The sequence below is a fragment of the Equus przewalskii genome, chromosome 19, assembly GCF_037783145.1.
Source record: "Equus przewalskii isolate Varuska chromosome 19, EquPr2, whole genome shotgun sequence".
NCBI classification, from domain to species: domain Eukaryota; kingdom Metazoa; phylum Chordata; class Mammalia; order Perissodactyla; family Equidae; genus Equus; species Equus przewalskii.
This window is the reverse complement of record NC_091849.1, coordinates 42,734,851-43,015,813: the sequence shown is the minus strand read 5'-3', so window position 1 is coordinate 43,015,813 and position 280,963 is coordinate 42,734,851. Positions and strand designations below refer to the sequence as shown.

The window sequence follows — 280,963 nt, the reverse complement described above, 5'->3', positions numbered from 1 at the left end:
CCCCAGGGGGGCTCGTCCTGAGAAGCCAGATCCCTCAGTTGGGCCTCACAGCCACCGCCCCCACTGCCCCCGGGAATCTTTACCCAACCAGGCAGCAACCCCGTGACTGGGAGTGGTGACCCCTGTCACACTTGTATGTGTGTGAGCCAGTGTGGATGTGCTCGTGCGGAAGAAGACCTGTGACCTGGGTCTTGCTCCGGGTGAGAGGATGCCTTGAGGTTGTCTGCCGGGGGCAGGCCTTCCCTACAGTTCCCAGCTTCTGGGGCCCAGCAGGCCCTAAATCCAGGCCCAGCCGTCCTCTCTTTCTCAGGCTGGATAGAGAAGAGTGAGGGTAGAGCAGCTGGGAGGGAAGCCCTGGAGAGTGAAGCAGAGAGACCTGGGATTGGGGTGGAGATTCCTCTGGAAGCCAAAAGCACACAGATATCCAAATGCCCTCCCTGAATATTTCCCCAGAGGACATCCTCCTGCTGCCTCCCGAGGGGAAGGCAGCTCCTAGCTCTCGACGTCCCAGGGAAAGCCTGCTTCTCCCCTGCCCCGGTCCCAGAGGGCCTTCCTCACACCTGTACCACACCCTTTTCTCCCCAGAGATCCTGGAACACCAGGACTTTAGTCTTGGAGAGGCTTCTGAGACGGACATCCCTGAGGATCTCCGCTGTAGGCCCCTCAGATGTAGGCTGGGAGCAATCTGAGAGCAGCTGGCCCAGGCAGCCCGGCCCCAGGCCTCAAGTTTGGCTGCCCAGAGCCCAGCTGTGTGACTAAGGGTGGATGCAGGCCTCCTCATTCAGACTGGAGACTCCCAGTGTGTCTGGGGGATGGGAGAGAAGATTGGCCTTGTGTTCTGGTCCTGTCCACTTGTTCAGTGATTCCACAAATATCACAAGCCCGCCTTGTGCCTGGCTCTGGGTTCTGAACCACAGGGCATCGTGTGCGCATCCACACCCTCCATCCCCTTCAGTCCAACCCGACTTCCCCACTCCTGGGCTCCAGGGCTAAAGCTCCCCAGCCTTGCCTCACTCCTCAGCGGGAGGGTGAGGATGTCCACTTGCAAAGACGGATGTAAAACCCAGTCATGGTATTTCAGTTTAAAAATTAAAAAGTGAGAAGGAAAAAACCAGCCAAATTATACTAAATAGAAACTCAGAGAAGAAACAGGCATTGACGTGGGGACTAGAAACAACAAGCTAATTATAATGACCATTTTTGAACACGCCCTACATACCAGGCACTCTACTAGGTACTTTCACATCCCCTCAAGTTCACAATGCAGGTATGATTGTCCCCATTTTAGAGATGAGAAAGTTGAGGCCCAAAAAAGTATTCTGGCCAGTGGCAGACCTAGGATTCCAACCTGGAGCCATCAGAAGTCTTGACGTGGCTTAGAGCAGCCTAGATTGGCTCTGCAGAGGCACCAGGCAGGGCGTTTAAGGAGAGGTCCCCAGGGGCTGGGCCTCACAGGCCATCACCCCACCTCCTGGGAGGCTTCCAGTCCCAGGATGGCTGGCTCAGCTGCAAACAGGGTCGGGAGTGGGGACACAATCTTCCTGCAGGGAGCCTGGGGAGGTGACAAATGGGGTTCTCAGACCTCCCCGGCAGCAGGACAGGAGGGGGGGCACATGTTGGCATCTGTCCCACTTGGAGTCAGACCCAGGGACTGTCAGGGGATATGGGGAAACCTCAGAGCCCAGGCTAGTGAACCATGCTCAGCTCTTGGCAAATGGAGAGAGAAGCCCCGTGGGGACTAGAAATGTGTGCTGGAGATGAGGGAAGAGTAGGCCTCACCAGGCACCAAAACCCAGTGATTCTGAACATCTACTCTGCAAGGGATGCCCTCCTGAGAGTGGGTTCCATCTTAATCAACAAAGAAATGTCTGATGGCAGGGGTCCTCTCTCCTCCCTCAAACTAGAAAATCTGTAAGGACAGGGAGCGTCCTGAGGGCAAGGGCCACGTCCCTCCCTCAGACTGCGAGTTCCCTGAGGGTCCTACTTATACTTCCCTCATTAACAGACTAACCCCCCAAAGGCAAATGCAACCCTTTAAAATGTGTTTCAGATCTCGGCAGGTCTCTCGTCTTGAGGAGACCCAGGCCCAGCCTTCCTCCCAAAGGCTCCTATGCCTGATGGGTCCTTTCCCTCTGAATCACTCTCCCGGGGTTCTAGCTCTTCCCCCTTCTGAGTCACTTCTATCTCCTCCTCTGCAGATGCTCAGCCAGGCCCTATCTTTGCCTTGCATTTTCCCTCTCCAGGCAGATTATAAATATTTACTGATTCCTTCCCTGCCCTCCCCCGTTCCCCGCGTCCTAATGGATAATGTCCTGTGGATGCAGCTGGATTGTCTCCCTCCCAACTACTCTGAGGCCAATCTGGCAGGGCCTCCCAAGGGTCATCCCCTGTCTCTAGGCTAGCGTACGCGAAAGCCACCCCTAGTACGTGAGACACCACTCTACACCAGAGCATAGCACGTATGGCTGCTATTCCATAAATGCTGGAGGATGGGAAGGAGAAGGGAAGGAAGGGAAGGAAAAGATTCCACAGCCTTTTCCTCCAAATCCCTCGTGCTTCTCTCTCGGGCAGTTCTTCTCATCCTCTAGCCTCTCTCCCTCATGCTGTAGGTGAGGACCACTTTCTCTCAGTGAGACTTTCATAGAACTGAGTTGCTCTTTTCACTCGAGAAACTTGGACAATACTCTGTCCTGCCTGGGGCAGCCCTTGCCCTGAGGCTTCCCACCAGACTTCCCACCAAGGCAGACCCCTGGTCTCTGATTCTAACTATGTCCTTCCTTCCGTGAACCTCCCTCCATCCCCTGAGACCACCATGCACACCAGTAAAACCTTATGGATGGAAAGGGACAAAGGTCCTAGCCCCGAGGAAGTGACCATTTAGTTGGATGGTTCCCTTATTGTTTCTGGGTAACAAGCACCCCAAAACTTCATTGCTTGAAACAACAACAGCCCATGTATTTGCTTGTGATTCTCTACCTTTGGGCAGAAGATGGCTTCTCTCTCCTTTATGTGTTGTTGGCTAGAGTTGCTCACTTGGTGCTGGAGAACCCAAAATGACCTCACTCCCATGTCTGGTGCCTCAGCTTGGGATGGTTGGAACAGCTAGGGGTTGCCAGAGCCACTCTTTTTCTCTCCATATGGCCTCTCTCTCCAGCAGGGTGGCTGGGCTTCCTTACAGCATGGCGGCTGCCATCTAGGAGGTCAAAAAATGGAAACTGCAAGACCTAGGCCTGAAGGTCCCAGAACATCTCTTCTCCACATCCTCTTAGTCAAAGCAAATCCTAAGGCCAGCCCAGACTCACAGGAGGAAAACTAGACTCTGCTTCTCAATGGGAGGAGCAGCATGCAGGCGCAGGGGTGGGAAGAACTGTTGGCAGCTGTAATTGCACGCAGGCCACCACGCTGATCCTTGCACATGAAACTGATCCAGAATCACTGAGTTCTGTATGGATACATGCAGCCTTCTTGCAGGAGGGAGTAGCCTAGCAGCTTCCTCGGAGAAGCAACTACACCAAAGCCCTCTGGAGCTGTGGCCACGGTAAGTCTCTCCTTAGGAAAAGGGGAAAGCGACTTAGGCTCTGCAAAGCAGAGTTGAGAAGGAGCACTGTGTATCTCCAGGGGAAACAGTGGCCAGGCCAGAGGGGAAGGTGTGAGGCCCACAGAGGGGAGATGAGCTTGGACAGCTTGGTACTGGGTCTTGCTTGGATCTTCCCTGGGCCTTGAGAGGTCCTTTGGGAAGGCTGCAGGGGTGCATGAGCATGTCTTACACAGTTGGGGGAACATAGCATGTTCGTTCTCTCCTTCTTTTCTCCATAGTTTATTTAAAGACAGTTTCTCTCTTCCAAGTTTGCATGTTGCAATCTCTTTCGTGCTTGGGTTTCGGATCTTCCACTGACGAGCCCCAGCCCCTGGAGACATCTCTTGCCTTGCCTTACCACACTTGGGGAAGTTTGGATTTCAGCCCTGGGTTTGGCCACCACCACATCCTCCCCCTGTCCCACTTTTCTCCTGCCTGTTTGTATTCAGTCTAGACGATTCATTTTTATTTGTTGATGTTCTGCCCTAGCCTGGAGCAACTGTGGTGTGGTGGAAAGAGCACTGGAATTGGAGTCAGAAAAGCTGGTTTAAATTCTGGCTTGGCCATTTACTGGTTGTGGTTACATTTGGGCAAGTTCTTTACCCTCTCTGGGCCTCCTGCTTCTCATCTGCGAAGCAGAAATAATAAGACCCATCTCCAGGGTGGCTAAAAGGAGGAGACAGTGCCTGGTGCAGAGGAAAATGCCTCTGTCCCTAATCCTACCACGGGCTCTGAGTTCCATCCTCCTTGCCCAGATCTGCTCAAATCCCACCTGTTAGCAAGCCGCTCCACCAACCACTCCTGCCAGGGCTAGCCCTCATCCACCTCCACAGTCTTGGGATGAAACCCTCAGTCATCAGGCCTCAGCTGGAACAACGTCAACCATTTAACAAATGTTAATTGATCATGCACTATATTCCAGGCAATGTTCTAGGAGCTGGAGATCCAACAGTGAACAAAACAGACCAAAAATCTCTGCCCTCACATTGCTTGCATCCTGGCAGGAGGGAAGACAGACAAAAGGGGGAGTAAATTTTAGAGCCATACTGTCCAAAATGGTAGCTACTGGCCACATGTGCATATGGAGCACTTGAAATGTGGCTATTCCCAACAGAGACATGCAATAAGAACAAAACACATATCAGATTCAAAGATTTAGTAAAATCTCTCCTTCATAAATTTTATATCGAATGTAATGATATTTTAGATATGTTGGGGTTAAGCAAAATATATTATTAAAATTAATTTCACCTGTTTCTTTTTACCTTTTTAAATCTGGCCCCTAGGAACATTTTAAGTTACATATGAGGCTCACGTTATTGTTCTGTTGGACAGCGCTGTTCTAGAGTATGCTAGAAGTGGCATGTGCCACAGGAAAAAAGAAGTGACGGTGAAAAGGAGGGTCCTAAATGCGGAGTGAGGAAGGGGGGTCGATTATAAATGCAGTGGTCAAAGTGGCCTCGCTTGAGTAAGTAGCAAGACTTTGTAAGAGAGCCACACACGGCATGTTGGGGAAGAGTGCTCTAGGAAGAGGGAACAGCCAGTGCAAAGGCCCTGTGGAGGGAGCATGCCCAGTGTTTCAGGAACAGAGAAGCCAGTGCGGCTGGGGCTGAGTGACCAAGGGAGTCAGAAGTCATTGAGTCAGGGAGGTAGAGGCAGCCCAGACAGTGCAGGGCCTTTTAAGGCCATCGTACGGACTTTGGCTTTTTCTCTGAGTAAAACAGAGCCTCTGCAGGGTTTTGAGCCAAAAAGCGACATGATTCAGCTCACATTTTAACAGGCTCATTCTGGCCATGGTGTGAGAATCAACTAAAGGGAGGCCAGAGGAGATCCCGGAGGCCGTTTGGGAGGTTCAGGCAAATATCCACTTGGGCCGACCGGAGCGCCTACCTCACAGGGCCGTGAGCGGGTTCAGTGTTACCTAACGTAAGAGCCGGCCCATGAAATGTGCTTGGAAGACAGCGCTCACTGGACCAAAAGCTCCATGAGGGCAAGGACCTTGCCTCCTGTCTTCCTACAGTATAGCCAGTAGAGGCTGAGGGCACCCTCCCCAATCAGTCATGGAAGTCGCCACCACCACCACCCGCACCCCGGATCTCCCCTGGAGGACGGCAACAGCCTCCTCTTGGCCTCCCTGTCTCCTGCCTGCCACACAGCTGGGATGCTCTGTCTAAAACTCCTCAGCTGCTGCTCATCCCCAACAGGTCGATAGATTGTAGGCTCTTGGGCTGTGCCGTGGCACTGCAGGCTCCCCACTGAGCTAACCTGCCTCTCTCCAGCTCCCCTGGAGAGTGCCCCCTCCATGACTTGGCTCATACTCTCCCTTCCACCCTCCCCTTGCCCTTCTGTCTTCTCCCATCCATTCTTTAAGGGGCAGCCCAGAGGTAATGTCATGAGAAGATCCCAGACTCCGCCACCCCCAGGACATCCCCTACCCCCATGCTGGATCAGATGCTCCCATTATGTTTTACATATTTTTCTCTTTGTGGATTTGCAGTTCTGTGTCTCTTCATCCACCCACCCACACCAGATCCTTGAGCGGTGGAATTGTGTCTTAGTCATAACAGTATCCCTTGCCCTAGCACGATGGCTGGCCCAATAAATATGGTCTGAAGAAATGAGAGGCTGGAGGAAGTGGAATTGGAAGCATTGCTCATAAATGCCAAAGACCCAGACATCTCTACCTTCCCTAGGACCACAGGAGAGAAGGGCCTATGCAGCTAGGTTGGGCAGGGAGTCCCCTCAGGGGCAACCAGAGCTGTGGGTCTATCTTCCAGAGACTCAGGGAACTCCAGGACTCAGTACGTAAAAGTAAATTACACCCTAGGGTCACAGGCCCCCATGAGCACCCTCTTCCCACTCCTGGCCTGTTGCAGCCAACAAGGCCCCATGGCCAGACCCAGTCCTCTCTTGTCCCCTGGGCAGCAAGCTCAGACACATGGCCAATTCCCTCCTTGACCAAGGGACAGAGCCTAGATCACTACTCACTACAGGCTCCTGTCTAAGGAGCTGTCTCCCCCGCCCTCATTTCCAGAACACCCCCCTAGACCAGGGCAGAAGAATAGACGGGTCCCCCCAGGACAAGCCCAGTCAAAACGGAAGAACTGTGACCCCCAGCACAAGATGGGTCACCCCATATCTTACACACCTGAGACCCCTTCCCCAGACCTAAGACAAATGCCATGTTCCCCACGGGAGGAGAGAAAGGGGGCAGGAGAAGTCTAGAACAAGGATTCAATGGAGAAGGAGAAACCAGGAGGAGCTCTGAGATCAGAATTAAATTCTTTAATACAAAATGCTTTTTTTAAGATATATCTGTATTTCTTTGTTGTTGTTTAAAAATAAATATGTACTACGGAATATCTCGAAAAACTGCACTAGAGACAAAGATGTGATGTTAATATCTTTTTCCCCCACAATTATTACGGATAAACAGTAGCACCAATAAATAAATGATAACAAATATTACAATTAAAAAAGGAGAGAGATTTAGTATGTAGAATTCTCTATTTTTTCTTGTTTTGTTTTTACATATAAAAAACAGAATAGCAATGTCTATTTTATCAGAATCACATATATACATAAACATATATATATATATATATATATATACAAACACAAGTTGCCATATATATATAGTATGTAGATGTATATTGAAACCTTATTTCAAAGGAATGTGTGGTGGGAGCCAGGGGAAAGGGTAGGGCAGAGCTGAGTGTTAGCAAAATTAAATATCTGTTCAGGTCAAGCTAGTGACTGTCACCGATCAGGGAGAGAGAGATTGGAAACATGAATCTTATACACAAAGACCAGTACAAATAAGAGAGAGCAAGAGAGAGATACATCTCATAAATAGTTGAAATTAAATATTAACCAAGAATACTGAAAAAAACCCTACTCTTTAATTAAATTAACTGTTTTAATTTCTAATTAAAAAGGGATATTAAATAAGTACCGTATATAAAACACTTTCTCTTTTCTCTGCCTCCATGGTGGGCACGTGGAGCCTGCCCCGTCTCTCTGTGCCGCGGGAAAGGTCGGGATGGGGGATGGAGGAGGGTTAACCACTCACACACACACAGCCAGGTCTCCTGGGGGGACAGAACTAGTGGTTTCAATGGTCTGAGGACATCAGGCCCTCCTGGGCTGCACCCGGGGAGGGGAGCAGGAAAGCGCTGAGGCAGAAGCCCTGCCCTCGGAGGATGAGCTGTCAGCGGGCTGCTCTGCTTCCACCAATGTCTCTCTTCTCTTCGCCAGGACATCTGCCGGTGGCCTCCTAGGCATCTCAGAAGCAGGTGAGAGTAGGTGAAGGCTGCCCAGGCTCCTGAATCTTCCAGGCAGTGCCCCTGGGGGCAAGATGCCCGTGCAGCACGTGGAGGGGATCCCCAAAGCACAGCAGTGTCCTGAAGCTCCCCAAACTCCTGGTCAGAGCAAGTATCCTTGTCCCTGTCGTCTGTCTTTCTGTCCGTTTGACTCGGGGTAGAGGCTCAGGACCAGGGCTGGGTTTGTCAGTGTTCCCAAAAGCAGGCCAAATTTGCCCCCGTGCCCTGGCCTTGCACCTTCCTAGGCAGGGGAGGGGACCCTGGCCTCCCTAAGAGGGACAAGAAGATCACGCCAGGGTCTCTCCTCCCGTCCTCTTTCCTGTTGGGATCTGGGTGGGGACATTCTCCTCCCAACTCAAGTCCACAGCAGTCAAATACATCCAGTGAAGACACCAATAACATTAGCAATGTTAATTTAAAAAAAAGAATATATATATTTTATATATATATAAAATATATATATTTATTTTTATATATATAATATATATATATATATATATAAATGTATGTATGTGGGTGGGTGTGTCTACAGAAATCCCAGAAATAAAACTCTCCAATCTTCCGGGCTTGGTGATTTAGCAGCAAGAAAAATAAAATGGCGATCCAATTCCAAGAGGGACCATGCTTGGTCACCTGCCCGGGAATGCTTCTGCCGGAGTCTCGCCCTCCGGACCCAAAGTGCTCTGCGCAGTCTCCTCTTCCTTCATTTCAGGTTTCTGGATTAAGGATTGTTCTGTCGATGGTGATGTGGTGGCGGCAGCGGCGTGGTTTCTGTTTCGGTCGTTCCCTATCAGTCTTTCCTTGAGAGGTCTGGTTCCCGAAACCCTGAGGGAGGCTCCTTCCTCCAGCCTGGCTCACCGCCTCGGCTTGTCACATCTGCAGGGAACGGGAGACAGAAGCTGGGGTTAGGGCGCAGCGAGGAGACCTGGCGGTGAGGCAGGCAGCCTCGCCTTCCCGGGAGCCCAAGTCCCTGACGAGGAAGAGACAGTGAAAGCACAGCCCTGCCTCAGAGCCTCGGTGCGAGGGAGACCCAGCCCCAGCCTGGGGGGGGCCCTCATCTGAGCGGTAGCTATGCCTAGGCTCCCAGTCGGCCCTCCAGAGCTGACAATCCAGTTGAGACAAGACAAGGACGTGGGGACAACTCATCACAGGCAACAAATGAACACGTACAGTCCCTAACTTGACATTTAGGAGCTGATGGGTGACCAGAGTTGGACCAAGTTAATCCAGAAAGGGGCCCTGCAGGGGAGGTGTTTCAGCTCAGTCTTGGTGGGCCTGGTTTGGGGAAGGGAGTGGGGAGAGCACCCTGAGCAGGGGAAAGGGCCTGTGCAGAGCCAGTGGGGGGGGGGAGGGGGTGGTCCCTGGGGAGGGGAGGGGGAGCCAGCGGGGCCTGGGGCCCCGGGAAGGTGAAAGACATATCTCCCCTCACCATGCCCTCCCTCCTGGCCTCAGGTGCAGGCATCATCTTTCTTGAGCTCACTGGCAGCGGCAGGCTCCAGGTACCAGGCTGCCTTTTCTTTCCAATATGGTATTTAACTGCGGGTGGGGGAGATGATCAGTGGCTATGCTACTCCCGTCGAAGCAGAGGGGACTCCAAGAACTTTCTCATCGTGCCCCTCCCCCAGGGCTGATGGTCTTACCCTGCCCACTGTGAAGAGGGGTCAGAGCAGGCCCTGCCCTTCTGAGAACCTGGAAATGGGGATCCTAAGCCCCCAATCTGGGGTACTGAAATCCCCCCATACAGCCGGGTTAAGTGTTGGGGGAGGTCTCTGGAGGTTGGGGTAACTTCAGTTAGCTCCCAGGTCACTTCAGACATCGCCCATCCCAGACAGTCTCTCTGGAGAATAACCACCACAGAAACCTTAAAATAGCAAGTCCCTTATCTTCCCCAAGACCCCTGAGGGATGTGGAGACTCCTCATCCAGGCCTGGAGTTAGGCAGAGCCCCCACCCCCAGCACTAGTACACACTTCCTATCTTCACATAGCACCAAGACAGACAGAAGCCCACAACAACACCCCAGGGCCTGGTCCGCAGTGTCCCCTGAACACCCACAAGCCACAGGAACACGAGCGGGGAGGGGGAAGCAGCCACACTCCAAGGACTTTGTTAATGGAGCATCTGCACTGGCCAGGAGCACGCCAGCCTCCCCAGAAAAGCCCCATAAGAGCCCCTCCTCCCTGGTGAGGCTGATGCTGGCCCCAGAGGGCCCCATGCCTTTGCACACAGGCCAGACTAGTAAAAACACCAGTCGAGGCACCAAAAGATTGCCAGCCGCCTGGAGGCAGCCCGTGGCAGAGTGGTTAAAGTTCCGGTTCAGAGGTTTGGACCCCGGGTATGGACCTGCTCCACTCATCACCCATGCTGTGGAGGCATCCCACATACAAAGTAGAGGAAGACTGGCACGGATGTTGGCTCAAGGCAAATCTTCCTCAAGCAAAAAAAGAGGAAGATTGGCAATGAATGTTAGCTCAGGGCGAATCCTCCCCACAATAAAAAAAAAAAATCACCAGCCATGTGTCCTGGCCCTATGCACCTGAACTGGGTCAGGTAGTCACTCACAGACTTGACACTTCCTTGGTCCCCACTGTGGACAAGGGACAAAGGTACTAAGATGCCTGGGGGATCACACAGGTGAATAAAAACCAGGCCCAGGCATGAGGAGTTCACCATCTAATCTTAGGAGGGCGGGCATGGCCCCCGCCCTCCACCCATCCCGTGGGCATTGGAAATACATGAGCTATTTGGGGTTGTTGCCATGACTACTGGAGTATTAAAGGTATCCAGTGTCCCAGATGTTAAATCTCCTCCCCACCCTAAACCAACCGCCAGAGCCCGTGCCCTCCGGGACCCCAGACTGAGGAGGGACTCAACCCCTGTCCCCACGGAAGACTCTGAAGGGATGAGAAGCCCAGCCATGCAGACTTCAGAGGGCGGTGCCAGGCCCCCGAGGAAGTGTTTGAGCTTTGTAGATGGCAGTGTGCCCCACACTGGGAAGGGTCCCCCAATATTAGTAACGAAGGTAGAAATAACAACGTCAGGACCAACAGCCACTACGAGCAGGACCACAGGACACAACACTCAGCTTGCGTCCACAACACCACATTAAGCCACACCAGCCTACCACTCAGGCGACCAGGGCGACCTCAGAACGGTCCCTGCCAGGCCAGCCCCCACTGCCCACCACAGGGGCCTCGCGAGCAGAGAAGGCAGCAGTCCCCAGGCAGGCAGCTAGAAGCCAAGCAAGCAGCTGGCCCCTCTCAGGTGCGCGCGCGCTCTCTCTCTCTCTCTCTCTCGCTCTCTCTCTCCCCATCTGTGTGAAGCTCTTCTCTGACTCCTCGCCCTCTGGGAACCAACCTGCAAGTACGTTCGTTTAACTCAAGCTGCCTCGCCTTGCAACGCGAGTCTGTGTTTTTGCAGGAACATTTACACGTCTGCGGATCTTGTACAAACAAATGCTTTCTCCGCTCTGAGCAAGGCCCACAGGGACTGCAAAAAGGCAAAAGGAAAGACATCTAAGCTAGAGCGTCAGCAGAGAAAGAGAAAAACACCCATGCAACCCCCTAACATGTCTGCAGCTGCACCCCCGCCCAACTCCTGGCCCCCACACCCTTCCACACCCTGGAAAGATCCGAGCGCTACAGCAGAAGACAGAGCGGCGGCGGAAAGAGGCAGCACTGGCTAGGAAGCCTGCCCAGAGGAGAGGCAGGCAGATGGGCAGAGAGTGCAAGGAGAGGGCTGCCACAAGGGGGACAAGGGCAAGTCTCAGGCCACAGGGCCCCAACGGCTACTGCCCCCAAAAGAACACGCCTGACTCTTCACCTGCTGGGGACGGCAATTGGGGGCCACCTTCTCCCACTTTGAAGGCTCAGGCCCAGGCCCCTCCACCAAAGGTGGCTGAAGTAGGGTGTGACGGCAGTTGAGCCCAGAGGCAGTGTCCACAGGGCAGCACCCACCACAGCCTCCAACCCAGAGGAAGAGGCCACCCTACTGGGAGACTTGTGTGGATGCCATGGGTTGGGTTGGAATAGGGGGCTCCCTCCAGAGGCCCCAAGTCCATGAAGTGGGGCCGCCATACGGTGCTTGACCCCACCCAACCTCCTCCGACAACAAGCTGCCTCACGTCATTCACGCCCCTTCCTCACACCACGTCTGCCCTCCCACAACCCTCAGCTTCCAGACGAGTGCAGAAGCCCAGAGCAGTGGAAACCAGTTGGGCGAGAAGGCACCAGCGCCCGGCACCCATGCCAACATGGGCCTGCCACCAGTGCCCGGTGGGTGAGAGAAAGGCGGTGCCCAGCCAAGCCAGAGTCCCCTCACTGAACCATCCAGGCCCACTTGGCCCACCCAGCCACCCCCATCTCTGGACCAGCAACGCCACCACCAAGTCTACCCCCTGGTGCCAATTAGTGCAGTGAGAGTGAGAGAGGGACACTAGGGTGGGCGGGGGAGGCTGAGCGCCAGGGAAGGAGGCAGGGTTCCAGGGTCCTGCAGGCGGGAGTTTGATTGGGGGCCAGGGAAGCTCCGGGGACTGAGACAGCAGCGGCACCACGTACACGCTCCAGAGTTTATACCGGGATTTCTTGCGCTTTCTTTTTTGCCCCTTTCCCTTTCCTCGAACTGATTTTCTGGAAAATAAAAACACAGAGACAGAGAGAGAGCGAGGGGGAAGGGGAGAGGGAAAGAAGCAGTGAGGAGGGCAAGGGACAGGACACACTCCCTGGAACGAGACGAGGTGGCAGGAGGCAGGCGGGCTCCAGGAAAGAGCTTGCACACGCGCACACACACGCCAGTTGGGGCAGCAGGCACTCAAGGGCTCCCTCTTCTCACTTTGGCCACCCTAGGGTGGCAAACCCAGGCCCCAGCAAGGCTCTGGATGGAGAGCAGAGGCCGGGTGGAGGGCACGGGACCCAAAGGCCTCCATGCTCACAGCAGCTGTTGATCCCAGGCAGGGGGCAAAGCCCCGAGGGCAGGCACTTTGTTCAGCAACTGCGTAAGTCTCACCTTGAAGGTCAGGGAGTTATAAAAGGTAGGCCAGAGTTTGAGGAGAAGGTCAGAGACCTGACTTGATGGGGAGGAAGGAGGGGACAAGCTGTGCTTCAGGCAACTTCTGCCTTTGTTTCCAAGTGCAATAGCAAGGGGGTCCCTCCAGGGGCCCTGCCTCTGTGAATCCTGGGGTGGGGGAGCAGCTACACTGGGAGCTGGCACAAAACCAAGGGCAGCACATGAGAGGCGCCAGCCCGCCCAGCCATCACCTGGGCCCTCAGAGCCCCAGGCAGGCAGGAGGGTGGGGTGAGAGTTAGGGAGGCGTGGGGAGGAAGGGCCTGGGCGTCCCTTGGCAGGGAGTTCTCTCTCCAGCCTGTCAAAGCCTGCTGCACCGTTTCACCAGACTCTCTTCCGAGCCCAGGAGAGCCCCGACTCTCCCTGTGGGCAATGCAGGCGTTTGGGAACTGGGCAAGGGGGGCAGGCTGGAGCCTGTCCACCTCAAGGGAACCAGCACTCTCCACACCTGCCAGGCCCAAGAGAATGCCCCTCAGAGTGTCTGCCACAGGGGAAGAAACGAGGGGGAAAAGGGCCGCAGAGAGGGTAAGTCTGTTCCCTCTCAGGAGAAAGCACTGGAAGGAAGAAGGTCTTCACGCACACACACACGCACACGTGTGCACGCACGCACCCACACATTCTCTCTCTCTCTCTCTCTCTGGGCCTGCTCTCCCAAATTACTGCTCTAGTAGCCACAGCAATCCTGGAAGTTGGGGACTTAGGGAAGAGGCAAGGGGTTGAGGCCCAGGGGGCTTCAATGTCCCTAGAGTGTTGGGAGCAGACAGAATGGTGGGGGACTGGGGAAGGAAGGGCATAGGTGCTCTCTCTCAGTCTCTTTCCCCCGCAGGCTCATCCACCACACCAGCTGCTCACCCTGTCTAGAAGGCTCACGGGCCCCAGACCTTGCCCCGGCTCCACCCTGACCCAACCCTCCACACTGAGCAACTGGAAGCTTCAGAAAATGACAAACATTCAACCATTTCTCCCTGTCCAAGAGGGCCGAGTGTCTCTGGCCTGCCTCACGCCTACAGAAGGGCACGCACCAAGAAAACACCCCAGCCAGCCCCAAATCCAACTGCACCCCCACAGCAGCCACCAGAAGAAGCCATTTCCTCTGACACACCAGAGCTGGCCCCTCTGCCATCCGCTCTCTCTGCCTGCTGTGGGTGATGAGAGCCTAGAACAAGCCAGGGAGCCAGTGTCCACACTGCCCCCAACACACCAAAACTACAAGTCCTGGCCAGAAATGACCTGGAGACCTGGAACACATCATCTCTTCCAAAGGAAGCTCCAGGCTCCAGACTGGGTTTTGTCACTAATCCGAGAGTCATGATTCTGGGGTTTGCTCCATCCCACTGCTGCCACCACAAGTTCCCATGAGACCAACTCTCTGACCCAGTGAAGCCATCAGACCCCCTGACAGAGGAAGCCAAGAGCCCCAAACCAACACAACTGGCCAAGAAGTGGGAGAAGAGCTAAAGTCACGGCCACTTACTTTTCTTGCCTTGCTTTATCTTTCTTTGGTCTGTAGTGGGTAGAGAAAGAGAAAAGAACAAAACAGAGGAGTTCAGATGGTGATGACAATGATAAAAATAATAAAAACTTAACATAGTATTTATGATATACTAACAGTTTTAATCTCTTTACATATGATAACTCACTTAATCCTTACAATAATGCTATGAGGTACATATTATCATTGTACCCATTTTACACATGTGGAAATCAAGGCACACTGAAGTAAAATTAAAATGCCCAAGGTTACACAGTTGGAAGGTAGAAATGGGCTAACAAGTGGAATGTGCTTAACCCTGGCTGTTCGATGGGCGAATGAATCCGTGACTCCATCCTCACCTGCATTCACATTTGCTATGCTGTAGGAAACTCATCTCTCCTATGTGTTGGCTTTGGTGAGGTTTGATCCGCATAATCTGGAGGGAAAGGAAGCAGATCACAGAGGTTAGTGACCCAGCCAGCCATACCCAGATGGGACACCCTCGTGGCTCCTGCCACTCAGCACCCAGGGGTTCGACAGAGCTGGGATGGGTGGTGGAGGTAGGGGGGACCAGGGGCTCTATACTAGAAAGAGCCTCAGGCCCACCCCAACTCCCCCAACCCTGCTGACCTCAAGGAGCCCCTGCTCCTCTTGAGGGCAGACACGGCTGCGAGGGTTGGCCAGGCTGGGAATTCGGGTCCTGGGTTCTTGCCACTCCCCATCCCTTCCCTCCTTTCATCCCTTATAGGCCTCACCCTGACCCCATAGTAGGTACCCAAGAGCCACCCCCTCCCTGGGGTCTCAGAGCTCCCTCCCACCCCGTCCAGGCTGAGATGTGCCCTGTCACCAGGCAACGTCAAACAACTGGCTTTTTAAACTCTCCAGAGGCCAGGCTCATCCACCTTCCCGGACAGAGCCCCCAAGGAGCGAGGGCCCTCTTCCTCTAAGAGAGGAGGGGAGGGGCTCCTGTCACAGGTGTCAGCCCCCTCATGAGCCCAGAGGCCAAAGGTCAGGGAGGAGGAGGTGGTCAGGGCTTGCTGCGAACCTAGACTGGGAAATGCAAGCATCTTTTTTCTCCAAAGAGAGCAAGACCTCTCACTCTTGCCCCTGACTGACTCAGGGGCAGGAGCTGGGCAAGGGAAGTCTGGCTCCTCCTCTCAAGAGCTGCCCAGAAAGGGCCGGGGACTACACGTCCCCAAAGTCCCCACCCCATGCCCCCAGGCCCTGCTCCCCATAGGCGCCTACCTGCATGGTGATGTTGAACTCCGCAGTGGGCACGCACTCTAGGCCCTCGTCGTTGCAGCAGCCCCCACACCGCATCAGGGGCACACAGGATGGCTTGAAGATGTACTCGATCTCATCGGGGTACTCCTGGAAGATGTCCACCAGGGTCTCGATTGGACGGCAGTAGCTGCGCTGGTAGACGTCCATGAACTTCACCACTGCGTGGGAGTGGGTGACATATGAGCCCAGCAGGTCACACAAGAGATGGCCAACCCCTATCTCCACCCAGCCTTGTAAGGCCACTCCTCCAAGTTTCCGCGAGAGGTACCCACTATCGGGCAAGTCCTTCTAAAAATCTAGCAAGTCCCTCCAGCTGTGGTTGAAGTCCTTCCCCAAACTTTCCACCATCAACACCAATGAAGGGGTTTGTATTCCAAAGATTGGACAATGCTATCAGGTTCCAAGGGAGATGGCCTACCACATCTGATCCCCCTGCCTCACCATGACAGCCGAGCCAATTCCTAGGTCAACCTTGACATCAGAGGACAGTTTGAGTGTGAATATCCATATTAGGGGTGCTCTAAGCTTCCCTCGAAAGGAGGAACAGCCAGCTTGGCAAACCTGCGCCCCATTTCCCCACAACTTTCCCATGGCCACTGACATCCCATCAACCATACCAACAACCACTTAATGAGGACTTTGTATATGTGGGGCACAGTGGACAGTCATCCACAGTTGTCATCTCAAACAACTCTCCCAACATGGTACCATGAGGTTCTAGTAGGACCCCCATTTTACAAATGGGGGGCTGGAGGCTCAGAGAGGTTGAGTAACTTGCCCCAAGGCCACACTGCCAGTAAATGGTAGAGCTAAAATCAGCTCTGACATCAAAGCCTTCCTAAGCTGCGGTCATGTGTAAAGCGAGTAGAAGCATCAGTGGGCACCTTGCCACCTGCCAGACCGTCTCCCCAGACATGGGCTGAGGAGGTGGTGGGCATCAGCACAGGGGTGGGCCTGCCTGGAATCAGCAGGTGGCAGTGGGCGGGCACGCTGTGCAGGCCCTGCCAGCCACCGATAACCCCGCCCAAGAGGGCAAACTGCTTGCATCATGGAAAAACAGCGCTGCCACTTGCAGCCACGAGCATTTCTAGAAGTTGATCTGGAGGGAGACCAGGGTAAAGACAGCTTCCCAGGCTGCCTGCAGAACCTGGGGTGCATGGGAGCATGAAGGGGTAATTTTGGGCCATTCTGAGCATAAATAAAGTCAGAATGACTACTCCAAATTGTGGCCCAGCCTGCTACTCCCCAACACCCACCCCCCACACCACCACCACAGAGCAATCCTGTCCCTGAAACGGGTGTCCCCTACACAGGAGGGAAGAAGCAGTACCCAGCCAGCGAGGAGACCTGGGCTCTGGCCATGACTTGGTGTGACCTTGGGCCAGTCCCTCCCTCTCTGGGCTCAGACTCTGCACATCTGTGTAAGTATGTTGGGCTGATCTCAAAAGACACTGAAACAGAGGCTGAAAAGTGGGGTTTTGTCTTCCATTTCCAGCCCTGAGAATAAGCGCCCTTTTCTCAGGCCAGGTGACACAAGGTTTGGAAGCTCACCAAGGCATCTACAGTGCATACTCCCTAGCGTGCCTCTCCCCAGAGACCGTAGCTGAGCCTCCCCTCACTCCTCCCTCCAGAAGGGGAAAGGAAGATGAGCCCTGGGGATGTATATGCAACAGGTGGGTTGAGGGGAATTTGGGGCCAAAGGTGTGAAAACAGAAAGGAGAACAGTGGGGGCCCCCAAACCAGTCTCTGGCCTTGCCTGAGGTCTCTACTTCCCCTATCCAGCCGGTGGGCATGGAATTCTTCTCCACCCGCAAAAGGGTTAAGGTAAAGCCTTGTCAAAACAAGGATAAACAAGACCATGGATGTGAAGAAGTCCTTTCTTAGCCAAGTCTACATTAAAGAAGGTGACTAATCAAGAATTCTTGACCTGACACTTCTTCATGGTTGGGGATAGTGGTGGCCAAAACTTCATGGCCCCACCCATTAGTGAATAGCAGAAAGGTCTGGCCCGGGCCATGGCACTTGGTAGCTGAGGGTAAAAAGACCTGGGCTGGGAATTCCTTGGAAAAGCTCCCTGGAATCCCCAAGGCCCAAGGGAGGTGAATGGGGCAACTTCACCTGCACCCTTCGCACCCTAGCCACCGCCTCCATGGAAAGCTGTCCTTCCTGCTTTTGCACGGGGCGTGGACACACACACATACTCCAACATCAGGCTTTCGTGGTTTTCCTTATTTCTCGAAGACAACCTTTTCCCCAGCAAACAAAGATCATTTGTCTTGCCTCTCCCAGACCACAGAGGCCACTGGGAGGCTGAAGGGGTGGGTGCACTGGGAGCGGAGGCCTGTCAGTGAAACAGGCTGTGGGGTGGCTGGGAAGCCAGGCCCTGGGCCAAGGAAAGGGCTCCTGGGTGGGGAAGCAGGCAGAATCGGCTAGGCATCACCACGGGCCGGCTGGGGAGAGCAAACATCATGCCTGGCCACTACCCTGGGCCACCCTGGATTTGGGGGTCCTTCTTCAGAGGTAGGGAGTTGGGGGAGTGGCACTGGGCGCTCCTCCCCTAGGCTGGAGCAGAGGCCACATTCAGTGGTGGGGAGAGCCAGGGCGTCCCTAGAGAAATGGGAGGATCCTGTACTCCAAACCACGTCTGCGGAACAAAAGACAGGCAGACGCGGGTTGGGCAAAGGAGGGGGTGCCTGGGAGCTACAGCTAGCCCTCTGCTGGCCCAAGAGGGAAGTTCACAGCACCTAATCCTACTCCACCCAGAGAGCAGGGGGAAGCTATAGGGCTTTCTCTCTCCACGCAAAAAGGAATGCAAACTGGGTAGAGGGGTCCCAAGAGGCTAGATCCTCTGTGCCTTCAGCTCAGGCACAGCCAGCTCTCTGGACAGCGAGTATCACAGCCTCCTCCACGCAGACCCCACAGGTGGGACATGGCTGGGCTGGAAGGGACATGGAATATCCATCCTCCTCTGGGAGCAGGGGGGACAAGGGACACCTCCCTCAACATCTGAAATTCCTGAGCACTGTTTTGTCTTCCTGGTCTGTGCTCACGGCTCCCTCTCCAAATAAAATTTTACTGGAAAGAGCAGAAGAAAAAGGTCACAAGTCCTATTTGCTAATCCCACAGTGCCCACCGCTTCCTTTCTTGATCCTCATACTCCTGTGCCCCTTCCCCCCCCAGACCTGAAAAGAAGGAATCAGGCCTCCTCACCCATTTCCGAGGGGGTCAGGGGACCCCATCCAAGAGCCAGGGGGACTCACCTTCATGGGTTTTATGCTCTCCTTCTGCCATGGGTGCAGCCTGGGACCACTGGAGACAAAACAAAGAACGAAGCACGGCCATGGGCACGGGCAGGGACGAGGAGGCCCAGCCACCCGCCCCTGCTCCCTCCTCGCGTCCCTCCCAGCCCGCAGCCTCTGGCCTCTCCAAGCCTTCTGAGTAGAACAGGGTACCGCCAGGGCCTCCCCACAGCACAGAGCATGCCCACCACCCCTGGACTGCTCCAATTCTGAAGCCAAGGAAGATAAAGACTGACCAGTGATTGGGGGTGGGGAGTTCAAAATACAGGAGGAAAACTCCAGAATGCTGCAGTGTCCAGGTCCCCTGCTTCCCACATTCCCCTTGCCTGCCCTCAGTGGCCCATTGCTGAGCCAAGAAAAGTGAATCCTCTCAGCCCCCCTGACTCCCTGCTGCAAAGCCACGGGTAAGTATTAAGGTCAAATAGGAGGACAAATTTGGACTGGGGCAGGAAGGAAGGACTAGGGGCAAGAAAAACAACATGGTGACCTTCTCCTGCTGACATGACAAATACCAGGGTGAGCTGGTGCTGGGGAGGGGGGGAGGTGCAGAGGACCGAAGGGCACCAACTATCCTCCCCCATCCAAACTCTTCAGTCCTCAGGAATATTCAGCAAACCCACAGGTTGCCTAGAGGGTAAAACCTGGGAGGAAACTCGGGGGGGAGGGAGGAGCTCCATTTTCCCCCCCCACAAATCTCCCTCTCAGAGCCAGAATATATTTTCAAAGCCCTGAGCCTCCCACTCCCACCTCCGGCCCTGGTTTCTACTCCTCCCAGACTGAGGGGCTCCCAAGTCCCTCTCACCTAGGCACCTTCCTCAAATGCAAGCAAGCCTTTTACGCCTTAGCGCTGCCCAGCCCCTAGGGGGCCCCCTGCACTACCCAGGCCTGAGGCAGCCTCCATCCTTCCCCACCCCCACCAGATCATTCCTCCCCTCCCCAGAAGCTGTGAAGGTCAACAAGCCCAACCATGTGGACTTGACAGCACCCCGCAGGCAAAGGCTTCTCCCCAGCCCTTCCAGAGGGTCTCCAGTTCTCACTAACTGCCACCCCACTTGCCCTCTTGTGGGGCAGATCCTGAGCAGGAGAGCTGCACTCTAACCGACGAAACTGCAGACCCCGCTGAGAGGGAGGCTCACAGTCTGTCTGTCTCTCTCCTCCCCATATCCCCCACAGTGCACCCCAGATCCCCCAGCCTTGCCCCCAGGACCAAGGTCAGATAACAGTTTCCAGGCTCCCAGCTGGACAGCCCTCCTAAGACAGCTCCCTCAGGGACCCCCTAGCGTCTCCACCTCAGCCCCTCACCCATCCTCAGGACACCCCCAGCTTCCCTCTGCCAACAGCTTCCCTATGCCCTCCACTGCTCCTGGGCCCCCATGAGGAAAGGAGACAGAAACTTCATACCCCCTCCAAGGCCAGGGGGGCACAGGGAGGGGCAGTTCTGGGCGGGGAGGGGCCAGGTGCCCTTCTCTGGGGGCCTCTGAAGGTCACGCTGTGACCAGGCAGCCACTCCTCCCCCTCCCCCTCCCTTGGAGGCCTGGAGCCAAGGCCTTTGTGCCAGGGTCTGAGGAACTCGAGGTGGCAGCAGGGACCCCAGCCCATTTCCTTCCTTCAGCCACTCTCCCGGGGGACTCTGTGGTGAGAGGAAGTATAAGGAAGGGTGGAAAAAGACCCCTTAGGCGGCAAGTTGGGTGGGCAAGTTTCGAGTTCCAAAAAACCACCTGCTCCAACGCCCCATTTGCCCTGGACAAAGTGTGTTTGCAAGGCTGGCAGGAGCTCCTTCCAAAGGTTAGGGGAGGGCTAGTCCCACCCTGCCCGTGTCACAGCAAATTTCAAACCATTTTTCCAAAGTGTGTAGTGGGGTAATGACACTGTAAAACCTCCCTTGGCCCACCCCCATAAAAGCTAAACCTCCAGCTCATTCGGAAGTGTGGGGGAAGGGAGGGAAACTGACTGTCACCAAGTCGGGACTTTAGGTAGAGTCTTGACAAAGCACCTGGGTGGGCCCCGGCACCCTGACCTCTGACAGTGACCATCCTTTCTCTGGACTCTGGGGCCGGAGAGGGGTTAGATGGGTCTTCTCGGCAGAGAGGAGTAAGAAAGGGGGCACAGTGGCTTCTCTCCACACTAGGGAGGAAATGGGGAAGGGGCGTCAGGAAATTCCTCCTAGGACAGGAGGGGGCTGGGACGGCGGGAAGGGAGAGGGCTGGTCCTCCGGGTCCTCCGGCTGGGGCTACCTCAAGAGGTCACCTTCCCGCAGAAGGCCGGCGGGGGGAGGGGCGCCGCTCGCCGCCTGGGTCTCCCCGCTCGGGCCGCCGCGGCTCCGGGAACACGCGGCCGGCCAGGCCCGGGCTGATGTAATCGGCTCCGCGCCGCGCGCGCCCGGCCGGGCGGGGGAGGGCGGGCACCGAGCGGGACGCGAGCGGGGACGGGCGGGGGTGGCGCGGCGCAGGTGGCCCGGCGGAGAGGGGGGTCCCCGCAGCAATCCACCCCAAAACTTTTCCCAAACTCGCGGCGAGGGCCGAAGAGATCGAGCTGCAGTGACAGCAAGCCCCCTCCCATGCCTGCGCCCTGCCCCCTCCACGCTCTCTGCACTCCCTTGGTCCAAGGTCCGAGCACCCCACTGCCCGCCGGGCTCCGGCTCCCGCCCCCGCTGCCCAGACTTCCAGTTCGTCGGGGACCAGCGGCCGGGAGCAAACTTCAGCCGCCGGCGGCAGCGCAAGCCCAGCCCCCTCGGCCTCCTCCGGCTCCCGCCCTCCGCTGGTCGGCCCAGATCGTACGTGCGGCGACTGTGGTGGGTGGGCAGGGCCCGCGTGGGCGGTGAGAGTCTCTGCTGGTGCCCTCCCACCTAGCGCGCGCCCCCTCCCCCTACACGGAGAGCGGGGGAAGCCGCGCGCCCCGTGCCCAAGGACCCGCGTGGGGCACGGAGCCCCCACGCGCGCGCTCGCTCGCACGCACGTCCCCAGCCGGGAGAGGCGCTCGCAGCGGCCCGCGGCGCCAGGCGGGCACGGCCGCTTACCTTGGCATGGTGGAGGTAGAGCAGCAAGGCAAGGCTCCAATGCACCCAAGAGAGCAGAAAGTTCATGGTTTCGGAGGCCCGGCCGGGGCCGGCGCGGCTCACGCTCCCTCTCCGGCTCGGGCTGCGGGGCGGCCCGCTCTCCTCAGCGCCTAGGCGGGCTCCTCTTCCTTCGGGAGCCGAGGCCCGGGCCAGGGCCTGGGGCGCGCGCGCGGCTGGAGCACTGTCTGCGCACACAGACGCCTCACCCGTCCATGAGCCCGGCTTCCGAGCGCCGAGTCGCCACCGCGGCCCCCTCTCCTCTTCCTTCTCTTCTTCCTCCTCCCCCTGCTCGGACGGCGGCTCCTCCCGGCCCGAGCTAGCACTTCTCCCGGTTCCGCTCTGCTCGGCTGCCCCGGCTCCTCCGGAGCGAGAACAGCCCAGAAGTTGGACGAAAAGTTTCAGTGCAACGCCGCGAGCCCCGACCCCCTCCACCCCGCCTCCAGGCGCGGGCTCCGGCTCCTGCCCGCGGCTCGCCGCCGCGTCCACCGTCGACCGCTGGCCGGAGAGGAGGTGGGCGCTGGGGCGGGGGGCGGTGTCTGTCTGTCTGTCCGTCAGCGCTGCTAGTCCGATGCGGGATCCCGAGGGGGAGGGCTCACGCCGCGCTCTGGCGGTCACCCCCAAAAGCAGGTCACTCACTTTGCTCCTGTCCCTCTCGTTGCTCGCTCGCCCGCGCGCGCTCTCTGACCCCGTCTCTCTCTCTTCCTCGACTTCACTCTGGAGCTCTTGCTACCTCTCTCTGCTGGTTTCCAAAATCCGAAGTGATTTGGGGGAGTAGAAGAGCAATCTCCCCAAACGGTCGGCCCGATTTAAGCAGGGAATGGGAGCAAAAATAAATTAAAATGGGAAAGAATACGGTTTTTAAAAATGTTTAAGAAAAAAGGAGCAGGGTAAACCCTGGAGAAATGAATATCAAATTCCAGTGCGGAGTCCCCTGGCTGGTGACCCCGCCGGTTCGTCCACCTCGCTGCTGCGTCTCCCGACTTAGCGCCGCCACCACCGGCTCCACTCTCCCCGGGTGCCGCGGCCTCGTCGCAGCCCGGCTGCCCCAAGCCTCTGCGCTCCTCACCGCTACCAGCGGACTAGAAAAAGGCCTGGCTTCGCCCCGCCCCGCCAGGACCCCGCCCCTGCACGCCCCGGGGGGCGGGGACAGGCCCAGCCTCCGCCTCTTCCCTCCAGGGTCTCGGCGAGCGGCTGGCTGTTGGTGTTGCGTTTCCCGGGGGACACCCGACGAAGCCTGGCCTCCCCAGTCACCCCAGTGAAGGGAAAGTTCGACCCCCACTAAGGTTCACAGCCTGAAAATTACCCATCCACCCCCCCTTTGCCTGTGCATCCACCCCTCGTGCAGACACACACGCCCGCGCGGTATTTGGGGGAAGGAAACGGGAAAGTGAGGTTATGTGCGGACAGGGCTCCAGAGCTATTCCGTCTTTGCTGGAAATATTGGAAGAGGAGGGGAGAGGAGGGGGACACACAGATCTATTGGAATCCTGGGGTGACCCCTGGCCTTCTCCCTCCAACACTCCCAGCCTACCCACACACACACACTCAGACTCACACTAACACACGCGTCCTCACTCTCACGCAGACGCTGCTCTCCCAAATTCACCCAGCTTCCCTGTGGTGGCCGAGCGCCCCCTAGTGACTACTGTCTGCACACCCCAGCTCTGGCTCGAGGAAGGAATGGGCCTCAGGAAGAGGGTGGAGGGAGATGACCGCTGATACCCCAATTTCTGACCTCCCAAACAGTGGCATGTTTGGGACTCCAGTGGCCCCATGTGCAGAGAGCCCAGTGGTGGGCACAGGAGGCACGATGTATCCGTCTGGACAATGCGCCCATCTGGCGCCCTCATCTGGCCTGCTGACTTCAGAGTGAGCTCCAGCCAGCAGGCTGGGGTGACTGGGGTCCTTTGGGAAGTGTCCAGGGAAGCTTCCTGAGGGAGAAGTACTTGGCACCAAGTTTGTGGGGCTGAGAACGGGAAGCTGTGTGGTTCTGGGGTTAGTCAGTGGCTCACAGGGAAGAGGACCTGTTGGAGCCCACGTATACACTGTGGAGTCTGGCAGAGCCCAAAGGGAGAGGCAGCTGGGCAGACAGAGGCCCTTGTTCCTGCTTCCCCCCCACCCCAGATGTTGCCAGGGAACTGAGGCCAGGGGGCTGGTGGGGGCGGATGAAGGCCAGGGCCTGAGTGATGATTCAAACCTACTCACCAGCACTAAGGAACGTCTGTAGGCCAGCTGCCCAGAGCTCCCACCAGGCTGGGGGCCAAGGCTTCTATCAGCCCCAGCCAGGCTCACAGCTCATCTTCTGAACAAACCAGGGGGCATTCTCCTCCGCACCCTCCAGACCCCCAGGATCCCTTGCCTTCTTCTCCCAGCTGGCAGCCTCTCTCCTCTCTTTCTCCCAGTCCCTTCCCTTCCTTCAAAGCCTCCGTCTCCCCCAACTCCCCGTGTCTTCCCTAAATGCTCCCCAAGTGCCCCTACCTTGTGTATAGGAACCAACCTGGAAAAATGCCTGGTTGGGCTTTGACTCCCCCCAAGCTCCCAGGCTCCCCACCCCCCCCCCCCCCCCCAGGGAACAAAGTGGAGCTCCAATACCTGTGGGAAGAGAGGGATCAACCAGTCTCATTATTCATCCAGACCTGGCCAGCGCCTGGCCTGGGGCTGATGCAGCCTCCCTGAAGGCCTGGGCTGAGAATGGGGAGCAGGGCTGAGAATGGGAACGCAGCAACTTCCCTCAAGTTGACCAAAATGATCCAGGGAGGTTACTCAGCCAGCCCTCTGCCTCGGCACATGGTGCTCCAGTTTGGTGGGGGTGCTGGGTTACCCCTTTAGGACCCGAATTCCACAGGAGTGGTGTCCTGAGACCCCCATGAGCAAAGCAGCTGGCTCCCCCCGACCTCATCCTACCCTTTCCATCATTCATGCCTCCAGTCCTGTCTCCACCACCTGGCAGGCTCCCCAGCAGCAGGCACAAGGTCTTTTTACAGTTAGTAAATGTTTATTTGCTGGCTCAGGGCCCCTTCCCAGGCAGGCCTCCTCACCTAGGCTTCATGCGCCAAGCTGCTGTGTGGGATATGGAAGGGAAGCCACTAAACTTCCTCCTTACCCAACCTGATCTTCCTCTAGCGTCCCGGGAGCACAAAATGTGGGCGCCTTGGCAGAGTCCCCCTCCCTCATCCCTACGCCAGGGCAGGCAGAACCCAGGATAGAGGGGCCTCGTGGCATGATGGGGGCTCACTCTGGCCCCTTTCTCTGCATCCTTCCCATCTCAGCCATCCTCAGCCCCTGGAGAGGCCTGAAGAGAAGGTCTTAGTAAGCAACCCTGAAGTTGGGAGGAGGATGGAGGGGTTCCAAGGAGGGGTGGCCATCGATTGTCACTTCATAGCCCCAGAGCTCTCCCCAACCTGAGCCAACCATCCCTAATTGTGGTGTTCAGCAAGGGGTGTTACCATGACCCATTTGAGCTTCCCTCTGTGGCCCTGCACAGGGAACCAGGGGAATGAGGGGAGCAGCATCACCCCTGGCCTGAGGAGTTTGGAGCACCCTTCAGTACAGTGGGGCGGGGTCTCCCATCTCCACTCTTCATTTCAGGGACACAGCCTGGTGATAACTCGGAGGAGGGGAGTTGACCCTGCATCACATCTGCCAAGGTGGTGTCACCAGCTTTCACAGTGATACACTATCATGGACCCAGCCAACGCCCACATTATCATTCGAATTGAGAGCCTAATGCACCTGGGTCTTCAAAAACGGGAACAAGAAATACACAGAAGGAACACAAATGAACAATCAGAAGACCACAACGTGTCTCTATAGCACCTTCTCTTCCCACAGGCTTAATCCCCTGGGAACAAACTTTATTCCACATATCCTCCCTCCACAGGTTGCTTCAGGAAAGGGGATATCAGGGAAGACTGTCCCCCCTAGAAAATCCCAAGGTCACCCAGCAACATGATGGGGGTGGGGGAGGTGCATGCAGCAGAGAGCAGCCCAGAAAGAGGTCATGCTGGGTCTCCTCAAGGGGCAACTTCAGCCTGATCAGAGGGCCCCACCTCAGAGCTGGGTGGCCTCAGCCTGTGGCCCTGAAGCAGTTCAGAAGGAGCCAAGGAGGAAGGGGACGGTGTTCCAGGTGACGGGGAAGGGGAGAGAGGGGCAGGGGTGGGTGGAGAAGAGCGTGAAAGGTGGCCAGGAGCCAGCAATGGCCCTAGACAAAGGAAGTAGTGATGAGCCCAAGGCACAATAGTTGTACTTTGTCCTGACATCCTGTCACCTCTGATGCTTAGGGAAGCTCTCACCTGTGCCCACGGATGAAGGGACAGAGCCCCTCTGGAGTGAGAAAAGAGGCTGAAGGGAGAGTTGCTGAGTCTTGCTGTTGTCTAAACATTTCTCCAAGTGGTTTCTCTATGATGGAAGGAAGGTTTTCTCCCTCACGCCATCCCCCAACCCCCAGGGGCCTAGCAGGACACAGATCTGATCTGCAGCAAGGGCAGGAACACGAACCTGTTGAATTGAAGGAGAGGAAAGTGGGTTGGTTTCCTTCAATTCTCTGGCTGTGAGTTGATCTCTTCCTCTCTCTCCTTCTCTCTCTCTCTCTCTCCTCTTTTGTCTGTTTATCACAAGGTCTTTGCAAGAAAGTCATGGAAGACAAGGCCAAAGCAAGGAAGAAGGGCCTCTTTTCCTAGTGCCAACATCCCACCCCCATCTGGATCTGGAGGTTTGACGTGGGGTAGTGCTAGGGAATGATGCCAGATGGTAACAAAATTGGAGCAGAGGAAGCCCGGGAGGTTCACGTCACCACAGGAGCCTGTTAGGAAGGGAACGGGGAGAGGGCTAGGGAGCAAGCAGGAGGGGGGGCAGAAAGGGCAGGGCATGGTCACTGTCTGGGGGAGTGCACCTCCCCATGCCACCCCCAGGCCCGATCAGCCAAGTCTCTGCTCTCCTTCATGGGCCTCAGTTTAATCCCCTAATGCTAGTCTGTCTCCCTGCATCGCTTCTCCCCAACCGCCCCAGGCATGTCCACCTCCTGACACCCAAGTCTTTGCTGCTCCTCAAAGTCTGACTCCCATCCTGCCCAAGGCTGCCCTTGTTCACACCCCCGCCCCTGTTGGAGGAGTCCCTCTGCGGGGAAGAAGATGGTGTCACGAGGTGGCAGCTAATGTCCTAAAGCTGCATCCTCCCTCCTGACCTGGGCTCTGCCTGGGAGCTGAGCTTCGTTGCAATTTGTGCATCTTTCCCAAGGCCTGCTGGGCTCCAGGCACTGTGCTGACATTATAGAAGATACACAGACACCTCAGTAGTGCAGCAGAAAGCGCAGGGGCTTTGGATCCAAATGGACCCAAACTGCACCCCTGGCTCAGCCACTCTTTAACTGTGTGATCTTAGGCAAGTTCCTCAACCTCTCTGACCCACAATTCCCCTCATCTGTAAAAGAGGAGTAAAAATACCTGCCTTGGAGAGTTGCTGCCCACAGACAGTCATGCACCCAACTACCCCAGAAGGTAAGATGGGAAAGAAGCCCTGAGAGAGGCACAAAGTGTCATGAAGTCACTGAAGCAGAGCTGTCAGAGTGGCTAGGATGAGCATCAGGAAGGGCTCTGCAGGAGGTGGCATGGGACATTTATTCCACAAGCAAGTGTTAAACTCAGCTCGTGAGTCCTGTTTTGGGCTGGGCCCTGGGGCTACAACAATTTGGAAGGGGCTCCCTGTGTGGAGATGAACCAAAGAGTAAACTGAAAACAGAAACTCTGCCTGAGGGGCACATAATTGCTGGGAGTAGGGAAGGCTTCCTGGAGGAGGTGACACTTGAGTCTTGATGGAAGAGCAGGAGTTTAGCCAGCTGAGTGGTACAGGGATGGATAGCAGGGAGGGGCAGTGAGGTCTGGAGGATTCTGATGGCTCACACAGCCTCCCCATCCTCCTTTGAGTGATAGAGACTTTGAAGCTAGAGAGGGCAGGAGATTAAGGCTTCTTCAGAAACATTCCCAGCCAAAGCCCACAGGGACAATGGCTCCCTCAGGGGGTGAGCCCTACACTGGTTTCCCCGCCCTCTGGGACAGCATGTCTCTGCCAGAGAATTTAAGCAAACAAGCAGACGCTAGAGGTAGGTCCAGCTAGCACATGAGCATGGCTGTTGTTTGCCCAGGGGTGAGAGAGGAGGACAGAGGACACCAGCCTGTGACAAGCACAGGGCCACTCAGCTGGGGCAGGGCACAAGGCAGAAAGACCTTTTCTCTAGCTTCGCCCCCTCCATATCCCTACCAGGTGGGTGCCCAGAGCCCCCCTGTCTGCCTGCCACAGACATGTGGAGACCTGGGTACAGCACTGGGCAAAAAAGTCGAGTCTGCTGCATGCTGTGTGCCCTTGGCCAAGTCAGTCCCTGCTTCTGGACCTCAGGCTCCTCCTAGGTGACAGCATGAGGTTACACTGCCTGAGCTTTAAGGCTCTGTAACAGGTCCATCCAACACTCCCACTGTGATCTCTGAAACAAAATGTCACATATTCCAGGGGTCTGTGTATTTTTGAAGGCTCCTAGAGGGCAATGCTTAACTCAAAGAAATGCAGCATGAATGATGAAATCTGGGGCACAGCACCAAGTGGTGGAGGGGAGATATGGTTCCCAGGAAGCCCTCAAATCCCAGCAGGTAGGGAACTGCTTCCTTTCTTACCTGGGAGGGCAGAACCTCTGTCCTTTTAGAAAAGACACCAGCTTGGGGAACCCTCTTCAAGGGTGAAAGCCCCTGCCAGCCCCGCTGCCCCACCCTCCACCCCCACAGCACGGAATAGAAAAAGCCAGACAGGCTGGGCTCAATCACTGTTCCCCACGTCCAAGCCGTGAGACTTTGAACAAGTCACTTCATCTGTCTGAGCCTCGGTTTCCTCATCTATAAAATGGGAGTCATGGTGCTCACCTCCCAGGGTCGTAGGGAGATACATAGAGACAGCGAATATAGCAGAGCTCCTGGCCTAGAGTAGGTGTCACATAGTGTTACTTCCTGTCCCTTCCTCCTGTCCCTACCCCCATGAGTGAGCAAACTCTCGGAGAATGCAAACCCACTATCATTTGGCTAAAGTCAAACAGAAAGGAATAAGGAAGTAGGTTTATCCCATCCTGTAAAAAAAAAACAAGAAAGAAATCACACAGTGCATGCCGGAGATGACTAGGGGTGGGGGATATGTTGGCTTGGCTCCTGCTTTAGCCTTTTTTTGGAGCAACTATGTCACCAGGTTGTCACTGAGTTGGCTGCAACGTAAGTTCCTTCAGGAAAATCCTAGGAGAAAAAGAGGCAGGGACCCCAAGTGCCCCCCAGCTCCTAGCAAGAAGGGTCCCTTTCCCCTCCCCTAGGGACCCCCTGGGCCTGGGCCGGAAGCCTGGCCCATGACCCAGGCCCCCCAGGACGGCTCACAGAGATAAAGCCAGTTAATGATTGGCCCCCTGAGAGGAGTACCCCCCCCCCCCGCCCCCCACCTGCCTTCCCAGAGCCGGAAGTGCAGGGCAGGCCTTAGGGAGTGGAGGAGACCTCCCCTCAGCTTCCAGGAGCAGCCTGGCCTAATATCTTCGAGATAATCAGTGAAGCAATTAGTCAAGGTGTGTCCATGTCAGGAGAACATCAGATGGTGTTCCTGGATGCCTTGGGGGTCCCCAGAGGTGGGGCAGACGGGGCAGGGTGTGGGAGTGGGCAGGCGCAGCACACCAGGTCTTACCTGGCTCATTGGCTGCAGTTTCACTTGGGATTTTATCTGGAGAAAAGGCTCCACTGCCAAAGAAGTAGTTGAAAAGCCTGTCACTGGCCAGATGAGCAGAATGAGGCCCAGCGTTGTCTGAAGCCAAATAGCTACATAGAGGCAAGACCTAAGGTCAGATCTCCTGACTCACAGCTTGGTGCCATTACTGCCTCCCCAAAGGCCACTTAGTCACTGCATCAGGGCCCAGCACAGAACCAGGCACCTTGGAATACATAGGGCCTCAGCCCCCAAGAGCTGACTAGCTAGCTGGGGAGCCAGGCAGCGGCAGGAGAGGGTGCTGGCACCAGGTGCCCTATGCATCTGGAGCAGGTCAGCTGCTGGGCCCAAGACCCACTGTTTGCCCTCCTTCCCACGTAGAGGGGCTTAGCACTCCCTCATTCCAGGCAGTGCCCTGCAGAGGCACAGTTTATGTGAACCATGCCCCCGCTGGGGTACCCTGCCGAGATGGTCCTGCCTTTATCTCCCTGCAGGCCAGCCCACTCAGACCCATCAGAACACAGGTGGAAGCATCAGGAAAGATGAGGTAGGGCACGCTCTGGGCTGCTGTGCCGGCTGCCAGCTTCCCCAAGTCCCAGGACCTGGCCTTAGTCAGCTCCAGCTATGGGGCCCCAGCCCCGCAAGCTGAGGGTGATGGCCAAAATATTTAACACCCATTATGGCTCAGGCACAGTTCACATAGAACTGATACGTGAGCCCGGCATAAACCTCTCAGTTTCTGGATTGTGGGGAGGTTCAGGGGACCCAGGATGGGACTGGGGTGGCCAGAGAGGCATATGGGGACTCAGGGGCTGGAATAGAAGCTATTTACCAAGCAGGTGGCGGTGCTGGGCTGTACCAGCTGACTGTCTGCCCTGCCCCAGTCTGCTCTCAACCCTAGGCTGGAATGTGCAGTTCCCAGCTGAGAATGAGGCCTGTCTGGGGCCCTGGTCTACATGCTTCCATATCTCCTCCGCTTCTAGGAAGACCAGGCCAGGACTCCCCAGCTCTCCATACCTAAGTGTAGCCCACGCCCAACGTGGCAGGGAGCTCACCTCTCACGGGTTCCAGCCACTGTTGAAAAGATGGCGGATACAGCCAGCCCCAGTCCTGGGCTGGAATTCCAACCACAGGTGCCCCGATCTCCGACAGCCATGATTAATCAGAGCATTTTCCTTTCCCTCCTCTCTCTGTCCTTGGATATCTCCATCCATCCTCACCTCCTCTCTCCCTCCTCTCTGCCTGCCCCCCATTGTCCCAAGGAACCTCCTGGCCTGTCCTGTGGGCTGAGTGCTCCTCCATTAGAGGAGCCAGTCAGAAGCCTCAGCTTCTCATAGTCCCCTGGGAGGTAACTGCTCCCCACTCCCCATTCACTGTTGGGGGGCAGGCTGGGTAGAGGGGAACAAGCTGGGGAAAAGATGGTCTTCATATCTCCCCAATTCCCACTGGCCCTCCAGGGCCTAAGGGAGAAGCTGCAGAAAAGAGATTTCTGAGGAAGTGGGGGTCACTTCTGTCCATCTGGGTCACAGGGGAGTTGGGGCAGCAATGAGTACACTGAGGGGCATCAAACCCCCTGCCCTCAAGCCCCTGGCATGACCTGAGGCTTTAAAGAGGAGAGAGGGAGGCACCATGAGTCTGCCCTTCACCAGCCACTGGCCATCACCCTGGGAGAGTTGCTCTCCGCACACCTCATGACTCTCCCCAACCACTCACCGCTGCTCTCCTCCTCCCCATTGCTCCACAGATCTCCAGACTGAAGACCACAGGGACTAATAAACCACACACACACAAATAAATCCCACCACCGCCACCGCCACCCGTGACCGGGCCCCACAGAGAAGAGTATTCCCAGAAAGCCAGCTGTTCCAGGCAAGCCGACCTGGGTCACGGCGCCCTCCCCACGGGGGCTGCGGAGAGGCTGGGCGTCCCCTGAGCACCCCTCCCAATACCGCCACAGGAGTTACCTTGAAAGCCCCGCGTACAAAGAGCGTCTCTAAAACCCCACCATTAAGCACTGTTGTATCCTGAGCAGCTCCTCAGATATCTGCGTGTGGGGCCAGGGCTGGAGGGCAGGACGCCTGGGTTCCAAACCAGGAACTGTCGCTGCATTGCTGTGTGACCTGGAGGGAGCAAGGCACTGCCCACGTCTGGCCTCAGTGTTCTCTCTATAAAGTGAAGGCGTGGACTGATTTCTAAAGCCCTGGGAGGGCTCCCAGTCCATAGCTAGAGGGGATGGGGAGGAAGCAGCAAGGATGAAAGCTGTGGACACTCTGGTCTGTGGCCTGGCAGGCAGAGAAAGATGGAGGGAGGACCAGGGAGCAACCCTCTGGGACCACTCTTAGAGATGCTATGAAAATTAGTGATGTGTAGGTGGGCGGGGAGGCATGCTTCTCGAGCATACTCTTCAGTCCCTGTCTGACCACAGCCTGAGTTTGCCTATTGCCATCAACTAGAACAGCTGGGATTGCAGCAAGAAGGGTTTAAGTTAGATAAGTAGAGGCCAATCACTCTCATCTTCTCTGGAAGATTTATGGGACGATAGCAGCGGGATGTTTATCTAGAGACTTCTAGGCCCTTTCCTGGCCTGGATGAAATGTCAGGGAGTGGGAGAGAAGGGGAGAGGAAGGAGAGAGAAAGGAGGAGAGGGCAAGACAGGGTGTCAGCTCTGTCTCTTTGAGAGAGGAGTTGGGTGGGGTGCCCGTGCCTCCGATCTGGGAGCTGAAGTGGGGGAAGGAATTTGTCAGGGGTGTGGTGGAGCGGAGAGCAGGGCAGCAGGGGAATGGAATGAGAAGGCTGTCAAGTGGCAAAGCAAGTGTTTATGGGAAATGGAGAGAAAGACCCTCTCCTGGTGGGAGGAGATGAGAGGGAGCCTCAGGCCAGGGCTCCCTGCCCTGGGCATCCCCAGCCCCACTCCAGGCACAACAGAAGCTCACTGGGGGAGGGCCTGCACCTCCCCTGGGACAGCAGCTCGAGCAGGGGCGCGCAGAACCTCTGTTTGAGAAGCAGAGATGACACTCATCCAGCCTGGACCCAGGCACTGGGGAGGATAAGCCTGGAGGCATCCACTGGGCAGACTGCGGGGACCAGGGGCCTTCCTCCCCCTAAGACTGCCAGGACGCTCAGGCCAGTCCTGCTTTTTCTCCCGGTGTCACCCCCTCCCCACCTGGGGGCAGCCAGTAAGGCCTGAGAGGGCCTGCCTTTGCTCTCCTTCTGGCCAGCCACTTGGGCAGGTGGGACAATTCTGTGACTCATTCCATAGTCTCTTCTCCTCTGTCCCAAACCTGAGAATCTCTGGTCTCCTAAGAGAACTGAGGTTAAAAAAACCACCTAGGAAGGAAGTCTCTCTTTCCCTCTACCCACCTTCCTTTTTGCTGCAATGAGGACCAGGTAAGGAGAAGGAAGAGCAAGAGAACGGGGCCCAGCCCCCCAAATACCTCAGCCAAATAATGGACAATTGAGGCGAGGCCAGGGTACCGGATGTGCTGCACAGATATTTCTGCATGTGTATTATGATGAAGCTGGGGCAGCCCGCCCAGTCCCCTCTGGAAGCCCAGGTCCCCGCCACCCAATCTTCCAGCCGGGTAAGATTTATTAAGTGATTCCACACCTCAGCCCACTCTGCCCCCATCCTCCCAGGCTCTGTCCATGTCACCATCCTCCCCCTTCTCTGTCCGTCCTACCCAACCAGGAATTGGGGATTTCTCCACCATCTGCCCAGGTTCTACCCTCCCAAAGTCACCTTGAGTCTTACTCCTCACCCTTCCTCCCGTTCTGGCCTAAAGCTCCTCTGGGGATTCCTGGCTGTCAGAGGACAGTGTCATAGTTGTCCCCACACTCCCCAGGGCTGGCAGGGGCAGCACCCCGCCTCCTGGAAGCTGCCCAAGGGGAAGGTGAGGAGTGGACAGGGGCTGTCCTGCTAGGCTGGCTGGGCACAGGCTAGGGAGCTCCTTCTCTGGCCCAAAGGAGGAAGGAGCCTCTACACCCAGACAGAGGTGGGGGGCCTTGAAGCCCCTTCTGCCTGAGCCGACAGCACAACCTTGCCGGGCGCTTTCCAGCAGTGGGCTTCAGATGAAGCTGATGTCTGGCTGTGGACCCCTCTGAATATTCTTGGAGGCCCAGGGCCCCCTCCTCAATCAGGACCCCTCCTGGGTGCCTCACCCAGTGCCACCCCAAGCCTCTAGAGGGCGCGGGAGAGCAGCGCTGGACTTCCCAGCCCCTGGGGCATACGCAGGTGGCTCTCTGCATAGGCCCCTGGGACCAACCAGCTGCCCCCAGCCCTTTGCCCTGGGAGACTGGCACCATGCTGGAGGCTGTGCAGCCCAACTCACCCCTCTGGGGGCAGGAGAGATGGACCAGGCCTGGGAGCGGAGCTGCTTGGACGATGCAGGGACAAGTTGGACTGTGGGGGACACTGAAGAAGGGTGGGTTTGAAAAGTGGAAAGATGATCAGAGACCAATCAGAGGTTATCCTGTTGTTCATTTGGGGACAGAAAGGAGAGCAGTGGCCAGGGCACTGGGAATTTATGCCTGACCTTGGAATAAGGAGGGGCTTCTTGGCCCACATAGCAAAGCTGCAAAGCCCTCCCACCCCCATGCAGGGACAGAACTAGGGTGAGGCCAATGGGGCAGATAGGGCACAAAATTTAAGGAGGTTCCCAGTCTCGAGTGCAGGGTTGGTCCTAAGAGTCAGCACCTCCTTCAGTACAGCACCCCATCCCCTCACTCCCCTCATCTTAGCCCCAGCCCTGCTCTCTGGGTTGCCTGTCCTGGGGCTGGAGGCCATGGGACTATTTGAGGCCGAGGTAGGGTGGGTGAGCGGAGGAGTCGCTCTTTCACATTGGACTCCTCAAAGGAAAGAACCAGCCCCTGACTCAACTAGAGGGGAGGGGAGCAAAGGATGAGGAGAGAGACAACTATCTGTCACCTGAGCCTGGGCCCCAGTGTGTGTCTGTCTGTGTGTGTATTTGTGCATCCAAATCATACATCTGCCAATTTCTAGCTCTGTGTCCTTGTGCAAGTTACCCAATCTCTCTGAGCCTCAGTTTCCTTGAAAACTTGTGATAATAATTCTCCCACCATAGGGTTTTAGCGAGGATTGAAAGAGAATATCTGGAAAAGGTGTAGCATAAGCACCTGGCCTGCACACAGTGGAGCCAAATAAATGGTGACTGCTATTCCCATTGTTAATAATATCATTGTTGTGTGTGGCTCCAGCTTACTTTGCAGCCTTATTTCCCACTGCTTCCCTACACATACAGCCCACTCCAGCCAGACAGGCCTTCTGACAGCCCCAAACACACACATCGCTTATTTTTTCATGCTGTTCTAAGCCCCACCAGCCATGAAGATGCACTTGTTAAAAGAAGAAGACTTCCGGGACCATTTCTGCTCAGTGGTCTCCCCAAAACTCCTACAGCATGAGCTGTCTCTACCTCTTGTGTCAGCCTCAAGTTTCTATTCAATGCATTTAACGTTGTGAGGGTGCGTGTGTGTGTGTGTGACAGAGAGAGGGAGAGAGAGAGAGAAAGAGAGAGAGAGAGAGCTCTCTCCAAGTGCACTTCCATAGGAGGGACTGTATTTTTCAGTGACCTGCATCCCCCCCACCCCAGCCTAAGGACCAACACATGCTGCAGGTGTAGAAATACCCATGTAGACTCTGTGAATGGCAGCGGTAATAATGGTAAATGCTGCCTCTGATTGCATTCCTGCTCTGTACCTTACGTTATCTCATTAATCCCCACAATAACCCTGTGACGTCGATCATAATTGTAAAACTACAGGCTGGAGAGTTTAAGTAACTTGCCCAAGGTCATACAGCAAATAAACAACAGAGCTGGGATAATAACTGTCTGTCTGGCTCCAAAGCCTGCACACTTAACCACTATGGTTGAATAGGAGAATGATCCAAAAACCAGAATTTCCTTTTTGTATTCGAAGAAGGAAATAACAATAAAGCTCTGTGATATCTGAACTTCAGTCAAGTGCTCTCAGGGTTTCAAGTCAGCGTCGTTTGGAGGTTGAGTCCTGTCACACACTGTTCAGAGTGGGGCTGGCGAGCCTCAGTCATCGCAGAAAGAGGCACCAGGGTGGTCTTGCCTTACTCACTAGGGTTTTAGAAAAATTTTCAGCAAATGAGACTGAAAAATTCTCATCCCAGAGTGAGTCAGAAAAAATACCTAGATTATTCAATCACCAGAATGTTCTGGTTGGCCCTAGCTCTATTTTAACTGCAGATAGGAGAAAGTTATTTTCCCTCCTTTCGTTGATGGACAATTTAGCAACTTTTTGATAATTAAATGGACAACATTGGTCAGTCAGCAAATATTACGTGGAGTAACCACCAGAAAACTGCTGACTGACTGATTTTCACATACACCTCCATCAATCCCCAGTTATAATAAAATTTGGGCCCTTCAGGCCTCCGTCCTCCTTTGCCATTTTCCTTTTGTTGTTCTGTGGCTAAACTGACTTTGAATGTCTACACCACATTCCTTTGCCTGTGGCTCAGTTTCTCTATCTGGGAAATGGGGATAATAACACTATCGACTCCACAGGGCTATGACAAGGACCTAATCAGGCCATGTGTGTAAAGCACAGTGGCCGGCATGGAGTGAGAGCATCGTAAAAGTTTGGCGCTGTTGGTGGTGTCATTGCAAGCCCGGGAGAGGTGCCCAGAGGCCTGACCCCTGTCTGGCTGCATGGAATCTTCCCTGCATGACCTTCCCTCCTGCCCACTAGGATGCATGTCCCCCAGAAGCACCTTCTGCGCTCTCTTGCCCCTCCAGCCACACCTCGCCCCCCAAAGACTTAGAATCATTCAACTCCATGGCCAAAAAGTAGTGAGAGCTCCTCTTTAAAGTTCAACTTTATTTTTCCTGACAAGGAAGGCAAAACCTTCTGAAACCTAAACAGCTTGCCCCAAATCATACACCATTTCCTTCCAAATTACCTGTGAAATCCTATGCATCCAAAAAATGGGTTCTACGCACCTAGGCCAAAGAAATCGAGTTTGCTCAAAACACTTTTGGACTTTACTTCTTTTTGTGAATTGACCTCAAATTTCATTGTACTCTGAACAAGGAACTCAAGTCTCATAATTTGATGCCACACCTTGTCTGGGACCAAAAAAAAAGGTGTTTTTATTACCTGCTCAGTTCGCTCACTCTTCTAGGTCACACATCTTGGCATTAAACAACTTTTGGCTATTTCCACATACTATTCAGTTTCCAAGGATGAAGTCTTGACATCATTGAGGAAAATTTTTAATGCAATAAAGGCTCTGAAGGCAGCTCAATTGTTGATTCATAAGTTTAGCAAATATTTATCGATACTTTTTAAAAATTATTTTATTGAGGTCAAATTGGTTTATAACATTGTGTAATTTCAGTTGCACATTTTTATATATCAGTGCTTTCTTACATACCAGGCCCTATGCTGGGGGATGAAATACCACAGTAAACCAGACTGACACAACTCCTGAATTCTTGGAATGTGCAGGTTAGCTCCTGAGAAGAGATGCCTGGTCTGTTCTTTTAGTATGATTACATGGAATCTGTAATAATAAAAGCCTCTAATAATGGATTAAGGGACTTCCAGGAAAAGATGGCAGTCTGAACACCCACAGCCACGTTTGCTCTTTCCTGAAACTCCACTAAAGCAAAGTTAAAGGCTTTCTAAAGTTTTCTTTCATTTTTATTTCATTTCTTAAGGTATATACCCCCCAAGGACAGGAAGAATGGGAGAAGAGATAGCAACAAAATTTTGGAAACTAGAAAGCAGGTAGAAGAGCAGTAAAGAACATGGAGAAGGCGGTAGGGAAAGCCATACTGCCTAATCTATGCCTCAGCATCCCTAAAAAGCTCAGGAATTGGTGACACTAGTTACTTCTGGAAGTGAGGGTGAAGGAGATTAAGTAAATAAAGAGGGCTGGTGGAAGTGTTTTTTAAATCAGTCAAACCCTCAAATTCTTCCCCAACCCCACACAGCCAGGCAAAAGGCTAGAGGCGTATTCCCTGGTGAGGGGAAAACCAAGGGTCTCTGACAGGGGACACCCAGGACACTGAAGGCAGGACTAACTTAGCGAAAATGTTCACACAGTGGATGCTGAGACCTGGGTCCTCTTACCCCCTGGAGTCCCAGAACATTGGCCTTTGTCCTCCAGGCTGGAAATGGGAAGGTGCATCTCTGTGGAGTCTGAAAGGAAGAAAAGACTCAAAGATACTAACATCGGAGGCTTCAAAATGAGCTATCGCGCCAGATCACTCTATTGTGAGGCTCACACACTCACTCACACACACACACACACATTCAGAGCTTCCAACTAGCTTTTCAGATCTCCACACTTAAAAATAAGCAAACAACTAAGGATTAAGAGACATCTGTGGAAAGCTTGTAACACCAAAGACAGAGACCAAAACAAAACAAAAGAAAAAGTGACTTGGAGGAAGCCAAGACTACATAGCAAGAAGAAAGCTTAAAAATAGCAACACCTGGGGCTGGCCCCGTGGCCGAGTGGTTAAGTTCGCGCGCTCCGCTGCAGGTGGCCCAGTGTTTCGTCGGTTCGAATCCTGGGCGCGGACATGGCACTGCTCGTCAGACCACGCTGAGGCAGCGTCCCACATGCCACAACTAGAGGAACCCACAACGAAGAATACACAACTATGTACCGGGGGGCTTTGGGGAGAAAAAGGAAAAAATAAAATCTTTAAAAAAAAAAAAAAAAAAAAAAAAAAAAAATAGCAACACCTTATCATTATATCCTGAGAACGACAAGGAAAAATACTGCAAAAATGAGACAAAACAAAATAGTATTTTCTAAAATGAGAACAAGAGGTCTTAAAAAATCAAATGTCATAGCAGAAATAAAAAATTCAGTAGAAGTTTGGAAGATAAAGCTGAGGAAATGTCCATAAAGCAGAAGTAAAATGACAAAAAGGTAGAAAAATAGGAAAGACTATACAATAAAATTAGAGGACAAGTTCAGGCAATAATATCCAAATAATAGGAGAACATTCAAATAGTAGGAGAAACAGAGAAACTAAAGGAAAGACATCATCAATGACATAATCTAAGAAAAATTCCCAGAACTGAAAAATTACTGAGACCCCAGTATGACGGATAGTCATTTTTAAAAGTATTATTTTTAAATTTCAATTTCCAATTGTTCATTACTAATATATAGGAATACAATTGATTTTTTGCATATCTATCTTGTCTTGCAAACTTTCTAAATCCATTTATTAGTTCTAGTAGCTTCTTTGCATATGCCATCAGATTTTCTACATGGACAATCATGTCATCAGCAAATAATGACAATTTTACTTCTTCCTTTCCCATTTGAATGCTTTGTATTTATTTTTCTTGCCTTATTGCACTGGTTAGAACCTCTGGTACAATGTTGAATAGAAACACTAAGAGTAAACATTCTTGTTTTCTTCCTGATCTTAGAGGGAAAACATTCAATCTTTATTGTCATAGGTTTTTTGTAGAAGCTCATTATTAGATTATGGAAGTTCCTTTCTATTCCTGGATTGCTGATATTCTTTTATCAGGAATGAATTTTGGATTTTGTTAAATGTTGTTTCTACATCTATTAAGATGATTATTTTTTTTCTTTTTTTTTAATCTGGTAATATGATGAATTACATTGATTGATTTTTTTTAATGTTACCAACCTTGCACCCTAAGATAAATCCTATTTATTCATGAGGTATTCTCATACAGACAGAGGTAGAGGTAGATTTGACTTACAGAAATTTTGTTGAGAATTTTTGCATCAACACTCATGAGGGATATTGGTCTATAGTTTTCTTTTCTTGTAATGTCTTTGGTTTCGGTATCAGAGTAATGTTGGCCTCACAGAATGTATTGAGGTGTATTCCCTCCTCTATAATTTTCTAGAAAAGTTTGTGTAGAATTTGTATTATTTCTTCCTTAAATTTTTGGTAAAGTTCATCAGTAAAGCCATTTGGGCCTGGAGTTTTCTTTGTGGGAAGGCTTTTAACTACAAATCCAATTTTTTATTTTTTGTGGAAGATTAGCCCTGAGCTAACTACTGCCAATCCTCCTCTTTTTGCTGAGGAAGACTGGCCCTGAGCTAACATCCATGCCCATCTTCCTCTACTTTATACGTGGGATGCCTACCACAACATGGCTTTTGTCAAGTGGTGCCATGTCCACACCCGGAATCCGAACTTGCAAACCCTGGGCTGCTGAGAAGCGGAATGTGCAAACTTAACTGCTGGGCCATGGAGCTGGCCCCTACAAATCCAATTTTTAAAAAATAAATATATGTCTATTCAGGTTATCTATTTCTTCTTGAGTAAACTTCTGTAGTTCATGCCTTTCAAGGAATTCGTTTATTTCATCTAAGTTATGGAAATTATTAGAGTAAAATTCTTCATAATATTCTCTTATCATCTTTTTAATATCTGTGTAATCTATAGTGAAGTCACCGCTTTCATTCTTGATATTGGTAATTTGTGTCTTCTCTCTCTTTTTCCTGATTAATCTAGCTAGAAGTTTATCAATTTTATTGATCTTCTTGAAAAAACAGCTTTTGGTTTCATTGATCTCTACTATTTTTCTGTTGTCTACTTCACTAATTTTCCTCTGATCTTTATTACTTGCTTTCTTCTGCTTATTTTGTGTTTAATTTGCTCTAGTTAAAGGTTTTTAAATTCATTAAAATTTTTAAACTGTAAAACAAAAATAATACAGGGATAATTTTTCATCTATTTTGTGATCTATAATAACCTTTCCATTTTAAAAGCTCTCAGTAGGTGTAAAAACACATCCAATCATTGTTTAATCAAATATTTATGGAGCACTAGCTATGTATTAGGCACTATTTAAGGCGCTGGAGATAGAATAATGGGTAAAACAAAGTTAATGCCCTCACTGAGCTTACTTCTAGTTGGAGGACACAGGCAGTAAATAAGTAGACAGACGTGTATATAATATGTCAGGTGGGAAGAAATGCTATGCAGAAAAATAAAGCAAAGTGAGGGGATAGCACTGCACAGGCTAGATGGGACTATTTCTATTTTAGATGGGGTCAGCAAAGGGCTGTCTCTGAACAGAGACCTGGAAGAAATAAGGGAGAAGCCATGGAAATGTCTGGAAAAGAGCACTGCAGGCTGAGAAAGCAGCACATACAGAGTCCTTGAAGTTGGAAAATACTTGTCTTTTTGAAGAAAAGTAAGAACGTCTAAATGGCTAGGGGGAGAGGTAGCTAGGGGTCAGAAGATGTAAAGTCTTATAGGCTACTGTAGAAACTTTATATTTAATTCTGTGTGTGGTAGGAAGACTTTTAAGGTGGCCTCCCAGGATTTTCCACCCTCTGGTGTAGACGCTCTGTATAATCCCAGGACTGTGAGTATGATAGCTTTCACTCTTGTGATTAGATGTTAGGTCATATGGCACATTGACTCTAAAAATGGGAGATTATCCCAATGGGCCTGACCTAATTACATGAGCCCTTTAAAAGTAGAGTTTTCTCAACAACAAAAAACAAATAAACAATCCATTTCAAAAATAGGCAAAAGACTTGAAGAGACATTTCTCCAAAGAAGATATATGAATGGCCACTAAGCATATGAAAAGATGCTCAACATCACAAATCATTAGGGAAATGAAAATCAAAACTACAAGATACCACTTCACATCCATTAGGGTAGCTATTATGAAAAAAACCCAGAAAATAACAAATATTGGTGTGGATGTAGGAAATTGGAAGCCTTATGCACTGTTGGTGGGAATATAAAATGGTACAGTCACTGTGGAAAACAGTATGGAGGTTCCTCAGAAAATTAAAAATAGAATTATCATATGATGCAGCAATTCCACTTCTGGGTATACATCTAAAAGAATTGAAAGCAGGGTCTCAGAGATATTTGTACACCCATGTTCATAGCAGCATTATTCACAGTCGCTAAACCAGAGAAGCAACCCAAGTGTCCATCAAAGGATGAATGGATAAGCAAAACGTGGTATACACACACAACAGAATATTATTCAGCCTTAAAAGGGAAAGAAATTCTGCAACATGCTGCAATATGGATGAACCTTGAGGATATTACGCTAGGTGAAACAAGCCAAACATAAAAAGACCAATACTGTATAATTCCACTTATATCATACAGTCAAAATCATAGAGACAGAAAGCAGAATGGTGGTTGACAGGGGTAGGAGAGAATGCAGAGTTATTGTTTAATGGGTACAGAGTTTCAGTTTTACAAGATGAAAAGAGTTCTAGAGATGGATGGTGGTGATGGTTGCACAACACCATGAATGTATCTAATACGGCTGAACTGTGCACTTAAAAATAATATGGACTGACAAATAACAATGTGCAACTGAAATTTGACATTATAAACTTTTATGGCCCCAATAAAAAAATAACACAAATTGTAGTTAAGATGGTAAATTTTATGCTATGTGTATTTTACCACAATAAAAAGAATTGAAAAAGAAAAAAAAAAAGCAAAGAGTTTTCTTTGGCCCATCAAAGAAGAGGAAGTCAGAGGTTTAAAGTATGAGAAGGAGTTGATGTGCCATTGCTGGCTTCATCATGGAGGGAGCCATGTGGCAAGGAATACAGGCAACTGAAAGCAGCCCTGGCTGACAGCTAACAAGGAAGTGGAATTTCAGTCCTACAGTCACCAAGAACTGAATTCTGCCAACAATAAGAATGAGCTTGCAAGTAGATTTTTCCCCCAGAGCCTCCAGATAAAAACTCAGTCCAGCCAACACCTTGATTTCAGCCTCGTGGTACATTGAGCAGAGAACCCAGCCACGCCATGCCAGACTTCTGACCTACAGAACTGGGGGCTAATAAGTGGGCATTGTTCAGAGGTGCTAAGTTGGGGGTCATTTATTATATGGCAATAGACAATATACTCAGTTTTCTAGGAAGCCATAGGTACATAGAACCTATTTTATGAGTTTTACTTTAATGTCATGCCAATTAGATAGTAAGTTCCCCAAAGGTGTAAACCCAACAGTCTACCTGTCCTTACACAAGACTGGGCCAGCTGCCTAGTGGACACCTAGGAACTGTTCAACAAATGGGTAAAATGTTTTGGCCAAGGCAAGCTATTTGGGAAAATTGTTCAGCTTCTTGTACCTACCACTTTGAAAGACCACTGATATTTCTATAAATTCCTGAAGAAAAAGTTGCACTCTGTATGTGCATGGCTTGCCTTCATTCTTGCTCTCTTCTGGGGGAAAGACTTACCTTAAGTGCAACACGCTGAAATAGAACTCACCTTCCATCCAAACACAGCTCAATCAGACTTTCCCTTCCACTGCCAGTAACACCACCATCGCCCAGGTACCCCAACTCTGAAGCTTAGACTCACAACTCAATTCCTCCCCCTCCCAGCCTCCCCATAGCCAGTGTTCTGGAGATTCATTTTCCAAAATGCCTCTCCACAAGTGCCAGCCTTTGTGTTCCCATCACTATCAGCCTCTCACTATCCCACTTCTTCAGCTCTCACCTACAGATGGCAAGGGCACCCAAAGAGCTTCACTGTCCCCTCTTCCCTGCCTCAAATCCTGCTTGGTCACCATCACCTGCCTAATGCCCCTAGGATAACACTTGGCACATGTAAGCCCTTCCTCTAAAACCTCCCTGGGTGCCTCACTGGTTGCTCAGGTGAGCTGGATACCCCTCAATAGGCTGTGAGCATCTTGAGAACTAGGGCCATGTGTTGAGCATCTTTGTAGTATCATTGGTGTTCCAGGTCTGTATGAGGCTGTTGATAATCTCATGACCATGAGAATTTGGAGGCTTCCTTTTGTTTTAGGTCAAAGAAGACCAGCCTGGGTTGTCATTCTCCCACATTTTAAAGACTTCATTGGAAGCAGGGGAAAGCTGTGAAGCGCATTCACTCTTCTCTATAAACCTACTGCCTCCCACCCCTCACCACCCCTGGGAATCCTGACCAGCGTGCCCCCACCCCAGTTATTCCTTTATCAATATCAGCTGTCAGAGCTTTTCTTCAGGATAAAGGGGTTCCCTTCCTAGGGGTATTGGCAGTTTAGCAAAGAGACAGCATCAAAGGAAGCAAATGTTAATGGTGGGGTTTCAAGTATCGGCTAGTGGGTGGAGTGAGATGTTTGGATGGGATGTAGAGCTTTGCTCCTGCATCCAAAAGCACATGCCCACCAATGCAATAGGACTGATGTTAATAAGAGGATGGTATTGAAAACGTATACCCTCCCCTCCACAGCCGAGGATGGAGCAAGAATCCAGGAGATGGGCAGGATCTAGAGTAGGCTGCCAGAAGGAATCTCCAGAGATAGTGGAGAGGAAATTTTTGAGATGTCGAATGCCCTGGAGATCTTAGAATAAAAGTTCCTCCCTGTTCTCTCCACCTGAGACCCTTCTCCCAAACCCCAAGGATCAGGTTGGGTGAGGGGGTCACTCAGTCTAGAAGCACAGGGAAGGCTGCTATGGCCTTGGTCATGCCTCCAACCTCAATACCAACTCTGAAAAGAGTGGACCCCCTTTCCACAAGTCCAGCCCACATCCAGGAGTGGATGATGCAGAAGGCATCTTCTAGATCCAGCAGCCTCTCCCTACTCTGTCTGTCCGTTCCTCCTACTGAAGCCCAGAGGAGGGGACCCCTTTAAAACACGTGCCCCCCCCCCCCCACAACCTGTGATTGTAGCCCACAGCTTCCTGGGTCCAGAGAGAGGAAGCCTCTGTGTGTGCGCACGCGTGTCTGTGCGTGGGGGGGTAGGGAGGTCATGGAAAAGGAGGAAGGGAGGAAGATGTGCACAGCTGGGGGGGTTGGCCCTCTGGCATCCTGAGGGAGTCTTCCTCCTTAATTGCTTGAGTTCTACAGCTGTCATCGCTAACGAGAAATTAAAAAGCACCCTGACCCCTGCCCCCGCCCCTGCCCCCATGCCTCACAAGTGCTCTCTCAGCACGTTGCTCTCCGAAAAGCACCCAATGGAGGATGCTGGGGAGACGCAGGGATGCCTCGGGCTGACTGCCCCCAGCCCCCTGAAAGGGGAAGGCAGGAGGCTGCAGCACAGAGGGGAGGTGGGGGTGGGCCCCAGCTTCTCTGCTCTGGCTCTGGCTTTCTGGACAGCCCTGATTATTTTATATATCCTGCTTCATAATCCCCACAGCTGTTCTGGGACTTGTCAGACCTCAGGCCCAGATTTGGGAATCCCTGGAACGGCAACTTGGAGATCTATGTTCAGCTGCCCTGGGCACAGTAAGCAATTATATAAAATGGAGAGAAATGAAGAAGAGATGGGTTGGAAACCACAGCAAGAAGGATCTCCTTTAGTACAGGGAAAAACTTCCCAGCTGTCTCTTGCACCATACCCAGAGAAGCAGTCCCTTCTCTAAGGATAAAAAGCTTCTGTCTAGCATTGTCCGTGGGAGTCTGCATGATCTGGCCCCTACCTGCCTCCTCTCTGCACCCATACCCAGAACTCAAGGCCAGACACTAACTTACTTGCTCTTAGAATGGACTTCCCAGCACCTACAGATCTGAGACCATCAGAGCAGCTCCTCCCTGCCACCCACCCTTCTCCCTCCTCTCCAAGGACCACTGAATTTTCACAAGCATAATACTGTGTTCTACTGGCTTCCCTTCTCATTTTTCACGTGCATCACCCCCCACAGTTCTACGCGGTGCAGTTAAATGGCAGCGTCCCGTACCCAGATTACAGACCATTTCCCCCAATGATCCTAGTTCTTTCAGTTTAAATAATAATACTGTAATGAACATCTTTGCTCACATAGTCGAGTGAATGTCACTCCTGAATACACTTGCTATTGTTCTTTCAAACTTGTGTGGAAACTATGAAGGTTAATGATACGCAATTTCATTTCGAATTATTCCTAACTTCACCATAGTTTTTTTCTTCACAGATTTTCTCAAATGATAGATACCTGTCATACAACACCTGTCCTTTGGAGTTCTGTGACATTTGACATTTTTTAGTGTTAAAATAGGGTTTTACAGCTCAAAATGTTGTGTATCTGTAGATGAAGACAACCAACGGTTGCTGCCCACATGCAGTCCCCAAATCATGTTAGTATGCCGTTCTGGCACATCTTACATAACTCAATTTTTACATAAGTCAGAATCCTTTCAAATCAAGAGATAAACGAAGCAGGTATCTGCTTTGCAGCAATGTAAACACAGGGGGGAGGATGGAAACCTGCCCAGTGAGGGTGCCACCAGCTCTCCTTGCCCGTGAACAAGGGTTACTTCAGAGCGAAGGAGCAAGGAGCGTGACACTCACGTTTACACCCCGTCAGCCAGCGCTCTCTCTTGCCAAGGCTGCTGGAAAAGCTTGACTCAAGCTGAGTTTACACAAGTCAGCCTTACGTAAGTGTATACCTATACAGACATTGGAAGGTACAAGGAGAAAGGTAAATAGCCACGATTATGGGTATAAGTTTAATTTAGGGTGCCTGATATGGCAAGATCACTTTAAAAATAATTTAAGCGTACTCAAAATCAACCTTGGGCAGAATGCCCTCTCTGCATCCAGCCCTGTGGAGGGGTTGTCAGATAATTAAGAGATGTTATGAGATGGTCCCTGCCTTAACGAAGCTTATAATCAAGTTGTGCAAAGGAGCTCGAGATCCCGCTAAAGCAGGCTGCCGTCTACTTCCCACTCATCTGGGCCTGGGGTCAGGCCACTGCTGCTCACCCTTAATATCCCTCCCTCTCCCCCACATTACTCAAAAGTCAAGCTCCCCCCCTCATGCTGCCCCCTGCAAGCTTCCCCCCCAAGAAAGGAGTAATCCTCTTCGTGCTTGGGATATTCCTTTGCACGTCACTGAGAGTCACAGCTATGACAATGTCAAAGGCACCCACCCCCTCCTGAGTCCCTCTCCCTCAGCTTCCTTCCTTGCCTCCCCAGGATCTTTGCGGGGACTCCCGTGTTTCTGACTTGTCTTTCCCCAGTGTCTTCTCCAAACACAGCCCAGGGGGACTCAGAATGAGGATGGGGGAGGGAGGGGCAGACAGCTTCCACCATCTGCATGTTCTCAGCAATCAGTCCTCCCCAACGCCTGTCCCCGAGCTGGGGGGACGACTGCTGAGTCAGGATATTCCTCACATTCCCTCCCTTCTCCCTGCTGGCCCCAATGCCACAAACCCTGCATCTGAGTGACTGGCCTCAGCCGAGTGGCCGCTCCCCCTACCCTGACCCCAGCCCAAGACTGACCCTCCTCCCTCACACCCCAAGGGGAGGCCACAGGAAAGAGGTCATACTGCCCACTCTTCTTTGGGGCCCTGCTGGGAGGAGGGGTGGGGGGGCCACCCTGCTCCTGCTTCCCCATTTCCCTCCCTCACCCCCAGCTCCATCTCCCCCAGCCAGCCTCACTCACAGAATCTGCCGCCACCAATCAGGAAAGGACAGTGAAGGTGGTGGAGAACCAGGAGCAGGACCCCCTAGTGCACACAGCCAACTGGGTACCACACAGGGGCACAGCCAGTCCTTTAGTGCAATGTTGAGAGAGCCTCCACTGTGCAGATGCAAGCCTAGAGGCAGGCCCTGGCAAAGGCTTCCAACCCAGGGATCCCCCAGTCTGAAGGGAGGCCTGCCTTGCCCTCAGGGAGCTCCTTGTCTAGTGAGGGAGACCCCCAAAGACGGGTAGGGAGGGGAGGAAGGAGGCTATTCTCTCTCACTAACATATACTAATGTATAAAGACTCAGAAGTTCAAGGGCAGAGCTATGTGACTGAGCCCAGAAGGGGTAAGAAGCCTGGGAATAATCAGTGGGTAAAACTGGTCTAAATAGGAGAGGAAGGCTTCCTGGAGGAGGTGAGCTTGGAAGACAGGAAACCTTGCTGGAGGCTCAGAAGTAGGCAAGGAGGACAAGGCAAGGAGGAAGGCCCAGGATGGAAAGAAGGCCTTCCTAATTCAGCCCAGCCCACGAGCAAGCACGGGACAAGGAACAGGCATCCTGGGCTCCATGGTGGCAGTGGCCAAGGCCCTGCCCCTCTCAGGCCACAGAGCCTTCCTCAGCACCACGTGGGGCTTGGCCACAGGCCTCCTAGGGTGCCTCCCAGCAGGATGTGTGACAGGCCCCCATGCTAGGCCTAATGCTCTGCTGTCGAAGGAACAAGAGACCTGCATTTTCATTTTGTACTGGGCCCCGGATTATACGGCCAGTCTCATCCCCCAGGTCAGAAGGTCTATTTTCCTCCTGTGTCTTCTCTGGAGAAGCCCTAGTGGGGAGGAGAGCATGAGGGCAGCCCGAGGGGCTTGGTGCTCCCTGCTCCTAGAGGCTGCATGCAAGGAGGAGATCAGCGCGTGCAGGTCCCCATCCTGACCCTTGGCAGCGCACAGTGGCCCACTCAGCCCACAGATGCCCTCATCCCCCGGAGGCCCAGCAGGAAGTTTCACAATGTGTGCACTTGACAGAGCCTGTTCTTGGAAAGCTGGGGACGGGACAGCTCAGTCCTGGGTGTAGGAGAGGCCCAGGCCCCTGGGGTCTGCATTTGAACAATAAACAACCGAGGGCCTGCTTGGGTAGGAGAGGGGCATGGGGACAGGATTTAGCTAGTGTTCTGTGGCTGGGGAGAGACAGGGTCCCCCCAAGGGCTTACCATACAGCCTTCCGCACTCAAGGGGAATATCCCAATCAGACAGGGGGCACAGGATCGGTGCCTACTGGAGGAGGCTGGGACTTGAGGATTTAAGGCATGAGGAATGTGGCGTGGCAGGGGAGGACGTCATAGCCCAGTAGGCTGAGAGGGCTCTGAGGGCAGGGCCACCCTCAGGCCTGTCACAGTTCCTGGTTCCCATGAAATCACCATATGGGTTTGGGAGGTGAGAACTCAGAATTAGAGTCAAGAGTGGCAGTATCCTAGTGTTAGGTGACCTATCCTTGCACAGCTGGCATCTGGCCACCTGAGATGGGACACAAAGGCAGGAGAGAAGCTCAGACCACAGGAGAGTCCAATTTGCAGGGTGTAGACAATGTCCTGAGTGTACTAATAAATAGGGCATGGAAGCTGGGGGGCAGCAGGCATTCTTAGAGAAGGCTTATTGGAGAAGGGGCTTGAAAGCTCTTTCTTCTCTTTCTTTTTAACAATTTTTTTAAAAAAATTTTTATTGAGTTTATGATAGTTTACAACCTTGTGAAGTTTCAGTTGTACATCTTTTGAACGAAGGGGAAAGAGCGAGGCTTTGCACAGAGCAAGGCTAAGGGTGTCCTGACAGAGAGAACAATCCCTACAAAGGCCTAGGAGTGCCTGGGAAGCGAAGATCCCCTCCCCTGAGGTGGGGGAGAGAAGGAAGGACGGTGGGAGAGGGAGGAGCTGCCCCCTCCTGGGCTGATCCATGGAAAAAAGCTCTGATGAGGGCTCAGGGCCAATCCGCCTTTGATGTGCCAACTCAAATAACTGAGGCCTGGATGCTCCTAACAGGCAGGGGCCAGGCAGGGGCCACGTGGTGGGTGCTGGAAGAGGGGACTTAGCACCGTAACTGTCATAGCACAGGTGTCAATAAATGTCTTAATGAATGAACTGATTGATTGATAAGGGTAATGAGTCGGGGTGGTGCTTTTCTGAGAGACTGGCGAATGGGGGCTTTGGGCTCAGCCCCCTTCTCATGTCTTTGGGGGTGGCGGGGGCCAGAGGGAGGCAATTACAGGTACACTGTAGATTTCACCCATGGGACAGTGTGGCCTCCAAGCTGCCTCCTCGACTCTCCTGGCTCCTCTGTCTCCAGCCGCTTGTCTTCTCAGAGACCTTAGCTTCTGGAACAAGACAAAATTAGCAAAAAGGACTTTCGCGTACATAAAAAATCCACGTACCTATAAGAGCAACAGCAACAACGCTAGTGATCCTTCATATGTGCCAGGCACAGTGCTGCCTTACGTATCAGACCTCATAAACCTCAGAACAACCCTTCTGAGTAAACACTGGCAGATGCAGAAAAAAAATGTGTGTTCAAGAGAAATGTTTTTCCCTTTATTTTGGTTCTCTGACACACATTTTTCACACGTGAACATCTCTGAAATCAGGAGGCGCCTTGCAATCAATAACAAGGAGGCACTGTGTCAGAGTTTAATTAGCAATGTTCTTTCTTCTTGGCAGTGTGTAATTTAACTCTGTGTCTTGCTTTTGATGAAATATAGTTGATTATGTCCGTGGTCTGTGTAACTGACCGCCTGCCCCTTTCAATCAACTGTGGATGATACACAGTGCAGGTTTCTCTGTTTCCAAGTCTGTTTTCTGGGAGTGGAGGCTGTGTCTCAGCCCACCAGTTGGGAGCTGCCTGAGGACAGGCTGTCTTCTCTCCTCAGAGCCCCCACAGCCCCTAGCCCAGCACCCCCACCTAGGGAGGCCCAGGAGACGTGAGGATGGGTGGGCACAGAGAACCTCGGGCCTCCCTGTGAATCCCTTTTAGGCAGCATAGAAAGAAGAGGCCTGGGAAGCTGCTCTCAGTAGCCCCCGGGAGGAATGGAGGTAAAAGGGAAGGAACGAGATTGCTCCACCCTCCACCAGGAAGCTCTGGACCAATGGAAGTAACGCAGGCTGGCACCTGGCCATCCGACCAGGAGCCAATTGCAAACGCTGGCCCCAGCCTCCTTCAGCTTTCTTTGCTTACCTGCCAAAATGTGTTCCCCTTGGCCTTTCCCTCTGCCGTCATGCCAGCCCCAGGAAGGGAGGAGGCAAGGGCAAGTGAGGCCTTGATCAGCCCTACTGGAGAGCTGGGGAAACTGAGCCCTGAGGGCCCCTGGCCTGGGCCCTCCCTGCTCTGCTCCAACACAGGTGCTAAGCTGGGTGCCCTGCCAGCCCTCTAGGCACCCCTCAGTGGGGATCTCCGGGGTGGCAAGGAGCGAGGGGAAGAGAGAAGTATCTCTTGCCAGGGACTCTCCCACTTGGTCAGAACATTGCCACCACCTCCTCCTCTTTTCCCTCCTTTCCCAGGACTTCTCCCCTCAGAGGCCAGTTTTTTCCCTCCTCCACTTCCCAGAACCAGAAGCTCCATCCTGGGGTCCTGGTGGCCCCCAGATTGCCCATTGACCACTTAATCAGATGTCCAGGCTGGGCCTGGTTGGTGGGGGCGGGGTGAAATGACAGAAAAACCATCACTTGTCCCCTCTCCGCCAGACCTGGGAGTGGAGGCCTCTGAATCTGCAGCAGGCTGGAGGATTAGGGTCTCTAATGAGGACAGGGACTTACCGCGTTAGGGAAGGGAGCTTTCATCCTGGCCAGGGTGGGGGAGGGGCGCCCAGGGTTGTGTGCTGGGCTTCCCAAGCCCACTCTTTCAGCACCTCCTACCCTCCCCCCTGCCTTTGGAGGCTCGCTGATTGATCCTGCTGAGGTGCAGAGGGGAGGCTGAAATAATGGCCGCCCCTCCCACCCATGGCCCACTAGGACTCAGCCAGAGCCTGCCAGAGCCTCACATGCTCAGAATCCCCACTCATAGCTGTGGGCCCTAAAGACGAACCCCTCCCTCCTGCCGGTCGTATACCATGTACCCCTGCAGGCGGGCTTCAAAGTCTCCTCGCCTCCTGCCTGGGGCCTTGGATACAGTCAATGGCCTCTGGCAAAGGAATGGGAGGGTGAGGTGTGCAGGCGAAGGGACACAACTGCTGTCGAGTGTGACATGGAATCCAGCCTCACGTGCAAGTGGAGGTGGTGAAGGAGGAGCATGTCAGGGCTCCCTCAGAGCACCCCCAGAGTGCTCAGACTGAGCACTCAAGTCCTAAGACGGAAGATGGAACTGGAGAATTGGGGCTGGGCTCCCTGGGACCCGAGGGGAGAAATTGGCCCCTAGTAATGGAGAGGCCAAAGCCCAGGGAGAGCATCTTAAGTTCAAAGGCTCTCAGAGAGGGGAGGAGCCTTGGAGATCAGTACACACCACTCCTTATCCTATAGCCTGGGACGCTCAGACCCAGAGAGGGAAAAGGGCTTGTCCGCGGTCCCATAGGGAGTTAGGAGTGGGCCAAGAATCAACCTGGGGCTCCTAAATCCCAGCCTAGTGCCCCTAACCCATAATAATGCTAACAACTATATAGGTATTAACTCACATAGTTCCTCTTATAAGGAAACTGAGGCCCAGAGAAGCCAAGATACTTGCCAGGAGTCACACCCAGGAGTCTAGCTCTAGGGCTTGTAAACATCTGATTCAAAATTATTTCTCTAGGTTGCATCATGGTGTAAGGACTGAATCCTGAAGTTGGAGCTGAATGTCTTGGAGATGCAGGTATGTAGGAAGGGGGTACTGACCCAGGAGTTGGGGGGTCTCCACCTAGCTTGGGCATAGAGCTGGACCCTACCCTGCTGGGACCATCTCAGTCCCACCTGGAGGACCCAAGGTAGACAGGGAGACCTGCCACCCTCATGTCCAATCTGCTCGCTGCTGCCTGAGTGCCGGCTCCACCCTGCCCTTCCAAGCATGGCAGGGCCTCTTTGTGGATAGAGCTGCCCTTCAGTGGTCAGCTGGCCTCTGCTGGGCCCTGACCCCTACACCCCATTCCAGCTCACTCCATTCCATCCTGCTTCCAGTGACACAAGGAGACATCAGGTAGCAGGAAGAAGGTGACTCTAAGGACACTAACCAAGGCACAGTGCCAAGTGGTATAAGGGACGTATCTTTTCCCCAGCATATCTCCAGCCCCCTGGCACAGTGCCTGGCTTTCAAAGACACTCAGTAACTGCTGCATGAATGACTAAGAAACACAAAGATCAGTGAGGCATGGACCTGCCCTCCAAGAGGTGACAATCTGATGGGAGAGTCAGTTATGTAGACTACTAATTATGACACAAGTCAGACAAGGTACAGTAGGAACTCAGTGGAGGGAGAGATTCATTCCAACTGTGGGACTGGGGAAGGCTTCATGGAGGAGACAGCATCTGAGCTTCGTAATAATAACAATGAGTGATAATGATGATGACAATGGCTTGTACTTATTGGATGTGGTTAGCACACTTCTCAGTGCTTTTTATGCATTAACACATTTATTTTTCATCCTATCACCAGATGTAGATCCTATTAAGATATGCATTTTACAGATGAGGAAACTGAGGCTCAGACAAAGTAGCTTGCCCTAAGTCACACAGCCATAACAAATGAGCAGAGCCAAGATTGGAGCCCAATTCTGACTCAAAGGGATAGGTGGGTTTTTTACGTTCATCTGTTTGACATTCATTCGACAATTATTTATTGAAATGCTGCTCTGTGCCAGGCAGTCAGAAGTTAATTGAACACAGAACCAACCTTTACAGGTGAATCAGCAGGACTATAAATAAACTTAACATAAGACAGGAAGTGATTTGGGTCACACAAGATGTACAGATAGACGATGGAGGGATTGCAAGGCAAGGGTGACGGAGGCTTCACGGGGGAGGTAGCCGGTGAGTGGGACTTTGAAGGGCGGATAGGATTTGGATACCCAGAGATGGTGGAGGGCACTCCAGGCCAAGGGAACAGCTTAAGCAAAGGCACAGAGGCAGGAATGGGAGGGGCCTGCAAGAAATGCAAGAAATGGGGAAAGGTGCAATTTGGCCAAATGGGGAGGTTGCAAACTAGCACCCGTGGACCACATCCGGCCCTCAGACGTGTTCTGTCTGGCCCACCTGCACCGGCCTGCACAGCACCCTTGAAAAAGGCACAGTCCATCTCCAGAGGCAGAAGGTAAACAATGAGGCTGGGGGGTGGAGGAGGGCGGGTTTCGGAGTCTTAAATTCCAGAAATGCACAACCATTGAGAAGCTGAGTAGCGCACCTCCCCCTCGGTCCAGTCCACTTCCCTTGTCCCCGGATACCTGTCTGGCCCCTGTCGGCATTTGAGTTTGAGGACCTGGACAAGAGCCCAGGACACCGAAGGGAGCAGCAGCGGATAACCATGGGAAGGTGCCTTAAGGTCTGAACACAAGGGCCTTGAACATGGGGCTAAAGAATATAGGCTTTATTTCGGCAATAGCCCTGTAATTGCAGCCCCTCCTCCCCCAGCAGTTGGGTGAGAAGTGCGTGCATGCACGCGCACACATACACATACTGGGGCTGGGGATGGTCTAAACGGGTGTCAACGGAACTGGGGCAGGCTGGGGGAGCTCAAGAGATATCTTTATACACATTGTCCCTGCCTCAGCCTCAGATTTCACATCCCTGCTGCCCCGTGCCCAGCCCTGAGGTTGTCCCAACTGTGCCCGCACCAGCCCTCCCTCAGCATGCTTCTCTCCTCTTTATGCGGAAGGGAGTCCCAGAGGTGTCCCCTGGCCCCAGAAGCTTCCCAACCCCCAGTGTGGAGCTGACTGGCCAGAGCGAGAATTCCGTACAGGATTTAGGACTGGAATTTCCCTCTGGGTGGGCGGGGCTGATCAGGTGAGCCCTGTAACAGGGCTGGGGGCTGAGTGGAAAAGTTTGGTCCATCCCAGACCCTACCCTCAGTGACTCAGGGCCCCAGTGGCGGTGAGTCTTGGGAGGGGACGAGACAAGAACCCACAGAAAAATTTTCCCTTGTCTCTCTAGCTCTGCCACTGCCCAGTTCCCCTCCCCCGTTCCACACACACCCTGCCTTGCTGCGCACCACAGCCACTGTCTGTACCCGCGGTGACAGCCATGGAGCCAGAACATCCCAGGGCCTTCTCAGCCCGGGTGGGAGCAGGGCAGCCAGCCAGCCGGAACTTGGGCCTTCCTCCCTTGCAGACAACCTGGGGGTTGTCCCTGATGAAGGCCATGGGAGATGTGGGGGTGAAGCTGCTGGATTTAGCAAATAAAATACAGAACATCCACTATCTCATGCAATATTTGAGATACGCTAAAAAAAAAATTATTTATTTTTTCTCTTTTTCTTATGCTGAAGTGACTCCCAGAGCTGAGGATTCTGAAATTCAAATTTAAGCAGGAATCCTGAATTTATCTGGCGACTTTCTGTGAGAAGCAGGGGTAACGACAGGGAACACCCAGACACCCCTCACCACTCAGGCCTACCCACTGTCCTCGACCTTCCCTGCCCCCACAGCCTCACCAAGTGCACCTGCTAGACCTTACTACTGCCGCTTCAGCCTCGAAGCCTCTTTCAGACCTTCTAAGTCCCCAGGTGCCAGGGTCTTTCTCCAAAAGAGAGAGTCCTGGGACCTCAACTCTCATGCCAGACAGGGAGCCAGCAAGGATGTGGTGGGGAAGTTTTCTGGGAGCGACTATGTCTGAGGACACGCCACCCCCACAACATTCAGCTTCAAAATAGAAGGATCGTGGGGAGGAGGTGGGTCCGCAGCACCAGGGGACCTCTTAGACAGCCTTCCATCCTCTTCTGAGTTTCTACCCCGATTTTCCTCTCGCCCAGGGTCTGGTTGAAACAGTGTCTCTCTTTCCCCCTCTTTTTCTGGACCCCCACATCCGTCCCAAAACACACTTGCCTGTGACCTGGTAAAATTCCCCATCACTGAAGTATTCAACCCCAGGCCAGGGGTCTTGTCCAGGGAATGGGAAAGCCAGTGGGGAATGGATTCCACCAGCCATCCCTGCCTGCTCCCAATGAGCACCTCTCACGCACAGACACTATGCTAGGCCCCAGGGTCCTCATGGCACTCACAGCCTGCTGGGAGACAGAGGACGTTCACCTGGCAGAGGGAGGGGCAGAGAGAGATGAGAGAAGGACAAAGGACATAGCTGCCTCTGGGGCTGGTCAGGAAAGGCCTCTGTGGTTTCACGAGGCAGACGCACCCAGCCAGTGACTGTGTCTAGGCTGCGGCTGTGGGGACTCCTCCTCCCCCACCTTCTCCTCAGGTTTAAATTAGACCTCTGTCTGTCCTGGCCTGCACAGGCTGGATGGCTCTGACAGTAAGCTCCCCGAGGGCAGGGCCACATCCTGCCAGTGTTGTGTCAGATGTTCTCTGGAGATGGAGGTGTTTTGACTCAGGATTGGTTGACAACAGTTTTTCTGGCAAGAGTTGCCGCAGGCCTGGGGGTGAGGGTGAGTAGATGCTGAAGGACCATCTTATCCCAGAGACCCACCCTCCCGTTCCTGGAGATTCCCACACCTACCTTCAGCAGAGAGAGGGCAGGGCAGGGACCCATTGTCCAGGTGGAAAGGCCAAGTCCCAATGACTCACCTAAAGTCATGCAGCCCATGGGGGAAGGGTGGAGCCAGGAAAAGAGCCCAGGGGTCCCAGAGTATACACCAGGGCTCCCGTGGCCTCCCTCTCCACACCAAGCATCGGCTTCGTCAGCTGATGCTAGCCAAAAGGGAAGATATTGGCTATTTGCATGGTGAGGTCTCCTCACTCCTCCAAGCAGAGCAATCAGAAGTCAGAGGGAGAAAAGAAGCTTTTCTCTGACCTTCAGGACCCCTCTGCACTCCGGCATAGGTCCTCACCCAGAGAAGGGGCTAGGGCAGGGCAACGCCACCGTCTCCACCCCCGGATGCCTTGTTCTGAGTTTGGCTCAGCTGGCCGTTCCCCACCCACCCCATTTTGGATCCTGACTTCCAACTCCTTTGGGTCCTGCCCAGGCCGTTGCCTGCACATCTGTACACACCCTCCCCACACCTCGGGCGCCTTGAACAATCATATGCTGGCAGAAGTTGACTTTCAGGCATCTGTCAGTCTCTAAGCCGGATGGTCCAGTGGGCAGAGCACTGAGCTATGAACCCAGTAGAACCAATCTGCCCAACCAACCTACCCAAACCAGGTACTCCCTATGCAATGGTATCTGGTCTCTTAGTCTCAACAGGGAGAGTTATGTTGTTGAAAATAGAGGCTGAACCTGCTGGAAGGCCCCCTTCCCTCACCCCACCCCCAGCCCCCTCAACCAGCAAGGCTGGGCACTCAGCAGAACAAGGAGTGGAAGAGGAGAGAGGCTCTGAACAGGCCCACAAGGCCAGAGCTGGAAGGGAGTCGGGAGACCCCCTGGCAATCCCTCAGTAGACAGATAGGGAAACTGAGGCTGTGGGATAAGAGACAGAAAAGTGGGCATCCAAAGCCCTGGGCTCTGGTCTTGGCTCAGCTGCTGTGTGACCTGGGCAAGTGCCTCCCCACTCTGTGCTCTGGGGTCCCCCCGCCTTGCTGTGCCAGGGCTCTAGTTCAAGCATCTTGCCCACGGAGGTCAGGCCTGACTGCGGTCAGTTTCCTGTGGACTGCGGACTCCTCTCCTGACTTCCCCTCTAGGCCCTACCCCAGCAGGGTCCTGGGGACTTAGGGCAGGTGGGGTGCAGGGAGGGAAGGAGGTGGGTGTCACTCAGGGAGGGGCAGCAGGGAAGGGAAACTGAGTGTGTCCCTGGCTTGCCCCAGCCTGTCCCCTGCATCCGGGGAAGGGTGAGTGACTGTCAGCTGAGGAAGGGGGGCAAGAGGGGCAGGCTGGGGAGGGGCAGGGAACCCCCGTCTGGACATGTTGGGGCGGCCGGGTGCAGCTGTTTCCGGCTGATGAAAAGGCCCTGATTGATATGGCAGCAGTGACTGACGCTAACCCCCAAATCTGAGCCCTTCCCATCCTCCCTAACCTGGGCACGCCCAGGGGCCCGCTTTAAGGACAGGAAAAAGCCGAGGAGAAGGGAAGAGTGGGGCTCCTGCTGCCACTGGGGACGTCACCCCAAAGACAGGCTATGAAGGAGGCTTGTCTAACCTTCCTTACCCTAGCCCAGCAGGGAGGAGAGGCCCGGGCAGAGTGGGGGGAGGTGGATTAAGCCAGGGTGGGAGAGGATAGGGCCAGGGAAGGGGGGCAAGGCTTTGCTCCCTCCTCTCCCCGTCCCAGTGTTCATACACACACGTTTGAACATTCAAATGCATACACGTAGAGAGAGATTCTACCATCCTGTGGGGATGGTGGGGAGGAGAGCAAGGATCGGTGTTAACATTCATTTTACAAACTGTCTAGCCATCTGCCTTTTGCCAAGCCCACATAATAATAGCTACTGTTTATTGAGCATGTCCTGTTGTCCTGTGTGCCAGTTATCCTTCTAAGACCTTTAGGTGCACAACCTCACCGACTCCTCACCACAGCCCCATGAGGTTGGTGCTATCATCCCCTCCCCCACCATTTTATAGATGAGGATGTAGAGGCCCAGAGTAGTTAAGCAACTGGCCAGTGGTCAGAGGCAGAATGGAGATCTGAACTCAGTCTCCACAGTATGACGTCTTAACCACTGTGCTACATAGCCTGCAGGGAACTCATGGTAGGGACGGGGGCAGACAGGGCCAACTTGTAAACAAATAACGACCTTATAAGTGGGAAAGTTTTTAAATAGAGTTGTAGAAAGTACGAGTCCCCAGAGGGCAGGTACTATGGCTGGGAGCAGGCGGGAAGGAAGAGTCAGGAGAAGCTTCCAGGACAGCACACATTTGAATTGGGATTGAACGTTATTTTCTTATCTAGCTTAGGGTTTTTTTTAACTTTTTTTTATTATGGTAATATGCACAAAACATAGCATTTACCGTTTTAACCATTTTAAGTGTACAATTCAGTGGCAGTTTTTAATTTTGATGAAGTACAGTTCGTCTGTTTTTCTTTTGTTGCCTGTGTTTTTGGTGTCATACTAAAAAATCATTGCCAAATCCAAGGTCTTGAAGATTTTCTCCTATGTTTTCTTCTAAGAGTTTTAAAGTCTTAGCTCTTAAATTTGGGTCACTAATCCATTTTGAGGTAATTTTTATATATAGTGTAAGGTAAGGTGAGCTTATGTCATCCATGAACAGAGAAAATTTTACTTCTTCCATTCCAACTGGATATCTTTCATTTGTTTTTCTTGCCTAATTGCTCTGGCTAGAACTTCCATTATGGTGTTGAATAGAAGTGACAAAGAGTAGGCATGCTTGTCTTGTTCCCAATTGTAGGGGGAAAACTTTCTGCCTTTCACCATCAAGTATGATGATGATGAGTTCTTCATATGTGGCCTTTGTCATGTTGAGAAAGTTCCCTTCTATTCCTAGTTTATTGAGTATTTTTATCATTAATTTTTTTTGTATTTTGTCAAATGCTTTTTCTACATCAACTGAGATGATCACGTCTCTTTTTTTCCTTCATTCTAATAATGTGTTACATTGACTGATTTTAATATATTGAACCATCCTTGCATTCCAGGGATAAGTTCCAGTTGGTCGTGGTGTATAATTCTTTCAATATGCTGCTGAATTCCATTTGCTAGTATTTTGTTGAGGATTTTCTCATCTATATGCATAATGGATACTGGCCTGTAGTTTTCTTTTCTTGTAGTATTTTTGTCCTGTCTTTGTATCAGGGTAATACTGGCCTCATAGAATGAGCTGGAAATGTTCCCTCCTCTTCAATGTTTTCAAAAAGTTTGAAAAGGACTGGTGTTAATTCTTCTTTACATGTTTGGTAGAATTCACCAGTAAAGCCATCACGTCCTAGACTTTTCTTTGTTGGGGGGTGGTTGACTATTGATTCAATTATTTAAATTGTTAGAGGTCTACTCAGATTTTCTATTTCTGTTTAAGTCCGTTTTGGAAGTTCACGTGTTTCTAGGACTTCGTCCATTTCATTAGGTTATCCAATTTGTTGGCATATAATTGTGCATAGTATTCCCTTATAATCCTTTTTATTTCTGTAAAGTTAGTAGCAAGGTCCTTGCTTTCATTTCTGATTTTAGTAATTTGAGGCTTCTCTCTTTCTTAGTCAATCTAGCAAAGGTTTGTCAATTTTGTTGATCTTTCCAAAGAATTTTTGGTTTCGTTTATTTTCCGTATTGCTTTTCTATTCTCTGTTTCATTTATCTCTACTCTTATATATGTCAGTTTCTTCTTCTGTTAGTTTTGGGATTACTTTGCTTTTCTTTGTCTAGTTCCTTAAGGTGTACACTTAGGTTACTGCTTTGAGATTTTTTTTTTCAATGCAGGCATTTACAGCTATAAATTTCTCTCTGAGCACTGCTTTCTCTGCATCATATAAATTTTAGTATGCTGTATTTTCATTTTCATTCATCTCAATGTATTTTCTAATTTCTCTTGTGATTCTTCCTTCACCCACTGGTTATTTAAGAGTGTGTTGTTTGACTTCCACATATTTGTGAGTTTTTCAGTTTCTTCCTGTTGTGGTTTCTAGTTTCATCTCATTGTGATCAGAAAAGATACTTTGTATAATTTCAATCTTTTAAAATTTATTAAGACCTGTTTTGTGGCTAATATACGGTCTATCTTACATAATGTTTCACGTGCACCTCAGAAGAATGTGTATTCTGCTATTGTTGGATCAAGTGTTGTGTATATGTCTGTTAGATCTAACTGGTTCATAGTGTTGTTCAAGTCCCCTATTTCCTTATTGATCTTCTCTCTAATTGTTCTATTCATTATTGAGAGTGGAGTATTGAAGCCTCCAACTATTATTGCAGAATTGTCTATTTCTTCCTTCAATCATGTCAATTTTTGCTTCATATATTTTGGGGCTCTGCTTCTAGGTGTGTATAGATTTTTAATTGTTATATCTTCTTGCTGAATTGAACCTTTTTTTAATATGTACTCTTCTTTGTCTCTCATAATCTTTTTTGACTTACAGTCTATTTTGTATGAAAATAATATGACATCTCAACTCTCTTTTGGCTACTATTTGAATGAGGTATCTTTTTCCATCATTTTACCTTCAATCTTTTTGTGCCCTTATATCTAAAATGAGCCTCTTGTAGATGGTATAGTTTGTAAATCCAATCTCTGACTTTTAATAGGATAGTTTAATCCATTTACATGTACTGTGATTACTGATAAAGAATTATTTACTTCTGCTATTTAGCTGTTTTGTGTACATCTAATATTTTTTTGTTCTCCAGTTCCTTCATTACTGCCTGTTTAAAAATATCTGTTTCATTTTTGTAGTGTACCATTTTGATACCCTTCTTTTTTCCTTTTCTGTATATCTTTTGCTATTTTCTTAGTGATTACCTTGGGATGACAATTAACATCTTAAACTTATAACAACCTAGTTTCAATAATACCAATTTAGTTTCAATATACAAACACTCTGCTCCCTTACATTTCCATCTCTTCCTCCTTTATATTATTGTCACAGATAATATCTTTATACGTTGTGTGCCCATTAACATAGATTGTTATTGTTTTATGCATTTTCCTTTTAAATCAAATAATGACCTCAAATGTGGGGAAGGTGTCACAGAAAGAGGTACAAGATACAATGAGTCCTCAGTGGAAGGGCACTGTGGATGGGGACTAGAGGAAAGGAGAGAATCAGGGGAGCTTTCCAGGACAATAAACATTTAAATTGTGACTGAGTTTTGAAAAACAAAAAATTAGTATGTAAAACTGCTTATGCACAGGAAAGATGTCCAAAATATTTAATTTAGAGCAAAAAGTAGGTTATCAAATAGCATGAATGATCTCATTTTTGTAAGTATGTGTGTATTTATACATATTTAAAGATATAGGTATATATATGCATAGAAAAAAATCACGATTATATTCATCACTACTTTAACAATGGTCATCACTAACAGTTGGAAATATGGGAAGAGGAAACATTTCTTTCCTTTTTGTTTCCTAGTGCATTCTATACTGTTTGAATTATTTACAATGAACATGCATCACTTTTATGCCTTTTATGTTCTGAAGGGTAAAATAAATGAGCAGCCATTCACCATGGAGACAAAGTCGGGAAAGACCTACTAGGCAGAGGGAACAGCACAGGCAAAAGCAAAGAGGCACGAAAACCACGTCCTGTTACAGGAACTGCTAGCCACATGGCACGGCTGGAGGGCATTGGGGGTGGCTTGAAAACGGGTGCTTCCAGGGACCCCATTACCAAGGGCCTCTTATTCCATGAAGAGTTTAGAGTCAGTTCTTGGCATGAGGGCTGGAGAGTGGCAGGTTTTGATTTACACATGAGGCAAATTAGTTAGTGGGGTAGAGAAGAGCCCAAAGGCTGGAAAGCCAATGGGGAGGCTATTGCAATAATTGAGGAAAGAGAAGGTGAGGCTAGAGCTGAGTCAAGGCTTAGAGGGTAGAGAATAAAAATGGAAATAGGAGGTAAGTGGAGGCCAAATCAGACAATTATCCCTGAGTGGGAAGTGGGTTTGTCTGTCTCACCAGGGTCTCTAGGGCTGTACCTAGCCTGGCACATAAATGGCAGGAGAACAGGTCTAGAGATGACCATGAGCATGATGAAGATGATGGTGATTCATTAAGAAGAGGAGGAAAATCCCATTAAAAGAGCCCTATAGCACTTCACAGTTTGCAAAATCCTGACTTCTGTCTCCTAGCACATCACAATGTACGTTCCTATTCTACAGATGAAGAAACTGAGGTCTGAAGAGGTGATGCAGCCAGAACAAGACCCAGAGAGCATCACTTACTAGGCACATGGGTGGACAGGTGCTGCTATCTCCAGCAGAGCCTGAGCGATGACTGTGTGTTCACTTTCTAGTTGTGTGACCTTGTACAACTTACATAACTCCTCTGTGCCTCAGTTTCCTCTTCTATAAAACGGGGAAAATGGTGCACCTACCTCATACAGTTGCTGAAAGGGCTTAGAGTCTGGCACAGTAAGTGCTTGGTAAATATGCACTCATAATTTTTTTTTTTTGAGCAAGATTAGCTCTGAGCTAACTGCTGCCAATCCTCCTCTTTTTGCTGAGGAAGACTGGCCCTGAGCTAACATCCATGCCCATCTTCCTCTACTTTATATGTGGGACGCCTACCACAGCATGGCGTGCCAAGCAGTGCCATGTCCGCACCTGGGATCTGAACCTGTGAACCCCAGGCCACCGAAGCGGAACACGTGCACTTAACTGCTGTGCCACTGGGCCAGCCCCATAATTTTTTTATAATTATTATTAGTATCTACACAGTACCTCAGACTGATCACTTAGAAAGAATGAATGTGGGGAAGCCAGGCTCCTGGCATTCACCAGGCCCCTTCCTTACTTCTTGGACCCTACTCCTGAGAAAAAGACCTAGAGGTTGGAATCTGCACCCTTGGTCTGGTTCATTAGGGGTCTAGGGCCTCTTGCAACACCCACCCTTTCTATTCATTTTCATGCTCCTTGGTACTAACTCATTCGTTCATTCATTTATTCATTTCATTCATTCAGCAAACATATACCAAACTCTGATCTGGGCCTGTGCTGGGGTCTGGGGTTACAAAGAAAATTTTGACCTGGGCCTACGTTCAAGGAGCTCCCTGTGGAGCTGACTCAACTCACTCACTCACCCACTCACTCATTTATTCATCACTTGCTAGGAGCCTCCTCTGGGCCCCACACATGAGTCTTTTTCTCATGCTTTTTCCCCTGTGTACCAACTCTGTGCCCACACACAAAATCACACAGAGAAACCAAAGCAGAGATCCAGGAAGAATAAATTCTTCTCCCATATTTCCCAGGGCTGAAGATCTTCCACTAGTTTCCAGAGTCTGGAGGAGAGAGCAGTAACAATTGAGTCCTCTGGACTCTCTTCCATTCATTCATTTATTCCTTTATATTCATTCAGCAAACCACTTACTCATCACAGTGTCTGGGCCAGGCCTGTGCTGGGCAGCACAGGAGTAACAGAAATGAACAGCCACAGAGCACACCCTCAAGGAGTCTCCACTGAGTGGGTCAGTGGCTCGTTCTGTCCATGAATATTTATTGAGCGTCTACCATGTGCCAAGTGCCAGTCAAGCCTTTGGGAATGTGAATAAGAAAGATGAAGTCCCTGTCCTCACGGAGATTGCCATCTAGATAGAGAGACAATGGGCAAGCAAACACATAAGTAGACAGACAGCTATCTATGACCAAGGCTCTGAAGAAAATATAGGAGGGTGATATAATAGTGACTGAGGTTAGACAACATAAGCTGTTTGAATTTGAGCAGGCTGCTTCCCTTCTCTGAGATAACAATTATACCTATGTCTGCTATGAGGAGGAAATGAGTTCATATATGTGAAGCCCAGCACACAGTAAACACTACATTATCTATTATTGTTTTTTTTAAATAGATGCATAAACAGATCATCAAAATACTAGGCAGTTAGTGCAGGATAAAACGATATAGATGCAAGACTGGGAGCACTGGGGAGGAGCCCCAGGGGGCCAGGTGCAGCCTAGCCAGGGAAAAATGTGAGGACGCTGGACACAGATGCCCTTCCTCCCCTCCCCTAGCCCTGAAGCCCACTCGCCACCCCAAAGGCTATTGCCTCTCTGAGGGACTGGAGCAGGAGGGATGGGGCAGAAGAAACAAATATGCCTCACCTCCTCCAGACAAGAGAGGAGGGAGGGTTCACAGGCCACCACTGAGACCCTCGCTAGGCACAGGACAGACAGGATAGTGCCTGCTTTCCCTGGCCATCTCCTTCCAGGGTCCCTGACTCTCCAAAGTTCCTATTGCCCCATCTGGTGATGGAGATGCTGAGGGTGAGGGTACTCAGATGCTCAGTTGACGTGAAATTGAATGAAAGGGCAACTTCCATTCATGAGGTTCCTTCCTAGATCCTAGGGTCCCTTCCGACAGCCCTGTGGTGGAAGTATCATGCCCCCATCTCTCAGATGGGCACATGGAGGCTGAGGGAGGACACAGATCGTTCTCAGTCTCTCAGTTCAGAAATGGCAGTGGTGGTTAGAATCTGGCCTAACTGCAAAACGGCTGCTTTTTTCATCCTCCCCCGTTCTGCTTCTCCTCAATGGGGAGTCTGCAGGAAAGACCACTGGAGGGGCGGACAGGGGGAGGGCAGGGCCGGGGGACTCAGGAGGGTGGAAGGAGTGAGACACAGCTGTTGCCGTGCAGAATGGCCTGAAAGAGGGGTGAGGGCTACAGGATTGAGGGGGTGGGGGGCTTGCCGGTAGGCGGTTTTACAACCAGGAAGAGATGGAAGAGATTGAACCACAGGGAGGAAGCCCCGCCTGCCCCACCCCCATCACAATAAGCATCCAGGCAAACAGGATGAGGATGGGGCAAGGCCCCCTTCTCTGCACCAACCTCCCCTCTAGCATGAGCTGGCCAGGTAGCCCCATTTCAAGTTCTGTGCCCACAGGGACCAGGATGTGGGCACCTAGGGATGGACAAGCCCTGACATAGACAACTCTGCGCCCCCCGTGCCTGGCCTCCACAGCCACAAGCTAAATACTCCTGTGGTTTGGGCCCTAGCCAAACGCCCACACCCCAGCTCACGGGACTGCAACTTCCCTGTTGCATCAGGTTACCGAGCGCGTGCACACACCCCAGAGCTTGTTACACAACTGTGGTGCGTGCACAGGGCACCCACACACCTGGGGTTGCCTGACAGTCCCACAGAGAAACCTGCAGCCTTACACGGAGGGCACAGACCCCTCTACAGCCTGCTGGCATCGAGAGAGCTGGGGGAGGGGTGGGGAGGGCTCCTGGGCAGGAGCCAGGATTCCTTGGGCTCCGCCACTGGCTCATTGTGAAAGTCCAGTAGGTCACATCCCCTCTCCGTGCCTGTTTCCCGACCTATAAAGGAAGATCTCCTTCCAGCCTGATGATCTGTATACCTGCTTACCCTCTGTGCCACTCAACACGCTCTGAACCATTGCCAACATCCTCCTTTCGCCTAGGAATGTCCGCAAGAAAGGGAGGCAGGAATTACACAGGGTGGAGACATGGGGTTGGATGAGGTGACCCCTAAAAGGGCCCTTTTCTGATGGGGATTCCCCCCATTGAAGTGGTGTGCCTTAAGGGGAACCCCATGGTCACTTCCTCCCCCTCTGTGAAGAGGAAGGACTGTGGCCAGATCTTTTTGAGGTGGGTCTAAGGAGCAGGAGGTGAGGGAGGTAATTTTCTTCTTTGCGCTTTTGATTTTTTCCCATTTTTCTACAACATGTGTTACGTATTACTTTGTAATAGCTGGCCGCGCAGGTGGGGGGAGGATGTGCTGGAGGCATTAAACTCCCCCAGGATATTTGCCCTCCGACCAGGATGATGCTTTAAGCCAGTGTTTCCTTAAGCATGTTGTGGTGAAATGGCTCAAATGAGCACAGGAGACCTGAGCTAAACAAAGTCCAACGGGTGTTCTTGACTGCAGGACTGCTCGGAGCCTCCAACAGGCTAATCGGGGCCATGACACTCTGAGGGCCCAAACGAGACAAGGAAACACATTTGGTCTCAGAGCTCTTTGTAGGGAAGCGTCTCAAGAGACATTTTCTAGGTACTGCTGGAACTCAGGCTCCAGTGAGGCAGAAAGCCAGGGTCGCACCCAACCATGAGGGCCTCCATCGGAGAGATGGCTCAGGCCCCAGAGGACACTGAGGGCAGCTACCCTAGGTGGCCACCTCCATCTGCATGAGTCAAACCTCAACCCGTCTTCCCAGAACTGGCCCAAGTCCTGCATCCCAGCGGATGACAGTTACAAGGCAGATAGTAATATGAGAGGGCCCTGGGGTGTCCCAGCTGCCTCCCTGAGGTTACTTAGATCTGCAGTGACCCCTGCTGGCTCTGCCCAAAATCACCCCTCCCCTGAATCCTCACTTTCCTGGTCTACCTCACCCTCCTCACCCGCCTTCTCCTTCTCTGTCCCTGACCCATCCAGCATCTTCTCCATTGGCCTTCACCCAGCCCTATTAGGATCTACCCTGACCACACCCTGCCACTAGGTCCCCCACTCTTTTCCCCATCCCTGGGATTGGAACCTGACTGGGCTTTGATAGAGCCTATTAGTAAATTCTGGGGCCTGAACTGGGGAGACTCTGATGGCATGAGGAAGGGAGGTCCAAAGGCTGCCTCCTCCTGTATCAAGGGCTTGGCACACCCCCAAGACCACTATAATAATAAAGAACATGCATTGAGCAATTACCATTTTCTAGGAACCCCACTAAAACCTTTATGTAAATTATTCCGTTTAATTCTCATAAGAATTCTAAGAGGTGGGCACTATTCCTGTATGAACCCAGTATTCAGATAAGAAACTGAGACTCAGAAGTAGGAAAGTTAGTAAATAGCAAAGCTTGGACACAAATCCAGTCTCTGACTTCAGAGCCCAACTACTTATCCACTACACTATTACTACTCTTGCATTTGCCCACCAAGACCACCTGTGTGTTCAACTGTAGTTTTGTCTGCCCGGTACCCACTGCTTCGGGAAAGTGGGCCTCAGTGGGCCTTGCCCCATGCCTTCCAGGTATGGCCCTGTGTGCCAAACCTGGCCAATTTTTGTACCCTTCCTCCTGGTAAGCTGGGCTGCAGATGTGGTTTTCATGGCCAGGACCCATCCCTTCTTCTGAGAATTGTGTCTAGATTTCTTTTGGGCAATGCTCAGGCCCTCGGTAAAAGTGGCAAGTGGCATGGATGGAGATGACTCCACCCACTTATCTCCCAGGGGAGACATGTGATTCAGACCTGGCCATTCAAGCACCAAGATTTGCTGGCCACAGTGATTGGTTCAGGAAGGACATATGACCCAAACAAGGCCAGGAGAGCCAATCCTGGGCTTTTGCTGGAGCCACTGGGAAGGAGAAAGGTTTTCCGCTCTGGAGTTGCTAACCAGGTATGCGTCTGTCAGGAGCTGCCAAGAGTGCAGCCTGGGGAGATCATGCCCGAGAAGGAAGCCAACACAGGAGAGCAGAGACCAGCCCTGATGACATTATTTGTGCTGTGCCAAAGGCAGGTCCATGTCTGGAGTTTTCAGTAACCATAAACCAGTAAATTACTTTTTTGTTGTTCTTGTCCTAAGCAAGTATGAGTTGGGTTCCTTCCTTTGAAACAGAGATCTACCACAGCGTCCCTCCCATCGTTAATCATTGTTGACAGCTGTGTCTCCTTCGTGCCTTTTTCTCCTATGCTTATTTAGACATGCTGGGCATTTTTTAAATAAAAATTGACACCACTCGCTACTCCTTCCTTCAAGATATACTTTTTCACTTATTTTTGTGAAAACTCACTCTCCTGGTTTTCCTCTGGACCCCCTGAAGTCCTGTCTGTCTCATTTTCCTTTGCTGGCTTCTCTTTGCTTGCAAGTAACAGAAACCAACTCTGGCATTTATAAGCAAAAAAAACCACGACTATTGGAAAAATATTGAGGGACTAGCTCAGTGAATTAACTGGGAGGCTGGAGTACCTCGCTTGGAAATGGGACAGAAATTACTTGGCTGAATTCTTCCATGTTAAAGTCAGGATGCCCAAGACGGCCAGTCCCAAGAGAGAGTCTGGCCAGCTAAGTTTATGTCCCATGCAGGTGAGAGGGAGGGTCCGGTGGAACAGGTCTCTAGGGACCCTTCCACGCTCTGGAGTGGGAGAGCAGATCATCTGATTTATCGTCCCACAAGTCGGCAGAGAGACAATGTCCCCAAAGGGAACCAGAGGCCAGGAGGCCACCAAATGAGGGTGAACAAATTCCCAGGATTTTCAAGTATTTTTCTCTTCTTTCTTTACACTGCTCCTTGGGCCTTGTAATTCTCTCCTGTGATGGCTGCAGTTGCCACTAACATGCCCATAATTCCCAATATAGACCTGTCTCCTGAGTCCGGACACATATATCCATGAACCTTTCTCCATGGATTGCTCACAGGCCCTTCAACTCAATTGGCCCAACTCTGAACTTGTTCTGGTCACCAAACCTGCTCCTTCTTCAGGGTTTCTTAGCTCAGCAAATGCAACCGCCACTCACTCAGTTGATCACACCAAAAACTTGGAGCCTTGGATTCATTCTCAATGCTCTGCTTGTCTAAGGGCCCTCACAAATGCCAGTCCTTCTCTCTGGTGCTCTAGTCGCCATCATCCCCATCTCTCATCCAGCTAATTTCACATGGCATAGACTTCTATCCGTCTCCTCTTCTTCTTCAGTAATAGAACTGCTGGTCTGTAGCTAGGCCCACAGCTCCCCAGAATAAAGACAAATTCCTCAGCCTCCTTTGCAGCTAGGTGTATGACCAGGCTCTGGACAGTTGTTTGTGCGTAGAAATGGTGTGTGCTACCTACAAAGATATGTCCTTAAAGGAAGGGGCATGCCCTTCTCTCTCCTCTTTTATCCTTTCCACTGACAGGACTGTGAGCATAATGGATGGAGTTGGAGCAGCCATTTTGGATTGTGCGATGGAAGCTGTGTATGTATTTGAGAATGAGAGAGCAACAGCCTTAGGCAGAAGGAGCCTGGGTCCTTGATGGCTATGGAAATGTCCTACAAGCCTTGGTCTACTTAGCTCTGAGCTTCATTTATGCAAGAGAGAAGTAAACTTTTGTCTTGTTTACACCACCGTTAATTAGGAGGCTTTTCTGTCACTCACAGCTGAACCTAATCCTAACACACTGCTCTCATCCCGTAAGCCTCAGCTTCAGTGTCATTTCCTAAGGAAAGTCTTCTGCCAGCGCGCAGTAGGCAAGAACTCACTCTGTCTTTTCAACCCTGACTCCTCAGCTCCTGACATAGTACCTGGAGTATGTAGTCACTCAATAAGCCTTGTTGATGAAATGAATGAATGAATGACCTTAATATTTTATTTATTTATTTATTTTAAGATTTTATTTTTTTCCTTTTTTTCCCCAAAGTCCCCCGGTACATAGTTGTATATTCTCCGTTGTGGGTCCTTCTAGTTGTGGCATGTGGGACGCTGCCTCAGCGTGGTTTGATGAGCAGTGCCATGTCCGCGCCCAGGATTCGAACCAATGAAACACCGGGCCACCTGCAGCGGAGCGCGTGAACTTAACCACTCGGCCATGGGGCCAGCCCCAGACCTTAATATTTTAAATGAGTCTATTCCCCATTTCACAAGTCTCTTCAGTTGCTTTCCATACAGATTAACCCAACAGACCCACCTCCTCAGACTCACCAGCTTCTCTAACAGAGTCTAACGCCCCTGCATGGAAGTTTGCCCTCCCCTGCCTCCATCCCAGCCTCTGTGGCCCTGGATTTCTCTCTCTCTGAGAGTCCTGGGATCATCTACTCACCACAGCCAAGTTGGCCCTAACAGGTCTCAGGATATCAGCTCAGCAAACAGGCTATTGTCTTGCCAGAAGTCTCCTCCAGCAATGAGAAAGATGGCACCCACCAGCCTCCTCTCACTCAGGCATTGGTCCAGAAAACAAATGGGTCCCAGGCCAGGCACACCCATCCCATGGCCTGCTGTCCCCAGCTCCCGCTCTTACTGCTTGCTCTGGTGATTCTAGACCTTGTCTGACCTCCAGACTCCAGAAAATCCCTCTCTCCACCTCTGTCCTCCATCTTTGGTGATCCTCCAAAGGCATGAGGATGTGCCTAAGTGATAAAGCACGGAGTGGAAGGAATGAGGGAGAGGTTTGGGGTTAATCCCACTAGGCTGTGAGCTCCTTGGGGAGGGGATTGGTCTTTATCCATCCCTCTCTTCCTACAGCCGGCATCATGCCTGGCACAAAGTGGGCACTTAGTAAATGTCTACTGGATAAACAGAAAGGCTGTCCAGGGGGTTCTTTAGGGAGGAAGAAAGGGCTTGGTGGGATGAGGAGGATAGTTTGAGATGCTGCCCACTGGGTGCTCTGAGGCCTGGAGGTGAGCATGAGAAGGGAGGGTAGTGAGAGCCAAGGGTCTGCCCCATCTCTACGACTGCCTTGGGGGTGGGGAGCACAGTGCGGGGAAGCCAGGGGGAGTCCATGGTTGGTGGGAACCAGAGCCCCGCAGACCCTCTTCCCACCCCCACCCCTACCCCTACCCCTACATGGGGGTCTGTGGGTAAGAGAGCACATTTGGCTATTGTCTCTGATCTGTGATGCTGCTGCTCCTCTTAATAGAACAGAATCAAAGAGGTGGCTGCCACAGGGCCACACAACTGTCCAGACACATAGGGATCTTCCAGGCCATTGTCTACCCCCCACCCCCACCCCCAGCCATTCCCAGGGACCAGGCTGATCCCAGGGAGGCCCCACAAACAGGCGTATCTCCAAGCTGGGCTAGCTTACCTCCAGAAGGCACCTTTGAAGGGCCTGAGAGAGCAGTAGGCTCAGTGCAATGCCTGCACAGGGCAGGTGAGGAAACAGGCCAGAGAGCCAGGATTTGCCCACAGCCACAGGGCACGCTAGAGGGACAAGACCCCGAGGCTCCTGGCTCCTGCTTCTGTCCTGTTTGCCACACTAGGTATGGACACTGGGGAAGAAGTGGCCTGCAGGTTTGGAGTGGGGATTCGACTTCAGAGGAGGAGATCCACCCTCACCCCATTCTGGAGTACAGAGAAGCAAGACATCTGGAGCCAGATACACCAGGCACAAATCCTGGGCCCACTTCTCATCAACAGTACAACCTTCAAGGCCGGCCCAGTGGCGCAGCGGTTAAGTGCACATGTTCTGCTTCGGCGGCCTGGGGTTCGCTGGTTCGGATCCCGGGTGCAGACATGGCACCGCTTGGCAAGCCATGCTGTGGTAGGCATCCCACATGTAAAGCAGAGGAAGATGGGCACGGATGTTAGCTCAGGGCCAGTCTTCCTCAGCAAAAAGAGGAGAATTGGTGGCAGATGTTAGCTCAGGGCTAATCTTCCAAAAAGACAAAAAAACCCAGTACCACCTTCAGCAGATGTCTTAACTTATCTGTGCCTTCATTTCCTCAACTGTAAAATAGATAACAGGAATCTAATCTTATAGCGATATTGGGGGGATGAAATGAGTTTATATGTATGAAACACTTAGAAAGGGCCTGATATGTAGTAAGCGCTCAATAAACACTGGCTGTCACTATTGTGTCATCATCAAAAGGCCTCCTGTCCTGCCAAAGTCTTTTAACCAACCGGAGCAAAAGGCCTTCCCCTGACGAGTGATTTGCAGCAGCAAGTGGGATGTGGCTCAGCCACACCCACTTCCCAGAGTGTGGGGGAAAACCCTCCCCAATGTTTTCACTGATCCCACCTTCCAATCCCCTGTCTCTGGGCCTCAGTGGCCCCTCGGCCTCTCCAGTCGCCAGCCTGTCTGCCCAGCTCTCACGCCTGATGCAGAGATAAACACATCCCACGATAGTATTGTTTCCCACTTAGCGGAGCTCTCAAGTATGATCCTAGAGGTGGGATTAGCCCCGTATTTGGGCAGTTCAGGGGTTTGGAAGGATTGAGAGAGGCTGTTCCCAGAGCCCGCCAGTCCCATCCTTAAAGGCAGTGCAGGTGCCAGGCCTTGCAAGGGGAGCAGCTGTGGCCTGAGCTTCTAGAATATTCTGCCACTCTCCCTCCCCACCCCACCCCACCCACCATCACACACACACTTAGCCTAATGTGGAAGGAGGGGCTGCCCAGCTGAGTGGAGAAATGGGACACCCCTCTCCAATAGTCAGTTCCCTCTCTGCCCCCAGATCAGAGTCTTCTGGTTCCTGTATTCTTTCAGGTGGCTTAACTGACTAGCCAGGTATCTCTGGGAAAGAGAACTCAAATGCCATGGCAGAGAGAGCCCACAGCACCCACCCGGAACCTGTGAGGAGCTGGGCAGGAAGAGGGGAAGGGAGTATGGGAGAATGGGGCATCAAGACGTGCTTGCTTCACCATTTTTGGTAGGGTCAGCCCAGGGAGAGAGGCCATCTTCCTCTCCCAGCCAGGGCGGGCCCCCTCCTTCTCTCCCCACTCCCAGTATTCCCAGTACAGCTACTCTTATGACCTCACTGCCATGGACAGACCAAGCTGGTGGCCAGGAGCCAGGGACCCGCCAAAATGCACAACCCCCAGAGACTAGCACAAGCCAGGCAGGGCGAGGATATGTCGCTCAAACAACCTCCACCCGCCCGAACCCACGCCTGTGAAGACAGCCTGTCCCACTAAGTGTTTACTCCAGCCAGGCTGGCTCACCTCCCCTCTCAACAAGGCTGAACTTAGGGCAATCTTCTACTACCGATCACATCTGTCACCCGGACATATCCTGACTCCAACCCCTCCCCTGCTAAATTCTGCTCAGCTGTCCTGTCCCACGAAATCTCCCAAGTCCCATACCCGCCTCTAAGCTCTTCATTAGTTCACGTAGTGATGGCCATTGTGGTGGTGGTGGTGGAAGAGGTAGAGGGGAAATGATGGAGGTGGTTACATGGACATGGAAGGAATGGCTGTGACAGCAGTTCTAGCAGTTTCAGTGGTGCTGAGGGTGATGGAGGTGGTGGTGATGGTGGTCATGGTGATAGTGATTACGTTTGTGGAGGTGATGGTAATTGGTGGTGACAGAGGGGCTGGCAGTGACAGTAGAGGTGGCAGCCTTGCTGGAGACGGTGATGGCAGTGGAGGTAGTGATGGTGCTTGTAGCAGCAGAATGGAGTGCATAGGGGAGTCTCCTCTCTCTAAGGCTCAGGGATGTGACATGTCCCTAAGGACTATAGGAACACAGTGGTGAGTAGAGATTGCCTGGGGCATCCAGTCACAGAAGGCCCCCAGAGCAATGGGGTAATGACCCCTTCCCCAGTTCCCCAGGGAGGCATAATATGCTCCCCTCCTGGACTTCTGGAGACCTTCCCTCCAACTGAAGCACGTATCATCTAACCTAGAAGCTGCTGAGGCTTCCCTTGAACAAAGGTGGGAAGAGGCCAGGCTTAGGAGACGGAGGATCCAGTCCTGGAATCCCAACTAAGCAGAACAAACTTGGGCCTGAACCTGACTGTAGAATGGGATTCATAATTCTTACTGGCAGCATCATTGTAAGAACTGAGATAAGTATCTTTAAAAATGCCCGGCACAGAAGAGTAGCGTGATAAATAATAGATCTTTTTCATTCGGTTTTCCAAGGCTTTCTTATCAAGGCCTGGCCTACCCACCCACTCCCCTGACCCCTTTAACCATATGCCTCCCTTATTAGTTTTCTAGAGCTGCCATAACAAATTACCACAAACCTGGTGGCTTAAGAGGATAGAAATTTATCCTCTTGCAGTTCTGGAGGCCAGAAGTCTGAAATCAAGGTGTCTGTAGTCGTGCTCCCTCCAAAGGCTCTAGGGAAGCATCCTTCCTCATCTCTTCCAGCTTCCAGTGGCTCAAGGCGTTCCCTGGCCTGGGGCTCCAATTTCTGCCTCTGTCTTCGTGTGGATCTTCACATGGCCTCCTCCCCTGGGTCTCTGTGTGTTCTTTCCTGTTTCTTAGAAGGACACTCTCATCGGATTTAGGGCCCGCCCTAATCCAGCATGATCTCATCTCAATCTTTACCTTAATCACATCTGCAAAGACCTGTTTCCAAATAAGATCGCATTCTGAGGTTCCAGGTAGAAACAAATTTGAGGGGGAAACTATTCATCCCACTACACCTCCCCTCAACCGCTGAGTGAGCCAAGCCTAATTCCCCAACCTCCCTGGCACAGTCATGGCCCCTGTGCTCTATCCCTCCCTAGATGCCATCCACTCCACTCCCGCCCCCCACAGCATCCCAGGTCCTCTGGCTCTGTGCCCCGTGCTCCCTGGTGCCATGTGTGCATGCCTGTGTGCATGTGCACAGATGCCCCTTTTCACTTGGTGATGAGAAAGGGGGATTCTAGGCTTGAGTCGGAGCCCACAGGGGCCTCTCTGCTCGGAAATGCTTCTTCCTCTCCCCCTGGCAGCTGTTTGGCTTGGCAGAGGCCCAGCTGGCAGGCTCAGCAGCCAAGGAGCCCTGGGGGGCAGGGGGAGGGAACGGTGAGGGGCAAGCAGCTCCCTCCTCAGGCCCAGGCCCTGGGAGCTGGGCCAATGGCGAGCCTCCCTGCTGGCTTGCTCCAGCCCCCTCACTCTTGGTTCTCTTCCTCCCTGCACTCCTGTCCTCTCCATCCCACAAAGGGGAATTCTGGAGACCCTCCACCACCTCACCGCAGCCAAGGGGAAGACGTGCAGAAGGGGAGCAGCAACTGGCAAAGCAAGAAACACACAGAGAGAGAAAGAGCAGTCAGTGGACTCTGCGGCTTTGCTCAGGAGGGACTCTGAGTACACTTTGAGGGCACCCTAGGACAACTTGGACTCCTTCCAACCTCTGGATACCCTGTCTCCTGCTCCCACCAAGCTCCTGACATCTCCTGTCCCTAGTGCCCCCTCCAGGACACTTGCCTTCTCCTTCCAGGGCCCCTCTGAACCCCTAAGCTGCTGTCCATTTTTCTGAATCACTCCTCTCTTCAGATAGGCAGGACTGAAAATGATGCCCTCAGCCTTCTACCACTGGTGAGAAAACACTAAAGAAACACTCAGGGAGGGGTCCAGCATAATGAGCCCAGGTTTTAGGGTCTAACAGGTCTGGGTTTAAGTCCCAGCCCTGCCACTTAACACCTGTGTGACCCTGGACAGGTAATTTAGCCTCTCTGAGTTTCGATTTCGTCTCATAAAAATGAGGGTACTCATAGCTAACTTCCAGGCTGCAAGGATAAAATGGCGTAGCTGTTGGGGCTGGCCCGGTGGCGCAGCGGTTAAGTTCACATGTTCCGCTTCTCAGCGGCCCAGGTTTTGCCGGTTCGGGTCCCAGGTGCGGACATGGCACTGCTTGGCACACCATGCTGTGGCAGGCGTCCCACCCACATATAAAGTAGAGGAAGATGGGCATGGATGTTAGCTCAGGGCCAGTCTTCCTCAGCAAAAAGAGGAGGATTGGCAGTAGTTAGCTCAGGGCTAATCTTCCTCAAAAAAAAAAAAAAAAGGCGTAGCCGCTTCTGAAACAAGTGGGTGTTCTCCAAATGGTGTGAACTTACTACACGTTAGTAAATGTTTTGCATAGATTCTCTCATTTAACCCTAATAATAACAATGAAATAGAAACCATTTCATGGCTAAGGCAGCTGAGCAGTTTGCCTCTGGTCCCGGGGCTGGTAAGTGGCTGAGCTGAGATTTGAGTCTGAGCACTATGAATCCAGACCCTGACCCCTAAGGCACTACACCTGTGCCTCCACCACTGGCAGTGCAACCAAGGTGGATAGTATTAGTATTAATATTAATATCATTGGGGGAAAAGTGTGTTTTATGTACATTTTAGAAGGAAAATGTGTCAAGAGCATAGTTTTTAAACTTCTTTGAGCTTCATTTTAAAACTTTTTTTTAAAAAACCCACTGATTTCACTAGATTTGCTCGCTTCTGAGAAAAAATCTGAATTCGCATCCAGCGCAGTGTTAGCATGGCCTGAGCTGGCCATTGTGCACTAGTCTTTTTTTTTTTTTTTTTTGAGGAAGATTAGCCCTGAGCTAACTACTGCCAATCCTCCTCTTTTTGCTGAGGAAGACTGGCTCTAAGCTAACATCCATGCTCATATGTGGAACGCCTACCACAGCACCGTGTGCCAAGCAGTGCCATGTCCGCACCTGGGATCCGAACCAGAGAACCCTGGGCCACCGAGAAGCAGAATGTGCGCACTTAACCGCTGAGCCACCAGGCCGGCCCCTGTGCACTAGTCTTGTCGGAGATGAACTGTGACACCAGAGCCCATTTGTTCTTGTCAGTCTTGACCCAAAGATGTCACCATTCCTAGTTATTTGTTAATTGGTGTTGACTGAAACTTTTCCTGAAATGGGGCAGAACTGCTTAGTTGTCTCTTTCATTTAACTTAAGCATAGTAATATAAATAAAGTAAAAGTTGGTTGTTTAAAAAAAAAAAGGCCACAGAGAGCAGCTGGGCCCCAGGGGTTTTCCCAGGGGCCCCTGCAGGTGCAGCACGGAGGACTCCCTCACCATGTACACGTGGATTTGCATGCAGTTTTCGAGTAGGGATCTGCCCAGCTGCCTTGGCAATTCTGAAGTCCTGGATGTGGGAGCCAGCCCTCCCAGCCATGGCAGGAGACCACTGGACCGGAGGCTCCCTCAGCTCTCGTGCCCTGGCACATCTGGAAGCTGTTAGCCTCCATCGCCTCTCCCGCCTCCCCCTCCCTGCTCCAGCTGTTCTCTGTGGCTGTTTCTGGGAAGTACCCCTCAGCTGTGGCTGCTTTCAGAGAACGGAGTGGGGGTGGGGTGCCCTCACTACAGTTCGTGGGGTGGGAGGGAGACGGGCAGGCTATGGAGGGTTAATGTGAGTAACCATCACAGAGAAGGGCTGGTTTCCTCCTCCCCCAGCCCTGCAGACAGCCAGTGGGGTTACTAGGGGTTGAGTAATGAGGAGGGAAGAGAAAGGGAGGAGGCAGAGGCGAGTGTGGAGGGAGACCAGGGAGCAGAGATTGAGAGAATGTTTCTGCTGGAAGAGATCATCAAAAGGTCATCTGATACTGTCTGTCCCCCTGCTGCCTGGGGGTCACTACGACCTCATGTGGCGTAGTGGAAAGAGGGCAGCCTTTGTGGTGGAGCAGAGTCAAGTCACAATCCTGGCTCCATTACTGTTGGTCTATGTGACCTTGAGCAAGGTCCTCACCCTCTCTAGGTCTGAGCAGCCTCATCTATGCAATGGAGGACGGTACCTCCCCAGCAAGAGGGTTCTGTGGTCTGGTACACACCCAAAAACATTCACTCCTTCATCTCTAAGAGTTGCAGGAAGCTGCACAGGACACCTTCCCCTCTTTTCACTCCCAGCTCCACTTTCTGGGGTCTCATTCTCCAGTGCCTACATCCCGCACACCCACCCAATGGCTGGACCTGCTCTGAAAGCCATGCCCTACCCAGATAGAGCTCGACTCCCCTTCTTCTCTGCCCAGCTCTGACCTCCTCACTTTCTAAACTTGCTGAAGACGCCCTGCTAAGGGAGATGGGGAAGGGGCCAAATCTCCCTCCAACCCATAGCACCTGTGGCCTTGGGGTGACTATTGAACCTCTCTGAGACTCGGTTATCCTGGGGGTTAAATGTCATCACTGCTTCAAAGATGTTTCCTTGTATGCCAGCCACATCATCTTCACAGCAATTCTGGAAAATAAGATTTCTTAGCTACAGTTTTGTGGATGTGGAGGGAAGGACAGATACTAAGATTCTTTAAAGACTTGCTACGCACCAGGCATCTGCTGGGCCTGAAAGAAAAGCTGAGCAAGTCCTGGATTCTCCCCTGGGAAGTGATGGGCTCTAAAAAGCCAAGGGCTGGTTAATATCTCCTAGGGGTGCTGCTGCAAACGGGCAATGTCCACAGGCAACCGGACAGCCTGCCCCTCACCGTCCCGGAACAATGAAATCACATCCCCTAGGCTTGGCCTCATTTTCAGCCTTTCCTCTCCCTCCTCCCTAATCCACACCCCCTTAACCCGTTTGGTGACTGGTCCTCAGGAGCCAATCCAGGTTGGTTCTTTGTTGTCTTTTAACTACCATATAAGTGCTTCTTTCGTCCCAGGCACTGTGCCAAGTGCTTTATGTCTACTCTCTCATTGGACCCCCCATGACAACCTCCAAAATGAGTATTATTATACCAGTCTTGCAAATGAGGAAACCAAGCCACAGAAACAGGGCCACCCCATTCACTGTGCAGTCACAGTCCACGGGAACAGCATCTCTGTGCCTGGCAGCAGGTCTGCACAGGCGTTAAAGAGCAGGCTCAAGTCACCCAGATCAAAGGATTCCAGACCTGAATAGTCAACTGCCTATGTGTCAGCTTCACCTGGGTGCCCACTAGGCATCTCAAACTCAACATGTCCAAACCAAACCTCTGACCTCTCCTTCTAAATGTGCTTCACCCACAGCCTCCCCATCACAGATTATCCTTTTGGCTCAGGCCAGAAATTTTGGAGCCACCACTGACACCTCTCCCCTATATGTTACCTTCAATCATCAGGAAGTCTTGTTGGCTCTACCTTCAAAATATATTCAGAACCCACCACTCTCAACACCCTCCTGCTTGCACCAAGCTGCCATCCCCTCTCTCCTGAATTACTCCAGTGGCCTCTTACAGGGCTCCCTCCTTCTGCCCTTGGATCCTACAGTCTACTCTCCACACAGTAACCAGAGTTAGAGTTGACCATTTTTAAGCCAACCTCATCCCTCCTTTGGTCAACACCCTCTAGTGTTACTTCCCACTCTGAGTAAAGCCAGGCCCTCATAACAACCTCTGGGACACACACCATCTGACCTCTACTCTTTCCCTCTTCTCCCACCACTCTCCCTCTTCTCTCAGCCCCAGCCACCAGCCTGCCTCAAACACTGCATTCCTGCCTCAGGGCTTTTGCTCTTGAATGCTCTCCCAGTGAATGTTTTTGGGCTGAATGCTTTCTTTGCCTTGAATGCTCTTCCCCCAAATATCCTCATGACTCACTCCCTCACCTCCTTCAGGTTTTGATGCTAAATCTCGTCTATCAATTAGGCCTACTGTGACCAAAACAGTTTTTTTGCAACCACCCTTCCCTTGACATTCCCAATATCTTAATTTCCAAAGCCCTTATCAGTTTCACTCAATCACCCAGTAATTGACTTATTTTCACGCTTTCTTCTTTATCATCTCTCTTGCCCACTAGAATGTCAGCTCCACATGGGCAGGCAAATCTGTTTTGTTCACTGCTGCAGCTCAAGTACCTAGAACTATGCTCGGCACATAGTAGGTGCTTAATAAATATTCATTTTTTTGAGGAAGATCAGCTCTGAGCTAACATCTGCTGCAAATCCTCCTCTTTTTGCCAAGGAAGACCGGCCCTGAGCTCACATCCGTGCTCATCTTCCTCTATTTTATATGTAGGACGCCTGCCACAGCATGGCTTGCCAAGCGGTGCCATGTCCACACCCAGGATCTGAACCAGCAAACCCCGGGCCACCAAAACAAAATGTGCACACTTAACCGCTGCACACTTAACCGCTGCACCACCAGGCTGGCCCTTATTATATTTCTTGAATGAATGACACAACTGAGCTGGGAGATATCCTGAAGACACCTTTGGGACAGCACATCTCAGGAGATTCAGGTGGGCTACAGGTAAATTCATTCTTTAGCTAAACATTTTTGGAGGTCTGCATGTGTCAGGCCCTGTGCTGAGTCCGGGAGAGTAATCAGGGACAGATGTGGTCTTGGCTCCAAAGACCCTTCACCCAGAAGAGGACACAAGCACCACCTCCACCATCTCCTGCACGGAGTGGAGGTAGGGGTGGAGGTCATGTATCTTAATGCAAACAGTAATCGTTGAGCACATAGCATATATGAAGCCCCTTGCTAAGACATTAGTTTTACTTTGCCCTAAAAATAGGTTTTACATTTGAAAACACCTTCACATGCGTATCTGCTGGGACCCTCACTATCACTACCACAATATCACCCCAAACTCTTCCCTCCTTCCTTCTTTCTTCCCTCCTTCCCTCCCTCCTTTCCTTCTCTCCTTCTTTCCTTTTTTCCAGAGCACTTACTGAGCCTCTGCTCCATTCATAACATAGCAAAGTTGCTATGGGTTGTAGGGTACCAGTGTGGCTCCAGAATCCCAGGAGATTTAAAACTGTACCCACAACAATTTCAATAACGAGACCAAGCTGTGAAATAAGGAAGAAAACAAGCCACAGCCCTCAAGACTTGGCTCAATCAAAGATAGGTAGGCTCAACCAAAGATTTAGGGACTTCTCATGGAGAAAGCAAATCTGAATCAGATCTAAAAAAATAAAATAAAATAAAAAAGGATTTCAGATATTCCAAGGTAGAAAGGAGGAAGGAAAAGGATGCCACATGGAAGGAACAGCTTGAACAAAGGCCTAGAGAAGAGAATGAGCCTAGCATGAAGGGCATCAGTCTGGTTGGAACAGAATGGTCATTTGAGGGGTAGTGGGACTTGAGAAGCACCCAGCCCGGGTGATGAGTGAGAACGTCAACAGTCCCACCGGGCAGCTAGGTTTGCCGAAGGGATCGCAGGCAGCAGAGCAAAGTGCCAGCTCTGCATTCGTGCAGACCTGGGTTCAAATCCTGGCCAAGCCCCTTGGGCAAGTCCCTTTCTCTTTGCCTTGTTTTTCCCACCCCTAAAATAGAGGTAATCATTCCCAGCTCACACGGTGTTTGTGTGGATTAAGTGAGATGATGTATATGAAAACCTCTGGCATCGTTCCTGGTAGACGATTTTTTAAAACGTTTCTTGAATCTGAAACAATGAAGACAGTGGGTGTGAACCACTCATTCAAGAGGTTTAGTCACGGAAAGAGGGAAACATATTGCACAATGGCCAGAGAGTGCAGAGCAGGGTCAGGGGACGCCTTCCTTTTTTTTTTTAAGTTGAGGAAGACCTGTGGGTGTTTGAAAACTGAGGAGGATGGGTGCTGCCAAAAGATGGGCGGGCTGGTGATGAAAATGCTCTAAAACTGATTGTGGCGATGGTTGCACAACTCTGTGACTAGACTAAACCACCAAATTGTCACTTTAAGTGGTTGAATTTATGGTATGTGAATTATATCTCATTAAAGCTGTTTAAAAAAAAAAGGCAGTCTGGCTAGAACACAAGCTCCTTTGGGAGTCAGAAAGGGGACTCAGCAAGGGCCAGGCTTAGCGAACAGAGAAGGAGATGGCATTCCTCTAAGACAGATGGCAGGCCGGTGGACTCACACACTGGCTCCACAGCTTTGGGGAGTGCCTACTAAGCGCCAGGCGTTGTGTTGGGGGCTGGGAGGCTGAGATGCCCTCAGGCTGCTCACAGTGCTGGGCGAGTCCAACATGAGCAGTGTCACGGGAGGCCACGCAGAGTGTTGTGGGAGCAGGAAGAACAGACAGGAACCAAGACGGGATGGCTGCCCCCTGCCCCATCTCACAGTCTTCACCAACTGGAGTGGGGTTGATCTCTCAGTAGGAGACAGACTCGCAGGTGGGCTCAGAGCTGCAGCAGATTGACTTGGGCTGTGCCTGGAGAGTGGGGACCAGCAAGGTGGGGTGCTCCATAGCCTAAATGGTACAGTTGTTGAAAGTGCCTCATCCTGGAAGAGGTCAGAAAGAGAGTCCTGAAGCCACCACTCCCAGTCCCCAAGTCACTTTCGTTAGACTTTGACAGGGGGCCCTTGAGAGCATTTATGGAGACCTCACTATATACACGGTTCTAACCTGCATGTGGTTTCTTTGTTTTCTTGAGTAAATGCCCCCCACCCCAAAAACACTGTGGGTCCTGCTTACGTGGTAAAGAGATGCTACTGATGATAGGTGGGTAGAGAGAGATCTGGTGGGCTTCGGGACAGGACAAGGAGCCAGTTTGGGCCACAGAAAAGCCATCAAGTGGACAAACCATAGTTGGAAGATCACCAAGAGTCAAAAGTATCTCTTGAATCAACAGTAGGGGGTCTTCAGGACACACCCCAGACCAGCCTGTAATGTCAGGTGTTCAGCACGTCCCCAGGCAACAGGTTCTCCCCACAACCATCACCCACAGAGCCATACCCTTGCTGGTCCCTCCCTGTACACACACACATATCCCACTCTGAGCTCATCAGGCAAAATGATGTGCTAGGGGCTGGCCCAGTGGCACATCGGTTAAGTTCACACTTTCCGCTTCTCGGCAGCCCGGGGTTCGCCACTTTTGGATCCCAGGTGCAGACCTGGCACTGCTTGGCACACCATGCTGTGGTAGGCGTCCCACATGTAAAGTAGAGGAAGATGGGCACAGATGTTAGCTCAGGGCCAGTCTTCCTTAGCAAAAAGAGGAGGATTGGTGGTAGTTAGCTCAGGGCTAATCTTCCTCAAAAAAAAAAAAAAATGACGTGCTAAAAGGGGGGAGGGGACCTAAAAGGGATCCTGGATTCTAGCCCCCCTGGCTCTGCCACCAACTTGCTATGTGATGTCCCCTCTGGGCTCAGTCCCCTCACCTGTGTGACAGGGGAAATGTGCAAACATTCAGAGCACTGGCTCCAGACCAGACTCCCGGGTTTTGATTCCCAGTTCTTCCCTTACTAGCTTTGTGAACTTGGGAATGTTATATATCCTCTTTGTGTCTCAGTTTCTTTATTTAAAATGGGGATAGTGACAGTGTCCACCTCAAAGGTTAGTGTGAGGATGAAAAGGGTTAACAAACATCAAGCACATGAAATGCTGCCCGGCACAGGGTGGGGCTCAATAAATGTTAACTGTTTGTATTAGTATGACTACGAGGGAGGAGCCCTCAGTCGTCTCTGAGGTCCCTTCCACCTTTGGCATTCTATGACCTTGGGATTCTGCCTGTACTATCGTATTTGTCTGCACTTCTAATTATATTGCCATTATTTGACTAACTCGGGCATCTCAAATCTGGATGACTTCTTGACCTTGGGCCTCCTTGACTTATACTTTCCTATAATGTCCAGGAGGAAGGCTTGAGCCCCCACCCACACACTGTGGAAAGCGCAGAGCCCTTCCCAGCATCTCTGAGGGCTGGCATAGGGGATTCTCCCAAGTGTTTCTCCATGAAGACCTCAGCTGGGAGGTGATCTGCTCGTACGCTTCACCAGGCCCACATCTGCGTGGCAGACTTTCCTGAAGTTTCAAGTGTACAACGGGAAATTACAGCACAGCGCAGGAAGCAACTTCAACATCAAGGTGAAACAATAGGAGTCTGGGTAAATAAACCGCGGTACGCACACACAGAGGAAGGCTGTGCAGCTGTAAAAAAATAATGAGAAAGTTCTTGCTGCTCATGGAACGATCACTAAGTAAATACAAAACTAGATGAAGGATACTGTGAATGACAAATGTGCAAAAGAAAGGGAGAGACGGAAGAAGGGAAAATAAGTCTATATACATTTGTCATAGATACATGGACTATCTCTGGGAAGCCACAGAAGAAACTGGCGGTAACCTTAGTGTCTGGGCACAGGGCTGAAGGGAGACTTTTCATTACATACACCGTTGTACACTTAAAAGTTTGAAATATGCAAATGTATCTTCCTCTCCCACTGGCCTTCTTTTAAGGACCCTACCCACACCCCTCTCTGCCCAGCTGGCTGAAAGATGCCAAGTTTCCTCAATATCTTATGTTATGCAAAACTTGCGTTCTTTCTTGACTTCACCTTCACTCATTCAGGCCATGGCTTTCTCACCCAAAGGGCCCATCGCTGTGTTTTCCCCACAAAAGAACCACTTCCCCAAGATGAAATATACCACGTTCCTAGAAAGTAGAAAGAACAGCAGCAGCTTCTGTATAAATGGCCCTTTAGTTTTTCTGCGGGTCTGTTTCCACACCAGCCTCCCATCTGGACCATGAGTTTCTTGAGGGCAGAAACCTGTCTCATTCATCCTTTATCTCCAGCATCATAGGTGCTTACATGCACACCATGTCAAGTCTCCAGGGGACTCAGCATCCGAAGAGCAGGGACCCCAACTTCTTCTCATCTGTCCCTCCCTCAATGCCTGGCACAGCAGGGCTCCCACAGGGGACCCTAGTAAACGTCTGTCAGATTGAATTGGTTTGGTGAGGTAAGTGCATGGACGTGGAAAGACAGACGGAGGGGGTGGGACATGGGCCAGATCCGGAGCAGGAAGGCAGTTGCTGTATAAGAATAGCAGTTCACATTTATTGAGTGTTTTATTATGTGCCAGGTGGTCCTCTAAATGCTTTCCAGCGTTAACTCATTTAATCTTCACAATCCTACCAACAACCCTATTTTTATCCCCATTGTACAGATAAGGAAACTGAGGCACAGAGAAGATTAAGGAACTTGTCTAACATCACAGCTAATAAGTGGCAGAGCTGGGATTTGAATCCAGTCTGAACCCGAACAGATGCTCTCAGCTATTTAAATTGTCTCACATGACCACAATAGGAAGCATATGCTATCCAGAGAGAGGCTGGCCTGGCCACCACACAAATGAGATGGAGGGGCCCAGCCCAGCCAGAGCCTGGGCTGAAAAGGCGGGGAAAGGCCTTATGGAGTCTCCCTCTCCAGGGTTTTTGAAGGAAAGAGCAGACCTCTCTCAGTCTAGGCCTCCCAAACCATCAAGCCCGGCCCAGAGTGGCCCGACCCCCTTCCCCACTGCCCCTGCTCCCAAGTGTGTGCACACACTAGTCCCAGCCCAAGAAGATACAACCCGCGTCCCCTCAGAGTGCAACACCCATCAGCTTTGATGTGTACCAGTGAGTGATGTATACCAGGAAATCCATCCCTGTATCCATTCTTCATTTCACAAATTTTCACGGAGCTTCCTAAGCCACAAGCCCCGTGTCAGGCCCCACATAGAAGTTACTCCTTGACTGAAGAGAAGTGGCACCTGAACAAGGAAGCACTATAAAGGTCCTTATCAGTTAGATGGCTGGAAAGGGAATTTGTGAGCCACATGGCTGCAGGAGTCAACAAAGCCTTCTGAAAGGAGGTAATGTTTGAGCTGAACCTTCAAAGAAAAGTAAATGAGGGCAGGGGGAGCCAGGTGGGGAGCTCTCCAGGCAGCAGCCCTAGCTGTCTCATTTGTGTGGTGGCCAGGTCAGCCTCTCTCTGGATAGCATATGCTTCATATTGTGGGAGACTGCGGGCCAGCTGGGGAGGGTAGGTCATCTGGGGTGACTGGCATGTGGAGCCCAAGAGTCACAGCCACAGACAAGATGAAGAGGGGAGGGGAAGAGAAAGCTGGGAGCCACGCAGGCACCTGCAGGGTCCTGGGCTTATGCAGCAAGAGACAGAGAACCGTGGGGGAGGAGTAAGCAAGGGAGTGACAAGGTCTTCTTTCTGGCTTAGACAGACCACTCTGGCAGGAGAAAGAAGGATCCAAAGGGGAAAACCCTGGGCCCTGTCAGGCAACTTCATGGTCTATGAGCCCCTCCTGCCCTTTACACCAAGCAGGACTCTGTCTACACATGTTTGAATGACGTTTCATTCACCAGCATGTTAAGGGAAGGGAAAGGAAGAGAGCCCCACACATGGCTGGTCTGGACACTGTCCTAGGCCCCAAAGGTGTGTAATGCTAGGTCCGGCTGGTCCCCACTGGTATCAGCTGTAACCCCAACAGGGGCTCAGAGGAGAACAAGAGAGAGCCTTTCATGGGGGGGTTGGGCTAGAAAATAATGCTAGAGATTTAAGATACTCAGCAAACACTGAGTGCTTAGCATACGCTAGGCCCTGTCTCAATGCTTTATACATTAATCCTATGGAGTAGGTTCTATTACTGTCCCCACTTTTCAGAATGAAATAACTAGGGCCCAGAGAGGTCCCAGTGTCTACCATGGGATTCAAATCCAGGGTCTGGCTCCTTTTGTTTGTTCAAGAAATACTCTTTGAGCGCCTAGTATGTGCCAGGCTCTGTCTAGACGCCCAGGACACGACAGTGGATATGTAGTGAATTTACGAATAGTCCATGTTGTCAACGACTGTGCTGTGCTACCTCCCTAGGGTGGGATGAACAGAAGCAAAGGTCGGTCCTCACGCTTGGAAAGGATGCTTGGTGCCCATGGCATTATCAGCCCAGCCACTCTGCTGAGAAGCTGGTAGGCTCTGGGGCTCATGCCCCTTCTCTAATAGCTAGGCTACTGGACAGAGGACCTAGGGCTCAGGCCCTGAGAGCCCTTCCTACAGTCTCTCTGGGCTGTACCCAATCTCTTGGAGGCCATTGGGGAGGGGCAGTTTGCCAGGCAGACTTCACAGAGGAAACAGGGGAGGCTCCATTTCTCCCTCCCCCAGGCTGCTCCTGGCCCTGCAGCTCAGAGGGCCTCTCTCAGGCTTGGGGACCAGAGCAGATAGACAGGGGAAATGGCAGGACACTGGGGCAACTGGGCTGCTCTCCTGCCTGGGTGGTCAGTGGCTACCTCTGCAACAGTGACTCAGCAGCAGGCCACGAAAGCCAGGACAAGGGAGAGAAGGCTCTGGTGTTGCAGTCTTGCACAAGCTGCTCCAGGCTAGCGGGCTGAGGGCCAGGTCGGCCTCAAGGGTGTGGACTAGGGTAGGCGTGTGTGTTGGAGGGATCTTTGGGGGCTTTCTGGAATTCATAGGCCCAGGGCAAGAAAGACATTCTCTGAGTTTGTATTCCCACTGCAGGCTCTCTAGAGCCTGCCCATGCCCTTGTCCCAACCAGTTCCTTTCTTCCCTCCCTTTCCTGAAGAACCTCCCTGAAATGCTGCCTCCTCCAAGAAGCCTTCCTGAAGTGACAGGAGTTAATGCCTCTCCTTCCCTCCAATCCTTGTATGGATGCATACACTGACTGAGGGCTTCTCCAGCGTTTTCCTCAAACTGTCATCCAAGTCAAGGAGTATGACCCTCTACCCAGGCGCAGGCCTCCTGACACGACAGTCAAACCTCTTCGCCTCCTGATCTTTTAGCTTCAAATATACATGAGCTTTGCATTCTACTCCAGGATATAGCTACCTCTGTTATTGCATTTTTAAAATATCTTAAGTTACTTACAAAGTGAATCATAATTTTTTTCGTAAGATCTTCTAGGAAATTGATGCCCCAAGAAGATGCCCCGTGTTTAACCTGTAACTTTGTAACCTACTTGGGACTTCAGCATGAACGTCATGTATACCTCCATTGGAGGACCAATGAGGCAACAAGCTTCAGCCGGAGGGACACAGAATTTCTCGCTGGTACAGAGACACGGAGCCCTGCAGTCCTTAGGGGCAGCCGGGCAGTTGGGCAGCTGGAGCCCCCTGTGTAAACAGGGTACTGTTCAAACACCATCTGGTTCTCTGGGTGCCACGATGTGACTGTGGTGAGCAAGCAGTTATCTAGAACAGTGGTTCTCAAACTTGGCTGCAAATTAGAAACTTCTGAGGATCCTCTAAAAATCCTGATGCTCAGGCCACAGCCTACACCAATTAAATCAGCATCTCTGAGGATGAAATCCAGTCAAGGGTAGATTTTAAAGTTCCCCAAAAGATTCCAATATGCAGCTGAGTTTAAGGACCAGTGATCTAGGCCAACACCTTTATAATGCAGGTGGAGATGCTGAGACCCAGGGAAGAGAAGCGATTGTCTAAGGTCACACAGCAGGGTAGTGGCTGAACCCAAGTCTTCTAGTGAGCAAGGCAAGCCGCCTCCTGCTGTGCACCCACCCCTACCCTCCTCCCCATCCCCTGAGTTGCCGTGGGAACTGAGCTGACCAACTGCTGCTCCCACATGGACCTTGGAGTTCTTGGCTCAAGGCTGGCTCAGAGGAAGAGATCCAGGACAGACGAATAGAGCTCCACACCCCAATGTGCCCTCATTCAAGCAGCCCCTGAGGCTGGATGCCTCAGGGCAGAGCCCCACCCGGAAATTCTCCAGGCCTGGACACCACCCTGGATTTAGCAGGAGCCCGTGGAGACTCGGGGGACAGGTGGGGCTGGCAGCAGGACAACCAAGGGGAGATGTGCTACAGCCATGGGCAAAATAGCTAGGAGTGGGGATGGATGATGACTTCCCTGACCCCACCCTGTGGAGCCCCCGTACTCTGGGCTCCCTCCGCTCCCCACCGTCCTACTGACACACTGACCCTTGCCCTCCACCTCCCCACTCTCACCCCTGATGAGGAGGTGACAGAAATACTGGCAGCCTAAGGGTTGTCAGCAACCGTTTTCATTCTGGGGTCTGGCTGGTCCTGCCAGGTCCATCCTGGGCCCCACAGGGCTTTGTGTCCAGGCCATCCTGTCTGCGGGGTACACAACGCACTAAACAGAACCCCTGGAGGCAGAAGAGGAGGCATCCCAGGGGCTCTGAGCCATTGAACTTGGGGCATCCACAGCCCTTGTTGGGGGGAAATTCATGGGGGAAGACAAAGAGGCTGAACAAGGAGTCAAGTCAGTCCTTTTGTCCTCTGCCTCTCCTATCTTCCAACCCAGCACTTCTCAATCCTGGCAGCACAGAGAAGCACCTGGGGAGGTTTTTCAACTGCTGATACCTGGGGTCCAGCCCCAAGGGAGTTCAATTTAACTGGTGGATTTAACTCAAAGAGAGGCTGGGGCATCTTCTGCATTTAAAGTTCCACAGGTGATTCCAATGTGCAACCAGGAGCGAGACTCCCTCCTGATGGAATCATGTGGACAGGAGGATCGATTCTCTCACTGGGCAGAGGCTCAGGGAAAGAGTCTGCCCTTTCTGGGGCTGCAGGACGGGTGATACACCCTGAGACTCCTGCTTCAAGTCCATCATGAGCACAATGCAGTAAAAGGTCCTGGTTAGGGCATGAGCAGACCATGGTCCTCGCTTTCCCCTGTCCTGGCCTTGGGCAAGTTATTTGGCTTCTCAGAGCCTCAATTTCTTCCTCCATAAAATGGAGAGAATAGTTGCCACCTGGGAGATACTTGTGATAATTAAGTGACTAAGTCTACACAGTCCGGAGCAATTAGTAAGCAATCAATAAAAGGTGGCCTTTGATTATAAAAAATAAAAGCCGATTTCACACCCATGTTCATAGCAGCATTATTCACAATAGCTAAAACATGGAAGCAACCCAAGGGCCTGTCAACAGAGAGATGAATGGATAAGCAAAATGTGATATATACACACAGTGGAATATTATTCAGCCTTAAAAAGGAAGGAAATTCTAACATATGCTACAATATGAATGAACCCTGAAGACATGATGCTAAGTGAAATAAGCCAGTCACAAAAAAAAAAAACGAAACTGTATGATTCCACTTATACGAGACACTTGGAGTAATCAACATCATAGAGACAGAAAGTAGGATGGTGGTTACCAGGGGCTGCGGGGAGAGGGAAATGGGGAGTTAGCATTTAATGGGGACAGAGTTTCAGATTTGCAAGATGAAAAGAGTCCTGGAGATGGATGGTGGTGATGGCTGCACAACGATGTGAATGTATTTAATACAGAGGAACCATACACTTAAAAATGGTTAAGACAGTAAATTTTGTTTTCCATGTTTTACCACAATTTAAAAAACGTGGAAAAAAATAAAATCAAAGCCAGAATTGGGGATGCAGCTGACCACAGGCCTGAGTGAGGCTTTTCCCAGGGAAGGGTGGACACGCAGCCCTGCCTTCAGGCCTGCCCTTCTGAGACAGATACAGCGGGACAGACGCACGATGAATGAACTCAGGATTTACACTGCTAATAAACAGGAAATAATAGATGGGTTTAAATATTTACACCGTACGCAGGCTTCAGGGTGAAGACATTTCCAGGGAGGGCAGAAAGGGTGAGGGGGAGGGGAAGGGGAAGAGACAGAAGGAGAATGTAAACCTTAGTAGAAAATGGGGGTTGAAGCCGCCCAAACATGTTTCAAGTGCACCCAGGAAGAGCTGGGGAGGGGAAACCCCTGTCCAGCCCAGGGCGTGTGCAGAAGCCTGGGCCGTGCTGTTCCTTCCTTCAAGGGGAGATCCTTGTTCATCCAGCAAAGACTAGAAGAGAATGTAATCAAATTAGGACTCGTTATTCTAAATTACTGTCTCCAGCGGGGAAGGCAGGCAGGCAGGGAGCCTGGAAAGGGGAAGCGAGTTGTTTTCCAGGACACTGCTCCTTCTCCAACTCCGTCTGTCCCCAAGCCCTTTCCCTCCCTTTGCGTTCCCCTGTCCTGGCCTCTCTCTCTCTCCATCCTGAGCTCCGCTCTCCCTCCCCCAACCCCACCAGCTCCTGGGTAGATTCACGGTGGGGAGCAGAGCAGGCACTTCTTACTCTCAGCAGGTGACCATGGGTGGGACCAGAAGGAACACCCTGCCCCTCAGAACTGCCTGACCTGACCGGCCAAAAATAATTTTTCCAGCCCCTCCCACCTCCCAACCAGAGAAAGAAAATACAATCCCTCTATTTTTAGATGCCAAGTCACTTGATGGACTAGGAGTCTGTCTCTAACTTGCTGTGTCACTTTGGGCAAGTCACTTGTCCTCTCTGGAGTTGGGAGGTCATTCCAGAAAGAGGAACGCCCTCTGCCTGCCCTTTCCTGCCTCCCAGGACTGCTGGGAGAACAAGGGATAATTCTACTGGTCAGAGACCCTCAAATCTGGGAGGCTGGAGGCCTGAGGCAGATGACATGCACAGGCCTCAGTGAAAGAGGCAGCCGGGACTGTGGAACGGCCCCATGCCCTGCACCCCCACAGAGATCCCAGCACCAACCTGGCCTGGAAGCCCCTAAGGAGCATCCTGTGCGTCCCCCAGCCCCCACTCAAGCCTGATGCAGTCTCTCAGAGAGGAGGGTAGCAGGACTTAGGTCCCTTTGAAAGGTCATATGGGCTCAAAAGAGGAAAGAAAAGAAAGCATCCTCCCTCTCGCTCTGCTCAGGGTACCTCCCAATGACCGAAAGGAGTGGGCAGGGAGGCTGGCTCCACTTCCTCCCCTGGGTTCTCACGGTCCAAGGCCTGGCAGCTTGTGGTGATAAATATAACAGAAAATCTTCTCAGGGGTCAAAAGGAAACTGTGAGCAATGGGGAAAGGTGGCATTTTTCCAAACACCAAGTTATGACAGCCTGCTCTCTCTCTCTCATAAACACACACACGCACATGCACATACGTACACATGAGCTGTGCATGGAGCACATACCACATGGTCATGAATATCCATGTCACAGATAAAATCTAGTTTACATTCTTTTATTATTAATACACTTTAATAAATTCATCCTGAAACTGTCAGGTCCAAAGTTGACCCAGAGTTTGCCATAAGCTGGGAAGGACAGTACAAGGGAGTGTCGTGACTGCCCTTTCCTGGCCACTGCAGTCTTCTCCCCACCCCTACCTACCCTCCAGCCCCCACCCCTACCCACTGCCACCTAAGGACAGTCTTCCTGAGGTGTCTGCAATGTCTTCTGCAGGAACAGCAGGGCGGGAGGGAAGGAAAGGAGGAGGGAGCTTAGCTCCCTGACCCCCAGCCTCTCCCCATCCTCACCCCAGCAACGGAAGCACTGTAGCTCTAGAGCGATTGAATCATAAAGCTGGAGATGACCTCAGAGAATCCCTGCCCAATCTTTCACTCTTCAGATGAGGTCACTGGAGTCCAGAGCAGTCCAGGCCATGCCCCAGGTCACGCGGCCAGTCAGAGGCGGACCAAACAGCAGGTCCAGCTCTCCTGACCTCTCACCAGCAATGATTCCCTAGGCTTTCTTCAGCTGTCTCCTTCCTCCCTCTCCCACGACAATTGTCTCAGTCAGCTGGGGCTGCTATAACAAAATGCCATAGACTAGGTGGCTTAAAAATCAGACATTCATTTCTCACAGTTTCTGAAGGCTGAGTAGTCCAGGATCAAGGTACCAACAGATCTGGTTCTCGGTGAGAGTCCATTTCGTGGCTTGCAGATGGCCCCATTCTCACTGTGTCTTCACAAGGCAGAGAGAAAAGCTCTGGTGCCTCTCCCTCTTTTTATAAGGGCACTGAGCTCATCACTGGGGCTCCATCCTTGTGACTGATCTAAACCTAAGCACCTCCCCAAGGCCCCACCTCCTAATGCCATCACATTGGGGGGCAGAGCTTCAACATATAGATTTAGGGAAGACACAAACATTCAGTCCATGACAACCACTCTGTGGCTTTTGTCCCCTAGTAGGCCTTTCAAGGATTCTGAGGAAAATCATTACAAATAGTAGAGCTCCCCAGGGGCCCTGCCAACTGGTTGCTAATGTAGCCTCCCTCTCACCTAGATGCCCAGCTCTGGCCCTCTGAGAATGCCCACAGCAACCAGATAGCGCTGGGAAGACCTAGGCATCTTCCCTGGATTCAGATCATGCCTTTTGGCAGAGTTCCTACCATATCCAAATGCCAGATCATGGCCCACTGGCAGCCCTCCCACCTAATGACTCCTCAAACATTGTTGTCACAGGAGGAGAAAGTGAGGCTCACCAAGGTGAATGGACTGGCCCAGGCTAGAGCACCCAGGTCTTCCACTCCGTGGTGGGCACCATGTCACACTGTTCAGACCCCATTTTAGGAGTAAAGACCCCATTTTCCAGATGCTGAGAGTGCTGCAGGCAGGAAGCCCTGAGCTGACAATCTCTGTCGAGACTGCCTGGCTGAAGAGAGGTGACCTGCCCACATCCAGTGGGCTGATTGTCATGAAGATATAAAGACCTGGCTCTCTTGTCCCTACTTAAGACAACACTGAAGTATCATCCCAGCTTTGGAACTCCCTGTGGGAGGCTGGGCCCTTTCACTGGCAGCCCAATGCAGCTTGCTTCCTCCCCCTGCCAATCCTCCTTCCTTCCCTTCCCTTTAGCAGACATGGATCCTAAGAGCTCTCCCTGGAAAACTCACTGCACGCTAACCTGAGTCTCAGAGTCCTCTTCTTGGGGAACCCAGTCTGCAACATACTCTGAATCCAGAAGCTTTCCATTGCTCTGAAATAACTTGCACCTTGTTCAGGGAAATAAACTTTCCCAAAGGAAGGTAAAAATTAAACTGGGCTCCTTGGGGAACATGGAAGTTGAAGAGGACATGGCTCCTCATCCTGGTGGAAGTCAGAAGGAAAAGCAAGTCCACCAGCTGACAGTCAAGATATTAAAGGAAGGTTTCACAAGAGCAAGATGGCAATTGGCACAGATGCTTGTAAAGACCTGCCTTGGTATCAGACAGTCTGCCAGAGGAGTGGATTACAGAGTATGAGCACTTTGGCACTGTGACATCCACATGAGGATGAACATGACATTAGTTGACAGCAAGCCCATCAGACCTGAGACGGCACATTCTCTCTCAATCTTGGGCACATTAACAGATGTAGGGTGTTCAGATGAGGGTGTCAATAGCCCAATAATATCCTGTACTGGTCACACCACATCTGGGACACTGGGCCCAGCTTAGGGCATCATATTTTAATGAAGATATTGACCAGCTTCAGCTGCACACCAGAGTGCTGAGGTCTGGAACTTATGTGAGAAAAATAGAAGTTAAGGGTGATTGGACCAAAACAGACTTGGGTGCCAATGCTGTCTTCCAATCATTTAAATGCCATAGTGTAGAAAAGGATTACAGGGCAGAGCAAGGACCAGCAGGTATAAGTCCCAGAGGGGCAGGTTTGGGCTGTCCAAAAATGGAGCAGTTCACCTTGCATAGCAGCGTGTGCCCCATCAGCTGGGAAAACCCTCTCAAAGCATCTCATGGATGCTGTCATGGCACAAGCTGCTAATTGTCTGACATGCATTCTCTCCTTCTTTGTTAGTGTGTAATTGCACCTCTGAATTTTAGCTGTGCACGTGGCTACCCAGAATTAAGACGTTTCCCAGAAGCCCTTGCAGCAAGGTATAGCTACATAACTAAGTTCTGGCAATATAAGGGATATAAGCTAAAGTGTATACAACTTCCACTTGGCTCTTTAAAGGATGGCATGTTAGGCTTCATTTATTTCTCCTTTCTGCTTCCTAGACTATTTGGGCAGAATGGCTGGAGCTCAAGCAGTCAGCTAGAACTATGAGGTAGCAAAGCAATCAGCTAGTAGGAGGTGGGTCTCTGACTGCTCCCAGAGTCCTTTGCCACTTTATTAAGTCCCTGCTGTTTGGAGTCTTCTGTCATGCAGAGCTGACCGGACTCCTAACTGACACAGGGGTGATGATTTGTTAGTTTTTCTGTCTAGCACTTTCTCTTCTTCTCAAAACAGTACTTCCCTTCTTTGGGGAAACTCCTCTTCTTTTGCCTTTCCTGCAGCTTCTCCATATAGTTCCACTGGGGCCTGCCAATCTTAGTATCCCAAGCCCCATCTTGAGGCTAGAACTGCTGGCAGCCTCACCAAGAGAGAACGAGTGAATAAAGCCAAAATGCAGATAGAAACAGAGACAAGAGAAGGAGAGGAGGAGCCTGGGGGAGGCTGAGTCTCTGGTTCCAGTTGCCCCCGAGCCCCACTGAACCCTGCCCATCCTGGGTTGGTTATAAGAAGTAGCAAATGTCCTTCTACAAGCCTTCTACAGTCATGTCACTTACAACCCAGAGAGTCCTGGCTAACGTGGAATAGCATGCAATCCAGGAGCAGCCCAACACTGGAGTCACAGGAAAGAAAGAGAATATTCAGGAAGGTCAGATGGAAGAAGTCCTGACAAAGGAGGTGAGAAGTGGGCCAGGCCTTGAAAGAAGGGAGGGCTTTGACTAGGAGCTGAAGGAGGGCACTGCTGAAGAGGAACATGGTGGGAGTAAAGGAGAGAAGAAACATGAGCACAGGATAGGTTTTGAGAGCCTGTGTGGGAGAAGAGGGGGGGAAAGTGAGAATGGTGGGGAGTGCCACATCACAGAAGGCCCTATCTGTCAAGCTGCCAAGTTGGGACTTTAGTCCCCTGGGCCAGCAGTTCTCAGACTTTAGTCTTCCAAGAGTTCCTTAAGAATGCCTATTCAGAGGCCAGCTATGGGTGATGAGATGCCATCAAGCAAGGAAGTGACCAGGGGTGTTTAGAAAAGTTAGATAGAGACCTTAGAGTAGACTGGAGATGGGGAAAATGAAGGCAATGGGCAAATTGAGGTATTGGAAGATGGTGGAAATTGAAATGGTAAGGAAGAGGGGGAAATCAAAGGTAACTGAAATTTATGAAATTTATGAAAACTTTGGAAATTGGTGGAATGGTAGTCAACGGTGATGCTGTGAATGACAAGGGAGACCGACAGCACTGATGGCATTTATCAGGAAGGTAGTGGTGGCCTTACTTAAACATGGCATGCATTCAAGCTCCTTCGGAAGAACCAAAGAGAAATTCCCGTAGGCAGTCAGAGACAGAGGGTAGAGATCAAGAGAGCTTTGCTGTGGATTTGGACTTAACAGCTTCAAGGTGAGAGCCAAGGAGTGGAAGTGGGTGAACTCTCTGAAGGATAGCAGATGGGGAGGAGGACGCTAAAGACTGAAGTCTGCCAATCTAGGTGGCAAGGATGGCACTGTGTACAGAATCAGAATTCTAGAACCAGAAGGGACTCCTTACTGACGGAGAAACTGAGGCCCAGAGAGCGTATCTGACTTCAGGTTGCCAGTTGGTTAGAGAAGAGCTGGATTTCAGTCTACAGCTCTTTCTTTTGCTTTTGCATAAGTCCCCATGTACGTGCAGGGCACAGCATCTGCATAGAGGGCCATTTTGTACCCATTAGCAAAACTGTGCCAATAGCTCCAAAGTGTTCAAAAAGGTTAAAATCCTCTCCTTATGCAAGAAGTGGATTCGGGCACTGAGAAAGAAACCTGATGAGCTTCTCAGCCTGACAGGGACACGAAGGCCTTTTCAGAAAGGGCATCCAGCCCTCTGCAGAACCGCCCGGCCATAGCCAGCGCTGGCTTAGTTTGGGAGGAAACTGAGTTGAGTGGGTCTCACTGGCCCCAACCACTGGCTGAAGCTGGGGTGAAGCTAATGCCAGCCAAGCGCTGGGGGTCCCTACTAGGGTGCACTCACTTGGAAAGGATTCCGGCCTGTGCCTGGGCAGTGCACACAAAGGACACAGGAGGCTTTCTCTCCTTCTGCAGGCTTGTTTGGGGCCTCCTTTCTCTGGCCTCACTTTCCTGAAAGGTTTTTGGGGTTCCGAAGGCCCCTAAAGCTGCCTCTCACCAATTCCACTTCTCTTGAATTTTCCTCCCTTATTCTTCTTAGGGCAGCATGCCCTAGTGATTCAACACAGAAACGAATCAGTTTTGCTTTATAATTAATCTTTCTGGTACATTTACGTTGTATGTGCTTTTTCTGAATGTGTGTTTTATTTCACTATTTTTTAAAGTTTTTGAAAGCCGGGGAGAGAGAAAGCAAATAAATCCCAGGGCAATCATCTGGTGTACAAAATGTTTCTTTGTCAGACAAGAGCTTTCACCCCCGGAGAGTGGTCCCCTGGCGTATGCAATCATTTGTTGACAAAAGGCACATAGTAGCTGCTCAATTGATACTTGTTGGCGAAATGAATCAATGAACGAACGAGGGGATAAGATGAAGAATTTAGGCAGTGTAAGAGCCCTATCAAGGAAGAGAAGCCACACTAAAAAATCAATGGAAAACATTGAATTAGCGAGGACTCTGGACACTCCCCAGTTGTTTCCGGGCTCATTGCGTCAAACAGGGCACACCTGTAGAGAGGCCACCACCAAGCAAGGACTTCTTTGTTCAAGGTCTCCTCACCCACCCCCACTCATACCTGTTTGAAGGCAGCAGCCCAAACAAGCAAGGAACCGCCCTTTTTTAAAGGTCATGGGAAATGGAGGTAAGCAACCAGGAGAGCTGAAAGCCAGCAGTCCCTGGCTGTCCCCCAACCCAGTGGTCTCCACAGATTGAGGTGCTGTCCCTTCCCTCATCTACACAAAGCCAGTTGGGGAGGAGGGGCAGCGGCTGCAAATAAAACTAAACCCCTTCTTGGGAGGCTCACTGCCTCAGCTCTTGGCCTGGGCAGGGCAGGCCACATGTTGTTATGGTTCAGTCGACCAGCTGGGAATCAACAGGGGGGTTGTAAGGGAACCACATTAATTAGGCGAAAGCAAACATGCCAGTCGCTCGCTCTGCCAGGCCTTTCTCTGGTTTCTCTCGCAGCCCCCTCCCACTGTGGTCTCTACCAGATCAGCTGCCTCCACCTCCCCGCGCCTTTTCATTGCCTCTGCTCATTCACAGCAAACATCTGTGTGGCTTTTGGCTCTGATCCACTCTTCCTGGGCGAGGTGGGAGGACGACTGGAAGAGCACACTCATCCACAGCTGGGACCAGAACTGCCTCAGCCCCGAAGGCATGGACAGGCTGACCCACCCGTGGCTTCCTAACTTTCGCCCTCACTCTGGCCTGAGCTGGCTGTCCCATTGGCTGGCAACAAGTCACTGGACCAGATCATTTTTTATTGGCAAAATGAACATTTTTGGGTTCACCTTGTGTGAATATTTCCCTGAACATCTTCATTAGGACGCTTTACTTGGGACTTGAGTTATCTCCAGATTTAAGATATAAGGTCCAGGGCAAGGGGTGGAGGAAGGAAGAAAAATTTCCTTGGGGAATGGGGTGGAGGCAAGGAGGTGGGCTCCTCAGAAGAGGGGGTGGATAGAAGATTTTGTCACGATAAAGAGTGGTTCATCAGCCTCCCTTCTCTCATATATGTGCATACAGTATCATCACTGCTTTTCAAGTGCCAGGATTGCTATTGAAGCTGGAAATAGTTCTTCTCATGCATGAGAGCAACTCTGCCAACAGCCCCAGAAACTCTGGCTCTTGAAAAGACTCTTCCTTTAGGTGACAGCTACCATTTTGCAGCCCCCAGAGAGGGGCCCTCACTCCCTTTTATTCCACAACACAGTTATACTTAAAAAAAAAAAAATCACAACATACCCAACTGGGGAGAGGGGTGTATAAGACTCACTCATGAAAAAGAAGATGCTATTTTTGGAGTAGGGAGATAGGTCTTAAAAACATGTTCAAATTAAAAGCAATCTAAATGCCTAGCACTTGGGAATTTGTTGAGTAACTTATGACACTTCCAGACAATGAAATAGTACACAGCCATTAAAAATAGTACTAAAGGACAGAAAAAGACACCAAATAGAGATTCCAGAAACAGATCTACATCAGAAAATGCAATGGGAAAAAGTATGATATTTTTAATACAGTCATGCACCATATAATGACATTTCAGTCAATGATGGATAACATATACGACAGCAGTCCCATAAGATTATAATGGAACTAAAATATTCCTATCACCTAGTGACATTGTAGCCATCATAACGTGGTTGCATGACACATTACTCACACATGTGTGATGATGCTGGTGTAAACAAAGCTACTGTGCTGCCAGTCATATAAAAGTATAGCACATACAATTATGTACAGTACATAATACTTGATAATAATAAATGACTACATTACTGGTTTATATATTTACTATACTATACTTTTTATTGTTACTTTAGAGTGTACTCTTCATACTTATTAAAAAAAAACTTTACTGTGAAACAGTATGCAGTGTTGCACTGGCAGCAGCCTCATACATCTCATGTTTACCGCATCTCTTGATTGCATCATTTTCTCTTGTACTTGATTTAATCTTGTGTTGTTTTGTTCACCACAGCCCCTAAGCATACAAAATCCACTGCTAATGTTGCCAATAAGAGACCTGTCAAGTGATTGATGTGAAAATGAAATTAAAAGTGATTAAGGATTACAAAGGTGGAAAATCAGTGATGGTTATTGCTCGCCAGTCAGGCATGTCCCATCCCACCACAGCTACAATCTTGAAGAACAAGAACAAAGCGATGGAAGCTGCTAAAGGATCTGCTTCATTGTCGGCAACAAGACTAAGAAAAATTCCAGAAGAGTGTTTTTTAGACATAGAGAAACTTCTTATGACCTGGACTAAAAACTAGACACAGAAGTGTATCCCTCTCAGCATCTTGATGATCACAGCCAAAACAAAAAGTTTATTTGCGATGTTGAAAGAAAAGGCTGGACTTGACTATGATGTTGAATTTACTGCTGCCTCTGGGTGGTTTAAACAATTCAAGAATCATTATTCATTACATGATGTGAAACTGAGTAGTGAGTCTGCAAGTGGTAATGTGAAGGCAGCTGAAGAATTTTTGGAAACTCTAGATAAGTTGATTGTGGAGGAAAATTACTTGCTAGAGCAAATATTCAATGTGGATGAAACCTTCCTATTCTGGAAACAGATGCTTGAAAGGACTTTTATCCATAAGGAGGCCACATCAATGCCAGGTTTCAAGGCTTTTAAGGATAGGATAACAGTCTTGCTTGGGGGCAATGTTGCAGGCTACAAATTGAAACCCTTTGTGATTTGACACAGTGAGAATCCAGAGCCTTCAAGCGTATCAATAAGCACACTCTGCCAGTGTAGTACAGGAGCAATAAGACATCATGGATGAGAGAGTCCCTCTTCCAAGATGCTCTCCTAAATTGCTCTGCCAGCAAAATGGAAAAGTACTGTTTGGAAAATAGCATACCTTTGAAGATTTTGCTTATTGCTGATAATGCTCCTTGACATCCTCCTTTTATTTGTGATCTTCATCTCAATATCAAAGCAGTGTTTCTCCCTCCAAACACAACCTGTGTGATCCAACTAATGGATCAAGGAGTTTAGCAGTTTTTAAGGCCTACTATGTGAGGAGGACCTTTTCCCAGGCTATCGCTGCAACTGAAGAAGACACTGATAAAATTCTGGAAGGATTACAACATATATGACTTCATCAAGAACATTGCTTGGGCTTGGGGTGATGTCACCAAGGAATGTATGTATGGCCTCTGGAAGAAGACACACAAGAGGTTCATCCATGACTTCAAAGGATTTGCCAAGGATGAGGAGGTTGCAAAAATCAACAAGGCTGTGGTTGCGATGGCAAACAGCTTTAACCTGAGCGTGAATGAGGACGATATTGAGGAGCTCCTAGAGGTGGTTCCTGAGGAATTGACTAACGAGGAGGTGGAACTGCAACAGGAACACATAGCAGAAGAATAGGTAAGAGAAAAGGAAACTGCAGGAGAAAAAAAAAGAAGAGGAACCCCCAAGAAAATTCACAGTGAAGGGTGTAGCAGAAGCTTTTGCAGACCTCAACAAGCTCCTTAAAAAGTTTGAAAACTGGGCCCTAACACTGGAAGGTTTTCAATAATAGAGAGGGATGTTCATGGTGCATTATCTGCTTACAAGCAAATCTATGATGAAAGATAGGAACAAACCAAGCAAACCACCGCGGACATATTTCTGAAGAGTGACACCTCCTCAAGAAGAGCCTCAGGCAGGTCCTTCAGGAGGTGTTCCTGAAGAAGACATCGTTATCATAGGAGATGACAGCCTCATGCATGTTATTGACCCAGAAGACCTTCCAGTGGGACAAGATGTGGAGGTGGAAGACAGTGATATTGACGATCCTGACCCTGTGTAGGGATATGTGTTTGTGTCTTAGTTTTTAACAAGAAAGATTAAAAAGTAAAAAAAATTTTCAATTTCTTAAATAGAAAAAAGCTTATAGAGTAAGGATATAAAGAAAAAATATTTTTGTAAAGCTGTACAATGTGTTTGTGTTTTAAGCTACGCGTTATTACAAAAGAGTCAAAAAGTTTTAAAAATTTAAAAGTTTATAAAGTAAAAAAGTTACAGTAAGCTAAGGCTAATTTATCACTGAAGAAAAAAAGATATTTTTTATAAATTTAGTATAACCTAAGTGTATAGTATTTATAAAGTCTACAGTAGCATACAGTAATGTCCTAGGCCTTCACATCCACTCACCAATCACTCACTGACTCACGCAGAGCAACTTCCATCCTGCAAGCTCCATTCACGGTAAGTGCCCTATACAAGTATATCATTTTTTATCTTTTATACTACATTTTTATTGTACCTTCTCTATGTTTAGACATGTTTAGATACACAAATATTTAAATTGGGTTACAATTGCCTACAGTATTCAGTACAGTAACATGCTGTACAGGTTTGTAGCCTAGGAGCAACAGACCATATCATAAAGGGTAGGTGTGTAGTAGGCTATACTATCCAGGTTTAAGCACACTCTATGATATTCACACAATGACAAAATCACCTAATGACGCCATTCTCAGAATGTATCCCTGTCATCAAGCAATGCATGACTGTAAATGGTGCTGGGTCAGTTAAATATCACTATGGAGAAAAAAAAAGAATCTTAATGCCAATCTCAGACCACATAATGAAACCACTCCAAATAAATTTTAGATCTAATGTGAAAGGTAAAACAATAAAGGTTTTGGAAGAAAGCATAGGAGAAGTTCTTCATGACGTTGAAGAAGAAAAATAATTTAAATGAGAAACCAAAAATGCCAACCATAAAGGAAAAAACCCTGACAAATTACACTATATTAAAAATTAAAGGGGCCAGCCCAGTGGTGCAGCGGTTAAGTTTGCACGTTCCACTTTGGCAGCCCAGTGTTCACCAGTTTGGATCCCGGGTGTGGACCTACACACCTCTTGTCAAGCCATGCTGTAGCAGGTGTCCTACATATAAAGTAGAGGAAGATGGGCATGAATGTTAGCTCAGGGCCAGTCTTCCTAAGCAAAAAAGAGGAGGATTGGCAGCAGATGTTAGCTCAGGGCTAATCTTCCTCAAAAAAACCCCCACAAAAGTTAAAAATACTTTTCATCAAAAAATATACTATAGAAGAATGAAAAGGCAACCCATAGAGAGGGAGATGATATTTGCAATACATACATCCAACAAAGAACAAGTATCCAAAATATATAAGTAACTTCTACAAATCAATGAGAAAAAGACAGGCAACCCAACATAAAATGACGCAAAGACTTGAACAGACATTTTACAAAAGAAAATATCTAAATGGCTTATAAACATGAAAAGTGATTCATCTTCATTAGGCATCAGAGAAAAATGAATTAAATACACAATGCGATCCTATCCCATAATCACCAGAATGGCCAAGATGAAAAATACAAAAAAATATCAAATACTGAAAAGGATGTGGAGCAACCAGAACTCTTATACACAGCTCATACCAGAATAAACTGTACAAGTGCTTTGGAAAACGGTTTGGGAGTATCTGCTAAAGCTGAGTACATACTCTATAACCCAACGTTCTACTTCTAGATATATTCCTGAGAGAAATTTGTTCTTGTGTTCACCAAAATCATATAGAAGAATGTTCATCACAGCAGTATTTGTAAGAGTCCCAACTGGGAAGTATTCAAATCTTATCAACAAAAAAAAGGATAAATAAATTGTGGTATAATGACAGAGAAACATTATTCCACAATGAGAATGAATAAATGACAACCATATATAACAATATGGGTGAATCTCACAAACATGATGTTGATGAACAGATGAAAGCAGACGCAGAAGAGTACAAGCCATATAAGATTCTAATAAAGTTCAAATGCAGGAAAAAGTAATTTATGGTGCAAAAAGTCAGGACAATGATTACCTTTGGCGTGGGGTAGTATCTGGAAGGAGACACCAGAGAGGGTTCTAGAGTGCTAGTACTGTTCTACTTCTTGTTGTTGTATGCTCCCTTTGTGAAAATTCATCAAGCTGTACACTGATCATTTGTGTATTTTCTTATATAGGTTAGTCTTTTAAGAAAAATTTTTTAAGCCTAGTTTCCTGAGCAAAATCTGGTCTCACAGAATTGTTTTTTCATGTAGGAACAAATAATAAATGGATTTAGAAAAATAATATACTACAAAGCAAAGAACATGTACAGTATTATTTCATTTTGCTAATTGCAAATCATGCTTATCTCTGGATTATGGATGATATTTATTTTCTTTTTACTTTATGTATTGTTTCATTTTTCTACAATGATCACATGTAACTTATTGCAGAAAATACAAGTTGCTTTTTAAAATGAAATTTGATTATGATAAGTTAGGATAAGATAATGAGAGGAGGGCTAGCACTGGAATATTCAGCTCATTATGTCCAAAAGAAGCTCTGGGTGGGGCTCTGTTACTGCCCTGGTCCCTACCAGATCCCCAGAAGTTGAGGACTTGTAAAGAAATAAGGGATGTGGTACAAGCAGCAAGGACTCGAGGTCATCTGTACAGATGGAAGGTGGGACCTATAGAGAGAGCCAAGGCTTTCCTGATCCTGGCCAGGATACCTAGACCTATACCCTGCCAAAACCTTCTGTTCCACTCCTAACCCATGTGTCCGTTTCACCCACCTAGATTGACCTTTCTCTCAAGTTTCCCCTTGCCGGGATCTGCCTTTGCTGAACGCAAAGTTTAAAGGTACCCCAACATCGCATTTCCCCTCCTCTCCTTGTCTATGGTGATGCCACTCAACGTTCCCATGCAGCAGCTGCTCTGCATCCTAGTCCACCAGAGTGGCAGTCCCAACTGGAAGATGGGCTCCTTCCCCTCCCCTTCATGGGGGAACATGCTGTGCCATTTAATAAGCCTGACTTTCCCATTTACGAATCAGAGTAGCATAATTAGAAAATCTCCCTCCAGATTTATTGTGGAGGGTGGGAAAGAATATCCTAACCACCAAATGGAAGAATTGAGCTGTGAATGGCTTTCTTTCTTATGTAGGCCCAGGGGAACATCCTATATGTTCTGTGAATCCAAAAGAGGGAAAATTGGGCAGTTGTGTTTTCTTTGTGGTACTATAAGCTTCCTTACTAGGCAAGTACGTCAAACTTCTGAAAAGTTTGGCCCTGGCACAAGTGCCATCTCAGTAATTGCCCTATTAATTAGTTTATGTTTATTGAGCACTTATGTTTTATCTCATTTAATCTTCACAACAACCCTATAAAATAGGTTCTACTCATTCATACAAGTATACATTGCACTCTTATTACGTGTCAAGCACTGTGCTAAGCACTTGGCATATGAGAGTCAACAAAAAACAATGTCCCTGCCTTCATGGAGCTTACAGTCTGGTGGGGAGACACATATATAAACGTAAAGCTGCAATTATGCCAAGCACTAAAATGGAGAGGTATCTGGTGCTGAGAACCAGTAACAGGGAGGTTTTTAAGGAAGACTCCTCTGTTGAAGTGAAGTTTGAGCTGAGCTCTGAGTAATACTAGGAGTTTACCATGTAGCCAAAGAGCAGGCGGAGGCAATAGCTTGCCAAAGACCCTGGAGCCAAAAGGAAGTGCTAAGTATGAGCCTGAAATACGGGGGGGGGGGGGGGGAGGGAAATATTAATTCTATCCCACGTCTGCCTGATACCTGATGCTCCAGAACCAGAATTCCTAACCATTTCAACCTCTCCGTACGTAGGTCCGTACCGAGCTTGTGGCCTAGGTGCAGCCACAAGAAGCTGAAAACCCACATCTGACTTGCAGAGAAGAAAAAGCTTTAAAGAAGTAGAGAAAGCGCACGCGATTTTACGGAGCAGCCAGTCAGGGAAAGAAAGCGACCTTGGAGATTTCGAGGACTGGCAGACAGGAGCTAGAAGGCCTCCCCTAAACCCTTGGAATGTAGCATAAGCTTGACACAGAGACCTCTCCCCCTAGGCCAAAGCCAGAGAGTTGAGAAAACAAAAGCAACACGAGTAACGGAGCAGCAACCTCAAAAGCTGCCCAGTTCCTGCCCACCACTGCGGCTGCGCGCAGGCCGTTCCGGAAGCGGAAGTGCATAAGAGGTCAGCGTTGGTTTTCAAGATGGCGGCGCTCAATGTGTTGGTCACGGGCTGTGGGCGGCTGTTCCGAGGGCTCGTGGGACTCCCGGCCGCTAACGGCTGGGCTCGGCCTGCAGCTCGCGGGTTCAGGGAAGGTGAGTACTGGGTCCCAGATACCTCCCAAGGTTGAGGAGAAGAGCGGCAGAGGTTGCTTCCTCCAGCCCCTGTGCTCCCCTCCTTCCCTTTCCTTCGCGCGGTTCCGAGACGACGGAGATGCCGGCGCTCCGGGGCTGCTTGAAAGCCCCTTCCAGCTCCTGATTGCTGTTATCTTGACTCCCGACCCCTCGTGAATGTCCTGACGGGCAGGGAGACGGGGAGAGGACGGAGAGAAGGACGTGCTTCCTTAGCAAGGACAGAAAAGAAACCTGTCCCAGGGTTCAGGAAAGTTTTCGGTAAGGGTCTGCAGGTTAATTCTCCCTTCTGTGTTCTCCGAACCGCCGCCTCCTTCTTTAAAGAATTCCTGGGCCATGAGGGAAGGACATCTGGATACCCTCCCAAGGCTTCCTTTTCCAGTTTCTCCTCTGAACATGCTGTGATCTGACGGCGGCTTTTTCTACCCGGGCCGCTAGTTTCCCTGAGAGGTGGAAGCCAAGGTGGAAAGGCCTTTGAACAGCTGAAACAGAGGCAAATGCCAGATGGTGGTTCTGCTTTTCGTCAGTCTTAAGTCTGGAAAGGCAGCCTGATTCTAGCATTGAACTGAGAGCTTACTGAAGGCCGAGTGCTATACTTCAAGCTGTGAAGGGATTCTGGATAAAGAGAAAATATGGCCCTTTTCCTGAGAAGTTTGGTTCTAAAGAGATTGTACCTATACGCTGCAATAAATACGAGTTAGGTACAGTAGTCCCCCCTTATCTGAGCGGGTACGTTCCAAGACCCCCAGTGCATGCCTGAAACCGTGGATAGTACTGAACCATATATATATATGAACTATGTTTTTTTCTAAACATACATATCTACGATAAAGTTTAATTTACAAATTAGGCACAGTAAGAGATTAACAACAATAACTTATAAAGTAGAACAATTATAACAATACACTGTAATAAAAGTTACTATAGATCTTAGCAACCTCAGCAGATGATTTTTTTCGTCAAGAATTTTCACTTTTTCACTTAAAGCATTTTAAAGCTTTTCATAGGCATGTCTGAATTGCCAGCATCACTACTCTTGTGCATTATTAAGTAAAATAAGGGTTACTTGAACACAAGCACTGCGATACACAACAGTCCATAGGATAACCATGTCTACTAAGTGACTGATAGGAGGGTAGCCTATACAGCCTGGGTGGGATGGACAAAAGGATGATGCACAAATCAAGTAGGACAGCGAGAGATTTCATCACACTACTCACAATGGTGGGAAATTTAAAACTTATGAATTTTTTGTTTCTGGGATTTTCCATTTAATATTTTCAGACCGTGGTTGACCATGAGTAACTGAAACCATGGAAAGTGAAACCATGGATAAGGGGGGACTACTGTATTTACATGAGGAAGTACAAGGAGATTTGGTTAACAGAAACAGGAACCCAATTGGAAGTTTTTATAAGGGGTTGTAGGGATGTGTCTTGAACAGGCTTATAAAAGGATGGAATATGGCAGAGAATGAAAAGGTCTTTCAGGACATAGCCTTCCTTTGTACACTGCTGGAAGCAGGAAAGCATGAGTGATGTGCAACAGAAGTGATGTGGTTTTGTTTTTTTAAGATTCTGGCATAGTATTGACCAGCGTGTCCTTTAAAGCTGAGACATATCCAGAGGAAAAGAGTGACCATTGTGTCAGAGGGAGCAGAAAAGTCCAAAAAGAAGAGCCTGATGAAGAGACATTGGGTTTGTCTTAGAAGAGATCTCCTTTTTTAGCTTTCAAACAGCAATTTCAATACAATGGCAGACAAGGAGCTTACTTTGGGGAAATCAAAGAGATAGTTCATGAAGAAACGGAAATAGCAGGTATTTGTGAAGAATTTAGCTATGAAGGGAAGATGGAACATTTGCTAGAAAGAACAACAAAATCCAGATACTGTCTGGTTAACATTAGATAAACTAATCCATTAATAAAGAAAGACACCAAAGAGATCATGCTGATGATAGAAGGGTTTTGGATAAGATGTTTCATCTATTCCCGTGCTGCAAATTAAGCATATGCCCATAACAATTTTGAGGGTGTCTGCCAAGTGTCAAACACTAATAGCTGAATTTTACATATCCTCTATGAAATTCAAAGTTGAAAACAGTTCTTTGCTATGTTCCCAGAGGATAGGCAAGACGAATAGTTTTGGTTTTTAACAAAGGAATATTCGAGATTCAAATTTTTTCAGTTGGAGAGTTTGTAAAATGATGGACTATGTAATCTGAAGTCCACCTCTCTGTCAATACTTGGGTTGAGGGCCCTTTTTTGTTACTCACTCTCAGACCTAACAGCTAAATAACTGAATTGATGTAGTCGTACATGAAGGCACTACCATATTCAGTCTTCTTCTTGAGAACCACCTGTCTGCAAAGCCTCTAAATGAAAAAACTTTCTCTTGGTATTCTACCCGTTACGTATAAGGCATAAAGCTAATTTGGGCTGGTCCCAGCTGGTGTATTTGACACCCAAACAATATTGTACACATAGAATTTTAAAGTTATGGGAAGGAAGCTGGGTGTCTTGCTGAAAATATTCAAGCATGGTACTTTGCAACGTATCAGGTAGTACTACTTTATTTTAGTCAGAGTTCATAAGCACATGGCACCAGTACTCCTGCCGGTAGAGACCCTCAGTCTAAAGCAGTGGTTCTCAATTGGGGGCACTTCTGTATCCCAGGGAAGCAGAATATTTGGCAACATCTAGAGGCATTTTTGGTTTTCACAACTGGTACTCCTGGCATCTGGTGGATAGAGGCCAGGGATGCTTCTAAACATCTTAAGAGTGCACAGGACAGCTCCCCACAGCAAAGAACCACCTAACTCAGAATGTCAGTCGTATTGCTGTTGAGAAAGCCAGGTCTAAAGTTTGACAAGAGGGACGCACAAAGCCAAAAAAGATTATTATGGAAGAAGCAAGACTGAAGGATGACAAAAATGGAAACCGTAGTTTACTGAGTGGCTGCTGCAAGCACTGCTAGGTTTTCCCACATTTATTCAGTCTTCTCAACAATCCTGAAATCCTTTCTGACATTTTTACAAATGAAGAGATCTGATCCAGAGGGGTTCAGTAGCTGCTCAGCACCACACAGCTAGTAAGTTGTGGAGTTGGAAGTAGAGCCGGCATTCTTTCCTCTCCACCAGTAACATCACCTTGGTACTCCACGGCAGGGTTTCCCAGGTCCCTCCCTTCCCTGAAAGTTCTCATCAGTTAATTTACTGAAGACCATTTAGTGTTTTTATGGTTGACCCCGCCAGGCTTAGCAAAGGTTGTCATAGAGCTCATTCCTGCCTTATCACTTGTAGAGCGCTTATGAAGGAAATGTATTTAAAACAAGAAAAATGAACACTTATAACTCTGAATTAACAGTAATGGTCTGTCAGACGCTCAGAGCAGAGTATGTTGAAATGAGTAAGGCTGAAGGGGATTCTCCTTATCTTTTCCAGTTAGCTAAGAAGGCTTTCTGGAGGACCTAACATTTCAGACAGGGATGTGCCCAGCAGGGTGGGCAGCCCTGTAGCTAAAAACTTTGAGAGAGGAGTGGGCGAGTTGGGGGCTTTAAAGAATTCAAAGGACTTATAGTCCAGAGTACCTTGCTACTGGAAAGAGATTTTTGTGCAGCAATAAGACCTCATTCTGAAGCTAGAGCAGAGGACATTCTCTCAGGGTCCAAGGGCAAAGAAGGGAGTGGGTGAAAGAGAATCAGAAACCTTTAGTGGTAGAATTAAAGATGAGCAAAAGGGAGCAGTGCTTGAGGGAGGAAAGAGTTTGAGAAAAGTAGTCAATGGCTGGAAGTGTGGGCACACATCTCAGACACATACTCAACTCCCTGACCCTACATAAGACTGTTAGTGCCACCTTTTAGCCATCTTACCTTTTGTTTACTCCACTCCTTCACACTCTGTGTGGGACTTGGTTTCCATGGATCTTTTCCAAGAAGGACCTTGGTCCCTGGGCACTTCCTGCAGCAGCGCCCTCCGCTCTTCCTCATTCATCTTTCCTCACTTCCTCCTTTACTAAACAGTTGGGTCTTTATACTGCTGCAGTTCACTGTGTCTGTGTTTCTGTGGCCATCGAGGTCTTTTTGCGTTCACTGCAATTTTACCGCAATGCTGTTTGCTCTAGACTATTACAACTCAGTTATCTTGGACTCCATCCTAGGTGAGTATTTACTGAAGTACTCAAAGGACCTCTTTACGAGGCATGGACTTTATTATAGTAAAGTTCCCGTCCTTGGTTTAGTTCCCTTTTCTCCTCTAGAGTAAAGACTGTTCCCATTCTGTGTAACTCTCTGCAGTAGGTGGAGCTGGGCTGTACACTCCACGGGTGCTCTGCAGATGTGTTGTCTCATGTGGGACAGATTATTTGATATGTATGAGAAGTGCCTGTCTTAGAAGATTTGGGCCCTTTATTCTAGTTTAGGAAACTGCTTCATATCTGTCCTTAGTATACTTGATATAGCCATATCTCAGAACACAAGGATGATTCTGTTTCTAAACGAGTTTTCTGTTCGTGCCTAAGTCTCTTATTCCAACTTTTCTTAGCCACCCCCTTCTCTTGAATGGAGAGGAGGCCAGGGACGAAATGGATCTCAGGGTTTGTTTGGTTTTGACATGTTTTTGTATGCACACTGAAAATCAATGCTATTTTGATTCCTATCTCCTGTTTTCAGAGGCTTAAAATCTGCTTGGGCCTCTTCAGGCTCCAGCCAGGCCTTTTGCCTCTGCACTGAGACACCGCCCTGATCAATCTCAATCTCCTATGAGTTCTCAGGTCATTCCTTCTGGTTGACAAATTGTCTCTATTAGATAAGCATCTGCCTATTGTTTTACCCATTGGCTTATAGTAAGATGATTCACTGGCGCAGAGTTGCTGTGTGGGGAGCTTGTGAACAGTGGAGCTTGCCACAGGCTTTGATCTCTTTTCCAGGGGCCAGCGGGATGACTTCAGGGTTTGGTTCTTTGCCGGGAGTGATGTGTGTTTTGTTAGACTTGTTTACCTCATGGTTAGGACCCAAGTGCCTCCACGGAGAGAGGAACCACATGTTTATCCGCGTTGTGTTTCAGGGCATTGTTCTTGTGCTGACTCGAGTGGTACCGGAATGTGTCTCTCCTTTTGTTTCCTATCTGGGATTCTTAAAAACTGACTCCCAGCCTGTGCTCAGATTTGGTCCCCCGTCCCTCTCCCATCTTGGTTTGTGTAAATTTGCAAAGTTTCCGGGGTGCCTGGAAACCCGGCTGGGCTGGGGCTCCCTTCTGCTCCCCCATGTTTGTAGGTTGACACGTCACAGTGCCTGTCCCCCTGCAGCTGTGCTGGCCTCCAGACTGAACACCAGGTTGAGCCTCACCCACATCCCGTTTGGGCTGGTCTCTGTTCTGTACAAGTAGATCCGTGTGTGGGGTGACGCATTTTCCTTTACAGGGAGAAACCTCGTTTGTCTTTGAATTGATTAGTGACTGCAGTTCTCTGGAGAAAGCCTCAGGGCCTTTCTGGCCATTGTTACTCCTTCGTGTGTCTGGAGTTGGACATTGAGGGGCTCTTGGGCTGGTTGTTTTGGAGTAATGAGTCTTTATGAATGGCCTTGCCCAGAAAACAAATGAGGGACAATTCTAGGCAGTCTGTGTCCAATTAGGTGTCGGTCACAGAGCTCAGTAATCCCAGATGCTGCCGTGGGCCTCTGGTTGGGTTCGAATTGCCTCACTGTTTTCTTTAGACGTTCTCGTTCTCTCTTTTTATTGTTTATTTTTTATTGCAAAAGCACTACATGTTTATTTTAGCAGCTTTCGAAAATTACAGTTAGACATAATGAACAAACTGAAATCACCTCCTGCCCTACGAGAAGAAAATAGTGTTACCATTTAGGGGAGCCCCCTGAAGGCCATGTCTACCTGTATGTATGCTAATGGACATGTTCTAGGGAGAGGTCCAGAACTCTCACTAGATGCCCACAATTAAGAACCTTAGGCTCTTTCTAATCTGTACTACTTCTTGCCTTGGCTGGAGCTGAGTGAAACTCATTGTGGTGGCCAAGCTGCTATTAAAATATGGTTTTAGTATTTGGAGAGACAGTTTGCAGCCTAGCTGTGTGGGCCAAAGTTTTCAGTTACAATAATTAGCAGTCAGAAGGGGACCATGACAAGTATTTTGCTCCCCAAATGCTAGCTAGCATTTATTGAGCATCTGCTGTGTGCCAGTTCCTATGCTAACAGCTATTGCTTCTCTCTTTCTAAAGAAACTGAGAGAACAAGGGAGAATCTCTAAGAACTTTCTATTTGATTATATTTGCCAAATGTGGGCTGTTAGCTTAGTTCTTCCTTTGAATACTGTTGAAGTTGTTATTCTGCATCCTGGTTAAGTGAGATAGGAAATAGATACAGCCTGATGGATGTGTGCCACTTACTGTCTTGCCCTGAAGTTCCCTTCCCCTCAGACCTAAATTGGCAAAGAGCTGAGGGAGTCTATCTTGGCTTGGAGTTGTAGTACTCTCCTTAAGTTCTGCCTGGACCTAATATCCATAGCCCCCGTATCTCTTCTATCACCCGTCTCCAATGTAGGTAACAAAATGCAACCCTGCAGGGAGAGGAGAGGAGAAAAGAGGGTGTAACTCTCACAGCTGTCCTCTCAGCTTTAACACAGGCCCTCAGGATGAGTTTTAGGAGTGAACGTGTCTCGTTGCTTATCCACTGTGGGGCTCCTGGAGCAGTGTTAGTTCAGTGCTGTATTTTAGACTGCAGACTCTTCAAGGTCAGAAACTATGTTTGTCTGATTCTCTTCATGAAAGACACATGCAGTGGTTGCTTTTGGAGGTCTTTGAGATGCTGCTGCCCTCCACCCCCAACTCTTAGGTCATTGCTGCTGGCCATGGTAGGGCAGGATCTTGCCAATTCCCTTGGATAGAACCACGATGAATCTCGGCTTAAAAAGACAAAAAGAGTGTGGAGACCCTTAATCCCAAACAGATGATATTTAAGCATCTGGGCTTGCCCCCACCCAGCCTCGAGGGCATGGAGCCTGGGCACTTGGAGGTAAACCCTGCATGCTTTCTCTTCCAGGTGGGAACCATGGGAGAGTGCGGACTGAAGGCTCCATTTTTCTGCATGTGTAGAATTTAAACTGTTATTTGAAACTCCCTGTTCCTTATTAAATGGCTGACCTAATTTTTCCCCTTTATCTCTGCAGTGGTGGAGATCCAAGAAGGGAAGACGACTATAGTGAGTATCATCGAGTTGGCCACTTAGAACCTCTTTAAGGCTTGGAGCTGCCTGGCTGCTGCTCTGAGAGAGGGAGGCCCGAACTGGACTCCTGGCTCCAGGATCAGCTCCTCTGTGACCAAATCCCACAGTCTGCTCTTTTCAAGCTGCGTGCTGTAGTGTGGTTAATCAGGAACAGTCGCTGTGCCTGGACTGAGACATCTGTTATTTGATTAAAGTGGCCTTTTGTATGACACAGTCTCAGAGGTCTTTGCTGATATGTTCTCTGGCGGATGATAAATCACTTTCCCAAAGGGGAAACTAAGGCAGTGGCAGGACTGGAGGCCAGACTGAGTTGACCCAGGACCAGGAGCCTGGATCTCAGTTCCTTTCCTTTCTTCTAGAACGACTGAGCTACTTCTTAAATGATGCAGTTTAAAAGGTGACACTCTCTGGGCCCTGGGCTCACTAGCTGGTGCCCTAGCTTGTCTGTTGGTAAGAAAGCTAGAACGATTCTTCATCCACCCACTCCCCCCTTTCTCTCATTGGGCCCATGTCACCTCCCCTCCTCAGAGAGTCATGGGACCCAGATTATCCTATAATCCCTAAAAGACAATGTTGTTTTCACATGGCCTTCCATGCCTCCAAGAAATCTTCAACCTCCCCAGAGTTCCCAGAAGCCTCTGTAACTTCCATGTCAACCAGGGATTTAACCCTTCTGGCAGCCACCCAAGCTCGGTCCTCCCCAAGGCAGTCTTCTCTCCAGGACAAGCCCTTAGGGTTCCCCCTTTGAGTCTTCCCCAAAATACTCCCTCAGCCTTTTCACTGCGTAGCCTCCAGACAGTTCTTTTAGGGGCCCCTATCCTCACAAGGCACCTTTTTGGGCTCCCTTATTCAAAGCCAAAGCAAGCATTCACCCTATCAACTCCATACTGGTGGAGAGAAACACATCTGGCTTTTGAGTGTGAAGGTTTTTCATATGGGGTGTGAATTGCTATTTGTAGAATGTACATGGAGACACTGGGGCACTGTGAGGGCCCTTGGGGGAGGGAAGCCCATCCATGCCTGGAGAGGCGCGGTCATGGCTGACTTTGTGTATGGCTCACTCTAGGGTCTCACTTTCTTCATCTATAAAATAAGATCGTGATGCCTCCCTCACTAGGTTGTGGGGGTTAAATGAGATGATACATGTGAACTGTTATTAGCACAGAGCCAGGCATATAACGGGGAGTCAGTAAAATGTTAGCTTTCTCCCCCAGGCCCAATTTAACCCTCTCCCAAGGCCTACCAAGCACCTACATACTTTCCCTAACCCACTTCTCCATTTCTGGTGCTGCTGTGGTAGTCTTGGCAGAAACGTAGGCAGTGATGCCCTGCACAGCCAAGCATTGCTTCCAGCCCCCTCTCCCTTTTGCTAGTTCTCCCCCAGGGGACAGTGCTGCTTCCCTCCCAAAGCCTCTCAGACCTGGCCCAACCTCACTCTCATAATCCATGGCCTCAATCAGCAAGGCTTTCTACACTCCCCTCTTGCGATTGGAGCTGACTCCCACATCATTAGTCTATTGCACTTAGTAATTCCAAGGCTGTGTCACAGGACACAGCAGCAGTGGTGGAGATCATTTCACATGTGGCCTTGGCAGGGTTTGAAAGGTGGAATCCAAAATGATAAAAGCGAGGAGGATGACAGGGGAATGTATCCTCTCAACTCTGTTTTAAAAGAGAAGCAGGAGGAGTGCACACAGATATCTGCTTGTATAGGGTAACCAGGGTTTCTCAGCCTCGGCACCACTGGCATTCCGGGCTGGCTAATTCTTTGTTGTGGAGGCTGTCCTGTTCATTATAGGATGGTTAGTAGCTTCTCTGCTAGATACCAGTAGCACGCTACCCCCAGTTATGCCGATCAGAAATGTCTCAGACATTGTCCAGTGTCCCCTGGGGAAAAAAATCATGGCTGGTTGAGAACCACTGACATAGACTTACCTCTGTAAGATAAAGCTGGAAACTGCAGTTTCTTCTGAGAAGGGGATGGGATGGGAGGGAGACTTCCCTGTGCAGTTTGAAACTTTTTACCATGTGCATTACTTTCTCCCAAAGCTAGGAGAGGAAAGCATAATGTTCTGGTGTTGTGCTTTTTGTGAGGAAGGTAAGGTAGCATTCAGAAGATACAGCAAACCTTGCCCTTTTGCCACCAACATTAAGCTCGGTTTCCACTACCCTTGCAGGCTACCAAACCACATCTCTGGTCACCCCATGGTCTAATATACAGCTGCTGCAGAACCACCACAATTCAGCCAGAGAGACCTTTTAGCTACTCCCATAAGACCCCAGAGATGAACTTTCACTAGCATTCCCACTGTTTGGGGGGCTACTCAAGGATCAGAGAGAGGGTCCATGTGGCCCGCTCCCTTACTGGCTCTCTTTCCCTGCCTCCTAGATTGAAGGCCGTATCACAGAGACTCCCCAGGAAAGTCCACTGCCCCCTAACCCCTCGGGCCAGTGCCCCATCTGCCGGTGGAACCTGAAGCACAAGTATGGCTATGAGGTGAGTCTGTGTGCAATTCACCAGCTCTGAGTGTCCCAGAGGTCATATTTCCTGGTCAACTTAAGCAGCATCTCCCCCTGAGGCCATTGTTACATCTTATGGAGCCACCAAAGACTGAGCATTTTGTTCAGTGCCTCTTAACCCTGACTGCACATTAGAATCACGAGGAAGCTTTTAAAAAAATGCTCAGGCCCCACCCACAGACACCAATTCAGTTGGCCTTGGGTGGAGCCTGGCTGTCATTAGTTTTTAAAGCTCCCCAGGTGATTCTAATGTGCAGCCAGGGTTGAGAGTCACCGACTTAGTTCATGGTCTGTGTGCGTGGGATTCAGACCACCAGGGCCCTGTGACCCACTCTTGCAGTGTTGTGTTCCCCAGGGGAGGAATCAGGATCTGGGTTTGGCTTTCCTCCTTTTATAACGAGGGTCTGTTTGGAGTCTTCACTGTGATCTGGGGACACATTACTGTGTCTTTCCATCTTGGAACTACAAAGACTCCTGTTTGCTCTAGCTCTTCTGGAGCCATTGTTTCCGCAGAAAGATGATGATAGTAACAATGATAGGTACCCTGCACTGAGTGCGGGCTCTGTGTCAGGCCCTGTTGGAAGCATTTACATGTCTTCATTCACTTAGTGTTCAAAATATCCCTATGAATTAGGTACTTTTTTCATCCTTGTTCTACAAATGAGACATCTTGAGGCATGGAGAAGTTAATGAACTTGCCTCAGATCACCCAGCTAGCAGGTATCAGAGCTGGGATACAAACTCTGGGGACACAAACCAGGCAGAGCCTACGATGCCAACTACTACTCGACATCCTCCCTCGAAATGGGGAGGACCTGGGGGAAAAGACATACTTGTCTTTCAGAGTTCTATTGGTGACATTAAGTGCCCTATTTTTAGGTTTCAGGTGATTCAGGCTCTGGGCGAATTTGACCTGCAAGTTGTCCCTGTGCCCCTCTGTGGAATGGGATGACTAAGGGCAGAGATCCCGGTCAGGTGGTAAGAGCAGGAGAGGCCACATGCCCATGGGATCTGAACAGAATGACCCAACTAATCTCATGGGCCAGGAGCCTTGGCTTCAGGCCACCCTGGGATGGGGGCGGCGGGTTCTTTTGCCCTGCCCCGGGCCCTTCTGCTGATGGCCTCCCAGAGTAACAAGAAGCTTGCAGGCCACAGGGCAGTGTTCACAGCTTCTTGTGACATGGAAGTTAGTGGGGTCGTGGGCATACTTGGAATCCCAGCTGTAAATGGGGAGGTGAACCCACACCTGGCCAACCACTATGGGGCACTCTTCCTACCAGCCATTTCCAGGAAATGGACTTGGCTCTGTTTATCCAGCAGAAGAAATCCAATCCCCTCCGAGGTAAAGGCTAAAGTTGTTTTCTTTTACCCCCTCCACACGGGACACCACTAGCTTGAGCTGCACACGGCCGTGAGCTCGCTTGGCAGCCTACATTGTGGGGGGCTGGGGCTATGAGCTCAGTTTATTAGCCCTGGATAATCCAATCCAAGTTCTTTTCATCAGATTCTGAAGATTACAGCCGTGGGATTGGGGGCCTGGGTCCCTCAGGAACTGTCCAATGATTAAAACAAATCTGCGGTTATACAGCGAGGCGCCTGCCAGGGCAGCAAGTTGGGCTGCGGAACATGACTGCTAAGAATGGCACGTCAGGCCCCTGGGGGTGGGCGGGATGGGGGATGGTGGCTTTTATTTAACCCCCTCAGCCATCCTGTGAGAGATGGGAGGGGAAGTGGTCTCTTGTCTTGATTCTGGCTCTTGCTTATCCTTGTTTCCTTGATTTGTCCAAAGCAGTCTGATGGACCAAAGGAAGCTGGAGAAGCTGGTCACATCTGTCACGGGGGCTTAGAAGATGTGGGATTTAACTTCACAGCCCTGGTCCCTTCCGCCTCAGCTTGTATGCTGCCTAGCACTTCCGAGGAAAGGGCAGAAGGTGGAGGGGAGCTGTCTGTGTGTATTCTAGCCTGTGGCATATAGGCTTTGAGGGCAGAAATGGTATAGGTTTTCCCTCTTGTGTGGAAATATATGACATACCCCCTACCTCACCCGGGGAGAATAACAGACCTTTCGTCACCAGGAATGATACTGCAGGTGCGTGAAAGATAGGTAACACTTCTGAAGAGTTTCTATTCTCTAACCCTGTCTACCAAAAGATTATCTCATGGAGGAGCTAGGAGCTCTTAGGGTTGGTAATGGGGTCAGAAAATCCTACAAAGTTGGGATTTAACTTTTGTTAGGGTGAAGGTAGCAGACCAGTGTGCAAAGCTCTGTGTGGAGGGAGTGGCCTCAGGTCAGTTCCCAAAGGAGACATCAACCTCTTAACTCTGCCAGGCTACGACAGCTTGCCCTGTAGGCCATGCAGCCCTGGCTCCCCAGCATCAACCACCCACTCAGCTGACCCCAGCTCCTGTTTTCCATTTCCACCAGGATGTTCTGCTGCTCAGTCAGTTTATCCGGCCTCACGGAGGCATGCTGCCCCGAAGAATAACAGGCCTATGCCAGGAAGAGCACCGCAAGATTGAGGAGTGTGTGAAGATGGCCCACCGAGCAGGTAGAAGGCTCCCTCAGGGCTGAGAGGGGCAGAGGGCTACAGGCGCCATTCCCCACCCAGCCCGCACCTCCAGTTGCCCCTTGTTCCAGCTCCTCCTGGAAGAGAAATGGACATCCAGAGTCTTCGTTCTATTCATCCCCCAATGCCAGCCTTCCACCCCCTTGGGCTTTCCCTCTGGCCCCCAGTAGCTACAGAGGGAGTGGCAGAAACCATCCCCTTATATGCTCTTCCCTCCACTCAGGTCTGTTACCAAATCACAGGCCTCGGCTTCCTGAAGGATTCATTCCGAAGAGCAAACCCCAACTCAACCGGTAAGCAAATCTGGGTGTCAACACCCTGAGTGTTCTGCAGGCTCTCGGTCCCACTGTATTCCGCTGGGGAAGCTGCTTACTGGAGCTCTTCCCACAGCTCAGGAAAGCTAGAGTGCTCCTTGGCTGTCAGTTCCATCCCTCCAGCTTAAGCACCCACTCTCATCAGTCCCACCGCTGCTGCAGTTGACACTGTGCACACCCCTGTCACCCTCCCCTGCTGGCCGCAACCTCTTTCCCCTGCCCTCCCCAGTAGAGCACTTAGCACAGGGGCAAGGAGGGTAAGACGCTCTGCTGATTGGGCATTAGAATGTGCTAATCCCCTGTTTATGACATCATACAGGGTTACTATGGGAATGTCAGAGTACTTCTACAAACTTTCAGTATCCCAGCACTGGGGTTATTAAAGGGCAAGAGGAGGCCTTAGAATGGGAGGGCTCTCTGGGGTAGGGCCACTGTGTATAGCTATGCAAGTTGTACACTGCAAAACTGCAAGGCAACGTCCATGTAGACTGGATTGTGATTGGTGCTCCCTAGAGTTGTGCAGTTAAAATGCACAGCTGCCCAGGAGGTCCTGAGGTTTTATAGAGGAGGAAAGAAGGCCCCGAAATTCTAGAATCAGTCATTCTGCCTTTCGGCCTAAGCACAGTGGCCCTCTCTGGTATAGGAGCAGACTCCTGTCTAACACTCAGATAGCCATCCTCTTGTGAGTTCCTTTCCCTCCTCCATCTCTGACATTACCACGCTCACATACTCCTGGATCTATATTACCCCCTTTTTGATTGTAGATACAGGTCTGTAAAATTGATTTTGGTGTTTCTTCTTGTTCACGCCTATCAACGGCCCCTCCCTCCTTCAGCCTGTCCAGCTGCTGCTGGAACTGCTCTCTGTAGGGGACCAAAGATGGTTGAAGCAAAGCAAGACGCCCCACCCCCAGCATCCTCCTAGGCTGATCCCCAACAGAACCCAAGCATGGAGGGTGGGAGGCCAGGCATATACCAGCCACGGAGTGCTGGGCTGGGGGTGCAGAGTTAGAGCTGGGTCTTCACTGACGCCTCACCAGCACCCTGGCCCTGTGCCCATCTCCACCTGCACCTCCCACATTGCTGGCTGGGCCATCTGCCAGCAGCCCTAGGGGAACAGGACACATTAACCTCTTCGTGTCTTTCCCAAATGTGCTGTGGACCATTTGGGGGTTGAGCCCACCCCACCCCCAACCCTGACTTGTTAAGAGACAGCAGCAGGCCTAAGGACACAAGCCATCCTGCCCTCAGGCCTTTGAAGCGAGGCCAGACTCCCTCCCGTATATCCGGTGTCCTTTAACGTGATACAGGATTGATGACGTGTTGGGGCTCTTGGGTTGCTAAAGGCCACCCTGGGGGGGAAGGGGAGTCCTGGCTACAAGGGAGGTCGATTCCCTTGCAAGGGACTTTATGATTCCATCCAGAGGTCCTTGAGCTGCCATGTATTGGCCCAGGCTCTGCCGGGGCCCCAGGGGAGCCACGTGTTCCTTCTTCCCCCGCCCCTCAGGAGAGGTAGTAAGGAGCTTGTTCAGGAAAGAACCTTGGTTCTTCCTGGAGCTGGAGTGTTCCCAGAGAGCTGACTGCAGGCCCCCCAGGTGCCGTCTCCTCCACCCCTTGCCCTGCCAGCTAGCTGCTATATGTGGCACAAGCATCACGCCCAGGGCTAGCTGAAGCCCAGCTTCCCTCAGGGCTCTCGAGGGCAGGGGGGAAAGAACAGCTCTAGGGTAGCAGCTCTCAAGTAGCTGGCCAGCCTCAGGATCTCCTGGGGTCCTTGAATCTGTGAGCACTCCTTTCCCATGGCCCACCTGTGAACACGGGGAGATGCTGGCGCAGGGCCTGCCGGGTTCCCCTCCCTTCACCTGTAGGCTTCTGCTGTCCAGCATCACCAACCACAGGAAAAGCAGTCCCTGGGGCCAGCCCACTCCACAGATGACTCCCTGTTGGGGGCACTGACCTCAACAGCACTCCCCTGCCTGTCCACCTACACTTGGAGTGTAGGCCAGTATGTCCTGTGGCTTTTTACTTCCTGTCAGAGCTGTTCCTTGCACAGGGCTGAGAGCAGAAGACCGAGGTCCAGGGGAGGTCAGTTGAAATGTATAAATTAGCAATCATTTTTTACCTAAAAATTTTCAGCCAAAGTTATTAGTTTTTTAAGTAAAAACCCCTCATTTGAGGGTTTCTAGAGGCAGCTGGGTTGAGTGGAGGCAGGGCAGGATCCTGGCCTTTGCCATGGCTGAGCTTTCACGATGAAGGGTGGGCCTCTCTGGACAGGATCCAAGTTTCATTCTGGATGGAGTAAACCCCAATCCCAGCCGGCATGAGCCACTTTTCCAGGAACTGTCAGGGCCCTGGACATCCCCAAAGGAGGCTAAAGGTCTGTGGGCGGCAGCCATCTTTCCCACTCCCCTCCTACTTACAGGAACCCTCCAGGCTAGGTCTGCACCCACGGGCCCTCACCCTTGGCTTCCATCATAGGTTGGGTGATGGGCTGGGGTCCTACAGTAGTTACGGCTGTCCAGGGGAGCTCCCTGAAGGCTGGGATGGCAGAGTGAGCCAAGTGGGGAAGAGGGAAGGATTCCTCCAGGCACTTACATCAACCTCTCCTCTCCCCGTGGCTGAGGCCAAAGAGGAACAATCTGTTGTCTGAGCAGCTTCTTCCTCCGCCTTCTCCCCCATCAAATACACACAGACATTGACAACTCATAAAGATCAAGGGAGTGCATGGCCCTGGGCTGCCTGACCCTGGCCACACACGCTTGCGGCAGCAAGAGCCCAGCCCATGTGTTTACAGCACACTCAGCGGTTGCTCCCAGGAAAAGCCCCTGCTCAAGAAAGGAAATCTGGTGAAAAGATTTGGTTGGCCAACCACAGCTTTGGCCTGAGAAGGCAGAACCCACTCTCCCAGCTCTAGCATGGGCCCTCAGCCCTCACAGCTGCCCCCCATCCTCCCTCCACAGGTACCTGACCCGCTGGTCTCCCCGCTCTGTCAAGCCCATCTACAATAAAGGCCACCGCTGGAACAAGGTGCGCATGGCTGTTGGGTCACCCCTCCTGAAAGACAATGTCTCCTACTCTAGAAGGCCTTTGGTGCTGTACCATTGACTGAGTGGGCTTCCTGGGAACCTCGCCACAGCTCCTCCTGCACTCCCACCCCATGCCACTAGGGCCACCCAGCTCCTCCAACATGAAGGACGTGAGGGGCAGTGGGACCAACTTCAGAGCCCTTGGCCTGCCCAGCAACAGTGCAGTTGGGGGCAGACAGGGCAGTTGGGTCCCTTGGCAGCTGCTATGGTCTCATGACTGGCTTGGGCTGTGCTCAGTGCTGGGGGACAGGATTTTTGCCCAAAGGAATGTCATAAACCAGGCTCATGTAGTCACCCACTGGGTGTGTGTGCTCATTGCTTGGGAAGGGTGTTGGGGGGTGGCAGTGGTTTGAGCCCATTTCAGGCCAGTTACAGAGCTCTTGTGATGGACTACATGAATGTAACTGGAGGGAGTTCGTGGGCCAAACAGGTTCCCATTCTCTTTATTGAAAGCTGTTAGCTCTTCAGCCTGGGGGGCTGCAAGGAGGAGGTGAGTTGGGCTACCTGACCGATGTGCAGCTCTCATCTGAGTGCAGGAGGTTGCCTTCCTCAAAGGGCTTCTGGCTGTCACCTCCCACAGCCATTTCCACCCACCGTCCTCTCTCATTTGCACATTCCAGCCCTCTGCTCCTTGCTTTAGAGCTGGGTCTCCCGGCCCAGTGGTCCTCTCCTCAGAACCTGGACACCAGATGGAGGTGGAGATGAGGGGAAGCAGCAGGAGAAAACAGACCAAATTCACTGAAATTTAAGAAAATAATATTTAGACTTTACAAAAAAATCTGCAGGCGTGGCCCCCTCTACAGCATGAAGGGCAAGTCTATGTTCTTCTCACCGGTGCCCACGTAGATGTAGCCACAGTTCTTGGTGCGGGGAGCGTGGAAGAAGGTAAGGCCTGGCCAGAGCAGGCTGCGCAGGACCACCAGGGCATTGCCCCTCTCCATCTGGATGCTCCAGGACCCTGGGAGGAGGCGGGCAGGAGGCAAGGCCTGGGTGCTCTGGAGCCGGAGCTCTGCTGGGTGTGCAGAGGCCCCCAGCGCCTTGGGCAACCAAGCCCGGGTGCTAAGGTTCCACTGGGAAAAGGGAAGACAATTTAATTATCCCGACGCTTTACTCCTCCTGATTGCCTTTTAGCCATTTCACTGCTCATTAAAACCACTTCCAGAGGGAGGGCAAAGGAAATGAAAAGAGGTGAAACTCAAACCAGTCCGTTTTGTTTCTGTCAGCAAATCTAGTTAAGGGTTGAGTGGGGGAGGAAGCTGAATCCACAGGCCAAGGGGAGTTGGGGCCAGACTAGGGGAGACTTCAGGCTCCCGCACCCTGTACCAGGGGTAATCACAGTGACCTTCCGTCCTAGTGCCATTTGTCCTGCTTGCCATTCTGCTCTCTCTTCCCCAGTCCCAGAAGCCTCTGCTCTGAAATGGAGTAGACCTGACCAGGGGCTCACACGGAAGTTTGGCCGTTTCAGGTTTCCCAGCTCAATAGCCCTCTCTGGCAGCTGGTAGACTGGGAGCCGTCCTGGCAGGAGGGGACTTGAGCTGCAGCTAATGAGCCTTTGTCTGTCCTGGGTTCTACCCTGCAGTGTGCTCCCCAGACGAGCAGCCCAGCCTGGGGCTAGGTTGTGCAGCCACGAGGACTTGGTGGGAAGGGCCTGATCCAGCTCCAGAACCAAGGGAGGGAGCCGCTGTGTGGGAGGAAGGAGCCTGGGAAAATCGCCTCTGGATGCAGATCTGGAGCTTCTATTCCCCTGCGCACTGAGGCCTCTCCCCAGCCCAGCCGCAGCTCTGCTCCAGGCCCTGCCAGAAAGGCAAATGCTTTGAAGGTTTTGGTGTTAGACCAGCCAGCGATGGACTGAGAGCTGCACTGAGGCCTTCATCGGCTGCCAGCTCAGCCCGGCTGCTTGGCTCCTGCTGCCCCAGCTTCCCCCAGGCCTCCTCCAGCCATGGCCCACCCTGGTCACTCCACACCCAGCAGCCTCACAGCTAGTCTCCACCCACTGGGGGCCACCCTGCATCCGAGAGACTTGACCACCAGGAACCCCTGGCCTTGATGGAGCTCCGCCCTGCTCAGGGTGCCGTCACCTGCCCAGGTCCAAGCCAGAGCTTTCTGGGTGCATGTAGATCAGCTGGCCCTGGCCTGCTTACGGAGAGGCTGGCTTGGAGCCCATCTCAGCACTCTGCAGTGGCCTGCACCATGTGCCACCACCCATGCATGAGATGATGAAGCAGAAGCCCCAGTGTGGGCTTGGTTCCACTCCCCCAGGCCCACACAGTGCCAGCCAGACAACATAAAGAGGAAAGAAGAGTGTCCCTGGGTTAGAGGTCTGGGTGGGGCGCTGCCTAAAAGGGGGGTGCCTTTCCTGGCCAGAGAAGGAGGAGTATTTCCCCTGGCTCCTAGAACTTTCTTCTCTGGACACCTGAGGTCCTCCACCTCCCAGACCTGCCCTCAGAGTTCTAGAGGCCCAGGTCTGTTGCTTTCATAGTCACTCATTCTAGAAAACAGATTGCCTAGGGGTAATGGGAGTGGAGGGTGAGAGAACGCAGTGTTCCCAGTGTACCGCATTCAGACCCTTGGCCTGAAGCACAGACCCCAGGAAGGGGCATTCCCTAACACACCTTGGTTACCCCCTCCAGTGCCCAGAGCATTGTCTGGGGACAGTCCCTCCCTGCCCTTGGTCACATAGCTCCTTTGAACTGAGAAAAGTCAGGCTCTGCCTCACTCCTCTTTGCCCACCCGGAGACAGCAGCTTGCAGCCCGCCTGGGCCAAATGCTGTTCTGGAGAAATGGAGTCCTGGAGTCCCCCAACTAGACCACTCATCAGGTCACTGTCACTAGCACCTTGGCACACCGTGGCCAAGGGCTGGGTCCTGACCCCTCATACCAGCCTGCCCACCTAGGGTTTGGCTACCTCTTGCCTCCACTGGATGAGGGGGCCCAGGCTCATCAGCAGGGACTTCCCCCTCATCCCAGCCCCAGAGAGCAAGAAGAAACTGTCAGGGATGCTAGAGAAATACAGTGATCCCCCCCACCAGGGCAGGGGGTCAGTGCCAAGCAGGCCGAAGGGTGCTGGCAGAGCACACAAGTGGCATGTGAGGGGCAGGCCAGCCAACAACACTGCCTCCCTCCCTCCCGTGCATTCCTGTCACACTCCTGTCCTCCTCTCCTTGTCCCTGGCTCAGCTGGTTGCCCAGGAAACACATAGGCTCCCAACGTGCCAGGAGTCACGTAGCATCTACCTGAGGACCCAGGCACTTGCTGTCACCTTCACCCACTTTTCTTATTGCAACTGCCAGAAAGGCTTGGGCCCAGCCAGCTGCCACCGCCTCCTCTCAGACTCCAGGGGAAGCAGCCTCCTGCAGCCCTGATGTTTTCAGTTCTTAGCCCAGAGGCTAAGTCGCCCCAAACCTCCCCTCCTGCCCCCTGGCAGTCAGTCTTCTCCACAAGCTGTCTTTTGAGGATGTGGTGGGGAACAAGCTGGTAAATTAGGAATAGGGCCTTTTGCAATCAGCAGGAAGTCCTCCTGGGTTTCCTGGGCCTTGGGGTCTCACCCACCTTGCTAGTCTGGAAACCTCAGGCCAGAGTATGCTTATCATAATTGCGTTGCCCTGCCCTCCAGGAAGAAAGGCAGCAAAGCTCTGAGATTAAGTTTGAAGGCGGAGTGGGCCAGGCTGGGGATCAGCGGGCAGCAGATAGTTGAAACCCTCTCCTCAGACCAGTACCACACAACTGGTCACACCACAGAAATGGCGTCAGTCCCTTCTCAGAGCAGCCACTCCCCCCACACCAGGGCCACAAGGTAAGGTCACACCCCCTAGAGGCTGGTGGGGGTGGGGCGAGAGGCAGAAGAGGGCCCTGTCTAATTGATGGGCAAGGCCAGGCACCCTGGTCCAGGCTGAGCACCTGTCAGCCAGGCTTCCAAGGAACTTGGTGGGAGGAGCCACCTGCACAGACCCACAAGATCCTGGGCACCATGTTCCCCACCACTCCAGTGCTCCTGTCTCCCCTGTCCCCCGTCCTCTCCCCAACCATCACCACCACTAGCACCTTTTAAAGGCTGCTTTCTAGGCAGGGAGGCCCCTTGCTGCCCTCTGCTGCCTGAACTGGGCCTTGCTGCTGAGAGCTCCACCCCACTTGTGTGCTGGAACCCCAGAGGCCCTGTGCCTGGCACTTCCTGAGATCTGCCAGCTCCAGCCCAGGGTGGAGCAAGGATGGGAGCCCTGCCCTCCACCCCTCACGCTCTGCTTCCCTCTCGGCTCTGCCTGCCCCTCGCTGCTTCCCAGGACACCAGGGACTTTGTTTGTGAGGCACCTTCTATTTTACATTTCCACTTCCCATCCTCTGTTTCATTTGATCTTCCCAGACGTCTGTGAGGCAAGGACAGTATCTGTCTTGTTCACGACGGCATCCCCAGTGCCTGGCACATAGTGGCTGCTCAGTGGCTATTTGCTGATGGAGTGAAAGGTTAAGGAGCATCGAGTGGCAGAGTACTACCTAGAAATCTGGCCTCCTGACCTGGTGCTCCATCTGTCTCACCTGGCTGCAGCCCACGCTCAGAGAACTCTTAACTGGTGCCCTGCATCCACCAGGAGTATGGTTCTTCCCCCAAAGCTACCCACTCCCACGAAACTCGGCTGACCCCAGGACATGGCAGGACAGCTCAGGAGGGTATTAGTGGCCCCAGGCGACATCCCTCCCTATCCTCAGCCAAGGCTGGCCCAGGGACAAACTGCTGAGCAACTGCCTACCTCCATGGGCACAGAGAGCAGGAGTCCCAGGGATAGGGAAACCTAAATCGTACCTGCTCACAGGTGACATGACGTCCCCCTGAGCAGTTGCCTCTGACCCAGAAAGGAAACAATGATCTACCTGGGCAGAAAACAGCTGCCAAATTCCATCTCTCCAACCAGTGCTGGTGTCCCAAGGATTTTCACCCCACTTAGGCCAGCCCATTCAGGCTGCCATTCAGGCTACTGTCTGCCTCCCAGCGCTCCTGCTTTCACTGGGAGATAAGGAAGGGAGTCTGGAAGCAAAATCAGAGTGTCTGCTCTCCCCCGACCATCCACACCTCCACCCTCACACCATGGGCCCTCCAAGCAATCATGTGAAAAAGCTCGGCCTGACTTCCTGGAGGCTTTTTGGTGGTGGCTCTGGAAGGAAGGGGGCTGGAGGCCCAAAACATGTAAGGTTTCCCAAGGTCAGGCCAGGAGCATCCCTCCCCTTGGGCCCACATGCATAGGAGATGGCAGAAGCCCTCAGCTCCCAAGGCTTCAGCGCTGAGGACAAAGCAACACGCTGGGGTGAACCGCGATACGAACGTCAGCTAATCCTTGAGCCCTGAGGCCCACCATTAGGGCAAGAAGTCTGGGGCCTCAGGCCAATGAAACTCACCCACCTCCCTGGCCCAGATCCTGTACCTCCCAGCGGCCTGATGAATTTACTTGCCGACTAGACACATCAGTGTGGCCCCAGCATCCTTTGGGAAAACCCTAAAGCTCCATATCTTACATCGCTGCTGCAGAGAGAGCTGCCTCTTGCGTCCCCTTTATTCCAAATGGCAAGGCTGATGGGGCTAAGGGGGTTCCCTTAGGGAGACTTTGCTGGGCCCCCACATCCCATCTAGCCCTGGCTTTAGTCTGGCCCCCTCCTTGCCTCTCACACTGCAAGGGAAAAAGGCACTCTTATGTCAGCCCCCCTAATCCCCCAGCACTGTGGAGGGAAGGCCTTATCCACCCACCTTGGAGCATCCAGCTGCGTGTGAGAAGGCTCAGAAGTCAGCACCAAGCAGAGCTGTCCAGCCACACCCTGAATCAAGGAGGCAAGGCTGCTGCCCCCGGATTAGGGACAGTAAGAGGACTTTTCCCAGCCCACCACTCAGGCCCTGGCATTGGGTCCCACCACCAGAGGGTTCCTGGCTACCTTTATCAACCGGGGATGTGCAGCCCCCTCTGGCTCCTGGCCAGGCTGGGAGCACAGAGTTGGATGAGATAACAGGAGTCTGGAAAGTATGTCTGATGGGTGAGAAATGCCCAACCCCTATAAACCTTCTGTATTTCCCCCACGGGTCCAGGAGCCCCTTTCTATGCTCAGGTAGGCTTGACTCGGGTGCCCCCTTGTGGCGGAGGCCAGAATAGCCATTCCTTCCTGGCACCCCTGACCCGCTCAGGACCCATCACTGGCCCCCAGGACACTGCAGTAGCCCTGAAGTGGCCTCCAGACGCCTGGCTTGCTCCTCCTCCATCCATCCGAGCACCACTGCTTTATTATCACAGACCTTCTCACAGGCCACCAGATGTTCCTACTGCCTTGGTCTAGGCCTCCTGCACCTTGGCCTTCTAGGCCCTCCTAGGCCTGCCCAACCCACCTCTAAGGTCTTTTTGCCACTAAAAATAATATGAATAATAATTATTAATCTTTATTTGAGTCCTTACTATGTGTTAGGCACTGTTATAAGCATTTTGTATACGTGTTAACTCATTTAATTCTCATAACAACCCAGTGAGGTAGAAAATATCATTCTTCCCCTTTTAGAAGTGAAGAAATTGAGGCACAAGGAAGTTGAGGGACTTGCCCAAGATCACACAGCTAGTAAGTGGCAGATTCAGAATTCAAACCCAGGCTAATTCCAGAGCACTGGCCTTTAACCACCTCTGCAATTGCACTCCTAAGTTCCAGTCCAGCTGGGTTGCTGGTTGCTCCTCAGAGGTGTTCCGCTAGGGGAAAGGCTGATTGTTGTCCTGCTGTCCCCATCGTCCACTTAAAAGGAAACACCATCTACTTGACACCACAGTTCATGCCAGAGCCCTGGAGTCTAGCACTCGAACACTTACTGTGTCCTTGGCTTTAACTCTCTGAGCCTCTGTTTCTTCATCTGTAAAATGGGGATAATAATTGTATCTACCTCATAGGTTGGCTGTGAAGGTTAAAATGAAGTAAGTCATGGAGAGAGTTGAGTACAGTGCCTGGCACACAATAAGCAGCATCATTGCTTCTATGAGTTATTATCATTATCATTGTCATTGTCATCATCAACAATAGACCCCTCCAGTTCTCAGAACATCTTTGCATGAGGAGGGGAAGAAGCAAAGGCCTTGAGTCAGGGCCTTGGGTCTGGCCCTCAATTTCCCAAAGCCTGGCACCTTCCTGGGGTACAGCAGCCAAGCAAGAGCCTCTTCCTAGGACAGTCTCTTCTCTATTGGCGAGGCTCAGGGGAAAGAAATGGGGTCTCTGTGACCCCACCACCAACTGCTGGTGTGTGCCTGGGCCAGGTGGGCCCTGAAGCACAGGAAAGCCTCTGAAGCTGTATGTTTGAAGATTAAAAAGTACCACACACATAGCAGGAAGCAAATGTGCAGAATTCATTTCCTTAGCAAGTCAGTCAGCACCCACTCACTGAGCACCAGCTATGTGCCAAGCACTGGATCTAACCCCAAAACTAACAGTTGAGATGTATGTACGGCTACTATCTTCAGGGGTGTTTTCAGAGATGTTTGGGGGAAGATTCCTAACCTGCCTCCATTCGTGATTGATATGAACATCAAAAGAGACACTGAGAGACTTCCTGTCTCTGGAAGCATATGGAAGACAATCCTTCCTTTAGTCTGCACACATTTACCAACTATGAGCTGAGCCCTATATGGGCCCTGGGAAGCCCCACCCTCAAGGACCTACAGTGAACCACCAATTCCTACCCCGGCCATTGCTTCCACTCTCAGAGAAGAACAGCAGGTGGCATGGCCCACTGCTCTGACCTGGGTGCAGATTCAATGTCCTCAAAGTAATAGGCTTACCTTTGGGGATGTCATGCTCCAAGGAATCCAAGAAGTCCAGGGAGGGGTCCAGGTCAGCCTTCTCAAGCAAGGTCTTGTTCTTCAGCTCAACAGGCTCCCTGAAGTGGAAGTAGGAACTGAGCTTCTTGGCTTGGGACAAAGACAGTCCTAAAAAGAGATGGCAGGTAGGAAGGGATGGTCAGCCCCAAACCCCAAAGCCCCCTTTCTCTATGCATAGGGACCATATGGAGGGGCTTGCAAAGGACTCAGTCAACTACTGACAGAGAACTGAAGGGAGAAAAGGCAGTAGTGTTCCCTCAGCCCAAACTTGGCCCAGATCCTACAATGAGGAGAGACCAAAGAGGAGGAAGGTGGAAAAAGGCAAGGAACCCAGACCCATGCAAAGCCCTGGGACCCAGACAGCCAAATGCTCTCCCAACCTCAGGCAGAAAAGAGTCGGGGTCCATGCCAACCACCCATGCCAGGCCATTGGGCCATGCTCCCAAGTGATGTGGCCACACCTATTCCTTCTCTGAGGAAGTGGGCAGGTTTCCCTCAACTCTCAGACATGTGTCCAAACTATGTTTGGGAAGAGATGCCCTCCTGCCCTTGAGAGAGGCCCCAGAGAACTCACCTTCAAAGGTCCGATTGACATGGACGGGTCCAAAAGGAGTCTTAAAGAGGGCACCACGGGGAATGACAGACACAGCCTTGTCAATCTGGTCAATGATGGACACCAAGCGGGTCTCTTCCTTGATCTGGACCTGAGGAGACAGGAGATGCAAGACATCCTGCCAGGGTGCTGGTGCCCACTCACCCGTGGTCCAAGGGCCCTCTGCATAACCATCTGTTCTGGGTCACCACAGTGTAGATGCCAGGTCCATGGAAAATCACTGGCTAGGCAAGCCCTCACTTTCCCTCTTGTCAAGTTTTCTTTCTTTCTTTTTTAAATTGGTAATCCATACTGGTGGTACAATATTTAAAACTACAAAAAAACAGTCTCTGTCACCCCATCTCTGGTGCCCTAATTGCCCTCACTGAGGATAACCACTATTAATAGTTTCTTTTGTATCCTCCCAGGACAATACCATCCTATCACCATATTTAAATGTTGCTTATTTTGCCTTTTTAAAATACAAAAGCAGTCCTGCTTACTGTAGAATATTTCGGTAATACAGAAATATTTTAAATATGCTTAAGAAAATGAGAACCACTCATAATCCCATCTCCTAAAGATAATCACTGATAGCATATTAGTATACTTCCTTCTATTCTTTTTTTCTATGTGTATATTTAAAGCAAAATTTTATATAGTTTCACATCCTGCTCTTTGACTTAATACTATTTCTCCTCATCACACCATATTATAACATCTTGATGCAGATGAAATTTGGTGACAATCAATATCAAGGGCAAACCTGAACTAAAGGACTTCAAAAAGCTGTTTGGGAAAAAGCATCGCTTGACAGGGAAAACATGTCACCAGGAGTCCCTAGAGTCACTCGGCCACTGATTTCCCATGGGCAGCCCACCGGGATTGTTTACAAAGGAAGAGATGGAAACTATTACTTAATAAGCGCCCAGGCCAGGGTCCTTAATCTCATTTAATCTGCACAAGCCTGCAAAGTAAATATAATTATCCCAATTTTACAGAAAATAAAACTGAAGGCAAGTTAAGTTTGTCCAGTGTGGGGGGCTGGGGGGTGCAGCCGAGGCATCGCAGACCTAGACCCAGACTTTTGGCATCACCCAGGCTCAGGAGCAGAGGCTGGGTTTTGAATTCCAGGTTTGTCTAGTTTCAAAACTTGGGCTCTTTACTTTTTGATCTAGCAATTCCATTTCTAGGAATTGATCCTTCAGATAGACTGCACGCATTGGAAATGATGTCTGTGCAAGGTCCTTCCTTGTGGCACTGCCTGTCAGAGCTAAAATGTGGAAACCTACATTTCCACGAATAAGACACTGGTTAAATTACGGTACATTCACACAATGGTAGAAAGAATGGGAGGCCCTTTAAGGTACTGAGAAAGAAAGACCTTCAAAATGTATTGTTAGGTGAAAAAAGCAAGGTGAAGACTATATGCATAACATGCTGCCATTTGTTTTGGGGTTTTTTAAGATAAAAAGAGGGGCCAGCTTGGTGGCATGGTGGTTAAGTTCATGTGCTCCTCTTTGGTGGCCCAGGGTTTGCAGGTTTGGATCCTGAATGTGGACCCCACACACTGCTCATCAAGCCATGCTGTGGCAGCATCTCACACACAAAATAGAGGAAGATTGGCAACAGATGTTATGTCAGGGACAGTCTTCCTGACACACACACAAAAAGTTTTAGGGTCTGGCCTGGTGGTGTAGTGGTTAAGTTTGTGAGCTCCACTTCAACTGCCCGGGGTTCACAGGTTCAGATCCCGGGCGAGGACCTAGCACTGCTAGTCAAGCCATGCTTGTGGCGGCATCCAACATAAAATAGAAGAAGACTGGCAAAAGATGTTAGCTCAGGGCCAATCTTCATCACAAAAAAAAAAATAGAGACTACAGTCATGAGCTGCATAATGACGTTTCAGTCAATGACAGACCGCGTATATGACAATGGTCTTATAAGATTAGTACTATTAGCTTAGGTGCATAGTAGGCTATACTATCTAGGTTTGTGTAAGTGCACTCTGTGACATTCGCACAATGATGACATTGTGTAATGACCCATTTTTCAAAACGTATTCCCATTGTTAACCGACTCATAACTGTATGTAGAGGTAAGACATTTGCTGAGGTTTGTATTCGCATCAAATGTCTCTGGAAGCAGAGCTTCTCACACCTGAATGTGTATTCCAGTCCCCTGGGAATGTGTTAAAATGCAGATGCTGATGTTGCCCAATTATTCTGCATTTCTAACTCCTAGGGCATCATGATGCTTCTGATCCAGATTGCACTTTGAGTAGCAAGATTTGGACACAACACACACTCAAAAAGGTTACATTAATGTCCCTCAGAAAGAGGAGCTGGGTGACAGGTGGACATGGATGGGAGGCAAACTTTACTATATTCCTTTTTGTACCTTTGACTTTCAAACCATGTATTATCTAGTAAGATAAAAATTGATACAAAAATATAAGAGCGTGTACACATTCGCTTACCCTAGAGCACAGCACAGACCCTTTCTTCCAGCCCCTGCCCCAGAGCCAGGCTCCGCCCACCCACTCTCCACCCTCTCACTCAGGACCTGTATGTCATGTTTTGCCGCCAGAGTTTCTCTTGGGCTGGGTTTGGCCCAGGCCCTCTTCTTTCAGCCCCTCCTCCTCTCGTCGTCACTCACCACTACTTCTTCTTCAAAGACCTTCTCGCCGTCGTTCACCTTCTGCAGCTCAGTGTGCTCATACTCATGCGAGGGGTCCCCCGTGAAGCGGCCCTTCACCACGGATGTCTGCACCATCATCTCGTCTGTGGCAGGGGGCAGGAGGCTCCACTCCATGCAGTTCAGGCTGCCGACAACATCTGCATCACCCCAGATTCCAACTCCCCCTCTCCCTCAGGCTCCCGCCACTGCCCCTTCTCCAGAGGGGTGAGGCCCAAGAAAAGCTGTTGGGAGTCACACTTTTCCCCTTAGGACCCCAAAGTGCCTGTGGTGCACCCCACCCCCATATGTGATGCAAATGCAATTTTATTTTTTAAAAGATCACAAAAGCTTCACATATGGGGGCCAGCCAGGTGGCTCAGCGGTTAAGTGCACACATTCTGCTTTGGCGGCCCGGGGTTCACCAGTTCAAATCCCGGGTGCGGACATGGCACCGCTTGGTAAGCCATGCTGTGGTAGGCGTCCCACATATAAAGCAGAGGAATATGGGCACGGATGTTAGCTCAGGGCCAGTCTTCCTCAGCAAAAAGAGGAGGATTGGCAGCAGATGTTAGCTCAGGGCTAATCTTCCTCAAAAAAAAAAAAAAAAAAACTTCACATATGCCGAAATTCCAAGAGCTTCTTCCTAGATTTCTAGACTGTGAGATTCCAGATGAGTTTGTGGAAGCTGAACTTCCCTTATTTGCAGGTGTCTCCGCTTTGGTGGGCCCCAGATTCGTGCTCCACCTGCCTACTGAGCCAGCAGCACAGCCATCTTCCGCCATTGCTCAGGAAAGCCCAGCCCAGGCTCAGGACCTCCCGTCCTCTGAGGTCTTCAGGAGCACTGGCCAGCCCAGTCCTTCTTTCTCACTTCCCACCGGAGAGGGCCTCTCACTCCTCTCTAATCCACTCAGGGCCTGTGTCCCCAGCCTGGTCTCTGCTCATCTTCCTGCCCTTTATTCTCCACTGGCTCCTTCTCAACATAAAAACAACTCAGCTTTCTAAAACAACAGCCCTCAAATCCATGCTTCTCTAGAAAATGCCCTTTTCCTGTCCCTCCCTCCTCTTCCAGAACTCTGCGCAACAATTTCAGAACAATAATTTGCCCCGCGGGAGCCCTTCCGCCCCCTTGCTTTCACTCTTTGCCCACTGCACAGTGATTTCTGCACCCCCCACCCCTAGAGACCGCTTAGGAGAAAGTGTGATCCATGGGACCTAAAAGGCAACAAATGCATTTCCATTTCTATTTCCTCTCACATCTCCCTTCTCCCTCCTCCAGTGTCCTAAGTATTTCCAGGGATCTGTTCCCACCCGGCTTTTCTCTCTGCAGTCTCACCCACCTGACTCAGCTACTCACTCACAGCTACTGCCTAGTTGGTATCCAGAATCCAACCACCTCCACTGCTTCCCTCCTGGTCCAAGCTACCGTTTCCTCTTGCCTGGATATTGCAGTAGCCTCCTAACCAGTCTCCCCACCTCCATACCTGCTCCCCTTTCAGTCTAGTTCCCACCCAACTGTTAAAACCTAAGCCAGACCATGTCTCTGTGCAGAAACTTCCAGTGACTTCCCATTAAGCCAACTCTTCACAATGCTCCACAAAGCCCTGCATGATGGTCTTCAGTCCCTTACCTCTCTGACCTCATATCCGACAATGCTCCCCCTCACTCACTCCTCTCCAGCCACACTACCCTCTATGGGGTTCCACAAACACCCTAAGCACATGTCTGCCTCAGGGCCTTTGCACTTGCCTGGAATTCTCTTCTCTCAGATAAACACAGAGCTCACTCTCTCAGTTGCCTCTGGTCTCCTCTCAATGGTTACTTTATCAGAGAGGCCATCCTTGACCACCAAATAGTGCCCCATCCTGTGTTCTCTCTCCCTCCTAGCACACCAGCTGACATGTAATATGTGTGTGTGTATTTATTGTCTGTTTCTCCTCCCCTTACACACATACTACAATGTAAGCTTCATGAAGACAAGGACTGTGTCTCATTTACCATTGAATTCCTGGTGCCTAGCACATGCCTGGCACATAGTAGGTGCTGAAGAAATAAAAACTTATGGGGAAAAATGGAGTGCCACATCTCTATCTTCAGTCCAAATGTTTCTTCTGGACTACTCAGCTGTACTTTAACATGCCTCCTTACCAACCCCTCAGGCACCTCACACCAAATTCCCTAGGTCTTCCCTGGCCCTACTCCCCGAATCCTCTCACGGTGAGTGGCGTGAGCGCCTGCCCAGCTGCCTAAGCTGGGAGGAGGGGTCAACCTCGACCTCTTCTTCACCTTCTGCCCGTTCAGACAGTCACGAGTCCTTCCAGGTCTACCCGTTAGATCTTTCCAACCTATCCCCTCCCCTCCGTTCCTTCAGCTACCTCTTCCTTTCAGACCCCTTCATCTGGACACTGCAACAGACTCCTAAATGCTCGCCCACTGCCAGGCCATCTTGCCCACTGAGATCTGAGCAGGCTCTTCTTGTTTAAATCCCTCGATGGCTCCCCACAACCTATGGACAAAATTCAACCCCATCGGCCTCCATCCAGCTCTACATAACACCCTCGGCTGCCATTGTTATGTCTACCTACCTACTGTTCTCCCAAACACACCCAGCCCGCTCCAGCCAACAAGTGTGCAGAACTGTTCCCCCTAACTGGCATGCCTTTCCCCACACCTTTCTGGAGAACTCCTCCTCATCTTTCAGATCTCAACGAAGTTACTCCCTTAGTAACCTTATTTAATTCCTCTCTAGGAGAATGCCCTGCCTTGGTCCCCCTTAGTATACACCTCTGTTCTAGTTTTAACACATTTTTGCTGAAATTACTGGGTTACCCATCGGTCTCCCTCCCAAGATGTGAATACCTTGGAGACAGGGGTGAGTCTTAGCCATCTTTGTAAGCAAAGTCTAGCACAGAATGTGTCCAACCAACATTGGATTGATGCATGGATAGATAAATGAAGTCTCCAATTCTGTGGTCTGAATGGATTGCTTTGTAAGGCACTGAGCTCCCCACCATCGCTGGAGGTGGTCAAAAAGAGGCAGGATGGTCCTGCGTGGTAGTGTCCAGGGAATTTTTCCCAGTTCTACATCCCTTCTCTCCCATTCCGTATTCTTTCACTGCTTCCTAGAGCGCCTCCTGCCGTGAGCCAACAGCCAACAACAACTCCATTGACGATGCTTCTGGACCCACTTCCAAACAGCACCACACCACCCCCACCCCCGGGGCTTCTGACCCTCCTCCAAACTGAGCTCTTCGGAATGCCAGCCCCCGCACTGGCTGGCACCTGGCTTCTACTCCAGGTCGCCATTCTCCAGGAACTTTCACCTTTCTCCGCCTCTGTTCTTGGCGGCGCCTCTGTTATAAACCCACTGGCCTCTAAATTTCCCTTGCACTCCCCCCACCCCTTGCCTAGAGCCCGTCCTCCCAGGGCCCCGCCCTCTTGGACATCGCCCACCACTTCCCCAGCGCCTCAGACTCTGCTCTGTGCTCAGGTCCCCTTTAATCCTCAACCGTCTCGTTCCGTCCCGGGCCCCGCCCCTCAGCCCTTCCCCATTCCCTCCTCCTCGGACCCAGTCCAGCCGCGTCCTCCACCGCGTAGGCCCCGCCCCTCCCGGCCCCCTCTGGCCCTCCCTTCAGCATCCCGCGGCGGCCTCGGCCCACCCGGGCGCTGCCTCCACCTGTAGAGTGTCTTGCGCGGTGCGAGCTGGTCCTCACTCAGGCCCTGCGCGATGTAGTAATCGGCGACGAGGCCGAGGATGCGGCCCCAGAAGAGGACCCGATCGTAGCGGTAGTCGCGCTTAACCAGCATCAGGGAAGTGAGCAGTGAGGCCCGACGGTCCGGACTGAGGCCCTGCCCACTGCCGGACGCCAGCTCCAGCGACAGCAGGAGGCTCTCGGCGTCCATCGCCCCGGCGGCTCAGCTCAACGCCCGCCAGGTTGCTAGGAGAAGCCGTGTCCGTGGAGACCCGAAGCTCCGCCCTCCCGGCAGGTGGGCAGCAGGATTCCACCCGCCTGACGGCCTGCGGCCCAGCCCTCTCAGAGCCTCCGGCCGGCCCTTCTCCCTACCCTGCTCTTCGGAAAAGCCTGGGCGTACGTACACTAGTTCCCCTCTTCCTTTGCGGAGTTGGAAGCAGATTTGTTCAGTTGTCACAGCAACAGCCCGGTTTCCCTTAACCCTGGATTCCAACCCAGGCCAATTCCCAGGGTATAGTAGTCCTCCCTTATCTGTGGGGGACACGTTCCAAGACCCCCAGTGGATGCCTGAAACCCTGGAGAGTAAGGAACCCTATACATATTACGATTTTTCATATACATACATACCTATCATAAAGTTTTATAAATTAGGCACAGTGAGATTAACAACTTAATAGAACAATTATAACAATATACTGTAATAAAAGTTATGTAAATATGCCATCTCTCTCAAAACATCTTATGGTACTGTACCCATCCTTATGATGATGTGAGATGATAAAATGCCTACATGATGAAATGAAGGGAGGAGAAAGAGGAGGGCATTGTGAAGTAGCGTTAGGCTACTACTGACCTAACGACAAATTCACCTGCTTTGCGGTTGACCGTTGGGGATAATTGAAACAGTGGAAAGCAAAACTGCGAATAAGGGGAAACTACTGTATTTTGCTTCTCCTGAGCCCTTCCACATAGTCGACATTTATTGAGTCCTCACTTTATATGCAGTGACACTAGCTGTATTATTTCACTCCAGTTGTGTCCCTTATTGGCCTCAGAATGATCTGTGAAGAAAAGAATTTGAGATCTTCTTGGCTCTAAAAGTCTAGCATTCTAAGAAAATTCATTCCCCCCAAATCCAGGTCTTACAGAATGGGGTCCATGCATTCCATTCTCTTCAATCTTCACCAGATGTCCCTTCATTTACCCCTCCCATAGGACTATTCCACCTAAGCGGCAAGTGGAGACCTAGGCAGTGGGGCAAGGAATAGGGCCACACCTTGGGAAAGCAGGGTGCGAAGAGGGGTACAAAAAGGATGACATTTACAGACTACACTGTCCCATCAACCACCACCTACATTTCCCTACCTTGGGCCCCACAACCATTGCTTTTAGGCCCAAATGGTAGCAACAAATGAAAGCCCAGACCCCACTGCAGCTGGGGCACTTCACTGCCTGGGCTAGAGATCACTTCTTCACACCTACCTCTGGAGGCCCCAGCCAAGGCAAACTGATCAACAGCCGCCTCAGCAAGCTTGCTGTCAGGGAAGGAGATGGGAGTTATTGTTCATACTATTAACTAACTGATCTTTTAATTTCTGGATTCCTTTGGTGAGGACTCATGAAATCACAATGACCTGGGGCCCAACGCTAACAGAGAACTAAATGTCCTAAATTACCAAGATAATTACCTTGCTTTGATTGTCTAGGCGTTGTTTACGAAGGCTTTTAAAATTAGTATTTGAGGGAGCCAACTTGGCTTAATATGTCTTCCAACTCAAACAATTTATAACTCTCTCGTTCCAATCAGACCTCTCAGCCTGTCCCTTCCCAAGTGGGAGATAGGGCCCTATTCCTCCTCTGTAAGGTAATATCAGACAGAAAAACAGCCGAAATTCTAGCTGACAGAATATTCTTTAAGTGGTCATGCACAGAAAAGAACCCAAACCTTTTGTTTTCACTGATTCCATATTTACTCAGCACCTTTTAATGGCAGGTTCCATGTCAGGAACCATAACCTGAAGCCAGAGAGGGGGATCATGCAGCTGTCCCATGCTGCCACCTTCGGCAGAGTTGCATTATTTCAGAGTAAAACCACACAGGGTGTACAGCATAGTGTGAAGCACTCAGCCTCAGGAGATGGGTTTGAATCCAGGTTTCACCACTCAGGCAAGCTATTCAGTCTCCCCAAGCCTCATCTACAAAGCAGGGACAATATGTACTTTGTAAGGTTGTTAGATTTGATAATGTAGTTAAAGTGCTTAAAACATAGTATAAAATATAAACTATTTTTTATGTTTTCTGAACAAAACACAAAACATATTCATTCCTTTTTTTTTGCTGAGGAAGATTTGCCCTGAGCTAACATCTGTTGCCAATCCTCCTCTTTCTGCTTGAGAAAGATTCGCCCTGAATCTTTCTAACATATGTGCCAATCTTCCTCTATTTAGTATGTGGGTTGCCACCACAGCATGGCTGCCGATGAGTGGTGTAGGTCCGTGTCCAGGAACCGAACCTGGGCTGCCAAAGTGGAGCATGCCAAACTTAACCAATAGGCCACAGGGCCAGCCCCCATTCCTTCTTCTTAAAACATAAAAAATAACAAATATTTATATTGTCCCCATTTATACGCATGCACACACATGACACACACATCTCCAACACCAGCAGGGTAAGGATTCTGTCTCAACTTGTTTCCAGAAATACGCAGGTGTTCTCAGGGACAAAACATCAATGCTTAGTGGTAAGGACAGCACCACGCCGGAGAGGATAACAGCAAGGATCAGGATGGCCAAGTCAGAGGTGTAGCTGAGGAGGAACTGCCACAGGCAGGAGGGCAGGGTTTGCCTAATGACAACATTGCCAACAGCAACTGACAGCAGCCGCCAGATAACTGCAATAGACAGGCTGGGCAGAACTCCAGGAGGGACACTTGGCCTCAGGGAGCTGATCCCACAGGGCAGTCCTGGGGCTTTAGCCTACAATTCAATCAGTTTTCTCTTCTCAGCCCAGTCTCTCAGCCCCTTCCCCTGCGTGACCTCTGCTTTGGGCACATATACTTTAAGGGTCAGAAAACCCAGTTGTGGTGAGGAAAGAAGGCTGGGCTAGGACTCAGCTGCTGAGGACTCTAGCCCCAACTCTGATATCAAACTATTATAGAACCTTGGCCAAGTCATTGAACCTCCCAGACTGGCCTGGGGCTGATGAAGAGAAAGAACCACTAGTAAAAAAACCCTGCAAGTCCTGAAGCATAGAGGCCAAGGAGAAAGACAAAATACTCCAGCCTCAAGCCTGAAAAATCTCTGTAAGCCAAAAGAGTTTCAGGAAAATTTAATATGAATTCATTCATTTTATATTTAAGTTCATGAGTCACACTCACATTATCATGTCCCTGTTAAAAATTCTGAAAGGCCACAGCAAAAAGCAGAAAGTGGCCACCTCCATAAGAGTGTCTGTCTGTGGGCCCAAGTTTGCTTTCCAACCCCAAACAGACACACCTGACCCAGCACCCACCAGGAAAATCAACCTTTGATTCAGAGACGTTGTTCAATGATGATTATTACAGCCACAGCCATACCATCAACCCTCCAGGAAGTCCGAGGAGGGGAGGCAGGCAGCCAGAAGGATAGTACCTTCCTCTCACCTGGAAGCAACTCTAGCTCCAAGCAAGAGACAAGCGACTTGGTGCCACAGTGGAGAAGATAATTTAGCCATTGTGTTCACGATTAAGAAGCACCCCCATTCACTCGTGGAAGCCTTTAAGTGTCACTGGTGCCTGGAACCAAATGTAATCCTCCCAGGCCGTGGCTGGGATGGAGGCTCTGCCACAGGACAGGGTCACAGTCAGTTTGTGGCCCCGGCTGGGCACTCGGTAGTTGAGCTTGGGTCGAAACCAATCTTCTCCACAGTCGCGATGCCCCTGTGCCATGACGATGGTGCCCATGAGCGGAGGAGCCTGCAGCTCACTGAAGGCATCAGCCATGAAAATAGCTCGGAAGAGACGACGCAAACAAGCTGCCGTGCTCAGGCTCTGGTCCATGCTGTTGGGGGCTAAGCGGGACAAGTCAAGCTCATAGAACTCCTTGGGACTTACAGCACTGCCGCCAAGGAGAATAAGCACCCGTGGTACTAGTGTCCGGGCAAAGAGACCCTCTAGGTGGCTGAGGACACTCTCCAGTTCTGCCAGGGCTTGTTGGCATTTCCTGCTGCCCATGTCAGCAGTGGCTCGAGGTTTCTTCTTCACCACATCCTCTGCCTGTGAGGACAAAGAATAGTGAGAAAGAAGGACAAGGTAGGGAGAAGCTAATGCCCTCTGAAGAATGCTGTTGGGATGTAATAGACAAAGGAGACAATTTCCATGGCTAAGACTTTCGGTTTTATCAGAGGGAAATATATCAAAAAGGAAAATATATTCTTTCTACTAAACCATAATTCTCCCATGCTTAGAACAGCAAACACAGTTTTCTGAAGCAGGAAGGCACCCAGCAATAAGCAACCAAAATAGTCAAAGAGACTTGGTGGCATGGCAGGTGGCAAAGTTTTGCTGTGTTGGGAGTGATAACAAGAATGACGATAATTTTGTCTAATAAAAGTGATTCTGGAGTTGGTCTTCCAGTTAAACATGGCAAATTGAATACATGCTTATTTGCGCTCCCATTTGAAATAGTACTAAATGAGACGAAGGGAGGAAGGAATGGAGGAAGAAAGGAAGGGAGGAAGGGAGGGAGGAGAGAGAAGGAGAACTCCCAAGAACACAGAGAACCGGTGAATAGACAACAGTGGCCGAAGGCAACAACAAATTTTTGGAAGAGAGAAAGCCGACGAAAGAGTTCAAGAGAGCTGAATACCAAGTGCTGCAGAGGGGACTCCCACAAGAAGCAAACTGATTCACACTGAGAACTCCAGAGAGCCTCAAGAATTGGCAATTTAGACACAGAAGGCAAGAGTGAACAAAGGCGGACTGAGTGAAAACCTGTGTGAGAAGCTTCAGATCACCTGCCAAGTTCCTCCACCCAGAGAGAAGACTTTCCGATATTGATGTTTTGGAAGTCCCCCAAAGAGATTGCTAGATTCCCACCCACTATTCTTAGAGTAAAATCTATCAGCTCACAAGGCCCAGCTACACACACAGTTTTCCATGACTTATTCTTAAATATTCACCAGACACAAAATAAAAGCCTCTACCATTAAAGTCAGAGACCAAAACAAATAAACAGAAAAAGGAATCTGTGGGAAACTGAGACACTGCAAGGAACAGAAGAAAACCTCAAAAATAAAATAATTAACATCCTCAGGTAAGAGAAGTTCATACAGACATGAAACAACAGGATGCCATTAAAAAGGTACACGCAAAACTTAAGAACGAGCTCCTAAGACCGTGATTGCCAAAAAAAGAAAAAATTAATAGAAGCGTTAGAATACAAAGTCAAGGAAGTCCACCAGAAAGTAGGACAGAAAAACAAAAAGATGAAAATTGGGAGAGAAAAGACACTAAAATTAAAGGGTCAGTTCATGAAATCCAAATACAATACACAATAGGAGTTTCAGAAAAAAGAAGAGAAAACGCCAGGAGGGTCAGCCTATCAAAGCGCAGAGTGGGGAGAAGGTGACTGAAGCCATGGAGCTGAGTCACATTCCTACAGCTGCTTAGGCCGACAGGCCCTGAAGATTCCTTAGACCCCCCATTTTACCTGCCTAACATGTAACAGCCACAAAGTCTCCCCACCTGTGCCTACCTGGGGAGAAGGTTTCCGGTAGAAATGCTTAAGCTGTTCATAGGGCAGAGGGAGCTGCTGCCGTTGGTACATGATATGCTTCAGAAGTTCACAAGTAAACCGACAGCAGCCTTCCTGGCTCACAGGCCCGGGAAACACCACTGGCACCATGCAGTCTCTGGGGCAAAAGGGCTCCGAAGGATTGGGAGGCTGTGGAGCAGAGGTGGTCTCAAGTAGTTCTATTTGAGGAGCGTGGGTTTCCTCCGACTTCTCATACCATTCCAAATCTAGCAGGTGCACAGAGGGACAAGAGAGAAAAATGAAAAACTTAAAGGCCAAAGTCGGTTTTCTCATTCCTTTGTGGCCATACCGGCCACCACTGCGGAGGAGACACCCCGACACAAGCACATTCCCTCCGCAAACTCCTGTGTGGGCGACAGTGGGGAGACTCGCGATCCCAGTCGCCTGAGGTGATCTAAGTGACCGCCGGATAAAAGGAGCGGGGTGAATTTCGGAGGCAGCGACTGGGGCTCCGCTCAGAAAGTGGAGGCCCTGATCCGGGGAAATGAGCTGAAAGACAATGTAGTCCAGCGGAGTCCAGAACGCCGCTGAGAGGAAGACAGAGTGGAACCAGAGCCGGGAGGGACGCCGGGAAACGGGGACAACGAAGACGGGCCAGAGAAAGGGCCAGGAGCTAATGACTAGAGGGTGCGGCAGCAGGGACGAAATAGGTCCCCGACCTCGGGACCCCAGGCCTTACCAGGGACTGCGGCCGGGGACAGCACTTCCGGCTCCGGTGCCGCCATCACGACCTCCTCCCTCCTCTCAGTGCGGTTTGAATAGGCGCCCCGCGGGGTATCATGGGAAGCCCGCGCCTCCACTTCCGGCGTGGCAGGGCCGGAAGCGGGCGTGGCGCCGTCGCATTGGGGTGGAGGCTAGGCTAGGCTGGGCTGGGCTGTGCTGGGATTAGAGCCGCGTGCTTTCTCTTTAACTCGCTGGCACGGAGATACCGAGCCCTTCCTCGACAGGGAACCCACGCGCTCTTGGCCACTGGGCACTGCCTTCCAGGGGACGCCTGCCCTCACGCATGCGTTCTCTCCTGCGTTCATTATTCACTGTGCACCTACTTCGTGCCAGGCCCTGTCCTAGGTGCTGGAGACTCGGCAGCAAACAAGCCGGAGGCAGGCGCTGTCCTCAACGGGTTCGCTGCCTATAGATACAACACAATGTGATGAATTCTACTGTGGGGTGTACACGGGCTGTGGACGCGAAGAACTAGGACGCCTAATCTAGATGGGATGGGAGTGAGGGGTGCTCCCAGAGGAAATGTGTCCAAGAAACTGTGACCTGTAGGATGAGTAAATGTAAAGAGGAAGGCCTAGTGGTCCTGGAGACCTCCAGAGACAAGAGCATCCTCTATTCAAGGAATGAAAAGAGTTCAGATTATAAAGAGTTAAGACTGTGTGCCATCCAAGTAATGCTGTGGTGGACAAACAGGAGCCACTTCATGGCAAGGCTTTATAAGTCATGTTAAAGAATTTGAACTTGATCCTGTAGGGGGGTGGGGAAGCTTTGAAAGCTTTAAGTAGGGGAGCGACCTGATTAAATTTACATTTTATAAATTTAATCTCTACACCTGCTGCAGTGTAGAGATTAGATTACGGGGAGGGTAAGAGAGGAGGCAGCTACCACTGTAGCTGCCTCCTCTCTTACCAGCTACCGCAATTACATAAGTGGATGGTGAAAGAGGCCTGAACTAGTGAGGAGGAGAGAACTGGGTGAACCCTAGAGATATTTAGGAGGTCCAATGGATTTGACTTGGTGGTTGATCCCAGGAAGAGGAGGAGAAACAGAAAGAGATTGCCAGGAAGACAAGCAGGTTTTTGACTTCAGCAACTCTATGGCCAGTCGTGCCATTCAATGAAGGAAGGAACACTAGAGGTGGGCCAAGTTTATTGGTGTGTGGGTAAGGAGAAAAGATAAGTTCAGTTTTTGATAGGCTGAGTTTGTTATTCCATTGGACAGTGAAGATATGTTTAGGAACACCATTAGGAATAGAGACATGTATTTGAGAGTCATCAACATGGACGTGGATAAGATCACCCAGGGAGGGTGTGTAGAATGAGGATGAGCTGGGTTCCTGAAGATACTACTGTTTAGGGGATGAGCAGAGAGAAGAACCTGGGGAGGAGACTGAGGAGTAGCCCCAGAAGTATAAAGAGAAATAGACACATGGCCCAGGGGTGGGGGTGGCGGGGGAGGATGGAATAAACAAGTGTCAGGTCATGGAGGCCAAGAAAAGGGTGTGTTTCAGGAAGTGGGGACCAAAGATAAAAACATACTATAAAAGTACAACGATTAAAATACTGTTAAAAACCAAAATTCAACCAAGAAAATTTGAAGATCTAATTGGCTTTATTAAACGATTCATGAATCAGGCAGCATCTCATCTAGTAAGCCGAGAGATATTCTAAGGACTTATAGAAAATGGAAGGTTTTTATAGGAAGAAGGGTAGGGCAAGGAAATTATTAGTAAAAGAGAAAAAAATGACTTTTTGGGGTCAGGGCATCTTCTCTTTGGGGGGGTGGGGGGGAGGGATTAGCTAGGATTTTATCATGCAGATTGCCTCTCCTTCCTGGGGGTAGGGGGTAGGAATGGAGAGTGCCCTGTGACAGACTACCTCATTGGTACTAACCAGAAAATTTCAGACTGGTTGCTTATGGTTATATTTCAGGGGAAGGTTGAAACTGCAGTTAGGTTAGGTTAGGTTAGGTTAGTGAGTATTAAATCTAGGTTTGGTATCACAGGTTTTAGCACAAGTGATGCCATTTTGGGTCTGTGGTTTTTCTCTTTAACAATACTGTGGTACTGGCTCAGGAATAAACAAACAAATAATAAAACAGAAAAAAATCCAGAAATTTAGATCTTTAGTATACAATGAGGGTGACTTTTCAAAGCAAAGAACTTGAGACAACTCTCTATCCATTTAGAAGAAAAAAAAAGTCAAATTAATTCCTACCACACATCTTACATAAAGGTAAATTCCAAATGGATTAAAGATCTAAACACAAAAATAAACCTCAAAACTCCTAGAAGAAAATATTGAGGGATAATTCATAATCAAGGAGTGGTTTTAGCCTAGGCATGACACAAAACCAAGAAAGTATAAAGAGAAAGATCGCTAAGTCTGAGTTTAAAACTTATGTAAATGTACTATACACATAGAATAAATGACTAATTACATACCATGAAAAATGTTTGTATGTGTGTGTGTGTGTGTGTGTGTGTATACATATCCCACAGTCAACCACCTCATAAGTAACACCTTTAGGAAACTAAACACAAATACCACATTCCACATACATCACATACCCTGATCTTCCCCTGGACAGACATCCCTGTTTCAGCCTACTCCCCTGCCAGCCTCCACTCCTGTCTGTGGTAAGCCAAGTTGTTCAAGAATGGGGTATCAGAATGGGTTATCCCCTCCTATCTCTTCAAAGAAGTTCTTCACTTAGGAGACAAGGGGATTGGGATGGAAGAAGTGAAATTGTGTGTTGAGTTGGTTGAAAGGTCCATGAAGATGAGAGGACAAGCGTTATCAGGCAACTGCAGCAGGCCCTGGTTATCAAGAGAGACCAGAGCTGGTGGTGGTGAGAATGTTGGGGGAATGGTCTTAACTCTCCCTTCCAATCCCCATGCTTCTTGAGATCTCTCACTGAGTTCTTCAGTCTCAGCCTCAAAGCAGCAGTTTCCCTGGCGGAACTGTGCCCCTTGTTGGGTTGACCTCTGCGGCATAACCTTTATTTAGATGAACAGGGTTCAGAAAAGAGAAGTCACATATGCTTTCAACCACTGAAGACCACATAATTGGCTGGGTCTGCTAGGCCCCTTTTGCAGATTTTGGTCCTTCTGCTCCCACTGCTTTGGAGAGGTATGCCATATGGACAGCAACTACATGATCTACAGCAACCTGCCTCTCTCCTTGTGGTGTTAGGGGAAAGCCATGGACTCTACCAGGTCTGAACCCCTGAAAGGATCACCAGAGGTAAGCCACTGTTGCTGCTTCTAGTTTTCCAGGGAAAACTGAGGTCTGGAGGGAAGGGCTGTTTTATTTCTTGGCTGTGTGAGAGCATGTCGCTGTTTGTGAAGAGAGGAAGTGGACGTATGGTGAGTGGTGAATCATGAGACAGCCACGGGGGCTGGTAATTGAACCCTGGCGTCCTGACTCCCAGCCCAGCAACACTAACTGCTTCTCCACTCTGCCTTTTTAGTGTCTTGTACCCTGGTTTAGGTCGCTGAGTGTGTTTACTCTTTGCTGACTAGCAAGAGCCCTAAAGAGCAAGAGAGATGGCTTAGCAGGAAAGTTTAAAGTCAGTACTGTATTCCCCTGGGGCCCTTGGCCAAGTTTCTATTCCCAACCACTTCCCCCGCCCTCGCAATGGCTGACGTAACCCGAACCCCAGCCCCGCCCCAAGTAGGGGCCAGGCCCCTCCTACAGCTCTGACTGTTTTAAAACCAAACTCGGTTCTCCCGGATTGGTTCTGCATCAAAACAAAGAGGAGGGGTAATACTCGCTGCGGGCATCCTTGTAGCCCTCAGGCAGCGAGGCTGGTTTATGGGTTCGGGCCTCATGTCGGGGCCACCGGAGTGTCTCCGGCTACTAAAACCAGCCCCCGGAGGGTGCCAACCTGGTAATAAAGCAGTGACTACTGTGTAAAGGTGGCATAATCATCGCAATAATAACAGCCGTAATTAGGCTAACCACCATCCGCCTTCGCTCTGGCATTCGCCCTGACTCACCCCGACGGCACGCCAGCTGTCAGGGAAGAAACTGAGGCAGGGGCGGAGCGAGCAGGGTGGCGGGACCTGTAGTCCTGAATTTTGCAGCTCTCCTGGTTCAAAACCTGTAGTCTGAGATCGCGCTAAGGGGCCGCACCTAGGAGCGTACAAAAAGCTTGATTCTGATGTAAACCTTCCGCCTCCTGTGACTGCGCCACCCCCACGCCGCGGGGCTCTGAAATTCCCCGAGGCCCTAGGAAAAGACCTGCTCGGAGCGTGGAGACGGGGAGCCAGACTACAGCTCCATTAGGCCTTTGCGCGCAAAGGCGCGCTGCTTGCCTACGTCCCGAAGCCCCGCGCGGCATGTTTCGCCGCGATGCCTCCTGGGAGTTGTAGGGCGGTGGCGAGCTCTTCTGCGGGAGGTCCCCGGCTTGAGGACTCTATATCCCTTGGTGCCTCGCGGCTATTTCTGACGCGAGCCGGGGGCAGAGGAGGGCGGGGGCGTGGTCTGCACAGGGCCCCACCCCGCTCTCCTCTGGCTGGCCCGACGCGGCGGTGGCAGTAGGGGCGGCGGCAGTGGCAGCGGCTGCGGTGGTGGTGGCGGGGGGGAGGGGCCGGGCGGGGGGCTGGCGGCAGCGGCGGATGGACTCGCGGGTATCGGAGCTGTTCGGCGGCTGCTGCCGGCCCGGAGGGGGCCCGGCCGTGGGCGGAACCCTCAAGGCTAGGGGCGCCGGCGGCGGCAGCAGTGGCTGCGGGGGCCCGAAGGGGAAGAAGAAGAACGGAAGGAACAGAGGGGCCAAAGCCAACAATCCTCCGTACCTGCCCCCCGAGGTGAGCAGTTGAGAAGTGGCGGGGTGAGAGGAAACCACTCCTTCCGGTCCGGGGACTCCAGGAAGGCGGGACAGAGAGAATTAATACCCCCTTCCGGTGTCAAGACCCCCGGGGAGAGGAGAACCACTCCTTCCGGTCCCAGGACCCCAGGAGGAGGGACAGGGGCTGACCTCCTTTCTGGTGTCGAGACCTCAGGAGGAAGAATGGGGAGGGTCCCCCCCCAGGGTCCCCCCCCATTCTGATCTGGATAACTCCAGGAGGAGAAGTGGGGAAAGGGGATCCCACCCACATCCACTTGGGAAGGGCTGAAGAGAATGCCCCGGCCCCCTCCCTGTGCTGCAACGGGAGAAGGCAGACTGCATCCTGGGACGAGGAGGCAGAGTTTTCTAAACTTGTTCCATAAGGAGGAGGAGAGTGCTCGAGGAAAAGAGCAATATGTTCCGTCTCTATCCTTGAGTACACACACATACACACACGTATACACAAAACCAGACAACAGTCAGACTTGGTCCTCCTGCCCTTTGCCTGTCCTATGAGGAAGTGGGGACAGCCTCCACATACCTCTTTCATTTATCCCTAAGGCAGAGAATAATTGCTGTTTTGTCCCTCTTTGGAAAGGAGGACCCAGGGGAAGAGCCTAAACCAGTGGTTATCAAACTTTAGCATGTATCAGAATCACCGGGATTGCTGCCCCACACCTAGAATTTCTGATTCAGTAGGTCAGAGGTGGGCCTGATAATCTGCATGTCCTACAAGTTCCCAGGTGATGCTAGTGCTGCTGGTCCTAGAACCACACTTTGAGAATCATCGGCCTAGACCATCATCCTTGTACCACTTTTCTGAAGCCATCCATCCTAATTATTCATCTCCAGCAAAATGATAAAGGAAGTCTCTGTGGATGGAAAAATATCTCCGTTATATTCCATGAGGCGGAGATTATGGGTGAAGACCTGTTAGAGCCTAGGAGTCAAGAGGGCCATGAAGAGTTGGAATGATGACAGGAACAGAAGAAGAAAAATAAAATGGCCAGGGAGGAGGAGTGCAGAAATGCAGATCGGGCAGAACAAGCAAATCTCTTACCCCTTTGCACCCAAGAGGGGAAGGTTCAAGCAACAGGATGCTTCTTTGTTGCGTCACCTGATATAAGGAAGAGGTAGAGGAGATTGTGGGGTGGATTCAGGATTTCACCTCATCTGAGGCATGAGGGTTAGGGACATGAGGTAAAAGCCACACTGAGTCTGGTTTGTGGAGTTTGCCCCCTTCCTTACATTTTCTGAGTACCCTCTTTTCATCTCAGCTCCAACTTTGGAGCCCTGTGCCTCTCTCACCTGGGCTCCTCTCTCCTCGGGCTTGTAGTGACCAGTGCTCAGCTCACCCTTTGGCCCTGGTCCAGAACCTCTTGCAGCCTCTTGCATCTTACTCTTGATGACATCAGCTAAGAGGGGTGGGCAGGAAGGAAATGGTGTCTCCCAGACCAATGGCAGAGAATGGCCTCAGCAGCCTAGACACAGAAGAGACGTAGACTTCTGGGGACAGCAGTTTGAGGCCCTGGGGAGAAGGAAGGGGTGATCTTGCATCTAGGAAGTATGTGCTGCCAGTGATGAAAGAAAGGGAGGGTTCAGGGTTCTGTTCCTGGCTTAGATGGGTGACTCACTATGTTCTTAGACCTTTCCTTCAGAGAGGTCACACTGGGGCTGAGTAGAGGGCTTGTCTGCCAGTGACCTTTTGCAGGCACCTGCCTAAGCAGGTGCAGCTGAGGCTTTCTGCTCTCTCAAGTTAGCTGCCTGGGCCCCATGGAGAATCGGGGAAGTAGGGGTTGGGTCTGGATGGTGTGTGGTAAAACTGCTCCGTTTCTTTTCAGGCTGAAGATGGAAACATCGAATATAAAGTGAGTCTTAGGTTGGGGAGAGTCAGGTTGTCCTTGCTGTGTGGGATGATTTCTCTGAGATGCTGCTAACTTCATGATCTGTAGCAATTTAGGGATGTGGTTCAGGGTGAGGGCTCCATACCTTATTCTGTTGGAGGGGGACTCACTGTTGGAGGGGGTGAGGGATGAGGGAGTTTACGTGGGAAGGGAAGACCCTGGGCCTGGGCAGCAGGACAGGTGGGGAGCATGTGGGTGTAGGAGGAGCATCTCTGATTTCACCTTCTCGTGATACCTCACCTGCCTAAGCTGAAGCTGGTGAATCCATCCCAGTACCGCTTTGAGCACCTGGTGACACAGATGAAGTGGCGGCTCCAGGAGGGCCGCGGTGAGGCTGTCTACCAGATTGGGGTAGAGGACAATGGGCTGCTGGTGGGGCTGGCTGAGGAGGAGATGCGGGCCTCCCTCAAGACCCTGCACCGGATGGCAGAGAAGTATGTTCCTCTCCCCGCTCCCCTCCCTTCTCCCTTACCTGACTCTGGGGAGGACCCTCACCTCCTGGTCACCTAGGGCCTGAGGGGCCAAGGAGGGACTTTCCTTCTACTGCCTTCTCTTGACAAAGGGTTAGTGTTTTGGGCTCCTCCTCATTGGACCTAGGCTTTTTTACTCCTTGATTTGAGTTTGGCTGGTTGGTTTAAAGGGAGCTATGGATGTGGGATAGATTGGAGGGTGTTAGGAAGCAAAGTAAGGTGTTGGGAGCTCTGTGGGAGGTGTGGGAAGGCCATTGGTCCAGAGCCAAAATGGAAAGGGGTGGAGTGGAATGGCAGTTGAGATGTGGCACCTGTGGCCTTGCTGTGACAGGGTTGGGGCAGACATCACTGTTCTCCGGGAGCGAGAAGTAGATTATGACAGCGACGTGCCCCGGAAGATCACTGAGGTGCTGGTGCGAAAGGTCCCTGACAACCAACAGGTGAGCACAGACCCTTCCCTGCCTCTCACGCCCGTGCTCCCCAGGAGGGCCCTGTGGTGGCACGCTCTCCCCTGGCCTGGGATCCTGGGGATGGATGTCCAGTTCATCATTTGGTCCCCAGGGAGTGTCACTACCCTTGACCCAACCTTCAGTGGAAAGAGGTGAGGGAGTGGAGCCCTTATGTCTGGCAATTCATCCACAGTTCTTAGACCTCCGTGTGGCCGTCCTGGGGAATGTGGACTCAGGGAAGTCGACTCTGCTTGGAGTCCTGACCCAGGGAGAGCTGGACAATGGGCGGGGCCGGGCTCGACTCAACCTTTTCCGCCACCTGCATGAGATTCAGTCTGGCCGAACCTCCAGCATCAGCTTCGAGATCCTGGGCTTTAACAGCAAGGGAGAGGTGCATGCATCAACGGGACCCAGTGGGACCGGACTCTGAGGATGGGATGGTGTGGTGAAGGAGAGTCCGAGGGCAGAGTGTGGAGACTTTTTGGAGTAGCGTAGATGAAGGCCCTGAGGGCACTGAATGAGCTCTGGCCTCCTTAGAAAACAAATGGGGAATCAACTGAATTGAATCGGAAATGGGGCTCAGGGTTATGAGTTAGGGTCACCCAAGGACTGGTTTAGGTCCTGGCGACTCTTGAAGGGTTGGGGAGGCTGGCAGGGGGCACTGAGAGCCCTGGGCTCTGGGCCAGGTGGTGAATTACAGTGACTCACGGACCGCAGAAGAGATCTGTGAGAGCAGCTCCAAGATGATCACCTTCATCGACCTGGCAGGCCACCACAAGTACCTACACACCACCATCTTTGGCCTCACCTCATACTGTCCCGACTGTGCCCTGCTCCTCGTCAGTGCTAACACTGGGATTGGTACGACGCATTGGGACAGGGACGGGGCTGGAGGGGGGTGCTCACTCTGTCCTACCCTGTGCTTCCTCAAATCTGGGAGCCAGACGAACTCTCCTCTTGGCTCCCTTGCCTCCTTCCCACATTCTCACTCTTCTCTCCTGCTGCCTGCCTGCCTTCTCTGAGGCAGCCGGCACCACAAGGGAACATCTGGGGCTGGCCCTGGCCCTGAAAGTGCCCTTCTTCATCGTGGTCAGCAAGGTGGACCTGTGTGCCAAGACCACAGTGGAGAGGACGGTACGGCAGCTAGAGCGGGTCCTCAAGCAGCCTGGCTGCCACAAGGTCCCCATGCTGGTCACCTCCGAGGATGATGCTGTCACTGCTGCCCAGCAGTTTGCCCAGTCCCCCAAGTAAGCCTTTCTCACCCAGAGCCCTCATCCACAGGGAAGGCTGCCACAGGGCCCAGGAGCGTGGCTTCCCCCCAAGAACCAGACCAGTTCTGGCTCAGTTCCGTGGTTTTTCAGGTTAGGATTGTGAGAGAGAGTCTTTGCTAAAGGGCTTGGCCCTTCTCCCAAGCCAGCCTGGAGCTTTGCTGATGCCTGAGACCCTGGAGATGAAGTGCTGTGCCAGGCATTTGCCATCTCCCTTGGGCTTTGGGATCAGCTTCATGTGCTGCATTCCTTGGCTGGCTGGCAGAGAGAGGGCCAAGAGCTCCTGAGACAGTTAGCAGATAGGAGAGAAGGGCCCCTAACCACCCAGAGAGCAGTTCACGTTTCCTCACATGTGGCTCTAGCCCCTGCTTCCTGTTAGAACTTTCCTCAACTGTTCATTGCATGCCTCCCTCTACAGTGTCACCCCTATCTTCACACTGTCCAGCGTGTCTGGAGAGAGTCTGGACCTGCTCAAAGTCTTTCTGAATATTCTGCCGCCACTCACCAATAGCAAAGAGCAGGAGGAACTCATGCAGCAGCTCACAGAGTTCCAGGTAATTGGCCGCCTGAACCGGCAGTGAGCTGGGGAACTGGGAGGGACTAATTCTGCCTGAGCCCTGAATCTGTTGAGAGGACCTGTCAACCTTGCTTGGCTGGCCATTGAGAGAATCTTCTTTGGCTTCAGGTGGATGAAATCTACACAGTACCAGAGGTGGGGACAGTTGTTGGAGGGACACTTTCCAGGTGAATTGCCTTGCTTGCTACCCACCCACTCACCCCTCACATATCCATGCAGTCACTCGAAGACATCGGGGCCCAAAGGAGCCCCGGGAGTTGAAGAGGGCCCATCAAAAAGATGTGCTTGTTTCCAGATTGGGCTTTCACTATCCAGGGAGCTAGAGAAAGCTAGTCCATTGGCTTATGAGGGAAGAAACACTATTGCTGCTTTCTGGGAATTTCCAGGCCTCTGAGAGAGAAGTGTGGGTCTTGGGCCCCAGGAAAAAAACTAGAATGTATTCAACTGACTTCATCTCCAAGTAGGGACATGAGAGCTCCCTTAAGACTTTCCAAAGCAGAGGATGAAACCCAAGGGGATAACTTGCTCGTTCAGGGATCAGGTGTCCAGTGTCAAACCAGCAGTTACCTCTTTGCCAGCTGTCAGTGCCTTTCCTGGTATTAGCGGTCAGAGTCTGCACTCTGGACTGGGGTGAGGCAGTCATCTCCCCTCCCTCCAAGTCAGAGTTTAGGGTCTCTTTTCCCCACTTGAGAGATTCAACCTTAGAAAGAAGGAGTGCTCTGGGTGATCGTAGCAAAGGAGGAGGAGGGCTAGGCTCACACTGTGCCACCTGCCTTCTGGGCTGCAGTGGGATTTGCCGTGAGGGGGACCAGCTGGTGGTGGGCCCCACGGATGATGGCTGCTTCCTGGAGCTGAGAGTATGCAGCATCCAGCGCAACCGCTCTGCCTGTCGTGTGCTTCGAGCTGGTCAGGCTGCCACATTGGCCCTCGGGGAATTTGACCGTGCACTCCTTCGCAAGGTAAGGTGGGAGGGTGGGTTGGAGAGGGAACACAAAGAGAAGTGCCTGGGAGACTGGCTATGTGAATGAGAAGCACCTGTCTCAGGTGCTTCAGAGGAACTCAAAGGAAACATGGTCTCTAACCCAAGAAGCTGGTTACACAGACTATCCATGCATGAAAATGCTTGGAATACTCATAAAGTTCAGATCGCTAAATATGAATGACTGTGGTGCAATCTGAGTGTCCTGGAGCCTCAAAATACAAAGCATTTGAAGAGTTAGAGGACATGGGAGGTGGGTAATGATGGGTTCCCTCTAAGAGGAGAGTTTTGAATATCGTCTTCTGAGGTCTTTGCATTTATAGTCCTAGAGAAAGAGAAAATTCAGAAGCTGTAGAGGCTGTGGGCTGGCTGGAGAGGGAGAGACTAATGCGAGGTCTGCCGTTTCTGGGTCTGAGGGCTTTGCCTCCCCAGGGCATGGTGATGGTGAGCCCTGAGATGAATCCCACCATCTGCTCAGTGTTCGAGGCAGAAATAGTCCTGCTGTTCCACGCCACCACCTTCCGGCGAGGCTTCCAGGTGACAGTACATGTGGGCAACGTACGTCAGACGGCAGTGGTGGAAAAGATCCATGCCAAGGTGAGAGGGACCCAGCCATACCCCCGTTTTCTAGGGAAAAATCAGAACTCTCCTGCTTCCAGAAAGGAAGGAGGTCTGACCTTAGACTTAGAGAATTCCCTGATCCCACAAAGGGAACAAAGCCCCACGTAGGGTGGGTATAAGCCTGATAGGCCCCTGAGGGTGGAGAGCCAAAGCTGGTAGAGAATGGGACAGGAGGCACTGGCCAGAGCCAGTGACTGCGTATCTGCTGCAGGACAAGCTGCGGACAGGGGAGAAGGCAGTGGTACGTTTCCGTTTCCTGAAACACCCAGAGTACCTGAAGGTGGGTGCCAAGCTGCTGTTCCGGGAGGGTGTCACCAAGGGCATCGGCCATGTCACTGATGTGCAAGCCATTGCAGCAGGAGAGGCCCAGGCCAACATGGGCTTCTGAACTCCTCCAGGCAGGCACAGCTCTATTGCTGTCCCTACAATACATAAGGTGACTTCCGGCCACGCTGCCCCATGTTGGCGGCTCTGTGTATTAATAGGCTAGGGAGAGAGGGGTGCTCTCTGCCACTTGCTCCCTGCCACCTTTCTGGAGCAGTACCAAGTTTGGTGTGGCCAGGGAGGGGCAATCCTGAGGGAGAAGACAGGAGAATTCAGGGCAGTGTTCAGCGGCTGTGTCCACCTGGTTGGCTCATCAACCCGTGCAACCCCATGGCCTGTCCACTGGAAGGAGCTGACTGTTGCCACCTCGGCCCCACTGTCAGGACTGGGCATGATTCGCCAGTGTGGTCCCTGCACTTCAGGAATTGTCACAACAACTGGGGGTGGTCCTCGAAAGCACTCCTTTTTCTATACCTCTTCTCAAGGCCATGTAAGTTGCCCATCTCTACCTGACTGTGGATAAAAGACATCTGCTCCTGGCCATCTGGTGGCCCAGGGTCTGAAGAAATGGCACAGGGACAGTTAGTGGCTGTGCTCCTACCCTGTGCTGAGACCTGAGGCCTGTTCTTCAGCTTTATCTCTGTTCCCTTCTTCACTCAAGGGCCATTTCCCCAGATTGTCCTCTCATAGGCCCCACAGGTGCTATTTGTTGTGCTGGCCCAGGCGTGGGGCTGCCAAGCGAAGGCTCGGCATACCGAAGGTCAGCTGCATGTCAATCAGTCTTGTCCTCCCCTTTGCAGTGATCTGTTGGTTTTAATGCTGGATCAAACAGTATGTTTTCCTTTCCCAAACTGGTGGTGGCTGGGGACCTGACCCACAGCTCCCCATCCTGCCACCCTCACCCCACTTCCTGCTCCCCCGTAAGTCCTCTCTTGTTTTAGTAATTTGCAGTGACCATCCCTTTCCCTCTGTTGCAGGGAACCTGGAGGAAAGGGAAAGATGTTGCCATATTTCTACTTTTTAGGGCATGGACTCCCTCCTTTCCCTTTTTAGTGTCCTGGGTTCCCATGGACTCAGGGATTTGTTGGTTGAGGTTTCTCTGCATATAAATATACATATATATTTAAATACACATATATATATTGTACAGAATAAAAATGTTTTATTGAACACACTTTGCTTATGCTTAAGACACAGGCTCAGCTTCCAGAGCTAGATTCCTCTCCAGGATTAGACAAGTGAAACCCTAACACTGTTGAGCCCTGAATGGGGAAAGAACCCATCTGGCATCTCATTCACTATTCTTCCTTTCCTCTCCTCCACATGCGGTCAGTGTTCCAGCATTGTGACCAAGTATTCTGGCCTATTTTGCATAGTTCTTTGAGTGAGCAGAATAGAAAATGAAACTGCCACCTTTTCAGCTGAGATGGGAACCACCCTGTACTTGAGTTGGCCACTTGCTAATGGTCACGGTGGTAAGGAACCCACTACTGTGCCCTGTCGCAAATTTGGAGATTAGCATGCCAGCTACTTAACGAAGAGTGGAATTTAGACATGGTAATCTGGTCCTCACGCTTTTCCTAGCCATGCAAAATAGCCTGAAGTGAGGTTTATATAGCCTAAACTGGCTTCTTGGAGCTCTGAGGGCTACCTAGCCAAACCTTATTCCTTTCTTACTGTTCGCGTTCAGAGTACCTGACTCACGTTTTATGGGTGGAGAAATAGGGCCTAAGGTTAGTCAGTTGGAAAAAGTAGGGTCTGCATTTTGAGTACTGATCCTTACAAAAGAAATTTAATGATAAATGTGGCCCAAGGTCCCATGGGACATTCTGCCTCCAGGGTATTAAAGTGATAGCTTCCCTGGCACTCGAGCTCAGCTGCTTTTTAAAATATCACTGGTTTAAGTTGCTACTAAGGAGCAAGGGGTTGAAGAACTTTTTCCTGTGTTGGGAACTAAGAGCTATTTACTTCCTTCTGTACAGTTGTGGTTAAACAGTTATGAGGAAAGGTTCTATTCAACAAAAATGTACTATAGCTTTCACCCAACACTGACTTTTGCATGTCTGTCTGCTGTCCCCTCCACAGGCTTATTGCCAGTATGCTGGGGCAGGGGTGGCATTTCTAAGAAAACAGAAGGTGTGCTGCTGGTATTGTCTTATCAGTTACCCACTAGGCCTGCCCCCCTCCACCCCAACTACCCATCTTGGTCTCTAGATGTCCAATGAAACCAAAGTTTCTCCCACATTGCTTTTCTATATGACTCCTTCCAGTCAAGCAAAGTGTTAAAAATTTCTTCAGCTTGATCTGTACAGCACCCAAAGGAGATGATTGCTTCATCTCAGGTTTTTTTTAATGACACATCTCTAGGAGCTAGTGAGCCACTTTGCTACATTAATGGAACATTTGGGAGGATAAAAAGGTATAAGGTTGCCTTCCCCCCCTCCCCAGTAGTATGTACATTTTTATTTTTCCAGTTCTGGTGATCATGTAGAAGTTTTCACTATGTATGTTTCATCCAGTGAATATCAAGCACCTATTATGTGCAAGGCACTGTGAAGAATTCTTGCCTTCGAGAAACTACAAATCTAGTAGGGAAAGGGCCATGTGCACAGCGAATGCTGTCTTTTATTAGATATTTAACTGCTACAAAAGTGGAAAATATTTTTGGAGGAAGAAATAATTTCCTGCTAGACCCAGCGGTTTTCAAACGTTCCCCCTTCAAACTAAATACAGACCCCTAATTTACAAATAAGCTTCAAAAGCAGGTGGTTTGTGTACATGTATGGGAGGGGGGATAGGTACACCATTCTCCCTAGCCACTTGCCCCACCACCCCCAGCTCAGTTCATCTTCATTTGGGTTCTCTGTGTAATTCAAGGTTTCCCATATCAAAAAGCCAAAAAAACTGACTTTCCACATATAAGAGTGAAGGTGAAGAATATAGTACTATAAACATGGACAAGTGCGATAAGCTACAATAATTAATTTAAAACCCTAAGTGAAATATTCACACTTCAATAGGGAAGAGATGAACATGCCAGTGACCCTGAAGGCCCAAGCACTTAGCTCTTAAATTTGTACTTCAGCATTTAAGGAAATGTCATTGCCCTCTAGAAACCTGGTCAGCCATTAGTATCTTCTAGATCAGTATTTCTCAAACTCTAAGATACACCCTGGGGGATCTTGTTAATACACAGATTCTGATTCAGTAGGGCTGGGGGTGAGGCTGAGACTATTTCTAACAAGTTGCTTGCTGATGCTGATGCTCCTTAAAATCACACTTGGAGTAGCAAGGTTCTAGAGATGATCTAGTTCTGATCATGACTTATCCAATCTAAACAGTTCCTGAACTGGCCCAGTAACACCACCATTCTACATTAGAACAAAATGCAAGAGGTAGAAGGGCTAGTGGCTAAAATTGTGGCTATAGAGCCAGCCCTGATGGCCTAGTGGTTAAAGTTTGGTGCTCTCACCGCTTCGGTGGCCTGGGTTCACTTCAGTCCCAGAACCACACCACCCATCTGTCAGTTGCCATGCTGCAGCGTGGCTCACATGGAAGAAGCAGAACAACTTACCACTAGGATGTACAACCACGTACTGGGGCTTTGGGGAGGAAAAAAGAAAAGAGGAAGATTGGCAACAGATGTTAGCTCAGGCAAAAAAAAAGTTTATCTAAAATTGTAGCTATAATAGAGTTTACATGTATGAGATTCAGTATTTATTGAGTAGCTTTTTAAAATAAACAATAGGCCCAAGGTAGAGTCACTTGTACCCAGGACAGCAAAGCAAGACTTAATTGCAGTTTCAGCCCCTGCCAGGAATGTGACCTTAAACCAATCAGTCTGGAAGTTCCTGATCAACACTAGTGAGGTAATCTGCCTGATAAGACCCTGCCACCCTTTCCCCAAAGAAAGGTGACTGGTGACCTTGCCTGAAACAATCCTTTCTTTTCTTTTGCTAATAACTTTCTTGTCCCACCCAGTTTCTGCCTATAAATATCTTGCTTTTTGTACAACTCCTCTGAGCCCTTTCTATTTACTAGATGGGATGCTGCCCAATTCATGAATGTTGAATAAAACCAATTAGATCTTTAAGTTTACTGTCGAATTTTTGTTCATTGACAAGCTTCTGTACACAGAGCCCTGCCCTAAACTAATTATCCCTTTAGGGTTTCAAGTCTTTACCTCACATTCTCAAACCTCACATTTTGGTCAAGGCATCATCTGAACTGCCCCTGTCACAGAGCTATAGGAAAAAAAATTTTTTTAATATTTTTTTACTCAGTTCCTTTTCAGTGCCAACTTTAAGCTATCTACTTTAAATACATCATTCTTAATCTTCAATAATCCGTAAGGTATTTTCTCAATTTTACAGATGAGAAGTGAGGAAAGTGACCTCCACAAGGCAGAGCCAGGTTTGAAACCACATCTCTTAGGCTCCAAGGCCTACACATTTTTTACTATATGATGCTGCCTCCCTAGACTCCAACGATTAAAAACTCAAAGCAGTTATATCTCTGGAAGAAGAATTTTACATCTCTATCAGCAACATTTGAATCCATGCCTGTGAAGAGATGGGAGCCTTAACTCAGCATCTAGCTGGATTACTTTTCTTACTAAAAATTTCATAAAGTTAGGAATTTCCTTGAGAATTGAACATATTTCCATCTCCTAGGTTACAGATAAAATATTAAAACCCCGCAGCAAGCCTGAGGGCAGCACTAGTGTGTTAATGGCTTAAAAAATGATTCCAGTGTCTTCATGCCCTCAGGCCTGGGGCGTTTACTACTGGAAGCTGAAGGGCTCTTGGGATTTCTTTTGTTTTGAGGAGAACTGGCAGAAACAGCCCGGGGGTTTGAGGAGGAATAGGGCTGCAAAAAGGATTTCTGCAACTCCAATGCAAAATGATAGTCCGAGTGTTCTGGCATCTCCCACACAGGTACCAGAGAGCCACATTTCTCACAGGGCAGTTGGTCCTCAGCAGCCAGGAGACTTGGGGTGGTAGTTGCCTTCTGAGCCACCTCCAGAGCAGACTTGGAAGTTAAAGAAGCAAGCTGGCTTGGGCTCTTCTGGGTCAAATCCATCTCTGTAAGAGTTGCTCTGGAGGATCCTAGCTTCACCGCCTCTTCACAGACAGGGACACAATCAGGATGTTCTGTTGGAAAATCATTTGGTAACTCTTTAGGGCTGCATTGTGGATTTTGTGGAGGGAAGAAAGCTGAAGGATCATTAAGCAGTTTCTGCTTTAAAAGCAGGCTTTTCTGCTTAAAGAAGGGCTTAGTTCCTGTAGCATGACTGGTTTGGAAAGGTAATGATGGCTTGGATGGTGAATCGCTCATGGGGTCCTGGGTAGTGGCAGTAAGAGGTGAAAGTGAAGGTTCTTTGACTTTCTGCTTTTCTGCAGCTTTTTGGAAGAATGATTCCAAGGAAGTAGTTGCTTTCTTGGTGGCCGTGACTCCTGGGCCACTTCCTTGGATTTTAGCTTCTGAACTAGTAATTGGCACCTTTGGCACTGAACTTGGGTCATTGCTCAAGAAGTTGGTGATGTCTGTGCAAGATGAAGGAGTAGAGGCAGAGAACTTGGTAGCAGAGAGGAAAAGCATTGTGAGGGGAGGGGACCTGTATAGAAAGTAAAGGAACAAGATTAGCACCAGGTCACAGATTCAGTTTGTATTTACATTTGACTGGGATTCTGGTTCTGCCACAAGAGGAAGTTATTACTGCAGTGGTTCTCAAACTTTAGGGTGTATCAGATTAATCGGATTCAGTAGACCTGGGATGGGCAGAGAATCTGCCTTTCTAACAAGTTCCTAGGTAATGCTGATGTTGCCGGTCTAGACTCACGCCTTGAGAACACTGACTTGATGAACACCTACTCAGTCAGACACGTGTGAGTCGGAGCCCCGACAGCTAGGCATTATTCTCCAAAGATGCTGCTGAAGAGCTGCTGTGTTCAGGGTTGGGGCAAGAAATTGTATTCAGGCAACAACAAAGCTTTAGAATATTTAGACTAGAAAGACTTGAAAAATTCTCTTACCCATTCTCCTGTTTGTAAAGAGGGTACCACCTAACCCTGACTCTAACCGACTCTCAGCTCTGGAATTTCTAGAGAATGAAATTCCACAACTGCTTTTGGTTACCTATGCTGGTCTCAGAAACGTTTCAAGAAATTCGTGTCATAAAGTTCCTCATTATGTCTAATTATCTAAATAAATTTTCACAGCTGAATTTCAGAAGGTGAAATGTGCTTTACATACAGATTAGACCCTCGAGGAGGTAAAGAGCAAATGCTATTTTACAATTATTATGATAGTATCTCCCTATCCTCAGTTTCATGCTTTGGGACAGTCTTATAAAATCAGATAATTTTGATGCTTCTCTAGCAATAAGTTTCACACTCTTGGTGAGTAGAATTTGTTATAGTCTGTCAATTTATTAGGTTTTATATGAACATAGTATCACAATTATCACTTGGTTCAGCAAAACTATTCAATATTTGAAAACAAACAAATATACCAGGAAGTAAATATTCTAAGAACAAAGACTCCAACTTTAGAGACCCCATCATACTGTAGGTCTGTACATATAATAGTAATGCCCACATATTTAGATAAGCAGTAACTTAGGTGGTTAACTAAACTTTTATTTTTTATAATCTTTAATATAGATCTATAAACATCCAATTTATCTTTCTCACATAATTCTATTTCCATTGTGAATCTGGAGTACTTTTTTCAATGTAACAGTCTATGTTAAATAAATAGTTAAAGGATTTCAATACTGAAAATCATTAATATCTAGGCAGTAGGGAACACACTCCAATCATATATTTGGTTACTTTTCAGGACCACTTGAAGCGAAGTTTATTAATATGATATTTGGTATTATACCATTGGAGCTTACAACTGAGTTGGGATGTTAGAAATTATCAATGAATATAGGTGACTTTCATTATCAAGGAAGATGCTTTTAAGATTCAACAATCAGGTAGTTGAGAAAGAAGTTCCTAGTTCCTAAATGTATTCTTGAAATGCGTTCTGTACTCCCAAGTGCAGGTGGTCTTTGCCCTGACTATAGCAGGGCATATAGCAAATGGATCCAGGCAGGGATAGTATGGGTTCACTCTGCCTCTCAAACCTACCAGTGGGAACTGGAATGTACCAAATGCAGCCAAGAAGCTGCAGCTGAGCTGCCTTGTTTCTAGTGTTTTACTGTGTTCTCTCCCTTAGTGCATGACCATTCCCCTCTGTAATAGTTCCTGCTAGCCAGAGTGACAAAGAACCTAACCCAGCTGGAAAGTTTACACACCCACTAATTTTAGAGCAAGAACAGAGTATAAATCTCTTCTGAGAAGACAAGCTAGAAAGAAACTCACCATTCATTTTGGATTCCTGAAACATTATAGTTCCTGATGACAGCAAATGCATCATGGCTCATTTTGTGAGCATCATAGCAGGTAAGAGCACAGCAGCGGCGCAGGCTGCTCAGACGTCTGTCTCCTTGCACACGAAGGCTCACAGCCAACTGGGTGGCCACCCTGTCATTCTGTGGGTGTAAAGGGTTGAGACCAGAACTGAAGTTACCATGAGCATCTGGATTCTATATACTGAACTGCATGAGAGGAAATTAAAAGAATCAGGGTGACAGAATGGTTTGGAAATATTCAAGTTTAATTTAAAATTTAAAAAAGTTTTTGTGCTTTTTCCAGCTGTAAGAAGTAGTTGGAGAAGACATAATAATTTGGATGATGGAATATTAGATTATCTAGGATATTGATAGGTGATGGGAACAGGACAGAAAAAATGAAAATGGACTCTCCTGAATGTTTTTTGTAGCATCCATGCAGGATGATTATAACAAATACCTATAGTACTATATTCTGTTTTGTGACTGAAGAAAAGGTTCATGTAAGTAATTGTCTGAAAGGAAGTTCCAAGCTAGGATGTCAAGATTGAGTAGTGGATCTACTCTTTAATCTTCCCTGATGCTCTTATGCTTAATATGAGCAGAAGTTTCCACTAACACCTTCTTACAGCCCATCTATAGAAGATACAGTGTAGTGAGCCCGCCTCTAGAGAGCAAGATTGTTGATTCACTTTTCCGTGAAGTCTAGGCATCGAAATACTGTTGATGCAAAGAAAACTAAGAAATAAAGGTGAAATAAAGGTGAAGGCTAAAATATAAGAAGGTAAAAATTCTACATAGGGGTCCCCTCTAAATCAAAAGACGCTAGTGAGAAGAAATACCCCTAAGGCAAACAAGCCAAGGGCACCAACTATATTTGGGGGTAAAAACATATTTTGTACTTTTGCACATTTTGTAAATACAATTCATACAGATTTGTGTATCTTGAGAGAATACAAATTGGCAACTACAAATGAGTCATTATTGACTAAAACCATTCAACTATAACTAAATGCCTGCTATGTATCAGACCCTGCCCAGAGATACAGAAGAGAACAAAATTAAGTCCAGGCCCTCATGGATCTTATCTTGTAGTAGGAGCTACAGATAATAAACAAGTAGGCATGTAATAGAAATGACTACAAAGTGCTATGGAAAAAGCAGAGTAAGGCAGAGAGTGATGGAGGCTGCTAATATGATAGGGTACTTGGGGAAAGCCTCTTGGAGAAGGTGAAATTTGAGCAGAGACCTGAATAAAATGAGAGAGCAAATTTTAAGAATAAATAAGCAAAGATTCTCCAGGATGAAGGAATAGCAAGTACAAAAGTGGGAGATTACTTGGTGTTTTAAATAAAAGGGAAGGAGGCCAGTGGAGTGGAGGCTAGAGTGGAGTAAGGGGGAGAGGGTAGGGAGATGAGGTTAGAGAAGTAGCCAGAGCAAATCATATTGGTCACAGAATAAAAGAAAAGAAATCCACACATGACTTAAGTGTGAAAGGAAGCCACTAGATATTTTAAACAGTGAAGTGACTGGATCTTCTATGTCAGAATTCTTTTTGGCATAAGGGCCTTGAAGCTTAAAGAGAGATTAATTTTCAGGGATCCCTTCTGTGTTGCACTCATACAAAGTGGGAAGAAAAGCCCCAGGGGCTTATAAAGAGAGATGAGAAAGGAGCAACACCTCGTGGACAAAGTCAAATAGGCCCATAACACAACTGGGATCATGTCCCTCTTTCTGCTGTCTACCAAAGAACATTCACCACCAATTTGGCTAAAAAGGGGTGAACAGGTAGTTTTGGATGATTCCTGACAGCATACTGTTGACTTGTAGGATTCCCAGGGGTTTCAACAAGAGAGGACACAGCAAACACCAAACAATACCATCAGGAAAGTGAAAAGAAAACCCACAGAATGGGAGGAAATATTTGCAAATTATATATCTGACAAAGGACTTGTACTCGGAATATGTAAATAACTCTTAAAACTCAATAATAAAGAGACAACCCATTTCAAAAATGGGCAAAGGATCTTGACAGACATTTCTCCAAAGAAGGTAAGAAAATGGCCAATAAGCACCTGAAAACCACAATGAGATACCACTTTCACACCCACTAGTATGGCTAAAATTTAAAAAGACAATAACAAAGATAAGGAGAAGTTAGAACCCTCTTATATTGCTGGAAATGTAAAATCATCCAGCAGTAGTCTGGCAGTTCCTCAAAATGCTAACCATAGAGTTACCATGCAACCCAGCAAGTCTACTCGGGTATATACCCAAGAGAAATGAAAACGTGTCTACACAAAACTTTGCACATGAATGTTCATGGAAACATTATTCATAATAGCTAAAAAGTGGAAACAACTCAAATATCCATTCACTGATGAATGGATAAACAAAATGTGGTATATCCATACAACAGAATATTATTCAGTTGTAAAAAGGAATAAAGTATTGATACATGCTACAATATGGGTGAATCTTGAAAATATTATGTTAGCTGAAAGATTTCAAGCCAATCACAAAAGGCCACATATTGTATTCCATTTATATGAAACGTCCACAACAGTAAGTCTGTAGAGACAAAAAGCAGACTAGTGGTTGCGTAGGGCTGGGGGAGTAACTGCTAATGAGTATAGGATTTCTTTTTTGTGTAATGAAAATGTTCTTAAATTGACTGTGGAATAGTTGAGCAACTCTGGAATATACTAAAACTACTGAACTGTGTACTATAAATGGGTGAATTTTATGGTATATAAAATATATATCTAATAAAGTTTTAAAAAAAGGAGAGGATAAAGAAATTAATCATCAGATGTCAAAACTCTGACTTAATACTCTGTCTCTAGAACTGCCAGTACTTCTTTGCCACATGGGCTGTGTTTAAGTCCAATAATTTACAGTCCAATTTCTAAATGTCCTGCCTAATGGCTCGTTACTTTGATGAAGAACCACTGATATTCAGGGTTGCGGAAGGAGTTAGGTAAGAAATCTACAAAAAAGTCGACGCAAATGGTGATGAGGGAGACAGGGGTGGTCAGGTCTTACATTCACAGATGCCGGCTTTCAAAGGTCATGTTGAGTTTTACGGGAATTTTATGGAAAAAGATAAAAGATTTCTTAAAAATTTCCTAGGCTGGTGTCGTTTTGTATCTTTGTTTCTACTTCATAAGGTAAGGAGCAACTGGTATTTAGATCCCAAAGCTCACCCCAGGAAAAAAAGAAGGAAATCTTACCTCATTTCGGTCCTTGATTAGTCTCTCCTCTAGTTCCTGGGCTAACTGCAAAAGCCACCATTGTACCTAAAAAAGTATTGAGATTTTAATGTTTCATTTAAAAAACTCTAGGTTTATCAGAGAACTAGATGGTAGATTTGCTCAGTTCTCCCCTAAGTGGAACTATGCAACAAAGGCTCCCCATAACCAAGGGATCCCCAGTTCATAGAAATCTGCAGTACTCTGACCTGCCCTAGGTCACGATTTTCATTTTATTTCCTGCTGGCATGCCATCAGGCGAATTTCAGGCATGTTCCAGCTCTGAGAAAAAAGAAAAGACACAAACTGGAGGCACAATATCCTAGGCCTTCCAAGTTTCCACCTACCAAAAAATGAGTAATTCCATTTTGAACTTCAATCAGTTCCATTTTACTTCTCTTTAGATGGAAAAAATAATAATACATCACAAGTTTAGTCAATTTTCAACACAAAAAAAGAACTTCATACTTTACAGCATAAAGGTCCCATCTAATTTATTACACCTTCCACAGCTACCCAAACCTACCCGCTAGCCCCTTAAAAGGGGCAGTGTTCTGTTGAGAATGCCTGCCTACCTGTTCCTGGGTTGTCAGGGCCACTTTTGCTGGGAAGTTCTTGCAGCAACCAATGGATTTGAGTATTTGCCTGGGTTTAACTGGATCATGTTCAATCCCACGGCACATAGCATATAGCCAAGATCTAATAAAAGCAGCAAAAAGGTTTAAGGTGAAAGCAAATGATTATTGTTGAAACAAAACAAAATACCTATATTATACTACCCTTTTATCCCTTTCATGAAAAAGGAAAAATTTGTCCAAAATTAAGTATACCTCACCTCTAACAGAATCCCTAGCCTTCCCAATGAATTCCGGTGTGATATATTGCCAAGGAGGGGGACACCAGTTATGCTTTCTAAAGCCAAGTTATCATTTGTATTTTTTCTAATGTTCAACGAAACTTTTTTTTTTTTTTGGTGAGGAAGATTGGCCATGAACAAACAACTATTGCCAATTTTCTTCTTTTTTTTCTCCCCAAAGCCCCAGTACATAGTTGTATATCCTAGTTGTAAGTCAGTCTAGTTCTTCTGTGTGGGATGCCACCACAGCATGGCCTGATGAGCCATATGTGGGTCTGTGGTCAGGATCCAAACTGTCAAACCCTGGGCCTCCGAAGTGGAGCACATGAACTTAGTCACTCGGCCACAGGGCCAGCCCCCATCATTTATATTTTTGGAGAAGCGCCAAGCAAGCCACTGATTCATATCCCCAAGTTTTTTGGTACTTACTAAGCCTAAATACAAGAATTTTAAGGGACTATCAGCATCTTAGTACACATAAATGATGTGTATATCCAAGCTTTAAAGTAACAGTTCCTATTTATCAATCTATTTAGGTACATGGAATAAATATTCCAGGCTGATAGGCCATAGTAATCTAATATTTTAAAGCAAAAAGACGAAAGAAATTACCTTAGGGAACAAACATTAACCTAAAGATAGGTCTAGATTTTCCTAGATGCTTTTGTCTTTATTTGAATTTAGCATCTTCATAAAGCTTATGATTGAAAAGTATTAGGAATCACTTACCCATTCTTCTCCCCAAAATGACTCTGGAGCTGGGATTCAGTGAATTGGGTCAGTTCACCCATGTATTCTATTCCCAGGATTCCAATGACAGAGGCCCCTAGCTTTCCTCCAAGATTACGGCTAACAAAAAAGACAAAATTTACAGGTGACATCATAAATATCTAGTTAGCAGCAGACATAGACATTTTGCTTGTGTAAGTAGGTTCAAACAAATGAGAACACGTATTGGTACTGTAGACCATTAATTTTCTAGCTTAAAGCCTAGATCATTCTGGGAATTCAGATACTTTGGGAGTTAGGACCTGGGAAGAAAATTAACAATAGCATAAACAAAACGTTAAAGTCATTGATTAGTTATCAAAGGGCTGGCCCTGTGGTGCAGTGGTTAAGTTTGCACATTCTGCTTTGGCGGCCCAGGGTTCGCCAGTTAGGATCTCAGGTGCAGACCTGCACACTGCTTGTCAGGCCATGCTGTGGCAGGCATCCCACATAAAGTGGAGGAAGATGGGCATGGATGTTGGCTCGGGACCAGTCTTCCTCAGCAAAAAGAGGAGGATTGGTGGTGAATGTTAGCTCAGAGCTAATCTTCCGCAAAAAAACCCCTTTCTTTTCTTTCTTTTTTTTTTTTTTTTGAGGAAGATTAGCCCTGAGCTAACATCTGCTGCCAATCCTCCTCTTTTTTTGGCTGAGTAAGACTGGCCCCGAGCCAACATCCGTGCCCATCTTCCTCCACTTTATATGTGGGACGCCTACCACAGCATGGCTTGCCAAACAGTGCCACGTCCGCACCCAGGATCTGAACCTGCAAACCCCGGGCTGCCAAAGAAGAACATGCGAACCCAACTGCTGTGCCACTGGGCCAGCCCCCCCAAAAAACCCTTTCAATTCTATAGGATCTACTATCCTATTTAGGTATTAAAATTCCAATCCCAAAACAAATCCCTTTCACAGCTAAAACCTTTTTATTTAAGAACATACTCAAAATTCTTCAGCTTGGCCTTTGAGGCTTCCTATAATCTGTCCTCAGCTTATCTTTTCAGTCCTATTTCCATCACTTATCTTTCTCAATGTGGTCCAGGTAAACTAGTTTGCATCCCAGTTCACTGAAAATACCTTATAGTTTCCCCCTCTTTGTGTTCAAAACATTCTCCTAATCAGTATTGCTCTTGTATTCTCATCTGACTCTCCAAATTTTACCAAATGTCAAAACAAAACGCCATGCCTTTTTCATAAATCCTTCTCAGATGACTCTCCTCTTCTATGACTTTGGTAACTTTCTGTACAATTGATTTAGCAGCAATTATTCACATTCAGTCTTGAGATAGTACTTTCACTGTTGCTTAGAACTGTTATATCTTGTCCCTTCAACAATATTACAAGCCTTTGTCAAGGACACACAGTGGGTAGGCACAACCTAGTTACTCATTTTATTTGGCTTCTTCTCTCGTGCCTGGTTTGGGAGCAAGTCAATAGCCCTGAACACCTTGATATGATATTAGACAAAAGAAAAGAAGGAAAATTCCTATTTATTTTATTAACAGACTTGAATAAAAAATCTAGAGGGAAATTAAACATATAGCTAAAAATCACTTCATTTTTTAAAATTTAGGATTAAGTATCTTCCACACATAATCCAGAATTGAAGGTCCATTAAGAAAGAAATCTCAGTGTGTTTTTCAAAATTTTCTGTGTTATTTCCCTCCTACCTCCCTGGTACCTATTTTCCCTGGCTCCAATCTTTCATAAGGAACAGAAGAAACTATAAAGAGTGCGTTCACCAAGTACATGAGTGAAATGTAAGGTGCTCCCTGAATACTTACATTTTGCTAATAGGCATTTGGCTGAAGAGCTGTGGGACTGACCCATGTGAGATCAGGGTCTGGTGGTTGGGCTTGTTTAGTCCACAGGCTAGTTTCGCCAGGACCTGGAGCATGGAAAGTGTAAAAACCTCATTACTGTCAACTCCACTCACACAGAGAGTTGGTGAATATGAACACACACATACACAGGCACAGCTTAAGGGCTGTAACTAATGGTTTCCATATTAAAAACAAAAATAAAACCAGAAACTCAAGACATCTCTAAACCTTGGTGTCCCACAACATCCTGAGTGGAAAACATGACCCACTATCATTCTCATTGTTCTTTCCACATCTTCCATTCTCGGTTTTCCTTTGGTAGTTTTTTCCACCCCCATCTATTCCTTAAGGTTCTCCCACTTCAAGAGGGTAAACTGAGAAGCTGCAGAAGAAACTTAAGTAAGATGGGTAAAACAAGTTTGTTTTACCCTGCCCCATTTATTTACATTTCTTGATTAATGGTTAGTCCATTTTGAGTCCCAGATTTAATACAGATTACCATAATTTATATCTGTGATAGAAATTAGGCTCAAAATCATCTTCTAATAGCAAACATCTTATAAACAAGACTTCAAAAGGAAAAAACGTAAATCCTTGTGAATTCTTTTCAACGAATAAGGTACTTTAGTGGTATCATTTCACAAATTATAATTGGTAGGAAAAGCATAAAATCATCCTTTAAATTCATTGGAAAGATTTTCTAAACTTGTACTAGGCAACACTTCGTCTGGTTTAAATTACTACATTGGGGCTTTTGTTTCTTCTCCCTCCACCCAACCAGAAAAAAACCCCACAAAACTCTGCCAGGTAGTTGGGCAACTTTCCACCTATTGGAGGAAGGGGGAGAAGGTGGTAACCTGGGATAATCAGCCACTGCCCAATTATTGGGCCTAGTCAGAAGGGGATGACGATCCCAGGCCCTCACTGCACTTGAGTCAGGAAACCAGTTATTCTGCCCCTGGTTTATTGAGAATTGTCTGTATTCCCTACGTCAAAAGAGTGGTCCACATTAATAAAATTTTGCTATTCTATTTCTCTTATTGCTCTCATTAGAGAAGTGGAAATGGGCAAAAGCATAAAACACTCAGGCAACTCCACATAAGAAATGAGATAAACTAGAATATTCAGCAAGTGAAAGGAAAAGAAACAGATTCATACGTAAGATTCAAAGACTAACCTCCTCCTTTCTACAGACAGTTCAATCACTAAGGAAATACTTGGGATGCAACTATAACATTTCCTGCAAATTTTCAGCCTGCTTCTTAGGAAAGTACATGTTCAACGCTGATTCCCATCTTAGAGAATTTTTGTTGTTAGTGCCAATTCTGACTCCTAGCAACCCTGTGGACAGCAGAGTGGAACCCTGCCCAGTCTTTTTGCACCATCCTCTCACCCTTCCAGGGCTGTATCAGACAATGCTCCACTGCTATTCATAGGGCTTTCATGGCTGATCTTTTCATAAGTGGGTGGTCAGGTCATTCTTGTCTGTCTCTGCTGAAACCTATCCACCATGGGTGATCCTGCTGGTGTTTGAAATATTGGTGGCATAGCTTTCAGCATCACAGCCACACACAGTATGACAGTACGACAACCAACAGATGGGTGGTGTGGTTCCCTGACCAGGAAAAGAATCCAGGCCATGGAGGTGACAGCACCACTAGACCACCAGGGCTGGCTCATTAAAGAATTACTTAGGCTTTTTTTTGGTCCTCAACATGAATTTTAAAAGAGAAACCCATTTCAAAGTATATCTGTAACGATTTAAATGTCCCACTCACATCTATCTTGCTGTATTTAACTACAGGTATCTATGTTTCTCTTTAAAATCTTTTAGCCTTTACCTTATTGTGTGAAATTCCAGCTGAACACTGCAAACCAGTCTGCCTCTCTATGGCTGCTCTCATTTCCTCCACAATCACTGCTCCCACGGTGAGCTGCAGGTCTGGAGAGGTGGTGTTATCAGTTTGAAGAGAATCAAGCCATTGAAATAAGCCTTGTTTTCGCATCTCCTCTGAAAAAGTTGAGAGGTCACGTTTAGACACTTTTTTAAATCAGGATTTTATGTGTGTAATCTAATGCAGAAATGCTTAGATTTCAGGTACTCTAGATATATAGGTTTTCACAAAAAATGGCAACCCTTTTACAAAACTACCCAGTACTCACAAGAGAGAGCAATTTCTCCATACCAATTACAGCAGCCTTAGCTTCAGCACAGACTGAACCTTATAGTTCTAATATGCAACAAATATTTTGTATTATCTTTCGTGAGCAATGATTTAAAAGTACATCTGTTTTCTCTCTCCACTTCTCTTGAACATTCTTCCTCCAACTTCTCCTTGTACATCCCCAAGAATTCTATTATGTTATTCAATTAGAAAATATTCAGAACTAATTCATGTTTCAATATAAACTTGTTAGTATTTCTATATTTTTAGAGGCTAGTTCCAGTTGAGTAGCTTAAAATCCAATCAGAGGCACTAGAAGATTTATTCTCCTGAAAAGCTATTTAAATTAGAGGTAGCTTTGGCCTCAGAACCTTGAAAATATCTTATCAATTTAGAACTAGTCACAATTTTGAAGAAGCATACAAAAATGATTATATAGCAAGAGAGTTAGGTACATAGGAAATAGAGACATGCTGGTTTAAAGAGGCAGTAATGAAGTAGGAACAAGGCAAGAAAATACACTCAAAGTATCTTGGCGAGGTAGAGCGAAGGTTCACATATATAGAGAAGAGGAGGAAGAAGAGCACACAGAAGGAAATATCTTCCAACTATCGATCACTCCTGCTTCTCTCCTTTGCTGCTCTGTCTTCCTCCTCTAAGACCCTAACTGTAAACACTGAGCAACACTCTCCTCTTCTTTGTATATATGCTTTTTTCTCTTGGTGAACTGGTACTGGTTTATGTTTAGTTTGTTTATGCTGAGTACATGCAAATCTTTTTTTTTTTTTTTTTTAGGAAGATTAGCCCTGAGCTAACTACTGCCAATCCTGCTCTTTTTGCTGAGGAAGACCAGCCTCAGCTGAGCTAACATCCATACTTTATATGTGGGACGCCTGCCACAGCAGGGCTTTTGCCAAGCTGTGCCATGTCCACACCCCGGATCCAAACCGGTGAACCCAGGGCCGCCAAGAAGCGGAATGTGCAAACTTAACCGCTGCGCCACCAGGCCCGGCCCCAGTACATGCAAATCTTAATCTCCATCCACAAACTCTTAGACTTTAATCCCTTATCTCCACCTCCCTACAGAATAACTCATCTTGAATTTTTCATTATAGTTTCAAATTAAACATAACTAAAATCAACCTTTATTATATTTTCCTCCTCAAAGGTTCACTTTCCCAAACAATTCCCTATTTCTAGTAAAGGTTTAAAGTCCAAATAATATTGGCTTCTTTTCTATTTAGTCAACAAAGCGCACTTCAAAATATTTCACATATCCACTGCAACCCACCCTATTTTATTCACATTTTCTTCATTCCTTCCTAGACCACCTTAACTCCTAAACCACCCTCACCCCGAGTGCATTCTACACAATGCCCACAAATTAAATACCAATTAAATACCACAATCAAATACCCTCAAATACCAATGTTATCAGTCTTATCCCTTGTTCAAAACCCTATAAGTTATGGGGCCGGCCTGGTGGTGCAGCAGTTAAGTTCTCACGTTCCGCTTCTCGGTGGCCCTGGGGTTTGCCGGTTCGGATCCCGGGTGTGGACATGGCACCACTTGGCAAAAGCTATGCTGTGGCAGGCATCCCACATATAAACAGAGGAAGATGGGCACGGATGTTAGCTCAGGGCCAGGCTTCCTCAGCAAAAAGAGGAGGACTGGCAGCAGTTAGCTCAGAGCTAATCTTCCTCAAAAAAACCCCACAAAACTCTATAAATTGGCATTGAAGATCATCTGACCTTTTCAATTTATCTTCCACTAATCCTAAGTTTGTTATATACTTACGATTTCCTGAACATACCATGCTTGTGCCTTAAGATATCACTTACTCTATTTCCCTGCTCTTACTCCTTAACTCTCTCTCCTTTGTTTAAATAAATCTTATCTATACTTCAGGGCTTATTCAAGTCTCATCTACCACGAAGTCCTCTCCAACTATACTGGCTAACTTTGGGGTGCCCCACTAAAGTCCTTTAGCTCTTATCTGTAACACGTGCAGCATAATTGTGAATAGAACACATTCTACAGTCAGGCAGGGTTCAAATATTGGGTTCACAACTTACTATGTGACTTTAAGCAAGTTACATAATTCTCTAAGCTTCCGTTTGGTTGTCTGTAAACTGAGGAGGAAAGTACTGTGCCTCATGGGATTGTTGTGTGGATTAAAGGATATTTATATATCTTAAAGCTCCTTAACACAGTATCTTGCACATATTAAGAACAATAAATGTTATAACATCCTTCATTTAAAACCACTTATTACATTTGGGAAACATAAAAATATGAAGAATGTATTGAAATTATGCTTTTTTCTGGACTCAACTAGTAGAGCTAAATTTTCTGTGCTGTAGATTTCTTCATTATTGCTCTCCCAGATGAGGTAACCTGCAATCCTGTTACTCTGTATCCATGTCAATTGAACAGGACCAGAAGATCAGTAGCATTCCTTTGTTTCCTTCTCTTCTCTAGTTAATAACAAGAATCTATAAAATTTTGGTTTTTCTCTGATACACGAAATGGACTAGAGGGAGAATATTCAGGTAGTTTTTGGTGTGAAATGCCCACTAAAGCTAAGTCTTTCCTTTTCCTATTGAATTATCTGGGTACCTTTGTGGAAGCCAATTGACCAAAAAAACTGTGGGGACTATTTGTGTGCTTTCTATTCTGTATATACCATTGATCTATATGTCTCATCTTATACCAATACCACACTGCCCTACTTACTGTAAATTTAGAGGAAGTCTTCCAACTTAGTTCTTTTTCAAAGTTGTTTGCCTTTCCATACATCCTTTGCATTTCCATACAAATTTTATAATTAGTTTGTCAAATTCTACAGAATCCTGCTGGGATTTTGGAAGGAAATGCAATGAATCTTTAGGTCAATTTGGGGAGACTGGAGCTTTAATATTTAGTCTTTTTTTTTTAAGATTTTATTTTTTCTTTTTCTCCCCAAAGCCACCGATACATAGTTGCATATTGTTAGTTGTGGGTCCTTCCAGTTGTGGCATGTGGATGCTACCCCAACATGGCCTGATGAGCAGTGCCATTTCCGCACCCAGATCCGAACTGGCGAGACCCCGGGCTGCCGAAGCAGAGCCTGCGAACTTAACCACTCCGCCACGGGGCCGGCCCCAATATTTAGTCTTTTGATCCATGAGCATGGTATGTCTCTCCATCGATTTCATCTTTAATTTATCTCAGTGATGTTTTATAGTTTTCACTGAACTAGTTTCTCACATATATTGTTAAATTTATCTCTAATAATTTCATGATTTTAATGCTTTTGCAAAAGATACTGCTTTTTAAATTTTAATTTCCCATTTTTAATTTTAGTATATAGAAATATGACTGATCTTTGCATATTGACTTGGTCCCTTGCAAAATGCTAATCTCACTTATTCTAGTTTTGCCGGTTTTTTGGGGGGAGGAGGTAGATTCCTTAGGATTTTCTACAAACATGGTCATGTCACCTGCAAAGAAAGTTTACTTCTTCCTTCACATGTGAATATCTTTTATTTCTTTTTCTATTCTCATGGCACCATCTTGTACCTCCAGTACAATGTTGAATAGAACTGGCGTAAGAGCAAGCATTGATGACTTGTGCCAAAACTTCGGGGTTAAACTGATAAACCTCTAGCTAGACTCCACAACTCCAGGGACTGTAACTACAAAAGAGAAGTCCCTGTACTGATAACAGGTGTGCTCTCCCCTGTGCTACAAGCTGATTAGTGCCTTCCAAGCTCCCTCTGACTGTTGGCAGATTTTATCATCTTGTGGCTGTAGGATTGAGGACCCCATTTTCTTGCTGGCTGTCGGCAGAGGGCAGCTCTCAGAGCCTAGCCATGGGGCCTTCTCCAAAGGCCCTCTCATAACAAGGTGGCTTGCTTCTTCAAAGTCAGCAAGAAGTATCTCCAACTCCCACAACTCTCATCTTTGACAGTTGATTTGAAACACAACGGTTTCACGTCATATGCCTTCAGAAGATGTTCACTATGTGCTTCGAAAGAAATGAATTAAGAGCAAGCAAAGGGAGGAGAGAACAAATGAGCTCCTTAGCTAACATAAACTAATTACAAAATGGCCTCGAAGGATAAGTTTTTCCTGGCAGTTTTTGAGTATTACTTTAAAGTAATCCTACTACTAAAACTTTCCACACACATAACTATTTCAGAAACAGAAAATACAAAGTTGCAAATGCAGCATTACTGAGCAAGCCTGCTAGCTTTGAATTAAGAGGCAGTGGTAAAGTTGAATGGAAACATCAGTATCAAAACATCACAAATACCTAGGCTTTTTTCCTAGATTTGAAATATGTCACATCCATGAAAAATAATTTTTGGAAAATTACATGCACTTAGATCAGCTAATTTCTTTTTCTTTTTCTTTTCTTTTCTTTTCTTTTTTTTTTTTTTTGAGGAAGATTAGCCCTGAGCTAACATCTGCTGCCAATCCTCCTCTTTTTGCTGAGGAAGACTGGCCCTGAGCTAACATCCGTGCCCATCCTCCTCTACTTTATATGTGGGACACCTACCACAGCATGGCTTGCCAAGCAGTGCCATGTCCGCACCCGGGATCTGAGCCGGTGAACCCCGGGCTGCCCAAGTGGAATGTGTACACTTAACTGCTGTGCCACCGGGCCAGCCCTAGATCAGCTAATTTCTGTTATCAGTTCTTTTGGCTGCACACATCATATGAAGACTCAGAAATATGATATGAAATATCATCATAAACCATTTACTAGACATTGCACTGTGAACACTATAAGATATCACTGCATCTGGAAGCTTAATATTTAAACTGGACACATTAAAGCAACAGATATATAAGACATATAGAAATAAGACTTCTTTATAAACATTGGCATTTTAAATAAAAATGTACACAGGTAAGAAAGATAAGTGTAGAAGAAAGAGGAGGATGTCCATTTGAGTTGGGGTAATATCTGACCACAATGAAGGTATGTACCATTTTCAGCCAGAGAAGTCTTCAACAATGAATTGCAGCCTAGAACCAATGTAATGTGTAATCTTAGTTCTTACTCAGAGGTATGTGGGTTTCAGAGGGTCTGTGAATCTCCTGAAAAGTGCATGCAAAATTGTCTAATGTGTAGATTTGTAGTTTTCTAAGGCAAAGGTCCACAGCTTTCAACAGATTTTCAAAAGGTTATATAGTCCTCAAAAAACCCTGAAAGAACGAAGGATTTAAAGCATTATATGGGGGCTGGCCTGGTGGCGCAGTGGTTCTATGTGCATGTTCCGCTTCAGCAGCCTGGGATTCGCCAGTTCAGATCCCGGGTACAGACGTGGCACCGCTTGGCAAGCCATGCTGTGGTAGGTGTCCCACATATAAAATAGAGGAAGATGGGCAAAGATTTTAGCTCAAGGCCAGTCTTCCTCAGCAAAAAAGAGAAGGATTGGCAGCAGATGTTAGCTCATGGCTAATCTTCCTCCAAAAAAAAAAATAATAAAGCATTATAAAATCAATTCCAAATGTTGATTTAAAAAAATTAGCCACTCAATAAAATGTGGTACACACAGCTAAGACCAAAGAAAACCTTCCTCATATGATCATTAAATTACCGACTCTGGTCCCAGAATAATACAGAAAATCATGACGTTTCATCATCAAATGTTTATGTACCATAATTTTGCCTTCTTTAAGTGGCATGTTTTTATTGTCCATTGTATTTCCCCTAAAGAACTAAAGGATTTGCAGCCTCCAGCTTGATAAACTCTGCTAAATCAGGATCAGAGAATAAAATAATTCCTCAGTGCTCCTTCCCACAAGCTTCCCCAGGCAGTTCTACTGTTACCCTTCAACACATTAAAGACATATTATACAACTGTTGGACAGCAAAAGGAAACTTTACATCTTACATCTTATTTTAAAATATGGAACCCATAGGAAATTCACCACTAGAAATAAGCTAAACTCTCTTGGAGCTTTTTCCAGACAAATCTGTATAGTTTCTACTAGTAATAACAGATTGGCTTACAGTTCCCCTAAGAAGTTAACTTGCTATAGATTTGTATCCAGACAGTTTCCTTTTGGTTAATGTCCAAGCTCCAAAGTTTTTTACTGAAAGAGCTCTTCTGAATAAGAATAATATTACACAGTAAGAGTTCTAAAAGTACATGTTACAAATGAAGGGGAGAAATGATACACTGTTTTGAATATAGCCATTATCAAAACTACTAGAAAATGTCTAGAAAAAAAGTGTAGACATCCTGTCGACAAGCCTCTAGATGCAGAATTATTTGCTCTGGGAGATCTAGCTGAGTTCCACTTTCATGATGTTTGATTAAAAATATATAAGACCCAGATTCTCTTAGATCTGGCTATCCAGAACAATCATAATCTAATATTACCACAAAAGCAAGATTTTATTGTCCTAATTTTATTCTAGTCTAAGAAAATGTTTTTAAGCATCAAGTACATTTTATTTATTAAAGAACTGTCATGCAGATTATATCACAAGTTTTTGACAGGTACACAAAGTAAATAAAGATGAACTTATAAAAAAAATCACTTATTGGGGGTCCGGCCCAGTGGTGTAGTGGTTAAGTTTGCACATTCCGCTTTGGCGGCCTGGTTTGCTTAGCAGGTTCGGATCTCCGGCGCAGACCTAGCACCGTTTGTCAAGCCACACTGTGGAGGCATTCCACATCAAATAGGGGAAGACTGGCACAGATGTTAGCTCAGTGACAATCTTCCTCAAGCAAAAAGAGGAAGACTGGCAACAGATGTTATCCCAGGGCCAATCTTCCTCACACACACACACACACACACACACACACACCACTCATTCCCCTACACATCAATAGCCAAGGAGAAAATACAACAGAAAAAAAAAATGTAAAATCACAATAGCAGTAAAAAAATTAAAGCATCTAGGAGCTAACATAACAAATGAATGCACAAGACCTTTATAGAAATGCACAAAACCTCTCTATAGAAAAAAAGTAAAGCTTTAATAAAGATATAATAATTTGGATACTCATATAATAAAAAAAGGAATTTTGATCCCTACCTCACACTGTACAGATACACACACCATGGGTTTTAAATCTGAATGTAAAAGGCTAAAGAATAAAGCTTCTAGAATAAGACAGAAAAATTTCTTCATGACTTTGAGGTAGGTAAAGATTTCTTAAACAGGACATAAAAAAATACTATCCATAAAGGAAAAAAAAAAACAGATAAATTGGACCAAATTAAAATTAAGAACCTCTGTTCATCAAAAGGCACCATTAGGGGCTGGCCCCGTGGCAAAGGGGGTTAAGTTTGCGTACTCCGCTTTGGTAGCCCAGGGTTTCGCCGGTTCAGATCATGGGCATGGACATGGCACCGCTCATCAGGCCATGCCGAGGCAGTGTCCCACAAAGCACAACCAGAGGCACTTTGCAACTAGAATATACAACTATGTACTGGGGAGACTCTGGGGAGAAGAAGAAGGAAAAAAAAGACAGAAGACTGGAAACAGTTGTTAGCTCAGGTGCCAATCTTTAAAAAAAAAAAAAAGCCACCATTAAGAGAGTGGAAAAAAAAGCCACAGACCAGAATATATTTGCAATACATATATTTGATAAAGGACTCATATCCAGAATATACAAAGGAGTCTTATAGACAAATGAGACAAGATATCCAACAAAAAAATCGGCAAAAGACTTAAACAGGCATTTCATAAAAGAAGATATCTAAATGGTCCATAAACTTACAAAAAGGTGCTCAATTGCATTAACACCAGGGACATGCAAACTAAAACCACAATGTGATATCACTACACATTCATCAAAATGGCTAAAATGCAAAAGAAAAAAGCAAGTGTTGACAAGGATGTGGAACAACTAGAACTGTCATATGCTGCTAGTGGGATTATAAATTGGAACAACCATTTTGGAAAACTGGTAGTATCTAAAGCTGACTGTAGGCAAACTAAAGCTGAATATAGGCAAACCCTACAATGAGGACTTCTAGTCATATAGCCAACAGAAAAGCATACATTTGTTCACCAAAAGATATTTACAAAAATGTTCATAGGAGCACTATTCTTAGTAGTCCAAAACTGGAAATAACCCAAATATTCATCAATAGTAACATAGATAAATTGTACTATATTCATACAGTGGAATATTACACAGCAATGAGAGTAAACAAACTCAACTACATACAACAGAATGGATGAATCTTACAAAGACAATGTTGAGCCAATGAAGCTAGACTCAAGTATATATGGCATGATTTCAATTTTATAAAGTACAAAAGTAAGCTAAATAGAAACCAGGATGGTGGTTACTGTAGGAGAGGTGGGAGACACATGAATACTGACTGGAAGGGTAGGCAAGGGTGGCTTCTAGGGTTCTGATGTTGTTTTCTGATCTAGGTGCTGCTTACAAAAGAGGTTTACTTTGTGAAAATTAGTCAAGATGTACACTTACAATCAATGCACTTTATATATATATGTTACATAATTCCATATATTATAATTAAAAGTTTAGATGAGAAAAAAAGGAAAATATACTGGGTTCCAGACCCCAGAAGAAGCAGAAATATTATAACAGATAAATCAAAAAGAATTTTTTTTTTCCTGAGGAAGATTCACCCTGAGCTAACATTTGTTGCCAATCTTCCTCTTCTTGTACATGAGCTGCCACCACAGCATGGTCACTGGCAGACAAGTGGGGTAGGTCCACGCCTGGGAACTCAACCTGGGCTGCCAAAGTGAAGTGTGCTGAACTTAACCACTAGGCCACCCAGGCTGGCCCAAATCAAAATTTTTAACTTAAAAAAAAAACACTAAAAGGGACATAAATGAAGACCTAAAAAATTAGTGAGATATAATATGTTTATAGATGAAATAATTCAATATTAAAATAACTATCCTCTCTCTCTAAATATGTAAATTCAATGTACTTCCATCAGGATTTTTTGAGGAATTCAACTAATGTATTCTAAAATCCATACTGAACAGTAAAGGTGCATAAATATCTAAGATAATTTTGAAAAAAGAAAAGCAGAGGAGAGTTCTTATAAAATATTTTGACATACTACAAACAGTAATAAAAACAATGTGTTTCTGGAGTAGAAGCAGACAGACTAATGGGATACTCCAGATACAGGCCCACTTATATATGCAAAGTTGAGAAATAATGGATTGTTTAATAAATAATTGTTGGGAAAACTGGCTCACTATGAGAATAATAGTTAAGGTGGCTCCCTACCTTAAATCAAATAAAAAGGTGAACTCCATATGGTTGAAAGATCTAAAAATAAATTATAAGGCAAATCGAATAAAATCTAGAAAAATGTTTTTGTGAACTTCTGGTAGAAACGAATGTCTAAAACGAGATTCAAAATGCACAAACCATAAGGTGAAAAATTGATAGACTAAAAGAATTTTGTTGAGCAAAGTACAGCATAAACAAATTTAACGGATGACAGACTTGGGAGAAGATATTTCCAATGTCAAAAACAGACAAGGGACTAATAACTAGGACATATAAGGAATTCTTGCAAAAAAAAAAAGCAGGAAATTCAATGGAAAATTGGGTAAAGATTATAAATAAGCAATTCACAAAAGTAGAATTCAATTGGCTAACAAGTATATGAAGAGATGCTCAATCTCAATTAGTAAATAGAGAAATGTAAATTAAAACAAACCAAAAACACAAAATACCACTTTATAGCCATCACATAGGCAAACATTTTTATTTTTTAATTATTTTGTTTTTGCTGAGGAAGATTCGCCCTGAGCTAACATCTGTGCCAATCTTCCTCTATTTTTTAGTATGTGGGCCACCAGCAAGAGCATGGCTGCTAACAGAGTGTAGGTCCACGCCCAGGAATCGAACCCAGGCCTCTGAAGCAGAGCGTGCTGAACTTAACCATAGGCAACCAGGGCTGGCCCTTTGGCAAATATTTTTAAACACAAGATAATACCAATTGCTGGTGAGGATATGGGGGAAACAGGAATTCTTATGTACTATACAGGGGTAAGTTAAACTACTACAGCCATTCTGGGGAGCAATTTGGCAGTATTTAGTGAAACTAAGTACATGTGTATACCCTATGAGCTAGTAGTCCCCTCCTGAAAACATTTCCCAGAGAAACCCTTGAATAGGTCCAAAAGATGATGAATAAGGACATTCATCATATAAACAGTAGGAAGTTAGAAGCAACAAATGAGTTCATCACTAGGAGAATGGTCTGTAAACATGGTAGATCCATATCATGGATGATGCTGTAATTAAAAGCAATCAATTACAGATAAATACGCCTACATGGATAGATTTATAAAATCACCAATGAAAGAAAATTAAGAAACAGAATGAGACCTATAATACAATACTATCTTGTAATTAAAAAGCATAAATACAAGCAACACTATATAATTTATAAAGACATATACATATTTGAGAAGATACACCAAACATCAGTGGGTGCCAGAGGGTGTATGGGGTGGGGAGGGAGTAGAGGGAATCATTATGAAGGGGAAAGTAGTAAAATAAAACGAGAGGCCTTGCAGAGGCCATTGATGATATTGTGCTATGAACTGATTAGAAATTTTGAGTGACTCAGCTCCCTCTACTTGAGGTCCCCCTTAAAAAAGCTCACCCTTCTCACAATGAAGAAACCAAGTTACAATCATATAAATTAAGCTACAAATGATGGAAGTGCTCAGTCAGCCTTCTATTGATAACTCTAACCTGCCCTAATTACATCTAAAGAGAAACTTGATTCCATACAGATTTCACAGCTTCTCAACATTCATATACCTGGAAAGATAGAATTTGTATATCCTTCCATGTGAGTCCTTGTGATTCATTCAGGTCGAAGTTTAAGTTTCCTTTCAATCAATCCAAGAAGGATCAGCATGACCAAGCAAAGCAGGTTCCAAAGGCAGGAAGCAGAAGCAATATGATGCTATGGAAGTACCTTTCTCATCAGTCCCTTCTGCTGTTGTAGAGCCTTGGGGCAACCCTTCAATATAGGTGCTTGGCAACAAGTCTGCTGAGATAGGCTGACCTTGTAGCTTTTGCAGTCTCTCTCGTACAGCACTGGTCAGGTCTACGAAAGCCTCATCAATGCTGGCACGTTCAATCATAGCAAAACGAGACATTACCTCCATCACTTCCACACTGGCTTCCCGGTACCTAAAAAGTATAAGAATTACACGTGTAGGCAATAGAAGGAGAATACATAGAGGTTGTTGGCCCCATCCCCTCCCTCTCATAATGGAACAATAATATACATCATCAGTGTAAGTATCCTTAAAGAGAGAAATGGTGGCTTGACAGAGACTAGACAGTAACCCAACAGAAGGGGTAAATGAGCATGCAGATGGTCAATAACAGAAGCAAGGAAAAAGAACCATGGAGGCAAACATTTTTAGTGCAACTCTAGCACTACCAAAGTAGAAAGCATCCAGACCATGAACGTGTCTGTGTGACAAGGATCTTTCTAAAGAGGAAATGCTTCCAACTCATTTAACTAGAAAAAATTGTATTATGATCACCTATTCCTTTTGTCATTTTCATATACCCACCACATAGTATTCTGCTTCTACTTTCGTCTTCAAATGAGAGGTAACTTACAGGGAACACTGCACTGATCAGTGAACTGAGTATCTGCTCTTCTTCAGGATGGTATTTCTCAATTTAAATTAACAAAGTGACACTGATTTTTTACTTCAGTCAATGGTGAGTTTGATTAACATGTGAGCTGGTCCTCACTACAGATATATACACATATACACAACCACACAACCAACCAAGTCCAATCACTTCTGGATATACTAACATTCAAACAATCAAGTTGAAGATAAACGTCTAGAATGTGATGATGTGTCTGGACAGGCAGAAGCCTTCCCCAGGGGATACCAATCTCACCATATACCTTCTATTCAAACCATTAACAAGCAGCTCTGTTGGCTGTATATAGCTAGTTTTCTATGGCAATATATGGATATTTTCCTTGCTATGGAATTTAAAGTAAGTTCTTTGCTCTTGTTGAATCTATTTTATTTATCATAAAAATGGAAATATTTGCACCTCTTCGGTAAGACATCTATAAATACTAGTGTAATTATTGTTCTAAAACATTTTCAAATGAGAGAATTGGAGAAAGGTTTTTGTCTTTTAATCATTATTTGGGATGGAGAAAGCAAGCATGTATGAGAGCATGAGAGCACAATATACTCACACACATACAGAGCAAGGAAGGATACTCTACTGCAATAGTTGGTGTTCCTTCACAGCCTCTTGAGCAAATTACTCCAAGGTTTTTTTTTGTTTTTTGTTTTTGGTGAGGAAGATTCGCTCTGAGCTAACATCTATTGCCAATCTTCCTCTGTCTTTGCTTGAGGACAATCAGCCCTGAGCTAACATCTGTGCCAATCTTCCGCTATTTTGTATGTGGGTCACCACCACAACGTGGCTTGGCAAGTGGTGTAAATCTGCACCTGGGATCCAAACCCACAAACCAAGGCCACCAAAGCAGAGCACACCAGACTTAACCACTACGCCACAGGGCCAGCCCTACTCCAAGGTATTTTTAAGAACATTTGGTAAACTTAGTGTATATATGTTTCTGCAAATCATATTTTTATTTTTATAACCTGGGATCTCAGGTTAATTATTAAAATAATAATTTTAAATTGACAGGTCTTAATAACTCTTTGGTCTATAAACTTACTCCTAAATTTTCTAAAACTGCCTTTGTTCATTATTTGATGAAGATTTTAAGAGTGAAATGACCCAGTTTAAAGTTGGTGGTGTGTGGCTTTTCAAAATCACACTCTGAAGTCACCTATATTTCTTGAAAGTTACCTTGTCTTTACCAGCATAAGATTCTATTCAGAGCAATGTAACATATGTCCAGTAGCTAATTAATTCTACTTTAGGGTTAAGGCATTAATTTTCAGTCAAATCTGTCTTCTTTTCTGGCATTAACTCCAATGTGAGGTTGGCTTTGACACTCCACCTTTAAACTTGTAATTCATAGGTAAATTCAGGAATATCTCAAATCCCAAGTTAAAGCATGATCCCCACACACCATACAACACAGTATAGTGTACTATGAGAATGTGGGTACTGGAATCTGGAGAAAACTGAATCCTCAGGCTTCTTCCTAGCTGTGTTAACTTAAATGATTTAACCTCTCTAAACTTGCTTCATCATCTATGTGTGGGGTTGGGGGATTAATACTGGAACCTACCTTCTAACAATGAGATTTAAGAGATATTGCCTATGGAGATGTTAACACAGTGCCTGGCATACGAAATATGCTCAATACATACTAGCTATTAGGATTATTATAATGGTTGGGGCTTGTACCTACCTCTAACTTGGTTATGCCTATACATGTCTCCCATTCCAAGGCTAACCTTCTAAAATTTGCAGAGAGACGGCTCAGTTCAAAAACAGAGACAGTAATCTCCTGCAAGATTGTTCAATTCTGGCAAGTAATTCTAGATATTGTCTTAGAATGTCAGTTTGACTTAGCTTTCTCTGGAAAAACTCTTAGTTTCACAACTTACTTCAAACACTTCAGATTTTTGGCCTGAGAACATGAGAATTGGTACTAAGTTTTAATTATAACAACCAACTTTTAAATAATTAAGGAACTGAAAGGGTGTCCAGGGCAGCAATTGTTATGCATTATAATGACTCATAACTTCTCCTGCAACACAATATCAAAATCTGTTTTCATTTCACACAGAAAAGTTGGTTGACCAAAGGAAACTTTTTCAGATGTTATTTACATGAAACAAATTTGAAACATCAGTTCCTAGCCTCATGGAATATTATTCTCAACTCTTCTATTCTCCTTAAACAATCTTTTCTTCTTACTTGGTGAGGTCAGCTTTCCCACGGGACTCAGGAACTTCTACCAGTAGAAGATCTGGACATAACTTCTTAGCTTCATCTGCCCACATGCTTCTAGTGACCCCAAATGCACGAGCTTCATAACTCACTGCAACTATTCTAAGGTTAGGAAAAAGGGAGAACAAAAAAATATTACATGATCACAATAATAATTAAAATTTAACATTAATAGGCTATAAACATAATAGTAGAAACTTTTCGGTCACAGACGCCACTATTTGATCTCAAACACAGCAGTTCAGAAATCTCAAAAATACGACGTAGCACAGTGCCATGTATTCTTACAGATTAAAATGGTAGTTGACACTTACAACAATAACTAAGATACATACCCGCCACCCTTCCATGCTGTGTACTGTACGACTGCACAGGGTTTATTCCTCAAATGAGGATTTTGCCGCTGTTCCACTTGAACAAAAAAACAGTCCATGTCCACTAGAACAATCACCCGGTCCTGTCCATTAGCCATTTTTCTGTAAGACAATATTTTATGGTCAGAAAGGATACCTAATCCAAAGTGCCAAGCAAAATTGTATTTCCATTCTTCCATTGTTGAGTTATCATGAGCATGGAAACTAACAAGAATGAAATAGGCATACATTGCTGGCAAGAGAATAATAAATTGGTACAATTTTAGGAAGGTACTAAGTACTAAAATCTTTAAAAATACCATTCCCCAAAAGAACTGAACACTTTACAAAAGAAGATATACAAATAGTCAAAAGGCACATGAAAATGGGCTCAACATCATTAGTCATAGGAAATGCAAATTAAAACCACAATGCACGTCAATAGGGGGACAAAGCCAACAGTTAATCTAGTTGACAGACAAATCTCAAGTATAAATTCAGGGAAAAGAGAAGCAGAAAATGTTATATAACATCATAGCATTCATGGACTTTTTAAACTTTTTATTTTGAAATAATTTTAGACTTACAGAAAAGTTGCAAAAATAGCAGGGTTCTCCTACACCCAGTTTCCCCTAAATGTTAACATTTTATATAGCACAATTATCAAAACTAAAAGGTGAACATTGGTCTAATATTCAACTACATACTTCACTTGAATTTCACCAGTTATTCCACTACTGTCCTTTTTCTGTTCCAGGACCCAATGGAGGATCCAAGCTTAGTCATCATGTCTCCTTAGTCTTCTCCAATCTATGACACTTCCTTAGTCTTCCCTTGTTCTTCATGACCTTGACACTTTTGAAGAGAACTAGTCAGTTACTTTGAGAATGTCTCTCAATTCAGGTTTGTCTGATGTTTTCTCTTGCTTAGATTGAGATTATGCATTTTTGGCAAGAATATTATAAAAGTGATGTGCTCTTCTCAGTGCATCATATTGGGAGGTACATGATGCCAACATGTCTTATTACTGGTGATGTTAACCATGATCATTTCGTTGAGTTAGTGTTTCTCACTGTAAAGTTACTATTTTTCCTTTTGGAACTGAAATCTTAGGGGAGACACTTTGAGACCATGCAAATATCCTGTTTCTCCTCAAATTTTCAACCATTAAGCACCCATCAGTGGATTTTTACCTGTAACAATTACTTTGCAGTGTTCTAATGGTGATTTTCAACTCATTCACATAAATTTTTGAAGATAAAAGCAAACAATACTATATACTATTCACAGATAGAGATACATAAAGGTATGGATGGTAGATTGGAAGAACAAACCTTATATACTTGACAGTGGATACAGACTAATGTTATCATTTAACATTGTTAGAGATCTGAAAGAAGGAAGGTAAAGCAAAGCAGTGGCTCCCAAACTTTGCTGCAGATTGGAAATCACCTAGTAACATTTAAATAATACCGATGTCTGGCTTCTACCACCAGACATCCTAATTTAATCAGTACGGGTGTGACCTGGGCATTGTGATTTTTACAAGCTCTTCAGGTAGTTTTAACATGCAGCAGAGATTGGGAACCACTCACCTAAGGTAAACAAGATACTTACGGAAACACCAGTAGTTCATGATTTAAATATGCGAAACACAGGTTACACAGTTGAGTAAACACTCAACTGTATTCTAAAAAAAAGTGTCAAAAACTAACATTCACCTTGACAAAAGTGGCATGCAACTACAAAGCTGGAAGATCCATGGAAAGAAAACAATAAGTTAAAAAAATCAGAGTAGTCAAAAGCATTAATTCCTTATAAATCCCACTCACCTAAGACAAGCAGAATGTGATTCTTTAAACTTTTATAAGTTAAAACCATAACATGTCAGAAATCACTTAACCTTCAAGTGGCTTTTGTGTAGTATTAGAACAGATAATGCCAGAATAAAAATAATAAATGCATTTTCACAAAAAAACCCAGGTAAGTACCATATTAGTTACAAATACCGGAAGTGGAGCATGAATGGAAGCAGTGATTTAAGTGCTGCAAACATTTTACTCAGTATGCAAGCACAAAAACCGAGATGCAGACTTCAACAGATAACGAAGTTGCTGAAGTTTTCAGTTTACGTATTTTGCTGGAGAAAACAAGAGCTTTTTAAAGACGGGAAATGAAACTCTCTGCCAAAACCCTCCTTTCGGAATAAGGATCACACTATTTTGAAGTCTTATATAATAGTACTTCAGATGCTCAAAAGTGCGCAAACCTTCAATGATTGCAATTCTTCATCTTTAAAGATCGCGATTTATACCAATCTGTACAAAACAAGTTGGCGGTGATCAGGTGATAACATCCAAGGAAAATCAGTACAAGTGAAAAGGGAGGTTTAAGGGCTGCGGAGAAAACATTTTTTCCACAAGAAAAATCCTCTTAGGGGACACCACCAGGGCCTTATCTCTCTGGGAGCATGTATTTCTATTCCATGTCATTCCGGCCCAACGTTGTCAGCGGCCCCTGCTGTATCATAAAATCAAGACCCAAAGCAGCATGAAAAGTCTGAAAACAGTGATACCGAACGGTTCTAAATTCTCTTACCAAGGTGACAAACGCCTGACAAAACTGCCAACCGCGGACGCCGCCGGTGCTGGGCTCGGTGTCCACTGGGAGGAAGACGATGGGGTCTTCACTATCTGTCCCCTTTCCAGGACCGGGCCAGTTTCCGGTCTCCAGGGAGATTTATTCCCCGTAACAACGGAGAAATAGACCAAGGGTCGCAGAGGATCCGTGCCCGGACAGGCGCCGCACAGCCGGGCGTGGTCAACCACCGCCAAAGCGCTTAGCTTGCCAGCCCGCCCGACAAGGATCGAACTGCGCGCGCGCCGCGACGGACCGTTGACGCGCCTGCGCACCGCGGCCCTTCCGTCTGCCGCCCCGCCCACCGAGGAGTAACCCTACCAGGGAGCCTCCACTTCCGCGGGCGCGTGCGCAGTGGCGAGTCGGGCGCGTGCGCAGCGCCGGCTCCTTCCCCGTGGAGCTGCTGGGGCTCACGCTCCTCCTCCTACTCCCCACCCCCCCAGCCCGCCGCGGCCCGGTACCAGCGCGTGGGTCCCGCCAAGGGAGCCGTCCGTGCCTCGTGCTCCCGGGACGGCTGCGGTGGGCGCTTGCGGCGCGAGGCCCTAGCCATGGCGATGGATCAAGTGAACGCGCTGTGCGAGCAGCTGGTGAAAGCGGTGACGGTCATGATGGACCCCAGCTCCACCCAGCGCTACAGGCTGGAAGCCCTCAAGGTAGCTGGGGTCTGGCGCCCCGGGCCTGCCCCGAGACCCTCCCCCAGCCCCAGCCGTCCCAGCGGCTCCCATAACCCTGGTCGTCTCTGGCCCACGAGGCCCCTGGACCTCCCTCCCCAACCCCGGGGGGGCCTCCCCCTCGCCGCCCTCCGCGCCTCTTCCCATCCTCGCCTTCTCCCGGGACACTCCGGTCCCTAGCTGCTTCTCATCTCGCGACTGCTTCCCACTGCCTTCTCCTCCCCCTTCCCCACTTCCGATCACTCTTGTCCGCACCACGACCCTCTCCAGAGCCGGCTGCACCCATCTCATTCCCTCAAGCCCGCATCCCCGCGTCCCCTCGCCTTCCCGCGGCGCAGGTGCCCATCCCGTCCCCAGCACCAGCTGCATTCTTTACGACCTCCTCTGCATTAAACGTTTCCTTGCTGACCCACTCTCCTGACCCGTCCTAACCAAGCTCCAGCCCCCCTAGCTCCCCTTTACTTAGATCCTTGCACCTCTCACTAACCCTCTTCTGTGTCTTGGGCTATTTCTGGGCTAATTCTCACACACCCTCCCCCCACGTTTTTTAGTGTGTGATATTCTTAGGCTATTTTGCGCAAAGATGAACTTCTGCCACTTAGTTTGCATTTTAACAAGGGCACTTTGGTTTCCTGAAAGTAGTTTTCTTGAGTCCCGGATGCTCTGCTCCTGGGACTGACTCTTGTGTTGCAGTTTGGGAATACTAATACAAATGGGGATGCTAATGCTAGTACAAGCTTATTCCTGCATCTCTCTGTGTGTGGGCTTTGAGAAATGACCGTTAGGAAAAAACACTTGTGCTTATTTTAACTGATGTAACTTCATAAAGCAGAGTGAGCATCACTTAGAAGAAACTTTACAATATATAGATGTATGCCACAGGATTTGGAATCAGAAACACTTGCGTTCTATTAGTTTGTTTTTTGCTATGAAATATTAACAGACACAAAAGTATGGAGAATTCTACAATGATTTGTCTATACCCATCACCTAAACTCAGCAGTTATAATGATTTTGCCACATTTGCTTTATCTCTTCCCCCACCAAAGGTTTTTAAAGCAAATCCTAGAAATTGTCATTTCACCCCTATATACTTCTGAGTGTTATCTCTAGTAAATAAGTTTTTACTTGTTTAGGTCAAGAAATGTTTCAACATTAGTTGGATATAGCATGGGAAACCTGGAACTATCAAAGTGAAAGGAATGTGTATTGGTTCTTTACTCATATAATATTGATCTAGATTTTGCAATTTAAAAATATAGCCCAGGGCCAGCCCTGGTATCCTATGGTTAAGTTCAGTGCACTCTGCTTCGGTGGCTGGGTTTGGTTCCCCGGGTGCGGACCTACACTTCTCTGTTAGCAGCCATTCTGCACTGGCGGCCTGCATACTAAGAAATAGAGGAAGATTGGCATGAATGTTAGCTCAGGGTGAATCTTCCCTAGGAAAAAAATATGTAGCTCAGGTTAGAGTTTCTTAAGATGAAAGTTTTTTTAGTTTTTAGGTTTGGTTTTTTTTTTGAGGAAGATTAGCCCTGAGCTAACTGCTGCCAATCCTTCTCTTTTTGCTGAGGAAGACTGGCCCTGAGCTAACATCCATGCCCATCTTCCTCTACTTTATATGTGGGATGCCCACCACAGCATGGCTTGCCAAGCGGTGCTGTGTCCGCACACGGGATCCAGACAGGCGAACCCAGGGCTGCCAAAGTGGAATGTGCAAACTTAACCGCTGCACCACCGGACTGGCCCCAAGATAAAAGTTTTTTTAGTTCCCATTTGCTTGGCTCCTAGGAGAAATGCTAACTTTTCTTCTTTCAGTTTTGTGAGGAGTTTAAAGAAAAGTGCCCTATCTGTGTCCCCTGTGGCTTGAGGTTGGCTGAGAAAACACAAATTGCCATCGTCAGACATTTTGGCCTTCAGATCCTGGAGCACGTTGTCAAGTAAGGAGCTTTTGGATGTTACCACAAAGTCTGTGAGAGAGCAAATCTTTATTTCTTATATAACTCATAAAGATACTATTTAGGTCAGTAAAAAAGCAGTCCCCAAGAAGAAAGGAGTGGTCCCCAAGAGGTTGTTAACAACCTCTCGGGAGCTCTCATTCAGGATTTAACCTTTCTCTTCTTCAGTTTCTTTATCCATGTGAAGTGGGTGGTACATACTAAGCATTCTACAAATACTAAGCATATCTACAAATAATAGTTATTCAGTCAGCATTTATTGAGCTCCTGCTGAATACCAGCAAACTCAGTTTTTTAGACTAATGCAAGATATAGGTAAATAAATCTCTGATTAGGCACTGTGCCTTTAAATTTTTTTTTTTTAAGTTTGAGTGTGCGCCTTCTCTGAATGGCAAATCCAGAGGAGGCTTGTATGAGAATAACTGAAAACCATTCCTGAATCGAGTCCTCTACCCCCAACGCCTATCAGAAGAATCAGCTTTTAAGACTTAGCCGCAGTTTTTCCAGAATTGTGCCATTACGTTGTAAGCCAACACAGAAAGGGAGTTAGTAGTATCAAGATTTTATTTTCCAAAAAGCAACTGCATTGTTGGGGTTGTCCTAGGTATATTTACTTTTGGTTTGTCAACAAAATCAAGGGGAAAAGCTAATCTGTGCACAAATCTTGTGTGGATTCCAATTAATAGACCACTGCCTATGTAAAACTCTTCCCCAAGAATTTTCCTCTTGTTAACATTTTGGTTAAATGTGGACTGGTTTTGTCCATCCTTTGAAGGGCACAAACTTGGAAGTATAATTTCTTAATGAAATCACCAGCATAATGTAATGCAGGAATGAAAACCAGTCTCTTTTGAAGAGAAGACTTCTGATGTGGTTGTGTTGACTTTCTGCGTTTTGATGACCAGGTTCCGGTGGAACAGCATGTCTCGATTGGAGAAGGCGTATCTGAAGAACAACGTCATGGAGCTGATTGCAAATGTAAGGGACGGTTGCTTGGAAGACTTGTGTTTCCAAAGTAGTTTAGACAAAGTGTGAGTTCTTCATGTAGCATTTGTGTAAAAATTCACTGATTCTCCACAGGTCCTACAGCATGCTCTGTATAATAGTAAATGTTAACCTTCAAGATAAAAAGAACCACCATCACAAGAAATCATGATTGATCACATTTCTCTTACTAGGTTTAATTAATGCTTTAGGTGTTGACTTCTGTTTTTAAAATTAAAAGACTAGGTAGAGGAGATTAAACATGTTCGGCAAATGAGTAAGATTCTTAGATCTAAATTGGATTGCACTTTGCTGTTTGTTTCCTTTTATTCCAAACCGTACTACTGTATAATACTACCAACAAAAAATTGCAGAATAAATTTGTTTCAGGACTTAGAATATGACTTTAAACATGTTTAAAATCCACAGCCGTTTTTTTTTCTTTTTATACAAAGGGCAAGAAAAGTGTAATTCCCCCCACCTTTTCATCCCCAAAGTTTAGTGCCTTTAATAGGGGAAAAAAAAAATCCCTTTAAAATTATTAATTAACTTAGCTAGCTAGGATTTGTATTTTGCTAGTTCTGGGGAAACTTGAGAGAAGTCGTAATTTATTAGTCTTGCTATCAAACTTCAGAAGAAGAGTCCCAGTCATAGTCTTTCTGTATCTTCTAATAGTAGAACTATTGGTAAAGTATTCAGTTTCTTCTAACTCTCGTGTTCTCAGCTTCTCCATGTACTCCTTATTTCTATACTCTTCCCTCTGGCCCTCTTTCAAAATCAGACAATGTGAGAGTCTCTTCAGTTTGTAAAGGAGAACAATGATGTCGTCCTTGCTCTGGGTGACAGTCATTTTATTAGTTGATGCAACCCTCACTTAAGCTTTAAGTGGGAAGAATGATTAGTGAGAATGCAGGACAAGTGACTCAGACATGGAGAACAGGTTTGTTTATTTTGTTTAGTTTAAAAGCAGGCCTGCTAATGAGTTAGTACACTTTTACAGCTCAGTTTTTTTCCTTAAATTCAGTCTTCAGACTTCTTAATATCTCTTGTTCTTTTTCAGGGAACACTGAACATTTTGGAAGAGGAGAACCATATTAAAGATGTCCTGTCTCGAATTGTAGTAGAAATGATCAAGCGCGAGTGGCCACAGCACTGGCCTGACATGCTAATAGAATTGGACACTCTTTCCAAACAAGGGGTATGAAATACAGCTGTATCCATTCAGTTTGTTTTTTTGGCTCTTTGGGAGTTTCTTTGTTTTGTCAACAGAAAAGAGCCTTTGGGCATACTTATAATGAAAAAGATGTTTGAGTTTAATTTAATTAGCTTTTCCCTATTGATATAGGAAACACAGACAGAATTAGTGATGTTCATTCTTTTGCGACTGGCAGAGGACGTAGTGACTTTTCAGACACTACCCCCTCAAAGAAGAAGGGATATCCAGCAAACCTTAACCCAGAACATGGAAAGGATCTTCAGTTTTCTACTTAACACACTTCAAGAAAATGTAAACAAGTACCGGCAAGTGGTAAGGGCTACCTCACCTCCCAAAAGTCCTATTTTCTAATATGAGTGGTTTTTTCGTTTGTTTTTTAAAGTTAAAATAATCCTTCAGCAAAGAACTAGGGTATCTAGTTCAGCAAAAGGAAAGGCCGTTTTATAAACAAAAAAGAAACAGATGACAAGAAAAACCAGCACTAACTTTCTAAGAAACTCAGTTCAATGAGTTTCCACGTCTACTAGAAAAGATAATTCCTTTTATAGTAAGAAAATTCTTAAAGTAGTATAAAAATAAAGATTAATTTTTACTGTTTGAAAGCCCAGATTTCTGATAGGTCAGAGTTGCTTCCCTGTTAAATTCTGATGTCCCATTGGCCCTGGTCCCTTTTGTAGAGGAAACTGCAGGTCTTACTGATCTTGACTACATCATGTCTGGTATTTTATTCTTCCTGATGAGGTTTTTCTTCTGCAGAAAAGGGCAAGCTAGATACCGTCTTTTGTCAGTGTCCACTGTCATTTTTAGCAGAGAACCTTCAGAAGAAGCAGTGTGAAAGTTAATCTAGTACAGTGGTTCTCAACAGGGGAGTGATTTTGCCCTCTGGGTTGTCACAGCCAAGGGTTGCTAATGGCATCTACTGAGTAGAGGAGAGAGATGCTGCTAAAGTTCCTATAATGCACAGGACAATCCCCCACAGTATAGAATTGTCCAACTCAAAATGTCAATAGTACTGAGGTTGGAAAACCTTGATCTAGAATTTGCATATGTGCTTATTTCACAAAATAGGATTAAATAAAATTAGTTATTTTTTATGCACCTGGCAGCTCCATTGGTCTGTCTTTAGAGAAGGGATAGATACTGACACAGTGGATGAGAGGGTACTGTGAGCTGTTAGGGTAGAGAGGGGCTCACAGGGAATACGTAATATGCCATATACTTGTTTGTACTTTATATGTTATTTCATCCTCAAAACAACTCCAAGAGTTAGAAAGTATTGTCTCTATTTTACAGATGACAAAACCAAGGTTCAGAGAGTATTATTATTGAAGATCCCCTAATAAATGGTTGCAGTGGAATTCAAACTCCATTGTTTTTACTAGAATGAACTCTTTCCCCCAAAATATCTCCCCAAAGTTTTTCAAAAGAAAATATTTGCATTTAAGAACCTATGGGTATTGAGGGTAAAGGAGGTATTCTTTTCATTTTCCCCTAGGAGAAGGAGAACAAATTACGAATACTTAGATGCTCTAGAAATGCAGCCAGTGTGCCAGAGCAGGGCTGATTGGTGATGGTCTGACACAGGTTGGAAACACGTCCACTGTGGTGTTTTTCTTTAGCCTCAGTTTCAGTTCTCTCCCTCTGCTAAACCAGGCTACCGCTTGTGCCCTGGACCAGAGCACACCGAGAGCCATCTTTTGTACTGGAACTTCTCAGTTTGCCCATAGTTACTTCTCTGCTTCCATCCCTTCACCTTCCCAGTTGGGGTGTAGGTTGAATGGCAAACAGCTATGGGATGAGTAGGCTCACTCTCCCTGTCCCATCACGTGGCTCCTACACTGGTCCCAGGGGGCGTAGGCATCCAAATGGAAAGGAAGGTTTGTTGGAGTGGAGGGTGAAGGCTGGATTTCGCTGTTGTCACTTGGATCCCCTTTTTCTTCTTGGGCAGCATCAGTAGATGCTGTTGAGAGGGTTCTACTCATCTCTGCCCCATTAACACCTCCTCTTGATCACTGATGATGCAGGCTTAATACTTATTTTTTGTTTTTCTTTAATTGAAGTATAATTGACGTAAAATATTATGTTAGTTTCAGGTGTACAGTGTAGCGATTTGATATTTTTATACGTTATGAAATGATCACCATGATATGTCTAGTTATCATGTGTCCCCGTTAATACTTGTTGTTTCTTAAAAAAAAATATTTTTTGAAAATTGAGAAAAGGAATTGTAAAACAAATCCTTTATGATCCTAATGGTGGTAAGTTTTCAGATTCTTCAGAAGTTATTATTCTTGCTTGTATTCCCCTTTAACTGTTTTCAGGAGTTATTCGTAGTTTTAGTTTCAGAAGTTCCTGAGAAAATATTAATTTTATACACTTGTAAGTTATAAGCATTGTGTAATATTTTTGTGGCATTTGAAATAGAAGGGTAAAGGCCAGTTTGATTCTGTATTTACTGAACAGATACTATTTTGATGTGTTTAGCATCTAATATTTTCGTGTACGTGGTTTTCCTATAGTTCTGTCCATACATACACGATCATAAATTGTATTCATTTAATTTTGTTTCTTGCTTTTTTCCATTAACATTACATTATTTCAGTAACCTTTGCTAGTTTTAATTTGTCTTTATTTTAATGTGGAAAAAATGCTATTGCTTTGTTTTAAACTATATTTCTTTCGTCATTAGCAGTGTTGAGCCTTACTCATTGATCATCTGTTAGTTGTATTTCTTTGTAAACTGTGTGCTTTGAAACTGTCTTTGCGGATCTTAATGTTCTCTTAAATTTGTGTTAGCTGTTTATTAACTTTTTGTCATTTTGCTAAAATTAAAATAACCTGTCCTTAGGGGGAATAAGAGTTATGTGTTCTTAGTAAAGTTGTATTCCTTCCAAGATTAAAAGTTCAGTCTGTATTTGAAAATCATTTTTCAAGGCCTTGGTTATGGGGGGGAAGTTATTACATAGCCTTTTCCTCGTTAAAAACATTGGATCCTTATACTTCTTTTCTTTCAGAAGACAGATAATTCTCAGAAGTCAAAGGTAAGAGCTCTTTGTGGAGTGGAAAGGAGACTTCTTTGAGGCTCTCAGGTACAGGGACGCATACATCTAGCGGAGGGCGACCACAGCCTTGGTTCATTTGATCACTGAGCTATGGTGGACGGGAGCTGAAATTTCAGTATTTGAGATTTCTAAAGGAGATAAAATGGCCACACATGCCAGTATGGTCTCATGGACAGACATTGAAAATGCCGTTGTTTGAGAAGTGATTATGTATCAGAAGAAAATCTTTGAGTTCTCTATCAGTGACTGTTACATGAGTACATTTTCTTAAAAATCATTTTCTCTTTAGAATTAGAAAATAGAAGGAGCTCAGGTATAACCACAGCTTCCTTGTCCATTGGTGAGGACTTAATGGTCACAGGTAATTTCTTTTCATGCAGGCCCAAGCAAACTGTCGAGTAGGAGTGGCAGCATTGAATACTCTAGCAGGCTACATTGACTGGGTGTCCATGAGTCATATTACTGCCGAAAACTGTAAACTCCTGGAGATGCTGTGCCTGCTTCTGAATGAGCAGGAGCTTCAGTTGGGAGCAGCTGAATGTCTTCTCATTGCAGTCAGCAGAAAAGTAAGTTACCACTTCAAACTGACTTTTATCCTCAGATTCCCTGAGGGGTGCGTATATCTGTTTAATTGCACGTTGTAGCAAGAAGACATTTCAAGGTTTGGGTTTTTTTTTACTTAATGCCAACATTACTACCTGCCTCCAACTCCTTTGGACAGTAGTTTGCCAGTATTCCAGGGATCCATGACAGAATATACAGAGATTTGTCAGGCTGCTTGGTTCTTAAAACAGCCATGAATCTTGGCACTTCATGGTTAAGAAATGATGTAAGTGGTCCCACCTCATGGCATAGCAGTTAAGTTCTGTGCGCTCTGCTTTAGTGGCCTGGGTTCACAGGTTCAGCTCTCGGGCGTAGATCTACACCACTCATCAGCCATGCTATAGCAGCAACCCACATATAAAGTGGAGGAAGATTGGCACAGGTATTAACTCAGGGCTAATCTTCCTTAAGCAAAAAAAGAGAAAGTGGCAACAGATGTTGTTAGCTCAGGGCTAATCTTCCTCAGCAAAAAAAAAAAAGAGAGAGAGAAAAGTAATGTTAAAGTTTAAAACTCAGAGTAATATTAAAGAATCTTAGGTGGTGGCTACATCAGCTTTATATCTGTCTTGGCTAACACATGGGACCATGACTCTTTTCTCCATAGGAATATTATCTTCTGATGTAATTTACTTCACTTTCATATCAGCATTATTGCCCAACACATTTGAAAATATGTCTTATCCAGATTTGGTTTTAAAGAGTTGGCTTTTTTCCCGTGTTCAGTGAGCCCCGGGACTATGTGAGAAATTATGAAGTTGGTATGTTTGATTGTGTAGGTATAGGAGATGTTAGTACTTGGAGACTTTTCATAATATAGTTTGTGTTACCTGTGTTTCCCCCAAATTGGGTCTAGGGAAAGTTGGAGGACCGGAAACCCTTGATGGTCTTATTTGGAGATGTTGCCATGCATTATATACTCTCTGCTGCACAGTGAGTACCTACTTTTCTGTGTGTTTTCTAATTTCTTTCTCATTTTTCTGTCTTATTTGGATATATCTGAAGTTCCTATCTGAATGTTGGCAGTCAATTGACAGTGTTTTTTATAGGAAAATCAGGCAATCTTAAAGGGACTTTTTAACCTTTTTGAAGACCTTATGTGGAAATAAGATGGGCTGTTGACTCAGCACCCACTCAATTTCGCAGTTTTCCCCGTTCTCCCCAGACAGTTCATCTTGATTCTCTTTGTCTCCTTCTGATGATCCTTAAGCCGCCTAGTAGCCTTGATGACTAGGCCTGAGAAGGCTCTGGTGCCTGACCAGAATCTGCCCCTTTGTTTTAATTTGTAGTTCCCTGATGACATATGATGTGGAGCATCTTTTCATTTATTTATTTGCCATCTGTGTATCTTCTTTGGTGAGATGTCTGTTAAGGTGTTTGGCCCATTTTTTAATCAGGTTGTTTTCTTATTGGTGAGTTTTAAGAGTTCTTTGTATATTTTGGATAACAATCCTTTATCAGATGTATCTTTTGCAAATATTTTCTCCTAGTCTGTGGTTTGTCTTCCCATTCTCTTATTATAGTCCTTTTAATTTTGTCAGTTGTGTAAGGAATTGTTACATGCTCTCTAGGCATCTCTCTAAGTCCTCCCTGGGTATCAACCACTGTCTTTCTGTGCAGCTTCTTGTGCATATACGTCTATGCATGTTTTATGGAGTCATGCTCAGAGTTTTTGTGGTTATCCCAAAATACCCAAGGAGTGTATGATGCCCCAAATTAGAGTGTCTCTTTAGGGATGAAATTGTAGTGAACTCCTAGTCCTCATCAGTCTTTCAGTGTTTGGTTGGAGGTTTCTTGGTAGTTTTGTTTTTTTTAACTTTGATAATCAACTGAAATTTGAATGTTGAAATGCAGACTACATACCGCTCCATTTGATGGCAATCCCTTCGGTTTTCTTGATCTGCAATTAATCACACCCTTTTCTCATCTTACAGGACTGCTGATGGAGGGGGCTTGGTAGAGAAACACTATGTCTTCCTGAAGAGACTCTGTCAGGTGTTGTGTGCTCTGGGCAATCAGCTATGTGCACTGCTGGTGAGCACTTACTTTCTGGAGAGTTTCAGGGCCGTGTGAGAAGAGCATTTAGAAAGTTATATTTGTTTTTTGGTTTTGGGGTTTTTTTTAAAGATTTTATTTTTTCCTTTTTCTCCCCAAATCCCCCCAGTACATAGTTGTATATGTTTAGTTGTGGATCCTTCTAGTTGTGGCATGTGGGATGACTCCTCAGCATGGCCCGAGGAGCTGTGTGCCATGTCCGCCCCCAGGATCCAAACCGGCAAAACCCTGGGCCACCGAAGCTGGAGTGGGCGAACTCAACCATTAGGCCTCAGGGCCGGCCCCAAAAGTTATATTGGTATAAGGGGTGACACATGCCATTGATTTTAGCCTGACGGGGCATTGGCCTACAGATTATTGCATGATTCTGTAGATTAAATTCTTTTCAAAGGGTTTGAATGATATAAATTTCTTTTAACAAATCAGTTGTTAGTATCAACAGCAAATATCCACATCTGTTATTCCATAAAGTCAACACTGCTCTTCTTGTGAATTTTGGTACTTGTAGAGCATCAGTCTGCTCAGTGCATTACCCTTTAAAGTCCTATTAGATCATGAAACATTATGGATTTGAGTGAAGAATGCTTTTCCCAAATCTAAAGGGTATATTATTGGATCATAAACGAAAACTTGTCTGATTGACCTGGAAATACCTGTCTTGAGGGAAAAATGTAATCCTCAGTCTTACAAGTTGACAGCTAGGACATTGGTACAGACATTTATGTTTGATGTCATGCCTTTTTGTGGTGGCTTGATGGTCAGGGAGGATAGAGCTTCAGACAGAAAATATATGCCACTGAATGGTTATTTAATAGGTTGGGTCACAGAGATGTGGATAGACAAGGTCTGAAGACATGATACAAATTTCTTCTTTCTGTGATTTCTGAAATGAATACTCTTTTTCATTTTACTCTGTGACCACAGAATGGGTTTTAATGATGATTAAGGAGATAAAGCCACTTTCCTGCTTTTTTTAGCCCTTGAAACAATGCCTTCCTTAGGCCGCAAGTAAGTATGAAGTCCTTTCAAAACTGAAATTTTTGAGGGTTTAAGTTATCTGTATTTGTTACTCCTCTCCTCCCACTACCCTCTACTCACTTCAACGTCATTGATGTAGTGCTCTTTTTGTCCTATAGGGCGTGGATTCTGATGTAGAAACACCAGCAAACTTTGGAAAATACCTGGAATCTTTTCTTGCTTTCACAACCCACCCAAGTCAGGTAAACTTTATGCAGGTTACTTCTTAAAATTTTAGTTAGGTAAACCAAAATCAAGCACTGTGGCCTGAGGTCATTAGTAGCTCATGTATAAAATGTGACTCTTAAGGCCCTAGGGAGTAACTGTAGTGTCATTTCATTAAGAGAACTGCAGGGTCTTCTTCCTGAGCCAAGCATCGCACCATCTAGGTCAGCAGCTTTTGCCCTCGGATGATATTCTGATAACGCTCAGATGTGAGGTATGTCCCAGGTGCTGTGCTACTAAAGATATCTTAAATACAAAAATCTGGTTAACTGGGTTATTATAAAATTAATTTCATCCAATTCAAGATTTTCCTTGTAATATCACCCGGAGATTCCCATATCCTTTCTTGCATAAAGGAGAAAGTGGTAGAGTTTGGCTCAGCTCCAGGAATTGCACCTGATCCACAGTCTGTCTTGTTAATGTGTGGTCCATAATGAGCAGTCGTTACTGATGCACTACGGTATGGATAGTTTCAAAGTATTATAGAGATTTATTCCCATGAAGAAATATAGTTGATAATTGCCAGGCTAAGTAAGAATCTTGGTTAGATAAAATCCAAATTCTTAAACTGAGATTTTTCTCTTTTTTTCTCTTTAGTTTCTACGCTCTTCAACTCAGATGACATGGGGAGCCCTCTTCCGGCATGAGATCCTATCCCGTGACCCGTTGCTATTAGCAATAATACCAAAATATCTTCGTGCTTCTATGACTAACTTGGTCAAGGTACGCAATGGGAATGTAAACACGTGGCATGTAGATGAATACACATAATAAGACTTAGACTGGCATCATTGACAGCCTTGTCTTGGTCCCTAAGATCTCTTCCTTGGGCATATTATTCTCTTATTCCTCCAGAAGAAAGCAGTCCATAGTGATTACTATGTCTACTCTTTCATATTTTGGAGCAAGTATTGGGCTAAGTGCTAGGGAGAAAAAAGTGATAGGACAAGAGCACTGACCATACAACGTGATAATTACTTTTCAGAGGTTAAAAGCAGAAAGGAGGGTGGAATCAAGAAGATTCCAAGAGGAGGTAATATCTGATTGTATCTGAAGGTCAAGTGAAAGTCAGGAAGGTGAATGAGAAGGGAGGGAAAGTGGAAGCAGGTTACTCACTACCTCAGTAGAGAGGTGCTTATAAATTCCCTGAGATCTGCTAAGGGCTCTTGCAGCTGACGGATGCTTAATCTTGATTGTAAAATCAGAGAATGGAACCCATTCAGGGGTCCCCTTATTTCCTCAAGGAATTCACCTAGTACGTAGCACACCAGGTTCTGATCCTCTGCCGTGGTCTTCAGTACCTTTTGAATGAAACATGCAAAGTTCCATGCTTATTCCCAGGGTTCCGCATTTAAGGAGACAAATAGTTGTTAATTCTTTTTTACTTATTGCATGCTGTATTAGTACTTTGTCTTGGGACATTTTTATACTTGAAGACCTTAAACGAATTCCAGAATTTAATTCTCCCTGAGGAAGCTGGAAGAGAGTATCAAGTGGGAGTGTTCTCTTTTCTACTACTCTCAGGATTATTGGAACTGGGGGCAAATTGTGGACTTAGGGTAGACCAGAAGCAGATATTTATCACAAAATATCTCATGCAAACCCGTGACTCTTCTTAAATTAAAGTGCTTGGGTTCCTGGAGTTTAAGACTCTTTTGGTAGGTCTATTTTCATCCTTACCCAAATTCTCTTTCTCTTTCCAGATGGGCTTTCCTTCTAAAACTGACAGCCCTAGCTGTGAATACTCTCGATTTGATTTTGATAGCGATGAGGACTTCAATGCTTTCTTCAACTGTAAGTGATAGTAACCTGGACTTTCTCCCAACAGTCTCAGAATGATATCTAGTTTACGAATAGTGGTGCATGACCCCTGGGGTTCTATGTTAAAGAGCCCCAAATCTACAGCAGCCTGTTTAATCTCTAGTTTTACATTGCAGAGGTGTTGGGATTACACTCCTTCATTCCAGGCATAGTGTTCTCCCTTACACACACACATACACACACACTGCCTTTGGACATTAATGTTTAAAGAGAGTAATTATCCATAAGGCACTCTTGAATTTTTTTTATCCTTAGGATTAAATACCCTCTTACCTTGTGGGTCTTTTTTCTAAAAGAGAGGAAAAACCCGTGTATCCTAATATCCTAATTCTGTGCTGGATTTTTTTTGTTTGTTATTTGCTGAGGAAGATTCACCTTGAGCTAACATCTGTTGCCAATCTTCCTCATTTTTTTTGGTTTGCAAGCCACCACCACAGCTTGGCCGCTGACAGATGAGTGATGTAGGTCCAAGCCCCTGAACTGAACCTGGGCCACCAAAGCAAAAGGCACTGAACTTAACCACTAGGCCACTGGGGATGGCCCTCTTTTTTTGTTTTTTTTTTTTAAGTTCAAGATTTTTTTGTTTATTACTACTTTTTAAAATTTCATAACAATTAATGTCTTAATGCTCGATTTTTTTTTATTTGAGTTCATAATAGTTTACATCATTGTGAAATTTCACTTGTACATTATTTCTTGTCTGTCACCACATAAGTACTCCCCTTCACCCCCTTTCCTGTGGTCACCACTGACCTATTTTCTTTGTGAATGTATTTGTTTATATTCCACATATGAGTGAAATCATCTGGTGTTTATCTTTCTCAGTCTGGCTTATTTCACTTCACGTAATTCCCTCCAGGTCCATCCATGTTGTTGCAAATGGGATGATTCTGTCTTTTTTATGGCTGAGTAGTATTCCATTGTGTATATGTACCACATCTTCTTTATCCAATCATCAGTTGATGGGCACTTGGATTGTTTCCATGTCTTGGCTATTGTGAATAGTGCCGCAGTGAACATAGGGGTGCATATGTTACTTTGGATTGTTGATTTCCAGTTGTTTGGGTAAATACCCAGTAGTGGGATAGCTGGGTTATATGATAGTTCTATTTTTAGCTTTTTGAGGAATCTCCCTACTGTTTTCCATAGTGGCTGCACCAGTTTGCATTCCCACCAGCAGTGTATGAGGGTTCTCTTCTCTCTATACCCTCTCCAACATTTGTTATTTTTAGTCTTCGTGATTATAGACATTTTAACAGGCGTAAGGTGGTATCTTAGTGTAGTTTTGACTTGCATTTCCCTGATGATTAGTGATGGTGAACATTTTTTCATGTGTTTATTAGCCATCTGTATATCTTCTTTGGAAAAATGTTCACATCCTCTGCCCATTTTTTGATTGGGATGTTTGTTTTTTTGTCGTTGAGTTGTGTGAGTTCCTTATATATTATGGAGATTAACCCCTTATCGGATATATGATTTGCAAATATTTTCTCCCAATTGGTGGGTTGTGTTTTTGTTTTGATCCTAGTTTCTTTTGCCTTGCAGAAGCTCTTTAGTCTGATGAACTCCCACTTATTTTTTCTTTTGTTTTCCTTGTCTGAGAAGACATGGTATTCAAAAACATCCTTTTAAGTTTGATGTCAAAGAGTGTAGTACCTGTATTATCTTCCAGGAGTTTTATGGTTTCAGGACTTATCTTCAAGTCTTTGATCCATTTTGAGTTTATTTTTGTGTATGGTGTCAAAATTGGTCTACTTTCATTCTTTTGCATGTGGCTGTTTAGTTTTCCCAACACCATTTATTGAAGAGACTGTCTTTTCTCCATTGTATGTTCTTGGCACCTTTGTTGAAGATTAGCTGTCTGTATATGTGCAGTTTTATTTCTGGACTTGGAGTTCTGTTCCATTGATCTGTGTGTCTGTTTTTGTACCAGTACCATGCTGTTTTGATCACTGTGGCTTTGTAGTACATTCTGAAGTCAGGAATTATGATGCCTCCAGCGTTGTTCTTTTTTCTCAGTATTGCTTTAGCAATTCGGGGCCTTTGGTTGCCCCACATGAATTTCAGGATTGTTTGTTCTGTTTCCGTCAAGAATGTCATTGGGATTCTGATTGGGATTGCACTGAATCTGTAGATTGCTTTGGATAGTATGGACATTTTGACTATGTTTATTCTTCCAATGTGTGTGCATGGAATCTCTTTCCATCTCTTTGTGTCATTATCTATTTCTTTCAATAATGTCTTACAGTTTTCATTGTATAAGTCCTTCACTTCCCTAGTTAAATTTATTCCTAGGTACTTTATTTTTTTTGTTGCGATTGTAAAAGGAATTGTATTCTTCAGGTCTCTTTCTATAAGTTCATTATTAGAGTATAGAAATGCAACTATTTTTGTAAGTTGCTTTTGTACCCCGCAACTTTGCTGTAGTTATTATTTCTAATAGTTTTCCAATGGATTCTTTAGGGTTTTCTATACATAAGAACATGTCGTCTGCAAACAGTGAGAGTTTCACTTCTTCACTCCCTATCTGGATTCCTTTTATCCCTTTCTCTTGCCTAATTGCTCTGGCCGAAACCTCCAGTACTCTGTTGAATAAGAGTGGTGATAGTGGGCCTCCTTGTCTTGTTCCTGTTCTCAGAGGGATGGCGTTTAGTTTTTCCCCATTGAGTATGATGTTGGCTGTGGGTTTGTCATATATGGCCTTTATTATGTTGAGGTGATTTCCTTCTGCCCCCATTTTGTTAAGAGTTTTTGTCATAAAAGGCTGTTGGATCTTGTCAAATGCTTTCTCTTCATTTATTGAGATGATCATGTGGCTTGTATTCCTCATTTTGTTAACAGGGTGTATCACATTGATTGATTTGCAGATGTTGAACCATCCCTGTGTCCCTGGTATAAATCCCACTTGATCATGATGTGTGGTCTTTTTGGTGTATTGCTATATTCAGGTTGCCAGTATTTTGTTGAGGATTTTTGCACCTGTGTTCATCAGCGATATTGGCCTGAAGTTTTCCGTTTTTGTGTTGTCCTTGTAAGGTTTTGGTATCAGAGTGATATGGGCCTCATAGAATGTGTTAGGAAGCATTCCATCATCCCTAACTTTTTGGAATAGCTTGAGAAGGATAGGTGTTAAGTCCTCTCTGAAAGTTTGGTAGAAGTCCCCGGGGAAGCCGTCTGGTCCTGGGGTTTTATTCTTTGGGATGCTTTTGATTACTGTTTCAATATCTTTACTTGTGATTGGTCTATTCAGATACTATGTTTCTTCTCGATGCAGCTTTGGGAGGTTGTAAGAATCTAAGAATTTATCCATTTTCTCTAGATTGTCCATTTTATTGGCATACAGTTTTTCGTAGTATTCTTTTATAATCCATTGTATTTCTATGGTATCCATTGTTATTTCTCCTCTTTTATTTCTGATTTTGTTTTTCTGAGCTCTCTCTTTTTTTCTTTGTAAGTCTGGCTAGGGGTTTGTCAATTTTATTTATCTTAAAAAACCAGCTCTTTGTTTCATTGATCCTTTCCACTATCTCTTTGTTTCAATAGCATTTATTTCTACTGATTTTTATTATTTCTCTCTTTCTGCTGACTGTGGGCTTTGTTCTTCTTTTTCTAATTCAATTAGGTGTAGTTTGAGATTGCTTATTTGGGGTTTTTCTTGTTTGTTAAGGTGAGCCTGTATTGCAATGAATTTCCTTCTTAGTACGGCTTTTGCTGCATCCCGTATGAGTTAGTATTGTATGTTTTCATTTTCGTTTGTCTCCAGATGTTTTTTGATTTCTCCTTTAATTTCTTCAGTGACCCATTGATTGTTCAATAGCGTGTTGTTTGGTCTTCACATCTTTGTCCCTTTCTCAGCTTTTTTCTTATCATTAATTTCTAGCTTTATACCATTGTGATCTGAAAAGATGCTTGTTATTATTTCAATCTTCTTAAATTTGTTGAGGCTTTCCTTGTTTCCCAACATACAGTCTATCCTTGAGAATGTTCCATGAGCACTTGAGAAGAACATATATTCTGCTATGTTTGGATGGAGTGTTCTACATATGTCTATTAAGTCCAACTGGTCTAGCTTTTCATTTAATTCAACTGTTTCCTTGTTGATTTTCTGTCTGGATGATCTGTCCATTGATGTGAGTGGAGTCTTGAGGTCCCCTACTATTATTGTGTTATTATTAATATCTTCTTTTAGGTTTGTTAATAGTTGCTTTATGTACTTTGGTGCTCCTGTGTTGGGTGCATAGATATTTACAAATGTTATGTCTTCTTGATGGAGTGTCTCTTTGATCATTATATACTGCTCCTCTTTGTCTCTCTTTCCCTGTCTTATCTTGAAGTCTACTTTGTCCGATATAAGTATGGCAACACCTAATTTCTTTTGTTTGCCATTACCTTGGATTATCATCTTCCATCCCTTCACTCTGAACCTGTGTTTGTCATTGGGGGTGAGATGTGTTTCCTGGAGGCAGCGTATTGTTGGGTCTTGTTCTTTAATCCATCTCGCCACTCTGTCTTTTCATTGGAGAATTTAATCCATTTACGTTTAGGGTGATCATCGATATATGATGCCTTAATGCTGCCATTTTGTCACTTGTTTTCCAGTTCTCCTGCATTTCCTTTGTTCCTCATCCTGTGTATTTTGGTCTACCAGTCAAGTTATGTATTTTTTTATGTTGTGTTTCTTTGTTTTCTCCTTATTTATTGTTTGTGTCTCTGTTCTGCTTTTTTGTTTAGTGGTTACCATGAGGTTTGTATTCAAAATCTTGTGGATAAGACAGTTCCTTTTCTGATCGCCTCTTATTTCTTTAGACTAAACTGATTCAGTCCCTTTCCTCTTCCCCTCCTAACTTGTTTTTCTCACATCTTATTCCATCTTGTGTTATGAGTTTGTGGTTAAAATGACAAGATTATCTTTGTTTTTCGTGTTTTCTTTCCCTTTCTCTGTAATGCTATACTTGAGTATTTGCTGTCCTGCTCTGATTCTGTCTACCTATTTATCTCCTTACTCTGTGCTTTGTAACCCCTTTCTCCGTTTTTTTTTTTTTTCAGGTATGAGGGCCTTGAGGATTTCTTGTGGGGGGAGGTCTTGTGGCTACAAACTCCCTTAGTTTATGTTTGTCTGGGAAAGTGTTTATTTCTCCATCATATCTGAAGGATATTTTCTCTGGATAGAGTATTTTTGGCTGAAAGTTTGTCCTTCAAAGATTTGACTATGTCATTCCAGTCTCTCATAGCCTGTAAGGTTTCTGTAGAGAAATCTGCTGAAAGCATGATAGGGGGTCCTTTGTAGATTATTTTCTTCTCCTTTGTTGCCCTTAGTATTCTTTCTTTGTCCTTCACTTTTGCCAGTTTCACTACTGTATGCCTTGCAGTAGGTCTTTTTACATTGACCTATTTAGGAGATCTGGCAGTCTCTTCCACATGGATTTCCATCTTCCCTAAGTTTGGGAAGTTCTCTGCTATTGTTTCTTTGAACAAGCTTTCTGCTCCATTCTCCTTCTCTTCTCCTTAAATACCTATAATTCTTACATTGCATTTCCTAATTGAGTTGGATATTTCTTGGAGACTTTCTTCATTTCTTTACAACCTTAGTTCTCTCTTCTCTATCTGGAGCATTTCAACATGTCTATCTTAGATTATGGTGATACATTCCTCTATGATGGCCACTTGAGCATTCAGGGAATCCATATTTTGTTTTATTTCTTTCATTGTGTCTTTTATCTCTAATATTTCTGATTGATTCTTCTTTATAGATTTAATCTCTATTGTGAAGTAGCTCCTGAACTCATTGAATTGTTTTGAAGTAGCTCCTTTTAACTCGTTGAGTTCTTTGATGATAGCTGTTTTGAATCTTTTGTCATTTAGATTACATATTTCTGTATCCTCAGGACCGATTTCTGGGTACTTGTCATTTTCTCTCGGGTCTGGAGATCTAATCTAATATTTGATATTGCTAGAGGCAGTGGCTCTGGGTTTTTTTTCCATCCTGGTGTTATTTGGTCGCAGTCACCACCTATCGCCACTAGGTGGGGGTCAAGAGCTGCTTATTCTGTGCCCTCTGCCTTCAGCCAAGATCCCAGGTGCTCCAGCCAGTTCTGGGTGGGAGGGGGAGGGGTGCTTTGTCCTGCATGCTTTCAGGGCTTTCTCCCTCTGTTCTTGCTATCTGTTCTCCTGGGGTGTTGGCTTCATAAGGTCACCCCCTGCAAAGGTTTTCGCCCCAGTAGAAGGCTTCCTTCTAGGCTGCATGGGACCACTGGGGATTCTTGATGTTCCCAAGAATGAACATCCCCTCTTCCATTCCTTCCCTCTGGGAGGCCTCCCATGGTCCCAGATCGCACTCTTTAAGGGGAGAGAGCAAAGTTTTCTCCTACCCTGTTCCACCTCCTCCGAGGGGGCCTCCAGCCTCTCCACCCTCTGTATGGCTGCATGAGTCTCTCCAATGTTTTTTGCATTGTGTTTGGATGTCTTCTGTTGGAGTATGAATGTCCTTTTCATTGTATGTTTGAGGGGAGAGATTACTGGGGACGCTCACTCCACCATGATGCTGACATCACTCACTCTGGATGTGTTTTTTGTTTTTTAATAACACCTTATTGAGATATAATTCATTTGCCATACAATTCATCATTTATAGTATACAATTCAATGACTTCTCGTATTTTCAGAGTTATGCAACCTTCACCACAATCAATTTTAGGACATTTTCATGACCCCAAGAAACCCTGTACTTATTAGCAGTCATCTTCCAATCCCCTCATCCCTCCCAGCCCTGGGCAACCATTAATCCACTTTCTATTTCTATATTTCGCCTATTCTGAACATTTCATGTAAGTGGAATCATACAACTTGTGGCTTTTTGTAACTGCCTTCTTTCACTTAGTAAAATGTTTTTAGAATTCATCCATGTTATAGCATAGATCAGTACTTTGTTTCTTTTTATTGTCAATGATATTTCATTGTACGAAGATGCCACATTTTCTTCATCCATTCATAAGTTGATGGATATATGAGTTGTTTCTACTTCTTGGCTGTTAAGAATAATGCTGATATAATATCTGTGCACAAGTTTTTGAGTGGACATCTGTTTTTATTTCTCTTGGGTATATGCCTAGGAAGGGAATTATTGGATCATGTGGTAATTCCACGTTTAATGTTTTGAGGAACTGCCAAGCTGTTTTCCATGGTGGCTCTGTCATTTTACGTCTGCACCAACCTTGTCTTTTAATTCCAACAGAAATGGGACAGCATTTCTTTTAATTTGCCCCTTATAGGATCTAGCTGGTAGCACAATTTCCAGAGATTATTTTTGACAATTTCTGAATCTGTTAACAAAGCTTTATTGAACATTTGTTACATTCATAGCCCAAGTCTGCAAAACAGACTCTCTGAACATTTTCCCCCTGGGATGGATAAATGAATGAACATTAACTAAGTACCTATTATGTGCCAGTTATTGATTCATGTCTTTCTCTTGGCAGCCTCCCGGGCCCAGCAAGGAGAGGTAATGAGGTTAGCATGTCGTTTGGATCCCAAGACAAGTTTCCAGATGGCTGGGGAATGGCTAAAGTATCAGCTCTCCACTTCTGTTGATACTGGGTCCATTAACTGTAAGTTGTTTTATGTCTGAACCTTAGTGAAGTATTGTATCGTATCAAACTGCACATAGGAAGCAACCTTTCTGAGCTACACTTTAGAATGATAGTGTTCAAAAATAGCTCTGCTCACCCCACAATTTCATCTTACGGAGTGAGCCTTTTTAGTTGTATACACAGAGAAAGCAGAAAACACTAAATTTTTTATCTTTTTAAATTAGGGTAAAACCATGTCCCTATCAGTTTTGTCTTCATTTTTCTTTTCTAACAGAATCAACCAATTGTTTGTTGTTGATTTTATCACTTCACTTCAGGTAGCATCTTAACAAATGGCATGATGTAACTTTTTAAAGCTTTCCAACCAAGTTCTTGCATTACTTGGTTAGAAAGCTTTATTCCTATTAGTACTCCTAAACTCAGAAAGAAGGTCTTGTCAGTCAGACATAACAGCAGTACGGGGACTTCCCAGATCACTCAGCCACCTCAAAGACTTTGGGAAAGGCCACTTTATATTAAATCACAGTAACCCCCCTCTAACCAAATGCTTAAGCCGGGTAACTTCTCCATACTCCATCTCTTCTGTCTGTCATCTTATTAATGCATGCTGTGGGTGACAGGATCAATAAAGCAGGAGGGGGGCAACCCCGCAGCAGACTTGTTAAGTTCGCGTGCTACACTTCGGCTGCCCAGGGTTTCGCCAGTTCGGGTCCCGAGTACAGACCTAGCACCCCTCGTCAGGCCATGCTGAGGCCGCATCCCACGTAGCTCAACCAGAAGGGCCTACAGCTAGAATATACAGCTATGTACTGGGGGGCTTTAGGGAGAAAAAAAAGAGAAGTTTGGCAACAGATGTTAGCTTGGGTGCCAATCTTTAAAAAAAATGCAGTCTCAGCCCTTACCCCAGACCTACTATTCAGAAAGTTTGGGGGTGGCGGGTAGAATACGCATTAAAGGAGAGGGTATAAGTCACTGCTTTAGAAAAGTTCCATGTTAATGGTCAGTTACCAGGTACGCTACTTACTTGAAATTCATGGGATTCAACATTCAGCTTTGTGTATTCACAATTGACTGTGAAGGTCCCCAGTATCTAGTAACTGAATGGTTGCGGAGGTCCAGATATGCTGCACCAAAATGAAGCTATTAAATGGGAGTACTGTATGGAAGCGAGAGAAGTAATTTGAAAATCTCTATGCCTGTGCCTCGCTGTTTGAGTGATGTGCTTTGATGATACTTGTGACCTTGGAGGGTGGCACAGTTCTGCAGACATTGCTCTTGCAATTGTCATGAGGCTGCTGGACGTGAAGCAGCGTTTTGTATCTTATATCAATTCCTTGTTGGAAGGATTCTTTGTGGTCTCAGATGTCTTAGTTATTTATATTCCCATGGACAAATTATAAAGCGGGGATGGGAGAAATTAATTAATGTTTATCAATTGCTTCTAATTGGCCATGTAAATGTAAATCTCATTCAATACTCAAAATGGTTTTACAGACAAGGCTCACAGGTGAATTCAGGCAGCTCATCGTTAGAGGTGGACGCAGGGTAGGGAGCCCTCTCTGCTTTTTGTTCTTTTCTTTTCCCAGGCTGTGAGGGTTTAGATTACTCTGTTCCTTCAACTGTGAAATTACCAAGTGTCTCTAAGACTCCACTATTTCTCTGTGTCTTTTGTGATCCTGCAATGTTGGTAAGTGTGTGTGTGTTTTAAACTCTGTTCCCCTACAGCTGGAACTGGAGAAGGCGGCCTCTGCTCTATCTTCTCACCTTCATTTGTGCAGTGGGAAGCCATGACTTTTTTTTTGGAGAGCGTGATAAACCAGATGTTTCGAACACTAGATAAAGAAGTAAGTAACTGTTTCCCATGCTGACTGCATGATGATTTTGATCTTTTGAAAACTGGCAAAAGGATAGGAAAATCTCTGGATGTGCATCTTACAGAAGAGGAAACTGAGATTCAGAGAGGTTAAGTAACATTCTCAGGGTTAAATAGGTAGTAAATAGGAGAGCTGGGACACAAGCTCAGCTCTCCCTGACTCTAAGCCCTACAATGTTTAGTATTCATTTTAAGGGGATAGTAAGACGAGCCTGATAGTTCAGTGAACCACAGATGTAGGATAACTGTTGCAGGGAGGACAGTTATGGAAACCTTGAACTGGAAAATTTTAAGAGAGATTTGTCACTAAGCATCCTTTTCAGTTTGTGGCAGATAGACCAGAATATTCATGTTGGCTGATCAGTGACCCTCTTCACTGAATAATCTTAATAAATAGGTCTTATTTTTCTGTACTTCATGTCACCTATCACCCTTCTCTTATTACATTAGATGAAGCTCTAATTAATTGGGTAACAGTACACACCATATTAACTACATTAATTAGATTAAAATAATTGGATCACTCAATTTGGGGTAATTATATCTTAGTATATTCTAGATTAGTTGTAGAAAAGAACCCTTCTAAATCCCTTGAAGATAAGTGAATTATAGTGCTTTTTCTTACAAGTGACATATTAACAAATTAGATCTCAGGATCAACTTTGTCTGCTTTTATATTGATCCATTTCAGTTTGAAATGATGGCATTTTGAGTTTGTTCCAAAATCTAGATGGGAAACCCTACTTGGATCTGGCATTTTTTACTAAGTTAGCCTTTTTTTCAGGTTTAGAGGAAACGTGTCTAATAGAGTAAGTGCGGCAAATCAAGAAAGCCCCTTATTAAATCAAGGGAAATGGCCCTGCTGTTTCCTTTCCTGGCATTTTTTAAGTTAAACACCTTAAATAGATCCACATATGTGGGTGTGATCATACTTGCAGGCAAGAAAATGAAATGGTCAGGGGTAGTCAAGTACTTGTCTTTAAGATGTGTGAAAGTATTAGGCAGTTTTAGGGGGTGCGGGGTGCCTAGTTTATTGTAGGCTGTATTTTGTAAAAAGTCCTTGAATATGATATTTGGTTATAATACCAAATACTAATTGGTCAAAAGGTGCAAAAACAGTTTGGGGTGTATATAGGAGAAAGATTTGGGCTGGGGACAAAGCATAGGTAACAGCTGGAAATTTGGTAGGAGTCAGGGGGAACAAACAGAACTCAACTCTTTCCTCAGGAGAATCCCAGATGGTAGTATTTAGGCTTGTTAATGGCAGAGTAAACCTCTGACTCTAAAACCTTTTTTTCTTCACCAAAATGAAATGAATTGGAATGAAGCATTCCTAGTTAGGGGAGGTGAGTGTTTGGTGAATATATATACATATGATGAAATTACTCACCTACTTGTTAATGAAGCTGTGACATTACATATCCCAGAAATGTGCATATGATAGATGTCAGCCTGTTACATTCCCACTTGCTGCTATCAGTTTCTGACGCTGCAGAGTATAGCCTAGGCCACTGGTTTTGCAAACTGCTCAGTGTCTGCCCTCAGTCACCACCCTCACCCCAGGGTTAGTCAGAGCAGCTCAGCTTTTAGCATGTGGAATAGTTTGACCAAGAGGTTCCTTGGCTGAAAAGGTGGAAAAACTCCCCATCTGGTGCATTGCAGCATAAGCTGAGCTGGTGTTTCCAGTAGTGTGCATCCAAGAACATTGATTAGAGCCTTGCTTCAGCAGCTTTAGTAATGCATTAATGTCAGGGAACAGCTTTGGGGAACAAAAGTCACATTTTGAAGAAGATGAGGTTGATTTGCTTCAGTAAAATGTACAGCTACAGTATTTTAAAGCAGTATGGAACTGGCATTAGACACTGCCCATTGGAACAAAATAGCCCAGAAACAACCTGGAGCATATATAAGCATCCCAAACAAATCAAGAAGGATTGGGTCATTTAATAAATAGCATTAGGGAAAATTAACTGTTTGGGGAAAGGTCCGTAAGTTTAAAAACAATGAAAGTAATCCCAAGAAAAATTAATGGATTTAACTACATATTTTCTTAACTTGTTAAATAAACTTTAAAAGGCAAACTTGGAACAGTATTTGCAATAAATATGAATGGGATTGATAGCCTCATTATAAAAAGTTTATGTCTCTTAAACATTGCTTATAGAGTACAATTGATAGCACAGCTTTGGAGAATAATTTGGCACTATCCACTTGAAGATGCATAGCCTTGCAATCCAGCAGCTCTACTCCTAAGGCTGTGCTCTGAAGAAACTCTGTGTACTAGTATAGAAGCCTTGTGTGTTAAGCCTAGAAAAAACCTTTAATGTCCACCAATAGATTGTATAGAATAGATTGTGATGTATTTATAGAGCAATGAAAATGATTTAGGGTTATACTATGAATAAGGGTGATAGCTCATAAACAATGTTGACCCCAAACAGCAAGCTACAAAAGTAAACATACCAGACTGTGTAGTTAGGGATATGTACATTTGTGGCACTAGTATACAGAGATGAAGGAATCTGTGAAATTGTGAACACCAAATTCAGGAAAATGGACACCTAGGGCTGCAAAGGAGGGAATGCACACAGAACAACCTCTGTATTGTAACATTGTACCTCTCAAAGTGGTCATGCAGAGGCTTATTAAAGTATTGCTTACACCTTTTTAAAGGCCTGGAATTGTTCACAATAAAATTTTGTTATAAATTGATAAGAAAAACACTAGACCCAATGGAGAAATAGACAGAAGATATGATCAGATAATATATAGAGGAGAAACTAAAGTGGTTAGCAGATATTTTAAAAATTCAGCCATATTAGTAATCAAGAAATGCCCATTTAAATAAAGTCATCTTTTTACTTACTAAATAAGCAAAGGTTTTAGGGTATAAACTCACTGCTGCTAAGAAAATGGTAAGAAAGGCACGTTGATGGATAGAGAGTCAATTTATACAGGCTATAAAGAGGAAAAGCAGCTTGACTTAGAAGTATTTATACCTTTTGACCCAATAATTACAACCATCCCTAAAAGTCTCTTATTTAAATGAAATAATTGAAAATGTAGCCAAAAACATTTTTGCAAAGATGTATATTAGCATTATTTACAATAGTGAAGAACTGGGAACATTTTCAATTTCTAGTAGTAGGAAATGCTACATCCATAAGATGGTACATGGTGCCATCATTTATGAACATTTTTAATAACATAGGATAATGGTTAGAATTTTAAAGGTTAAAAAGCAGCAGTATATAAAACTATATCTAGCAACCTATTATGTATTTATGAAGTAGAGTCTAAAGGAAATTTATCTAAAAGTAGTTGTCAGCCATGTCAACCTCCTTTTCATGTGTGTCTTTTCATTTCATTATAGGAAATTCCTGTTAATGATGGAATAGAGCTATTGCAAATGGTCCTGAACTTTGACACCAAGGATCCCCTCATCCTGTCCTGTGTCCTCACTAATGTCTCAGCACTCTTTCCTTTTGTCACCTACAGACCAGAGTTCCTGCCCCAGGTCTTCTCTAAGGTAAACTCCATCTCCTTTGTAAATTTTATTTTGGCATTTCTAAGCTAATTATTTTTTGTAACTGTTTTTGAAAGTGTGTGAGACAAGTAATAAACAGACAATGATTTATTCATTTATCAAATGCTTACTCAGTACTTACTGTGGATCAGGTACCATGCTGACGGAAAAGCCTCACCCTTTAGGGGTGCTGTGTTTGGGAAGAAAGTCACATAAATAGATGTATCTACATGGCATTGCAATTAATTGATGTGTACAGTGAGAAATAGAAAAGAATACCAAAAGGAGGGTATCAGAGTATGCTATCGGAGAACTGGGAGGAGATTTTATGAGGTCATTGTGGACAGTTTTTGGGCTTCCAGTTTAGGTGACTAGGTGAGTCATGGAGCATCACCTGAGTGAGTACTGGATTCCGTAGGAGTGAGGAAGGGAAGGGAGTGATTGTGTTTTGGAATACTGTGTTTGAAATACATGTACAACATCCAGGTGGAGACACCTCACAGTAAAATGGCTATTGGAGGTTAACGGTTCAGACTCTAGAAGATTATGAGATAAAATTAAGGCTATATCATCATAGAAGTGCCAGGAGTAGAGGTGAAGCCCTAGGAAAGAGGATATGTATGTAGAGTTAGACATGTGACTGAAGCAGGGAACCCTGGGGCTCACCATCACTGGGGGAGGAGGGCAAAGAAGAAGCCCCCAAAGAAGAAAAAAGAGAGAGCCAGAGAAATGGAGAAAACGTTGTGTTACAAAGGCCATAGAACTTCAAAAAGGTGGACTCATTTGTTGCAACAGAAGTTCTCTAAGAATTGGAGAATGTCCACCAGGTTTCTCGATTGGACCTGTGTTAGAGTGTCCTTCCATCCCGGTGACTGGGGCAGCCATCATCGTGCATTGAGTCAAAGAGTAAATGAGAAGTTACGAAATGGAATCAGGGAGGGTAGATTACTCAGCTCTTAATAAAACGTGGAGAAGGGAGTGGTGTCACCATAGCTGAGTGCTTGGAGGATGGCATGGATTGTTCTGGGATTCTGTAACCTTTATCTTTGTAAAATATTTGATGGTAAAATTGTGAATCTCAAGCCTCTCACAGTTATCTGAGGAAATGAACATCTGAAACTTTGTAAATTGAAAGGCCTTTTGTTACCATATTGTTTACACTTTGGGGATTTTCTTGGAAACTTTATCATAACTGCTGTTTAAAATACTTTATGTATTTGGTACTGAAGAGTGACCTTTTTTTCCTTCCCCTTAGCTATTTTCATCTGTCACTTTTGAAACTGTTGAAGAAAGTAAGGTAAGACCATGAATTCAACAAATTCTAACTTCTTGAGTGCAAAAGTATGAATCCCTAACACTGCGTCTAGATTTTTTCCTCAGTAAAGGGGTAGTGAAGGCAGGCGATGGTCAGAGGATAGGGTGTTTGCGCTAGTCTGGTGCAACCAGTGAGCATGGCGATTCATGGGGACTATAAATGTCACTCGGTTGTACTCTCACAGTTGGGAAAACTGATGGTGAATTTGCCTCTGAAGGAGATATTTACATGATTCTGTGCAGCATCTGCAAGTTATATTAAAAGTGACTCCACGTTTGTTGACTGTGTCTTCCCAGGCCCCCAGAACCCGGGCAGTGAGGAATGTGCGGAGACATGCTTGTTCCTCCATCATCAAGATGTGTCGGGACTACCCCCAGCTCGTGCTGGTAAGCCAGTGGCCTGGCCAAGCAGCCACTGAGACCTATTGAATTTGGTTACATTTCTTTGTAAATCCAGCCCTGATTATACCTCATATAAGGGAAAGCTGAGAACTGTAGCTTTGCTTAGAATAAGCATTGTTGAGTTGGTGTCTTCTTTCTCTCCTAACTTAGTAGTGGAGTGAAAAACGCAGTTATATTCCCTCAAAATGAATAGTTGCATATGGATGACCAAGTTTTCCCCATCAGCGTATACCTCCTTATTGTGCTATGTGATGTTCTTATCTACTGCTGCCAAATGCTGTGCCTAATCTTGAGAGAAGCCAGATGCAAACCTCAAGCTGTTTTTGGAGGGTTTCTATAAGAAATTTAGCACTACTCCAGATTACAAATTAACCAGAAATTTCTTCTCTGAATACACAGCAGTTGTTTGTCTCCCTATATATATAGAACAAACTGATCTTTGTGAAGATACTATAAAAGTGGATGTAGAGAAAAGACAAATTGTTCTCGCAGTTGTAGTTTGGGAACGTGCAATTACCCAAATACTCCAGACAAGAACCACCTTCTGCCTAAACTGCTTTGCTTGTTCAGGCAAAAGAAGAGTGTTAGGACTAAATTACTAAGTGACAGTCTTATAGGGCTGACCTTCCTGGGAATGCCTTGGTCCTCTTTCCACCTTCCTTGACCCACCTCTCCCTGCAAATCAGACCTTCACCACCTCTGGTTTTTTTTTCTTTGTAATCTGCAGCCCAATTTTGACATGCTTTATAACCATGTGAAGCAACTCCTCTCCAATGAGCTCCTCCTGACACAGATGGAGAAGTGTGCCCTCATGGAAGCCCTGGTTCTCATTAGCAACCAATTCAAGAACTACGAGCGTCAGAAGGTGTTCCTAGAGGAGCTGATGGCGCCAGTGGCCAGCCTCTGGCTTTCTGAAGACATGCACAGGTTGGGGAGATCTCCTGCCCCTGCCCCTCGGTGCACTTGAGCACCCACTCTATTTCAAGATCTGTGCCGAGGGTGGAGTGTAAGGATACTGAGGCATAATGGCACTATCAGTGATAGCTGGGGGTCTCTTAAAGCAGTCTTGTATTCTAATCCCGGAAAATAGCACCGTGTTGTACAGAGGTGTAGGGAGTAAAAAAGGATAGTTTGTGTTGGGAGGCCACAGAGCGAGTCCTGCTGTGATGTCTGCGTTGCAGCACCAGCACATGTAAAGAGATGAGAACAGCCCATAGGGGCCACACAGACACTCATTTGTTCCCACGTGGCATTCTCAAGCTTGTACCCTTTTTGACTCTTAAAGTGTTGATAATAACATTCAGAAGTGGAAAGAGAAGTTTAAACTTTCAAATGACAGCTGATAATATGATTAAATTCCTCTCACTGTAGCAACTTCTCTTTGGGGCACAATAATCATAGCTTATTAGCTTCTGTGGAAGAAATTGTCCTCGCTTAAAATCCTGGTGTGACTTGTCTTTCCCCCTCCAACCTTCAGAGTGCTGTCAGATGTTGATGCCTTTATTGCCTATGTGGGTGCAGATCAGAAAAGCTATGACCCAGGCCTGGAGGATCCCTGTGGCTTAAACCGTGCACGCGTGAGTAAGCCTCTCCTGGGAATGGGAGGTTGCATTGGCCACGGGTAGGAGTAGGGTGCTGTCATTTGTCGAGTGTCTTACAGATTTATGTTTTTTTCTGTCTGAGTGAGAAGTCTGGGATTCTCCACTCCCTAAGCTTCTCCTTTCTTTTCTTCTTTAGTCTTGAATTCTTGAGTTAGTTCCCACAGCAGAGCCAACAGTCTTTTCTATGAAGTCTTTAATTTGGCTTTAAGGATCTCTAAATAGTTCTGAAGTATGAAGGTGTAATGAGGAAGTAGGTCAGAACTTGGTGAGCAGGGTGAGTCCTCCCTGCCATTGCTCTCTGGCATATAAAGTTCTAAATGATAGCCCAACTTGCAAACCTGAGATTTTTCAGTTCTTTGCTGTTCAAATAAGCACTGTTCCTGGCTATGTTATGGCAAAAGTCGTATTAATTAACCTGGCAAGAAGTAGATTGGTTGAGAGTATCATGAGTAAGGATTAGGGCAAAAGCTGTCAAGGCCGGAGCTGGAGGGTACAAGGTCAACTCAAAAACAGGATGGAGTGTTGGGAGTCTAAACACTTGTTTTGAAGCACGTCCATGCTGCCTTCTAGTTGGGGTCCTGCAAGAGGATCGCTGCAGCCTCTGCAAGGACATCCTCATGAAAAGGAAGCTGCTAGATCCTACCACTGGTCCTGCAGATGGCAAGGAAAACCCCTCTTGGACTTAAAGGAAGGGCCGGGGGTGGGGGTCTTTTCCTTCTCTCTGGCCTCTGTATCACCGTTGCCGTTACCTTGCATAGCTCTAATAGCACTTTTGTCTTTTCTTCCCCTTTTATGCCTCCCTTTCATTTTCATGTTCCTCTATAGATGAGCTTTTGCGTGTACAGCATTCTGGGAGTTGTGAAACGAACTTGCTGGCCCACCGACCTAGAAGAGGCCAAAGCTGGGGGATTCGTGGTGGGTTACACGCCCAGTGGAAATCCAATCTTCCGTAACCCCTGCACAGAGCAGATTCTGAAACTTCTTGACAATTTGCTTGCCCTTATAAGGTGAGTCGGAATAATGGTTCTTCTCTGTTGTTTTTTTATTTTTTTACCTTAAGAATCTCAAAAGTTTAATCTGTGTATATTTCTTCAGATCATGGTAGTGGTAAATGAAGGATTAGGTACTGTTTCTTTCTAGAGGGAGTCTCTTGTTTTTAAAAATAACATTAGCTCTCACTTGCGTAATTCTTGAGTTCCAAGTGAACACATGGGGGCTAATCCCAAAATTCCCTTTCTCATTTTGAGTCTCTTCTAAGTTCTTCTTCTACTTCTTTATACTTCCTCCCTACTTCTTACTTTAAGCTTTATTTGGTCTAAATTTTTGCCACTAAAGGAACTATTCGTTGGGAACAGGACAATTGCTTTCTGTTGTGGCACTTCTCTGGGTGGTATTCAAAGGAGCTAACCTGAATTTATCAATAATGACTCTGATCTCAAATGGACCAAATATCCAGTGGCTAAACCTGCCAAAGAAAGGCATGATCCGTGCCTTTCTACCTCACTTTCTTAGGTCTTCTCAAAGCCGAGTCCTCAGACCAACAGCATCAGCAGTCACTTGAGAGCTTGTTTGAAATGCAGAATTGGGGTCCCACCCCGGACATATTAAGACAGTATCTGCATTTTAACAAGATCCCGGTGATTTGTGTGCACATTAAAGGTTCAGCATCACTGTTATAAATCACAAATGGAAGTAGGCCGAGTCCAGGCTTGTTGGTTCTTGATGTGCGTTTGATGATTCAGGGATGCTCTCTGCAGAGAGAGAGAGGCTTTGGACAGAACTCAGTTCTTACTGGCCAAGGCAAATGTGATTGCTTTTTATATCTCATAGTGTTTCTGAGTTACAGGTTAGAGCTCTGTTCAGTGCTTTTTGGCTTCTTATCCAGGGTGTAAGAATAAAGTCTCAACTGGGCAAACCAAATTACTCATGTCTCGCGGATTTTCTGCTGGCAACAGACACCCTAGATCATAAGCTTAAGAATCAAAGGTTGTAAGTTAATGTTGACCTAATTGGAGGACTACAGTGTCTGAAAGAGTTGTCATTGTAGACGTGTCCGTGGAAACAGGCATATTTTGTTTTGATTTCAAAAGGAAGAAAGAGATCCCAGTAAAGAAGTATGGCGTGCATATTTAGAGGGTAATAAAATAGTTAGTCAAGGAAAAGTTTGTTTCCATATCGATGTTTTAAAACCAAAAGCTTCTTTTGTAGCTTAGAGAAATGTGAAAGTGATGAAGTCAGATTGCAGCACACTCCCTGAGCGGGACTCTTTAGGCCTGTGGCCAGGGTCCATGTGATGAGAACCCAGACCTGGAAACGAGGTTCATTCCCAGTTCGGTGAGGAGAACAATATGATTGTCATCTTTCTATTTTCCTAAGAGTTCAATGCTTTTGGGAAATCCCAAAGTCAAGCAAAAGGTATTTTGGAAAATGTTGACCGTAGCTATAGAGCAGTTTGATTCTTTGAGTAGTGTGCAGCTGGAGCTATTAGAATTTTGTCTTGTTTTCGAGTAAATTTTATCTTGAAGTATAATGTAAGGACACAAATCTATGAAAGAAAGGACATGAGTTACCACTGCTTATAGAGGAATTTTCACAAAGTTCACACATCCGTATAACCAGCACCCAGATCAAGAAACAACCTTAGCCAACACCTCTCAGTCATTACCTGCCCCTCAAGGCCAACCACTATTCTTTTAGCATTCGGCTTGTTTTTCTGAGCTTTAACACATGGAGTCAGAAGCATGCACTTGTTCATGTCTGGCTTCTCTTGCTCAATATTGTGTTTGTGAGAGTCATCCATGTTATTATTCCATATAGTTGTGGTTTGTTCCTTCTCATTGCTTGTATGGTTATTTCATTGTGTGAATATGCTGTAACATCCATTTAGCGTAGAGGGACTTTTGGGTAGTTTCCAGCATTGTATTATTACAAATAGTGCTGCTGGTAACATTCTGGTAAATGTCTTTTGGTGTATACATAATTTCTGTTGGGTAGGAGTAGACTCCTACATGTAAGAGTAGAATTCCTGGTTTATAAGGTATGCATATTTTCAATTTTCATAGAGAGAGAACCAAACAGTTTTCTAAAATGGTGTACTAATTTACATTCCCACCAATAATGTATTGGAACTGTGAGTTTTAACTCTTATAAATTATCTGATAAGCAAAAAAAGTGTCAGAGCTGTGCTATCGAATATGGTAGCCACTAGCCACACGTGGCTGGGTATTGAGCACTTGAAATGTGGCTAGTCTGAATTGACATAAGCTGTAAGTATAGAATACACACCAGATTTCAAAAACTTAATACAAAAAAATGCAAAATATCATCAATAATTTTTTAGATTGATAACCTGTTGAAATGATGATTTTTGATGCGTTGGGTTAAGTAAAATAAAATTAACCTGTTTCTTTTCACTTTTTAAGTTTCGCTGGCTAGAAAACTTTAAATGGCTTATGTAGCTTACATTATATTTCTGTTGGACAGTGTTGTTCGTAGTGGGTTGGATGGAGGACAGATGTGGGGAGCAGAACTCTCTGGTTCTCAAAAGGTGCATTCTCATCATCTGTTTAGAATGATAACAGCTTTTTGGTTAACTGTAAGTTTGTTATATTGTTTCCATATATTTTCTATATTTTTTATCAAAATCTTTCTATGTGTAAAATCTTGTTTAGCATAGTGATTATACTCTTAGCTGGGGATACAAAGAATATTTCAGATAGGTACAGATTGTACAAAACTTAAAACTTTCATTACTTGATTGTCGTTTTCTTTGCCAAGCAATAACTAGTTCCTCTTAACATGGAAGCACAGAGCTCTAACTTGCAAGTGTGTCAGGAAAGGTGATATTTCAGGAGCCTGAATATTACTGGGGGTTGTGGATGTCTCTGCTTGTGACCACCTGACCTGGAGTCAGAGGTGTCGGAGCAGTATATAGTCTGAGTCCTCCTGCCCCTGCTCGTGAGTTAGAGGTGCAGCCACCATGGTGCCGTCTCCTTGAGGAGGAGGAGGAGAAGGAGACTATGAAGAATTGAAGAATACAAGATTTTGTTGTAGCATCAGGGACATTTGACATAGGATGCTTTAACCCTTTTGTTTTTTATTTATATCTTGGGGTCACAATCACACTTAAAGAATACAAAACAGATAGCTCATCTGCTCCCCATCAAACTTAAGACTATGAATTTCTTCTCAGGAAGAATTGATTTTATCAGAAATCATTTCCTGATGTTAGCCGTCTTCCCAGACAACCAAGAAAAACCTAATTCAGAAACTGAAAAAAAACCAAAAAAAGATTGGCAACAGTTGTTAGTTCAGGTGCCAATCTTTAAAAAAAAAGAAAGAAAAAACTAAAAAGATGGAAAATGGTAGTTTTTAAAAGTGAAAGGCACCTCTTACCAGTCCTTGGGCTCCACACCACAGGAGGTAAAGGCTGAGGCAGAGTTGTGGGCAGCCTCACGGAATACGAGCAGAGTGACTCCGACAGCACGTTAAAAGGATTATACACCACAACCAAGTGGCGTTTATCCCAGGGATGTAAGAGTGGTTCACCATATGGAAATGAAGCAGTGTAGTACACCAATGAAGAGAACAAGGAAAAAAACCACATGATCATCTTAATTGACACAGAAAAAGCATTTGACAAAATCCAACACTCTTTTGTGATAAAAACACTCAGCAGGGGCCAGCCCAGTGGCGCAGTGGTTAAGTTCACACATTCCACTTCAGCAGCCCAGGGTTCGCCGGTTCAGATCCCGGGTATGGACCTACGCACCGCTTGTCAAGCCATGCTCTCGCAGGTGTCCCACATATAAAACAGAGGAAGATGGGCACATATATTAGCTCAGGGCCAGTCTTCCTCAAAAAAAAAAACACTCAGTAAACTAGGACTAGAAAGGAATTTCCAACAGGAAAAATTATTTTTCTGAAAAACCCATGGCTTACGTCATACTCAGTAGTGGAAGATACAAAGCTTTCCCCCTACCATCAGGAACAAGACAAGGACGCCCACTTTCACCACTGCTATTTAACATTGTGTACTGGAAGTCCCAGACAGTGCAATTAGGCCAGGAAAAGAATAAAGGCATCCAAATTGGCAAAGAAGTAAAACTATCTCTATTTACAAATGACAGAAAGTCCCCCAAAAAGCACAAAAAAATTACTACTGCTAATAAACTAACTCAACAAAGTTACAGGATACGAGATCAACATACAGAAATCAGTTGTGTTTCTATATACCAGCAATGAAAGATTCCAAAAGGAAATTAGGAAAATCATTTTGGAGCTGGTCTGGCGACATAGTGGTTAAGTTCATGTGCTCTGCTTTGGCAGCCCGGGGTTTGCAGGTTCGGATCCCAGGTGCAGACCTAGCACCGGTCATCCCGCCATGCAGCATCCCACGTAAAATAGAGGAAGATTAGCGCAGATGTTAGCTCAGTGACAATCTTCCTCAAGCAAAAAGAGGAAGATTGGCAACAGATATTAGCTCAGGGCCAATCTTCCTCACCAAAAAAAAAAGAAAAGAATTCCGTTTATAATAGCATTCAAAAGAATAAAGTACCTAGGAATAAATATAGCCAAGCATGTAATAGACTTACACACTGAAAACTATAAAACATTCCTGAGATTAAAGACAACCTGAATAAATAGAAAGGCATCCTATATTCATGAATTGAAAGATTTAATTTTCTTAAGATGGCATACTGCCCAAAGCACTCTACAGATTCACTGCAATCCCTATTGAAATTCCAATGACTTATTTTGCAGAAGTGGAAAGGCCGATCCTCAAATTCATATGGAATTGCAAGGGGGCCCCAAAAGCCAAAACTATCTTGAAAAAGAACAACAAAGTTGAGGGACTCAAACTTCTCAATTTCAAAACTCACTATAAAGCTATAGTAGTCAAAATAGTTTGGTACTGGTATGAGGATAGACATATAGAAAAAGACAACCCAATCAAAAAATGGGCAAAAGACTTGAATAGACATTTCTTCAGAGAAGATATATGAATGGCCAGCAAACCCATGAAAAGATGTTTGGCATCGTTAGTCATTAAGGAAATGCAAATCAAAACCATAATGAGATACCACTTCACACCCAGTAGGATGGTTATAATAAATAATAATAAACAGTAAATAAACCAAAATAACAGTTGTTGGCAAGGATGTGGAGAAATTGGAACCTTTGTACATCACTGGTAGGAATGTAAAATGGTTCAACAACTATGGAAAACAATTGGCAATTTCTCAGAAAGTTAAACATAGAATTACCACATATTCCAGCAATTCCACTTCTATGTATATACCTGAAAGAATTGCCAACAGATACTTGAACAAATACTTGCTAATGAATATTTTAGCAGCACTGTATCACCATAGCCAAATGATGGAAACAACCCAAATGTCCATTACTGGATGAGTGGATAGACAAAATAGTGCATAAACGCACAGTGGGATGTTCTTCAGCCATAAAATGTGATGAAGTACTGATGCATGCTGTAACGTGGATGAACCTCGAACACATGATGCTGAGTGAAAGGAGCCAGACACAAGGCCACATAATGTATAATTCCCTTTATATGAAGTATCTAGAATAGGTGAATCCATAGAGACAGAAAGTAAATTGGTGGTTGCCAGAAGCTAGAGGAAGGGAAAAATGCAGGTTAACTGCTACTACTTAATGGGTACGAGGGTTTTTTGGAGAGGTGATAGAAATGTTTGGAACTAGCTAGAGGTTCGTGATTGCACAACATTGTGAATGTATGAAATACCACTGAATTGTACACTTTAAAATGGTTCATTTTATGTTACATGAATTTCACCTCAATAAAAAAAATGTTAATAAAAATAAAGCTGGGTGTTTAAAAATACCAATAATAGCATTAGTAAATTTGAAAGCTTAATTAAGAAAAAAACTGGATATTTCCAGGGAAAATGTAACTTACTATAACTAACTGAAAAAGATAGAAAAAGAGATTGAAGCCATTAATTATGCCAGTAGTTAAATCAGACCGAAGAAACTCTAGATGATTTTACATGTGAGTTCCATCAGACCTTCAATGATCACATCATTTATTTTTTCCAGATAATAGAAAAATGGAGTGCTCCACAACTCATTTTGAGGCTTATTTTGATGTCAAAACTAGACATTGACAGTGCCAAAGAGGAAAATTATAGGCTGCAATAGAAAAAATAGATGCAGAAATTATAAATAAAAGGCTGTCAATTGAATCTAGTAGTGTCTTTTTAATATAACCACATTCCCAATGTTATATCTTAAAATATTAACAGTAATTCCTCAGTATCGTCAAACATCCAATCAGTGTTCAAATATCTCCAAAATATTTTAGTTCTTTTTCACTCGGGATCCAAACGAGGTCTATACATAGTGTTTGATTGAGATATCTCTTAAATCTCTAAATTTATAAGTTGCCCTGCCTTCTTTTCTTTTCAGATTTATTTGTTGAAAAAGCTGGGTTTGTACTTGTAGTTTCGCCTGGTTTGGATTGTGCTGATTGCATTTCTATAGCACTGTTTAACTTAGTCTACATTACTTAATATTTCTTATAGATAAATAATTTGGTATAGAGCAGAGGTTGCAAACCACAGCCAAAATGGGCCTCTATGTTTGGTCAATAAAGTTTTATTGGAACATGCCCTGCCCATTTGTTTACTCATTGTCTGTGGCTGCCAGTGTGCTTCAGCAACAGGGAGGAGTAGTCATGCTGGCTAAATCTAAAACATTTACTATCTGACTCCTGGTCTAGAAAATTAACCTGATACTGGTTTTTTTTAGTAGAAATTTTTGATAGGTGATGTTGGGTTCAACACAATAGTAAAAATGTCTACAAAGACTCTTAGGGTATGTGTGACAGATTGATCTATGACAGAAGTAATACAGGTCAGTGAGAAAAAATTCATGGTGCAGGGACAGTTGGCTTTGCATGGGAAGAAAAAATTGGATTCCTACCTGTCACCGTACACAAAAATAAATTTCAAATGGATTAAAACCCTGGAGGTAAAACTTCTAGACCATACTTAGGGTATTGGGGTGGTGATTTTTTTTTTTTTTTTTTTTTGAGTAAGATTAGCCTTGACCTAACTGCTGCCAATCCTCCTCTTTTTGCTGAGCAAGACTGGCCCTGAGCTAATATCCATGCCCATCTTCCTCTACTTTATATGTGGGATGCCTACCACAGCATGGCTTGACAAGCAGTTCCATGTCTGCATCAGGGATCCGAAGCGGCGAACCCCGGGCCGCCAAAGCAGAACATGCGCACTTAACTGCTGAGCCACCAGGCCCGCCCCTAGGGTAGTGAATTTCTTAAACAAGACACAAGAAGAACAAACCATAAGGTAAAGATTGATAAGTTTGATTACATTACAAGTAAAGCCCAGGAAAAGTGGCAGAGTAGGAAGCACCAAGAATCTATCTCCCCTAGACAAAAATTGCACTGGCAGAATGGGTCTGATGTTACTATTTTGGAATTCTGGAATCTGTTGAGAACTTGCAACTTCCATGGGAAAACTTAAACAGTAGATTGTGGTTAATTCTGGTCAATATCAGCTCTTAGCACAGTAGCAGCTACCCATCGTGCACCCCCAGCCCTTGGCAGGCAGCTGTGCGCATATTCCTAGAGCAGCTTGCACACGGCTGGCAGGGGTCAGGGTGAGCAGAAAGGACTGTGTACTCCAAATATCAGAGATGTGTGCTTTAATCACTAATTGCTGCTTCTGACCACAGAGGTACAAAGAGGCAGCCAGCCATTGTTGTACCTTCCCCTATTGTTGCAGGCCTCTCCCATCTGACTGAAGTGACTCAGGAGATTTAAAGGGCCAGTGCCCTTCCCCTCCCCCTTCATTTTTTGCTTTTGCCCCTTTTGGGAGCCAGACTTTAAAAACGAATACATTCCAAAACAACTACATACACAGGGAAAATTAGAAAGTGTCTGTGCATGCCCAGGGAAAGGCTCAGAAAAGACCCTGGGAAGACATTAAGTTTACACCTCAGGTGGATCTTTGGCACAAAGACAGCCAATCAGAAAATTAAAAAACAAACAGTATCAAAAAACAGCAAATTCTGGGGAAGGGGGAGAATATGATTTTCAGAGTTACCACATTATTAGACTGAAATACCCAATGTTCAGCAAAAAATCACAAGGCATACAAAGAAGTAGGAAAGTATGGCTTATTCAAAGAAGAAATAAATCAGTAGAGACTGTCCCTGAAAAAGACCCAATGGTAGATATGCTAGACTCTTAAAGATGCTCAAAGGACTAAAGGAAGATGTGGGGAGAGTTAAGAAAATGACATGTGATCAACATGGAAATATCAATAAACAGATAGAAAACCTAAAAAGAAACCAAACAAATTCTGGAGCTGAAAGATACAATAACTGAAATGAAAAATTCACTGAAGGGATTCAAAAGCAGATTTGAGCACGCAGAAGAAGGAATCAGTGAACGTGAAATTATTGAGGTTGAGGAACAGAAAGAAAAAAGATTGAAGAAAAGTGAACAGAGCTTAAGGGACCTGGGGGACACCATCAAGTGGCCTAGCTTCTCAATCGTGGGAGTCCCAGAAGGAGAAGAGAGAGAAGGGGGCAGAGAGAATCTTTGAAGAAATAATGGCTGAAATGTTCCCAAATTTGATCAAAGACATAAATATAAGCATTCAGGAATTTCAGCAAACCCCAAGTAAGGTAAACTCAGATCCACACCAAGACACATTATAATCAAACTTTCAAAAGACAGAAAGAATCTTGAAAGCAGGAAGAGACAAGTGAATCATCACTCACAGGGGATCCTCAATAAGATTATCAGTAGATTTCTCCTCAGAAGCTTTGGAGCCCAGAAGATAGTCGGCTGATATAGTCAAAGTGCTGAAAGAAAAAAATAACTGTCAACCAAGAATCCAATATCTGACAAAATTGTCTTTCAAAAGTGAGGGAGAAATTAAGATGTTCTCGGATAAATAAAAACTGAGGGAGTTCGTGACCACTAGACCTGCCCCGAGAGAAACGCTCCTGGGAGTCCTGCAAGGTGAAATAAAAGCACACCAGACAGTACCTCCGAGCTGTGTGAAGCAACAAAGATCTTAATAAAGGTACATATATGGACAGTTATAAAACTTAGTATTATTGTAACAGTGGTTTGTAATGATGCTTCTTGTTTGTTTTCTACACGATTTAAGAGACTAGTACATTTAAAGAAAAAACCCTGTTAGTGTAAAAGCTAGTATTATTGTAACTTTGGCTTATAACTTCAACTTTGTTTTCTACATAATTTAGGAGACTGATGCATTTAAAAGAATTATTAGTTTGTGTTTTGGAGCATACAGTGTATAAAGATGTAATTTTGTGACATCAACAACTGAAAGGGGTGGGGACAAAGTTGTAAAGGAGCAGAGTTTTTGTATGTTATTGAAGTTAAGCTGGTAAAAATTCAAATTAGCCTCTTACAACTTTAGGATGTTAAATGTAATCCCCAGGGCAACTACAAACAAATAGCTATAGAATATACATAAAATGAAATGAGAAAGGAATTTGAACATGGTGCTATAAAAAATAAACTAAACATGAAAGAAGACAGTAATGCAGGAAATGAGAGACAAAAGAACTATAGGACATGTAGAAAACAAATAGCACATTAACAGAAGTAAGTCCTTCCTTATCAGTAATTACTTTAAATGCAAATGGATTAAACTCTACAATCAAAATACTGAGATTGGTAGAATGGGTAATAACACATGAGTCAACTATATGTTGTCTACAAGAGACTGACTTAGATCCAGAGACACAAAACAAGTTGAATGTGAAAGGATGGAAGAAGATATTCCATGCAAACAGTAACCAAAAGAGAGTAGGCATGGGGAGGAGGGGGTGTTATTAATATCAGACAAAATAAGACCTTAAGTCAAAAAAGGTTATAAAAGACAAGGCCATTATATATTAATAAAAGGTCCAGTACACCAAGAAGATATAACAGTTAGAAACATTTACACACCTAAAGACAGACCATCAAAATATGATGCAAAAATTGACAGAATTGAAGGCAGAAGTAGTTATACAGTAATAGCTGGAGACTTCAGTACCCTAATCACAATAATGGATAAAACAACCAGACAGAAGGTAAGTAAAAAGGACTTAAACAGAATAGTAAGCCAACTAGATCTACAAGGCATTTACAGAACACTACCCAACAGCAGCAGCATACACATTCTCCTCAAGTGCACATGGGACCTCTTCCAGGATAGACCATACATTAGGCCACAAATTAAGTCTCAGTAGATTTAAAAAGATAGCATACAAAATTTCTTTGACCACAACGAGATGAAGTTGAAAACCAGTAATGAAAGGAAAACTGGTAAATTAACAAAATTGTGAAAATTAAACAATACATTTTTTTAAACAATTAATGGATCAAATAAGAAATCACAAGAGAAATTAGAGAATACTTAGAGACAAATGAAAACAAAATCACAATATACGAAAACTTATGGGGTGCAGCGAACAGTGTTAAGAAGGAAATGCATAGCTATAAAAACTTACATTAACAAAGAAGAAAGATCTAACTTTACAACTTAATAATCTAGAAAAGAACAAACGAAACCCAAAGCTAGCAGAAGGACGGAAATAATAGACATTAGAGCAGAGATAAACAAATAGAGAACAGAAAAACAATAGAGAAACTCAGTGAAAGCAAAAGTTGGTTCTTCAAAAAGATCAACAAAATTGACAAAATTTATCTAGGTGGACTAAGAGAAAAAGACTCAAGTTACTAAAATCAGAAATGAAGGTGGGGGCATTACCACCAATTCCACAGAAATAAAAAGCATTATAAGAGAGTACTGTGAGCAATTGTATCCAAACAATTGGATAACCTAGATGAAATGAACAAATTCCTAGCAACATAAAACCTACCAAGACTAAATTATGAAGAAATAGAAAATCTGTATAGACCTGTAACTAGTAAGGAAATTGAATCAGTAATTTAAAATCTTCCCAGCAAAGAAAAGTCCTGGACCTGATCGCTTCACTGGTGAATTCTACCAAATATTTAAAGAAGAACTAATACCAGTCCTTCTCAAACTTTTCCAGAAAATTGAAGAGAAGGGAACACTTCCTAACTTATTCTATGAGACCAGCATAACCCTGATTCCAGACAAATTCCATAACCCTGAAAGCCAAAGATGCTATAAGAAAAGTAAACTGCAAACCAGCACCCCTTACTGATGCAGAATTCCTCAACAAAATACTAGCAAAACCATTCAGCAGCATATTAAAAAGATTATACACCATGACCATGTGGGGTTTATTCCTGGAATGCAAGGATGGTTCAAAGTATGAAAATTGATCAGTATAGTACACCAAATCAACAAAATGAAGGGGGGCGAACCACTTGATCATCTTAATTGGTGCAGAAAAAGAATTTGACAAAATTCAACACTGTTTCATGATAAAAACACTCAACAAAATAGGAATAGAAGGAAACCACCTCAACATAATAAAAGCCATATTTATATAAAAAAGAATAAAACAGCAAACATCATACTCTGGTGAAAGACTAAAAGCTTTTCCATTAAGATCAGGAACAAGGCAAGGATGCCCACTTTCACCACTTCTATGCAACATGATACTGGAAGTTCTAGCTAGAGCAGTTAGGCACGAAAAAGAAAGAAAAAAGGTATCTAAATTGGAAAGGAAGAAGTAAAATTATGTTTGCCACTGATACGATCTCATGTGTAGAAAACCCTAAAGATTCCACAAGAAAACTCTTAGAACTAACACATGAATTCAGCAAAGTAGCAGGATACAAAGCCAACACCCAAATATCTGTTGCATTTCAATACACAAGACAATAAACAATCTGAAAAGGAAATTACAAAAATAATTTAATTTACAATAGCATCAAAAAAAAACCTTAGGAATCAATTTACCCAAGGAGATGAGAGACTTCTACGATAAAAACCGTAAAACATTGCTGAAAGATATTAAAGAAGACATAAATGAATGGAAATGCATCCCATGTTCATGGACTGGAAGACTCGATATTATTAAACTGTGAATACCACCCAAAACGATCTACAGATTCAATGACAGACTCAAAAAATCCCAGTGACATTTCTTGCAGAAATAGAAAAACCCATCCTAAAATTCATATGGAATCTCGAGGGACCTCAGATACCCAAAACAATCTCGAAAAAGAAAAACAAAACTGGAGGACTCACACTTTCTGATGTCAAAACCTACTACAAAGCTACAGTAATCAAAACAGTGTGGCAATGGCATAACAACAGACATGTAGACCAGTGGAATAGAGTAGAGAGCATGGAAATAAACCCTCACATATATGGTGTCTTTTTTTTTTTTTGGAGGAAGATTAGCCCTGAGCTAATATCTGTGCCCATCTTCCTCTATTTTGTGAGTGGGACCCTGCCACAGCATGGCTTGATAAGCAGTGCGTAGGTCTGCACCCAGGATCCAAACTGGCAAACCCTGGGCTGCTAAAGCAAAGTGCACAAACTTAACCACTACACCACCAGCCCGGCCCCCTGTACCCTCACATATATGGTCAAATAATTTTTTACAAAAGTACCAAGATTATTCAATGGGGAAAAGACAGTCTTTTCAATAAATGGTGCTGGGACAACTGGGTATCCACATGCAAAAGAATGAAGTTGGACCCTCATCTAACACCATATACAAAAATTAATTGAAAATGGATCGAGGACTTTAATGTAAGACCTAAAACAAAACTCTTAAAAAAAAATCAGGACAAAAGCTTCACAGGATTGGATTTGGCAGTGAGTTCTTGGATATGACACCAAAGGCACAGAAAAAATAGACACACTGGATTTCATTAAAATTTTGTGCATCAAAAGACACTATCCACAGAGTAAAAGGCAACCCACAGAATGGGAGAAATATTTGCAAATCATATATCTGATAAGAGATTAATAATCAGAATATATAGAGAACTTCCAAAACTCAACAACAATAAAAAACCCGATTCAAAAATGGACAACGGACTTAAATAGACATTTCTCCAAAGAAGATATAGGAATGTACATGAAAAGATGCTCAGCATCACAAATCATTAGGGAAGTACAGACCAAAACTACAGTGAGATACCACTTCACATCCATTAGGATGGCTATTTTTAAAAAAGTAACAAGTGTTGGCAAGGATGTAGATAAATTGGAACATTTATGTACTGTTGGTGGGAAAGCAAAATGGTTCAGCCACTATGGAAAACAGAATGGAGGTTCCTCAAAAAATTAAAAATAGAATTACCATTTTATCCAGCACTTCAGTTCTGGGTATATACTCAAAAGAATTGAAAACAGGGTCTTGAGGAGATAGTTTGTATACCCACGTTCATAGCAGCATTATTCATAATAGCTAAAACGTTGAAGCAACCCAAGCTTCCACTGATGGATGAACAGATAAGCAAAATGTGGTATGTATGTGTGTATATATATACATATATATGTATATGTATACATAGACACACACACAATGGGATGTTATTCAGCCTTTAAAAGAAAGGAAATTCTGTAGTATGCTACAATGTGGATGAACCTTGAGGACATTTTGTGAAGTGAAATAAGCCAGTCACAGAAAAACAAATACTGTATGATTCCACTTAAATGTGATACTTAGACTAGCCAAAATCAGAAACAGAAAGTAGAATGGTGGTTGCCAGCAGTTAGCAGGATGAGGGGATGGGAAATTATTGTTTAATAGGTACAGAGTTTCAGTTTTGTAAGATGAAAATAGTTATGGGGACGGGTGGTGGTGATGGCTGCACAGCGGTGTGAGGGTATTTAATACCCCTGAACTGTACCTTAAAAATGGTCACTTTTATGTTCTATTTGTTTTACCACACACACAAAAAAAAGTAAAGCCTATTGCAGATGTCAATATAAGCAAGTCAGGCCACATTGGGAGAAGATATTTGCAACCCCTGAGTTGCAAAGAACTAGTATCCAGTAATTCTACCTGTTTATGTCCACCACAGAGAGACTTTCAGACGTGTACCCAAGGAGACCTCTGCAGAAAAGCTCATTGCTGTGTTCTTTATATAAGCAAAAGAGTGGAGACAAACAATACCTCTCAGTAGGGAGATGGAGAAATAACCTTGAATTAACTTATTAAGTAGTGTTGTAAAAGGCAGTTTAAATGAGTGCACCGGTGAGTGTACATGGTTAGATTGAAAAACCAATGTTGAGGCTTTTGTTTTTAATAAGCATAGTCTAAAATGATCTGGTCAGTGTGCATCTTAAATATTTAACCTTGCCTGGTATCTTTTATATTTTGTAATTTTCTGCATGTTTGAAATGTTTTATAATTAACTTTTAAAAGAAAATTAGGCAGGTATTCTCTCTGGCTATAGATTGTTCAGTGGTGCCATTGCTGTGGGCAGGAGGGGACCACTGTGGATGGCAGGTAGATCAGGTTCACAGTCAGTGCTCCTTACTCACACAAAGCCAGTAACTGCTCCGGGAAGTCATTTTGATGGGGAACAGACGAACACACTGGGAATTGTCACTGTTCCTCCAGGAGGCAGAAGCAACTGTCAGAGCATTGGAAGGTCCATGCTCTTGGAATGGAACCAAAACATCTGAAAAATGGGAGCACATTCCTGCCTGCCGTGCGTTCCTGCCTGGGCATCCACAGTGCCTCTGATATTCATCCTATGTGTCTGTTGGGCAGAAAACTGGGAGCGCCAGGCATTGTGTCAGGGTTCAAATTTTGATTTTTGCTTTCTAGCTTCAGTCTGTTGTGTTGTGCTGCTATCTCAGGATTTGGTTCTCTTGATTGCTTTTAGGTTTTTATACTATGCAGCTAAATAGCCTTAAGCCTATTCGCTTTTCCAGGGGAAGATTTCCATCGCGTTTATACCTTCTTTTCTTTCCCCACCCAGGAGTAGTGTTAACAGGGAGATCTGTCTATATGGAAGTGTAGTATCACTGAATTACAAGGTGAACCCGCTCTTTCCTTCTGCGGCAGACAAGGAAAAGTTCACAGAGCATCCTTGTTTCTTTCAGAACTCACAATACTTTATATGCACCAGAAATGCTAGCCAAAATGGCAGAGCCTTTCACAAAGGCTCTGGATATGCTTGAAGCGGAAAAGTCTGCTATTTTAGGTAAGATATCTAACCTTTTTTTTTCTTGAAGTTCACCTTATTTCTAATGGGCTCTCTCTGTGCCTTGTCACCTCCTTCTGCACCCGGCACTACTTTGACCACCTGTTTGTTCAGGAGTATATGGAGTTCCTACCCGCTCTCTAGGAACAAGTGCGTCTGCTTCATCACCTTAGCATACAGAGGTCTTTGGAGGCAGCCGACCCCCACCCCCTGCCCATGTGAACCCCTCCAGGTAGTGGTGTGTGGGAGAGCCTTTAGATTATAAATATACTGGTTTTTTGACCAAGGAATATTTCCTGACTTTCATTTATGGAAAAAAAGTATTAAAACAATTAAGCTTAAATAGCTTTAATCAGTAAAATACTATATATATTATCAAAATTTTTGAATAGGGACTGGCCCAGTGGCACAGCGGTTAAGTGCACACGTTCCACTTTGGTGGCCCAGGGTTCGCCGGTTTGGATCCTGGGTGCAGACATGGCACCGCTTGTCAAGCCATGCTGTGGTAGGCGTCCCACATATAAAGTAGAGGAAGATGGGCATGGATGTTAGCTCAGGGCCAGTCTTCCTCAGCAAAAAGAGGAGGATTGGCAGCAGTTAGCTCGGCGTTAATCTTCCTCAAAAAAAAAAAAAATTTTTTTTTAATAGATTCTAAGCCGTTTCCCAATTGTTACCTTGATTAAAATGTTGCTTTAATTCATATTACTTAGTGGCAAATAACTGTGCAATCATAATTGTGATATATGCTGTGAAGGAAAGTGGCTGTGAGTGGGTTTATTGGGAGACCTAACCCAGTCTTGGAGAGAGGTCAGAAGACTGCCGCCCGGAAGAGACTTGAGGGCTAGAAGGAGCTAACCAGGTTGGGGGCAAGAGAAGATGCTAAATATTCTGGGCAAACAATGGCAGGTACAAGACCCTGAGGCTTACAGGAAAGAGCTTCGTATGTCCAGGGAATAGAGAGGGGTAACTCATGTGGCTGGAACACAGAGAGCAAGTTAGACAACCAGAGTTGTCTCAACCTTATCCCAGTCGCTGAAGCTTCGTCCTGGCTCACCATCACAGCCCTCTCGGTAGCTCCTTCCTGGCCATAACGTCTGCCTGGGCGTGGCTATGATTAAGCAATCTAGTGAGCATCCTCATCTGTGACATTAATGAAAGAGAGGATGTTAGTTTGCCTCTCCGAAGCTCCTGTCTGTCTTGGCCTACACAGTCCTCGGCCATTTCCTTTGGCACCGTTACACTTAAGGTCCATGTTGCAGGCACCAGTAAAAACAGAACTTCTAAGAAATACTTTGCCATTAATATAAAAAACAGGTGTTGCTTCAGAACCCATTCACCTCTCCCACATTCAGTTATTCAAATTAAGCCAGGAACTCCTGCTATAGAAATATGTGGTCAACCAAAACATACTAGAATGGACCAACAATTCCTTCTGGCAGCTTCCAACCATGAGCAAGACTTGAATCGCTCTCATAGAAGTGTAGGTCTTGGAAGGCAGTTGTTATGCTGAGGTAGGTGGGTTTCATTTTGATCTGCTATACATCTTGGTCATTTACTTAAAATTTTGCTTGAAAAAGAGGTTCAACAACTTAAAAAGGGATGAGGGGCAGCCTCTTGTTTTATGGAGAGATCATTTTGAGTTGTCGTTTTGTGTTTTGATACAAGTCCTCTCAGGAGAAACGCAGGCGAAAGTTAGAGTAGCCAAGTCTAGTTTGAAGGCCTGGGTACTTAATAGCTTTCACCTTTTGCTGCCAAGGTGGGTGAGCCCTTAGCGGCTCTGGCTGTCAGGAGACGTAGCCACCTGCTTTCATTTAGAACACTCCTCACGCCAACCCCTGAACCACGGCTGCCTGCGGCACGGTGTTGGCAGGGTGAGACTCTGGGCAGAGACGCAGCATGTCCCTGCCTGTCTTTCTCTGTAGGATTACCTCAGCCTCTCTTGGAACTGAATGACTATCCTGTCTACAAAACAGTCTTGGAAAGAATGCAGCGTTTCTTCAGCACCCTCTATGAAAACTGGTAAGGAACCAATGCTGCCTCTATAGTTCTTAGACGTGCATTAGTTAGGAATGGCCATAGGGTGGACTTTTGATCTAGAATTCTAGTGTACAGGTAAGAATTTGACAGGAAACTAGTGATTCTAGTGTCAAATCAAAATGAACAGGCTGCTTTCTTGCATTTGCTTTTTTATAATTGTCATAGGAGCCTCAGTCCTAGCCATGACTTGATATTTTATGTCCAACTTGTCTGTTATATTCTGTAATTTTATGTATGTTTGAAATGTTTTATAATTAACTTTTAAAAGAAAAACAGGTAGGTGTGCTCTCCAGTGCATAAAGTGATGAGACCAAAGTAGGAAATCTGGTGGGGGGATGCATTTTCTCAGCCCACTCACTGCTTGTAGCCTACTTGTCATGGGACGCTGGGAGGTGGCTGGCCAGATTTTGTCTTTGGGTCTTGGTTGCAGGATGGGGAGGTAACTGGCCCCGTCCACCACCACATGCAGGGCATTGGCCTCACTAACCCAGTGCTCCTCTAGGTAGCCAGGCTAACAAGAGATCGCCACTGTAAATCTGTATTACTTAGGAAGTAATGAAGGCTACTGTTGATCTTAGGTACCTATTTCTATCTTTAAAAAGATGCTGAATCTGCTACCAAGAAGTTTCCTTAAAAGTGAGGAGCAGAGGGAGGTGTTATTTTCACTTTTGATAAAAGATTAAGTTCATATGTTTGAAGTAGAGCGATTAAGCTACAGATTTCTTAAGGAATAAATACAGGTGCTTCTCTAGCTGTAAAGTCTTAATGTAGACCAGAAATTCCTGGGGCAGTGAGGTCGGCAGTAACACGTGTTGTGTTTGTCGTTGCCCATGATATTCCCTCCAGTTTTCATATCCTGGGGAAGGCGGGCCCGTCCATGCAGCAGGACTTCTACACCGTGGAGCACCTCGCTACCCAGCTCCTCAGCTCGGCCTTCGTCAACTTGAACAATATTCCTGACTACCGACTCAGACCCATGCTTCATATCCTTTCAAAAGTCCCTAGATAGCCCACAGGGCCTGAAGATTGAAGACAGGAATAGTTCGCAGGCACCAGAGGAGGCGGAGCTGGGCTGCGTGGAATAGATGAATCATTTATCTAAGTGTATAACACCCGCGTTACAAGACGCTTGAAGTAAATAGCAGGAGGAACATGAAGGCAGTCCAGGGGGTCCTGAAAGCTCTTTCTCCTTAGGGGTAAATCTTTACCACCCCACTTCTTGGAAACAGGAAGGATGAAGCTTTATCCCTTTGCTATATTTTGTCAGGTGCTTCCTCTTTGAAAAGGCTCTTCTTCATTCTCATTTGGACCTTTTTTTGTTTTTATGAGTGTCTTTCTTCCCTGAAGTTATCGTTTAAGGAGAATGGTCAAGGAGAGTTTACTGTAAGAGTGTCCTTCCTATTTTTTTCTTCCCTACTTTCAGGCAACCCAGTGCCCATAATGTGCAGCCTAGTAGAAAGGAAAGTTAAACTAAAAATGTAATAGAATTGAGTATCCATGCAGCTTAGGATTTTCAGAAAAGAGCCTGAAGATGTTTGCCTATTAGCACAGGATGTTTTTGGCATCTTACAAGTCCTTGGGGGGCTGACTCTGCCCAAGGGTGCAGCCTGCTGCCTGGCAGGTGAGGGAGGGGTGCTTTAGAATGAGAGGGATGTGTGCTCATGTGCTAAACCTTCTTAACCTGCCGTGGCATGGGTCTTTGTGAAGCCTCTGGTACTCTTCTGTCCCCCGGAGCACTATGAAGCCCTGGTATCTCCCATCCTTGGACCTCTTTTCACCTACCTCCACATGGTAAGTGATCGGTCAGAAAGGGTAGCAAAGAGGACTTCGCAAAAGTCCTATCCACAGAGTAAAATTGCAACCCACAGAACAGGAGTAGTATTTGCAAATCATATATATGATAAGGGATTAATATTCAGAATAGAGAGAGAACTTCCAAAACTCAACAACAAAAAAAACCTGATTCAAAAATGGACAAAGGACTTGAATAGACATTCAAAGAGGAAGGGCAGCCTCTCGTGAGTCTTGCAGGTCAGGAGCTCCTGAGAGTGTCATCTCCTCGGCCTGTCAGGATAGCTGCCCAGCTGTCCTGCCCCAGCAGACTATCCTTGCTGCAGTGGATTGAGCAGCCCCCCAAGAACTAAACTGGTTCAGTTGCCCGCGAGGCACCTGTAGGCTCAGATTCAGCTTCCAACGTCCTGTTGACTGAGAAGTCATCAGGGGGGTGTTTCCCCTGGGTCTGTTTCCATGACTCTGGAATTAAGCAGGGGAACCAGCTGGGTGGACAACAGATGTGTCCCGAGAGACCCAAACATTCTAAAATGTTGACCCTTTCAAAGCAAAGAGTTGTTTGCTATTCTGCCCTCATCATGGGTGTGGGAGAGGTTACAGAAACCATATCTGGTAGGGTCTCCAAGGCACTGTCATTGAAGCCTGGAATCATCCTTGGCTAATTCTAAGCATGAAGTGGACCTTAATGTTCTCTCTTCCAACCTTCTCCCCAGTGCTAGTGTTTATTTCCTTTTCTTTTCCCAGAGGCTTTCCCAGAAATGGCAAGTCATCAACCAGAGGAGCCTGCTGTGGTAAGGAACATCTCTTCTTGGCGGATGAGCTGGCAGCAAGGATTGGGGTAGGAGGTGGAAGGGGGGCTGAGGGAAGATTCCACTGTCCAGGGCTAGAGCAGCAGTAGCTTCTAGGCATTCTCAGCCTAGATGGCAGATGGCTTGTCTATAACCATTAGGCAGACTCAGATCAAGCTCTCCTGGGGGGATCTTCGGCTGCCTTAGGAGGATGGTGACACATCCTTATCTACTTAGAATTTTGATCCAGTACCCTCTGTCCAACTGGATATAGTCACAAGTAATAATGTCCCTCAGTGGATCATTGCTGTCCATTCCCAACATTTACATAGAATAGAGACCGGAAGGAAGCCAGGAGAAGGAAGTGGACACAGAGGGTCTGGCTAGGGTCACTACTTAAAGAGTCCTTCCCCTTTTTGCACTCCCATGGAACTGGGCCCCCTGGTTTTCTGCAGTGGAGAAGATGAACCTGCAGATGAAAATCCAGAGTCTCAAGAGATGCTGGAGGAACAACTGGTGAGGATGTTAACCCGAGAAGTCATGGACCTAATCAGTAAGTGGCATGTGGGAATCCAGGGTAGTAGAGAAGAATTTTTCTGGAAAAAGACCTGGTCACCCAACCCCATTATAAGGCATGTTTACAGTAGTACTTCAGATTGACAAGAAATAATTAACTAGATAGAAACTAGGTAGTCCTTAAATCAACCTAAGGACACTTTATGAATTGTGAAGTGAATTGCATTCATACCAAGGCCAGATCGTGAGGAAATGTCTAAAATAGCAGGAGAAATTTGGGTTAATGGTAGGAATAACTTCCTAGCTTTGTCAAAATAGGGAAAAATTTTCATTCTTGGACATGACGTTGGTTAATTTGGTTTTTTATATTTTGGTCATTTTGTTTGTTTGAGATGCAGAGTAGACCGAGGATGTGTCAGGCTTCCTCTCCGGGTCACTTACTCTCAGGGAATTCTGTAATTTCCCTCTAGTTAATTGAACTTGAAGAGGAACCAGAACACAGTCTGGTCGAATGCCTCTGTCTCCTCTGGTGAAGCGATTTTGTGCCTGCACAGTACCCCACCTTCCCCCCTCCTCACCTGCCCAGAGTCCCTTTGGGATCCATCGGCCTGAGGCAGCTGTTATCTGGCCTTAGTAAGCCCAGTAACCCTGCTTTCTTGCTCTAGCGGTGTGCTGTGTTTCAAAGAAAGGTGCTGAGCACGGTACTGCTCCCCCTGCAGATGGAGATGGTAAGTGAGCCTGTTGCATGGCCCTTAGAGGTCTGTCTTTAGGCTAATAAATATTGTCCCTTCTGTAACCAGGTCAGTTCCCATAGAAACTGTTTCTCTCACAGTCGTGTGGGTGAGATGTTGTGTATCTGGCTTTCATCTGTGCTGGCCCTCTTGCTGTATTCCTCCAGCATACTCCCACCTCAGGGCCTTTGCACTTGCTGTTTCTTCTGTCTAGAATGGTTTTTCTCCCACTGAATACATAGCCTGTCTCCTTGCTTCATTCAGATCTCTGCTCAGATGTCATCTCCAAGAGGTCTTCCATGACCAACTTGTCAAAAATAGCAACCCCAACCACCCTGTATTCTTCCTCTGCTCTATTTTTCTTCATGGCACTTATCACTACCTGACATTATGTTTTATTTGTATATTCATTTATTGTTTGTTTCCCTCACTAGAATGTAAACTCCAATCAGGGAAGGGACTTTGTCCTGTTCCTCTTATGCCCCAGTAATTAAGTCAGTCCCTGCTACAGCAGGTCCACAAATGTTTCTTCAGCAATAAAAGATCCTTGGCATTTGCAGCTTTTTAAGTAACTGTCCAGAAAATCCCTTGTTCCCCACTATTTCCCACTGTACAGCTGGATGCCTCGCTAGATCTGCCATGGGCAGGAGCCTCCACACCCTTTTGTGAGGCTGGGGGCTGTCCTGGTGCTCTCAACCACGTCAGCCCAGGATACTCAACTGTTCTTTACTTCGTGGGCTTCTGTCAGAACAGGATAGTCTTCTCTGTTCTGGAAGAGTGGAGCTTAACATTCTGCTCTCTGCTTGCAGATGAAGAGATGATGGCCACAGAGGTGACCCCCTCGGCCATGGCAGAGCTCACGGACCTGGGCAAATGTCTGATGAAGCATGAGGTGGGTGGAGGGGGCAGGTGATGGTTTTCTGCTTTCCTGGCTGTGGAGTCAGCTTCTACTTTTCTCACTGTGATGCCATCAAAAAAGTTTTTTGGGTAATACTCCTTTATATGAGTTAAGTCCCTGTTCCTAAAGCCCCCAGAAGACGGGGAAAGTGCGAGGCCCCAGGGTCTCCCGTGCACCGTGGGCAGAGGCTCTCAGGAAACGCACGGCACACTGATGCCAGTCCCTGGTGTGCAGCTGCCCCTGGCCTGAGCTCCATCTCCTTCCTGCACGTAGGTTTTCTCTCTATATTGGTTTTCTCTTCTTTTTGACTGCCTGATATACATAAAGAGAGGAAATATTTTCCTGCTTACCTATTAAAACTCCTAATGCGTAAGAATACTGAGAGAACATTGCGCTTGTTTTCTCATTGTAATCCTTCACCCTTTTCCGTTAGGATGTTTGTACGGCGCTATTAATTACAGCCTTCAATTCCCTGGCCTGGAAGGATACTCTGTCCTGCCAGAGGACGACCACACAGCTGTGCTGGCCTCTCCTCAAACAAGTATGGTTAATCACCCCTTCTCCTCACCCCTTATGAAAGCTCTGGGTCATGAGGATTGACTGAATCAGTTGCAAGAACTGGGGTGCTGGGCCCTTCAGAGAGTCCCCTTTGGCCCTGAGCACAGCTGTCTCCCCAGGTGCTGTCAGGGACACTGCTGGCAGATGCCGTTACGTGGCTTTTCACCAGCGTGCTGAAGGGCTTACAGACTCACGGGCAGCACGACGGCTGCATGGCTTCCCTGGTCCATCTGGCCTTCCAGATATACGAGGCGCTGGTGAGTGTAGAAAGCAAGGGGGCAGGGTGGTTGCAGCTTCACCAGCAGAGCCTGTGCCCAATCGGTTGGGCCTTCTCCTAAATGTAGGCTGTTGCCAAGTTGCTAGCGCTGCCCCTGCCAGGTGGGTGTGGCAGGGAATGGGGAAGGTGGCAGCGCCCAAACCTACAACGTTGACTGGGTTTATCACCACTTCTCAGCGTCCCAGGTACCTGGAGATAAGAGCTGTAATGGAGCAGATCCCTGAAATACAGAAGGACTCTCTGGACCAGTTTGACTGCAAGCTTTTGAACCCCTCTCTGCAGAAAGTGGCTGACAAGCGCCGGAAGGACCAATTCAAACGCCTCATTGCTGGCTGCATCGGGGTAGGTCGCGCACCTTCCTTAGTGCTCCCAGCCACCCTTGCAGTCTTCTTAGACCGTGTGTATGGGCACGCCAGAACCGGCTGTGTGGCTGACCATCGTGGTGAGATGATCTTTACAACAACCAGGGCCCTGCATTAGTTCTTTCTCATTTGTTTTCCACAGAAACCCTTGGGAGAGCAGTTCCGAAAGGAAGTTCACATTAAGAATCTTCCCTCACTTTTCAAAAAAACAAAGCCAATGCTGGAGACGGAGGTGCTGGACAACGAGGAGGGCGGCCTGGCCACCATCTTTGAACCCTGAATCAAGCTTTTGGGCATCCTTCCTCAGCCTTTATTGTCATCTCTTCTTCCCCTTCGTAGCTAATGTCTAGGCCCCTCTCCACTGCCGCCTCACTTTCCACCGTTGTCAGCCTGGAGAGAGCTCCAGGTCTGGAGCTGGAGAGAGTGGGCCCTGTGCAGGGCCAGAAGTAACTATACTCAAGTATCAAGAAAGGGAGTCAGGGCTTAGACCATTCTGTCTAGATCTCCCAGGTATCTCTCATTCTACTGGGAGTTTTGGCTTTTCCTAGATAGAAAAGCTAGAGCAGAGTGGCCCCTCTCCCCAAGCCCTCCCGCCCCCACATAGCCATACAGCTCTGCAGTGCTAACTAGGGCTGCCGTCCCTGACACCGCGACTAGCCGGGCTCGCGGAGAGGGCTCGGCCCTGACCTGCTTGTGCCAGAGTTTCTCCTGGACCACTGCAAGGCCCACTGAGGCCCCTTGCTGCTGGGTTGGCAGGGAACCTTCCCCATCCCCCAGGGGCATGTCTGGGTCAGGCGCCGAGTGCTGAACTGAATTTGGCCAGTTCCCTCTTCTTTTGAGCAAGGATCTGGTTACCTGATGGAATCCCTGATACAGGCTACTGGTAAGCTCTGGACACAGTTTCAAGTGTAGTATCTTCAGGGACCGGGGCTGGGCCAGGGTCTATAGTGCTAACGTCCCCCTTAGATCTCACGTATCTTGCCCTTCCGTGAATGACCCCTCAGTGTGGTTTTCCCAGCTCCAGAGTCCACTCAGGCACAAGAGCCACAGTACCCTATCTAGTGTCACATGATGCCATTGCCATGAGGATAATGCAGGCCAACTAGGCTACATCTGTGACAAGCAGCTAGCAAAGCCACTTGGTCTCCTCTCCTTGGACTAGCTGAGTCCAGGTGCCTTCAAAATTCCCATGTTCTTTCAGGTCCCTGGTCACTTCTCTCATGGGCCATTTCCAAAAGAAAAGAATATGCCTTCCCATCGACCTGTGAGTCTCCAGGCTGTTCTAGAGGTCACTGGACAAGGCCGTGAGCAGAGGGGACATGGATGTGGGACCCCCTAGCCTTGAGATCATTGCTGGCCATAGACAGGCTTAATCTATACAGACACCGTGTAGTGTGTCCATGAGTTGGGCACAATGACAGAGGCCTGTCATTGAAAAGGGTTTCTGTGAAGACTGAGTGGAGCAGCGTGGACCGAAGCTAGAGCTGTGAGCTGGTGTAGGCTCCCAGGCAGGTAGGGTTGGGAAGAGGCGAAGCTGGGGAAACAGGGCTTGGAGTCCTGTCTGTCTGTTCTGCGCCACAGACTCGCCCCACACCCTTTTTCTGGGTGGTGCTCTGGGCTTCTTCCTGTTGACTGTGAAGGCCATCTCAACGCATGTTTCCCTCCAGGCTTGATGCTGCCTACTCCTCTCTGGTTGGGGCTGTGGAGGGCATAGTTGTATTTATTGTGTTGTAATATTTTTAACATCCTGTGACTTCATGCTAGAAGTTTTCTATTGTTTATAGAACCTTTTGTAGAAACATTAACTCTAAAGCACATCTGCATGTCAGTAAAAATCTCAATTTCCTACAGAAAGGGCGCCATCTGCCTTTTTCAAACCAGTGACGTGCTCTAGGGTCACTCTTCCTCATGGGCATCCTGCTAAGGGTACTGGACAGGAAGAAGTGTGACTGATGGAGGTAGTATGCCAGCTAGAAAAAGATTTCCATCCCTGACACACCTAGACCAGGCAGCCCGGACCATTCTCACTGTGTGGTGGTTGGTGCCCTCTGGACCTGACCCTCAGGGACTGTTCAAAGGGAACTGCTGTTGCTCTTCATGTGGCCCCTGACAGCAATGTCACTTGACTACTACAAACCACCCTTTTTCTACCCAGGAACTTCCTCTGGTAATCCAGGAGGTAGTGGATTGTAGTGGCACAATGTTTTTCTAGGTTGTGACTGTGCCCGCCCCCCCAAAGAACCACCTCAATTTGGCATTTCTTGTGAGGCTTCAGAGGGACTTAGCCCTGACCTGCAGTGACTTTTGAGCCAGTGTTCCTAACTGCTAAATGAGGCCAATGATGCCAAACCTGTTCTGAGGTGAGGCCCCATTTTTGGCCAAAACTCAAGAAGTGGTCTCTGACCAAAAAAAAAGGTTTTTTGTTTGAGTGTGAATTTATTTACATTAAGGCCTTACAAAGGCATAAAAGTCACATTTTATGGCACATTTAACAAAATGTATTGACTGAAGATGAAGTGGTGATTGTCCCAGAAAACCGAAGACCCCTGGTTACACTGGGCTCTCCACAGCACTCCTGTGGGGGCAGGCCAGAATCCCAAATCTTCCATTTGCCTCAGGAGCAAGCATCCGAGGCCAGCCATGCCAGTAAGTCTGTGGAAACTTCAGTCCATCTGAACCGCCTCTAGCTCATCCAAGAACCGCCGGCACTTCCCCATCAGTACCTTGATGGCTTCACTCACCAGCACATCTGGTGGCAACACCCCTGTTGACTCGACAGAGACTGGGGACCAACGAGAGACTTTAGCCCAGGCAGGGCTTGCAAGAGCTCCTGTGTAAGTTATTGCTAGATTCCACATCTGGACCTGCCCCCCTCCGCCCAACTTGATACTCACAGATATAATGGTCCCGAACCCGAGCCAGCCGTACAACCTTCTTTAGCTTCTCATGCCGGAAGACTTCCCTGCTAAAGGTATCTAGCCGGGGATTGGCAACTCTGGCCACCTTTTTACCTAATGAAAACAAACCATGTTATAAATACACAAGCCCAGAGCTTTTATTTCTCTCTGCTACCTTCAAAGAGAATAGACTTTAGGTCCTGACCGGAACGGCATCCCAAATACCCTACCTTGGACTTCCTGTACCTCAATAACACCCGGCGAGAAGCACCGGCTCAGCTCCTCAGCCGCATCCCCTTCCACAGGCTCAAGCAGGGTGATGTCTGGCAGGAGCCTATAGCTGGCTGTGGCCACAGGTGAAAACTTGGCATGATCCTTGCCTGGAGGAAGAGGGAAGTCAGAGTCTGTGGGAAAGCCTTCTTCACGTTCCCTAAGCCACAAAGAGCAAACGCCCATTGGCTTTCTGCCTGTCAGGCACACCTCAGCTGATCACCTTTTAGACACTTCACCCCACTGTAACTGAACTGCCCTCCTGCCCAGGACGCCCGACATGGTTCTTACCAATGCCCTTGACACAGTGCATGAGCAGGTCAATCTCCTGGCCAGGCCGCAGCTGAGCAATGAGGATATCATCATGCACTGGTCGGATAGTGCCCTCTGGGAAAAGGTCAGCCTGGTTTCCCAAGGGCACCCATATCATGTGTCTGGTGTACACTGGAGGAGAAGCACATCAGAAGACCTCAGTCCCTGAAACTCGTCTCCACCAACAGGGCCTTCTCCCTCACGCTACCGCTACTCACCTTTGTGGTTCACATAGAGTTCACTGGGGTCAGAGGAATCTTTAGCAGCATGGGGGTTCCGAGTACACCTAACCTGCAGCCGGAACTGCAGAGTATCTATCTCTGTGCCTTCTTCATCTCCTGCAGAAAGGGAGGAGGCGAACATTTGAAGGCCAGACACCATGCTGAGTGCATTATTTACATTTTTCATTTAATCCTCTTGACAAACAGGAAAGCAAGGGCAAGTGTTCTCACAGATAAGAACAACTAACGTACCAAAAGATTAGTAACTTGTTCAAGGTCATGCAGTGGTCAAGCCAGGATGTGAACATAGGCAGTGTGATTCTAGAATCTACTTCAGAAGAAAGCTGCTCCTGTTTTCCCAAAATTTCACTTTCTCAAACACTCACCTTGGTTCCGATATTCAAAAAGACGGGGATCAGCGTGAATGGGAATGAGCCCCAAGCGATGAGCAAGGATCTCATCCTGGACAATGGATGTGTTGTTGTACACCAGGACCTTTTCCACAGCCATGGTTGGCACCTGCCCGAGAAAATAACATCACTTATCTTCAGAGACCCTACAGACTCCCCTTCTACTCCCTACCTCCTGACATAGGGAGATGGGGAGAGACCACTTCCTAGAAGAAGGCTTGATGAAAAGTTTACAAAGAATGAGGAGGAATGCTCAGCAAAACTACAGAAAGAATGAAAGAGGCAGCTTGAGACAATTGTACAGGTGAGGTGATGGCATGGTTTCCCCCAAGCAACTCCACTCCCGCCACCATGCCCACTGATACCTCAGCTAATAGAATGCGTCGAAAAGCATTGGCAATGGCCGCGTCGATTCCCGCCATGTCAAATTCCAATGAGTTTTCATCCATGTGTACTACATCCACACGGAAATTCTAAAGGGACAGGAAAAAACTAAATGAAGCCTGCCCTCTGCAGAGTCGACGCCTCCCAGCGCATTAACGCCCTCTCTCCAAAACCTTCCCTTGGCCCACACGTCCCTCATTAGGTGTTCTCTTTCTCCTCCGATCCTTTACCAGTCTCTTAAAAAGTCTCCCTGTTTTTATCTTCCATTCACTTAAACCCTCCACAATACAGCTTCCAGCCAGTCCATCCTCAGACACTACCCTCCTAAAGAACAGGCTTCCATCCTGCTTAGTTTAGGTGACACTAGTAATCCCTATCTCACTAAACTCTGCTGCATTTGGCATTTGTTGATAGACTCCCTCTATTTTCAAACTACTGCCTTCATTTCAGAGCACCAGTCTTGGTTCTCTTCCTTCTTTTCTCTGATAAATCCTAAATTCACTATCTTCCACCTACTCCATAATGTTACTATTTCCCAGGTTTTTGTCTCTCCAGGGTGACCTCACCCACACTCGTGGTTTTAGCAACTATTTGTACTGACAACTCTCAAAATTATATCTCACTTCTGATCTCATTTCAAACATATATTCTGCTAGACTTCTCCACACACAGGAAACTGCATCATCGTTCCCCTTTCCCAGACCCATTTCTCATCAGCAAATGACACCATCATCCATAGAAGCAGTTCCCTGAGCTAGGTCATTTGACACTCCCAGCTCACAGCCCATATCAAAGCAATTACCAAACTTACCTTCTATCTCCCCTTGGCTCTATTTCCGAGATGATAATCTTAGTTCATGCCTTCAACCTCAGCTCCCCTATGCAATTCTGTGACAAATCGGCCTGCCCCATATGATGATCCTCAAATTCATTGTCTCCCAACCATTAAGGTTGCAAATCTGATCAGGTCTGCTTAAGAGCTCTTCAAAAGCTCCCTAGAGACCTACAGTGCCTAAGACGCTCGCCAGCCCACTTTGCCCTCTAGCAATAATGAACTGCTTGGACATTCCCGGAGCACAGCTCACGTAAGCCTTTATAACTCAGCTTCTGTTCTTAGCTCTTCCTCGCCCTTCGCTGTTCTCAGCTTCTACTTAGCGTTCAAGGCTCAATTTAGACGTCATCTCCTTCAGGAAGGAAATCTTCCATACCTCTGCGCCCCCTTCCCATTCTAAACTAAGTGCCTCTGCGGGATACCCCACCCCCAGCCTTCCTTAGTGCTATTAACCGCTTTCACCACATTACACTGGAATCATTTGTTTACACGCGCTCTTCTTCAACAAGGCTGAACTTCTTGTTCGCAGAAAACGGCAGAAACCGTGTACAGAGCGCCTAGCATACTGCTCAATAAACGTTTTGTGAACGGCGCGAACCCCCAAGGGCAGCTTCTAAGGCACAGGCTGCTCAGATCACACGGTCCGTTCCTCACATCTCCCACTTTCTCGCACCCCACCCACCTTCTCGAAGTGGTCCTGGTCCCAGGCATCATCATAGCCGGAATAGTTGCCGGGAAAGTCCGTCGTATGAACCTAGGGCAAAGAAAGACGAGTCTGCCGCAAAGGGGCAGGGAGCACAAGCCTGTCCCCACTCCGATCCCAACTCATCCCTGTTCCGCTCTCATTTCTCCTCCTGAGCTCAAGGCCACAAGACTTACATTGCGAACCCCGAACTCCCCTAGAACCACGCGGCTCCGCATTTCTTCCACCGCCTGGGCCGCCGCCATCTTCAACGCCTGCACGTGACTAGAGCATCAAACCGGCGCGTGCGTTCTCGTCGCCCTCCTCCGTCTCCGTGGCAACGCACCACCGCCTGGAATCTTAAATATCGCGAGACTCCGCTCCGCCTCCGTCCACGTCCCCAACTTCCGGAAGTCAGTTTGGGCCAAACATCCGGGTTTCTCTGTTTTGCGTTCCGGTCGGTCCCACCTCTCTTTCTCGCCGCTGGACGTCTGCCTCCCTCAGGCCCACATCTCTCCCACTTCTCCTCCGCGCGCGGGGCCGGCGCGGGCTTCAGCGACGGGAGCTCTTGAGGGACATGGCAACTACGGCGGCGCCGGCCGGGGGCGCCCGAAACGGGGCTGGCCCGGAATGGGGAGGGTTCGAAGAAAACATCCAGGTAATGTCCCCAAGGCTCGGGCTGCTAGCAGCCCCAGGGCCAGCAGCCGTCCTGAAGTGTCGTGGGGACTGTGCCTAGGAGGCTGGAAGTCTGCTCCATTTGCAGCACTTTTTCTCTTGCTTGGGTCTTGCTGCACACGAAAGGCAGTGGGACTAGTGCTGACCTGAAAGGTCCAGACTGGTACTCCAGCCAGAGGGCTTCACATCTCTAGGCCTGCCCGCTCTGCTTTCGGAACAAGTTAGGAGGTCTGTCGGGGTCAGGTATGGCGGGGGTATGGGCGGCACTCACTGGCACTGGCTGAAACCATACTCTCTGCACAGCCTCGTTTGGGGTTTGGGAAAGACCAAGGACATGGGTGCTTTTGCAGCCCTTTGAGGCTTTGATAGGGAAGGTAGGAGAAAGACATGTATGGAAGACAGGGAGTGGGTTTCCCAGGCAAAGAAAAGAGAGCCAAACAACCAAGGGTTCTGAGAGCAAAAGAGGGGAAGAGAGTGGCATGGTCTATGGTGATTCCAAGCCATATCCCCAGCAGTGACAGAACAAAGCCCCAAACCGTGGGATGAACAGAGGAGGACTTAGTGGATGGAGCAGAAAGGTCCTGCACTCCAGGAGCCACTGTCTTCACAGGGTGGGGGCTCAGCTGTGATCGACATGGAGAACATGGATGATACCTCCGGCTCCAGCTTTGAGGACATGGGTGAGCTGCATCAGCGCCTGCGTGAGGAAGAAGTAGATGCTGATGCAGCTGCTGCTGAAGAAGAGGATGGGGAGTTCCTAGGCATGAAGGGCTTTAAGGGACAGCTGAGCAGGCAGGTGGCTGACCAGGTAAGCAAGCTTGGATCCCTGGCAGGTGGAAGAGTATACCTAGGCAGGCCCCCAGGTTCTGGAGTTGGTGTTCAAGTTCATCCCAGGTTGTCCAGTTAGAACCATGTAGAAATCCAACAGAAAATAAGCTGCAGGGCCTAGAGCCAAGAGTCTCACAATTCCCACCCACCCCACCCCCGTCTTCCTTACTTCAGATGTGGCAGGCAGGGAAGAGACAAGCCTCCAGGGCCTTCAGCTTGTACGCCAACATCGACATCCTGAGACCCTACTTTGATGTGGAGCCTGCCCAGGTGCGAAGCAGGTGAGGATCCTTCTGACAGAAGCTGCCATCTCAACACCTAATCCTTGATCCAAACTACCACCAAATACCAAGCCTTAGGCTCCCCGAGCCTTTGTGACCCCCACCCCGCCCTCATCATTGCACCTGTACCCAGCCGCACCAGACCTGTTAGCAGTCATGGAACAGGATATGGTGATAACACACTGCCTTCCTCCTCTTCTCCATCTAGCAATCGACTCATCTTCCCTCAAAACCTAGCTCAAATGTCGCTTTCTTTGTTCTTCATTCCTCAACCCCATCCCCAGTTTTTCCTCTCCTGCTGACCCTATAGAACTCTATGCTTTCCTCTAACAGATGACATTTAAGCCATGCTGTACTTCCTTATTCCTGGGTCTGTCTCCACAGATTCCGCCTCAAAAGCAGGCTCTATTTTGTTTATCCTTTTATTCCCAGCACCAGAAGAGTCTATGAGCCAAAACATCAGTGCATAGTTGTTGAATGACTTTTCAAGAGCTGGATTTAATCTTGGCTTGGTCGTTTGTTCATCCTTTAATGTAACCAACGTTTAGCGAATAGCCAGTACCACTCAGCAAGGCTTTATTAAGCATTCGCTCTGTGTCTGGCACTTTAGTTGTTATGTCTGATTCAGTGGTGAAGATAGATGGGAGCCTTGTCCTCGAGTGCAGTTAGAACACAGCACTCACGTGCTATGGTGGGGCACACGGGAGGGACACCTGGACCCAGAGTAGGCTGGAGGGTGGGAGAAGGCAGGTTTCCCAGAGGAAGTAAAATCTAGCCAAATTCCAATGTATTATTAGGAGCTAGCCACTTAAGAAGAGAGTGGGGGAGTGACTTGTGCTTTTATTCCTCCTGCCTGGACTGCTTATACCACTTCAGATATATTTTCAACAAAATGCTCAGTGGTGCCTAAAGGAGTGGTAAGCAGAAGGGGCAGGAGGCACGCTGGTTCCCTCAAGTAAAGCCTTTCCTTCTAAACCTCTTCCAGGGCTTCAGCATCACAGCCCTGAATTCAGGGCATTCTCTGCTGGGGTTTGCCTGTCTTTTAAAGGGGAGCAGGTCAAATAGGTAAATTGTCAAGCCTTCTCTCCAGGCCCAGCTGGGCTGAGGCAAGGAAGTGATTCCCTCATTCCTTGTCCATCTTGACTGTCCTCTTCTCCCTTTACCACCCAGCGTGTTCTCTGGTGTGAGAGAGATGAGTAAGATTCAGGCCCTCCAGAACCTCATAGCCTAGTGCTGCCTCTGCTTTCATATCTCCTCTCCTCTCCCAGGCTCCTGGAGTCCATGATCCCTATCAAGATGGTCAACTTCCCCCAGGTGAATAGGGGGTAGCATGTCTGGAAGAGCCTCGGGAGGCACTAGGGCAGAGGGTGGGGCCACCAGGCAAAGCCTGGGAAGGCATAAGCAGAAGGGCCATTGTCCCCTCCAGCCTGAATGAGTTGGTATATTGACAGAAAATCGCAGGTGAGCTCTATGGACCTCTCATGTTGGTCTTCACGCTGGTTGCCATCCTCCTCCATGGAATGAAGACATCTGACACCATCATCGTAAGCAGGGCAGAGGACTGTGGGGGGTGGCTGACCTGAGTTGAAAGCTGCCCAAGGAGACACTGGTGGAGTGAGGTAGAAGCAGGCCCTGAGGAAGGCCCTGGGTGAGGCTGCGACCAGAGGCCTCCGAGGACTAAGTAGAGCCTTCCTCCCACAGCGGGAGGGCACCCTGATGGGCACAGCCATTGGCACCTGCTTCGGCTACTGGCTGGGCGTCTCGTCCTTCATTTACTTCCTCGCCTACCTGTGCAATGCCCAGATCACCATGCTCCAGATGCTGGCCCTGCTGGTAAGGAGTCCCACATGGTGCTGGGCAAGGGTGATGTTAAAAGAGTAGCCAGGCCGTGGTCTGCATCTGTCCTGGGGCCCCAGGGCCTGGAGTGGGGTGAGCTGGCCAGTGGACCATTTCTTTCTCAGGGTCCCCAAGAGGGTCCTGAGGCCAGCCCAGCCCACGTGATTGTCCTCCCCACCATCCTCCTTCCTAGGGCTATGGCCTCTTTGGACACTGCATTGTCCTGTTCATCACCTATAACATCCACCTCCATGCCCTCTTCTACCTCTTCTGGCTGCTGCTGGGTGGGCTGTCAACTCTGCGAATGGTAAGCTGGGCAAGAGGTTTCCAGAGGTGGGCTGTCCTCCCAGGGAGTTGGGTTAAACAGCCCAGAGCTCCGGCCGAACCCCACCGAGGGCTCTGGATGGGAGGGAAGAGCCCAAAGATGGTTCTGCTCTGGGTAGGAGTGTCTTCTCCACACTGCTCACTTTGGAACCAGGTCCTCTGAACTGTATTCTTGTGGCCCTAGGTGGCAGTGTTGGTGTCAAGGACTGTGGGCCCCACACAGCGGCTGCTCCTCTGTGGCACCCTGGCCGCCCTGCACATGCTCTTCCTGCTCTATCTGCATTTTGCCTATCATAAGGTGGTAGAGGGTAAGTGACAGGAGGGCCTGGGCGCGAGGGAGGGGGAGAGAGCCACCCAGGGCAGGGCCCAGCCGACTCGTGCTCACCTTCCATCCTCCATCTTTCAGGGATCCTGGACACCCTGGAGGGCCCCAACATTCCACCCATGCAGAGGGTCCCCAGAGACATCCCTGCTGCGCTCCCTGCTGCTAGGCTTCCCGCCACCGTGCTCAATGCCACAGCCAAGGCTGTCGCGGTGACCCTGCAGTCACACTGACCCCACCTGAGATCCTTGGCCAGCCCCCTTTCCCCCAGCTGTGGAGCAGAGGAAGATTAAAGGACAGTACTGATGACATGTGTCTCTTTGATGGGGTCTGCAGCTGCCACAGAGCTGTAGCTGCTTAAGCACCTCCTTGACACCCGTCAGGGCTCCCGAAGGGCACAAGGCCAGGAACTCACGGCCAGGACTGCAGGCTCTGAAGCCAGTGCAGAAAGTGGGCCAGCTCCTCTGAGCCCTCTCCACCTACCCCTTCCCTCCTCTTTGTCTCTCCCACAATGTCTTGCTAAAGATAGACTTGGTAATTAAAATACTGATTGAAGTCCGGAACTGCAGCTGCCCTTCCAGTGGTCCTCCTGCCTTCCTACTTCCTGTGCACTTTCCTGTTCTTGTCAGTGGTGGGCATGTCACATGTTCCATTCTTTATACCCTCATCCAGGCAGGATGAAGGAGGGACAGCCCAGACTACATTGAAAGTAGTGACTAAATATGTAACTTGCCCAAGGGCAGGGGACACCTGGCCCGTGGAGCACAGGGAGAACTCAAACACAAGAACCATGAGCCTCATGGACCAGCACACCCAGCTTGAGTGTGGGCTCAGCCTCATTCTTGGGATGCCAGTGGAGTAATGACAAGTGGACAAGAACTTCCAGACTCAACCTCATGTCATTAAAAGCCCTCAGGCACCTGAGCCATTGTGTAGGGATAACTTTCCTGTGGGAACTCACATGGGAAGCCAAACTCGGCTTTGCCTTGGTTATACTGGGGCCAGAGGGACAAAGCCTCTTCCAGAATTTTCTCTGTCCTTCCTCTTCAAGAGTGTGTTCACTCCTAAAAACCACCACCACCCCAAGCAGAGCACCGTCCACCCCCACCACTCACTTCATCTGCTCCACTTGGGCAGTTAATTCAGGTGGTTAACAGAGGGACTAGAATGTTTGACCTCCCTTCACTATGCTTACATTATTCAGTAAAAAAATCATTACCCTAGTAAATCTGGGGCAGCACCTTGCCCTCCTGATAAGGGGACTGAAAGACGTGCTCTGCATTCGCGCGGTGCGACTGTTCCGGGAGGCCCGCACCATCAGCAGCAGACAACGTTCTGACGGCACTGCCCGCGCTGTGCGGTGTGCACGTCCCGAGCGCTCCAGCCCGCTTCCCCCGGTCCTGCCACCGCTCGGGGTCGCCGAGCCGGACACCCCCTTTATTTTGGCTACCCCGGTCTCACGGACACCGAGAACCTCAGGGCATCCGTGCCCTGCGCACGTGGGGAAGGGGCGGCACCGACCCTGCGCCCGTCCGCGCCCGCCGGCCCAGGGACCTGTCGCGCCCCCCCCGCCCCAGGCCGTGTCGCCGGGCCGCGCCGCGAGGCCGCCATCTTGCGAGGGCCGCGCGGCCAGTCCTGGCCGGCTGGGACCCCCGCGCGCCCCGTCTCTGGTCGCGGGGGCGGGGACGCGGGGGTGGGGCGGGGCGCGCCGGAAAGGGCCCTGGGGACTTTCAAACGGGACGCGAGGGCGTGTCCGGGGCTCAGGCGAAGGCACCGAGGATCTGGACGTCGGAATGGGGAACGACGGGAGAATGGGCAAAAAAGTCCGGTGGGTCACAGTCTCCAACGCCATCCGCATGCGCCGCGCCTCCACTCTTGCGTCCCCACCCCGCTGCCCGTTCCGGGCCTCAACACCGCTCCCTACACGCTACCTGCTGTAGGCCCACACCCGGGGGAGGAGCGTGCACACCGCTCCGGAACCACCCGGTGTGCGCAAACCTCGTGGACGCGCGTGGCCGAGGCCGGGCAGGGGGCGGGGCGAGCGGCGGTGACGCGGCGGTTGCCATGGGAACCCGCCGCCCGCTCCGGTGCAGGAGCCGAAACCGAAGCTGCCGCCCGCCGCCCGCTGCCCGCCTGCCGGGTGCCCGCCTGCCCGCTCCGGGCTCTCCCCGCGGGGCGGTAGGGGGAGCCGGGCTGGAGGAGGGGAGGGGGATGCGGCCTCCGAGCGGAGACTGGCCCCGCGCGTCCTAAGCCGAGGCCCCTGAGCCGCCGCCGCCGCCACCGGGAGGGCCCAGGACAAGCGCGGGCAGCGCCCGTCCGGCTCCGGATCGCGCATCCCGGCCCGCCGCCCAGACACGGACCGCACGGTCCGCCCCGGCCGCAGCGCCGCGAGGTCTCAGCCCTGCCGGCGACCTCCGCGCCTCCGCAACCCCGGCCGGCTCCGGCCCGGGACCCCGCGCTCCTCGCCGCTGCAGCCGCCGCCCCTACCGCCGCCGCCTGCGCCTCTGCCGCCGCCGCTGCCCCCGCTTCGTCCGCGCCCCCAGCCCGGGCCCCGACCTCAGCCCCGACCCCGCCCGCGGCCCCGCCAACCTCGGCCGCGGCCCAGGCCCCACCCCCGGCCCCGGAGTTCCAGCCGTGGGAACGATGCTGCCCAGCTCCATCCAGATTTCGGGGGAGCCGCTGTCAGGCGCCGAGGTGCGGGACATCTGCCGCGGCCTGCGCGACAACGCCGTGCGCCTGCTCTCGCTGCGCGGCTGCCGCCTTTGCGACCGCGACTTCGGCCGCATCTGCCGGGCCCTGGCCGGGGCCACGTCGCTGGCACAGCTCAACCTTAACCTGGGCGTCGTGTCCAGCCCCAGCCGCATCAAGCAGCTGGCGGAGGCGCTGCGGACCAACCGCTCCATCCAGTCCCTCTTGTGAGTGTGCTCCCTCGCAAGGGGGTCCCGGGCTCTGCACCCCTCCCATTCCTCCACACACCTTCCTGTACCTGTCTTTCCACCAACCTACCTTCTCACCCCGTATACACACACCTCATCCCTCTGCCTGGGCCTCCACAACACCCTCCAAACACATGCCTTATCTGCGGACTGTGCACACGCAGCCCCACCCCAATGGAGGGTTTACCCACCTGCTCCTAGCAGGGCACGTGCACCTCTCCACCTAATCGCCCTCCTGACTTCTCGGGAGCAGCTCCTCAGTTCCCAAAAGGGAACTCTCCCCTGAGGACTAGACCACGACCCCTACATTCTGCCCACTGAAGAAGCTCCGTCGCCACCTACACACCCCTTCTCTGTGCTCTGTCCTGGATCCCAGTCCCTGCCCCAGAAAAGAAACAGAATTCCTCTCCTACCTGTATTCCTTTAGAATCTAGAATTTTCTTTCTCCCTCCCCAAGGCATCCCAAGTGGTGTGACTGAGTGCCCTCTTTACCTCTGGGGCTCACATAAGGGAAGTGCCCCTTCTGCCTACAGATAGGACTGACCACCGCAGTAACCTCTGCTCTCTGTCTCACCCCCAGCCTGCATGGGAGCCCCCTGACAGATGCCGGGCTGGCCTTGCTGAACCCCGCCCTGGCCCTCCACCCTGCCCTCGTGGCTCTGGACTTGGGGGACTGCATGCTGGGTGACGAAGCCATCAACCTCATCTGTGGCCTCCTCCCCCCAGATGGGGCCAAATCTGGTGAGCAAGGCCCTGCTGAGGGCATGAACTGGTATGGCCTTGATGAAAAGCTAAGTGCACAGGGTAAGGGGTGCGGCCCGGAGCTGAGGGCTTTGCCCAAATGGGAGAAAATCCTCTCAGGAAGGAGAAGGATTGGGGGGCTGAGCAGGATGGAGACAGGAATCCAGGCTGGGGGAATTGGGGGGGGGGGGACGGCGTGGGGGGTTGCAGTGCAGGGAAGGCTTGGGTCTCTAATGGCCCTGGAACTCTGTGGTAGGGGTGGGGTGGCTCCCAGCCACTAGGGACACCCCAGAGACCCGGGATGGGGGAGGGGCTTGAGGAGGGCCTGACCTCCATCCTGGCTTCTTGCTACGATGCTGCCCAGGCTTGAAGGAGTTAACGCTGAGTGCCAACCCTGGCATCACCCCTAAGGGCTGGAGCCGCCTCGCCATTGCCGTGGCCCACAGCTCCCAGGTCCGCGTCCTCAATCTGGACTACAACCCCCTGGGTGAGGCTCAAGAAAGCCCCTTTCAATTCTCACCACCCCACCCCCATCCAAGAACCTGGGGCCATCAGTTGCCATGGTAACCCCCACACTGGGGAAGGAAAGAAGGGAAGGGGGTCTGGGAGGTAGTAGAGGAGCCACCTGTGTGGAGAACCAGATGACCAACAAGTAGATCAAAGCATCCCTCACCATCCCTGGGCCTGGCTTGCTTCATCCATTCACTCACCAATCACAACGCTCCCCTCCTGGCCATCTACCAATTGTCAATATTTCCTGGCCTGGGGGTAGGATCTAAGGTTGTTAGGGCAATGGGGAGACCGTGTGGAGAAAGGGTTAGCATGCTTGTGCACAAATGCAGTTGAGTGTGTGCTCTCTCCAGGTGACCATGTGGCAGGGATGCTGGCTGTAGCTGTGGCCTCCAGCCGCACCTTAGAGGTCCTAGACTTGGAGGGCACAGGGCTCACCAACCAGTCAGCTCAGGTGAGAAGTCCTCATGTTTGGGGATGGGCCGGGGGTTGGGGTGGAGGTTAGCTGGTGCATCTGTGGACATTCGGAAGGGGTGGCAGGTTGGAGCCCGAGGCGCTGCCTTAACTGTGTTCATCCTTTTTCATTCTCTGCCCCACCTCAGACCCTGCTGGACATGGTAGAAAATTACCCCACGGCTTTGCGGAGCCTGGTGCTGGCTGAGAACAGCATCAGCCCAGAGCTGCAGCAGCAGATCTGTGACCTCCTCTCTGAGGGGGAGGAGGAGGAGGAGACGGCAGGAGGGGCTGGCAACACCCAGGAACGAGAGAGAGGGCAGGAGTCTGCTGTCCACCAGAGGGGCAGCAGCTCCTGGATGTGCCCCAGTGGTAAGAGCCCTGAGGGTTGATCAGAGCCAGGTCTGGAAGAGGCTTGGGACCAATGAGAGTGGGTGTGGGAAACCTAGGCCACCTCTCACCTATTTGTGGTCCCCAGTGGAGGAAGAAATTGTGGTCTGAACACCCCTTTGCCCTTCCACAGATCCCAGCTCTCAGATGGTGCTAATGACGTCAGGACTAGGGGACAGTCTGTTGGCTGAGACCGAGATGTGACTCTCCACTTGGGCTTCTGTGCATCACTACATTTGTCTGTGTCCCCAGCACCTTGACCCAGGTGTCAGGGTCAGGCCCTGGGGCTCTGGCAGCTCCTGGCAGTGTGGTGGGAGGCTCTGGAAACTGTGACAGAGCAACAGCCTTGGAGGCAGTTGAACCCAAGGCAATACCTCTGCACTTGTTGGCAGCTCTGGCTGCAGCCCGCTGGCTCGGAAGAGATTTTATGAACTCTACAACCTGGCGTGTGGCTGTGGTCACTGGGGCTCAGCAGTAGGGGAGGAACTGGAATTACCACTAGGCACCACTAGGGGGCAGTGCCACCTCACAGCCCAAGCTCCAGGCAGTGTCCTCTGGCCCCAAGTGTCCCAGACAGGTCTTGACCTGGGGTTCTGGGATGACACCTCACACAGGCCCCACGATAAGCATCATAACTAAGGTAAACACCCCACCTCAAGAGCTGGGCTGGACTGCACTCTACCTCGAGGAGAGACTTGGTCCCGGCCAAAGTTACTTGAGGTGTACCCTCTCCCACTGCCGGATGCTCCATGCCCAGGGAAGACCCTGGCAGAGTGTGGCAAGGGAGAATCACTAGCAAAGACTAGGACATCACAAGCACTGAGAATACTCAAGAATGGGGAGAAAACTGGCAGAAGGAAGGTCATTAATAGACAAATTAAGCCATACCAGTAAAATAGTTTTAATTAATTTTAAAATAGTCATCGATGTGAAAATTTCCCAAAGCTGGGAGTAACAGTCTAGAGCCAAGGTGGGGAGGGGGCCAGGCCTCACATAGAGCTCAGCTTGAAGCCCCTGAATCCCACCCTCTACTCCCTTCCAGAGGGAGGAAGGAAACAGAGCCCTGAGTCAGCCCTCTCCCTCATCCAGGCCTCTTGGAGGCAACACCCCTGCAGGGGGTTTGGGGGGAGAGAGAAACAGGTGGAAAATAGAAATTAGAGGTTAATAATCCCAACAACACCCCCCACCCCCCAAAAAAATAACCAAACAAAACTCATGGATATGAAAGGGGGATGGAGGATGAACACTGATGGAATAAACCCCTCAGCTCCCCAGAACAGCCCAACCTGGGCTGGGCTGATTGGAAGAAAGGTCTTGAGCCCCAGCTGCATGTTACCTTTGGAGAATAAATATTCCAAGAAGAAGGGGAAAAACCATGAGGCAAGCCGGTGCCATTCACAGTCAACGCAGCTGAAAGGCCTGGTGTGGCCACCACCTGACCCTACCCACACAGGGAGCAGAGCTGTGCAGGCCTGGAGGGAGGGAAGTCCAAGGGCTCGGCTGGGCGGGGACCCTGAGCTGCAAGGGTATGAGCCTCCTTGCAGTCCCAGTGCAGCAGTGGCAGGAAGGCAAGCAAGGGCCCTAGTTGAGCAGGTTGCCCTGCTCCTGGGCCTGGGTCAGGCTGTCCTTACGGTGCAGGTGGTGCACCCCCATCCTCTTGGGGCTGCGCTGGGGGCGGCTGGAGCTAGGGAGTGCCCAGGTCCTAACCTCAGTGTGGGAAGTGCCTGGCCCCTCCTCTGTGCCACTACCACTGGGCAGCAGGCTCTGGCGCTCTTCCTCGGGGCTGACTGGCAGGTTCAGCTGTTCTTCCTCTTCCTCTCTGGGAAGGCCAGAGTCAGGTTCTGGAGGCAGCAAAAGCCTACTCTCACTGGGTGGGGGAGAAGGTGCCTGAACCTCCTCATCTCTGTCAGCAGGGCTAAGAGCAAAATGGCGCTGCAGCTCAGGGAGTGCATCACGTCCAAAGGCAGTGCGTTGGGCCACAGCGGCCGGGGGTGGAGCACGGTCCACAAATGCCCGCTGCCAGCTGGCCAGCAGGTCCTCCTCAGAGCTGGCAGAGCTGGCTGGGGCACTGTGGGTTGAGGGGGTGGGTCTGGGCTGGTGGTGGGGTGAGGCCCGGGCTGAGGCAGGGCTGCTGGGCACTGGGCTGGGGCGGGCCCGCTCACTCCCCTCCTCCACCAGGCTCAAGGAAATGGCCTGGCGCGTAGCGTAAGTGCAGTTGGGCAGGGGGCTGTTGCGGGGAATTCGCACCTTATCCTCAGAGAACTCTATTACCTTGCGGCCAGGATACAGCGGGTGTGGTGGACATGGGGTGGGGTAGGGGCTCAGCTTCTCAAAGGCTGGCAGAGGCAGCTCCTCTTCTGGGGAGCCCCCAGCAGTGCCCAGAGAGTGGCACTCCCCATTGGGTTGGGGGGTGGGGCTGCCAGGGGCTGGGGGACTGGCTGGGTCACCCGGGGCACCCCCACTCATGTCCACATGCACAAAGACATCCTCAGCCAAGGGGTGCCCAGCACTGCCTGACTGGGCTGAATTGAGCAATAGCGACTCTGGCTTCTCCAACACCCGGGCAATGATCGAGGTGGGTACCACAGCCCCTGGTGCCAGGCTGGGGGCAGGTTCCAGGCTGGCAGCCTCTTGACCACTGTGCAGATGTTTCCGAACCATGTCCTGTAGCTCACAGGGCAGCTGGGGTAAAGGAGCAGGAGAAGGGAAGAGAGACATGAATGATCCCAGCCTAAAATAGCTTGACTCAGGACAATAATACCGGCTACCACATACAAGAACCACTGTGTGCTCAGCCCTTTGCTCTCTCCCGCTCTCGCAGAGATAAACTGACGCTCAGTAGAGGTAAAATAACTTGAAGCTTTTGATGAACACAGCCAGGATCTGAACCCAGAACTAGTGCTAAGGCCCACATGCTCTCAAACTTCTGTCTCCCCATCTCAGCAGTGGCTTCTGCCCAAACCAGACAGAAGTTTAAGAATGTGTAGTGACCAGCAGCCTTAAGAATACGTTCCCTCCTTCCGAAGGCCCCGTCAACCTGGAGCCTGAGGCTCTGGGTCCAGAGTTTGCCCCTTGGGGTTAGGGAGTCATTTGGGCCTAATCCTCTCTCAATACTCTTTTGGCTGATAGCCCTGGCCACCCCCTCCTTCCTGCATAAGGTCCTGGAGTTGAGTCCCTCTCTCCCTGTCCCTGTTCCAGAACTACCAACAGGGCCAGCCCCCAGCCCCAGTGATGGGCCCCTGACAGCACACAGGATACCAACGAGTGGCAGGTGACTGGCCTGAGAGGAGACATGGAGGCCAGGCCACAGGGAGGGAGAGGCGCAGAAACTAGAGTGAGAGGAGTGTATAAAGGCTGGCGTGATGACAGGGAGGGTGTTCTACTCACATCGGCGAATTTGTGGTTACGGAAGTGAGACTTGTTGCACTTGAGGAGCTGCACAGCCAGGTTGCAATCCAGCCGGTACCGCTCCTGCAGATACAGATGTGGGTCAGAGCCCGGCGCTACCCAGGGGAGCAGGGCTGGGCCAGGACAAAGCCAGCCACAGGCAAGGAAGGCTCCTGACGGACACATACATTGAGCTCCTCCAGCTTGTTGATGGTGTTCTTGGCATCCAGCAGCTTGTTGGTCAGCTCCACGATCTCCCAATCCAGTGTCTTCCTATCCATCTCAGCCTTCTTGATCTGAGACACAAGACTTGTGGTGAACCCAGCCCACACCAGCCAGCCCTTCCTCCCCTTCCACCTCTTCCTCCAGCCCAGAGACACAGGAAGCCACAGGTGCTAGGGCAGCCAAGGCGGACGGAGTAGAGACAGACGATGGACAGACAGAAGGAGACCAGACACCTCTCCTGTTCTCTGGGCTGGCTGTGGAATGGGGGCTTTCTAAGCATAAATTGCTGCCACCAGGACCCAGGACAGAGGCAGTATAAGAGCTGCCCATCCCTTGAGGGAACTGGAGGGGCTCTACGCCCTAGGCAAGGCAGCTGGGACCTGAGAGGCAACAATTGTGCAAACCCAGGGGCTGAAGCCTATGTGTGTAGCTGTTTCCAGGATCAGGCTAGGGGAGGGAGGAGGGAGTGGGGCTGGGTGGCAGCTGGGGGCGCCTGTGAGATTATCTAGTTGAGCAGGGAGAGAGCTGGAAGCTCAAAAGCAGCCTTCTGACCTTCAGCTCATGGACTGGACCTACAGCCTCCCTCCCCGAAATGGCTTGGTCTGCTGCCACTGCAGCTGAGAAGCTGTGAGTGTTCACTGGTGACATCAATCAGTACTTCTGCTGGAGCCAAGAGCAGGCTCCCCAGCTGTCCTCCAGGAGGGAGGCCCTGACTACTGAATGGGCCTCACATAGGAAGAGGCAAGGAGTGGGCAGAGGAAAGAGCCAGGGCCCAGCAATCCCAGATCTCAGCTGAGGAGGAGGCCAGGGCAAGGGAGGAAACACACAAACTCAGACGCAACTGCAAAAATCCAGCTGTGGCTAAGAGAGGCCTGAGAGGAGAGCGCGGCAGCAACGGCGGCAGCATGAGGGGAAGATGAGGAGAGAAGAGAAACAGTGTGAGCATTAGGACAGTCCTGACTTGCACAGCACACTGCGGTCCCCTCCCCACCACTGCACGCCCCCCACCTTGCCCCCCTCCCCAAGACGCAGGGCGGAATGGCATTCCCTGGCAAGTCCTAGCCCCCAGCTATGCTGTGAGCATAGTGCCAGCCAAACTGCCCTCCTGGACAGGTTACCAGCGTGTGCAGCTTGTCCTCCAGCTCCTGGTTGGTCCTCTGGGAAGCCGTGTAGCTGTTCTGCAGCCTGTAGAGGAATAAAAGGCAGAGCCCTGGGTCAAGATCCTGTTCTTTAGACCCTGCTCAGCCCCTCCTTGATATGGGATGGGGCAAGTCATTCTCCTCCCATAACTTCAGTTTTCTCAAGAGAATCAGATGATCTCTGAGGCCTCTTCCAGTCAACCTCATATGAAGGGGAGATGTGTGCATGTGTGTCTGGGCACCTTGTGCCCACACCTGCGGAACTTGTCCTTAAACTTGTCCAGTTCCTCGCGGCTCTGGCCCAGCTCCAGCTCCAGGCAGTCCTGCCCGATTTCCAGCTCACGCTCCAGGGCCTCAGTGCGCCTGGTGGCTGAGGCCAGGCGCCGGCGAAGCTCCTCATTCTCCTGCTGCAACAGCCTAGCAGGGTAAGGGGTTAAGGGAAGAGGGGCATCAGAGATAGGGGCCAGCCCTGGAGCCCCAGGCTGGTCTCAGGAAGGAAGGAGTAGGGATGACCTGAGGACAAGCCTTGAGACTCAGTCTGAGTCTTGGGGAAGCATATTCCACAGGCCTGCTGGTCCCGAGAACATGACCTGGCTTGGAGGATGGGGGGAGACAGAGGGCAATCTAACACCCACTCACTGGAGAAGAATGAGAAGACAGAATTGGGGGGCGGGGAACAGTTCCAAGTCTGTCTCTGGTTACAGCCCAAGCCAGCAGGCCACCAAGCCCCCCAGCTCCAGTTTCCTCACTGCACAATCAGGCTGCTCCATTATTAATCTCTTGGAAATCCAGCCCAGCACTGCCCTCCTCTCCAGAGGCCTCACATGGCTGACAGCAAGGGCTGCAGGGAGGCAGCTGGCACAGGAGGGCCAGGAGCTGGGCAAGGGCTCTCTGGCAAGAGCAGGCCCTCAGAGCCAGCCCCTCCTTGATTCCACGTTCTCCTGGAGCCCATGGAATAAAACTGCTCTCCAGAAGGAATATCCATGACATCCAGCCTCCTCCCAGAGTCCCTAAAACACTCCACCCCCACCTTTACCTCTACCTAATCCAAAGAAAAGCCCAATTGTACCAAGAGCCTCGCCTGGAGCTAAGAGGGACAGAGTTGAGGCAGGGCAGGCTCTCAGGCAGCAGATACTCACTTCATCCTCTCCGCATCAGTCAGGGGCTCCTGGGCACAAAAGAACAGAAGCTTGAGGCTCAGCTCTGGGCCAGCTGACCTTCTGCTTAGCCCACCCTCCAAAGAGCCCTGGAAATGGCCATCTCTGAAGCCCAAAGACTCTCACAGCAGACTGGGCTACAAGGCCCTGCAGAGATGGAGGCAATCCAGTAACACCCAGACAAGCCTAGATTATTCTCTCCCACGCCAACAAGAAGATTCAAGAACCCCTTCTAACCATCACCCTTACCCACACCAGCTCCAACCCCTCTCTTAATCCTAGAGCCAGGTGCAAATGAATCCTGGTACCCATGCTACCTCTCCCAGGGATAAAGAACCTCTCAGCTGTTCACTGTGCTCCTAGTGGGCCCTGCAGGCATGGCAGAGACCTTCCTGGGAAGTGAAGAAGTCAGGTGAGCTATAGGAGGCTTCTGAGCTTTGACAGAGCTGGAGGGAAGACGGGCAGCAGCAGGCCTTTATTGAGGCCCGAGAGGAACAAGTGCATGGGGGAAGGAGAGCCTCTGGGCTATAACTGACCGAGAGTGAAGCGTCTTGTCTTGCTTTTAACCTTCTCCCCCGTCCTCCCAAGCCCCCAGGCTGGTCATGGCCCAAGAGCCAGAGCTCAGCCAACCAGAAAGCAGAGCGGGCAAGTGCTACAGCAAAAGGGAAATATCAAGGGGCCCACTCCAAATGGAGTTGACTGCTTCAAAATGCCAGGCATGGGCAGGCAAATGAGGGAGGTGGCCCAGACCATGGACTCTGGAGCCACTGACACCTGATTTGATCCGATTCTACCACACACTGATTACGGTTTATTAACCTCACTGAGGCTTAGCGTCCTCACCTACAAAACCAGGGGAATGCCTATGGGTGGCAAGTACCACAATACTTGGCCTTTTTATTTCATGTTCCCTGAACTGAAATGGGCAAGTCATGGCATTTCTGCCCTGAATCTGATCAAAGTGGGCCATGGGGTGCCAGATGCTCAGCATGTGTTGACTGTCCCTCAAGTTCTGTCAGCGTACTCTATCCACTGCAACAGGGTAGAAACACGGTAGTAAGGTGCACAAACCACAACACTCGTTTTCTCCTGTTGGTAAACTTAATGAGGGAGGATCACGGATTTGGAGGATGTTTTGCAGTTGACTGAAGGCGTCCTAAGAACCTAATGCAGTTCCTAGCAGGGAGCACGTATTTAACGAACATTAGCCAAACAAAGCAAAGCGGGAGGAAGGGCCGGACTTCCAGGCCAGTGAAGAACAGCCACTGTGGTAGGAAGGGCTGGAGCACCACCTCCCAACAGCCCGGAAAGGGGCAGCAGGGTGAGAGGCTCTCGTCTACTAGCAGAGGGCCAGAGTCCCAGCCTCCAGCAGGTTGAGACCCCTCAGTCTGGTGGGCTGCCTCTCGCAGAAAGAACAATACTGTGCAGGATCATTTCTGCCGAGCTACAAAATGACCCACAGGGGCTCCCTGACCCGTGGACACATACTCACAGCCGTCCTCTAGAAGCCTACACTGCCCCCAGCAGCACTGCTGCAGCTAGCAGGCTCCAGGCCTGTATCAGCAACACCATACCCTCACCCCAACTCAGGGGACCAGAAGTCCCCTTAGGTAGGACAAGACAGTGAGACACCCAGCCTCAGGGGCCCACCTCTGCCAGCCAGGGCAGGGTACCAGTCTTGCTGACCTCCTGCTCAAGCCGCAATCCAGGAACTTCCAGCCGCAACTCCCGATGCTCGGGTGGTGCCTTACGGTAGGGTTTCTTAACAGGAGCCGCACTGGTCATTCTGGGAGGTGAGGGCTCCTTGACCTGCTGAGGGGAAGGAAGCAAGGAAGGAGGTGGCTTAAAGATGTGGGCAAGAGGCCTTTGGACTGAGGGAAAAAAGGATGGGAAAAGGGACACAGATAGGAGCCACCAGACAGGCAGGCAGGCCTGGGCCACTGCTGGGGTCATTAGAAGGGCTGGACTCCAGTGTGTCAGTGCCCATGGGTAAGGGGAGTGCCGGAGGGGGGCCTGGGCACCAGGAAGAGTGGACTGAGCTCTAGGAGAGGGATGGAGAGTCTAAAGAGCAGCCCACCACTCGCCCTTGTGGGCTTAGAAGGCCTCTGAGGGAAAACCTGCTCTCTGCATCAGTTTCCTCAACTCTAAACCGGGGATGAAAACACTACCGATTTCATGGGGTTGTTGTGAAGATTATGTAAAGCAATCAAAACAGCACCTGGCACCTAGGAAATGTTCAGTAAATGTTGGCTTTAAAAAAAAAATCATAACCAGAAAGTAAGGGTTTGAGAATGTTGTTCACCCAACGAGGCTCCTCAGTGGGGGTCTCCAAGCTCGAGAGACCTGAAAGCCAAGCCTCTCTGGCCTCCACCACTCTCTTCACCAGCCCCCACCACGTGCCAGCCTCCCCAGAAGAGAGCCAAGTAGGGGGTGCAGGCCTCACAAGGACATACCGTCTGTTTGTCGGCAGCTCTCTCTGTTCCGCTGTCCTGGAGTTAGCCCTGGGCTCTCCGCATCCCACAGCCCCTTCAACTTCCTCTAGCCAACAGCTCCTGAAACCGGAGAAGGGAAGAAAGTGGAAACCAGGTGTCAGCCGCCTGTCTGTCAGTGCCACAGGCTGGTCTACCCAGTCCGGGATCTGGAAGGCCCCCAGGGAGCCAGGCAAGAAAACCTGGGAACAGGGGTCTGAGGGGAAAGTGGTGGAGGGGAGAGGACTGGAAGCACTGCGCTCTTGCCTTTCTCCATGAAAGCACTGTCGCATGTGTGTTTGTGTCTGGGTTCATGGTCTCAGCTTACCACATGCCCGATTCTGGAATAGTCTGGTCCTGTCCTGTCCCTATCCTACCGCACTTCTGTCCTGTTCATCTCCCAGGCCTCTCAGAGTCTGGAAACAACTAAGACATCTGGGGTTGTAGAAGAGAACACCAGGAAAAAGCCTAGTAGAGACCAGAAAAGATGCCAGAAAGAAAGCTCCTAGCAATGTTTCCAGAAGGAGCCCAAAGACTACTACTATGTACAGTGGTGGTAAACAGACTTGGCAATGAGGAAGGGTAGGTCCAGGAGAGAAAATCTGAAAAGGCAGCAGTTTAGAGCAATGATGGTTCTCCACCAGGGTGAGTCTGCTCCCCCCGTGCCCCTGCTCCCTTCCCAGATATCTGGCAAATGTGTGAGAACATTTTTGGTTGTCATGATAGGGGAGGGTGCTACTTGACTCCTAGTGGGGAGAGGCCAGAGATGCTGCTAAACATCCTAAAATGCACAGGAGGACAGCCCTCCTGACAGAGAATTATCAGCACAAAATGTTGAAAGTGCCAAAGTTGGGAAACCCTGGTGCAGAAAACCAAAAACTAGGGGAGCTGAGACACCTGGGTTCTAGGCTCAGTGCTGCTTCTGACACATTGTGTGGCGGTCGGTAAGTCCCCTCCTCACTGGATAAGCCTGTTTCTCATCTACACAAAGGTGGCTGGTGGCTGGTCTGAGTGACCGGTGAGAGGCCCTCCAGGTTCTTGGGGCTCCAAGTTTCACCCCAACCTGTAATAAGCCAGGTTGCAGCACGGGGGCAGCAGCCGCCACAGGGACCAATGGAGGCAGTAACCTTAGGTGGCCTTCTGGGCATAAACAATCTTCCCCCTGCCATCCATCTAAACAGAGCTGGGGGCTGAGGGAAGCCTTACAGGCTAAAGCATGTGTTCTTGCTGTTGGGACATGCCCTGGCCATGACTCCTGTCACATTCCCACAGCCCTGAGGCAAGAAGAATGGAGAGGAGTAGGGAAGGTGGGGAGCAGGAGTGGCTGCCCTACTCTGTCCGGGCAGCTTGGTCTCCGGCTCGGGGCTCTGAGGGAGCTGGGGTGTGGCAGTAGGCACGAGCCGCCAACCTCCGCCCCTCTGACGGTGAGGCAGAACGTGTCCCCACAGGGCACGAGCAGCATGCTGTGTCGGGCTGACTCCCTGCACAGGAATCCGGGCGGGCCTGAGAGAACAGCACATTCCTGGGGTGTGGGGGAGCAAGCAAGGCATCCCCACAGGTTCTGTGGGGCCACCCTTCCAGAAGGCCCCGGGGGGTGGGAGCTCCTATGGCCTGGCAGAGAGGTCCAGAAAGTCCCAAGCCAGCCTGGATACCTGGGTTCTGCTCCTCAAAAGGGGTGAATGGTGGTATATATGAGTTAGAAAAGGGGACAGAGATAGAGAAATAAGAGGCACAGGAAACCAAGAGGTTCTTCAAAATCCAGGGCAGGCTCCAGAACTGGCCTCAGCCTCCTCCACTTGTCTGCGGAGAAACCAGGCCCCCAAGCCCTTCCCCATTTGCTCCCCAGTCAGTTGAGTAGGCCTTCCTCCCTGCAGACCCCTTTGTGTACCCCCCTCTATACTCAGCCTCTTCTTTTCTTCCCTAGCCCTGTTCCTGCCAATGCACACACCGTTCTCTAGGCACCAGGACACTTGTATGGGTGGTGGGTAGGCAGAGAGGACAGTGACGTGCTCAGGTATCTGGTAAATTCTACCCACAAAGAGAGCAGCTTCACTCCATGCCTGTAGCCCTAGCTCTAGTTGTTACACATTCTGTAGCTCATCCTGCCTCATCTTGACCTCAAGTCCCCACTCCCCAGCCCCATGGCACATATTCCCAGGGCTTCCATGGCCAGATAATCTGGCTTGCTGAGAGGGCAGAAAGTGTGGATGTGGCTGGTAGTGAGATGCAGACCCAGGCTCTCTGGGATGTTTGAGAGGTGACTGGGGGTGGTTATGTCTCCCAGCCAGAGTCTACTCTTTTCACACATGTCAGAGTCACAAGGAAGGGAATCACTCCCAACTGGGGAAACAGAAGGCAATGCCACTAGGGAGGCAGTCCCCCAGGGAGCCTACAGTATCCCCAACTCAAGTCCATGAAGGAGAGTAGATGCTACTCCCTGCCCCATGTCCAAGAATACCAGTGTGTGTCAGGGCCCTAGCTCCAACTCCTGAGATGCGATAAGCAGCTCAGATCCAGCCCCCAGGGGCCCACAATTCCAGCACAGAACAGGAACACAATGGGCCTGGCAGGCCACTATCCTTGACTGAAAGCTCTGCAGGGAAGGACACATCTGGGGTAAGAGCAATGCCAGGTGGAGAACAAAACAAGAAGGAGCTGGACACCAGGCCCACAAGCTGGGAGAAGGTGAAAGGTGAGCTGGAAGGCAGCAGAGCAGTCCCTCCAGGAAGCTACCATATGCAGCCTCCACTGGCCACATTCCTTCCCCCAAAGGTTCCCAGGTTGCCCTGGAGTGTTTCAGCCCAAGGAGGACTCCCAATCCCATGTCGAGAAGAGGAGGCCCCTAATAAAGCAGCTGGACAACTCAGAATGGGACATGGGCCGTGCTAAGCAAGCAAGCAGCCTCTGGGGCCTTTGGCCTCTGGATGCTGAGCTGGTTCCAGGGCACCTCCAAGAAAATGGTCTTCTGGAAGGTCTAGAAATCCACAGAGAAGAATCCCACTCCCACCCCTCACCTCAAACTACCTGAGTTTCAAGGAATTGGAGGCAGATGACTTAGGATGTTGGGCTACCAGACATTGTGTTGGGTTTGTACTACAAGAACAGCTGTGCTCTGGGAAGAAGACTGAGGTTAAAACCCCTGGCTGATTCAGTCTGGTCTGGGGCTCCTCGGGCTGGACCTCTAGGCACTGGTGAGGGAGACACCCAGAGCAGCAGTAAACCTCCCCATCTCATGGAGGTGAGGGGAGAAGAGAAAGCAGCTCTCCTCACCTCTCACTGCCCCCACCCCACCCCACCCCACCCCACCCCGCCTCCTCCTTCCTCTTCTGCATAGTATTCATTCTTCGCTTACTCAAAAGCAGTTCAGAAGAGACACTCAACCCCGTATCTGCTGGGGCAGAGAGGGGGTGATAACTTCCTAATTGCCATGTTGCAATCTGCCAGTCAGTGCAGGCCGCCTGTTGCCGCCTGCCCCGTATTAAATACCTTCTCCCTGATTACGGCCCATGGGGCACGATTAGCTGCCTCCAGAGAACAAAGTCTGCTTTCATTAGAAATGGGACTCGGCACGCACAGCGAACCTGCACTCTGAACTTACTAAACAGCTGAGCAGAGAGTGTAGACAGAGACAAATATAAGGAGAAATGTGCCAGAAGCTGGCTGAGCAGTATCCTTTAATCGAAGAACAAAACATTTGTCAAGCATCACTCTTCAACCAGGAGCTGGGACTCATACGTGCTCCCTTTTGTGGATACGAAGAGTATGTGTATGTGACCAGGGGCTTCCACCATGGTCAGGAATCATCGCTGCTGAAGACGGAGTAGGACAAGGAGAAACCTCTTCAGAATCCTGATTCTCTCCAAAACACCACCCTTATTCCTACTCCCAGCAAACACCCACAGGAGGCAACAGCAAAAGGTTCAAGCCCAGGAGCCAAGGATACCCTCTCACTTCCTTCTGCCATCCTCTCTGTGGGTCTGCCCAAGGTCCAGGGCAAAGTGAAAGGTGCAGGAGAGGAAGAGAGGTCCAAGCACGCAGCTTTCTCCCTGCTGAGGGCTCAGAGGCCACCACTTCAACACTGGCCCAGCAGTGGGAGACAGGATCGAATCCAAAATGGGCATGGCTCTTTAGTTTTTCAAACTTCTGTCTTTCCCCGACAGGATGGCTCCTCCAGCTCCCCAGGTCCTGCACTGCTACCTCACTCCACTCACACCATGTCAGCTGCCCTGCCCTAGAGAGACCAACTGCCCCCCAGCGCTCCCCACATCACCCACACTCTTTAAGAAACGGTGGCCCCAACAGTTTATCTGGGCTCAGATCAATTCCGCACCTACTGATACACCTTTCTGCTCACAGCTGTCACTGAATCAAGCAAGTGAGGGACCTTAAGGGGTCAAAGAACCCCATCTTCTGAATCAGGGAGGGCCCACACATCACCACAAAAATCATTAAAGCTCTTCTTTGTAATTCACCAAGAAAGTCAAACAGAAGTTAGCAATCACTTTCAAAATGAAAGGAAAACTGGCCCTTTTTCAGAACATTCCAGCTGTGTTGTATGCTGCCTTAATTCCCTTGGAACCCAGCAGGATATAAATAAATAATAAACCCTTCCTAAAGCCCCTAATCAACTGCTAACATCAACATCCGACCACGCAGGGCCTAGAGCCTCCCCTGCGGGAAGCGTCCTCAGCTATCAGCCCTGGATGTAGAGTCTCTGAACTCTGTGAGCCTAGAGGAAGCTGCGCCTCTAGGGGCAGGACACACTCCTGCCATACAAGTCCAGCTGCTTCTCAAGCCTCTGAAATCCAGGCTCTGCCTCCAACTGAGGCCCTAGAAACATGAACCACCACCCTGCAAGGACCAGCCATGTAAACAGGTGACACAGCAGGGGCCCTGGGGATTGCTCACAAGGAACCCCACCACCATGAATATGAGCCCTCTCCACTCTGTCAGCGAAGAGCAGAACAGTCCCCCAGCACAGTGAGCTGATCCTCCCAGAGCCGACTGGGTTCAGCCTTCCCCTCACCATCTTTGATGCCCCTCCCGCTCACCCCCAGCCCCCAGTTCCCAGCATGCAGCTATTCCTGAGCTACATGAGCAAGGCCCTCAGCAATCCTGGGCACGTGGCGGGCAAGCAGCCAGCAGAGCATGGGGTGGAGCCTGGGCAGGCTCTGCTTTGGGCCGATGACTAGACTAGAAGATGCCAGTCTGTGCCCAGACCAGCCCCACTGCCCCCCTAACAGCCATGCCTGCCACCCCTCTGGGCAAGTACAACCTCACCCTCTTGGGACAAGCTGCCTGTGGCCCTGACCTGCCCCCTGCCTGCTCTAAGTGGAACAGACTGACAGGTTTTTAAAAGCCAAAATGGGTGGAAATTATTCTGCCCCAGAATAATCCTAAGAACTCAGAACGAATGCTGGTGACCTGAGAGCTCACCTGGCTCCCCACCTGAGCAAATACCTCAAGTCTATCCACCTGGCCTCTCATTCAAGCAAACACTTGACAGGAACAAAGGGGCTGAAGACTACTGATGATGGTCCAAACAAACCAAACTCCCCCACCCCTCATAAAGGGAGGGCCAGAAAAATCCCCAAGATCATAACCAGCACTTGACATTAGTCCCCTTGCCCTCTTCTAAGGAAGGGCACAGTGAGCGGTGGCCCTGAACCAGCCCTCCACTCCAGGCCTCTCTTGCTTTCCTAGTCAGGGCCAAGAAAGCAAACTCCAGCTTGCTCACTCCCTATTCAGGGTCCCTATACTCTGTGCAGCACCTACACCCTCTCACACGGACACACTCCCATCTCCCATCCCATGCTGGTAGACAGCTCCCTGCCTTCTCCTTCCTAGCCCACAGGGAGTAGAACCCACTTAGAGGGCCTTCCTAGCCCACAGGGGGTCCAGCCTAGCTCACACTGCACTGCCTCAAAGGCTAGAGACAGTGTCTTTCTAGAGTTACCTGTGCAGAATACTAGGGAGCCCCGAGCAATCGGCCTTCCTGCTATCTCCAGAAGCCCCTTCTCCTTTCTAAGCCTGGGGGGAGAAAGGAGTGTGGCAGGAGCTTCTCCATGGCAGGCTGTTCACCAATCTCCCAGTCTGAGACCAAGGCTCCCTGAGGAGTCCAAAGCCAGGTCCTGCCCCGCCTGGCTGAGGCGCCCTTCCCAGCTCTTTGGGATAAAGTCCACCTGAAACTCCAGACGTGGAAGGTGGTGGGGGGCCAAACTCCACCCACTCCACCTCCCAGAGCAACGGTCACCAATGGGAGCTACATCTCAGATGGGTACCTGGTTCTGAGCTCCAGCTTTTAAGGAGCTTCCCTCTTCCCCTCAGGGAATTTCTCAAAGCCAGGCCAAGGTTTTCCGCAACCTCCTCAACCCCAAGGAGAACTCTGCAGTCGATCCTAAATTATCATCCTGCGGTGAGAACAATAGGGACATCATTCAGTCTTCCCCTCTTGACAGAGGAAACTACCTGGTCTAGAAGAAAATTCCTTTGCCACTCTGTCTCTGAGGTGTGAAACAGAAACAGCATGGTAACTGAGGGATATTCTCAAACTCCATGGTGCTAAAGGCAGATGAAACAGAAACTCTAACCAATTCTGTTTTAAGGGAGAACTGAGAGCCCTGGTACTGACTGAGGGAAGGGTGCAAAGTCCAGCAGCAGGCTGGCAGATGACTGTGCGTAGGAGGCCTCCCTCTCCTGGCTGTGGAGGGGGCACATCCCCACCCACAGCGAGGAGACCAGGAAGGCGGAAGGAACCCAGTAGTAAGACCAAGAGAGCAGAGGAGATGCTATGATGTAAACTAAGGGGAGGGGGCAGGCAGGCTGCAGGGAAGAAGGGAGGACAGAGGCATTGCTGGTGGTACCCCCAGAGCAGGTTAGCTGGCCCAGGTCAGACTCACAGGGTTAGTGTCTTCTCCCCAATCAGCCAGCTCTCCTGGTTAGCGACAGACTCATGGCAGACGCCCTCCAGGCACTCCATATAAACAGACAGCTTGGTTTGTGAGCAGCCCAAATCCGGAGCTACAAAGAGAGAGCAGAAGGCAGGCCCAGCCGCAGGATGCCCAAGGACACACACTGCACTCTCCTGACAGGGGACACTCCCCAGACTTACCACTGGACCCTCAGGGGCTGTCTCCCATCCAGAAATCAAGCAAGGTGGAAGTGCAGCACTCCCCCTGCCAACCAGCGAGTCCAGCTTGCTGACCCCAGGTAACAAGGCTCTCTGGTTGGTCAACAGAAAGAGAGGACAGCTGCTGTAGAAGGGGGTAGCAGGGGGCAGCTCCCCTGTCTTGCCTATTCCCTGAACACTGCTGCCAGGTTCCACCAGAGTCCTGAAAGCTGAGTTGTAAGAACAAAGCCACCCACAGCTGCAGCTGCCACCCATCCCCTGCCTGGGCCAGCAGAGTTTACCCCACCACCTCCCACAGGCTCCAAGGAAAGGGGCTTAGAGAGAACTGGCCCAGGGACCAGAGGCTGCAACAAGAGCTCCATCGAAAGCACAGTATAATGCGGCAGTGTGTGACTTGGCCCAGAGCTGGGCCAGTCAAGGGAAGAGGTGGCACACTGCCACTTTTCAGTTTCTGAAAGGACCAAGGGATGGTGCTGCCCAGGAAGCTAGCTCCAGAGGAACGCACAGAGTGAGGATAAAGGCCCTGCCACAGCCAGGCTTCCCAGATTCCCACAGGAACTAGTCCATACCCTCAGCATGTGCAACAGCCAGAAAGGCTAGTGTTCCCACCACAGCAAGCCCAGGGAACAGTAGAAAACACCTTCCTGAAGCCTCCAGAACCACCCAGGGGAAGTGACACACCCTGGCTTAGAGATCTCAAGGCAAATGTGGCCACAGCAGTTGAGTGCCAGAGACCCCACAAGACGTGACCCCTGGGGCAAGAGGATAAGAAAGCTCTGGCAAATCTATCAGTCAACAGTGCTTGTGCTTAATAGAGAAACGTGTTGGCAAGGAAAACACAGGAGAGGGATTCTCCCTTTGGTCTAGAAAGCCCTGCAGATGTCTCAGGGTAGAAAGGGGAGAACAGTGACCACCCTGGCCCCACAGATGGGCCTGGTCCTCTCCCAAGCCTAAGTTAATGATTAACGCAGGCAGGAAAAGCCTCCAATAGGCTTCCCAATGGAACAGCCTACTTACTGGGCTCCTCATAACTGCTCTGACAACAGCCCCAGAGCTCAAAAGGCCAAGGCCTGACTGCGGAGGGTGAGATAACCAGCTGGAAGAGAAGATGACAACGCTTCCTGTAGGTTCTGACCTCTTCCCTGGACTGCCAAGAAAGCACGGCCATTCACAGGCCACCTTCACAATCCTCACCCACAAAAAAAGAAATCAAAAAACACCAGCTGGGTCTGGTTTACTTTCAAAAGGTAGAGCAGCAAATGACCCAGCTATGCCAAGCTTTCAGAAACCACTGACTCTCTCTGCACTAAAATAGAGGTTGGGAAATCAGCTAATTTTACTCTCTTCTCAGCCAAAAATGAAGGAGTGAAGGGGCAAAACAACACGAGAGATGGAAATCTTGATGCCCACATGGCACTTATATCCATCCTGATTCCCACTGAAGGGCACTCCTGCCAGAAAATTTCATCTCAGAATAAAACAATCTCTCAGAGATAACCAGGGGCCTGCTGTGGTGAGAACCTCCAGGAAAGCTTCTCCAGCCCTTCTGAGGAGCCAGTCCCAGAGGAACCCACCAAGCTGGGAAAGAGCTACAACCAGGCTCCTCAAAGGTTCCAACAGGGACTACCCGACTCCTGGGTAACTTGTAAGGTGAACAGAGCAAGTTGAAGAACAGTATGTACTACTATTGAATTCTGTTTATTTTAGAGGCGATACACGATGAGGATGTCTAGCAGTACACAAAAATGATTAGAAGGATACATGATAAATGGTTAACAGTAGTTTCCTATCTTTGGAGAAAGGGCTTAGAAAGGAGCAGTGGGGAAAGAAAGGGAGGTCTTTTGGCTTTTTATTTTGTACATTTTTCTGTATGGTTGGTATTTTATACAAGAACATAAATTATATTTACCATGAAAATATAAAATTCCTAGAGAAATGGACAAGCCCCTGCACCTACACTGTGCTTTACCATTCTGGAAGCACTTTCCCTTCCATGATATTTCCTTTGATTCTTGTAGCCTAGTGAGGCCCACAAAACAAGTGGAGTTATCCCATTCTGAAGTGACAGAGAGGACAAGTCATGCCCAAGACCAGAGACACAGAGACAGACTGGGACAGAACCCTCAGTTTCCAATTCCAGTGCAAACCTAGAAAGCTGTCTTCTCTAGGGAGCCAGAGGAAAGCCACGACAATTCTGCCCTGAGGTAAAGACTCTCAAAGGCTTCTCAGATTGAATTCCACACCTGGCTTACCTGTCAAGGTGCAAAGAGGCCACTGCTCAGTACCCAGAATGATAAGCACAGAGTTCTATCCTACTGGTTAGCTGAGTGGAACCACAGGGCTTTCGGGTGTAGGGTGATTTCCTTTGAGGCAGTCCCTCCCCTCAGTGAGTGCCTGCCCCAGTTCACTCTAAGAGCACAGGAGCTCTTCACAAATAGGAGGCCACGCCCTTTACAGATCCCAAATGTCACCTAGTAGTCAGTTGGCACTTACAAGATAGTAACTAACAAAGAAGAGGCCTCACTCTTCTACTCATGGCCAGTCCAGGAGACTCAGTCCTGTTGAAGACTAAAAGTACACAACACAATCCAGTCCATCTGGCTCACCAAATCTCCTCTCAAATCTGCTTAACATACAATGCAGCTTATCACTCCTGCCATCAGCAAAGATATGCCCACATTGCCATGCGCACTCCACGCCAAGGGACAAGGGATAGAGCTTAGGGGAAATCCTTCACTCCACTTTTAGCTACCAGTTTCACCCTTTTGCTTTGTCTAGGCATTAACAAAATTGAGGTAAGTCCTGGCTGTGGGCATGGAGCACACTGAGATAGGACTAGGATCCAACCAGAGAAGCAAGCCAATTACAAGGGGCACTAAAAGGAGCTTCACGAATAACAGAGGACGCCAGCAGCCTAAGGCTTGTTAGAAGATGCTAATTAAACAAGAAAATAGACAGGTGTGTACTTCACCTCCTCTTTTAACCCTTTCCTGCTGCCTCAAGGACCTGATATTAGAACATAAAAAGGCTGAAAAGGCAGACAGCTGAAGCCAAGCACCTGGAAGATGGTTTCACCACACTAACTCAACTCTGGAAAATAATCAGAATGCTATTGTCAATGCTATCACCTTTTTTTTTATGCAGGATCTTCCATCCTAAGAGTTTCCAACCAAAAGGTTTCGCCAGATAGATCCTATCTGCTGTAGTCTCACTGAGAAAGGACTGGGTCAGGGCCCACAACAACCAAGACTGCTCAGCACCTACTACGTAGGGCCTGAATGCTCAGCATTCAGTAAAAGACCTTGCCCCTAGGAAACTGCAGAGATAGAAGACCTTGCCCTCGTGAGGGAGGGATAGGTTAAGAGCCACCTGCATTACAGCGTGGTGAGTGCTTTGAGAGCAGAGGAGAGATGCCTGCCTGGGGCAGGGGTTTAGGAACCAAACAAGAAGGCTGCCCTCCTGAAAAGTCAGACATATCTTCCTCAGCTGATTGTAAACTCAGACTGGAGCACCACCTGGCATTACACAATTAAGAGGTCTACATCTCCGGAAACAAACTTCTTTGATGTTTGTTGGGAACTGGTGCCCTAAGACCTATATCAGCCACACTAAAAACAAAACAGCAAAGAATGGACAGTGATTCTCAGCTACCAGCCCCATTTCTGGGGAGCATCTGAGTTAAGCCTGGTCTGTGGCACCAGGTCATCCAAGCCCTAAGAAAACTGAGGCCAAGAAGTTTGGCTTCCTCAATGTCTCGATGTGTTCCATCAGCTTCGCCCAAGATTTTTCAGTCCATAAAACATCAGGAAACATGGATCCTCAAACACACCATCCAGTCATCCACAGCCTTAACCACATTACAAATCCGCCACCTACCCACCCCCACCTGTACCCACCAAGGTCACCACTTATCTCGCATGAATGTCCCGATCTGTCAAAGGAGACATTACAACATAAGAGATGGGGAGAAACATCAACAATCTTATTTTGCACAGGCTACTCACTGATGATGTCCCCAATGTCACTTTTTTTATTGCTTCATCACAAGAAAGGAGACTCTCTCAATTTGACTCCCACCTCAGAAATGCTCCTGGCTACTGGGTAGAAATCAAAAGGATTATTCTAACTTGAATAAAACAAAGACTTTTCTTATCCATTGAGTTTTCCAAAGTGAGATTCATTCATTCAACAAATATGTACTGAGTCTCCTTCATATGCTAGGCACCATGTTACATGCTGTGAACTTATCTCTAATGCTCAATACTCCTGCAAAAAACAAAATGTCATCCTCACTTTATAGGTGACAAGACCAGGGATCCTACTGATTAAGAAACTTCCCCAAAGTCGCCCAGCTAGTAATAGGCAGAGTCAGAATTTAAACTAGGTCTGCCTAGCTCCAAAGTCAGACTCCATCATACTCCTCATCCCACTCCCAGCTCCCCACCCCAAGATCAGGGAGGGTCCCTCCTCTACAGGTCAGCGCAGTGAAAGGGACAGACAAATAAACAGAGAACTTACCACACAATATGGTAAGTACCAGAACAGAGGTTCAAACAAAGTGCTGTGGAGGCCAAGAGGAGGAAAGGAAAGCAGGGAATTCTTCTCATTGGAGGTGACAGAGGAGCTGGGTCTTAGGGGATAAGCAAAGTTTCAGAGACAGGCTGAGCATTATGGAGAGAGTGAAGCACACAAGCAAAAAAGAATAAAGTAAGCGGATAGCCATAACAGGTTCAGGAGCTGTAGGAAATTTAGGAGCAGTGAAGATCAGGAAGATGAATTAGAGTGGCAGCAACTCAGGCTAGAGGGCTGGATTTGGGCCAGAGTGTAAAGAACCTTTTTGCATGCCCAGCCAAAGATGGGGACTAAACAAGGGAGACTCCATGGCATTTCTAAAGGAAGAGGCAACGTTTTTTATAGGAAAATAATTTCTATAGCAGCAAAGAAGATAGGTTGGAGTGGGGAGAGACTACCCACCACATTTCATTCATTCTATATGCACCACTGCATTATAAAGCACCTATTATGTGCCCTGTACTATCCCAAATGGTAGAATATAACACTGAATAAGACATAGGTCCTATTCTCAGGGCACTTAAGTCTTGTAAGAGTCAGACAACTAAACAGGCAATTATAATATAGCATAAGTGTTAAAACAGAAGTAAGCACAGAAGGGCACTAAAGGGAGGTGGAATCCCAAAGGAAGTGACATTTAAACTGAGACCTGAAGGATAAAAGGGAAGGTAAAGGGAGAAGGGGGGAATACATTCCAGACCAGCAGGACCAGCAGAACCGGCACCTGCAAAGGCCCAGAAGCAAGAGAGAATGAGATAAGTTCAGAGAGCTGGTAAGAGGCTGAATCCAGGTGAGAAATGAGGGCCCAGTTTACCCAGAGGTCCTTGGCACTCAAAATATGGTGGTGAGAAGGATGGGAAGGGATTAGATTCAAAGACAGTACATGAATAAGGGGTGTTATGAGAAGAAACTGATTTAGATAACAACAAAAAGAAAATAGCAAAGGGGGAGAATCAGCTCAAAATCCATCAGCCTTCACTGTGCAGTTCAATCATTTGCTAAAACGTGACCTGAATCCAGAAAGTCTGAAGACTTCTACCAAAACACAAAGGTGTAGTCTAAGGAGATAACATGTTTCAACATGCTGACAGCAGCACAAATCAAGATAAAGTACATCATCCTGAGATATGTGACTCCTAAGTTAATGGAGGAGGGGAGCAGAGTCTGACAAATACTGTCTAACTCGCAAAATCACACGTGCCACAACAAATAGAAAAGTCACCACAGGTCAGAATTTGCAGGGAAAGCCCTAAGGTCTGAGGCCCCAATTCCCCTGAAATCTGGTTAGACACCAGGCGCGTGTCTACTCTGACGGCAGGGTGGAGAATCATTTACTGAAGAAAAAGATGGGCCCTGAGGGCGTGTTAAATAGACAGGACATGACTCACAAGGAGGGGAAGAGTGAGTTTTAAATACAGGGCAAAGGAAAGCCAGTCAATCAAACCTCGGGCACACCTCTACCCCAAGACTACACACGGCCTCCAGCCGAGGTAAAAGGAGAGACTACAGCACTGCGCCAGGGCCTTCCTCGGCAACACAAGCTTCAGTAGAAGCACTTTTGTTTTCCATTTTCCTCTCAAACTGGGTGGAGGAAGCTATTTAAAATGCCACTTTTTTTTCTGTGTAGTTTGCTACTTGCTATTTTTAAAAGAAAGATGACATCCAACTGTCTACGAATTTAACACTACAGTTACTTCAACTGCTTATGTCAGTAATCAAAGTCAGAAACGAGCCTTATATTTACATCTACATTAATTTATACATGTACACACACACACACACACACACCCCTTTAAGGCACGCCAAGAATGGATCCAAATGTCAGTCTGCTCACCCAACCTAGGCCTAAGGTTTTCCAAAGGGCAGTCACCAAGTCGAACCATGCAGAGTCCAGATTTGGCTAACGTGGCACAGATGGCTCCTTCACTACCGTTCCTGCACCAGTTGCTATTTCTGAGAGAAAGGAGAGAGCTGTGATGAAGAGCTCAGCTCCTAAAACGTTTTTTAACTAACCAAAAAAATGTTACTACAATATGGGTATACAAGCCAACCGTGGTGCTCTAGTGGTTAAGATTCAGTGCTCTCACCCCTGCAGCCTGGGTTTGCTCCTGGTCAGGGAACCACACCACCCATCTGTCGGTTGTCATACCGTGGCGGCTGCATGTTGCTGTGATGCTGAAAGCTATGGCACCAGTATTTCAAATACAAAGGGTCACCCATGGTGGACAGGTTTCAGCAGAGCTTCCAGACTAAGACAGGCTAGGAAGAAGGATCCGGCCACACACTTTCCAAAAAAATTGGCCATGAAAACCCTGTGAATTCCAGCGGAGCACTGTCCGATACAGCGCCAGAAGGTGAAAGGATGGCACAAAAAGACTGGGCTGGGTTCCGCTCTCCTGTGCATACGCAGGGTCACTAGGAGTCAGAATCCACTCGACAGCACTAACAACAACAAAAACAGGTGTACATATAACCACCATGACAAAGATACAAACTGCCACCAGGCATATTTAAGTTAACTTCATACCAAATTAAAAAAAAGTTCAGTTGCTGAAGCCAGATTGCCTGGGGTGAAATGCAATTCTGCCACTTATCAGCTGGGTGACCTGGAACAACTTACTTAACCACTCTGCATCTCTATTTATTCACCTGTAAAATGGGGATAACAACGGTATATACTTTATGGGGTCGTTATGAAAATTAAATTAGTTAATACATGTAAAGGACTTACAACAGCGCCAGGCACATAGAATGTGCTCAATAAGCACTATTATTATTATCACTCAACTGCAAAGAAGTTAATTCTACAGCCTCACAGCTTCAGACAGGAAATCACTGACATTTTAACATCACTTTAAATAGCTTAATGAGGATATTCTATTTCATGCAAAATCTACACTATCCAAGAGCTGTGCCTCATCTCTCTAACATCAGGATAGCAGCCCAAATCAGTACAGGTACTCCATAGACATACCAGGTTCAATTATGAAGCAGAAATTAGTACTGAGATCTGACTATCACAATAACAAATGTGTATTGAGTGTTAGTAACTGTTCTAAATACATTAATGTATTAACTTACTTAACCCTCACAACACCCCTATGAGACCAGTACTCTTACCATCCCCATTTCATGGATGAGGAAGCTGAGGCGCAGAAAGCAATGCAATATCTAAAGATCACAAAGCTACAAATGGTAAATCGAGGATCTGAACCAGGCAGTCTGGCTCCAGAGTCAGTGCTCTTAATCTCTATGTGCACACTGTCCTTGCTGATCACAATTTCTAAGGGGGGATCCACAAATTGTGCTCAGAAAGAGAAGGTTCTCAGCCTTCTAGAAATGGAGTCACAGCTAAAGAGCATCAGTTCCTCAGATATCTGAAGGTACAGAAGCTGGCCTAGTAACAATGATTTGGTTGGTCTGTCTGGAGTAGCCCTTTGGGGGTGGGGGGGGGATGGTTAGTGAGGAGTCATGGATCAAACTAGGCCTCCTAGTTCAATTATGGAGCAGACGCCAGTCCTGAAACAGGCTTCAGTAAGAAACCTGCTCCAAACTCTAGCTTGGGCATAACCACAGAGCATCAAAGGAAGTAGAGACCAGAATCACTGCACCCTGTGGCTCCGGACCCCTTCCCTTTCCTCCAGCACAGAGTTCACTATCTCTCAAGCCATGCTTAGTTTGGCTAGTGAAACGAATTTCTCTCTCTTTTTTTTTTAGTGTGGTTTGATGGGGCAAATACAAAGGAAGAGAAGAAAGCTACGAGAAGGGAAAAAGGCAAGTTCTACAATCCTTTCCTTCCATCATCACACTGGTCCAGACTGTAAAGCAGCTCTCAACTAGGGGTCTCAGGGACAGAGAGTGATGTGGTAAATGTTCCCACAGCTTTATACCAGTCAGTTTGACCTCTTACCATAAACTGATCTAGGTTTCTTTTCCCTAATCCTAATCTGCCTTTCCCCCTCCTCTGACCCCACCTACCTACCAAATCCACATCCTCACAGGAACACCAATGAGCCCTTGCTATCAAAAGAAAAGATCAAGAGAAGTAGACATGCCACAAGAGTGAATTCAGGAGCTGGTGACAGTAGGCACCTAAAGTGTCAATGAACACCATCAGAAATTTGTTTTCTCAAGACTTCCCACCATCTGTCAACTACAAATCAGGCAATCAGGCAGGATGCCAAAGTGGAGATGTGATGGGGAGATGGAAGAAGATACAGCAGGCCTGTAAGAAACTGCTTATGACAGGGATGTGTTAAAATACTTTTTTTTGAGCCTGATCTCTGGGCCCTTGCCCATGTTCACTTGCACAGGTAAAGGCACACAAGACTCAATTCTACACCCAACACTCAAAACAAAGCACGCAATCTAAGCAGAACACTAATTTAGGGACCAAAGGCAAAGGGCAACCTCTATAGAAAAGGGCCCTTCTCAGATTAAATGATTCTCAGCATCACTCGGGGCTCATGCATCCCGCTTCCAGGGAGTATGCCAGCCTGTCAATGGAGGCCACCTTACCCGCTCTGGGGTTGGGCTGGGGCAAGTTGCTACCTCTTCTTCTTTCCAAGCAGGCTCTGTGATTTCTTCCAGTCTCTGGGGCCCCTGAGTCTTCAGCTGAAATTGGGGCAGATGCTGCTATAGGACTATGGAAAGGCTCATCTAAGTCTGGAAGAGGGTCATTTGACTGGCTTTAGTTCCTTCCTTACCAAACCTGCTCAGCATCTTCCAGGTCTCTCTTCCTCCCTACCCGACTATCCTCCTCCACAGAAAAGACCCCCCTTCCTCTCGCACCGGCCTAGTACAGTCGGGCCTCGGTCACAAGCTCCAGGCTTCTTTACGCTCCGTTAAGAAATTCCCCTCCAATTCGTGACTCTGCTTCTCCAGGGCCTGCACACCTACTTCGGGTTCCTGAGTCCTGGACCCCCTCCCCCAGACCCGCCACTGGGCCCTGGGCCCCCTCCCCTTCGCCCCGATCTCCCTCTTTTTTTCTCTCCGCCTCCAACCTTCCACCATTCCATTTCCTCTTCTCAACCCCGAAGCTAGTCCCTCCTCCGCCCCTACTCTACGCTGGTGTCCCCACGACCGCCCCCAACTCTAGCCTCCGGGCCCGACTACTCCAATCCCACAACAAACTTTCTGCTGCTACCCGCTACCTTCAGGCCGCCATCTTGCCGCGGGGCAGGCCGGGTAGTGGCCACGGCCGCGGGAATCCCCACGCACAAGGCGCCGCGCGTCATCGGGGGCGTGGCCACGGGGAGGCGTGGCCTCGGGCCGGGAACTGGGGCGCCAGGTGTTCGGGAAGATGGGAATCTTCTACGAGGAGGGTTTGGTTGCCCGGCTGCTGGAGAAGGAAGGAGGTGTCAGAAGAAGGGCAATAGCGGAAAGGGTGGGGAAAGACTCTGATACTCCAACCAAAAAAAAGAATGAGGAAGGCAGTACAAAAACAGAGCCGTGGCTCTGATTCCCCGTCATCGAAAGGCTGAAAGCAGCTTCTCAGCTTGCCATGCGGAGATCGGCATGACCCAGCCTCTTCCACCTTACCAGCCTAATTTTCGACCTCTCCCAGGGACTTCAGGTTCCCAGTTGTGCTGTGTTTTCACGCCGTCAGACCTTAAAATGTCG

General features: G+C 47.9%; 11 protein-coding genes and 1 long non-coding RNA gene across 80 annotated transcripts; 5 read left to right on the top strand and 7 right to left on the bottom strand.

Moving 5' to 3' along the window:
* Window positions 1-7,457: 7,457 nt before the first annotated feature.
* On the bottom strand, window positions 7,458-23,133 carry VEGFA (vascular endothelial growth factor A). Of its 4 annotated transcripts, none has more exons than XM_070584720.1 (8): window positions 22,033-23,133; window positions 18,978-19,026; window positions 15,679-15,875; window positions 14,793-14,869; window positions 14,434-14,463; window positions 12,455-12,526; window positions 11,256-11,387; window positions 7,458-8,775 (listed from the first exon to the last, which is right to left on the bottom strand). In XM_070584720.1, the coding sequence occupies exons 1-8, from the start codon at window positions 22,096-22,098 to the stop codon at window positions 8,754-8,756; spliced, it is 645 nt and encodes a 214-aa protein (XP_070440821.1). In that variant the 5' UTR covers window positions 22,099-23,133; the 3' UTR covers window positions 7,458-8,753. The 4 variants fall into 4 exon arrangements, with proteins under 4 accessions (XP_070440821.1, XP_008513980.1, XP_070440822.1 ...); XM_008515758.2 differs by lacking the exon at window positions 22,033-23,133 and adding an exon at window positions 19,253-19,453; XM_070584721.1 differs by lacking the exon at window positions 12,455-12,526.
* Window positions 23,134-48,862: 25,729 nt separating this feature from the next.
* RSPH9 (radial spoke head component 9) lies at window positions 48,863-138,623 on the bottom strand. Of its 10 annotated transcripts, none has more exons than XM_070584711.1 (6): window positions 138,504-138,623; window positions 131,154-131,319; window positions 128,478-128,607; window positions 127,865-128,011; window positions 120,913-121,038; window positions 120,364-120,818 (listed from the first exon to the last, which is right to left on the bottom strand). In XM_070584711.1, exons 1-6 carry the CDS (start codon window positions 138,572-138,574, stop codon window positions 120,364-120,366), a joined length of 1,095 nt encoding a protein of 364 aa, XP_070440812.1. In that variant the 5' UTR covers window positions 138,575-138,623. The 10 variants fall into 10 exon arrangements, 7 of the variants coding, with proteins under 7 accessions (XP_070440813.1, XP_008513985.1, XP_070440812.1 ...); XM_008515759.2 differs by lacking the exon at window positions 138,504-138,623 and adding an exon at window positions 134,848-135,634; XR_011529766.1 differs by lacking the exon at window positions 138,504-138,623 and adding an exon at window positions 134,848-135,289 and having other exon boundaries at window positions 120,495-120,818; window positions 120,913-121,150.
* On the top strand, window positions 103,792-120,378 carry MRPS18A (mitochondrial ribosomal protein S18A). Its single transcript, XM_008515768.2, has 6 exons — window positions 103,792-104,332; window positions 111,542-111,573; window positions 113,987-114,094; window positions 116,543-116,666; window positions 116,908-116,977; window positions 119,955-120,378. The coding sequence occupies exons 1-6, from the start codon at window positions 104,221-104,223 to the stop codon at window positions 120,097-120,099; spliced, it is 591 nt and encodes a 196-aa protein (XP_008513990.1). The 5' UTR covers window positions 103,792-104,220; the 3' UTR covers window positions 120,100-120,378.
* On the bottom strand, window positions 138,176-145,828 carry MAD2L1BP (MAD2L1 binding protein). Of its 3 annotated transcripts, XM_008515769.2 has the most exons (5): window positions 145,623-145,818; window positions 145,379-145,514; window positions 141,335-141,784; window positions 140,596-140,861; window positions 138,176-139,115 (listed from the first exon to the last, which is right to left on the bottom strand). In XM_008515769.2, exons 3-5 carry the CDS (start codon window positions 141,378-141,380, stop codon window positions 138,603-138,605), a joined length of 825 nt encoding a protein of 274 aa, XP_008513991.1. In that variant the 5' UTR covers window positions 141,381-141,784; window positions 145,379-145,514; window positions 145,623-145,818; the 3' UTR covers window positions 138,176-138,602. The 3 variants fall into 3 exon arrangements, with proteins under 3 accessions (XP_008513991.1, XP_070440819.1, XP_070440818.1); XM_070584718.1 differs by lacking the exon at window positions 141,335-141,784; XM_070584717.1 differs by lacking the exon at window positions 141,335-141,784 and having other exon boundaries at window positions 145,379-145,828.
* GTPBP2 (GTP binding protein 2) lies at window positions 143,939-156,893 on the top strand. Of its 3 annotated transcripts, XM_070584709.1 has the most exons (13): window positions 143,939-144,016; window positions 144,463-144,623; window positions 148,050-148,076; window positions 148,362-148,546; window positions 148,914-149,022; window positions 149,225-149,422; window positions 149,718-149,892; window positions 150,059-150,278; window positions 150,718-150,853; window positions 150,985-151,043; window positions 151,664-151,835; window positions 152,288-152,452; window positions 152,688-156,893. In XM_070584709.1, exons 2-13 carry the CDS (start codon window positions 144,582-144,584, stop codon window positions 152,862-152,864), a joined length of 1,665 nt encoding a protein of 554 aa, XP_070440810.1. In that variant the 5' UTR covers window positions 143,939-144,016; window positions 144,463-144,581; the 3' UTR covers window positions 152,865-156,893. The 3 variants fall into 3 exon arrangements, with proteins under 3 accessions (XP_070440810.1, XP_008513993.1, XP_070440811.1); XM_008515771.2 differs by lacking the exon at window positions 143,939-144,016 and having other exon boundaries at window positions 144,296-144,623; XM_070584710.1 differs by lacking the exons at window positions 143,939-144,016; window positions 144,463-144,623 and adding an exon at window positions 145,875-146,188.
* POLH (DNA polymerase eta) lies at window positions 153,941-186,256 on the bottom strand. The gene is made up of 11 exons (XM_008515770.2): window positions 185,909-186,256; window positions 183,293-183,433; window positions 182,925-183,059; window positions 180,010-180,227; window positions 168,739-168,908; window positions 166,859-166,962; window positions 165,039-165,158; window positions 164,029-164,152; window positions 163,436-163,501; window positions 160,174-160,343; window positions 153,941-158,417 (listed from the first exon to the last, which is right to left on the bottom strand). The coding sequence occupies exons 2-11, from the start codon at window positions 183,427-183,429 to the stop codon at window positions 157,520-157,522; spliced, it is 2,142 nt and encodes a 713-aa protein (XP_008513992.1). The 5' UTR covers window positions 183,430-183,433; window positions 185,909-186,256; the 3' UTR covers window positions 153,941-157,519.
* Window positions 186,257-186,285: 29 nt separating this feature from the next.
* Window positions 186,286-241,814, top strand: XPO5 (exportin 5). Of its 2 annotated transcripts, XM_008515772.2 has the most exons (32): window positions 186,286-186,600; window positions 188,434-188,555; window positions 189,479-189,551; window positions 190,618-190,755; window positions 190,903-191,085; window positions 193,788-193,814; window positions 194,216-194,401; window positions 195,292-195,368; window positions 196,370-196,469; window positions 197,627-197,710; window positions 198,330-198,455; window positions 199,436-199,526; window positions 207,029-207,157; window positions 208,865-208,983; window positions 212,386-212,541; window positions 213,794-213,835; window positions 214,150-214,239; window positions 214,982-215,181; window positions 215,732-215,831; window positions 216,681-216,862; window positions 231,902-232,002; window positions 233,925-234,021; window positions 234,886-235,022; window positions 235,733-235,830; window positions 236,575-236,621; window positions 237,074-237,171; window positions 237,800-237,862; window positions 238,675-238,757; window positions 239,197-239,304; window positions 239,441-239,578; window positions 239,776-239,940; window positions 240,103-241,814. In XM_008515772.2, exons 1-32 carry the CDS (start codon window positions 186,496-186,498, stop codon window positions 240,238-240,240), a joined length of 3,603 nt encoding a protein of 1,200 aa, XP_008513994.1. In that variant the 5' UTR covers window positions 186,286-186,495; the 3' UTR covers window positions 240,241-241,814. The 2 variants fall into 2 exon arrangements, with proteins under 2 accessions (XP_008513994.1, XP_008513995.1); XM_008515773.2 differs by lacking the exon at window positions 193,788-193,814.
* LOC139077341 (uncharacterized) lies at window positions 216,578-220,846 on the bottom strand. The gene is made up of 2 exons (XR_011529767.1): window positions 220,251-220,846; window positions 216,578-218,400 (listed from the first exon to the last, which is right to left on the bottom strand). It is a non-coding gene; the product is annotated as an uncharacterized lncRNA (long non-coding RNA).
* A 562-nt stretch (window positions 241,815-242,376) lies between the features above and the next one.
* Window positions 242,377-246,373, bottom strand: POLR1C (RNA polymerase I and III subunit C). Its single transcript, XM_008515774.2, has 9 exons — window positions 246,166-246,373; window positions 245,969-246,040; window positions 244,436-244,543; window positions 244,047-244,179; window positions 243,658-243,777; window positions 243,419-243,571; window positions 243,088-243,237; window positions 242,855-242,971; window positions 242,377-242,742 (listed from the first exon to the last, which is right to left on the bottom strand). The coding sequence occupies exons 1-9, from the start codon at window positions 246,232-246,234 to the stop codon at window positions 242,624-242,626; spliced, it is 1,041 nt and encodes a 346-aa protein (XP_008513996.1). The 5' UTR covers window positions 246,235-246,373; the 3' UTR covers window positions 242,377-242,623.
* A 61-nt stretch (window positions 246,374-246,434) lies between these two features.
* Window positions 246,435-250,797, top strand: YIPF3 (Yip1 domain family member 3). 2 transcript variants are annotated; one of them, XM_008515777.2, is made up of 9 exons: window positions 246,435-246,626; window positions 247,254-247,451; window positions 247,646-247,752; window positions 249,021-249,066; window positions 249,204-249,296; window positions 249,454-249,585; window positions 249,782-249,895; window positions 250,097-250,220; window positions 250,319-250,797. In XM_008515777.2, the coding sequence occupies exons 1-9, from the start codon at window positions 246,546-246,548 to the stop codon at window positions 250,465-250,467; spliced, it is 1,044 nt and encodes a 347-aa protein (XP_008513999.2). In that variant the 5' UTR covers window positions 246,435-246,545; the 3' UTR covers window positions 250,468-250,797. The 2 variants fall into 2 exon arrangements, with proteins under 2 accessions (XP_008513999.2, XP_070440817.1); XM_070584716.1 differs by having other exon boundaries at window positions 246,487-246,626; window positions 247,159-247,451.
* A 1,514-nt stretch (window positions 250,798-252,311) lies between these two features.
* LRRC73 (leucine rich repeat containing 73) lies at window positions 252,312-256,173 on the top strand. 2 transcript variants are annotated; one of them, XM_008515778.2, is made up of 6 exons: window positions 252,312-253,149; window positions 253,751-253,911; window positions 254,276-254,398; window positions 254,775-254,875; window positions 255,024-255,246; window positions 255,398-256,173. In XM_008515778.2, the coding sequence occupies exons 1-6, from the start codon at window positions 252,878-252,880 to the stop codon at window positions 255,466-255,468; spliced, it is 951 nt and encodes a 316-aa protein (XP_008514000.1). In that variant the 5' UTR covers window positions 252,312-252,877; the 3' UTR covers window positions 255,469-256,173. The 2 variants fall into 2 exon arrangements, with proteins under 2 accessions (XP_008514000.1, XP_008514001.1); XM_008515779.2 differs by lacking the exon at window positions 254,276-254,398 and having other exon boundaries at window positions 252,326-253,149.
* On the bottom strand, window positions 256,150-280,679 carry TJAP1 (tight junction associated protein 1). 50 transcript variants are annotated; one of them, XM_070584668.1, is made up of 13 exons: window positions 280,495-280,679; window positions 279,860-279,955; window positions 270,752-270,862; window positions 270,540-270,660; window positions 263,626-263,724; window positions 262,823-262,984; window positions 261,155-261,183; window positions 260,271-260,432; window positions 259,995-260,061; window positions 259,719-259,748; window positions 258,840-258,947; window positions 258,652-258,735; window positions 256,150-257,946 (listed from the first exon to the last, which is right to left on the bottom strand). In XM_070584668.1, the coding sequence occupies exons 6-13, from the start codon at window positions 262,955-262,957 to the stop codon at window positions 256,846-256,848; spliced, it is 1,716 nt and encodes a 571-aa protein (XP_070440769.1). In that variant the 5' UTR covers window positions 262,958-262,984; window positions 263,626-263,724; window positions 270,540-270,660; window positions 270,752-270,862; window positions 279,860-279,955; window positions 280,495-280,679; the 3' UTR covers window positions 256,150-256,845. The 50 variants fall into 50 exon arrangements, with proteins under 50 accessions (XP_070440769.1, XP_070440791.1, XP_070440765.1 ...); XM_070584690.1 differs by having other exon boundaries at window positions 262,859-262,984; XM_070584664.1 differs by having other exon boundaries at window positions 279,860-280,006; window positions 280,495-280,604.
* Window positions 280,680-280,963: the final 284 nt, after the last annotated feature.

Bases quoted from the DNA above. Each gene is read 5' to 3' on its own strand.
- RSPH9 (XM_008515759.2), bottom strand. From the start codon at position 135,074: ATGGACGCCGAGAGCCTCCTGCTGTCGCTGGAGCTGGCGTCCGGCAGT. The intron at 131,320-134,847 runs GTGGAGGCAGCG...TGTTGTCGGCAG, and splicing joins CCGCGCAAGACACTCTACAG to CCTGAACTGCATGGAGTGGA. The intron at 120,819-120,912 runs GTGAGAAGAACA...CTTAAATTTCAG, and splicing joins CTACATCTACGTGGGCACCG to TGAATTTGGTCTGTTTTCTC.
- GTPBP2 (XM_070584710.1), top strand. From the start codon at position 146,000: ATGGACTCGCGGGTATCGGAGCTGTTCGGCGGCTGCTGCCGGCCCGGA. The intron at 146,189-148,049 runs GTGAGCAGTTGA...GTTTCTTTTCAG, and splicing joins CTCCGTACCTGCCCCCCGAG to GCTGAAGATGGAAACATCGA. The intron at 148,547-148,913 runs GTATGTTCCTCT...TTGCTGTGACAG, and splicing joins CTGCACCGGATGGCAGAGAA to GGTTGGGGCAGACATCACTG.
- YIPF3 (XM_008515777.2), top strand. From the start codon at position 246,546: ATGGCAACTACGGCGGCGCCGGCCGGGGGCGCCCGAAACGGGGCTGGC. The intron at 246,627-247,253 runs GTAATGTCCCCA...CTGTCTTCACAG, and splicing joins GGTTCGAAGAAAACATCCAG to GGTGGGGGCTCAGCTGTGAT. The intron at 247,753-249,020 runs GTGAGGATCCTT...CTCCTCTCCCAG, and splicing joins CCTGCCCAGGTGCGAAGCAG to GCTCCTGGAGTCCATGATCC.
- XPO5 (XM_008515772.2), top strand. From the start codon at position 186,496: ATGGCGATGGATCAAGTGAACGCGCTGTGCGAGCAGCTGGTGAAAGCG. The intron at 189,552-190,617 runs GTAAGGGACGGT...GTTCTTTTTCAG, and splicing joins TCATGGAGCTGATTGCAAAT to GGAACACTGAACATTTTGGA. The intron at 239,305-239,440 runs GTATGGTTAATC...CTGTCTCCCCAG, and splicing joins GCTGGCCTCTCCTCAAACAA to GTGCTGTCAGGGACACTGCT.
- MAD2L1BP (XM_008515769.2), bottom strand. From the start codon at position 141,380: ATGGCGGCACCGGAGCCGGAAGTGCTGTCCCCGGCCGCAGTCCCTG. The intron at 140,862-141,334 runs GTAAGGCCTGGG...TGCACCTGCTAG, and splicing joins GTCCCCGGCCGCAGTCCCTG to ATTTGGAATGGTATGAGAAG. The intron at 139,116-140,595 runs GTAGGCACAGGT...TTGTCCTCACAG, and splicing joins ACCGGAAACCTTCTCCCCAG to GCAGAGGATGTGGTGAAGAA.
- TJAP1 (XM_070584668.1), bottom strand. From the start codon at position 262,957: ATGACCAGTGCGGCTCCTGTTAAGAAACCCTACCGTAAGGCACCACCC. The intron at 260,433-261,154 runs GTGAGTATCTGC...TTACCCTGCTAG, and splicing joins ACTGATGCGGAGAGGATGAA to GCTGTTGCAGCAGGAGAATG. The intron at 260,062-260,270 runs GTGTGGGCACAA...ATTCCTCTACAG, and splicing joins TTTAAGGACAAGTTCCGCAG to GCTGCAGAACAGCTACACGG.
- POLH (XM_008515770.2), bottom strand. From the start codon at position 183,429: ATGGCTAATGGACAGGACCGGGTGATTGTTCTAGTGGACATGGACTGT. The intron at 183,060-183,292 runs GTATGTATCTTA...TCCTAACCTTAG, and splicing joins ACAGCATGGAAGGGTGGCGG to AATAGTTGCAGTGAGTTATG. The intron at 165,159-166,858 runs GTAAGTATTCAG...CTTTTTTGTTAG, and splicing joins CAAATGCCTATTAGCAAAAT to CCGTAATCTTGGAGGAAAGC.
- MRPS18A (XM_008515768.2), top strand. From the start codon at position 104,221: ATGGCGGCGCTCAATGTGTTGGTCACGGGCTGTGGGCGGCTGTTCCGA. The intron at 111,574-113,986 runs GTGAGTATCATC...CCTGCCTCCTAG, and splicing joins AAGAAGGGAAGACGACTATA to ATTGAAGGCCGTATCACAGA. The intron at 114,095-116,542 runs GTGAGTCTGTGT...CATTTCCACCAG, and splicing joins AGCACAAGTATGGCTATGAG to GATGTTCTGCTGCTCAGTCA.
- POLR1C (XM_008515774.2), bottom strand. From the start codon at position 246,234: ATGGCGGCGGCCCAGGCGGTGGAAGAAATGCGGAGCCGCGTGGTTCTA. The intron at 243,238-243,418 runs GTAAGAACCATG...CTCTTCCTCCAG, and splicing joins GCACTGTGTCAAGGGCATTG to GCAAGGATCATGCCAAGTTT. The intron at 242,972-243,087 runs GTAGGGTATTTG...TGTTTTCATTAG, and splicing joins TGAGGTACAGGAAGTCCAAG to GTAAAAAGGTGGCCAGAGTT.
- LRRC73 (XM_008515778.2), top strand. From the start codon at position 252,878: ATGCTGCCCAGCTCCATCCAGATTTCGGGGGAGCCGCTGTCAGGCGCC. The intron at 253,150-253,750 runs GTGAGTGTGCTC...TCTCACCCCCAG, and splicing joins CGCTCCATCCAGTCCCTCTT to CCTGCATGGGAGCCCCCTGA. The intron at 254,399-254,774 runs GTGAGGCTCAAG...TGCTCTCTCCAG, and splicing joins TCTGGACTACAACCCCCTGG to GTGACCATGTGGCAGGGATG.
- VEGFA (XM_070584720.1), bottom strand. From the start codon at position 22,098: ATGAACTTTCTGCTCTCTTGGGTGCATTGGAGCCTTGCCTTGCTGCTC. The intron at 14,870-15,678 runs GTAGGCGCCTAT...CTTTCCCTCCAG, and splicing joins AGTTCAACATCACCATGCAG to ATTATGCGGATCAAACCTCA. The intron at 12,527-14,433 runs GTAAGTGGCCGT...TTTATTTTCCAG, and splicing joins GATAAAGCAAGGCAAGAAAA to AAAATCAGTTCGAGGAAAGG.